General features: G+C 47.0%; 2 protein-coding genes and 3 non-coding genes across 6 annotated transcripts; 2 read left to right on the top strand and 3 right to left on the bottom strand.

The window, feature by feature from the left end:
• Positions 1-62,841: 62,841 nt before the first annotated feature.
• On the top strand, positions 62,842-235,569 carry ZNF618 (zinc finger protein 618). The gene is made up of 18 exons (XM_038745692.1): positions 62,842-62,889; positions 81,048-81,080; positions 111,192-111,264; positions 162,112-162,176; positions 162,504-162,684; positions 165,402-165,818; positions 178,488-178,565; positions 179,068-179,106; positions 193,350-193,439; positions 195,573-195,608; positions 195,690-195,773; positions 196,298-196,387; positions 204,765-204,953; positions 208,056-208,139; positions 210,478-210,522; positions 213,004-213,081; positions 231,611-231,712; positions 233,873-235,569. The coding sequence occupies exons 1-18, from the start codon at positions 62,842-62,844 to the stop codon at positions 235,384-235,386; spliced, it is 3,246 nt and encodes a 1,081-aa protein (XP_038601620.1). The 3' UTR covers positions 235,387-235,569.
• LOC119927952 lies at positions 190,482-190,619 on the bottom strand. Its single transcript, XR_005450916.1, has one exon. It is a non-coding gene; the product is annotated as a small nucleolar RNA SNORA7 (small nucleolar RNA).
• Positions 208,154-208,291, top strand: LOC119928078. Its single transcript, XR_005451034.1, has one exon. It is a non-coding gene; the product is annotated as a small nucleolar RNA SNORA7 (small nucleolar RNA).
• Positions 235,570-246,986: 11,417 nt separating the features above from the next.
• Positions 246,987-247,124, bottom strand: LOC119927973. The gene has a single exon (XR_005450936.1). It is a non-coding gene; the product is annotated as a small nucleolar RNA SNORA7 (small nucleolar RNA).
• Positions 247,125-253,878: 6,754 nt separating this feature from the next.
• On the bottom strand, positions 253,879-270,308 carry LOC119926673 (alpha-1-microglobulin/bikunin precursor). 2 transcript variants are annotated; one of them, XM_038744936.1, is made up of 10 exons: positions 270,107-270,308; positions 267,412-267,554; positions 263,379-263,455; positions 261,770-261,883; positions 260,338-260,439; positions 259,415-259,452; positions 258,748-258,829; positions 257,375-257,542; positions 254,787-254,960; positions 253,879-254,050 (listed from the first exon to the last, which is right to left on the bottom strand). In XM_038744936.1, the coding sequence occupies exons 1-10, from the start codon at positions 270,215-270,217 to the stop codon at positions 254,019-254,021; spliced, it is 1,041 nt and encodes a 346-aa protein (XP_038600864.1). In that variant the 5' UTR covers positions 270,218-270,308; the 3' UTR covers positions 253,879-254,018. The 2 variants fall into 2 exon arrangements, with proteins under 2 accessions (XP_038600864.1, XP_038600865.1); XM_038744937.1 differs by having other exon boundaries at positions 258,748-258,826; positions 270,107-270,307.
• Between the last annotated feature and the right edge of the window lie 18,050 nt (positions 270,309-288,358).

The following is a 288,358-nucleotide window of genomic DNA, read 5'->3' as shown; positions in this document are numbered from 1 at the left end:
TCATCATCAGTATTTAGTGAGTGCTGTAATAAACATGCTTGGTTTTCTTCTGCCCTTGTCTGGAAATTGTAGTTTGGGGCTATCCATGCTGCTGTTTTGGGGAAGCGTTCCTTGAGGAGATGCCGTGAGTCTGCATGTGTGATGGGCATAACTGTTTTATAGATTACGGGCTGGGGACGTATGTGATGCCATAGAAAGCTCCATGAACCAGGTCAGAGAATGATGGCTTCTGGGAAGACCCTGCTGACTGATGATTCCTCCCAAACTGGGTTTGAGGACGAGAGCAACCGTGAGGCCCAAGAAGCAATTGTCTCAAAGGTTCAAGGACCGGATGTCTTTCCAGGAAAGCTGTGGAATGGCTGTAGGGATGGAGGCTAATCAAATCCTGGTGGACCGGGGGTCTGAGATCCCGACTCTTACTCGAGGGCACTCAGGTGAGGACGATCAGGTGGATGAAAAGGGAGTGAAGATGTGATGGTGAAAAGAAGGTTTTGGGTTTGCAGTGGTCACTGGGTTTGAGGGAGAAGAAAGTAAAAACCAAACTGGGAATTTATTGATATTGCATCTCAGGATCCTTACTATCAATCAATCAGTCAATCGTATTTATTGAGCACTTACTGTGTGCAGAGCACTGTTCTAAGCGGTTCGGAAGTACAAGTCGGCAACACATAGAGACAGTCCCTACCCAACAGCGGGCTCACAGTCTAAAAGGGGGAGACAGAGAACAAAACGAAACATACTAACAAAATAAATAGAATAGATATGTACAAGTAAGATAAATAAATAAATAGAGTAATAAATATGTACAAACATATATACATATATACATATACATATATACATATATACAGGTGCTGTGGGGAAGGGAAGGAGGTAAGATGGGGGGATGGAGAGGGGGATTAGGGGGTGAGGAAGGAAGGGGCTCAGTCTGGGAAGGCCTCCTGTGAGCTCTCAGTAGGGCCTTGAAGGGAGGAAGAGAGCTAGCTTGGTGGATGGGCAGAGGGAGGGCATTCCAGGCCCAGGGGATGACGTGGGCTGGGGGTCGATGGCGGGACAGGCGAGGACGAGGCACGGTGAGGAGATTAGCGGCAGAGGAGTGGAGGGTGCGGGGTAGGCTGTAGAAGGAGAGAAGGGAGGTGAGGTAGGAGGGGGCGAGGTGATGGACTTCCAGGGTTCTGCCCAGAGAAAGGAGATGGGAAAGTGGCCCTGCTTGTGCTGGTGGGATTCCAAAGTGAACTGGTTAGTGAAAGCTTCCATTTTAGCCAAGGTTTCTTTGTGGGTGGTCTGACCCCCATGGCCAAGCTTACGCTCACAGTGTTCAGCTTGGAAGATGAGAAATTGAGATGCAGCATGGCCTAGTAGAAAGAGCCCAGCCGTGGGAGTCAGAGGACCTGGTTTCTAATACCGGCTCTGCTACTTATTTGTTGTGTGACCTTGAACAAGTTGAACAACGTCTCTGAGCCTCAGTTTCTCCCCATCAGTACTTGTTCCCCATCTTACTAGGCCGGTTCTGTGTCTGACCCAGTTGTCTTGTATCTACCGCAGCACTTGGTCCTGTGTTTGGAACGTAGTCTGCACTTAGCAATTATCAGTCACTCGATCGTATTTATTGAGTGCTTACTGAGTGCAGAGCACTGTACTAAGCCCTCGGAAGAGTACAATATAATAGACACGTTCCTACAATGAGCTTACACTCATTATTGTTATTATTATTATTATTGTTATTAGTTTAGGGCCAGCCCATCCCATAACGTCCTGACTGCCAAAGAAGATTGAGCCTGCCCGTTTCTGGACTTCTGCCTCACAGTCAACTGGGCAGGCCGCCGTCCGTCTCCAGGCAATCAATGGAATTCAGGCTGGCAGCAGGGCCCACACAGGGAGGAGGCAGAGCTTCCAGCGTCTCTGGCTGCCCACTGCTGCTCTCATGCCACCAGCTCTGCCAGGATGTGTTGCCTAGGAAGCGGGCACTGTGGACCAGCTTGGGGCTCCCTTTCCATGAGCTCTGGCGTGGTCAGGGCAAACTGATAGCTTTCAGTGGCATCAAGCTGGGTTTTCATGGTTGGGAAGCAGCAGGTGGGGTATCCTCACACGTTTCTTTCAACATTTTCACCCATCATAGACTGGTAGCTTGTTGTGTGCAGGGAACGTGTCTACTAACTCTATACTCTCCCAAGCATTTAGTACAGTGCTTTGCACATTGTAAGTGCTCAATAAATGTCATTGACCGATTGACTGATTCTGGACCCAGGCCGTGTGAACTTTGACTCTCTGGACCATAGGAGGGTTTCCTCTCCAGAAGCAGGAGAGGAGCCCAGTTTGGGCCCATTGGTTGATGATGGTGAGAGGGTGATGTGGTGTTGCCAAGCTGGGGGGCGGTGGGGGGCACCCAGGATGGGGATGGGTGTGACTGTGAAGAGTTGGAAAGCTTAGGCTAAGAGCTAACGTAGGCTGGCTGCTTGGTCTTTTTGCAGTGAGGGGAGTGAAGAGGGTGTAAGAAAATTGAAAGCTAGGTCGTCTTGGTGAAAACACATTTTTAAGTTGTGTGGCTTGGGCCTGATTCTTTAACCCCTCCCTCCTCCTCCCAGCCATGCTCCTTTGTCAAAGTGCCGTTGAGCTGTTGAGTGGTAATGGGGAGCTTGGGTGAGGCAGGCCTGCTAAACTTTCAAGGAGTTAATGCTGGTGTCTTAGTATACTCATTCATTTATTCATTCATTCAATCATATTTATTGAGCGCTTACTGTGTGCAGAGCACTGTACCAAGCACTTGGGAAGTACAAGTTGGCAACATATAGAGACGGTCCCTACCCAACAGTGGGCTCACAGTTTAGAAGGGGGAGACAGACAACAAAACAAAACATAAACAAAATAAAATAAATAGAATAAATATGTACAAATAAAATAAATAGAGTAATAAATACATACAAACATATGTATGTTGTGCTGTGCTGTGGGGAGGGGAAGGAGGTAAGGCGGGGGGGGATGGGGAGGGGGAGAGGAAGGAGGTATATTGGGCACCAGTAGCATAGTTTGAGCTCTGTGGGTGAGACGCAGAGCGTAATGGCAACAAGCTGTATTTTTTTCTTTCAGCTTCCTAGAAAGTAATGAGAACTTGCAGGACTCTGTGTGAGGTGGGTGTGTTTCCCTCTCCCTAGTTTAAAGAGTGGGTGAGCCAAAGGAAGCAACTGCGGTGGTATAGCGAAGGCTAAACAATTAGCCGGAGACTGAACCTGAAATAGCATCCTGCCACTCTGGCTGTATCCTTGTCCCTAACAAAGGGGTAACAATGCCTCACCAACCATGGGACCTGTTTTGATGGCAGTGCTAAGAGCCAGTGCTGGGTTGGCTCCCTTTTCTCAATTGAAGCAGTGTGCCGTAGGGAAAGAAAGCACAGGACTGGGAGTCAGGAGACCTGGATTCTAATCCTGCTTCCTCCACTTCCCTGCTATGTGACCTTGGGCAAGTCTTTTAACTTCTCTGGACCTCGGTTTCCTCTGCAAAATGGAGAGTAAACACCTGTTCTCATTATTCTTATTGTTTTTATTATTATTATAAATGTTACTTCATGTCAAGCACTACTATAAACCCTGAGGCAGATACAAGTTAATCAGGTTGGACACAGATTCTGTCTCACATGGGGCTCACAGTCTAAGCAGGAGGGAAAACAGGCATTGAATCCCTATTTTACAGATGCCCTTAGATGGTTTGAGGCAGATATTGTGCCATATCTGCCTATATTCTATCTGCCCTAGTGCTTAGCACAGTACCTGAACAGTGCCCATTTTATCAGGATATGGGATTTGAAGCTGTGACTGATAAAATTGAGATAAAGGGACTGGTCAAGAAGAGCTTGAGTCTGCAGAGAAGCTATGCAAGCTTTTTACCTGATGGAGTAGAAGCTTTCTAGGTAAACTAAGGAGAATCAGTGTCGCCAAGTAATTCTTGCATCTTACCACAGTTCTGCATTGTGGATGCAGAAAGCCCACAAATCTCCTTTCAGAGACTGGTTGGAGCGATTTTAAAACCTAGAACATTGATGGAAATATCCATGCTCGGTTAAGAGCAGACAGGTGGCTCTCACCTAGCTTTTATGGAAATGTTAATTACATTATTTGTTAAGCCCTTACTATGGGCCAAGTGCTGTACTAAGCGTTGGGGTAGATATGAGTTAATCAGATCGACCACAGCACCTGTCCCACATAGAGCTCGCAGACTAGAGGAGAGGGAGAACAGGTATTGGATTCCTGCTTTACAGATGAGAAAACTAAGGCCCAGATACCTGACTTACCCAGGGTCACACAGCAGACAAGTGGCAATTGCCGGGGTTTAGAACCGAGGTCCTCTGACTCCCAGGCCTGTGCTTTGGCCACACTGCTTCTATGTCCTACAGCTTTCTTAGATAGAAGCTGTTTGTGAACAAATCCCAGAGTATGAGTCAGTTGGATTTCTGTCATGGCAGCTAGGGTCGATGAGCTGTTGTTGTTGTGCCATGGGAAGGAGTTGTGTCTACCTGTTGAACAATTTGGCCAATAGTTTTGGTAGGAATAGGGCAGTAGGGTGTAATGGACAGAAAGCAGGAGTGAAACAGAAACATTTTCCCCTGTGTGTAATGTAAATGTAATGAAAATACACATGGGGGAAATGTTTCTGTCACTCCTGTTTTTGTTTTGTTCTTAGTTTTATCTAAAGCAAAATACTTTCTGTTGGTCAGTTATGAAGACTGGAAATCATTCAATCAAAAAGGGTAAGCTCCCCTCTCTAGGGCCTTAAAGAGAAAAGATAAGGAAGTTTTGGAAGTGGAGTTCATTTTATTTTTGAAAGTTAGCTACATTTTATGAAAACGTAAGTGCGTGTTTTTCACGTCATATCCCTTTGTACAGTAACTGTGTCTTTGCCTTGGGCAGGAGGACCTGAAAATGAAATTTATTTAAAGCAAAAGTGAAACTGATCCCAATGTGAGAATGTGATTGAGTTATAATGAAGATGATATAAATAGAATTAATTTAAGTCAAATATGATGTTGATGACATAAAATAAATTTTTCTCAGCTTTTCAGGTTCTTGTCCCAGAACTTTAACCATTTTGCTAATTTGAAAGAAACTAAAGCCATTAGAAAAGTCTAAGTTTGTTAAGGGAAGGGAACGTCTGCTAATTCTGCTCTATTGTACTCTGCAGCGCTTAGTTCAGTGCTCTGCACATAGTAAATGCTCAATAAATACGATTGATTGATTGAATTCTGGAAGATTAATCCTTTAGCAGTTTTCAAATTGGGGATGGGTGTGTGTGTGGGGTGTGTGTGTGTGTGTGTGTGCGCGCACGTGCGCTCCTGCGCGCACGTGCGCTCCTGCGCGAGAGCCCATTGTTGGGTAGGAATTGTCTCTGTTGCCGAATTGTACTTTCCAAGCGCTTAGTACAGTGCTCTGCACACAGTAAGCACTTAATAAATACGATCGAATGAATGAATGAATGTTTGTGATGGTCACTTTTTATTTATGGCCTATTCTAGAACATGGTGTGACTGGCAGGTTTAAGATGGAAACCTAAATTTTCATGATTTCAAGGCTGCCAACTGGAACTTGATAGATTTTAATCTTCAGGAGAGAAAAATCCATTTTCCATTCTTTATATAAGAAAATCAGCTTAGGCAATTAGTGATATTTATTGAGTGCTTATTGTTTGCAGAGCAGGTATTAAGCGGTTGGGAGAATATAGTACAGAGTTGGTAGACTCGTTACTTGCCCACATCAAGCTTTTAAGGGAAGTGTTGTAAAAATAGGTTGTCTCAGCAGTGATGTTCACTTTAACTTTTTTAGTTTTTATAATCTGGTGATCATTGTTAATAAAAAGTTGAAAATAGTCATCCTGCTGGACTCAGTGATAGCAACATTTGTGGGGTTTTGTACTTGAGCATAACCCTCTCCTGCCTTCATGAAAAGATCTGTCCTTGTTAAAAAGAGAGATCCAGGCAGGGACCCGTTGGAGAAGTGGGAGTATCCATGTGCCCCAGGAAGAAGAGGGATGGTTCTGGAATACCATTGATGTTTTTACTGTTTTCTTTTTCTTGCTACTGGCTCTTGAGTCAGTTTGCCTCTACTTAATGAAGTGAGGCTTCAACCTTAGCCAAGGAGCAAAGAAGGAGACTGTATCTGCTTCCTTGCCTCCCTGCTCCCGCCCTTACTCCTTCTCCCCAGCTCTCTGCCTCCCTGCCCCTTCATCACTCTGCCACTCCACCTCCCTGTCTCCTCACCCCCATCTTGTCACCCCATCTTCCAAACCTTACCTCCGCACCCCCTTGCCTCATCTCCCTGTCTCCTCGCTTTCCATTTCTCAGTTTCCCTGTCTCCCTGCCTTTCCGTCACCATGCCAGTTCACAACTCTGGTGATAGCGCTGACATGGGTGAGATTGGAGTTGCAGAATTTCTTCCTCTGAGGAAGCAGTTATAGGGTCTGTAATTGTTGGAACATTCAAGGGTGGCATGAAGGCCAGTGTTGAATGAGAAGTAGGCCACCCATCACACAGAGCTGCAAATATTGATGCCTTCTATTTCCCATCTGAGGGTGCTTCTAAGGTACACCTCTAACCCCTGGGCATAATCACATCCTTGCTTTGCTCTGTTTGGGTTTTGTCCTAAACAGTTTAAACATTCCAGTCTCTGCCCATTAGGAGCTTACAGTCTAAGATAACTAGTTTGTAAAAGGGTATGGAAACTGATGACTGAATGAACGTCAAAAAAAAAATATCAATAAAGAACTTTATATAGAAAGGCCATAGTTTAGTGAGTTAACTGAGTGACCAGCAGAGGCACTGAGTTAATCTGGCAATACATCTGGAATACTGTAACACTAAAGATTGAGTGGGTGGGCACCAGTGGGTAGTTAGGGGGGCCCTGCGAGAAAACAAGACTCATAAGGGCTGGAGTTATTTTTATATTTCATTCTCAATCCTGTCCAGGGAGCACGAGGTCAGTCTTTAGACAGGTGCAATCCTTATTGGTTTGCAGATTGAAGCATGGACCTGGGGGCCTTTAGATGGAACAGAAAATCAATTAATGAATGCTATTTATTTATTTTTATGGTATTTGGTTAAGTGCTGACTATATGCCAACACTGTACTAAGCCCCGGAGTAGATGCAAGCTAATCAGCATGGGCACAGTCCATGTTCCACATGGGACTCACAGTCTCAATCCCCATTTTACAGGTGACGTAACTGAGGCACAGGGAAGTTTCATAACTTTCCTAAGCTCACACAGCAGAAATGTGGCTGGTTGGGGATTAAAACCCAGAATCCAGGATCATCCCCTTTCTATTGGACCACACTGCTTCTCAGTCCAAGGCAGTTGTCCTTGGACTGGGATTGGTTTAACCACAGAATTCATTTGCTGATGAGATATTAGTTTCTTGAGGGCAAGTATCAAGCCTCTTACTTCTTCAATTCTTCAAAAGCAAATATAGTGTTTTCTAGATTTATTGTCTACACTCAGGCATACAGTGCAGTGGTCTGCATACAGAAGACTCCCTATCAGTCAATCAGTGATATTTATTGAACACTTACCGAATGTAGAACACTGTGCTAAGATCTTGTGAGAGTACAATACAACGGAGTTGGTGGACATATTCCCTGCCTACAAGAAACTTACAGACTACAGGGGGAGAAAGACATTCGCTATCCAACCTTGGCTTCACAGACTCCGTCCTCTCCTGATTCTCCTCTTATCTCTCCAGTCGTTCATTCTCAGTCTCTTTTGCAGGCTCCTCCTTCCCATCCCATCCCCTTACTGTAGGGGTTCCTCAAGGTTCAGTTCTTGGTCCCCTTCTGTTCTCCATCTACACTCACTCCCTTGGTGACCTCATTCGCTCCCACGACTTCAACTATCATCTCTATGCTGATGACACCCAAATCTACATCTCTGCCCCTGCTGTCTCCCTCTCCCTCCAGGCTTGCATTTCTTTCTGCCTTCAGGACATCTCCGTCTGGATGTCTGCCCGCCACCTAAAACTCAACATGTCCAAGACTGAACTCCTTGTGTTCCCTCCCAAACCCTGCCCTCTCCCTGACTTTCCCATCACTGTTGATGGCACTACCATCCTTCCCATCTCACAAGCCTGCAACCTTGGTGTCATCCTCGACTCCGCTCTCTTGTTCACCGGTCACATCCAAGCCGTCACCAAAACCTGCCGGTCTCAGCTCCGCAACATTGCCAAGATCTGCCCTTTCCTCTCCATCCAAACCGCTACCCTGCTCGTTCAAGCTCTCATCCTGTCCCGTCTGGACTACTGTATCAGCCTCCTCTCCGATCTCCCATCCTCTTGTCTCTCCCTACTTCAGTCCATACTTCACGCTGCTGCCCAGATTGTCTTTGTCCAGAAACGCTCTGGGCATGTTACTCCCCTCCTCAAAAATCTCCAGTGGCTACCAAATCAATCTGTGCATCAGGCAGAAACTCCTCACCCTGGGCTTCAAGGCTGTCCATCACCTCGCCCCCTCCTACCTCACCTCCCTTCTCTCCTTCTACAGCCCACCCCGTACCCTCTGCTCCTCTGCCGCTAATCTCCTCACCGTGCCTTGTTCTCGCCTGTCCCGCCATTGACCCCCGGCCCACGTCATCCCCCTGGCCTGGAATGCCCTCCCTCTGCCCATCCGCCAAGCTAGCTCTCTTCCTCCCTTCAAGGCCCTGCTGAGAGCTCACCTCCTCCAGGAGGCCTTCCCAGACTGAGCCCCCTTCTTCCTCTCCCCCTCCCCCATCCATCCCTCCCGCCTTACCTCCTTCCCTTCCCCAGAGCACCTGTATATATGTATATATGTTCGTACGTATTTATTACTCTATTGATTTGTTTATTTTACTTGTACATATCTATTCTATTTATTTTATTTTGTTAATATGTTTGGTTTTGTTCTCTGTCTCCCCCTTCTAGACTGTGAGCCCACTGTTGGGTAGGGACCATCTCTATATGTTGCCAATTTGTACTTCCCAAGCGCTTAGTACAGTGCTCTGCACACAGTAAGTGCTCAATAAGTGTGACTGATTGATTGATTGATTATATAAACAGGTAAATTATGGGGGGCCGAGGTTGGAGTGAATATCAAGTGATTAAAGGTTAGAGATCTAAATTCATAGGTGACACAGAAGGGAGAGGGAGTAGGGGAAAATAGGGCATAGTCAGGGAAGGCCTCTTGGAGGAGATGTGATTCTAGTAAGGCTTTGAAGATTGGGAGAGTGGTGCCTGTAGTGTATTGAGGGGGAGAGAGTTGCAGGACATGGGAAAGGGATTGGCAGTGAGATAGATGAGATGGAGGTACAGCGAGTAAGTTGGCATTAGACAAGTGAAGTGTGCCGACTGGGTTGTAGTAGGAAATCAGAGAGGTAAGATAGGAGGGGGCAAGCCGACTGCTTGCTTTAAAGTCAGTAGTAAGGAGTTTCTGTTGTATGTGGAGGTGGGTGGGCAACCACTGGAGATTCTTGAGTGGGTGATGAGGACTGAACTTTTTTTTAGAAAAATGATCTGTGCAGCAGAGTAAAGTATGGACTGGATTGGGGAGAGACAGGAGGCAGGGAGGTCAGGAAGGAGGATTTTGCAGTAATCAATGTGAGATAAGAGAAGTGCTTGGATCTCCATAGTAGCAGCTCAGATGGAAAGGAAAGGGTGGATTTTAGTCCTTTTGTGAAGGTAGAACTGACGGGATCTGGTGAAAGATTATGTATGTGGGTTGAATGAGAGATGAATCGAGGATAATGCCAAGGTTATGGGCTTGTGAGATTATTGTTGTTTTGTACTTTCCCAAGTGCTTAGTACAGTGCTCTGTATACAGTAAGCATTTAATAAATATGACAGAATGAATGAATAAATGTTATCTACAGTGGTAAAGTAAGGGGGTGGACAGGGCTTGGGATGGAAGATGAGGAGTTCTGTTTTGGACATCCAGGTAGAAATGTACTGAGGGCAGGAGGAAATCTGAGACTAAGAAGGAAGGAGGTCAGGGTTGGTATATTTGAGAATCATCTGCGTAAAAGTGGTAGTTGAAACCGTGGAAGTGAATGAGTTTTCCAAGGGAGTGGGTGCAGATGGAGAGTAGAAGGGAACTCAGAACTTGAGGGACTCCCACAGGTAGAGGGTGGGAGGCAGAGGAGGAACCTGTAAAAGAGACTGAGAAGGAGCAGTCAGAGGGCTAGGAGGAGAACTGGAATACAACTCTATCAGTAAAGCCAAGGTTGGATAATGTTTCAGGGAAAAAAGGGTTGTCCAGAGTGTCCCCCAAGGGACTCATTTAGTTCTGGTCATACTGCCTCTATTACAGAGGGAGATTACTTAGAATCCCCAGGATATGTAGAAACCACCTACAAGTCTTCGAGAGAGAGACTCATTTCAGTCTCTCTGTATATCATAGGCCTGCAAGAGCTGTGCATTCCATCATCCCCTCCTCCTTTTCTTCTTCCTTCTCCTCATCATCCTCATCAATCAGTGGTATTTAATGAGTCCTTTCTGTGTGCGTTACTATTTATCCTTCTTCCTCCAGGGGGGAGTTGACATGGTTTTGGGTGGAACTGGAGTATTTCAGAGTGGGAACCTCCTTTATAATATATGTCCTCAGGCTTCAGTTTCCCCCTAGCCTAATGACTGAGTATCCATGACTTGCGTAGATTTTGATTGGGGTGTGATGTTAGTCTTGTTTCGTGGTTTTCCCATATTTGGCCAGCAGTGTTGTTGTCACTGTGGGGGCCATCTCTGTCATCCTGTAGGGAGACCAGAGTTGAAGCAGGAGTGAAGGGCAGATAGGCCTTGTGGATAACCTGCGGCCCTCTTTTAGCAGTTTCTTTGTGACTGGGACCCACAGAGGTATTCTGGGAAGGGGTAGAGCTGCCCTAGGGTCTTTCCACCTTTGTTCCCTCCTACCAACCCCTTGCTTCTGGTTAGGTTGGGTGTTCTTGAGGTGGAGTGAAAGTTGTTTTCTGCCTAAATGGCAGAAAAATCCATGTCCTGCTGCCCATGTAACAGGCATTTCTTCTACAGGCTGCTGAGACTTTTATCCTACTGGGCAACTGTGCTGGAGTCATGGTGGGTCCTTGAAATGGCTGGAGAATTGCGGGAAGTGCAGTTCTGGTCTCTGTCCTTAGGCCCAGTCCAGCTCAGGCTGATCCGAGCCAAGCAGGGTTCCCTGGTGGATTGGAACCCAGCGCTTAGTACAGTGCCTGGCAAGCGTTCTTCCAGCCACAGCTGAGGACTAGCAGTCTCCAGCCTTGCTTGGCCACATTGACTGGCGGACAAGTCCGTTGGGTGTTCCATGTGTGTAATGCCTTGAACACTGGGTGGGGTAACAGTTTTTTTAATGGTATTTGTTAATCACTTACTGTGTGCCAGGCACTGTACTAAGTGCTAGGGTAGACATAAGCCAATCAGGTTGGACGCAGTCCCTGTCCCTCATGGGACTCATTTTAATATCTTAATCTTCATTTTACAGATAAGGTAACTGAGGCACAGAGAATTTAAGTGACTTATCCAAGGTCATACAGCAGACAAGTGGCAGAGGCAGGATTAGAACCCAGGTCCTTCTGACTCCTAGGCACGTGCTCTCTTCACTAGGCCATACAGTACAATTGCAGAAGATTGCAGTTATTCATTTCATACTTGTCTATATATTGGGGAGCTAGGCCGTAGAAATTCAATATGTAGATTTATGCAAAATGGAAGGCTAGACAGGATGTGAGGCGAAGAAGCCTGGCACTTTTTCCAAATAGGATAGAGCTATTGTTTATCCAACAGTTTAGGTAGATGGTGAGTTTCAAACAGCCAGAGCGAGAAAATGAGCATCTCTATTCATCAATCAGTGGCATTTACTGAATGCTTACTTTGTACCCAGCATCCTTGTCCTTGGATTTGTACCCTTATTCACTCCTCCCTCAGCCCCTTAGCACTTGTGTACATATCCATAATTTATTTATATTAATGTCTGTCTCCCCCTCTAGACTATGAGCTTGTTATGGGCAGGGAACAGGTTTACCAACTCTGTTATATTGTACTCTCCTAAGCGCCTAGTACAGTGCTCTGCACATTGTAAGCGCCCAGTAAATACAATTGATTGATTGATTACAGGTCACTTATACTAAGAGCTTGAGAGAATGCAGTGGAGCAGAATTGGGTTCCCTGCCCACAAGGAGTACCCATCTTCTGAACTTGTATATTTAGGAATGTTCAGCTTGACATTAGTTATTTATCCCTATTCTAGTATTTATCACTCTATCCTGGCACTTTGCTGTTAGGGAATGTACTCTCTGGAGGAAAAGAATTCTGTTTCTGTGCCTAGTACAGTGCTCTGCACATAGTCAGCACTCAATAAATCCAATTGATTGTTGTTCCTACCCATGTGTTTGTCCAGCACATTGCACTCTGTAGGGACTCATTAAATACCATTACCAACTGCTACGGCTTTTATCAAAGTTTCATTCATCTGGCACGGAAAATCAGGCTAACTGCACAGATTCCAATGGCAGCTTCCCATTCCCTGAGGAAACTGGCTCCTGGCTTCCTGATGAACGAGTAGGCAGAAAGGCATTCCTGGAGGACTCTAGACTGTAAACTCATTATGGGCAGGGAACATGTCTGCTAATTCTGTTGTTTTTTGCTCTCCCAAGGACTTAGTCCAGTGCTGTGCACATAGGAAGCGCGCAGTAAATACAGTAAATAAAATTGATTGACTCTGGGCTGGGAGCTTCCAGGCCCTTGGGAGGCGTCTGAGCCACACGTCTGAGATAGTTGAGCTCTTCGGAAGCTGCACAGCGGCGGTGCTGAGGACTGGTGTGCTCTTGGGTGCCCCCTGCAATGTGTGTGGAGGTGTGTAGCTGTGTTTGCAGCTGGGTGTGGAAGGTCTTGTTATTTTCCTGAACCTTGAAAAGGAAGAGTGGAGGCAGGCATGTGGGTGATGCAAACTGTCGTATAATCAATCGATCAATCAGTCGTATTTATTGAGCGCTTACTGTGTGCACAGCACTGTACTAAGCGCTTGGGAAGTACAAGTTGGCAACACATAGAGACAGTCCCTACCCAACAGTGGGCTCACAGTCTAGAAGGGGGAGACAGAGAACAAAACCAAACATATTAACAAAATAAAATAAATAGAATAGATATGAACAAGTAAAATAAACAGAGTAATAAATATGTACAAGCATATATACATATATACAGGTGCTCTGGGAAAGGGAAGGAGGTAAGACAGGGGAATGGAGAGGGGGACGAGGGGGAGAGGAAGGAGGGGGCTCAGTCTGGGAAGGGCTCCTGGAGGAGGTGAGCTCTCAGTAGGGCCTTGAAAGGAGGAAGAGAGCTAGCTTGGCGGATGTTGGGAGGGAGGGCATTCCAGGCCAGGGGGATGACGTGGGCTGGGGGTCGACGGCGGGACTGGCGAGAACGAGGCACGGTGAGGAGATTAGTGGCAGAGGAGCGGAGGGTGCGGGTTCGGCTGTAGAAGGAGAGAAGGGAGGTGAGGTAGGAGGGGGCGAGGTGATGGAGAGCCTTGAAGCCGAGGGTGAGGAGTTTCTGCCTGGTGCACAGATTGATTTGTAGCCACTGGAGATTTTTGAGGAGGGGAGTAACATGCCCAGAGTGTTTCTGGACAAAGACAATCCGGGCAGCAGCAAGAAGTATGGATTGAAGTGGGGAGAGACACAAGGATGGGAGATCAGAGAGGAGGCTGATGCAGTAGTCCAGACGGGATAGGATGAGAGCTTGAACGAGCAGGGTAGCGGTTTGGATGGAGAGGAAAGGGTGGATCTTGGCAATATTGCGGAGCTGAGACTGGCAGGTTTTGGTGACGGCTTGATTGTGAGGGGTGAATGAGAGAGTGGAGTCGAGGATGACACCAAGGTTGTGGGCTTGTGAGATGGGAAGGATGGTAGTGCCGTCAACAATGATGTGGGAAAGTCAGGGAGAGGGCAGGATTTGGGAGGGAAGACAAGGACATGTCTTGGACATGTTGAGTTTTAGGTGGAGAGCAGACATCCAGATGGAGATGTCCTGAAGGCAGGAGGAGCTGTGAGCCTGGAGGGAGGGGGAGAGAGAGCAGGGGCAGAGATGTAGATTTGGGTGTCATCAGCGTAGAGATGATAGTTGAAGCCGTGGGAGCGAATGAGGGCACCAAGGGAGTGAGTGTAGATGGAGAACAGAAGGGGACCAAGACCTGAACCTTGGGGAACCCCCACAGTAAGGGGATGGAAGGGGGAGGAGGAGCCTGCAAAAGAGACTGAGAATGAATGACCGGAGAGATGAGGAGAACCAGGAGAGGACGGAGTCTGTGAAGCCAAGGTTGGATAACGTGTTGAGGATAAGGGGGTGGTCCACAGTGTCGAAGGCAGCTGAGAGGTCGAGGAGAATTAGGATAGAGTTTGAGCCGTTGGATTTGGCAAGCAGGAAGTCATTGGTGACCTTTGAGAGGGCAGTTTCCGTGGAATGTAGGGGACGGAAGCCAGACTGGAGGGGATCGAGGAGAGAGTTGGTGTTGAGGAATTCGAGGCAGCGCGTGTAAGACAACTCATTCAAGGAGTTTGGAAAGGAATGGTAGGAGGGAGATGGGGCGATAAATAGAAGGTGAGGTGGGTCAAGAGGGGTTTTTTTTAGGATGGGAGAGACATGGGCATGTTTGAAGGCAGAGGGGAAGGAACCAGTGGAGAGTGAGCGGTTGAAGATGGAAGTTGAGAGGAGAAGGGACGGAGCGAGAGATTTCATGAGATGAGAGGGAATGGGGTCAGAAGCACAGGTGGCCGGAGAGGAGGGAGGAGAGGAGGAGACCTGAGAGGAGGGAGGAGAGCTCCTCTGAGGATACTGCTGGGAAGGATGGGAGAGTAGCAGAGAGTGTTGAGAGCCAGGGGATTGGAGAAGGTGGGGGAGTGACTTTGGGGAGGTCGGACCTGATGGATTTAATTTTATTAATGAAGTAGGAGGCCAGATTATTGGGTTTGAGGGAAGGAGGAGGGGGAGGAACCGGGGGCCTGAGAAGGGAGTTGAATGTACGGAAGAGCTGACGGGGATGATGAGCATGGGTGTCAATAAGGGAGGAGAAATAATTTTGTCTGGCAGAGGAGAGGGCTGAGTGAAGGCAGGAAAGGATAAACTTAAAGTGAATGCGGTTGGCATGGTGTTTAGACTTTCGCCAGCAGCATTCGGCAGCTCGAGCCTAAGAGCGAAGGAGGCGGACAGTGGCAGTGATCCAGGGCTGTGGGTTAGTGGTGTAAGTGATAAGCAGAAGCTTTGAGATAGTATAAACAGTCTGGTGGGGCAGAGGCTCGAGAGATCCCTTAAAATGAAGCAGAAGGCTCCAAAGACGGTAATTGGGAACAAAAAGGAGTAATGAGACTGTAAATGCGGAGATTACTAAATGCAAGACTTGCCTGGAAACATTAGCCAGGGACCAGAGAGAAACAGGTACCCAGTGGGGAGGGGGGAATTCGGAATAAGAATAATAATTGCAGTATTTAGGTACCTACTGTGTGCCAAGCACTGTACTAACTGCTGGGGTAGATAGAGGTTAATCAGGTTTCACGTGGGGCTCACATGCTAAGTAGGAGGGAGAACAGGTGTTGAATCCCCATTTTGCAGATTTGGAAACAGACATGGAAAAGTTAAATGACTTGACCAAGGTCCCACAGCAGACAAGTGGCGGAACTGGGGGATAAGAACCCAGGTTCTCTGACTCCAAGGCCTTTGCTCCTTCCATTAGGCCACTCTGCTTCTCTAGGTGGAAGTGCAGCCAGTCCTGTACTAAGCGTATGCTAGAGTATTATGAAGATAAGAGACTCAGGATCTCACTTAAAGGAGTTAATAGGATGAACTGGATAAAGGAGGAGGAATGGGCACTTCTGGCATTAGCCAGTCCTGGGCCTGGGAAAGGAAGAGCTTCCCATAGGGTGAGGTGAAGGGGCACTTAAGGTAGGGGGGACTTGGTTGGATTATTATTACTGTTTTTATATTTCTTTAGTGCTTACTATGTGCCAAATACTCTTCTAAGCACTGAGGTAGCTACAAGTTAATCAGTTTGTTCCCAGCCCCTGTCCCATATGGGTCTCATAGTCTGATGTCCGTAATTATTGCCCTAAAAGTCTGCAAAAGATTTCTTTTCTGTGGCCTTTGGAGGAGAAAATTGTGACTGGCAGGGGGTTGCCCATGAGTGGGAAGCTCTCTTCTTTGCATAGTATTTGCATAGCCCAGGACAGGCTGCACAGGCTGCTCTCGAGCAATGATCACGTTAACAGCGTGCTGCTCTTACCCTGAAGTTTGACTTAAAAGTTTGTCACAGCTTGTTCCCTGACTTGTTCCCACAACCCACTGCACTTCCTTTGCTGCGGAAGTGTGGGCACTGGGGAGGGTGGGTTGTCCCCCCGCAGCGAGCCCAAGGAGGCCAAATTCATTCTGCTCTCCTCCTCGTCCCAGTGATACCGTTCCTAGACTCGATTGTCAGTGGGAGCTGTGCATAATGAGTTGGTTTGAACAGGGGAAAGAGGCATTAAGAGTTCCACAGATTTGGGATGCCTCTCCCCACCCCTTTTCTTGCTGTTCCCTCTCGGGCGCGTGCCAGTCAGTTGGACTAGGCTTACAGCACACCAAGTCCCCAGCTCTGAGCCAACAAAAAGCCCTGAGGGTGAGGCCCAGCAGGTTACTTAGACACAGTTCTACTGCTCGAAACACCATCAGGGAGGCGAAGGCTTGTCTTGCCAGCTTGGCGTGTTCCCTAAAGGGCTGCTGGTGAGGGTTGGACAATAGTGCCCCAGAAGAACTCTGGAACTGGAGACTGCTGAGCTGGGAAATGCACTGAGATTCGGAAATGGGATTTGATAAGCTTCACACCAAAGATGATTAGTTAGATAAGGGGTTACCGTGTTGTGGTTATAACAGCTCCTTTTAGGCAGAAGGAGCTTAAAATAAGATTTGGTAAGAGCAAACTGGTCATGTGTTTGTGTTGTGGGTGTGTGTGTGCTTGTATACATATGAACCTTTTAAAAATGCAGTGAGCATGGCATGGGTTCTTGGCTCAGAGCTACTGGGTGATCTTTTTTTATCTGAATTTTTTTTTTCTCAGGCTAGGAAAGGAAATGCTTGGTAAGGGGTTCCTTGAAACTTAGTAACAATTGGAACAGTAGTGACTGAGTGCCTCTGTGTGGTGTGCTGTATTGGGCACCTTGGGCACCTAGCTCTTGCAGAGCTTAGTACTGAATACCATATGCAGTGAGCCCTACAAGGTGCTGGGGGGGCATGTGATCAGTAAACTCTAAAGTTCCTACCCTCAAGGAGTTTACAGTCTAGGGGGTTCAGTCATGCTGATACAGTCATAGTGATCTAGCCAATAGTCATTGATTATTGGCTTGGAATCCAAACCATGAGGCCACCAAAGCAGTCGTGGAAGAAGCATGAACCCACACTTTCTCTTCTTGGAGTCAGGAGAGCCCTGGGGTAAGGCTCTGGTGGTCCAAAGCCCTGCTGGGAGTTCTAACTTCTGACATGAGGGACCACTCTTTGGCTTTCTGGAGGGGAGATCTTCAGGGATTTGCAAGTTCCCTTCTGAAGCGTTCGGGAAGCCTCTCCTCACATGGGGCTCAGGCTGCTTTTTTTTGTGTGTGTGTGTGTGGTGTTTGTTAAGGCTTATTATGTGCCAAGTAGTACTGTGTTCTACGTGCTGGGGTACATAAGCACTAATCAGGTTGGACACAGTTGATGTCCCGCATGGGGCTTACAGTCATCATTGAGAAGCAGCATGGCTTAGTGGAAAGAGCCCGGGCTTGGGAGTTAGAGGTTGTGGGATCTAATCCCGGCTCTGCCACTTGTCTTCTGTGTGACCTTGGGCAAGTCACTTAACTTCTCTGTGAAATGGTGTTGAAGACTGTGAGCCCCATATGGGACAACCTGATGACCTTATATCTATCCCATGCTTAGAACAGTGCTTGGTACATAATAAGTGCTTAACAAATACCAAAATTATTATTGTTATTATTCACATTTTACAAATGAGGTAACCGAGGTCCAGAGAAGTGAAATAACTTACCCAAGGACACACAGTAGACACATGGCAGAGCTGGCATTAGAACTCAGGTCCTTCTGACACCTAGCCTAGCCAAAATCCACTAGATTTTGCTGCTTCAAGGCTGTTGACCTCAGGAAAGGGTGGGATACCTTTACTGGGCTTAAGACACTGGATATGTACCCTCCTTGAGGACAGGGATATTATCTCCTTGCTCTAATGCATTCTCTTAAGTACTCAGCTAACAGTAAGAACTCAATACCATCGATTGCTCTGATAGTGAGACCCCTAAGGCTAGGCCAACCCTCTGATATTACCAACAGATTTTGGCCGCCACTGAAGATGAAGCATTTTCATTAAATGCAAGGGATGCCAAGTGGCTCAGTCGGTGAGGCCCAGATCTTAGAAAATCATTCTCCCAGCCTGCAGTCTGGGGCCTCTGGAGGGAGAATTAATTGTACTGGCTGGACCTTTTGGCCAAAGCTTCAGCCTCTTGTTCCATTGCACCATTCTGTAGTGTTCTACTGTAGCCTTGCCCCATTTACAGCCATTACTCCTGGGCCTTCAGTGAGCCAGGGCTCTGTCTTGGAACAGGGCTTTCTCTAGGAGAGATTGTCCACTGAGGTAAGCCCTCCACTAGCAGATTGGGATCTGCGGACAGGTAAACAGTTACAGAAATGCAATCCTGCAGCTGTCTTCTACTGGAAGAATCGTTTTTAATTTATATTTTCAAGTGCTTTGAAAGGTACGGAATGTCTCTTCCTTTTGTAGAGTAAAAGTCCACGGAGGAACAGGGACCATGTTTAATTCTCCCCTATGTGTCTTTTTACAGAGCTTAGTACAGTAGGTGCTTAATAAATACTCTTACTACTATGTATATGTGTGTGTATCTGTGGTAATAATGATAATGATAATTATAGTATTTAAGTGCTTATTTGGCGCCAAGCATTACATTAAGCCCTGGGGTAGATGCAAGATAAAGAGGTTGGGGCTCACAGTCTCAGTAGAAGGGCGCACAGTCAATCAGTAAATCAATTGAATTTATTGAGTACTTACTAAGTGCAGAGGACTGTATTAAGATTTCGGGAGAGTACAATACCAGAGAATTAGCAGACACGTTCCTTGCCCATAACCAGTTTACAGTCTAGAAGGGTAGACACGCATTAATATAAATAAATAATTTATAGCAAATAATTTAAATATATATGTAAGTGTGGTGGGGTTGTGGGTAGAGTGAAGATTAGATGTCCAAAGGTCAAAGATCCAAGTGCATAGATGACATAGAAGGGAGAGCAAGGTATTAAATCCCCATTTTTCAGATTAGGGAACTGAGGCACTGAGAAATTAAGTGACTTGCTCAAAGTCACTCATCAGGCAAGTGTTGGAGCCAAGATCAGAACTCAGATTCCCTGACTCCCCAGGCCCATGCTCTTTCCAAACAATCAATCAGTTGTGTTTATTGAGCGCTTTCTACTAGGGCATTTTACCTTTTTGATTTGAAGATGATGATACTGATGGTGGAACTTGTATTTTTAAAATGGGTGTGAACATACATGGGTGACACGACCGATGTATGGCTGGCAGTCCCTTTTATGTTGTGGGCTGGTATGGTTTACACTTTACTGCCCTGGTGTGTTTGTTGTCTTTGGAAGCCCAGCACTGGGACACCATTTTTAATTCTCCTTCTTGGGGCACGATCGATCATACCGAAGCTTCTGTTCCAAGCAGGAACCTAATTTCTGCTTGCCATAAGGCATGCCAACCTGTCTCCTTCTGCCATCTCCCAGGGTCGACAACTTTGTTGTATGAGGTTCTGCGTTAATGAGTCTTCATGGCATGTCTTTGGTCCATCCCATTTATGGCCTTTCCCGGTCCAGCAGACTAAAGAGCAGCTATCTGGGCAACCTGCTGCTGCATAGTCTCCTCCCTGGCAAAGGCATGATGTGATGGATGTTGCGTCAATTTTGTATTGTCTGCATTCCTGGATTTCACTGTTATGAGCCTGTCTTGCCCCTCAGTGTTTAAGAAGTGTAAAAAGGTGGTCTCGGTGAGATTGCCGCAGAGGTTGAAGGTGACGTCGTAGGTATGTTCCAGACCCCACAGTCTTAAATTGACAGTTGAAAATTCCATTTGCTCTGTGCACCTTGGTGCGGTTGGGATTTTGCTGCCATGTTGCTTCTATTTTCTGTTTCGGACTCTCCCCAAGGACCTATATTGATGGTCTATCTCCTTATCTACTCCAGCATCACTGGACATTGCATTCTGTACAACCTTCAACTCTGTGTCCAGCAGAGATCACCAGCTGTCCTTTAATCAGTGTGTCAGCAATGTGCCCTACCTAATTTTTTTTCTTGTTTCTGCCCATTAATTATTTTAAATGGAATTTGAGAAATAGCTTGGGAATCCCTTCATAAACTGGACCATTAGACATGCTTCCAGAAATATGGGCTCTACATGGGTAGATATTCATTCCTACGCAGTTTAATGTGAGAATAGCCACTAGTTATTAATAGAACTGTACAAATGGGATTGTGATGTTAGCTGTCTAATGTCATTCGTGGTATTTGAGAAAGAATACTGGTTAGGGTCCTGATGATTGCTTCTATTTGCATGCATTTCCTGAGCTTTTGACAGTCAACCATTAAGATTTGGATTTAGTCTCTTTCCCAGAGGTTTTGGATTAATCTTAGGCAAGCACCAGAATTTGAGGAAAATTGATTAGTGGGATGACACAAAAACTCACCCCATGTGCAGAGCGAAGTTTGGCTTCCCCTCAACTCTGGATTTGAACTTGACAATATAGGATGGAGGGATTGACTGGTCACCCTGCTCAGTGACCATAATAATAACAATAATAATAATAATAATAGCATTTATTAAGTGCTTACTATGTGCAGAGCACTGTTCTAAGCGCTGGGGAATTTACAAGGTGATCAGGTTGTCCCATGTGGGGCTCACAGTCTTAATCCCCATTTTACAGATGAGGTAACTGAGGCCCAGAGAAGTGAAGTGACTAGCCCAAAGTCACACAGCTGATGAGTGGTGGAGCCGGGATTTGAACCAACGACCTCTGACTCCAAAGCCCGGGCTCTTTCCACTGAGCCACGCTGCTTCTTGACCATGGCTGCCTAGGAAAGCCAAGGCCTCAGAACAAAGGAAGAACAGTGTTGCCTAGTGGATAGAGTATAGTCCTAGGAGTCAGAAGGACTTTGGTCCTAGTCCTGGCATCACCATTTATCTGCTCTGTGACCTTGGACAAGTCATTTAACTTCTCTGTGCCGTAGTTACAAATGAGGATTTAGACTGTGAGCTCCGTAAGGGACATGGACTTTGTCCAACCTGATTACCTTGTATCAATCCCAGTGCATAGAACAGTGGCTGGCACATAGTAAGTGCTTAACATACATCTTTAAAAAAAGGAAAGAAATGAGGGGCAGCCAGCAGTCTCAATGCCAGAAAAACCTGTCTATGACTCCTTGGCACCCCAGTCCTCCACGTTGGGGTGGAGCTGGATGGAGATCGGGTCCAGGCCTGGTACATACACAGGTTGGAGCATCGCTGGAAGTTGTGTGCCAGGCCTGGCCTAGTCCTGAGGCCCGGGCTTTAAGGAGCTGGAGGCATGGGCCTCTGACCCAGCAAGACCAATGGGTTTCCTAGGCCACAGCCCCTAAGTGATGGCATTATGCGAGCCAAGGATAGTTATGCTCCCGAGAGGCCGCGTGTCAACATGGTCTTTGGGCCTGACTGTACTCCTGGCTCAGAGGAGAGTGAATGCTGGTTTTCCCGGAACCAGAATGTTTCCAGAGTCCCAGCTTTGACCCTTAGGGGATGTCTATTCAAGGGACTTTGACCTCACTGGCTTGTAACTTTGCTGCCTTTGGAGTGGGGGGCACGTACCACTAGGGTATGCTAGCCTGTAAGCTCTCTGTGGGTAGGGAGCATGCCTACCAACTCTGTTTTATTGTAGCCTCCCAATCACTAAGTACAGTCCTCTACACATAGTAAGCACTCAGTAAATACCATTGATTGATTATAGACCGATTTGGGGTGAGAGAGCAAGTGAGCTAACCATCCACAGTTTAGGATTGAAATTAAGGGAGTAAGAGGAGGTCGCCTTGCCCAGTATGGATTCCATGTTTATTCAACTGTTTGTTAAGTTATTTATCCCAATGGCTGTAAAGGAAGATACTTTTGTGCTGACCTCCCATGTTAGAGTGTAAGCTCCTTGTGGACAGGAATTTGACCCTTTGTTAGAACAATGCATTGCACCCACTGGGTGCTTAGAATCTCCTCCTCTTCTAGCCCTCAAAGTGACCCCCACTCTGGTCCCCAGCGGCTTAGACTCTAAACCAGAAAGGGAGGCAATTCTGGGAATGTGTGTGGAAAGTCATCAAGTCCATTCCTCTGTCCCCAGGCAGTACAGCCCCCTAATCTCCCCTAAGCAGTTTGACAACCACCTCTTGGGGAGTCTTTGTTTAGGCGGAGTTTGAGGGATTCATCTTTTCAGGGTTTGAACTGCTGTAGGCATCAGTGGGGAGCCCTCAGGGAATGGTTGGGGACACAGTTCCCAGCCCACATATACAGCGAGGCGTATTAGGGGACCCATATTAAGGCATACAACATCCTGAGGCCACATGTCTGGTGGGGATGTGGGGGGCAACATTTTCCAGTTTCCAAACCAAGTGCAGAAGGATGAATGATTCCCATCCTTAGCAGGAGAATCCAGCAGAATGAGGACATGCTCCAGCTGCTGAAACATAAAAGCCAGAAGGCAGCCCAGGGGCCTGAACTTTCCAACAGTTTCTCTTGTCCAACAGAAATCAACTGGTGTTCTCTAACACTTGTTTTCCGAGTTACCCAAGCGTCTCTGAGTCTAGGCCCTGAAGGGTGTGCTGGGGCCCTGGGTGCTTGGAAGGGCACCCTTCCCAGCAATCCTGGCTTGTCTCAGAGCCACTTCCTGTGCAGTTTAAGGGAATAAACTCTCCTTGACCACCCTGATTGCCAGAGGTGGGCAGTGTTTGGGCAGCAAGAATGTACCTTGTTTCCCATTAGCCTCCAGCCATCATGGTGCCCACAGTCTCTCTGAAACCTGCCCGAAATTTGTAACGAGGTATGCTGGGTGTTAAATTTGAAATGAGAGTATCTTAGAAACTGGTTCCCCTAACATAGGTCTTTGATTGGGTTTTCATTGAGGCACCCTGTGGGGTTCCCCAGTGGGAAATGTAGGATGCTCTAGGATACCCCAGGGAAAAGGTTTTAAACAGGATAATGGGCATTTCTGAGTTGTGCCCAGTTTGCCTAGGGAGCTGTAGGATGGCAGTGGTTCAGACCAGACCAGAATGAGGCTGCAAAAGGGAAGCCTGCCTCTTGTTTCCTCTCCAACCTTCCTTTAATCGATCAATCAATCAATCGTATTTATTGAGCGCTTACTGTGTGCAGAGCACTGTACTAAGCGCTTGGGAAGTATAAGTTGGCAACATATAGAGACAGTCCCTACCCAACAGTGGGCTCAAAGTCTAAAAGGGGGAGACAGAGAACAAAACCAAACATACTAACAAAACAAAATAAATAGAATAGGTATGTACAAGTAAAATAAATAAATAAATAGAGTAAGAAATATGTACAAACATATATACATATATACAGGTGCTGTGGGGAAGGGAAGGAGGTAAGATGGGGGGGATGGAGAGGAGGACAAGGGGGAGAGGAAGGAAGGGGCTCAGTCTGGGAAGGCCTCCTGGAGGAGGTGAGCTCTCAGTAGGGCCTTGAAGGGAGGAAGAGAGCTAACTTGGCAGATGGGCAGAAGGAGGGCATTCCAGGCCAGGGGGATGACGTGGGCTGGGGGTCGATGGCGGGACAGGCAAGAGCGAGGTACGTTGAGGAGATTAGCGGCAGAGGAGCGGAGGGTGCGGGGTGGGCTGTAGAAGGAGAGAAGGGAGGTGAGGTAGGAGGGGGCGAGGTGATGGAGAGCCTTGAAGCCCAGGGTGAGGAGTTTCTGCCTGATGCGCAGATTGATTGGTAGCCACTGGAGATTTTTGAGGAGGGGAGTAACATGCCCAGAGCGTTTCTGGACAAAGACAATCCGGGCAGCAGCATGAAGTATGGATTGAAGTGGGGAGAGACACGAGGATGGGAGATCAGAGAGAACGCTGATGCAGTAGTCCAGACGGGATAGGATGAGAGCTTGAACGAGCAGGGTAGCGGTATGGATGGAGAGGAAAGGGCGGATCTTGGCAATGTTACGGAGCTGAGACCGGCAGGTTTTGGTGACAGCTTGGATGTGAGGGGTGAATGAGAGAGCGGAGTTGAGGATGACACCAAGGTTGTGGGCTTGTGAGACGGGAAGGATGGTAGTGCCATCAACAGAGATGGGAAAGTCAGGGAGAGGGCAGGGTTTGGGAGGGAAGACAAGGAGTTCAGTCTTGGACATGTTGAGTTTTAGGTGGTGGGCAGACATCCAGATGGAGATGTCCTGAAGGCAGGAGGAGATGCGAGCCTGGAGAGAGGGGGAGAGAGCAGGGGCAGAGATGTAGATCTGTGTGTCATCAGCGTAGAGATGATAGTTGAAGCCGTGGGAGCGAATGAGGTCACCAAGGGAGTGCATGTAGATCGAGAACAGAAGGGGACCAAGCACTGAACCTTGGGGAACCCCCACAGTAAGGGGATGGGAGGGGGAGAAGGAGCCTGCAAAAGAGACTGAGAATGAACGACCGGAGAGATAAGAGGAGAACCAGGAGAGGATGGAGTCTGTGAAGCCAAGGTCAGATAGCGTGTTGAGAAGAAGGGGGTGGTCCACAGTGTCGAGGCAGCTGAGAGGTTGAGGAGGATTAGGATGGAGTATGAGCCGTTGGATTTCGCAAGCAGGAGCTCATTGGTGACCTTTGAGAGGACAGTTTCTGTGGAATGTAGGGGACGGAAGCCAGACTGGAGGGGGTCGCGGAGAGAGTTGGTGCTGAGGAATTCGAGGCAGCGCTTGCAGACAACTCGTTCAAGACAACTCGCTTAACATAATAATAGTAATCATCAGCATCATCATTCTGGTATTTAAGTGCATACTGTGTGCCAAGCCTTGGGCTAAATGCTGGGTTAAATGCAGCATAATCAGATTGGATTCAGTCCCTGTCCCTCATGGGGCTCACAGTCTTACGTAGGAGGGAGAACAGGTATTGAATTCCCATTTTACAGATGAGAAACTGAGGCATAGAGAAGAATACTATTAATTGTGATATTGGTGAAGTACTTACTATATGCCAAGCACTGGACTAAACACTGGGGTAGATGCAAGATGATCAGAATGGAGATAATCCATGTCGCACATGGGGCTTGCAGGTGAGGGAACTGAGGGACAGAGAAGTGAAGTGATTGGCCCAAGGCCATACAGCAAACAAGCGGTGGAGCCAGGATTAGAACTTAGGTCCTCTAACTCCTAGGCTTGTACCTTTTCTTCCAGGCCATACTGCATAACTGAAGCATCAGAGTTTCAGTGACCTTTCTCATGGAACCAGGGGTACCCAATGATGCCTTTTCCATCAACTGCTACAGAAATGACTGCCACTGGCCCAGCCCACAGAAACAGCCAGAGGGTACATTTGAAAAATCAGCAGTGTCCTTCTCTGTGCTCATTAACATGGGCTGATAGCAGGGTGGGCTCCTATCCTCACCCCTGCCAGGCTCTGGGGCTTCGCGCAGGGAAAGCGGCAGCTTCCAGAATTGGAATGGGTATCTGCGCGAGATTCCGACTCCCTTCAGGACTCTGGGCCCAGGCAGCATGTTTCCCTTCCCCACCCAGACAGGATCAGCGGGCAGCTCCTGGGCACACCCACGCAGTCGAGCCTGCATCTCCAAAAGCATCTGGCTCTCCATCTGGTCCCAACTTTTTTCTTAATTACCCACTGAATTGGCTCTAACTAAATGCTGACAACTTGAATGAGACATTAGTTGATGCTTATGCTGCGCCTGCCAAGCAGGACCTGGCCTGCTCTGCTCTGTCGAGATGCTGCGGACCAAAGAAGTCTGTGAAAGTTGAGCCTGTGAGCAGAATGCCCATCTCTCTGTTGCACGGCCCTGGGTTCTGGCCGGAGCTGGATCAGTCTGGGACTACCAGAGCGGCCTGAGGTGGGTTCCAGCTGAGCAGGGCTCATATTGGCCTACAGAAGAGCAGATAGAACAGCCCACAAGTTCAAGATGGAGTGCTGTTTTGGAGGGGTTTTGGGGGACACTGCATGGAGGAGGGGATGTTGTGAGTGCAAATTCTAACATGTTTGCTTTTTGGTCCATGTGGAAGTAGCTAGATGGAGAGGAGTCCTGTGTGCCGTGAGGGTCTTGGGTTTCTGGTGCGCCATGAGCTCTGCATTGCCTTCCCCAAGCCTTCTGGTTGGCGAGAGTCCCAGAACGAATCCTAGCTGATGATTGATTGATGGACTGATGGTCACCTTAGCAGCTGGCATGATGGCTGCTGTGATTCCTTCAGCTACCAAATGCCAGGCAGCAAGGTTTTTCAGCCTTTTCTAAAAGCTGTGCCCCGAGGCCTCAAAAATTTCACCTTTCCACCTCAAACATGCTGTCCAATCAGAGTCCCCTTCATTCATTCAATCATATTTATTGAGTGCTTACTGTGTGTAGAGCACTGTACTAAGCGCTTGGGAGAGTATATTACAACAATAAAGTCACATTCCCTGCCCACAATGAGCTTACAGTCCTACAGTCCCTTCCCAAGCTCTCCTTTACTTCTCCTCCCCATCTGGCCCACACCCCTTCACTCTCTCACAGGTGTGCGCATACACCTACACAAACATGCCACCAGTAGTGGCAGGGAGAGCAGATGACAAAAACGAATAGAGTTTCCATCTTTATCCATGACAGATCTGGACCTTACAGAGCATCAAAGTCTTCCCAAAGCTTCCTGGGCCCTTGGCACCCACTGGCATTCTAGTAGTAAGGGCAGTGATAGCTTTGGGAGCCGGTCATCCGGTTTGTGGTCCTTTCTTCCCTTCCTCCATTCAGTTACATGCCTTATCACCTTTTCAATGGTTGTTTTGTCCCTCCAAGAGAGAGTGGGTGGAAGAAATGAAAGGAGGTGAAATTCAATCCACATAATTTGGTTACCTGTTTATAACACTTATTAAGGACTAGGCTTGGAGGAAGCACAGTAAAGGGTTCTGCCCACAGTAAGTTGTCAGTACTATTGATTGGTCGAGGGACTTCTGCGATCAATGATTGGCCTAGTTTCCACTGTCTTAGAATACCCAGGGTTGGCTGTAAAAGCACCAAAGAGGAGTCCAAGGAGATCCAAGGGGTAGTGGATGGAGATTGGGCAGGGGAATCAGAAGGTCATGGGTTCTAATCAGAGGCCCCCCACTTGTTTCCTATGTGACCGCAGGCAAGTCACTTAGCTTCTCTGTACCTCAGTTACCTCATCTGTAAAATGTGGATCGAGACTGTGTGCCCCATGTGGGACAAGGAACTGTGTCCAACCCAATTTGCTTATATCCACCCCAGCGCTTAGTACAGTGCCTGGTATAAAGTAAGTACTTCACACATACCATAATTATTATTATTCTCCCCACCATCACTCTCAAAGAGATGGGAGATGAAATTCAATTTGAGAGCACTGTGGCCCCTTCAGAATTGTCTCGGTGCCATATGTGCCAGAATGAGGGCCTATGAAAAAATCAGGGGCTAAGGAGGGCGGCTAGGATGAGGTCTTTATCCCCTGAGCATCTCAACAGGATATGCTTGGAAGAACCCATTTGTAGGGAAGAGAGAAATGGCTGGTAGCATTTATCTGGTAGCATTTATCTGCCGCCAATCTCCTCACCGTGCCTCGTTCTCGTCTGTCCCGCCATCGACCCCTGGCCCATGTCCTCCCCCGGGCCTGGAATGCCCTCCCTCGGCCCATCCGCCAAGCTAGCTCTCTTCCTCCCTTCAAGACCCTACTGAGAGCTCATCTCCTCCAGGAGGCCTTCCCAGACTGAGCCCCTTCCTTCCTCTCCCCCTCGTCCCCCTCTCCACCCCCCCATTTTACCTCCTTCCCTTCCCCACAGCACCTGTATATATGTATATATGTTTGTACATATTTATTACTCTATTTATTTATTTATTTATTTATTTATTTTACTTGTACCTATCTATTCTATTTATTTCATTTTGTTAGTATGTTTGGTTTTGTTCTCTGTCTCCCCCTTCTAGACGATTGATTGGTAGGTGATATAGTGGTTGAAATATTGTAAACAAAGTGGGTTGACTTTTCTCACCTTTTGAGGTGAAATTGGTGAGGGATTTGGCTTTGGCAGAAATCTGATGGCTGTTACAGGGTTGGAACCAATCAGTCAATCAATCAATCATATTTATTGAGCGCTTACTGTGTGCAGAGCACTGTACTAAGCGCTTGGGAAGTACAAGATGGCAACATATAGAGACAGTCCCTACCCAACAGTGGGCTCACAGAGGGAAGATAATAATATCTACCAGAGGTAAGAGGGAAGATAATAAAGATGATGGTATTTGTTAAGTGCTTACTATGTGCTAAGCACTGTTCTAAGCCCTGGGGTAGATACACGGTTATGAGGTTGTTCCACGTGGGGCTCACAGTCTTAATCCCCATTTTACGGATGAGGTAACTGAGGCACAGAGAAGTTAAGTGATGTAAAGTGACATAGGTTATAAATTGCCTTATTTAGTAGCGCCTCTTGTAGGGGTAATGCATCTTGTCCGGATCCTCTGCTGGACAAGATTTTATCCTGAAATCTCTTTCCTCTGGTGAGCGCCCACCAGGTCTAGAAGCCTTTCCCAGACCCAGAGTAGACTCCCATGGCTCCCTTGGTGTGAGCCAGCCTTCCACGGTCCCTCGCTTCCATGGAGAAAGCAGGCCTGGAGGAGTCTTTGCAGGAGTCTCTGCATATCTCTCAAAGACTCAGATAGAAATGGGAACCTCTGACTGTCAGCTTTAATTCACGCTCTTCTCCCACTGCCCCTCAGCTCGCACACTTCATTTCACTCAAGCCCATCTACTCACTGTGCCCTTTTGTGGTCTCTCATCACCTACCTCTTCGTTACACTCTTCTTCCTGCCTGGTACTCTGGCGTAGTGGATAGAGCAAGGGCCGGGAAGTCAGAAAATCATGGGTTCTAATCCCGGCTCCTCTACTTGTGTGCTATGTGAACTTGGGCAAGTCACGTAACTTCTCTGTGCTTCAGTTACCTCATCTATGAAGTGGGGTTAAGACTGTGAGCCCCACGTGGGACAACCTGAGTATCTTGTATCTACCCCAGTGCTTAGAACAGTGCTTGGCACATAGTAAGCACTTAATAAATGCCATTATTATTATATTTATTAACTCCCTTCCCCTCTACATCTGGCAGACTACTGCTCTCTCCCTCTTCAAAGCCCTACTGAAATTACCATCCTCCTGGAGGCCTTCCCTAATTCAGCTCACATCTCCTCACTTTACTTCCAGTCCCTCTAATTGCCTCCTTTGTGCTTGTGCCTCACCCAAGCACCTGAGTATTCTTTCCTCTTCTTGTTTTATTTATGTGCATATCTGTATATAAAAATAATAATAATTGTGGTATTAAGCACTTACAATTATAATAATTATGGCATTTATTGAGCATGTATTATATACTAAGCACTAGGGTTGATACAAGGTTATGAGATTGGACACAGTCCTTGTCCTGCATGGTGGGGCTCACAGTCTGTTTAATCCCCATTTTACAGATGTGGCAACCAAAGCCTAGAGAGGCTAAGTGACTTGCTCAAACTCACATCAGAAAGACCTGGGGCAAGTCATGTAACTTCTCGGTGCCTCAGTTACCTCATCTGTAAAATGGGGATTAAGACTACGAGCTCCTTGTGAGATGGAGACGATATACAACCTGCTGAGATTTTATCTACCCCAGCGCTTAGAACAATGCTTGACACATGATAAGTACTTAAAAATACCATCATCATCATCATCATCATCATCATCATCATCATCATACCCACACAGGAGGCCAGTGACAGCTGGAACTCAAGTCCTGTTTTTCTGACTCCCAGCCCCATGTTTTGTCCACTAGACCATGCTGGGCCATGCTGCTTCTACTGAGACAGTCTCCCGTTTGGAGCACCTGAAGCAGTGCTCCTTGAGAGTCTTTCATAGTGGAGAAGCAGTGTGGCCCAGGGGAAAGAGCACAATCCAGGACTTGGGTTCTAATCCTGGCTCTGCTACTTACCTGTTGTGTGATCATGGCAAGTCACTTAACATCTGTATGCTTCTGTTTTCTCATCTGTGATTGTCTTATGCTGTTATGTTGTATCTGACCCATAGTGAGACCATGGACACATCTTTCCCAGAACACCCCACTCCATCTGCAATCATTCTGATAGTGTATCCATAAGAGTTTTCTTGGTAAAAATCCAGATATAGTTTACCATTGCCTCCTTCTGCAGAGTAAACCTGAGTCTCCGCCCTCAACTCTCTCTCATGCCTCTGCTACCCAGCATAGGTGAGTTTTGACTTGTAGCAGATTGCCTGCCACTCGCTAACCACTGCCAAGCTCGGAATGGAATGGGTCTGCCTCTGCTTGACTCTCCCTCCTGAAGTCGAGACTGGTAGAGTACTGGAAACTCTCCAGGTACAGCCCTGAGAGGAGGCTCATGTGTGATATGGGGACTCAATACCTGTTCTCCGTCTTCCATAGAGTGTGAGCCCCACATAGGACAGGGACAGTGTCCAACCTGATTAACTTGTATGTACTTAGAATACTGCTTGACATGTAGTCAGTGCTTAACAAATGTCACAGTTATTATTACTCCCACTTTGTGCCATATCTCTCAAGGTCTCCCAAGCCTCTACAGTAGTTCAACTAGTAGTCCTATACTAAGCTTTAGGTGACTATGGTGAGCCTTGAGTCAGCCAGGCTTGGAAAGATTAGGAAATGAGTTGTGACCAAACTGTTTGGAGAGTGTTAGCTCTGCTTCACTTTACTCTTTCAGTTACCAATCCAATTAATAATGTGAGTTAATCAGGTTGGAAGTCTAAATAAACCACTAAGCTCCTACTTGCATGATAGAGTCTCTTCATCTCCATCTTTTCTACTCTCCCCAGTTGATTGTAACAGCCTCTAGGACTCCTAGAGCCTGGAGAGACCTTGAGGGGTCATCTGGTTCAACCCCTGCCTCCAGGAGAACAAGTGACTAAATCATCTAGGCAGATCCTTTAATATCTCAAGGGTGGAGATTGCACAGCCTTCTGAGAGTCCATTCCTTTGTCTGGTCCCCTCGCCATCATGTAGTTCTCCCTGCCCGCCCCATCCCACAACCCAGTCCTCCCCTCTTTCAGGGAAGCCCATTTCCTGATGCTCAGACCTCAAGGAAGAGAGAGCCTAGCTGGTCAAAGATCTCCCCACAGAACCCATACCCCCATGTTCAGCTTTCTCTTGTCAAGCTTACGCAGCCCTGCTTCCTGTCAGGACCATTTTTCCTATCCGTGATCTTGCCGGTTTTTCTCTTCTGGACCTTCTGCGGTCTCTTTCCATCCATCTGGAATGGCACTGGCCAAAATGCCAATAGATGGCTGAGCAGGGAGGGCACAGTGGAAGGATTGTTTCCTCACACTCTGGAATGTCTCTTTCCTGTTGATTCGTCTCTGGACTGGGCTGGTCTTTTGACAGACCGCAGGAGGTTCCTGACTGCTCTGTAGCTTTTGCTCAGTTAATACCCGACACTGTATTTCTTCAGTGGAGCCTGCTTTCCTTCTCTAAAGGCCGGGCCTCGTACTGACCCCTATTACATTACAGCCACCTCCAGTTCCACTTCTATTGGCGAGATTCATAGGATCTCTGCCCAATTAAGTAGCATCTGCTAGCTTGATGAGAGAACTCAGTTCCTCCATCCAGTCAAGGTTATTCAATCAATCAATCAATCAATCGTATTTATTGAGCGCTTACTGTGTGCAGAGCACTGTACTAAGCGCTTGGGAAGTACAAGTTGGCAACATGTAGAGACAGTCCCTACCCAACAGTGGGCTCACAGTCTAGAAGTGGGCTCAAAGTCTAGTCTAGTCTAGTCTAGTCAGTAGACTTGACTACAGGGAGACGCCATCTGAACCATCCCCCCTGCCGGGCCCGGCTGATTGAAGCTCCTTGAGGGCAAGAGTGTATATCTACTAACTTTGTCATACTCTCCCAAGTGCTTAGTACAGTGCGCTCATCTGGGTAATTACTCAATAAATGCTAACGATGGACTGATGACCAATTTTAGGCAAGACCCTTGAGCTAGCTGGGCAACCACTAACAGTAGCATAGTCAAGAGGACATTTTCCCAGCTTGCTTCTGAGGATGAGCCTGCCATATGGGCTGGAATCAGACTGCGGATTGAAGAGTAGCAGATCTCAGTAGAGTGGCCCATGGCCCAGGTTTATAATAATGATGGTACTTGTTCAGCGCTTACTATGTGCCAAGCACTCTTCTAAGCACTGATGCCAGGTAGTCCAGTCTTCAGCAGTTCTCAGTCTGATTGGTTCTCCTCTGACACCAGGAGGTTTTATGTTGAGAATCTACATTTTTGGTGTCCAGCTTCCCTCTGCCTTGGCTCTTGCCACTGAGTTCTGCAACTCAGACATGGCACCTGTGTTCAAATGGTCCTGGCAGGGGATGACTCTGGAGCAGATTGGGCAGGTGTGGGGTTCAGGGATTCCCTCTGGAGAAGTACTCCAGTTACTTCACTTCACTGTTCCTCAGTTACCTCACCTGTAAAATGGGGATTAAAATTGGGAGCCCCATTTGGGACATGGACTATGTCTATCTACCCAAGTGCTTAATTCAGTGACTGCCACATAGTAAGGGCTTAACAAATACCATAAAAAAAAACAAAAAGTGCTTTAGGTGGCCTCCAGCATACTTCTGCAAAATGCATGTATGGCATTATCGTGTTCCTCTGCAGAGATGGTGAAACAGATGCGAAGTTACATGTGTCTCCATGCGTATCATTTTTAAGAGATATCAGGACTCTTCAAGACCCCATTTGTTGCTTCTCTCTCACTTCTCCAGGGTCATTCTGTCTCAAAAGGTTATTCTTAAGACCTGACCAAGTTCACCCTTTAGGAAAATAGGAACACCTGCAGCCGTGGGGTGTTTGCTTTTCTAGGTGGTTGCAAATTTATTGCTTAACTTTTAGGCCCATCCTGAGAGGCCCTTGCTGTCCTGGCATCTTCCAGGGAGGCTGCATGGTTTACTGGAAGAAGCCTGCATGTGGGAGTCAGAAGACCTGGGTTGGAATCCCAGCACCCTCAGTGGCTGCTGTGTGAACTTGGGCAAGTCACCTCATTTCTCTGTGCCTCAGTTTCCTCATCTATAAAATGGAGATTAAACCCTACTCCCTTCTACTTAGTCTGTGAGTCCTATGTTGGACAGGGACTGTGTCCAGGGTTCTTATTTTGTATCAACAGTGCTTGACACGGAATAAGTGCTTAACAAGTATTGTTGGAATTATTATTATCATTATGATGTTGATGATCTTCCGTGGGTTGATGTCAAGCTTGCGGTTGATCACTCCTGGAACTTCCTTTCCTTCCTTTGAAAGTCTTGCACAACATCTGCTCTCTTGCTCCCACAGGTTCACTCCAGTGAGAGCTGGTGCTTCTTCAGAGCCATCTGCCTGTTCGATAAATATATGGGGTTATGCCTCTTCAGGACTTCCTCCTCCTCATCTTCTTCCTCTTCCTTCTCGTCCTCATTATATTACTGGAAATAATAATAAGTGTGATATTTGTCAAGCACTGGGACTAAGCACTGGGGTAGACGTAAGATAATCAGATTGGACACAGTCCCTGTCCCAAGTGGGATTCATAGTGTAAATAAGACCTGCTGATGGAAATCTTGCTGGTTGGATAAGTCCCTTATCTCAGTCATCTCTTATCCACTTTCCCTTTGTGTTTCCCCCGGAGTTGATAATGTCTTTAGCCTTCTTTGGCCTAAGATCACTGGAAGAGTTTCTTTTTGTTTCCCTTTGTGTTGTGGGCTATTTGTTTCCCTTTGTGTCGTGGGCTACGTTTATCATCTTTCCAGCCTTCATTTTTCTAATCTTGTACCTACATAGTTACGCTATTTCTCTGAACTCTTTCCTATCTGCCCAGCGCAGTTTCGGCTCCAAGTTACAGATGGGGGCACAGGAAGAATCCTGAGGCCCAGTAGGTTTAGTGGTCAGGACTGAGCTTTCTCACCCCACCGTTTCACCAGTTCTTGGAGGGAATTATATTTGCTGAGGCTAAACTCCTTTTCTAGAAGCGTCCAGGCTAATGATAGCAGCATGTTTTCAAGGAAAAGGGAAGTAGAATGTTAAGAACAAGCCAACTTCCCTTTCAGAATCCAGGAACCCCATTTCCTGGCCAGTTGGAAACTCTTCTGGATGGAGCCATTGGAATATTTGAAACCCGGACTGCGATTAGGAAAGGACCTTCACCAGCTAACAAGGGCATTCTTTAGTTGAAGCTAATTAGGGGCTTGTTACCCTCTCACAGCACAGCAACTGGTTTGACATCAAACCCCTATTTAGCTCCAGGCATGACTAAGCCCCTCCCCGTACCTACTTGGATATCTCTCCCCCCCTCCCACCCCCTGCAAATTCTCCTGGGTACCCAGTGGAGGGTTTAGGGATGTTTTCCAGGAGAAGGGGTGTGCGGGGAGATATCCAGTGAAGTGGGGGTGGCAGTGATAATTGCGGTAGTTAAGTATTTACCATGTGCTAACCACTGTACTAAGTGCTGGGGTAGATTCAAGATAATCAGGTCCCTGTCCCACTTAGGGCTCACAGTCTGAGGGGGAGGGAGAACAGGTATTTAATCCCCATTTTACAGATGAGGGAATGGAGGCACAGAGAAGTGAAGCAACCTGTTCAAGGTCACATGGCAGGAAAGTGGCAGAGCTGCAATTAGAACCCAGGTCCTCTTGCTTTTTTTGTTGTTGTTTCCATTGTATGCAAATGATCTGTGCCTCTCTGTCTTCCCCATTAGACTGTAAACTTTACAAAGGCAGGGACCCCTTCTTCTACTACTATTGTATGTTCATAAGCCTTTGAGCTCTGCAAACCTATAGTGCCTAGCACAGAGTTGGTTCCTAGTTTACTGTTCAGTATAGTGGACACCTATGTACGTATCTTTAAATCATATATTTAAATGATATATTATTAATTATTTATTAATTCATATTAATGTCCGTGTCCCCCTGTGGACTGTAAACTCATTATGGGCAAGGACGCATGTCTGCTAATTCTGTTGTATTGTACTCTCCCAAGCCCTTAGTGTAGTGCCCTGCACCATAGTAAGCACTCAGTAAATATAACTGATTGATTGATTAATAGTGCTGTGCACACAGAATAAACCCAATATAGTACTCCGAGCACCGTAGGTGTCCAGTACAGTGCTCTGTGCACAGGAGGTGCCCATTCTGCTGCTCTCAGCACAGTAGTTGCCCAGTCCTGTGATCTGTCTGCAGGTGTCCAATACAGTGCTCTGTGTACAGTAGGTGTCAGCATAATGCGCTGTGTATAATAAGTGTCCAGGACTCTGAGCACAGTAGACACCCAGTCCAGTGCCCTGTGCCTAGCAGGCAGCACCTTCAAAGCACTGTATTGGATGCCTACTGCTTTTGATGCTTATTTATAACATTGAGAATGTGTTGGCACTTTGGACCAGGATAGACCCTGCCTACCACTTCTGTAACTATCTTTAAATTTGTTTGCTTCCTATTACCTATAACTTATTTTAGTGCCTATCTCTGCTAAACTCTAGGCTCCTGAAGGCCAGGGATCATGTTTACAAACTTTATTGTACTCTCTCAGGTGCTTAGTACAGTGCTCTTCAAAGAGTGAATGCTCAGTAATAAGAATAATAATAATGGTATTTGTTAAGCGCTTTCTATGTGCCATGCACTTTTCTAAGCGAAATACCATTGTTTGATTGGAGCTGTGGGGAACTTGAGAGACAAGAAGTATTTCCTCCAAGCAGTCCTAAACTTTTACTGTTACTATTATTCTTGCCCTCTGGGTCTCATCTCCTTCCTCCTAAGGAGTTAAATAGACATGGCCTCAGTGACCAGCTGCCTTTCCCCTCCCACCTCCCACCCCCTTTCTCACTCCCATAGTGGGATGTAATAATTATAATTGTGGAATTTGCTAAGTGCTTACCATGTGTCAAACACTGAAATAAGTGCTGTAGTAGATATGTCATCAGGTCCCAGTCTAAGCAGGAAGGAGAACATGTATTGGATCCTCATTTTGCAGATGAGTGAACTGAGGCACAGAGGAGTTAAGTGACTTGCTTAAGAACCTTCTCCATGAAGCACAGCATTCTTCCAGGTCCCAGGCTAGTATACGGTCTTCCAAACGCCACACTGAGGAATGGGGCTGCTGGGAGCCAGAGAACAGACTTCATGTAGATTGGCTAGAGAAGCAGTGTGGCCTAGTGGATGATGCCTGGGCCTCAGATGGACCTGAGTTGTAATTCCAGCTCCACCACTAGTCTTCTGTGTGACCCTGGGCAAGTCACTTTACTTCTCTGTGCCTCACTTTCCTCATCTGTAAAATAAGGTTTAAGAGTGTGAGCCCCATGAGGGATGGGGACTGTGTCCAACCCAATTACCTTGTATTTCTTCCAGCACTCAGTACAGTGCCTGGCACATAGTAAGCGCTTAACAAATACCACAGTTATTACCATTAGAATCATTATTGGCTGTAAGCCAGCATGGAACAATTGCAGAATCCACGTACTCACTAACAAGGGTCAAGCATTTAGTAAAGTGCTTTGCACACAGCAAGTGCTCAGTAAATACCATTGATTCATTGATTTTGTGAGTAGGAACTCAGCTGCTGGATGCTCTCCGGACAGACCATCTGCAGCCAGCTGGCCAGAGCCAATGAAAAAGTTTTTTTCCATCTGGGGTACAGGGTACCGAAGTGTCATTGTGGACTACAATCAACTGATCCCACTTTGCTTTGTCTGCCGCTGTGTGTGTTTCCTTTCTTGGGCAGCAAGGCTGCTGGGTACTGTTTATTTGGGACAAGTTACCGAGTGCTAGCTTCATCCATCCTATCAAGAGTGTGTTGATGAAGTCACTGCTGAACAGGTTGTTTGGAAGTTCACTAGCTTGTTTTTTTCTAGAATTTGCTATGTGCTTGCTACGTGCCAGGCACTGTTCCAAGCACTGAGGTAGATACAAGGTTATCAGGTTGGACACGGTTCATATCCCACATGGGACTCACAGTATTTATCCCCATTTTACAGATGAGGCAACTGAGGCACAGAGAAGTGAAGTGACTTGCCCAAAATCACACAGCAGACAAGTGGAGGAGCTGGGAATAGAACCCAGGTCCTTCTGATTCTCAGGCCCTTGCTCTAGCAACTAGTCAACACTGCTAGCAGAAGGTTACGGAGAGAAAGAGGAAGGATATAGCCCTTGCTTGGGTCCCAAAGCCCAGCTGCTCTGGGGCTAATTCTTGAAACAGATGGCTCATCCTGAAGGCTGATTTTGGGCTGACTGCTGATTACCTTGGTTTTTTTTTTTTCCTGCCTTGATTCCTATCAGAAGGCCTAGGACCATCAGGTAGTTATGAGATGGTAAATTCTTTCCAAGCTCCAGGTTTCCCATGAGTTCCCGAAATTAATCAATCCGTGGTCTTTATTGAGTGCTTACTGTGTGCAATTACTTGCAGGCATGAGAATGAATGTTTTGTTGCTGGGCGGCCCTTGGGGGTGGGGGTTGGGGGCGGGGGGGAGTGTGTGTGTGTGTGTGTGTGTGTGTGTGTGTGTGTGTGTGTGTGTGTGTGTGTGTTTACTGAGGATACAAGTGCACATGCATGTCTGTATGTGCACTCCCAAACCTTGCCCTCTCCCTGACTTTCCCATCTCTGTTGACGGCACTACCATCCTTCCCGTCTCACAAGCCCGCAACCTTGGTCTCATCCTCGACTCCGCTCTCTCATTCACCCCTCACATCCAAGCCGTGACCAAAACCTGCCGGTCTCAGCTCCACAACATTGCCAAGATCCGCCCTTTCCTCTCCATCCATACCGCTACCCTGTTCATTCAAGCTCTCATCCTATCCCGTCTGGACTACTGCATCAGCCTTCTCTCTGATCTCCCATCCTCGTGTCTCTCTCCACTTCAATCCGTACTTCATGCTGCTGCCCGGATTATCTTTGTCCAGAAACGCTCTGGGTATATTACTCCCCTCCTCAAAAATCTCCAGTGGCTACCAATCAATCTGCACATCAGGCAGAAACTCCTTACCCTGGGCTTCAAGGCTCTCCATCACCTCGCCCCCTCCTACCTCACCTCCCTTCTCTCCTTCTACAGCCCAGCCCGCACCCTCCGCTCCTCCACCGCTGATCTCCCCACCGTACCTCGCTCTCGCCTGTCCTGCCATCGACCCCTGGCCCACGTCATCCCCCGGGCCTGGAATGCCCTCCCTCTGCCCATCCGCCAAGCTAGCTCTCTTCCTCCCTTCAAGGCCCTACTGAGAGCTCACCTTCTCCAGGAGGCCTTCCCAGACTGAGCCCCTTCCTTCCTCTCCCCCTCGACCCCCTCTCCATCCCCCCATCTTACCTCCCTCCCTTCCCCACAGCACCTGTATATATGTATATATGTTTGTACATATTTTTTTTTACTCTATTTATTTATTTAATTTATTTGTACATATCTATTCTATTTTATTTTGTTAGTATGTTTGGTTTTGTTCTCTTTCTCCCCCTTTTAGACTGTGAGCCCACTGTTGGGTAGGGACTGTCTCTATGTGTTGCCGATTTGTACTTCCCAAGCGCTTAGTACAGTGCTCTGCACATAGTAAGCGCTCAATAAATACGATTGATGATGATGATGATGATGATGTAATGTATGATCAATTCTTTTGTAATGCAAAGGAGGAGGCCGTCTTGTTGAACTCTGAGAAGCAGCATGCCTCAGTGGAAAGAGCACGGGCTTTGGAGTCAGAGGTCATGGGTTCAAATCTTGGCTCCGCCAATTGCCAGCTGTGTGACTTTGGGCAAGTCATGTAACTTTTTTGTGACTCAGTTACCTCATCTGTAAAATGGGGATTAAGACTATGAGCCCTCCGTGGGACAACGTGATCACCTTGTAACCTCCCCAGCACTTAGAACAGTGCTTTGCACATAGTAAACAATAAATGCCATATAAAAACACACTGTGTTAAGGAACACACATGTTGTAGTGATGGCTCCGTCTGACGCAGAGAACATGCCCACAAACCTTTGCTTTCTGCACTGCTTCCAGACAAGTGAGAAGCAGCATGGGCTAGTGACAAGACCACAGGCTTGGGAGTTAGAGGAAGTGGATTTTAATCCCATCTCTGCCACTTGTCTGCTGTATGACCTTGGTCAAGTCACTTCACTTCTCTGTGTCTCAGTTACCTAATCTGTAAAATAAGGATTAAGACCCTGAGCTCTAGGTGTGACAGGGACTGTGTCCAATCTGATTACCTTGTACTCCAGTGCTTAGAACAATGCCTGGCAAATAGTAAATGCTTAACAAATACCACAATTAGTATTATTATTATTTATTAGTATTAGGTGCTGAGAGGTGAGCATGCCCCAATTTTGCTGTTAGACTCTATCCAAACTGCACAATGAAAACACGTGATGTGTCAGAACTGACTGTGTAAGTGAGGTAAAAATCTATTGGCACTAATGTAGGGGAAACTAACTGCAGCCAAAATAGAGTGCTAGTGAAACTACCGTATGTACTCTGAATTGCCTCCACTGCATAATTCCTGGATTTTCAAGCAGGAAATAAAAAAAATTTTTGGAAGCAAGGACAGTGGTGTGTACTGTAGGAAGAAGAGGTAGGTCAGAATGTTTCAAGCTGCACTTGGATTTCTTTGGAGTTTCTTCCCTGAGATGCGAAAACTCCGGATTTGGAAGAAAATGGAGGAGGAGCTAATTCTATGAGGGCCTATTGTATACAGCACCTGGGAGAGTGCAATAGAAGAACAGTCTCAAATACCCTCTTACTGTAATTTTCCTTCCCTCCTTTTTTTATCTTTTCTTTTTTCTCCTCATCCCCTTATTGCTAAACTTAATTCTTCTTGACCTGCTTGCTAGCCCTTCTCCCGTCTGGGAGATGCAGAAATTAAGTAAAAAATGGGGACAATTTTGCAAATAAATATGGTAATTTATACTTTCACTGGGATTCTTATTGTGTGGAGGTCAAGAAATTGGAGTTTGAAGTTTTGTTGTTTTTTTTTTGGCTTGATTCCTTAATTACCTAGAGAAGCAGCCTGGTGTACCGTAAAGAGCACGGGCCTGGGAGGCAGAACCTGGGTTCTAACACTGACTCCACCTCTTGCCTGCAGCCCCCTCCTACCTCACCTCGCTTCTCTCCTTCTACAACCCAGCCCACCCACTTTGCTTCTCTGATGCCAACCTTCTCACTGCACCCTCGATCTCATCTATCTAGCCGCTGACCCTTCGCCCATGTCCTGCCTCTGTCCTGGAATACCCTCCCTCCTCAGATCCTACAATTACTCTCCCCTCCTTCAAAAACTTACTGAAGGCACATATCCTCCAAGAGGCCTTCCCTGACTAACCCCTCCTTTCCTCTTTTCCCACTTCCTGCTGTCTCCCTGACTTGATCCCTTTGTTCTTCCCACCATCCAGCCCCACAGCACTCATGTACCTATCTGTAATGTATTTATTTTTATTTATGTCTGTCTCCCCACTCTTCTAGACTGTAAGTTCGTTGTGGGCAGGGAATGTGTCAGTTTATTATTGTACTGTACTCACCCAAGTGCTTAGGAAAGTGCTCTGAACACAGTAAGCTGTCAATAAATATGATTGAATGAATTAATTTTGAGCAATCTAGCAGCGGTATTTACTGAGTACTTCTTGTGTGCAAAGTACTATACTAAGTGCTTGGGAGGGTACAATACAACAGAGTTGGTAGACACATTCCCAACACAACAATGCAACAGATTTGGTAGACATATTCCTGCCCATGAAGGCAAGTTGTTTCACTTCTCTGTTCCTCACTTTCTTCATCTATAAAGTCGAATTCAGTCAGTTAATTTTATTTATTGAGTGCTTACTGTGTACAGAGCACTGTATTTAAGCTCTAGGGCGAATGCAATACAACAACGAAAAGACACGTTCCCTGCTCATAATAACCTTACAGTCAATAACTCCCCTTTCCTATTTAGACTGTGAGTTCATGCAGGACACAGGGATTGGGTCCGACCTGATTATCTTGTATCTATCCCAGCGCTTAGTACAGTGCTTTGGCATGTAGTAAACTTTTAACAAATATGACAAATTGTTATTATTAGTTCTTTTGGGAATCTAATCTTACTGGGAGTGGAACATGTTGACCTTCTTGTTGGTGTAGGAGGCTGTTGGAAGAGATGGAGTCAGGAATTCACTTTCCTCAACCTTGAGCCCAAACTTAAGGAGTTCAGGTGCAAACTCGTTTAGTGCCCGGCTTAATGAAAAGAAAGGGAGGACTTTGGGTTGAGGTAGTCGTGGATCTGCTGTGTACCTCAGGAAAAAAAAGCCATTGAATTTCTTAATCCACCCTGGAATTGTCTCACATCTGTAGGTTCCATGCTTCTGGAGGACCCAGCAGACTGTGAGCTCATGTCAGAACCATTCCCTCATCTTCAAGGGGAAACTCTAAAGAGAGAAGCCAATCAATTAGAGGTGCTGTAAGCCCTGATGAGGTCAGGCAAATGTTGAACTTTACTGAAAATCAATGAAACAGGCTGCAAGCTAGGGCCAAGTCACTCAGTCACCAAACCTTGTTTTTGGGGATCTTCTGGAACTTAGATTTTAGGCTCTCAGGAAGGTCAAAAGAATATTGCAGTATTTCTTTCCTCTTTGGTTCTTCACGTTACCGGAAATCCATTTACCTCTTATTTGCAGGCTAGTGAGTGACCAGTTGACTTTTGACAGATTTGTCTCCCAAAACTATGGGAATGTCTCTTTACGATTTCATTCATTTTGGCCAGCACATCCTCACAGCTCAAAGCTGACTGAAACTAGTTCATAGCCTTTCCTTCAACATTTAGAGGTTTGGTGCTGATTCATCTGTAGCCAGTGCATGGGTTCCTAGGGCAGGCAGTGTGGGTCATTCATTTTTAAAGTTTTATGCTTGCACACATCTTGCTCTCTTTTAGACCCAACCTGCTGTCTGTGACTCAGTCACAGGCCTGATGTGCTGCCTTGACCATTGCTTCCCCACTGTGTAAATGTTGTTTATTAAGAGTTGTCACGGGCATGGGGCCGAGCTAGGCACAAAGCAGAATTGCAGTGAAAGAACTGATCTCCATCCTCCAGTACAGGCAGTGATAATTGGCTTTGTAAGCAAGTTGTGCTTTGAGAAGGGTTTGTTTCCACAGAAAAAGCTGTGCCATTGGTACACACAGATGTGTGCGCCCACACACATTTTTTTTTTTGCCAATTATATCCACTTGGAGGCGTGTTTAGTTTTGTCGAGGCTGATGATTACCTCACTCTCTTGCTGTGAGAAATGGGTCTGCCTTACCCTGCTGTGACCTGTCCCTTTTTTAACCACTGGGATAGGACCCTAAGCTTTTAGTTAAGGCAGCCACTTTTGTCATCCTCTTGAAGCCCAGTAAACAAGGCAGCTGGAATGCTGGGCCACAGGGTCACAAAAAGCCAAGCCAAAGAAAAAACTACACCTCCATGCTTCAAAGTGTCAGAAATGAATGGATCCATTTTCCTTCAGGCTAGAAGGGATTCTCCTCTTCATGTACAACTGGACAAATGCACAGCCAGGCAGTGAGAAGCAGTGTGAGTTAGTAGAAAGAGCCTGGGCCAGACCTTGGGTGATTCATGTAACTTCTCAGGGCCTCAGTTTCCTTATCTATAAAATGGGGTTCAATCCCTGTTCTCCTTCTTACTTGGACTGTGAAACCTATGTGGGATAGGGACTGTGCCTGACTTGATTATCTTGTAACCACCCCAGTGCTTAGTAGAGTGCATGGCACATAGTAAGCACTTCACAAATACCACAGTTATTATTAACTCACTTCTACTTGCTTTGCCACTTAAGGGACCTTGCTGATGTGACTACTATTCCAGTAAGACCACCATGTGGGCCTGCCCTGGATTTGCAAGAGAAACAGCCACTTAGCATCCCAACAGGAATGGTGTTTTGGATTTTCTTGTTGTTGTTGACTGAGAGGAGACTTGCCCAGTGGTCATCATCATCCTCAATAGCATTTATTGAGCGTTTACTGTGTGCAGAGCACTGTACTAAGCATACTAAGTGCTGGGTTGGCTACAAGATAATCAGGTCAGACAAAGTCTCTGTGGAAATGCGGGGCCGTCCTTCTAAGCAGACCACAGAAGCGGGGGTACTAGCCCAATTTTTACCTGGAAAACCTTATATTCCAAGTGAGACCAATGGAAATCCAGCAAGAAACCTGGATCCCCACCGACTGCAAGATGGGAGTAGGAAATCCCTGATCCAGTCTGCGCCATGGAGATGGCTAAGTCTGCCTCTCCCTGTTTTTATTGTCCTCTCTATTGCCTGACACACTTAATTTCACCCTTTCATTCATTCATTTAATAATAATAATAATAATAATGGCATTTATTAAGCACTTACTATGTGCAAAGCACTGTTCTAAGCGCTGGGGAGGTTACAAGGTGATCAGGTTGTCCCACATGGGGCTCACAGTCTTAACCCCCATTTTACAGATGAGGTAATTGAGGCACAGAGAAGTTAAGTGACGTGCCCAAAGTCACAGCTGACAATTGGCAGAGCTGGGATTTGAACCCATGACCTCTGACTCCAAAGCCCGTGCTTTTTATCATATTTATTGAGCACTGTACCAAGAGCTTGGGAAGTACAAATCAGCAACATATAGAGATGGTCCTTCCCCAACAACTGGCTCACAGTCTAGAAGCGGGAGACAGACATCAACGCAAAACAAGTAGACAGGTGTTCAGACCCGTGTCCCCTACCTTGAAGATTGGGGTCACCTGTCCTTGCACAAGGAATAGGTTATAGTGTTCATGGTTTGGGCAGCCTCTTTAGCATTCCCTTGCTCTTTCCAGTCCCCTTTTCTCAGTCAGCCAGCTAATCGTATTTATTGAGTACTTACTGTACTCAACTTGGGAGAGGACAATATAACAGACGCATTCCTTGTCCACAACAAGTTTACAGTCTAGAGGGGGAGACATACATTAATATAAATAAATAAATTACAGATATGTATATAAGTGCTGTGGGGCAGGGAGAGGGGATGAATATGGGGGGCAAGTCAGGGTGACGCAGAAGGGTGTGGGAGAAGAGGAAAGGAGGGCTTAGCCAGGGCGGGGCACAGCAGGCAGCAAGTCACTACAGTCTCTATTTTGGCCAGGGGAAGGAGGCTGGAGCTGCTCCAGAATTTAGGGTGGAAATATGACAATGTCTTTTTTGTGGCACCCAGGACTGGAAACAGCAGAGAGAAATCCAGATGGGCAGGGAGTTAGGCTGGAGGGTATCAGAGCCCAGTTGCAGGGGAGAAGGATGATTTTATTTTTAACATTTCAATAAGGGTGGAGGTACAAGAAACTCTTTAAGATTTAAGGACAAAGTAACACAGGGTGTCATCCTTCTAGCAGAAGGAACCAGAGGAAATGAAGAAAACTGGGTGCTGCCTCCAGAAAGAGCCCCAGGGTTCCCCTGAATACTTCATGGGTTTATCTCTATGAAATATTCAAACCTAGTTATGTTGCCATCAGAAAAGCCTGTTGCATCTTAATTTCTGCCTCTAGTTAGGAAAGAGTGAGTTTAACTAGAGCCATCTTAATAATAATAACAACAACTATAATAATAATTGTGGTATTTGTTAAGCACTTGCTGTGTGCCAGGTATTCTGCTAACTAAGCTTTGAGGTACATGCACTCTAAGCAGATCAGACACAGGGGAAGCATCGTGGCCTAGTGGATAAAGGAAAGGCCTAGGAATCATTCATTCATTCATTCATTCAATCGTATTTATTGAGTGCTTACTGTGTGCAGAGCACTGTCCTAAGCGCTTGGCATATAGAGACGGTCCCTACCCAACAACGGGCTCACTGTGTAGAAGGGGGAGACAGACAACAAAACAAAACATGTGGACAGGTGTCAAGTCATCAGAATAAATAGAAGTAAAGCTAAATGCACGTCATTAACAAAATAAATAGAATAGTAAATATGTACTAGTAAAATAGAGTAATAAAACTGTACAAACATATATACAGGTGCTCTGGGGAGGGGAAGGAGGTAGGGCGGGGGGATGGGGAGGGGGAGAGGAAGGAGGGGGCTCAGTCTGGGAAGGCCTCCTGGAGGAGGTGAGCTCTCAGTAGGGCTTTGAAGGGAGGAAGAGAGCTAGCTAGGCGGATGTGTAGAGGGAGGGCATTCCAGGCCAGGGGGAGGACATGGGCTGGGGGTCGACGGCGGGACAGGCGGGAACGAAGCACAGTGAGGAGGTTAGTGGCAGAGGAGCGGAGGGTGTGGGCTGGGCTGTAGAAGGAAAGAAGGGAGGTGAGGTAGGAGGGGGGCAAGGTGATGAAGAGCCTTGAAGCCGAGAGTGAGGAGTTTTTGCCTGATGCATAGGTTGACTGGTAGCCACTGAAGATTTTTGAGGAGGGGAGTAAAATGCCCAGAGCGTTTCTGCACAAAGATGATCCGGGTAGCAGCGTGAAGTGTAGACTGAAGTGGGGAGAGACAGGAGGATGGGAGATCAGAGAGGAGGCTGATGCAGTAATTCATTCAGGTTAGGATGAGAGATTGAACCAGCAGGGTAGCGGGTTGGATGGAGAGGAAAGGGTGGATCTTGGTGATGTGGAGGTGAGACCGGCAGGTTTTGGTGATGGATTGGATGTGAGGGGTGAACGAGAGAGCAGAGTCGAGGATGACATCAAGGTTGCGGGCTTGTGAGATGGGAAGGATGGTAGTGCCATCTACAGTAATGGGAAAGTCAAGGGAGAGGGCCGGGTTTGGGAGGGAAGATAAGGAGTTCAGTCTTGGACATATTGAATCAGAGGATGTAATCCCAGCTCTGCCACTTTTCTTCTGTGGCAAATCGCTTAACATGTCTGTGCCTCAGTTTCCTCATTCATAAAATGGGAATTAAGACTGGGAGCCCCATGTGGGACATGGACTGTGTCCAACCTTTTCAACTTGTACCTTGTGACTAGTACACTACCTGACACATAGTAAGTCCCTAACAATTACCATTAAAAACAGAACAAAACAGCAGAACTTCCCCCTGCCCCCTCCTGAAAAGAAAAAAACAAACAAAAAACAGTCTGTGTCTCACCTGGGGATTCCAGTCTAAAAAGAAAGCAGGCCAGCACTGGAGGTCCTAATGACTAGAGTCCCATGGTAAGGTTTCTTTAATAGTCCAGTTTCTGAAAGTGACTGTCAGTGATGAGGAGGGGGTGAGTTGGGGTTGGAGCTCTGCTAACTGGAATGGGTGGGGGTTGGGAAAGTAGCACTGCAAACACATGATGGGCAGGGGGTGACAATGGGGGGTGACAGGTAGTTTCAGCAGGTTGAAAAGCCTTCCTGAGAGTAGAGGGTGATGATGATGATGATGTTGGTATTTGTTAAAGCACTTACTATGTGCCAAGCACTTTTCTAAGCACTGAGATAGATACAAGGTAATCAGGTTGTCCTAAGTGGGGCTCACAGTCTTAATCCATATTTTACAGATGAGGTAACTGAGGCACAGAGAAGTTAAGTGACGTACCGGGTTAGTGCATGGTGCCCCAGAAGTGCCAACAAGCCACACTCTCACCAGTTAGAGTTCTGAGGGCTTTGAAATGCAGTTGCTTCCATGCAGGTCAGAGTACTGGGAAGAGGACTGGAAGATGTCCCGGGGTTGTGGAAGCTACCATGCTCATTGCTCCTCCTCTGTAATTTTGACCCTTCAGCTCTGTTGGCCTGTGTGAGGAATCTCATGGATGTTGACCAGGGTTAATGGCTCCATTTCTGCACAGAGGTTGAATTGCCTTTCCACAGCTCCCTTCATTCCATAACACGATTTCGCTGTTTCTTTTAAAAGGCACAGCCCCTTAGCCATATCCATATCCTGGATCTTTGACTTCTAGGGATTGGACATTTGCCCCACCCCCAATCCCACAACATGTTTGTGCTTATCTATATCTATCTGTCTATATGAATCTACATATTATAAATTATTTATTAATATTAATATCTGTCTCGCCCTCTAAACTGTAAGCTCATTGTGGATAGGGAATGTGTCTACCAATTCTGTTGTATTATGCTCCCCCAAGTCCTTAGTACAGTGCTCTGCACATGGTAAGCACTCAATAAATATCATGGATTGATACCCTGACATAGAGGGCTTCCTATTGTAGAGGATGCCTGTCTCAGCAAGTGACCTGTCCTGCTCTTGGCCTGCTGGGGGGTGTTCATCGAACTATACAAGTACTCATGGGATCCAGAAAGCAAACATGTACTATATGCTAAGCCCTGGTATAGATACAGACCAACACATCTCACTATCCAAGTGGGGATAGACGGTTGCATATAGAATAGTGACTTAGAATGCTAAATCACACATGAAAAATCCAGGATAACAGTGGGTGAAATAATCAAGTCATTAATAATAATAATAATAATAATAATAATAATAATAATAATAATAATAATAGCAGTATTTGTAAAGCGCTTACTATGTGCCAGGCACTGTACTAAGACCTGGGGTAGATACATGCAAATCAGGTTGGACACAGTCCCTGTCCCATGTGGGGCTCATAGTCGCAATCTCCATTTTACAGATGGGGTACCTGAGGTCCAGAGAAATGAAGTGATTTGCCCAGTCACACAGCAGACAAGTGGCATAGTCAGGATTAGAACCCATGATCTTCTGACTTCCAGGCCCATGCTGCATCCACTATGCTGAGGGAGACTCCTCAGGTGTTTCACTGGCACTCAATCCTACCTGTCCATCAGTCAATCAGTAGAGAGGGAAACAGATATTAATTAAATAAATTACAGATATAATAATAACCATGGTATTTTTGAAGCGCTTACTGTGTGCAAAGCACTGTTCTAAGTGCTGGGGAGGTTACAAGCTGATGAGGTTTTCCCATGGGAGGCTCACAGTTTTAATCCCCATTTTGCAGATGAGGTAACTGAGGCACAGAGAAGTTAAGTGAGTTGCCCAAAGTCACGCAGCTGACAGTTGGCAGAGCCTGGATTTGAACCCATGAGCTCTGACTCCAAAGCCCATTCTCTTTCCACTGAGCCACGCTGCTTATCATGTACCTAAGTACATAAGTGATTTGGGGCTGGGTTGGGGGATGAATAAAAGGAGCAAGTCAGGGCACTGCAGAAGGGGATAGAAGAAGAGGAATAGAGGACTTAGCCAGGGCCTGTCTGAGATGGGGAAGGTGGGGAGAGTCATTGTCTGTTGGATATGAGGAGGGAGGGCATTCCAGGCCAGAGGCAGGTTGTGGGCCAGAGGTCGGCAGCCAGATAGATGAGATAAAGGTGTAGTGAGAAGGTTGATATTAGAGGAGTGAAGTATGTGTGCTGGGTTGTAGTAGGAAAGTAGTGAAGTGAGGTAGGAGGGGGCAAAGTAATTGAGTGCTTTAAAGATATCTTCTGAGGGCCTGATTGCTACTTACCCAAAGGGTCACTGTTCAGGCTATGGGGCACATGCCAAGTAGAATGACAGAGATAAACGATGTCCAAGTACCATGATGCCACCTCCTGCAATAGGGCCTGATGGGGACTGTTGGGAGGCCTCTTGGCATATGTATAAGTCTGGTAGGCCAAAACTCTGCTCTCCGAGCAAATGAAGCTCAGGTTACTCAGAGTCAGTCTCACAAACTGAATCAGAGAGGTCCCAGATAGACTTTCCCATTCCAATGATTTATCCTTCCATTCCTTGACAGTGGGTTGGCATACCAGCCACACCTGAGCGCCTGGAGAGGATCTCTTGGACAGCAGCATCATCTCTGCAGATGAAGGGGTATTTGCTCACTCTCTGCATGTGGGTACCATGGAGTCAGTCAGTTTGAAAAATTGTCCATGGGATTTTTGGCTCTTTTAAGTTGGGATGAGTGCATTCTTAAGGAGCCTCCATAGAGGTTACTTCCACTGGTTCTCTGTCCACCTCCAAATGAAACAGAATCTCTTCACCACCAGCTTTAAGGTACACAATCAGCTCTCTATCCATGACTTATCCTTGCTTCTTTCTGTCTTCACCCCAACCCACATGCTTCGCTCCTCTAATACCAACCTACTTGCTGTGTCTCACTCTCATCTCTCGATGTCAGAATCCTTGCTTTCTCCTTTCCTCCTGCCTGGAACTCCCTCCCAGTTCACATCTCACAGACCTCTACTCTCTTCATCGTCAAAGCCCTACTAAAATCATATCTTCTCGAGGAATTCTGCCCTGACTACCCTCTCATATCACCATTCAGTTCTGCCTCCTCCCCTCCCTGCCTTATCCACACTTGGGTAATCATCCCACCCTCCACCTCCACAGCACTTAGGTATATCAGCTGATCAATTGTATTTATTGAGTGCTTACTGTGTGCAGAACTCTGTACTAAGAGCTTGGGTGAGTACATTATAACTGAGTTGGTAGACACATTACCTGTCCACAGTGAGCTTACAGTCTAAAGGGGGAGAGAAATTAATATAAATCAATAAATTACCGATGTGTACGTAACGTGCTGTCAGCTAAGGGAGAGGTGAATAAGAGTGAATCGGCAAGGTAGAATAGAGTGAGAGAAACAAGGAGACATCTTGGTGGAGATGTTCCTTCAATAAGACTTTGAAGGGGTGGGAAGTAATTGTCAGATATGGAGAGGGAGGACATTTCAGGCCAGAGGTAAGATGTGGGCAAGAGTTTGGCGGAGAGATGGATGTGATCGAGGTACAGTAAGTAGGTTGGCATTAGCTCTCAGTAGAGGAGTGAAGTGTGTGGTCTGGGTTGTAGTAGGAGAGCAATACTTCCCAAGCGCTTAGTACAGTGCTCCGCACACAGTAAGCACTCAATAAATACGATTGAATGAATGAATAAGGTGAGGTAGGAGGGGACAAGGTGTTCGAATGTTTTAAAGCTGACTTTAGGGAGTTTCTGTTTGATGTGGAGATGGATTGGCAACCACTGGAAGTTTTTAAGGAGCGGGAAACATGGAATGACTGTTGCTGTAGAAAAATAATCGAGGTACAAGAGTGAAATGTGGATTGGAGTGGGGAGAGACAGGAGGCAGGGAGGTCAGCCTCCCTGATAGAGTAAATGCTTGGATTAATGTTGTGCATATCTTTCTTCTCAGTTACTTCCCTATACCTGGAATTTATTTGAATGTCTGTCTCCCTTGCTAGATCGTAAGCTCCTCTAGGTCAGGGATCATGTCTATTTACAGGGCTTGGCACACAGTAAGCGCTTAACAAATACCGTCATTATTATTTACTCTGTCATACACTTTACAGTGCTCTTCACAGAGTAAGTGCTCAATAAAGTGCTCACTGATTGATTGATGGAGGACATGTGAAAGTTTCAAGGTGAAAAATGACCCACAGGGCTAATGGCCAACATAGACCCAGAGGCATAAAGGCTGGGTCCGAATTACTCTTGTACCACCTCAGTTCAAAGATCCTGTGCTCCTCCTGAGGGCGTAGCCAATCTTAGGAAGACGATGTGCTGGGAGAGAGAGATCTCCAGACTCTGACTTTGAAATTCTTCTTGCCCGTTGTCTTCAGCTGCAAAAGTCTGGTGCCAGAAGCACTTTGGGTTATTGAATGAGTGTACTGTGTCCTCAGTGAAGTAGCAAATCTCTCCATTGGTGGCAGTTTCGTCCCCTCAAAACCAAACTTCTTCTGGCTTCTGCGGAATACCTTATGGGCAGGTGGGAAAGCCAGACGAGTCCCATTATGTTAATATCATTCATTTCCAATTTCCTTCTGGCAACCTCATCTCCATTTTACCCAATTCTCTTTGCCTCAGGACTTTTCCAGTTGCTCTAAGGGTAAGGTCCTTGTGAGCTTGAAATGCACCACTTCTTATTTTTTCTCCTTCCCAAGTGTCTTGTACACCACGTTACACCCATTGGATGCTCAATAGATGCTAATACTACTACTAGTACGGTAAAGATTTCCCCTGGACCAAGACATAGGTTGGTTCCTGAAAACAGCTTCCTAAGTTGGGAAGTTATAAACCGGAATCAATATTCTCAGAAGGACAATATTTTAAATGGGGGATTGGTTTCTTGAACCAAGGTCAGGTCCCAAGTTTTTACCCAAGTGACCCAGAGTTGTTTACTCAGTCAATTATAAATGAATACTGTATATACATTAATGTGTTCATATTGAATCAGAGAAGTTTTGTATTAGGGAGCCAACATTTACTTTATCAGAAGCAAAGTTGATGTGTTGACTCTCCCTGGAAAACCTGCCTGGTGATCAGGCTCTTTTCCCACTCCTAGCCGGCCCCTGACTTTACCAGATCCATCCCACCATCCTTTTTTTAAAAAAAAAATTCCTAAGGCATTTGTTAAGTGCATACTGTGTACCGGGCACTCTATTAAGCGCTGGAGTAGATTCAAGATATTCAGGTTAAACACAGTCCCTGCCCTACGTAGAGCCCACAGTCTTAATCCCCATTTTACAGATGAGGTAACTGAGGTACAGAGAAGCTGAGTGACTTCCCAAAGGTCACACAGCAGACAAGTGGCAGAGCTGGTATTAGAACCCATGTCCTTTGACTCCCAGACCTACGCTCTTTCCAGTGGTTTTCCCCAGTTCATCACCCATCACCTCCACCTGCATTCTGAGAGCTAATGCCATAAAGGAGATGAGTGTTGTGAAACTAAGACTCCTGAGCTGTAAGGCTGGAAAAGCATATAAAAAATTTAGAAATATTGCAAGAACTGCCCATCCCAACTTGTAATGTCGTAAGAGCTTTCTAAATGATGAATCTGAAACTTTAGTCCATGGTCATGTGGTATAGAGGAGCTCCTCTCCCCCTCAGTTGGGGAGGGAACATTGATTGAGAATCACTGTGGCCTAGTGGATAGAGCCTGGGCCTGGGAGTCAGAAAGACCTGGGTTCTAATCCAGCTCCACCATTTACCTGCTGTGGGACCTTGGTTAAGTCACTTAACTTGCCTTTGCCTCAGTTACCTCATATGCAAAATGGGGATTAAAGCTGTGAGCCCCATGAAGGGTATGGATTGTCCCCAGCTTAATTAGCTTGTATCTACCCCAGTGCTTGGCACAGTACAAGTACAAGTACAGTGCTTGGCACATAGTAAGTGCTTAAAAAATGCTATTGGAAAAATAAAAAGCATGTTCTCATTTGAAAATGATCACTCAGGTAGGGCCTTTACCCTGGGCTTTTGGGGCAACCAGAAATGTCACTACTGGGTCAGAGTAATGGTCTGTTCAGCTCGAAATTTGGTCTTCATTAACAGCCACAGATGGTCGGAGATACTGTGTGGTGACTGTCTTCCTGGGCACCCATCTTTATGGTTAGACATGATATTAATTCATCAATGGTATTTATGAAGCACTTACTACTGAGTGCAGAACACTTTATTTAGTACTTGGGAGAGTATAGTATAACAAAGTTGTTAGAATCAATACTTGCCCACATGGAGTTTATAGACTAGAGGAAGAGCTTACCTGAACCATATAGCCATTATACTATTTCTTTTAATGGCATTTGTTAAGCGTTTACTATGTGCCAGGCACTGTTCTAAGCACTGGGGGAGATGCAGGGTAACCAGGTTGGACACAGTCCATGTCCCACTTGGGGCTCACGGTCTTCATCCCCATTTTACAGGTGAGGAAACTGGGGCACAGAGAAGTGAAGTGACATCCCCAAGTTCACACAGCAGACAAGTGGCAGAGCAGACCATCAAGTGCTTAATGGTACAGATTCAAGTTCAAGGGAGAGGGAGTAGGGAAATTGATAGCTTAGCTGGGGAAGTCCTCCTCAGGGAGAGAGATGATTTTTTGTACGGCTCCGTAGGTGGGGAGAGTAGTGGTCTGTTTTATATGAAGTGGGAGGGAGTTACAGATTTCAGACGGAGGTAAGGACGATGATTTGGTGAAGCAGGAGAAGCAGCATGGCTCAGTGGAAAGAGCCCGGGCTTTGGAGTCAGAGGTCATGGGTTCAAATCCCGGCTCCACCACTTGTCAGCTGTGTGACTTTGGGCAAGTCACTTCACTTCTTTGGGCCTCAGTTACCTTATCTGTAAAATGGGGATTAAGACTGTGAACCCCTCATGGGAAAACCTGATCACCTTGTAACCTCCCCAGTGCTTAGAACAGTGCTTTGCACATAGTAAGCGCTTAATAAATGCCATCATTATTATTATTTTATTTTATCACTCTTCCATGAATTGACTCAATCCCTCTTTAGCCTGTTCGTGTCTTCATTCATTCACTTGCATTTAATGAGCGCTTACTGTGCACAGAGTACTAAGCTCTTGGGAAAGTAGTGAACTAATAAAGAGAGACAATCCCTGCCCACAATGAGCTCATAGTGTAGGTGGGCATAGCATAGACATCAGTACGAGTAAACAGACATCAGCTACCCAACTTTCCTTGGTAATGATGTCCGTTGGCTCACCACCCACCGTGTGGCTCAGTCTATCAGTCAGTGGTATTTATTGAACACTTACTGTGTGCAGAACACTGGTCTAAGTGCTTGGGAGAGTAAAGTACAACAGAGTTGCTGGAAAAGTTGCCTGTTCACAAGGAGCTTACTTTGTAGAGGGGAAGATGGGTATTAAAATAAATTGCAGATATGTATATATGTTCTGTGGGACTGAGCGTAGGGTGCTTATCAAGTGCTTAATGGTACAGATTCAAGTTCAAGGGAGAGGGAGTAGGGAAATTGATAGCTTAGTTGGGGAAGTCCTCCTCAGGGAGAGAGATGACTTTTTGTATGGCTCCGTAGGTGGGGAGAGTAGTGGTCTGTTTTGTATGAAGTGGGAGGGAGTTACAGATTTCAGAGGGAGGTAAGGACGATGATTTGGTGAGAGAGAAGAGACTGAGGAACAGTGAATAGGTTCACTTATTCATTCATTCATTGTTGTATTTATTGAGTGCTTACTATGTGCAGAGCACTGTATTAAGTGCTTGGGAGAGTACCATATAACAACAAACAAACACATTTCCTCCCAAAACAAGCTCACAGTCTAAAGGTGTAGAAAGACATTAATGTAAATCAGCAAATTACAGATATGTACATAAGTGCCTGGCGGGGGGGGGGGCGGTGATGAATAAAGGAAGCAGATTAGGACCACACAGAAGGGAGTAGGAGAAGAAGAAAGGACTTAGGGAAGGCCTCTTGGAGGAGATGTGCCTTCAATAAGGCTATGAAGGAGGGGAGAGTAATTGTCAGAATTGAGGAGGGAGAGTGTGTTCCGGGCCAGAGGAAAGATGTGGGCAAGGGGTCAGTGACGAGATAGACAAGATCGAGGTGCAGTAAGAAGGTTGGCATTAGAAGAGCTAAGTGCATGGGCTGAGTTGTAGTAGGAGAGTAGTGAGGTGAGGTAGGAGGGGGAAAGGTGATTGAGTGCTTTGAAGTCCATGATGAGGAGTTTTTGTTTGATGCAGAGGTGGATGGACAACCACTGGTGTTTCTTTAGGAGTAGGGAAACATGTCCTGAAGTTTTTTGTAGAAAAATGATCCGGCTAGCAGAGTGAAGTATGGGCTGGAGTGGGGAGAAGCAGGAGGCTGGGAGGTCAGCAAGGAGGCTGATATAGTAATCAAGGCGGGATAGCATAAGCAATTGTATTAAAATGGTAGCTGTTTGGATAGAGAGGAAAGGGTGGATTTTAGTGATTTTAGATTGGCATTACGGGAGCACACTCTGCTGACGGGATTGTAATAGAAGAAATGTTTCTTTTTATGTCTTGTCTTAAATAATAATAACAATTGTGGCATTTGTTAAACGCTTACTTTGTGCTAGGCACTCTACTAAGTGCTGGGGTGGATACAAGCAGATTGGGTTGGACATAGTCCCTGTACCACATAGGGCTCACAGTCTCAATCCCCACTTTACAGATAAGGTACCTGAGGCCCAGAGAAATGAAGTGACTTGCCCAAGGTCACACAGCAGACAAATGGCAGAGCCAGAATTCGAACCCATGACCTTATGACTCCCAGGTCTATGCTGTATCCACTACTCCATGCTGCATCTAACTCTCCTCTTCTTGTTTTAATGGGTGGCCTCCTAACCTGTTATTCTAGGGTTTGATAATAGCAATTTCCTGTTCATCCTATCCAAGCCCTTCATGTTTTTTTCTAGATTTCAGTCTTGTCCCCTCCTGATATCTGGCTTTCCGTTCGGTCAGTCAATCAATAATGTTTATTGAGTGCCTATCATGTGAGGAGGACTGGGGGAATGCAATAGAGGTAGTAGGCTCAATCTCTGCTCTCAGAAAGTTTATAGTTTAGCAGGGAAGACAGACACAAAAATAAATTACAGATAGAAAGAAGAGAATGAAGGAATGGTTGTGTGGATGAGCACGTGCTTAAATAATGCTTAACGGTAGACTGTAAGCTCCTGAGGGTAGGGAACATGTCTACAAAATCTGTTGTATTCCCTCAATTGCTTAGGACAGTGCTCTAAACAGAGTATGCACTCAAGAAATACCACTCATTGATAGAATCCATAGATTTAAATATAGAGAAGTGCTACAGGTAATTGTGTACCCTTTAATGGCGATTCTGGTGCAAAATTATTGAGGTAGTAGTTGGGAGGTTGTGACCAGGACATACTCACTGGGGAATACCTTCTGGAGAAGTATGGTGTTTTAGAAGAGCTCAGAAGATGAGGAGAGGAGTAGTCTGACAGATTTCTCGGATGGAGGGAGCTCCAGACAGGAGGAAGGATCTGAACAATGCGTTGGAGGTTTGAGAATTGAGAACGAGGCACAGTGAGTAGGTTAACTTGAGAGGAGCAAAATTATTGAGAGCTTCCTGTGTGCAGACCACTGTACTATGTGCTTCGGAGGGTACTGTACAACAGAGTTGGTAGACACATTCCATGCTTACAACAAGCTTACATTCTAGAGTACCGTAGTAGCACTGCACTATGTGCTTCAGAGAGTACAATACAACAGAGTTGCTAGGCACATTCCCTGCACACAGTGAGCTTATAGTCTAGTGAAGTGACTTGCCCAAGATCACCCAGCAGACAAGTGGTGCAACCGGGATTTGAACCCATGACCTCCTGACTCCCAGGCCCCACCTCTATCCACTATGCCATGCCACTTCTCTAATGTATTATAATGTACTATCATTTTATACTGTGGCATAACTGATTTTTGCTTAGTTTTCTATCTCTTATCTGAGGATGGCCAGGGTAGAATTGGCATTTTTGTCTGCCTGGTTTGAAGGAATAGACAACGAAGGCTCTAAGAGCCTTTTCCGTATCCTGCAGCTGTAACCTGAATGTTTTTTCCCTAGTTGTTGTAATAGCCCTTGCTTACAGTCAAGTTTGCCTGCAATTTTTGGCTCTTTTACTCAACTTTTTGAAGTTTTCCTGTTGTCTTTATCCACCATCCGCATACTTGGAGATTACACTGTACACTAACTCTTTTAGTTCATTTAGGAAAAAGCAAAACAAACTGGCCCTAGCACAGATCATTGAGGGAATGCCACTATTTACACTTCTTCATCCTCCAAAGTGTCCATTTCCTCTATTTTGTGTTTCCCATCTCTTTTGCCAGATTTCTGTCATTGATAGAACATTTACAACCCCATAATTGCTCACACTTTAAAAACATCTTTTGTGTGAAATCTTGTAAAATGTCTTTTGAAAATACAAATGTATTAAGTCCATTGGATCTCCCCTGTGCTCATACTTACTGATGCCTTCCAAAAGCTCCAGCATGTTAGTGAGGCTTAGCTTTCCCATATAGAATCGGCATTGCCTTTTCTTCAAGATACTCTGAGTACTCATCAAGAAGCAGCGTGGCCTAATAATAATAATAATAATGTTGGTATTTGTTAAGTGATTAGTACCCAGCAAGTACTGTTCTAAGCGCTGGGGTAGATATAATAATAATAATAATAATGATAATAATAATAATGGTATTTGTTAAGCACTTACTATATGCAAAGCACTGTTCTAAGTGCTGGGGAAGTTCCAAGGTGATCACGTTGTCCCAAGGAGGGCTCACAGTTTTAATTCCCAATTTACAGATGAGGTAACTGAGGCCCAGAGAAGTTAAGTGAGTTGCCCAAAGTCACACAGCTGACAGTCGGTGGAGCGGTATTTGAACCCATGACCTCTGACTCCGAAGCCCGGGCTCTTTCCACTGAGCCACGCTGCTTCTCTAAGTGTACGTGCTGTTGTAAATGCTGGGGTAGATACAAGGTTGTCCCACATGGGGCCCACTGTCTTAATACTTATTTTACAAATGAGGTCATTGGAGTTCATCAGACCAATACATTGCAAATGGAAATAAAATGTGCACTTCCTTTGGACTGACTGAATTAATCATGTGGTTTTGCCAGTTGTCTTTCTGCTTGCCTGCCTCTCTCCATCCATCCATCCCCCCCTTCCCCCGCCCTTCCTTTTCCTTTATCAATCACTGGTATTAAGTATTTACTGTGTGCAACTACGCACTTTTGGCTTCAAGGCTCTCTATCACTTCATATTTCATGCTGCCGCTTGGATTGTCTTTGTCCAGAAACGCTCTGGGCATGTTACTCCCCTCCTCAAAAATCTCCAGTGGCTACCAATCAATCTGCACATCAGGCAGAAACTCCTCACCCTGAGCTTCAAGGCTCTCCATCACCTCGCCCCCTCCTACCTCACCTCCCTTCTCTCCTTCTACAGCCCAGCCCGCACCCTCCGCTCCTCTGCCGCTAATCTCCTCACCGTGCCTCTTTCTCGCCTGTCCCGCCTTCAACCCCCAGCCCACGTCATCCCCCTGGCCTGGAATGCCCTCCCTCTGCCCCCTTTCCATCCCCCCGTCTTACCTCCTTCCCTTCCCCACAGTTCCTGTATATATGTACATATGTTTGTACATATTTATTACTCTATTTATTTTACTTGTACATATCTATTCTATTTATTTTATTTTGTTAATATTTTTGGTTTTGTTCTCTGTCTCCCCCTTCTAGACTGTGAGCCCACTGTTGGGTAGGGACTGTCTCTATATGTTGCCAACTTGTACTTCCCAAGCGCTTAGTACAGTGCTCTGCACACAGTAAGCGCTCAATAAATACGATTGATTGATTGATTGATTGATCACCTCATCGCCTCCTATCTCCCCTCCCTTCTCTCCTTCTACAGCCCAGCCTGTATGTACACTCTGCACCTCTGCCGCTAACCTCCTCACTGTGCTTCGTTCTTGCCTGTCCCATCATTGATCCCTGGCCCACATCCTTCCTGTGGCCTGGAATGCCCTCCCTCCACACATCCACCAAACTAGCTCTCTTCCTCCCTTCAAAGCACTACTGAGAGCTCACCTCCTCCAAGAGGCCTTCCCTGACTGAGCCCCCCCTTTTTTCTTCTCCTCCTCCCCCACCATTGCCCACTTCCTTCCCTCTCCACTACCCTCTTCCTCTCCTCACAGCACTTGTATATATTTATACATATTTATTACTCTATTTTATTTGTACATATTTACTATATTTATTTTATTAATGATGTGTATATAGCTGTAATTGTATTTATTCTGATGATATTGACACCTATATACTTGGTTTTTTTTTTTCTCTGTCTCCCCCCTTCTAGACTGTGAGCCCATTGTTGGGTAAGGACTGTCTCTATATGTTGCCGATTTGTACTTCCCAAGCGCTTAGTACAGTGCTCTGCATACAGTAAGCGCTCAATAAATACGATTGAATGAATGAATGAATGAAGGTAACTGAGGCACAGAGAAGTTAAGTGACTAGCCCAAGGTCACACAGCAGACAAGTGGTGGAGCCGGGATTAGAACCCACGTCCTCTGAAACCTGAACCCGGACTTTTTCCACTAAGCCATGTTACTTCTCAAAGTAATCAGGACATCCTATGTGGGGCTAAAAGTCTTAATCCCCATTTTACAGGTGAGGTAACTGAGTCACAAAGAAGTTAAGTGACTTACCCAAGGTCACACAGCTGACACGTGGCAGAGCCAGGATTAGAACCCACGACCTTTGACTCTTTCCACTAAGCCATGCTGCTTTCTCTTTCTAGTGGAAAGAGCACAGGCCTGGGAATCAGAGGACCTGGGTTCTAACCCCAGCCCTGCCACCTGCCTGCTCTGTGGCCTTGGGAGGTCATTTAATTTCCCGGTGTCACAGTTCCCTCATCTGCAAAATGGAGATTCAATACCAATTCCCCTCCCCACAGCACCTGTATATATGTATATATGTTTGTACGTATTTATTACTCTATTTATTTTATTTGTACATATTTATTCTATTTATTTTATTTAGTTAATATGTTCTGTTTTGTTGTCTGTCTCCCCCTTCTAGACTGTGAGCCCGCTGTTGGGTAGGGACCGTCTCTATATGTTGCCAACTTGTACTTCCCAAGCGCTTAGTACAGTGCTCTGCACACAGTAAGCGCTCAATAAATACGATTGAATGAATTATGAGCCCCTTGTGGCTCTGATGATCTTCTATTAACCGTCATGCTTAGAACAGTACTTGGCACGTAGAAAGCACTTAGCAAAAAGCACAATTATTGTCATTCTTCTTATTATTACCCTAACCTAATTAGAGATTTTTAGTACCCTTCCAAATGTGGAAGTGAGGCTTAGTGCTCTATAACGCCGAAGATCACCTCTGAAACTTTTTACAATGTGGAAGTCACAGTGATGGTCTTAACTGTCCTCTAGTTTTTGATTGTTGGTAATGGTAATTTACGTGCAGTCTCCAAAGTTGCCTCCTGGAATTCTACATCCTCAGGCAGGTGCTACTTGACCTGGTAATTTGTTTACTTCTACTGGATCAATCAGTCATTTATTGAGGACATGTTGTGTCCAGAGCACTGTATTGAGCACTTGGGAGAGTACAGTATAGCATAATTGGTAGGCATATTCCCTGCAATTTATTCTACACATTCTCTAGGGTCACAGCAACCTGATCGAATCACTGGATTTGATCTATACCATTTACGTACTTGATATTCTCCCCACACTCGCCACCACAGCATGAATGTACCTAGCTGTAAGTTATTTATTTTATGCCTTTCTTCCTCTCTGGATTATAAGATCCTTGTGGTCAAGGAACCAACGCTCTTGTATTGTACTCTTCCAAGCACTTTGTACAATGCTCTGTGCACTGTTATTATTATCATCATTATTATTATCAAGTGCTATCAAGTCATTTCTGATTGATAGCGACTCTGTGAATATAGTTTTTCCAGAATGTCCTGTCTTCTTCCATAATCCGTAATCTTTCTAACAGTTATTCCGTTATCATTGTTATGGTCTCTATCCATCTAGCTGCTAGTCTGCCTCCTCCACATTTTCCTTGGATATAGTACGTGCTAAATAAAGGCCATCAATTTATTGATTGTTTTGATATGTGCAAAGAAGTGTTTTCAGCTCTGTGGGTGAAAGGGTCTGGGTAAAAATCATTCGATTGAAGAGACCAACGGTGGGCATAGAATTAATCCATATGTCCCCTTGCAGGACCATCTTTATACCATTCCATTGAAGTGAAGTTTCCATTAATGACATTCATTCCTTGTAGATTACCTGTACTAATTTCTTGGAAGAGTACGATAAACTGAATAGATCGTGCTTGCACCATTCCACACAAAGAAGAATCAATCAATGCTATGTATTGAGCTCACAGTCTGTGCAAAGCACTGTTCTGGACTCTTTGGACAGTTCCATAGACTGAGCATGTATGATCCTTGCCCTCAGGTATCTTACAGCCTAGGGAGGATTGTGAATTCCACTTTGATGGTTTCCCAAGGAGGTTCTATAGCATTTCCCTGCAGTGTATTGCCTTTCTATTTGAGAAATATTTGAGAGAGAATGAGTGTGTGTGTGCGTGTATGCATTTGGAGTTAACTGCTTTGGGTTTAAAGAAAACCAAAAGATTGGAGCATTTCAGTTCTGGAAATGTTTGAGACACTTTTTGAGCACCTTGTAGATTTTTCACCTGAATGCACTCCAGTGGGTCTATAACTTTTTTAACTTTTTGTTTATGGTATTTGTCAAGTGTCTACTTCGTCTACCCCATTTTTACAGTCAAGTAAACAGAGGCACAGGGAAGTTAAGTGATTTGTCCAAGGTTACACAGCAAGCAAGGGGCAGAGCTGGGGTTAGAACCCAGGTGCTCTGACTCCTAGGTCTTTTCTTTTCCTACTAGGCCATACTGCCTCCCTGTCTCTTCAGAGGGGGCTCAGCCCCCCGCAGAGCAGGGGTGAGGCTCTTGAGTGTTGTGAAGGCCAACTTTAAAATACCATCTCCTCATTTAGAGTTGTTAGCCGTGTTGCCTTGCATCAACTGGGAGGCAAATGACAATTTGAGGACTTTGTTACAGTCAACCAGTGTTTATGTTTAGGTCTGGGAAATTTCACCAAAAGCCCTGAGATCTGTACAGCAGATTCATCTCCTTCCCCTGACAGAAGCCCAGATTTACTGGGATGAAAAGTTCTAGTGCTGGGCAGAAAGAGATCAGGGCATCCCATGTGCCATTGTTCACCAAAGAGATTTCCATTTAAGAACTAGAGGTTTTCATTTTGGGCTTACACACCAGAGGTGACCCAGTAGTGTGATGAGATTGCCATGGAGAGGGATGAAGAGCACGAATCATGGGAAGACAAAATCCAGAGGCTCAGGAGATGGACACCAAAAGAAATGCCAACCAAACGATCAGAAAAGACAGAGTAGACAGTAGAGGCTGAGGGCACATTCTCATCAGGCCCCCCAAAAAGCAAGGGAGAAAGTAGCTGAAAAATGAGGAGAGGCATACAATTGATGGTGAATCTAACTGGCTGTGCAATTGGATGTACTTCAAAACTTACCTTTCTTGAGAACAATTAAGAGAAGGATCAATCAACCAACTAATGGTAATTATTGAGCCCTTAATCAATCTTATTTATTGAGTGCTTACTGAGTACTCTGGAGAGTACAGTATTACAAAGATGGTAGACATGTTCCTTGCCCACAATGAACTTACAGTCTAGAGGGCGATACAGGCATTAATATAAATAAATCACAGATATGTACATAAGTGCTGAAGGTTTAAGGGAGAGTTGAATACAGGGTGCAAATCTAAGTGAAAAGTTGACAGAAGGGAGTTGGAGAAGAGGAAATTAGGACGTAGACAGGGAAGGCCTCTTGAAGGAGATGTGCTTTCAGTAAGGCTTTGAAGGCGGTGAGAGTGATCATCTCTCAGATATGAAGAAGGAGGGCATTCCAGGCCACAGGCAGGACATGGGTGAGAGGTGAGCAGCAAGATAGATGAGATCAAGGTACAGTAAGTAGGTTGGCATTAGAGAAGGGAAATGTGTAGGGTGGTTAGTAGTTGGAAATCAGGGAGATAAGGTAGGAGGGGCAAGGTGACTCAGTGATTTAAAGATGTTGGTAAGGAGTTTCTGTTTGTGGAGGTGGATGGGCAACCACTGGAAGTTCTTGAGGAGAGGGGAAACATGGACTGAATGGTTTTGTAGAAAAATGATCTGGGCAGTTGAGGGAAGTATGTACTGGAATGGGGAGAGACAGGAGGCAAGGAAGTCAACGAGGAGGCTGATGCAGTAATCAAGGTGGGATAGGATAAGAGCCTGGATTAATGTGATCGCAGTTTGGATGGAGAGGAAAGGGTGGATTTGAAGGTTGAACCGACAGTGCTCTGCTTACTGTGTGGAAAGTGTTGTACTCAGTGCGTGGGAGAGTACAGTGCAGCAGAGTTCGTAAGCATGGTCCTTGCCCAAAATGAGCTGTCTAGGGGAAAATACATGGAGAAGGTAACGGAGATCTTGCTAACATCACTGTGGACAATAGTCATATAAATTGAGCACTTACTGTGTAAAGAACACTGTACAAAATGCTTGGGAGAGTACAATGTAACAATACAATATAATATAACCCTACAATATAATGGAGTTGGTAGACATGTTCCCTGCAAAAGAAGGTAAATAAATTTTTAGAAAATGTAAACATGAGCCAGTTGTAAGCAAAGCTGACATACATCCGGAGCTCAGAATTGAGGGATTTTACCTGGTGTGCCATTGAATGTCCGATGTTTTTTTAAATATTTTGGGGGTACTGAGATAGCAGCTTGCCAAAAGGAACAGCTTTCAAACACAAGAACTTGGAAATGACTGCTTAAAGAGTGGTCTCAGTCATTTTCCTAAAAAAAGATTTAGAAAGATTCCTTTTCAGAGCAACCCTTCACAAAGGAATATTGAAAAATTGTAGGCTTCAGGAATGAGGATCCCACAAAGGCATCCTTAATTCTCCTGTCTACCCAAAGCTCAAGTTGGATTTTGTGCATTGTTAGGCAGTGAAGCCTCAGTTTACTCTTTCTTCTTTGGAGTTGGCCTTTGCCCCCAAATTTAGATTTCAGATACTTTGTCCACAGTCTTCCTTCTGCTCCCAGTTACTGCTTCCTAGCAACTGTCCAAGGGCCTCTGAATTGATCAATTAATCAGTCATTTTTATTGAGTGCTTACCGTATAGAGAGCACTGTACCAGGCATTTGGGAGAATGCAATATAACAGATTTGATAGAAACATTCCCTGCCCACAAGGAGCTCAGAGTTTAGAGCCCAAAGCCTCCTCAGCGCACATCAGATCCAAGGCGCTTGTTCATGGTTTTCACTAATAATAATAATAATAATAATAATAATAATAATAATAATAGTAATGGTATTTGTTAAGTGCCAACTATGTGCCAAACCCTGTTCTAAGCGCTGCTGGAGATACAAGGTATGCGGGTTGTCCCACGTGGGGCTCACAGTCTTAATTCCCATTTTGTAGATGAGGTAACTGAGGCACAGAGAAGTTAAGTGACTTGCCCAAAGTCACACAGCTGACAAGTGGCAGAGTCGGGATTAGAACCCACAACACCTGTCTCCCAAGCCCGCACTCTTTCCACTAAGCCACGCTGCTTCTACCCAAACAATTACTGCAGCCCCATGATTCAGATAAGAATTGAGAACTTTTACACATCATTTAAGAAGTAACCATTGAGGCTTTGTGGTTGGACTTCGGTTGTGCATGTCTTGCCCTGTCTCATACAATTTAACTTGTAGAATTAGTTCATACTTGGCCAGAAAAAAACCCTCAGGAACATGGATTGAAAACTGCCAAGGAGGTGATAAACAAAGGAAAGTGATAAATGGCACTGGGTCCAGTGATATAGAAGAGGTCTGGTAGGCTGTGCAGAGTTCAGTGTTCACTCTGGCTTTATTTAATTTCTTAATTTATCATCTAGGATGGGGAGCAGGCAGCACGGCAGTACAATTTAGTAAACGAGCCAAAGTTTGGATGTGCTGGGAAGCCCAGGGAGGATCAAGAAATGACACAGATGGGGGTAGAAAGGGAGAACAAAGGAGAGGAAACTGACCCTGTTAAACTTGCAGGATTTCCACAGATATGTGGATGGTAGCAGAAACTCTGAAAGCCATCATACCCCCAGGACATATGACTTTATGGTTATATGGGACATAAAACCAAGGCAGTTTTTAGTTTTTCTCGTGGGGGGGTTGGGGGAGATATGCCCCTGAGTCACATTTGCTTCTTGAGATGAAGTTAATAGCTCCTTCATTGTCTGAAGAGTTTCCTCAGAATGGGAAATGATAGGTGGCCCATTTGGTGGAGAACAGCTCAGATGAATAAAGAAATAGTTTGAAGGAACCACAATTTGGAGGTGTTTAACTGAGGCAGTGGGACAAAGTGAAAGAAAAACAGTAGGATGTGTGCTTTGGGAATATTTCCAGGTAGAGTTTGTAGAGAATAAGAAGTGGCTACTGAAAAGACTTATCCATGGTTTTATTATGGTATTTATTAAGTGCTTACCATGTTCAAACACTGTTCCAAGCGCTGGGATAGAATCAGTTTAAGTTGGACACAGCCCCTGTCCCACATGGGGCTCACAATTGAAGTAGGAGGGGGAACTATTTATTTATTTGTTTATATTAATGTCTGTCTCCCCCTCTAGACTGTAAGTACGTTGTGGGCAGGAGATATGTCTGTTTATTGTTATATTGCACTTGTCCAAGCACTTAATACAGTGCTTTGCACACAGTAAGCACTCAATAAATATGATTGAATGAGTAAATGAAAGGAACAGGAGAACTGAAGTACCGAGAAGCCAAGTGATTCACCCAAGGTCACACAACAAGCAACTGGCAGGACTGAGACCAGAACCCAGGTCCTCTGACTCTCAGGTCCGTGCTCTCCACTAGTCCTTGTTGCTTCTCATGCGAGCAACATGTGGGGCCCAATGATACTGTACCCACTTCAGTGCCTAGCACAGAGCCCAGCACATAGGAAGCACCCAACAAACGGAGTGGAAAGGATACTGATGACATACTTCCCTCCGCTGCTGCCTCTAGGTTTTGGACCAACTCTACCTGTGGGGTGAGGGGAGAAGGGAATGAGCAGCCCAACTAGAGAGGGAGCCCACACCACAGAGACAGATAGTTGGATCGTTGGGAGGGAGGCGTTGGTCCAGGAGAGAGCCACTCTCTTGGTTGGCTGTTGGTAAATTGGTTCTAGCAAATAACTTATTAATTAATTCATTCATTCATTCACTCAGTTATATTTATTGAGCACTTACTGTGTGCAAAGCACTGTACTAAGCACTTAGGAGAGTATAATATAACAATAAACAGTTACATTTACTGCCCACAATGAACTTACAGTCTGGAGGGGGAGACAGACATTAATATAAATAAATTACGGATAGGTATATATGTAAGTTTGAAAACTAGTGTGGCCTAGTGGAAGAAGCGTGGGCCTGAGAGGCAGAGAACCCGGGTTCTAATTCCAACTCTGCCACTTGTTTGCTCTGTGACTTTGGGTATGTTACTTAAATCTTTTGTGCCTCAGTTTCTTCATCTATACAATGGGGATTAGAAACCCGTTCTCTGTCCTACTTAGACTTTCAGCTCCATGAGAGGCAGGGACTGTGCCAACCTGATTATTTTGTTTTTACCCCATTGCTTAGTACAGTGCTTGACACAGTAAGCATTTAACAAATGCCATTATCATCCATTCATTGTTTCCTGCACTCTCTTAAGAGAGCAGGGCCCTTTCTAGGATGTTTCGCCTACTGCTGCATAATGGCAACACCATTTTGGAAACAGGACTACAATCATCCATAGCTTCCCAGAGTAGCATGGAAGGGAGAGGGATAGGGTAGGGGTGGGTGGATGGGTGCTGTGTGCCCTGTTTGAATGAGATTGTGAGAGTCATTCCCTGTGAGACGAAATGGCAAAATCAGAATCAGTCATTGAATCTGTCATGAACTGCCGAGAGAACCAATGTCAGATTTCCAGGCCAGGACATTGCCTGTCCAACTGTAGTGCACCCTTGAACTGGTCCATTAAACAAACCTTTGTTGTAGTGACTCTTCACGCCTTTAGGACACAAGTCATGTGATCAGTTGGCTACCCACGTCACCTAATTTTTGTGGTCAGATGGGATTTTAATTACTGTCTTCAGAAAAATCTCAACCTGCTTTAGAAACACTCATTCTCCCAAAATACTCCCAAGGTGAATTAGAAGTTCCAAGCCCTTTAAATAAAGATAAATGGAGGTTCAGGATAGAGCCAGGGTTTAGATTCCTTGGAGAGGCTCAGGTAAAACCTGCAGCTATTGGTTAAGGTTTGGTTTTGGGCATTTGTGCTTAATAGGAAACTTCAGAATTATCTATGCTAGATCTAGATCGGCAGTCTAGGTCAGGACCTATAAATAGGCCAATCAATGGTATTTATTGAGCCCTTGCTGTGTACATAGCACAGCACTGTATTACCTGCTTGGGAGAGTACAATGCATTAAAGTTGGTAGATGTGATCCCTGACCACAAGGAGTTTACAATCTAGTGGGGGAGGCAGACATTAAAATAAAGTGCAAGTAGGAGAAAGGTGCCTGGGTCTTTCGTAGCATTCAGGAAGTTCAGCTCATGAGGAATTGTCTCTTTGTCAATATTTATGCATCATCATCATCAAACAATCTATTAAGCACTTAGGTTTGGGTAGCCCAGTGCTGTGGAAGAAGAAGAGGTTTGTTCCTGGAAGCATATGCTAGGGGGCGAACCAATGCTGCCCTCTCAATACTCCAGTTAATGTTTTCTTTTACCTTTCTCCACAAAGCAAGGTGTTAGCCTTCTCCAGCAATGAACTGGGTGTTCAGTATCCTTGGAGGGGGTTGGTCTGTGGAACCATTGTCAGAGTCTGATTGCTCATGGATCAGTCCCAGCCCCCTCCTTCTCTCCCACCAAGTCTGTGTCACCACTGAAGTTGGTTTTCACATCGTTGCATTAGCCAAGGCCAAAGCTTCATTGGATTTCAGCACTAGCTCTACTTTGTGGTCCCTGGGTGCCGAAGAACCAAGCTGGGTTTTAAGTGAAAGATTCCAACCTCCAGGATTATCTGATCGACGCCTGTTATCTGGACAAAATTCACCAAACAATGTGAGTGCTCGCACAAAGGCCCCCACTCTCAAGCCTTCAGAAGGGTTGACACTAACCTTCCAACCTGGCCGGGCTTCCTTTCCTGAGAAGGTCACCATGGCTACTCACTGCGCAGCATTTAATGACCTCTCTAACTAATGCAGCAGAAACAGATTTGGCTTTTCCTCCTGGATTTATGCAGAGCAAACTGCTGCGTATTCATTAAGAGAAGCAACTCGCAAAGGTTAAGTGTCTCATTTCAGCAAGCTTAAATTGGAGCTGCCAGTGGAGGGGCCTGGATATAAAACCAGAAAATCGAGCAGAGGAGGAGGTTGTGGTGGTAAATGCTAACAATTCTCTTCCGGCTGGTTTCTCTTGTAAAGGTTCCCTTTGATTGCAGTAGTATTTCTCAGGAGAGTGAATGGCTTGTCTGTCTGTCTTTCTGCCTGCCTGTCTCTGTGTCACTGAGCATGCTAAAGCCTATGTTCTTCCTGTGAAATTCTTTGCTCCATCTTTGTCATCTGTGGACAGCCTCCCACTGGGCTACTCAGGGAGTGGGAGCAGGACAGCGTTCACTTCAAATGTCTAGAATGGGACTCCCGGTGATATTGATGATAGTAATAATAATGATAATGACTATAATGATATTTGTAAAGTGCTTACTCTATGCCAAGCACTATACTAAGTGCAGGGGTAAATACAAAATAATCTGGTTGGACACACTGTGGAAAAGAGAATGGATTTACAGGTTTTACAGATGAAGGAACTGAGCACAGAGAAGTTAAATGATTTGCCCATGGTCACATGGCATGCAAGAGATGGAGCCAGGATTAGAAGCCAGGTCCTCTGACCCCCAGGAGCGTGCTCTTTCCACTAGGCCACACCTCTCCAGTTCTGCTGAGAAGCAGTGTTACCTGAAGAACACCTCTTCTGATCAATTCTCAAAAAAATAAAATCCTTTCCCATTTCTACCAAGCAAACAAGAATATTTACTAACTGAAAGTCCAAAAGGGCAAATGGATCCAAGTGGTGGCTTCCAGCCTTTGTTGCCTCCCTGGGGGACCTTCACCCATATTTTATTCATCCCTGGTCCCCAACCTTTTTTTGCCTATAGTGAGGGCTCAGTACATTCTCCTGTTGACTAAGTCGCTGGGCTTTTTGCTATGGCTAGAATTGGAATCCCAGTGATGATGGTAATATTGATAATAATCATGATGGTGTTTATGTCTGATGGTGTTTATGTATGTATGTATGGTGTTTTGTTGTCTGTCTCCCCCTTCTAATAATAATAATAATGATGGCATTTGTTATGCAGTTACTGTGTGCAAAGCACTGTTCTAAGCACTGGGGGGGATACAAGGCGATCAGGTTGTCCCACAGGGGGCTCACAGTCTTAATCTCCATTTTACAGATGAGGGAACTGAGGCACAGAGAAGTTAAGTGAGTTGCCCAAAGTCACACAGCTGACAAGTGGCAGAGCCAGGATTTGAACCCATGACCTCTGACTCCAAAGCCCAGGCTCTTTCCACTGAGCCACGCTCCTTCTAGACTGTGAGCCCGTTGCTGGGTAGGGACCGTCTCTATATGTTGCCAACTGGTACTTCCCAAGCACTTACTACAGTGCTCTGCACACAGTAAGTACTCAATAAATACAATTGAATGAATTGAAAGAAATGAATGTGATTCAGGATGATTGGGATGATGGGACCTGTACACAAACAATCAATTAATCATATTTATTGAGCACTTACTGTGTGCAGAGCACTGTTTTAAACTTGTATAGTATAACAATGTACCAGGTGGATTCCCTTTACACAATGAGCTTACAGTCTAGAGGGGGAGACAGACATTATTATAAATATATTATGGATATGTACATAAGTGCTGTGGGGCTGGGAGGCGGGGGAAGAATAAGGGGAGGAAGACAGGGTGATGCAGAAAGGAGTGGAAGAAAATGAAAAGAGGGCTTAGTCAGGAGAGGCCTCTTGGAGGAGATGCACCTTCAATAAGGCGCTGAAGGGAGGGAGAGTAATTGTCTTTCAGGTATGAAGAGGGGGGTATTCCAGGCCAGAGGCAGGATGTGGGCGAAAGGTTGGCAGCAAAATGGACGAGATCGAGGAACAGTGAGAAGGTTGGCATTGGAAGAACAAAATGTGTGGGCTGGGTTGCAGTAGGAGTTTAGCGAGGAGAGGTGGGAGGGGGCAAGGTGATTGAGTGCTTTAAAGCTGATGGTAAGGAGTTTCTTTTTGATGTGGATGTGGATGGGCAACCTTGGAATTTCTTGAGGAAGGAAGAAAACATGGACTAAATGTCTTTGTAGAAAAATGATCTGGGCAGTAGAGATCAATGGACTGGAGTGGAGAGAGGAGGCAGGGAGGTGAGCAACGAGGCTGATACAGTAATCAATGGGGGTAAGACAAATGCTTGACAGCTTGGTAGCAGTTTGGATGGAGAGGAAAGTGTGGATTTTAGGAATGTTATGAAGGTTGAACTGACAGGATTTAGTGATACATTGAATATGTGGGATGAATGAGAGAGGAGTTTCAAGGATAATGCCAAAGCTATGTGCTTGTGAAACAGGAAGGATGGTGGTGCTGTCTGTAGTGATGAGAATGTCATGAGGAGGACAGAGTTTGGGTGGAAAGTGAAGGAGTTCTGTTTGAGGCATGTTGAGGTGATGGGAGGACATCCAGGTAGAGGTGTCTCGAAGGCAGGAGGAAATGCGAGACTGCAGATAGGGGGAGAGATCAGGCCTGGAGATGTAGATTTGGGTATCATCCATGTAGAGGTGGTAGTTGAAGCCATGTGAGCGATTAAGTTCACCAAGTGAGGGTGTAAATGGAGGATAGAAAGATACCCAGAGCTGAACTTTGAGAAACACCTACAGTTGGGGTGGGAGGCAGATTAAGAGCCAGTGGGATGGGAGGAGAACCGGGAGCGGACAGAGTCATTATCCAAGCCAAGGTTGGATAATGTTTCCAGGACAAGGGGGTGGTTGACAGTGTGGAAGGCAGCTGAGAGGGTGAGGAGGATTAAGATGGAGTATCTGGAGGCAGATGGTGGGAGAGAGCTAAACTTAGCGGAGGCCTAGATAGTTTGACATGTGAATTTGGAATTTTACACCAGGAGTGATGCATTTTTTTATGGTATTTGTTAAGCGCTTACAATACATCCAACACTGTGCTGGGGTAGGTATAGGTTAATCAGGTTGGACCCAGTCCCTGTCCCAAATTGGCCTCACAGTCTAAGTAGGAGAGAGGACAGATATTTAATTTAAACCCCAAGTGACAGTTGAGAAAACTGAGGCACAGAGGAGTTAAGTGGTTTACACAGGGTCATATAGCACACAGCTAGTAGAGTGAGGAATAGAACTCAGGTCCTCTGTCTCCCAGACCTGTACTTTTTTCCACTAGGCCACGCTGCTTGCATTGCTTCCAAAGAATTGCTTTGAGGTTATGTGGAAAGACCTAATATGAAGTTCTGACTCCTTAGGTCTTTGGTCTTCCCTTTCTTCACTAAACCTGGCTGTACATACTTGGACATTCAGTGTATAGTTCTCTTCTCACAGTACATGGCCAGGTTAGCATTCAGTATCTGACAGGCATTCAGTATAGCACTCTGCACACAGTGAGATATGCCAAAACACATCTTTTCCCTATGGACTTTGACTAAAATGTTTGTAGGGAGTTACAGAATGTTTGTCCAACAATGTGAGCTTGTTTGAATACAACGTGAAGCGGCGTCAGAACAAATGATGGGTGTGTTTGCATGTGTGGCCTTGCAGGTAGCATTGGACACAGCAAATGCCTCAAGAAGTTTTTGTAACACAGTGTTTGGCAGAAATGCCACCTCCGTGTTACAGGAGAACTGAGTATACAATGTTTTGGCCACAGTTGGTGCTAAGTCACTGTTGTTGATGGCGAGTCCCTCAGTTTCACTACCTTGTGGCTTCAGAGATTCATTCATTCATTCATTCATTCAGTCGTATTTATTGAGTGCTGTGTGCAGAGCACTGTACTGTACTCAACATATAGTGACAGTCCCTACCCACCAACAGGCTCACAGTCTAGAAGGGGGAGATAGCAAAACAAAACAAGTAGACAGGTGTCAATACCATCAAAATAAATAGAATTATAAATATATACACATCATTAATAAAATAGAGTAATAAATATGTACAAATATACAGAAGTACTGTGGGGAGATGAAGGGGGTAGGCAGAGGGAGGGAGTGGGGGCGATGGGGAGGGGAAGAGGAGCAGAATATAAGGTGGGGGCTCAGTCTGGAAAGCCCTCCTATAATAATAATAATAATGATAATAATGGTATTTGTTAAGTGCTGGCGGCAAGCCAAGCCCTGTTCTAACCTCCTGGGTAGATACAAGGGAATCAGGTTTTCCCACAATGGGCTCACAGTTTTCTCCCCAATTTTCCAAATGAGGTAACTGAGGGCAGAGAGAAGTTAAGCAGCTTGCCTAAGGTCGCACAGCAGACAAGATGTCAAGGGTGGGAGACTATTTTTTAGGCCTAAGGAAGAAACTGAAATTTTAATCCATTTCATATCGATAGTGTCTTAGGCCTCTCTACAAGAACAGTGGATGAGTCCCAGCCCCCAAGAGCAAATTGCCACTGGTCAGATTAGATTAGTGGTCTACACTCAGTAAGCGCTTAATAAATGCCATTGTTGATGATTGGTTGGAGCACTGAATTTCCCTTCATTCTTACTGAGCTCTTCTTGGGAAAAGGAGTCCAACAGAGGACTCCATAAGAGGTGGTGTTTCCTTATTGGAAATGATTTCTTTAAACATAAATTATTTAGATATCTTGAAATACAAAAGGAATTTGTGTTGGGATTTGTGTGTGGGTTTTTTTTCTTCATCCTTTCCCAAAAAGGCACAATAAAAGTATTAGACTTGAAGCTTTAAAAAATAAATTGGAGAGTAAATTGAGGAACTGTGCTTTCTGGGTACCGATAGAAGAGATGTGGAGTGATTGTTTTCATACTTTTTATTTTACTGTAATGTTGTTGATCCTTGCTTTCGGCCATGTTGGCTGAGAAGGATTCAGTGTGAGTGGTTGGTTATGGAGCATATGGGACAATTGCCCAGGGAACGTCACTCATTCATTCATTCAGTCATTTATTGAGCACTTACCATGTGCCGCTGACTGTACTAAGCACTTGGGAGAATTCAGTAAAACAATAAACAGAACACATTCCCTGCCCAAACGAGATTACACATTTAGACTTCTCAGACCAGTGGATGGAAGAATGTGCACCTCTAGAGGTTGCTAGAACAGTTAGCTTGCTGTATGGAGAGAAATATAGAAATAGCATTGTGACTTTTCTGGAAGTTCTGATAGCCCAAAATTCTTTGCTTACCATTTGGGCTGGCCGTGAAATGTCAGCTCATAGGTTTACATGCAGGAATTCCTTCTATGGCATATGCTTAGGACAGTGACATGTTGCTAGCCAGTGAAATAAGCAAGAGCTAAGCAGACTTTTGAACAAAGATTTTAAAATTTTGCTGCATGTGTCAACTACCTCACATAATAGCAGGGTTTTCATGTAGCAGGGTTTTCAAAACCACCTGATACAGGGGATAAAGAGAGTTTAGGAAAACCAGTGCACTAAGCATCTTGGCCTTGAGGAAAGAGCACAGGGCTGGAAATCAGGTGACTTGGGTCCTAATCCTGACTCAACTACTTGCCTGCTGTGTGGCCTTGGGCAAGTCACTTAATTTCTCTGTGATTCAGTTTTACTGGCTGAAAAGTGGGAATTCAGTACCTGTACTCTGTCCGCCTTAGACCGTGAGCTCCGTAGGAACAGAGACTGTCTATTATATTGCTCTTTCCCAAACACTTAGTACAGTGTTCTGCACACAGTTAACACTCAATAAATACCATCATCTTCTGCCCTAGACTGCATTTGTTTTGGTCAGGGAATATGTCTGCTGACTCTGTTGCATTCGCACAAGGGCCAAAGATGGTGTTCTCCACATAGTAAATGCTCAGTAAATACCATTGATTGATTGGTTGATACCACTGCTTGTGATGTATTGTATCTACCCCAGTGCTTAGCATAGTTTTAAATACAGCAGTTATTGTTGAGCACTTGCGATACAATGGAAGTTAAAGACACTATCCCAGTCCTCAAGGAGTTTGCAGAGAATTGGAGACAAGGAGTCGCAAATTGTGTACAGAGAAAGGAACAGGATGAAAAACACAGATCTAACTGATAAAATTGGAGAACAGAAAAGTGAAGAGATGGATAAAAAATCTGTGGGTACCAAGCTTCCTTTAGTCTCTGAGGATCTGAACCTGAAGATGCTGGTGGGGCTGTGGACCTGAGGGCAGTGCCATCATCCAGTAGAAAAGCATCTGTCCATGGCTGGGGACAGAGGAAGGAACCCAGGCATTCCTACAGTTTTGCCAGTGGGAGGGTAATATCACAGTACCAATATTCTAAATTCAACAACTTACCTGGCTTCCAGGCAACAGCAAGAGAAAAAGACCTCTTCATTCCTTTAATTGTATTTATTGAGTGCTTACTGTGTGCAAAGCATTGTACTAAATTCTTGGAAGAGTACAAGAATAATAACAATAATAATAATTGTATTAAGTATTAATTATGTGCCAGGCACTATTCTAAGCATTGGGGTGGATACAAGATAATCGGATTGGACACTGTCCCTGTCCCACATAGCACCATCTTAATCCCCATTTTACAGATGAGGTAACTGAAGCACAGAGAAGTTAACTTGCCCAAGGTCACACAGCAGACAAGTGGTGGAACAGGGATTAGAACCCATGAGTTCTGACTCCCAGGCTCCTCCTCTGTCCACTAGGCCATGTTGCCTCTCTTGTATAACAATGTAGCATGTGCTGGGGAAGAAACCAGCTCAGCTGGTCTCTACCCCATGGGCTTCCCCCAATCCCACCAGCCCAGAGAGCACAGAACTACGGATCTTCAGAAACTTTTGTAACCCTTGGAGCATTGGCTGGCTGCAGTATCTTGGATCAAAGACTGACCTGGAGAAGGGTGAACCCTCAGGATTACCATCCCCACCAGGGCTGCTTGTCATATTGTCTTCACCCTGACATTTTAGTACTTATGGCCTAATGGTTAAGTTGTCATTCTGGATCAGAAGTTGGAAAGTTTGAATCCTTTCATAGTTGGAGTTTTATGAAGTACCATGGCCTAGTGGATAGACCATGGGCCTGGGAGTCAGAAGGACCTGGGTTATGATTCCAGCTCCGCCACTTGTCTGCTGTGTGATCTTGGGGAAGTCACTTAACTTCTCTGGGCCCCAGTTACCTCATCTGTAAAATGGGAATCAAGATTGTGAGCCCCATGTGGGACAGGAACTATGGCCAACTGATTAGCTTATATCTACTTCAGCACTTAGAACAGTGCTTGACACCTAGTTAGCGCATAACAAATACCATTATTATTATTACTATGATTATTATTTAAAAGTCTTTAATTTATTCCTCTTTCTGTATGTATATCCTCCCCACCCCTTTGAAACCCTTTCGGAGCAGGGAAGTTGCCTAATTTGCTTATCTTGCATCTTCTTCAGCATTTAGCTCTCTGCTTCATGTAGTAAATGTTTAATATACACCATAGCTGACAAAGTAGCAAGGTTGACCTGGATTCCTCTCACCAGGAGCCTCCCTTATTCTATAAAATAAAGGACAGGAATGAGGGCTTTCTGAATACCTGGAGTGGTCACATGAAGCATTGCTATTGGTTCAAGTTGCCCCTGTTGCTGGTCTTTGCACTGGGACTGGCTGAAAGCAAGCTGCCTCTTTCCCTTCTTTGGGATCCCGGAGAAAATGCTAAGCTGAAGAGTATTCAGGTGAAGCACATTCAGGTGAAGCATTGTGACCTTAGAGTAAGAGGCCTTGGCTTCTAATCTTGGCTCCACCAATTGCCTGCTGTGTGACCTTGAGCAAGGCACTCAACTTATCAGTGCCTCAATTGTTTCATCTGTAAAATGGGGATTTAATACTTGGTTTCCCACTCACTTTGACAGTAAAACCCCTGTGGGACATGGACTAAGTGCTACCTGATTGACCTGTACCTACCCCCATGCTTAGAACAAGGCTTGACACATAGGAAGTGCTTAAATACCATTTAAAAAAAGGCTAATTTGGTTTTCTTCCCTAATCTAAGTCCCAGTAAAATGATAATACTCATGAAGACTTCCATGTTGTGGTATCCTGTGATCCACGTGAAGATTCTAGAGTATAACCAATATCTTCAGCACTCTGCAGGTCATTCATTCATTCATTCAATTGTATTTATTGAGCGCTTACTGTGTGCAGAGCACTGTACTAAGCGCTTGGAAAGTACAAGTTGTCAACATATAGAGACGGTCCCTACCCAACAGTGGGCTCACAGTCTAGAAGGGGGAGACAGGGAACAAAACCAAACATATTAACAAAATAAAATAAATAGAATAAATATGTACAAATAAAATAGAGTAATAAATGCGTACAAACATATATACATATATACAGGTGCTGTGGGGAGGGGAAGGAGGTAAGGTGGGGGGATGGGGAGGAGGGAGAGAGGAAGGAGGAGGCTCAGTCTGGGAAGGCCTCCTGGAGGAGGTGAGCTGTCAGTAGAGCTGTGAAGGGAGGAAGAGAGCTAGCTTGGCGGATGTGTGGAGGGAGGGCATTCCAGGCCAGGGGGATGACGTCTTGAAAGAGATTTTCTCCAGTGCCTGTGTATGTTTTCAGTTTTCTATGCCATTTCATTGTTTAAATGGTCCTTCAAGAAGTTGAGAAATGAAGGTCTGCTATTCTCACTGTTGTTGTACCTGTCATGTGAGGAATAGGAGTTGAAGGAGATGAATTAACTATTGCGGGCAATGTTGTGTAGAATCTGGGATTCCGGCGGTCCAATTTCTAGTCTTTGCCACAAGCCTTCTGAGTGACCTCAGACGTCACCCAACATCTGTGTATCTCAGTTTCTTTATCTGTAAAATGGAATAAGAAAACGCAGGGATAGTATGAGGAAATATGTGAGATCATGGCTGGGCCTCACTTGGATAAAGTGAAAGAACCGTATAACTTTAAGGTTTAATTATTACTGGGTCCTGTTTTTGCTGGGTGGAAAGGTGCGTTTGGGGAGTGAAGCATTGCAGTGTTGGGCTTCTCAGTGTACCATTTGTGCTCAGAGGAGAAAGAGAGCATCACATTGTGAAGAAGCAGTGTAGCACAGAGGAAATAGTCCCAGGATGGTAGCGAGAGCCGTAGTCATCCAACTCCTACAAAAGGTTAGGGCAGATTTCCTTGGAGTAGGATGTGCTTGTTTCCCAGGTCCCATCTGACCTCCGTCACCCTCCTCAAACTGGCCCCCCAGGAGCCGGGCTTGTTGATTTGTGGGTGAGGGCACCCCAGGGATACAGACTTTCCGCTCCAGTTGTGCTGCTTCTTCAGGTTACTTCATGGATTTCTAGCACATTCCTTGTGGGTTGGAAGTGGTGTTTTCTCACCTACTTGGGAGGGGCGCCCCCTATGGCATTTGTTCTTCTATAAAATATTTTATTTGTGTCTCTGAATTCAGAGACAGTTCTCTTAGGAAAACAGGAAGAACTGGTTTGGGACAGTTGTGAAACTTGAAGTGTACAGAACACTAGTTATTGCTCTGGATACTTCAAAAAGGGAAATCACGAATTTCTAGTTGGATTAACCAAAAGAGCCTTCGTGTGTTCAGAGACACCCCATATCACAGTCACCTTCTTCTAGTAGAGATCTTTTTTTTTTCTCTGAATGAATGAAAACATTGCAAATGAGTTTGGATAGATATGGTAATTTGGGGTGCCTCTAAAAGATTCATTCATTCATTCAATCGTATTTACTGAGTGCTTACTGTGTGTGCAGAGCACTGTACTAAGCGCTTGGGAAGTACAAGTTGGCAACATATAAAGACGGTCCCTACCCAGCAGCGGGCTCACAGTCTAGAAGGGGGAGACAGACAATAAAACAAAACATATTAACAAAATAAAATAAATAGAATAAATATGTACAAATAAAATAAATAGAGTAGTAAATACATACAAACATATATACATATATACAGGTGCTGTGGGGAGGGGAAGGAGGTAAGGCGGGGAGGATGGGGAGGAGGAGGAGGGGGAGAGGAAGCAGTGGGCTCAGTCTGGGAAGGCCTTCTGGAGGAAGTGAGCTCTCAGTAAGGCTTTGAAGGGAGGAAGAGAGCTAGCTGTTTAGTGAAGATTCAGAACTTGACAAGAATGCCGCCCTCAGGAAGCAGTGTCGCCTAATGGAAAAAGCATGGGACTGGGAGTCAGGAGACCTGGGTTTAATCCCTGCTCTGCCACTTACCAGCTGGATGTCTTTAAGAGAGCCCTATAGCCTCTCTGTACCTCAGTTTGTTTATCTGTAAAATGGAGTTAGCTTTCCTGTCTTCATCTGCAAAATGGGAGTAAAATACCTGTTCTGCCTTCCCTTTAGACTGTTAGCTCCATGTAGGACAGAGACTGAGTCCAATCCGATTATCTTCTATCCATCCTAGCACTTAGCACAGTGCTTGGCACATAGCACTCAGCAAAATCCACAGTTACTATTGGTAGTAGTACATCAGTCAGTCATATTTATTGAGCATTTGCTCTGTGCATAGTGCTCTACTAAGCACTTGGGACAGTACAATATGCTCCCTTCGCTCTACCCCCCTCCACCCCACCGCACTTGTGTATATATGTACATATTTATAATTATAATTCGATTTATTTTTATTAATGATGTGTATATATCTACAATTCAATTGATTTGTAATGATTCTACTGATGCCTGTTTACTTGTTTTGATGTCTGTCTCCCCCCTTCTAGACTGTGAGCCCGTTGTGGGCAGGAATTGTCTCTGTTGCTAAATTGTACTTCCCAAGTGCTTAGTACAGTGCCCTGCACACAGTAAGTGCTCAATAAATATGATTGAGTGAATGAATTAATTAACAATGTGTTGGTAGGCACATTCCTTGGCCATAATGAGCTTACAGTCTAGATGGGGATACAGACGTTAATATAGAAAAATTACAGATTTGTGCATAAGTGTTTTGGGGCTGAGGGAGGGTGAATACAGAGAGCAAATCAGGGTGATGCAGAAAGGAGTAGGAAAAGTGGAAATGAGGGAGGGCTTAGTTAGGGAAGGCCTTTTGGAGATGTTCCTTTATTAAGGTGTTTCTGGTGGGGAGAGTAATTGTAGGATTACAAGTGGCGGAGTTGGGATTAGAACTCAAGTCCTTCTGCCTCCCAGGACCATGCTGTACCCACTAGGGCACACTGGTCTTCTGGCACTTTTGTGTCAGAAATATTCTGCAGGCTAGATAGTGAAAGTACTGTCATCGCCTCAAACAAGAGCATTTGTGTGCAGAGCACTGCAATCACTGGTATTTACTGAACACTTACTCTGTGCAGAGCATTGGACCAAACATTTGGGAAAGTAAAATACAGCAGGGTTGGTAGAGAATACGATTGAATGAATGAATTCCCTGCCAACAAAGGGCTTACAGTCTAGAGGGGGAGACAGACGTTAATATAAAGACCATCACCTCCAATGATACAACTGAGTTGGCAGACACATTCCCTGCCCACATGTACGAATGTGCTGTGGGGCTGAGGGAGGGGTGAATACCAAGTGCCCAAGGGGTACAGATCCAAGTTCAAAGTACAGTGTAGATCCACTGCTGTTCTAAGCATTGGGATAGTAGTTTCTATATGCAGAGCACTATGCTAAGCACTTGTCAGAGTACAATACAACAGTTGGCAGACACATTCCTTGCCCTCAAGGAGCTTACCTCCTAGAAGGGTAGACAGACACTATGCAATTTGCAGCTAAGAGGAAGAAGCTAGATGGGATAGTTCCATGTCCTCTAGATTGTAAGCTGATTGCAAGGAGGGAATGTGTCTGCCAACTGTTGTATTGTACTCCGACAAGCTCTTAGTGCAGTGCTCTGCACATAGTAAGGGCTCAATAAATGCCATCGATGATTGTAAGCTCTTTGAGGGATGTCGACTTACCCTACTATACTTGCTCGAGTGCTTCATATAGTGCTCTGTAAAGAGTAAGTGCTCAATAAATACCACTGGTTGATGTGTATATGTGTTAACAGAGTATATGATAATAATCGCCAGGATGTTGAGTACATAGTGCTTAAATGCTTAAATTGGATTTAGGAACTGAAGTTGTTCACGTCAGCCAACTCTTATGGGGAAACTTGTGTACATATCTGTAATTTATTCATTGATTAATAATATCTGTCTCCCCCTTTAGACTATAAGCTCATTGTGGGCAGATAATGTGTCTGTTTATTGTTGCAGTGTACCCTCCCAAGTGCTTAGTACAGTGCTTTGCACACAGTAAGCCCTCAATAAATATGGTAGAATGAATGAATGAAAGAAAGGGGCCATGGGTCAGAAATTTTGGGAGAAAGTGAAACAAATTGCGGTTTCAGGGGAAAAGCCCATGGCATGTCTAAGACTCCAACAGCCAACTCTGCTTCCTCCCCAAGAATGTGGTTCTACATTGATGAAGGCCAAGGCATGGGGCCTTAATTTCAGGCCACTTCTAATCTGAGGGAATTCCTTGGAGGCTGCTTAGCGATTAGGGAATTTCTAATAATTACAGTATTTGGTAAGTGCTCACTATGTGCCTGGCACTGCGAGAGATACAGGATAGGTCAGACATGGTCCTTTTCCCACATGGGGCAAAGTTCTATTCTAAGGCAGGAAACTGCCCACTTTCCATTTACCCAGTGTCTTTGGTTCCTTCTGGTGCAACAGGGAGATCTGGGTTCAAATTCTGACTCCTCCACTTGCCTTCTGTATGGCCTTGGGCAAATCACTTCACTGTACTTCAGTTTCCTCACCTGTAAAATGGGGTTTGAATACCTGTCCTCCCTATGAGCTGCATGTGGGACAGGGACTATATCCTACCTTGCATCTTCCCCAATGCTTAGAACAATGCTTAATGTATAGGAAATGCTGAACAAATAACATAAAAAAAAGTCTTCATGCAGCACCTGTAAGAGAGTAGCTGTTAGAGGAGAAACTGGAGTTGTAGTTCCCCAAATAATCTGAAGGTCTGGATGTTGATGCTTAGGAGAAATTGGATCATTCATTGTGAAGTAGAATTTGCTGATCAGCGCTGAGGGTAAACCTCACCTCACTCCAATGGGTCCCCAAAGTGCTCTGCACCCACACAGTGCTCCATAAATACCATTGATTGACTGGGGAGAGGAAGCTGGAGGTTGCTGCAAAGAATTATATATCTTTCTCATTACATCTGAGTGGGGAGATATGTCACCAGACACCATTTAAGGAAGTGAGTTCTGCTGGTGAGAAGCCACATTTAAGGTTTTTTAAACAATGTATTTATAGTCACGGTTTCTGATACAGTATTGTTTGAAGTAATACTCCTATCAGAAGATAGTTCATTTTCATGTAACTAACTCATGGCCACTGATGTATGTGTCTGCGTAGGTATCCTTCATGTTTGAGATAACACAACTGATGGTGAGATTGTTTCAGTGTGGGCGTGTTTCAGGAAGGCAGATGTGCAGTCATCACTTTCTGCCTCCGAGTGTCCCTTGAACGAGTCGTCTACACGCGCTGCCTCGAATTCCTCAATGCCAACTCTCTCCTCGACCCCCTCCAATCTGGCTTCCGTCCCCTACATTCCACGGAAACTGCTCTCTCAAAGGTCACCAATGACCTCCTGCTTGCCAAATCCAACGGCTCATACTCTATCCTAATCCTCCTCGACCTCTCAGCTGCCTTCGACACTGTGGAGACCACCCCCTTCTCCTCAACACGCTATTCAGCCTTGGCTTCGCAGACTCTGTCCTCTCCTGGTTCTCCTCCTATCTCTCCGGCCATTCATTCTCAGTCTCTTTTGCAGGCTCCTCCTCCCCCTCCCATCCCCTTACTGTAGGGGTTCCTCAAGGTTCAGTTCTCAGTCCCCTTCTGTTCTCTATCTACACTCACTCCCTTGGTGAACTAATTTGCTCCCACGGCTTCAACTATCATCTCTATGCTGATGACACCCAAATCTACATCTCTGCCCCTGCTCGCTCTCCCTCCCTCCAGGCTCGCATCTCCTCATGCCTTCAGGACATCTCCATCTGGATGTCTGCCCGCCATCTAAAACTCAGCATGTCCAAGACTGAACTCCTTGTCTTCCCTCCCAAACCCTGCCCTCTCCCTGACTTTCCCATCACTGTTGACGGCACTACCATCCTTCCCGTCTTACAAGCCCGCAACCTTGGTGTCATCCTCGACTCCGCTCTCTCATTCACCCCTTACATCCAAGCCGTCACCAAAACCTGCCGGTCTCACTTCTGCAACATCATCAAGATCTGCCCTTTCCTTTCCATCCAGACTGCTGCCCTGCTCGTTCAATCTCTCATCCTATCCTGACTGGATTACTGCATCAGCCTCCTCTCCGATCTCCCATCCTCCTGGCTCTCCCCACTTCAATCCATACTTTATGCCAATGCCCGGATCGTCTTTGTGCAGAAACGCTCTGGGCATATTACTCCCCTCCTCAAAAATCTCCAGTGGCTACCAATCAACCTATGCATGAGGCAAAAATTCCTCACCCTCGGCTTCAAGGCTCTCCATCACCTCGCCCCCTCCTACCTCACCTCCCTTCTCTCCTTCTGCAACCCAGTCCGCACCCTCCGCTCCTCTGCCGCTGTTCTCCTCACTGTGCCTCGTTCTCGCCTGTCCCGCTATCGACCCCCGGCCCAAGTTCTCCCCCTGGCCTGGAATGCCCTCCCTCCGCACATCTGCCAAGCTAGCTCTCTTCCTCCCTTCAAAGCCCTACTGAGAGCTCACTTCCTCCAGGAGGCCTTCCCAGACTGAGCCCCCTCCTTCCTCTCCCCCTCCTCCACCTCCTCATCCTCCCCGCCTTACATCCTTCCCCTCCCCACAGCACCTGTATATATGTATATATGTTTGTACGTATTTATTACTCTATTTATTTTATTTGTACATATTTATTCTATTTATTTTATTTTGTTAATATGTTTTGTTTTGTTCTCTGTCTCCCCCTTCTAGACTGTGAGCCCACTGTTGGGTAGGGACCGTCTTTATATGTTTTCAACTTGTACTTCCCAAGCACTTAGTACAGTGCTGTGCACACAGTAAGCGCTCAATAAATGTGATTGAATGAATGAACCTCTGACTCCCAAGCCTGTGCTCTTTCCACTAAGCCATGTTGCCATTTGTCTCATCACCATTAGGTCTCATCACCCTACGTTGTATCACCGTACGTCTCAACACCATACATCTCATCACTGTGTTTTACCGCCATATGTCTTGTCGCCATATATCTCTTCACCGTGACTCATCGCCATGTCTTATAACCTACATCTCATCACCATGCATCTTATCACCATATATCTTTGGCGCACATCTCATCACCATAAGTCTCCATCGCCATACTTTATATCATAGTACATCTCATCATGTCTCATTGGCATATGTCTCAACACCACGCATTTCATCGTCGTAAGTTTCTTTGTCATAGATCTTATCACCATATCTCGTCACCACAGATCTCATCTCCACACACCTTATCGTCATGCAACACCAGTCGTTATTTTCTTCCTTAACACACTCATGCATCCCAGCCTTTGCGGGTGGTCCTGAAACCCTGTTTCCCAGGACAGGGAAGCTAAAATTTGGTAAATGGAAAAGGGCATTTAGCACCCAATGGAGGGATGGCCAGCAGCAGTGGCTAAAAGGGTGTGGTAGTTCGATGGGGGGTTGAAACCTTTAGGTACGCTTTTGGTCTAGTTCACTTAAGTGAGGTTGAATTCAGCTGTAGTTTTGCCTCTCAAATTCAAGCATGGTCACTTCTCTCCACTTTTCTTTTCTCATGACACCCAGGCCCTTGCCTTTGACATAATTACCCATGTTGAGGTTTGTTGCTTGCCTTTCCATTTAGGAACAGAATACCCTGCTGCATAGTGATGGAAGTAAGAATATCTCTAACCCATAGGCCTTGATGAATATCAATCAATCAATCAATCAATGGTATTTATTGAGTGCTTACTGTGTGCAGAGCTCTGTACTAAGTGCTTGGGAAGTACAAGTTGGCAACAAATATAGACGGTCCCTACCCAACAGTGGGCTCACAGTCTAGAAGGGGGAGACAGAGAACAAAACCAAGCATATTAACAAAATAAAATAAATAGAATAGATATGTACAAGTAAAATAAACAAATAAATAGAGTAATAATTATGTACAAACATATATACATATATACAGGTGCTGTGGGGAAGGGAAGGAGGTAAGTCGGGGGGATGGAGAGAGGGACGAGGGGGAGAGGAAGGAAGGGGCTCAGTCTGGGAAGGCCTCTTGGAGGAGGTGAGCTCTCAGTAGGGCCTTGAAGGGAGGAAGAGAGCTAGCTTGGCGGATAGGCAGAGGGAGGGCATTCCAGGCCAGGGGGATGACGTGGGCCGGGGGTCAACGGCGGGACAAGCGAGAACGAGGCACGGTGAGGAGATTAGTGGCAGAGGAGTGGAGGGTGCAGGCTGGGCTGTAGAAGGAGAGAAGGGAGGTGAGGTAGGAGGGGGCGAGGTGATGGAGAGCCTTGAAGCCGAGGGTGACGAGTTTCTGCCTGATGCGTAGGTTGATTGGTAGCCACTGGAGATTTTTGAGGAGGGGAGTAACATGCCCAGAGCATTTCTGGACAAAGACAATCCGGGCAGCGGTGTGAAGTATGGATTGAAGTGGGGAGAGACAAGAGGATGGGAGATCGGAGAGGAGGCTGATACAATAATCCAGACGTAGTAGGATGATAGCTTGAAAGAGCAGGGTAGTGTTTTGGATGGAGAGGAAAGGGTGGATCTTGGCAATGTTGTGGAGCTGAGACCGGCAGGTTTTGGTGACGGCTTGGATGTGAGGGTTGAACGAGAGAGCGGAGTTGAGGTTGACACCAAGGTTGCGGGCTTGTGAGACGGGAAGGATGGTAGTGCCGTCAATAGTGATGGGAAAGTCAGGGAGAGGGCAGGGTTTGGGAGGGAAGACAAGGAGTTCAGTCTTGGACATGTTGAGTTTTAGGTTGCGGGCAGACATCCAGATGGAGATGTCCTGAAGGCAGGAGGAGATGTGAGCCTGGAGGGATGGGGAGAAAGCAGGGGTAGAGATGTAGATTTGGGTGTCATCAGCGTAGAGATGATAGTTGAAGCCGTGGGAGCAAATGAGGTCACCAAGGGAGTGAGCGTAGATGGAGAACAGAAGGGGACCAAGAACTGAACCATGAGGAACCCCTACAGTAAGGGGATGGGAGGGGGAGGAGGAGCCTGCAAAAGAGACTGAGAATGAATGACCGGAGAGATGAGAGGAGAACCAGGAGAGGACCGGGTCTGTGAAGCCAAGGTTGGATAGCGTGTTGAGGATAAGGGGATGGTCCACAATGTCAAAGGCAGCTGAGAGGTCGAGGAGGGTTAGGATAGAGTATGAGCCGTTGGATTTGGCAAGCAGGAGGTCATCGGTGACCTTTGAGAGGGCAGTTTCCATGGAATGTAGGGGACGGAAGCCAGACTGGAGGGGGTGGAGGAGAGAGTTGGTGTTGAGGAATTCGAGGCAGCGCATGTAGACGACTCGTTCAAGGAGTTTGGAAAGGAATGGTAGGAGGGAGATGAGGCGATAACTAGAAGGTGAGGTGGGGTCACCTTCGCCTTCGCCTTGCTTTGACCTTGTTCTCATCAATCAGTAGTATATATTGAGCGCTTACTGTGTGCAGAACACTGTAAGTAGCACTTGGGAAAATACAGTTCATCAAAGTTGGTAGTTACATTCCCTGTCCACAAGGAGCTTACAGTCTAGAGGAGGAGACAGGCATTGAAAGAAAGTATGGATATGTATGTCAGTGCTGTGGTGCTGAAGTTGGGGTGAATATCAAGTGCTTAAATGGGTACAGATCCAAGTGCGTAAGTATTACAGAAGGGAGAGGAAGTAGGGGAAATGAGGGATTAGATAGGAAAGGCCTCATTCATCACTGTCAAAGAAATAATAGCTGTAGTACTGGTTAACCACTTACCATGTGCCAACCACTGTGCTAAATGTTGGGGTAGGTTCAGTACAATCAGATCAGACACAGACCCTGTCCTATGTGGGGCTGAAAGTCTAAGGGGGAGGGAAAACATATTTTAAAGTGCATTTTAAATAAAATATAGATCTTCCATCTCAGTGAGGGTTGGGGGCTTCCTGGATTAATGTGGGGAGTAATGCCATCATTAAAACAGCATGGCCTAGCAAGGGCCAGGTAGTCAGAGGACCTCGGTTCTAATTTCAGCTCTATTTGCCTGCTGTGTGACGTTAACTCACACAACCCACTTAACTCATCGGTGCCTCAGTTTCCTCATCTGTAAAATATGGATTCAATACCTGCTCTCCCTGTCACTGTGAGCCCCATGTGGAACAGGGACTGTGTCCAACCTGATTTTCTTGTATCCACTCCAGTGCCTAGTGGTGCTTGGCACAATCAGTCAATGGTATTTATTCAGCACTTACTGTGTGCAGAGCACTGTACTAAGCCTTTGGGTGAGTACAGTATAACAGGGTTGGTTCATGCATTCCTCAAAATACCATTATTATGATTATTCATTCATTCAGTCATATTTATTGAGTGCTTACTGTATTAAGCACTTGGGAGAGTACAATACAGTAATCAGACACATTCCCTGCCCACAATGATCTTACAATCTACAGAGCAGGAGACAGGCATTAATATAAATAAATAAATTACAGATATGTGCATAAGTGCTCTGGGACTGGAGAGTGGGAAGAACAGAGGGAGCAAGTCAGGGAGATACAGAAGAGAGTGGGAGAGGAGGAAAGGGGGGCTTAGTCAGGGAAGGCCTCCTGGAAGAGATGTGTTTTCAATAAGGCTATGAAAGAGGGGAGAGTAAATGTCTCTCAGATTTGAGGAGGGAGGACATTCCAGACCAGAGGTAGGACGTGGGTGAGGGAATGATGGCGAGATAGGCACAGTGAGAAGGCTAGCCCTAGAGGAGCAAAATGTGTGGGCTCAGTTGTAGAATGAAGCAGTGTGGCTCAGTGGAAAGAGCCCGGGCTTTGGAGTCAGAAGTCATGGGTTCAAATCCCGGCTCTGCCAACTGTCAGCTGCGTGACTTTGGACAAGTCACTTCACTTCTCTGTGCCTTAGTTCCCTCATCTGTCAAATGGGGATGAAGACTGTGAGCCCCCCTTTGGGACAACCTGATCACCTTGTAACCTCCCCGGCACTTAGAACAGTGCTTTGCACATAGTAAGTGCTTAATAAATGCCATAAAAAAGGAGAGTAGTGAGGTGAGGTAGGAGGTGGCAAGGTGATGGAGTGCTTCAAAGTCACTGGTGAGGACATTTTGTTTGATGTGGAGGTGGATGGGCAACCACTCGAGTTTTTTGAGGCGGAGGGTGACATGTTCTGAATGTTTTTGAAGAAAAATGATCCAGGCAGCAGAGTGAAGTGTGGACTGGAGTGGGGAGAGGCAGGAGGCCAGAAAGTCAGTAAGGAGACTGATGCAGGATGCAAGGATGCAAGGATGAGTGATTGTATTAACGTGGTAGCAGTTTGGATGGGAGGAAAGGGCAGATTTTAGCGACGTCGTGTAGGTGGGACTGACAGGATTTAGTGATGGATTTAATAAAGAGGAGTCAAAGGTAAGGCCAAAGTTACAGGCTTGTGAGGCAGGAAGGATAGTGGTGCCATCTACAGTTGATGGGAAAATCATGGGAGGCCAGGGTTTGGGTGGGAAGATAAGGAGTTCTCTTTTGGACATATTAAGCTTGAGCTGATGGGAGAACATCCAAGTAGAGATATCTTGAAGGCAAGAGGAAGTGTGAGACTGCAGAGATGGAGAGAGATGAGGGCTGAAGGTGTAGATTTGGGTATCATGCACATAGAGGTAGTAGTTGAAGCAATGGGAGTGAACACATTCTCCAAGGGAGTAGATGGAAAATAGAAGGGGACCCAGAACTGAATCTTGAGGGACCCTCAGGGTTGTGGATGGAAGGAAGAGGAGGAGCCCACGAAGGAGACTGAGAATGAATGACCAGAGAGATGAGAGGAGAACCAGGAGAGGACAGAGTCAGTGAAGCCAAGGTTGGATAATGTTTTCAGGAGAAGGAGGTGGTCCACAGTGTCGAAGGCAGCCGAGAGGTTGAGGAGGATAAGGATGGAGTAGAGGCCATTAGATTTGGTGAGAAGGAGATCATCAGTGTCCTTTGAAAGGGCGGTTTCTGTGGCACAAAGTGGATGGAAACCATACTGGAGGGGGTCAAGGAGAGAATTGCAGGAGAGGAATTTGAGGCAGCAGGTATAGACAACTCGCTGAAGAGTTTGGAGAAGATTGGTAGGAGGGCAATAGGATGGTAACTGGTGGGAGCCGTGGAGTCAGGGAAGAGTTGTTGTTTTTTAGGATTAGAAGACAAGGGTGTGTGTCGAAAACTGTGAGGAAAAAGCCATTGGAGAGTGAACAGTTGAAGATGGCTGTTATGGAGGAGGGAAGGGAGGGGGCAAGAGTTTTGATATGGTGAGAAGGAATGGGGTCAGATACGCAGGTGGAGGGTGTGGCTTTTGAGAGGAGGCAGGAAATGTTTTCTAGAAATACTGCTAGGAAGGATTGGAGAGTTGAAGGGGGCCAGAAGGGGGAGGGACTTATGAAAGGTACATCAGCAGGGTGAGGCAGCGTCCTGAGTTTACCAGTTTTGTACTCAAGAGTCTCAATCCTAGGAATGCATCTCCAAGCCTGGGCCCATAGTCCTAGCCAAGAGCCCCTGTCAATAAAGGGATTGTCCAACTACAGGTCTTGCAGTCTTCTTTGCTTGTTTCAACCTTGCCCACGTAATATATTGTTGGTAGTGCCTAATGAAAATATAGGGCTGAGAGCTTCTCTTCCTAATAGAATTTTATTGAATAGCATTACATGTAGTTTAAAAATGTCTCAAAGTTAATTAATTTGGGATTTGGGGCTGAAAGACATGATATAAATGTCAGTTATTATTGCAATTTCAGTCTAGCAGTTAGAGACTCAGTTTGGTCCTCTGCCTGAAATTCCTTTTCATTCTGCCTGTTTGGCTGCTGTGGCGGAGGCTGGGGAAACCGTAAGCTGCCTGGCATATGTTTGGGCTGGGCAAGGTCCAGGTGAAGCTGCGTCTCTGCTCCTTCCACCCTGGCACCACATGGCCCAGCGTGCCCCTGGGTGATCTGGTTCCTTTGCCAGGGTCCAAACCCAACTGGAGAAGATGTGATCCTGATCAAAACTATACAGTGATCAGTGAGGTAGCCATGGATGCTGTTCCAATAACCGTTGAAAACATACTTGTTCATTGGGTGAATTTATCGTGAACCAATGGGGAAGCCACATTGGTGTGCCCTAAACATCCCCACTAAAAAGCTTGTGAAAACCTGATCAGAGCACATAGAGACATTGGCGGAGTTCATGAGCATCAGCGGTATCTATTGAGTGTTTACTATGTGCATAGCCCTGACTAAGCGCTTCGGAAGAGTACAGTACAACAGAGTTGGCAGACACATTCCCTTCCCACAAGGAGCTTACAGTCTAGAGGATTTGATAGCATTTCTCTTACCAGTTTTTTCACGAAGTGGTACACCTTCATTCCACGAAGCCAGATGCTATCGCCTTTTTCGGCCTTCTCTCCCACTAACCCCCATGGCTGGAGGGTCCCCTTCCGTTTGCTATTTCCAATTGAGGGCATTTTGTACAGTAAATACTAAATGAATACTTTCAGTACTACTTGGATAACCATTTTGGTTTCCTGGATGCCAGTGTGTTGGCTATTCCCAGGGGGTGTCTTCTATTCTCTCCCAAAATGCTGGCATAGTCCTGGCTTACAGGTGACTGGCATTGCTCTCCTCCTGGAGCTTGAAATCAGGGGGTATCCTTCCAAACCAGTGCTACCTTTAACTTCTGACCCCTTCATTCAGAGAGTCTAGCAGGCATTTCTCACTGGCTAATCCTATTCCTGCTGACCTGGGAACCATTTTCAGAATGGAAAAAATCCATACTTCTCAGTGAAGAAACCCCACACTGCTGTTTCCTCCCCGAAGGTCCTTGAGTGAAAGTATATTAGGCATTCAGGACCTAGAAGAGGAACAAGAATATTTGTGTGAGGCAAAGGCCCTATACCTTTTTAGCAACAAAATGCATACTTGGAAGGGAATGGAAAGGCTTGGTCCTCTCTTGAGCCCAGAAGCTGGGCAAGCTGTTTTCTTCCCCCTGCTGACTCTGTGGGCACTTCCCTTGGTGCCTCTTGGCCCTGGTTTTCCGTCCGTTAATAGTGCTAATCAAACACCTACTAAACAGGAAGACCGGTTAAATTTTAGCTAAACTTTTTAGAAAGTGAAACCAGTTAACATTGTTTTATGTGTGAAAGGTGTTTGGAGGAAACCTATATCATCTGTTCTATTATGGGCCATGCTGACATTGTAAAAATAACTTAAAAAAACCCCAAACTTTAAGCAATTTAAATTTAGGGAGAGGAAGGATGTGGTGAGTGAGTTCGTGGATGATTGCCGTGGCAATGACAGACAAACAAGAATATTTGCCACCATTTTGTTTTTCTTGATGAAAAGTGTCAAAATGGCGGTTTGTTTTCTCTCCCCACCCTCCCCCGTTGAATACAGACCTGAGCAAATTGCAGAAAGGAAGATGTGATTGGCCTTTATGGGAGCAAACCAGCATTTTCCCTTGCGTCTTTATTGGATTTCTATGAGTCTTTCTGCTCTGGGTCATACATGCAGTGCAACCTCATAAATGTAGCAGTGGAATTTTTTCCCCTCTGAATTGTGCGCCTCAAGCACACTCTAGCTCCATTGTAAATTCTGAATGGGAAAATTGCAGAAAACCTGCAGAACTGATTTCTCTGAGTTAAACTGGAGCTTTAGAATATAGCATTTAGTTCTGGTTATAGCCGTATTCCAGCAAAGGAACTGGGGAGAGATACTATAAGGGGAGCAAAGAAGTTTATTTCAGGTCTCAAAGGGACCTGAGGTGCAGAAAGGCTTTGAGTGCCCAGTGTAGTGCTTGGTAATAAGAATCTTGAAAGGTTTCTTTTGAAGTACGTCAGTGTTTAAAATAGTGTTGATAATATCTACGGGTATTGCAGTTCTTTACTTCGCAGGATCAGAAGAGAGGACATAGCCGAGGAAATCTGAAACATTCAGAAGAGAAGGCCGACGGCATCTTGGTGAAATGCTAAATGGCCAGTTCTCCGAGCAGAAGTGCCCTGGACAGATGAAAGCGGCTGTCAGTGCCCAGAGTGGTGGGGAGGTGTTCAATGGGTGGCAGAGAATGGACCCACAGTCACCTCAAAGCAGCCCGCCTTGTTGGGAGCTGCAATGTTTGATGAGTAGAGAGAGCTCAGGGCCTTTGGAAGCCCATTGAGGGCAGAGGTCATGTCTACTAACTCTTTTGCACTCTTCCACTTAGGGATTTACTGAGACCTTCTTCAGCTCTCAGGTCTAGGCGCGTGCTTCGTTGTTTATTTTGATAACAGTATTTGTAAAATGTCATAATGTTTGTCTCCCTTTAGACTGTAAGTTCCTTGGGGACAGAGAACATATTGACCAACTCTGTTATATTGTACTTTCCCAAGCGTTTAGTACAGTGCTCTGCACACAGTAAGCATTCAATAAATGCTGTTGATTGATCTCCCCCTTGTAGATTTGCCCATGGTAAGCACTCAATAAAACCCATTGATTGATATCCATATGGATCAGTGATTCAGTGACTTTTATTAAGTGCTTCCCATGGGCAGAGTGCTGTACTAAGTACTTGGGAGTGCACAGTAGAATTAGTAGACAGAGTCCCTGTCCTAAAGGAACTTACAGTACAATGGGGGAGACACTCATAAATTACAGAAATAGAGTGTGAACTCCTTGTGGGCAGGATACAAATCACTCAGTTATTCTGTACCTTTCAAGCGCTTAATACAGTGTACTGCACAAGTGGGTGTTTAACAAATATTTTTATCCCTACCACTCCCAAGTAATAATAATAATAATAATTGTGGTATTTGCTAAGCCCTTACTATGTGCCAGGCACCAGTACTAAGCACTGGGGTGGATACAAGCAGATTGGATTGAATACAGTCCCTGTCACACATGGGGTTCACAGTCTCAATCCCGATTTTACAGATGAGGGAACTGAGGCACAGAGAAGTGAAGTGACTTGCCCATGGTCACACATCAAACAAGTGGCAGAGTTGGGATTAGAATCCATGACCTTCTAACTCCCAGGTCTGTGCTCTATCCACTATGCAAGGATCTGCCACAGTAGCTTCTCAAAACATACAACTGATCGATTGTTGGTGTGGAAGAGAAAAATCGATGCAGGTTTTTCTGGACATGGGTATGGTGTTGGAGCCAGGAAACAGAACTCAAGTGGCAATTGGCCCTCTTGAGACCTAGGAATCTAGGCAAGGATCTAGACTGTAAGCTCGTTAAGGACAGGGGTTGTGTCTACCAATTGTATTGTACTTCACTCTCCCAAGCACTAATTTCAGTGCTCCACACCTAGTAACTGCTCAACGAATATACAGATTGATTGGTCTGCGATCCTCTCCACTTGATCTCCAGGCATGACAACCTGAAGTTCTTCAGCCTGAGACCGAGGGATTCTTCTGCAGCAGCTAACGTGCTGCCTGGGTGCTAGGAGAGGTGTAAGTGGGTCATGCCAATAATAGCATTCAGGGTCCAAATCGGAAGGCTTTTTTTGTGTTTCGATTAATTAGGTCAGCTTCTCCGAAACTAATTTCTGTCCACGGAGAGTGGGGCTGAGGTCTATATTCCTGCCTCGGGCTCTTCGAGGGCCAAAATTCCCTGTCCTTCACAGTGTGTCTCAAACTCCACCTTCTACCTGAAGAGATTTCCATTTAAAAATGTCTCCCCCTTTTATCCTGATGTTCTTTCCCCTTTCAAATCTCACATTAAACCCCTGTAGATTCTGCTTCAAACAGGCAATTAAACTAACAACGTAATTATATCCTTCAGTGCTAATTGTAACTGGTTTAGGGGAAAAACAAAGAAAAAGGAGATTTCAGATCTATGGAAACAGAGAGCCGCTGCTGTAATTTGGAGGAATGTTTGATCTTCATGTGTTAATTTGCAAGGCTCTGAACAGTAGCCGGCTGTAGTGTCAAACAAGTCTCTGGGTTTGTGGTCTTGGAAGGCAGCCTTAGCTCATTTGTTTTCTCAAAGTGCTTGCCTGCCTTTGAACAAGTGTTGGATATCCCCAGAGATGCTCGGAGTTTGACCATTTACCACTTTGCGGTGGTGGTTTAATTGCTCTGGTCCAGTTGAGGCCAGCTTTGCTTCTCTCTTTCATTCTCTCTCCATCCTTCATCCTCTATCCCTTCCTTCTTTTCTCCCCATCTCCTCTCCACTTTCTTGCTATTTCTCTCTTCCTCCTTTTCTCCCGACCTTTTCTCTTCCTTCTCTCACCACTTCAAGTACTTAGCACAGTAGCCAAGTCTTGAATTTTCAGATTGAAACTTCACTTTCCCAGAGACTCAGGAAAGAATGACAATGGTAGTTCTGAGAAACCAGCTTTTATTGAGTATCATAGGACTTCATATTGATTTGTGGGTTTAGTTCATTTCTTTGCCCAAAGAAGCACACAAAGTTAGTCTTAGTAAATGGTTAGTCAGTCAGTATTTATTGAGTACCCACAAAGGGCATAGCATGCTCTAGATTTACTAACGAATAGATATGGGCCCAGCTCTCAAAGAGCCCACGGTCTTAACAGGGGCACAAGAAAGACATAAATGTCATCACAAATTTGTAGCCTTGTATTCGAAGATGGTATTCTTGGTGGTGGGACACCATTCTATTGATGGTCTAAAAAGACCCCCTTTTAAGCGCTTACTATGTGCCAGGCACTGTACTAAGCACTGGGGTGAGTATAAATTAAATCAGTTTGGACACAGTCCCTATTCCAGATAGGACTCACAGTCTTAATCTCTACTTTACAGATGAGATAACTGAGGCACAGAGAAATGAAATGACTTGTCCAAGATCACACAGCAGACATGTGGCATAGCTGGGATTAGACCCCACATCCTTTTGACTCTCATTGCCTCAATGCCAGTGAACTGGCACCCTTTTGGGGTGACTTGTTGGAGATCCCATGTTGTCATTTAAGGTTGAGAGTAGCTTATAAACAGAAATTACAAGTATGAGTTGAAAGGGGAGAAGTGAGTTCTGCATTTTTCTGAAGGGTTAAAGAATGGATGAAATCAGTCGGGGAAGATTTCTTGGAGGAGGTAGGCCTTGGGTTGAGATTGAAAGGAGAGGAAGGGGGAAATCTGGAGGGAGCCAAGGGATAGCGAGAGCCCAGGTCAAGTTCAAGATCACAGGGCAATAGAACCTGATCTTTGTCATCTTATTCACCAATTGAAATGTCAGTCTGTTTCTAGGGATGGGCATAAGTAGTGCCATTTTAACAGGTTTTACCCCAGGCCGTTTAGTGGCAGGTAAATATGACAGCATGTATCTTCCAGTATTAGCCACTTCCTGGCCCTCCCTCTACTCCCTGACTTCTAGTAGTCGGCTTCTAGCAAGCCCATTGCATGAGCAACCGGGGGTTGGGGTTTGCAGTTTTTAACTCTCCCTATTGCAGATTGAAATGATCTTGTCCAAGTGACCCATGGTTAAAATAGCCCATCCTCATGAGGGGAGGAGTTTTTCAGGACTTCTTAGTCAAGCCAGCCCCTTCCCAATCTACCACAGGCATGACTGACCTCGTGATAAGCATATGAAAGAGGCCCAGGGGATAGTTGGTTGTTCCCTGTCCCGGTTGTCCCTCTGGATGAGTACCTGGGCCCACTTGTTCTCCTCCCGTGATCTGCTATCCAAGCCCAGGCAGTGCCCTGCTCTTGAGTCCAGCCAATCAAAAAGTGTCAGGGCAACATGGAAAAATCTAGTTTTTCTGGCTAGATTCCATCCCTACAGCTGCACCCCACTTCTGGCTCCCTGATTCAGTTTCTGTGATGTAAAAAAAATCCACTCATGCCCCTTTAGCAAGTAGGTGACCCTTGCCCCCTCGACACTGGTTCAAGAGATGGCTGGGGCCACTTTTTAGGGCCAGTTTGGTTTCCTTGGGGAGAAGTGGCTGAAGAGATTGATGGGTGACCCAGTGCATTATTTCTATTAAGTCCCAGACCATACTCCAGCCCAAGCCATCCAGCCATAAAGTCATACTCTACTTCTTTGCTTCTCTGGTTAAGGGATTGATGAAGCAGGGAGTTTTAAGTCTTTAGATCAAATTATGTTTTTCATTAGCTGAAGATTTCAGAGTAAGCACTCAAGCGTAGTAAGCATAGTAAGCACTCAATAAATATGATTAATTGATTGTTGAAAGAATGACGGAAGATCAGTACTGATTCTCTTATGTGATCTTCCAAGTAGGAGGACTGGCCTTTTATAACATAGAACCGTGCTTGACACATAGTAAGCACTTAACAAATATCATGATTATTACTGTTGATAGTATTTATTAAGCTCTTATTATGTGCAGAGTACTAAAATAATCACAGGGAGAAAATATAAAGGTGGGAATTAGACATGATCCCTGTCCCTCAGACATGGCTCAGACCCCTGGTTTCCACCCACAGTGTGGATGGAGTGTCATTCATTCACTCAATCGTATTTATTGAGTGCTTACTTTTTGAAAAGCACCGTACTAAGCACTTAGGAGAATATAAGATAGCAGTATACAGACACATTTCCTGCCCACAATGAGCTTACAGCCTAGGGGGAGAGACAGACATGTGTATAAGTGCTGTGGTGCTGGGAGAGGGGATGATAAAGGGAGCAAGTCAGCATGACTTAGAAGGGATTGAGAGAGGAGGAAAGGAGGACTTAGTCAGGGAACCCCTCTTGGAGGAGATGTGCTTTCAGTTAGTCTTTGAAAGCAGGGGGAGAGTAATTGTCTGTAAGTCACACATCTGACCTTTCAGGGATAACCATATTCACCCCATTGGAAAACAAAGCCAGATGTCTACAATCAGCAACCAAGCTTTATTCCAAGGCTGGGTAGAGTCAGCATCCAGAGGGTCAGAGCTATTTTACATGAGAGATGTTTATGCCTGGAAGATGCCTTAAACATAAAAGCTGTAGGCTTTGTGTGTTCCAACACATTTGGGAACAGTCTGCAATAGTAATTGTGGTATTTGTCAAGCACTCACTCTATGCCAAGCACTGTACTAAATTAGATACAAGATAAGCAGTTCAGATGCAGTCCTTGTCACACATGGGGCTTGACGGTAGATGAACAGTATTTAATCCCCATTTTAAAAATGAGGAAGCTGAGGCACAGAGAAGTTTGTGGCTTAGTGGACAGAGCATAGGCCTGGGAGTCAGAAGGGCCTGGGTTCTAATCCACCCTTGCTGTGTGTCTGCTGTGTGATCTTGGGCAAGTCACATAGCTTCCTTATACCTCAGTTACCTCCTCCACAAAATGAGGATTAAGAGTATGAGTCCCATGTGCAACAGGGGCTGTGTCTAATCTGATTAATTTGTATCTACCCCAGTGCTTAGAACAGTGCTTGGCACATAGTAAGGGTTTGACAAGTACCATAATAATAATAAATATTATTATTCTTATTATTGAGTACCACAAAGTCAAATAGCAGACAAGTGGCCCAGCTGGGATTAAGACCTAGGTCTCCTAATTTCCAGTCTTCTACTTTTTCCCCTTCTTGTGGAAAGCTTCATGTGCTTCTGTGAGTTTTCTACCCAATTTTTGACCTGTAATTTTTGTATTATGGTTTATGTCACGTTCACTGTCTGTCCTAGTAGTTATTTCAAACCATCAGCTCCCCATCATTTCTATTGATGTAGCATTTTTATTAAAATTTCTATTAACTTGTTTCCAACAATCATTTAGAGTCATTACCTTTTGACTACATTTGCAAAGACATCAGCAGCAGGAAATTCAGATGGTTTTATCCTATCCCCAACATTTCACAAACTGATGAGCGTGCCCCTCCGCCCTCCTCTGTCAGAGAAAGTTTGACCTAGAAAAATGCTGCCTGAAGAGTTCTGGATTAGGGAGGATATGGGGTGTTCCAGCTAATCCCAGTGCTTAGAACAGTGCTTTGCACATAGCGCTTAATAAATGCCATTATTATTATTATTATTATTATTACCATTGTCATCCCCCTTTGGCGTCATCTATCTCTCTCCTGCGTCATTTATCTCCCATCTGCATCATCTGTGAACTTGGTTCTGTGACCTTTGGGCATTTGGTAATTGCCTCCACCCTCAGTCCCACAATGCCCATGTGAATGTCTATAAATTATATATTATAAATTATTCATCTATAGTAATGTCTGTCTCTCCCTCTAGACTGCAAGCTCATTTTGGAAAGGAGTCGTGTCTATCAAGTCTGTTGTATTGTACTCTCCCAAGCACTTAGTACAGTGCTCTCTGCACAGTAAGTGCTAAATAAGTACCATTGCTTGCTTGACTGATTGTTTGATTGCTTTCCCACAGCATTTTAAATTCCTGCAATGGGGAGTGGGTGCTCACCAACTCAGCTGAGTAAGCGAACATGGAAATTGAAACCACGTTGATTTTCTTCCCCCATGCTCCCAGGCCTTCCTGAGGGCAACTGCTGTGATCCAGGGACTCGTGGAGCGTCAAGGAATGTGGGGGAAGGAGTTGGGATTCTTGGGAGCCATCTTGTGTGCTGCCACCTAATCGAGATACAGGAAGGTTTCTGATCAGGTCAGTCAGACGCCTTTATTAATATGCAGGACTTAGGTGATTGTCTACCAACTCCGTTGTACTGTACTCTCCCAAGTGCTTAGTGTACAGTGCTTAATACAGCGCTCAATAAATTCCCTTGATTGACTTTACTTCTTTTAGGGAACTTCATTCAAGTTTTCAAAGGAGGATGTTATTTGGCGGGGGGGGGGGGGGGGGGGGGGGGGGGGCGGGGAGAGAGAGAGAGAGAAAGAGAGAGAGAGAGTCTCTTCTTCATGCTTAAAGATGTGACTGGTGAAATTCCTCAGGGTATGTGTGTGACTGAAAAACCCGGAACCCCCTAATCCCAAGCACATTGTACCCACAGAGACAATCTGTTGTTGTGCTGTCATGTTTGTTGTTTGCACTTTTGACTCCTTGTCTCACAATCCTTAAAAAGCTTTACTTGATAAAAGAACCACTCCTTTCTTGATTGCAGTGTGCCAAGCTGATCTGCAGCAATTTGTTCCCAGCAGCTGGGATACAACATGGTCTTAACCTTGTTTTTTTACTGTAGCCTTAATATGTTTCCTTTGCCTTCTTGGCTTTTAGTTTTCCAACTTTAGCTCAGTTTAAAATCAAATCAGCCAATAGTATTTAGCACTTATTGTGTGCGGGGCACTGTTCTAAGTTCTTGGGAGGGTACAGTTGAATGGAATTGATGTACACTATCTAATCAATCAATCATATTGATTGAGCTCTGTGTGCAGAGCACTGTACTAAGTGCTTTGGAGAGTACAATGTAATAGTAATAGTAGAAGGGAGAGAGAGAGAGAGAGAGAGAGATTAAAATAAATTACAGATAGGGGAAATAGCAGAAGGTCAGGATATGTACCTAAGTGCTGTGGGTCTGAGGATGGGGTGAAAATCAAGTGCTTAGTGGGTATGGATACTGGTGCTGTTTCTTGTAATTTTGTGCTGCCATTTGATGTTCGGTAAAATTGTAACAGTGGTGCTTAAACCACCCAAGAGTTGAGACAGGGCATCTGTAGGTAATATAGGTCCCTTAGGCCTAGAGAAGGTGCTCAGCACTACAGGTCTGTAGGCCTGTATTTGGCCTGGACTGTAATGCCATTTGCAGTTAATATTTGGGGATTGTGCAGTAATATTTCTGAGATCAACCCACAAAATCCTTCTTGAGGAGCATAATGTTTAGCCCACTTGGTGGTTTAGAGGTCACTTTCAGATGCAGTGGCTGCATAGTCTATGTGAGCTTGGAGTAAATGATATTAATAGTAATAATGGCATTTATTAAGCGCTTACTATGTGCAAAGCACTGTTCTAAGCGCTGGGGAGGTTACAAGGTGATCAGGTTGTCCCATGGGGGGCTCACAGTCTTAATCCCCATTTGACAGATGAGGGAACTGAGGCCCAGAGAAGTGAAGTGACTTGCCCAAAGTCACCCAGCTGACAAGTGGCAGAGCCGGGATTTGAACCCTTGACCTCTGACTCCAAAGCCCGGGCTCTTTCCACTGAGCCACGCTGCTTCTCTATAAAATGATAAAATGCTTCTATAAAATGCTTCTCTATTAAATGATAATAATCATTATGGTATTTGTTAAGTTCTTACTATGTGAAAGGCACTGTACAAAGCACTGGCACTGTACTAAGTGCTGGGGTGAATACAAACAAATCGGGTTGGACACAGTCCCTGTCCCACATGGGGCTCCCAGTCGCAATCCCCATTTTACAGATGAGGGAACTGAGGCCTAGAGAAGTGAAGTGACTCACCCAAGGTCACACAGCAGACAAATGGTGGAGCCGGGATTAGAACTCATGACCTTCTGATTCCCTGTGCTCTATCCACTACACCGTGCTGTTTCTCAGATCATCTGTGGTCCATCCAACACTCTATCCTTTCATGGCTGCTGAGATATGAGCACTTTTGAGGGTCCCCTGCCCCACTGTGATACAGTCAAAGAGATGCCACTCTAGACCACAGTTGCATCCAGAGTGGTGGGTTTTTTTGGTTGTTCTTTGGCAGGGGGACAGTGATGTTGGTGATATCCAGATCATTGCTTTTGAGTTGTCCAGTCCTACATGGCCTGTTGATGTTCTCCTATTGTGATACCACTTCCAACCTTGCTCATGTTAAGATTGTCCATTATAATTTATCTAAAGATAGCCTGCCATGAATTGTCTAATTCTTGGTGAAAACATTCATTCTCCACTGCAGTTTGTCATTATAGGGGTGTTTGCGCTGCTGATGATAGCAAAGAGCCTAGGTTTTGGGGAAGTGTCATGTCATTAGATGGTCAGTTAAATGGTCACTTAGACCTCTGAGCACATCTACGATCCAATAGACTGTAAGCTTCTTATGGTCAGGGATTATATCTACCAACTCTCTTGTACTTGTCCCAGCACTTACTACAGTGCTTTGTACACAGTAATTGCTTAATAAATGCCACTAATTGACTGATCGATTGATCTGGGACATCCACTGTTAGTGACTTCCTTATGGGAAATCCATCCCCTGGAAGCCTCATTCTGGAGTGGGAATTACTCTCCTAAAGAAGGGGTACCCAGCAACCGTCATTAGTATTATTATTACATGTGTTAATTGCTTACTACGTGTTATATACTGTTCTAAGCACTAGATAGAAGTTAATCAGGTTGGACACAGCCCCTGTCTTTTATGGGGCTCATAGTCTAAATAGGAGGGAGAACAGGTATTGAATCCTCATTTTACAGTTGAGAAAACAGAGGAAAAAATAAGTTACCTACCAAAGTCACACAGCCAAAAGCTTCTTTGACTTCCAGGCCCATGCTCTTTCCTATAAATCACACTCCTTCTCATGAACGACCTCTGTGAACTTCCCTTGCAATAATAGCATAGTCTCTCCATGCCGGGGTACTGACTTTGTTAAAGCTAGTCTTCTCCTAGGCAGATGACTCTTTTCTTGTCATGTGACACCCTTTTAGTCTGTGATGTGGTGTTGGGTCTTCGCATGGTGGATCCATCCCTTGAACATCTCAGTGGGATGCATTTGGAGGAATCCATTCATACGGAATAGAGAAATGGCCATTAATGAGGCCAGTACCATTTCTCTGGCGTAGAGATTTAGTGACAAGGCTCGAAATGTAGAAGGCAAGCTGGATTGACTTTCCTCACCTGTTGAGATGAGATTGGGAAGGGATTTGGCTTTGGTAGAAATCTGGTGGGTTTTTCAGGGCTGGAACCAGAAGGATGACGTGAGGTGACGGTGATTATAATATGCTTCGTTCAGTAGGCTTTCTTGCAGTGGTAATGCATCTTGTCCTGGTCCTCTGCCTTGTCAAATTTTTATCCTGAAATCTCCTTCTGCTGGTCTACCCACCAAGTCGAGAAGACGGGTTGACCTCTTTTGGCCTTTCCCAGGCCCAAAGTAGACCCCTGCGTCTCCCTCCACACGAGTCAGTTTAACCCCGGTCCCTCAGGCTTCCTTGAAGAAAGCAGACATGGAGAAGTCCCTGCTTACCTCTCAAGGGCTCAGATTGAAATGGAAACCCAGTGAACTCTTTCCCCGCTACTTGTCCTCGCTCTCTCCCGCTGCACCCCAGTTCCTCTCAGACCTATTCACTGTGCTCTGTTCTCTTCTCTCCTTTTGCTGAACTCTTGCTCACTCCCTTCCTGCTGTCTGGAATTTCCTCCCGCTTCACATATGGGAGACCACCATTCTCTCCATCGTCAAACCTCTTCTCAAATCATGTCCCCTGATTAATCATTCATCTCCCCACCCTATATCCACCACCAACTGTCATTTCAGCACCTTAGCCTCACCCAAGGACTTGCTTACTCACCTCCTCCACCCCTTAGCACTCATGTACATATCTTTTTACTTGACTGCTTCCTCCTAGCCTTAATTTATTTTGGTGTCTATCTCCCCCTCCAGATTGTAACCTTCTTGAGGGCAAGGATCTTGTCTACTAATTCAGAGATCATCTATCGAACACTTAGTTCAAAGCTCTGCACATATCACGTGCTTAGTAAATACTGTGGATTAATTGTTTATTTTCTTAGGATGAGTTTTGTTCTGCTAGCTGTTTCGGGTCCCCCAGTGTATTGCTCTCCAGACGCTGTCCACTGGTGAGCTCAGTTGAGTTAGTGTGAGACAGACAATTTTTAAGGACCTTTTCTCGACCCCTCTCCCCCATATGTGGTGAGAAATGCTTTTCCAAATCTGGCTGTTCAGACATCCAGGATGTCTGGATTCAGTGGCCAGTGATGAGTATCCCAAACCATGTACTTATGTAGGGCATTTTTGAAAGTAAGGTATTAGGTATCACTCTGCCAGTAGGATATTGGGTTGAACTGTTTTCTGCAATAGTGCAGGCTTGTGCTGATGGGCTGCTCCTTTACAACTTGCATTGAGGTATCTGCTGCTCCCATCCCAGGAGGCCATGGTGGGATGTCACAGATGGAAATTCTGAGTCCTGGTGAGGAATGAGAAGCCCAGGGCTTCTCTGGGAGCAAATTGCCAGCTTTCTTCCCAGTGTTTTTATGATGAAGGAACAGAAAACAGCTGCAAGATTGTTTCTAAATACTCTGGTTTTCAGATTTTTCCAGGAGGCGCCAGTGGGTCTAATTGAACTTTGAATCGTTTTATTTTGTTCTCCTTTCAAGTGACATTTACTCTGCAGGAAGTGGGCAAACCCTTCCTCTGTACTCTGATAGAGGCTATTTTAAATTTTGTTCAAAATCTGGGAGGTTTGGGGTTTTTTTAAATACACTCGAGAAGTTGATCTTGGGATATTTATAGGGACTGAGGCTGGCTGACCAGAAGTTATTTTGCAATAAGAATTTCTGAGATTTCTACTTTAAGCCTTTTTTCCGGCCTCTTTTTTTTTTAAATAACTCCTTCTTACAACATCCACTTTTCCCCTCTATAATTATTTCTCCTTTTTTAAACCCAAAGAAGTTCTACCTGATTCCTGGTTTTCTCTGTTTGTTTCTCTCACCCGCTTTGGTCTTGCTTGGTGATTCTTTCCCAATCAATTTAAAACCTCACAGTTCACATTCTATGAAAAACCAACAAAATCCACCAAATGACAGAAAGAAGGAAAGATGAGCTAGCAAGCTTACTTATTTTAGGTGGGAGTAGCTACTTCTTGTATAGCATGACAGTGTGACACTTGTTACAACACTGCTCTCACTTGAAAGAAAACAGTTCTTTCTTTCTCCCCCTCTAAACTGTAAGCTCATTGTTCATTCATTCGTTGTCGTATTTATTGAGCACTTACTGTGTGCAGAGCACTGTACTAAGCTCTTGGGAAGTACAAATCTGCAACATATGGAGATGGTCCCTACCTAACAATTGGCTCACAGTCTATAAGGGGAAGACAGACAACAAAATAAGTGGAGACCGGTTAGCTCAGTTGGTTAGACGTGGTGCTAATAACGCCAAGGTCGTGGGTTCGATCCCCATACAGGCCATTGGAATTTCGATCCATTTTACAGAGAAGCAGCGTGGCTCAGTGGAAAGAGCCTGGGTTTTGGAGTCAGAGGTCATGAGTTCAAATTCCGGCTCCACCACTCGTCAGCTGTGTGACTTTGGGCAAGTCACTTAACTTCTCTGGGCCTCAGTTACCTCATCTGTAAAATAGGGATTAACACTGTGAGCCCCACGGGGGACAACCTGATAACCTTGTAAATTCACCAGCGCTTAGAACAGTGCTCTGTACATAGTAAGCCCTTAAGAAATGCAATTAAAAAAAAACCAAATCAAGTAAACAGGTGTCAATACTATTAGAATAAATAGAATTATGGCTATATACTCATCATTAATAAAATAAATAGAGTAATAAATAAGTACAAATATACACAAGAGCTGTGCGAAGGGGAAGGGGGTAGGGTGGGAGGCGATGGGGAGGGGAGGAGGAGGAGGAGAGGACAAAGGGAGTGCTCAGTCTGGGAAGGCCTCCCGGACGAGGTGAGCTCTCAGTAGGGCTTTGAAGGGAGGAAGAGAGCTAGTTTGGTGGATGTGTAGAGAGAGAGCATTCCAGGCCAGAGGTAGGATGTGGGCCAGGGGTTGACAGCGGGGCAGGCAAGAACGAAACACAGTGAGGAGGTTAGCGGCAGAGAAGCGGAGTGTGCAGGGTGAGCTGTAGAAGGAGAGAAAGGAAGTGAGATAGTAGGGGGTGAGGTGATGGAGAGCTTTGAAGCCAAGAGTGAGGAGTTTTTGCTTGATTTGAAGGTTGATAGGCAACCATGGAGATTTTTGAGGAGGGGAATGACATGCCCAGAACGTTTCTGTAGAAAGATAATCCGGGAAGCAGAGTGAAGCGTAGGCTGAAGTGGGGAGAAACAGGAGGATGGAAGATCAGAAAGGTGGCTGATGCAGTAATCCAGTCGGGATAGGATGAGATATTGAACCAGCAAGGTAGCAGTTTGGATGGAGAGGAAAAGGTGGATCTTGGTGATGTTGCGGAAGTGAGACTGGCAGGTTTTGGTGATGGATTGGATGTGTGGGGTGAATGAGAGAGTGGAGTCAAGAATGAAACCAAGGATGTGGGCTTGTGAAACGGGAAAGATGGTAGTGCCCTCTACGGTGATGGGAAAGTCCGGGAGAGGACAGGGTTTGGGAGGGAAGATAAGGAGTTCAGTCTTGGACATGCTGAGTTTCAGCTGGCGGGCAGACATCCATATGGAGATGTCCTGAAGGCAGGAGGAGATACGAGCCTGGAGGGAGGGAGAGAGAACAAGGGTGGAGATGTAAATTTGGGTGTCATCAGGGTAGAGATGATAGTTGAAGCTGTGGGAGTGAATGAGTTCACCAAGGAGACAAGCTCTGTTATATTGTACTCTCCCAGGTGCTTAGTACAGTGCCCTGCACATAGAAAGTGCTCAACAAATACCAATGATTGAGTGTTTGATTGGATTCTTGGATGCTTTCGTAACCAGCTGCTTTTACTGTGCTTTACTTGACTTACCCCTGAAATTAAGGACAGTAAACATGTCTTTCTTTTCTACCTTTTTATCGTTTTTAGATTCCTTCCCTTTTCTTCCTCTCCTTCATTGTTTCAAAATCAAAATCTCCAGTGAATTGAGATTTCACCAGCTAGATATAGAAATCAGTTTGTTTTCCTGCATTTTACCTTTATGCCTGACAGCCCAGACATTGTGCTCCATTAGTGTCTTCTCTATTTGCAGAAATATACACTTTCTTTTTGGTCATTTTTTTTCCTTTAAGTTATTTGTTGAGCACTTACTATGTGCCAGGCACTCCACCAAACAGTGGGGTTGATGCAGGATAATCAGGTTGGACACAGTCCCTGTCCCACATGGGGCTCAAATTCTTAATCCGTATTTTACAGATGTGGTACTTAAGTGACTTGTCCTAGGTCACAGAGCAGACAAGTGGTGGAGCTGGGATTAGAAGCCAGGTCCTTCTGACTCCCGGATCCATGCTCTGTCCAGTAAGCCATGCTGGTCTTTGAATTCCAGTGTGGTCTTTCTCTGTACTGTCTCTACTGGAAAGGAGTTTTTTGCAGGGTTAACTGTGGTTAATTTTCCCAGTCCAGTTTCTGCCACTGCATCAGCAGCCTTCAGTTCTGGTCCAGAATTCACTGTTGTGGAATTTTTTTTTCCTTTTTAAATCAGAGCTTTCTCTTTGCTTCCTGCTGTTTTAAACAGAATATTTATTACATATTTAATGAGTAATCTGAGTCCAGTGCTCTGAGAAAGCGTCTCTGGGAGGGAGTTTATGGTTGGTCTGTTTTAACCTGCTCCAGGCAGTTTTCCCAGGGGTTTTTTGAAAATCACAAACCTGGACCAGTGGGGTTTTTTGTGAAACCAAATCACATGGTATTGCTCTTTCCAAGTTTGGAGACTAACTCTATTTTACACCTTCTCTTTCCCTTCCCCTGCTCTCCTCTCCCCCTTCTCTCTCCCCCTGCCTTCCTTTTTCCTCCAAGAGGCCTCAACTGCTAGATTGTGGTGACTCCATTTGGATGTTTATTCTTTTTGCTTCCTTGACTTCTCAGTGTGGTTCTTTTTTTTTTTTTGACTCTGTGTGATCTTGGAAAACTCACTTTACCTTCCTGAGCAGGAATTTTTTTCTACCATCAAAGTGAGGACAAGGGAAGACATGAATGTTGTAATCAATCAGATGTTCCTCAAGACATTTTTAATATTTGGGTTAAAATAAAGTTAAAATGAACAATGAGTTATCCAGGGATGAGGGTCAGGGTTTAGATAATCATTAAACTTCATTAGAGCAGCCACCCCCTTCTCTCCAAATGTCACTCTAGTGCTCCCAGGCTAGTTACCAAACTATGTATGTTTTTCCTTCTCTCTCTTCTGGCTCTCCCTCTGGCAGAGGGACTAGAGAGAAGAGAAGTGACCAAAAAAAAAAAAAATTGAGATGGGTGAACTGCACCTACAGACTGAATTCCGTATATGGGTGTCATCAAGTGGTTTAAAGAATACATATAAATAGATAATTTTTCTCCACTTTGTTCACTGGAGGCTTATCCCATTTTAAGTTTGACAGAACATAAACTTGAGGCAGTCGGAGATAGAATATGATTTTGATTCGCTTTTCCTAGTGAGACAAACTGAAATAAAATTTATCAACCCTTAAAAAAACCTGAGTCCTAGCCGGAAGCAGCCTGGGGAGTTTGTTGAGAACATATCCCTGTAGAATAACATGATTATTTGGGGAGCCTGGGTTTAATGTTGCTAGATGAAGAAAATGTGGTAGACACAATATATATTTGGATTTTAGTAAGACAGTCGATGGACTGGTCTTGAAATGTCATTGAAATAAAGAAAAGCCCCCACAGTGATTATGGGAAGGAGATATAAAGAAGATGATATGTGGAGGCTGACTTTCAGGGTGTTCCTAACTGTTGAAGTGTTTTGAAATGTAAAATTGTCAAAAAAAATGTAGAGGTGCTATCTCTGCACTTATTATTAGGGTGTTTAAGTGCTCATAGTGTGTCAAGCACTGTTCTCAGGTCTGAGGTAAATAAAAGTTAATCACGTGAACCCAGTCCCTGTCGCACATGGGGGTTCACAGTTTAGGGACAGGCAGAGCATGGATTGAAGCCCTATTTTACAGATAAGAAAACCAAGGCACAGAGAAGTTGCAGCTTGGCTAAGGGTCACACAGCAGACAACTGACAGAACTGGGAGTAGAACACAGGTCCTCTGACTCTCAAGCCCCTGCTCTGGGCAGGGAATGTGTCTGTTTATTGTTATATTGTACTCTCCCAAGCACTTAGTACAGTGCTCTGCACACAGTAAGCGCTTAATACATATACTTGAATGAATAAATGAATTTTCCACTAGGCCAGTCTGCTCCTTCCTGAGTCCCTTGGCCAACAGACACTCTTGAAATCCAGGGCCTCAACCTGCCACCCTAAAAACCCATCAATCTGGTATTTATTGAGCACTTTGTGCAGAGCACTGTACTAACCACTAGTACAGTAATGGCCAAGGACTGTGCTGCAGTGGCAACAGCCAGGTGGAAGGGGAAAACAGGCAGCCAGGGCATCCCCCTACCCCCCCGCCGCCCTTCCCTTGCCCTTTTCCTGCTCTGGACTGGATCAGTGGCTACTGTCATCTGGGTCTCTGTGTCGATTGCCCTGCTCTCAGACTTTGAAGCCCATATGGGGCAGGGCTTGTGTCCAACCTGATTATCTTGTATCTAGCTCAGTGCTTAACACAGAATTTGGCATAATGTAAGAACTTAACAAATACCATTATTATCATCATTATTACCCACTTCCCCTGTGCTCCTCCCTGCACCAGAAACCTCTGGGGAAACTCATGTCTGGTCAGGGCTACTGTCCCCTGCCCATTCCTCCCCCTTTTCTTTCTCTGTCTCTCTCTCTGTCACTCATCCCACTTACCTGTGGCTGGTGGCTGGTTGTTTGGAAAAGAAGAGGTCTGAATCAAGGCTGTAAGAGTTGGTTGAGTTCTAGTTGCCCGTCTCTCCCCACTCACAGGCATAGGAGGTCTTGATTAGGAGTGAGGGGAGGGAGGGCCAGAGAGTATGCGTGTGTACGCATACTTGTGCAAGTGTTCGTGTATAGGAGGATGGGTGTTTGAGCCACTAGCTCTGCTCATGTGAAAGCCCCCTCCCCTTATCCCAGTCCCACTTTGAGCTGCAGAAACTATGGTTACTAGAGTTTCATGTCTTGCAGATGCTGTAGTTTGAGTCAATCTTCTGACCAAAAGTTTTTTTTTAAAAAAACAATAATAATAATGGCATTTGTTAAGTGCTTACTATGTGCAATGCACTGTTCTAAGTGCTGGGGAGGATACAAGGTGATCAGGTTGTACCACGTGAGGCTCACAGTCTTCATCCCCATTTTACAGATGAGGTAATTGAGGCACAGAGAAGTTAAATGACTTGCCCAAAGTCACACAGCTGACAAGTGGTGGAGCCAGTTGCCCAAAGTCACACAGCTGACAAATGGTGGAGCTGGGATTAGAACCCATGACCTCTGACTCCCAAGCCCATGCTTTTTCCATTGAGCCATGCTACTTCTCTAAATCTGTTGATATTCCAGTAAGTCCTTTATGTCCATGAGTGATGGGTCAGTGGTTCTCTTACTTTTCTGATGCCAAACTAGGGTGAAAAAATCAGCCATTTTTCTTTGTTCAAAAATACTATTTTTTCTAGTTGAGCATGGCTTAAAAACAAACAACCCTAAAATCTATTTAAGGTAACCGTGTTTTAAGGTCTGCACAAGTTCCCGAATGTTCTGGAAAAAGGACAAAGTTATAGATTTGGTGCCTGCCGCATCACCTAGCCTTTGAGCAGGTTATGCTGGCACACTTCCTGTTTTTTTCTCTCCTTGCCCTCCTTCCCTGGACCTGGTAAGGGCATCTCTCTCTCACTCAGCCCCTAGGCTTGGCTTGCTCCTTGCTGCTGGCCTTGCTTTTCTTTCCATCCCTCTGCGGTCCTGGGAGGGCCCACAAGGAACTCAGCCCAGGATGGTCAGCTCAGTGGGCTGTTCCAGCAGGCTCTGGAGGGCAGGGTCACCATGGTGAGGCATCCTGACTCTGCCATCTCTGGGTCACCATCTCTATGTGGTAGGGTAAAGGAGCCCACAAGACCCTAGGTAATGGTGACTAGGCACTCAGTCGTATTTGTTAAGCTCTTACCATGTACAGAGCACTGTACTAAGTCAACCAGTTAGTCAGTTATGTTTATTGAGCATTTCTGTTTGCAGAGCACTGTACTAGGCATTTGGGAGAATCCAATATAATGGTTAACAGACACATTCCCTGCCCACAACAAGCTTACAATCTAGAGGGGACCAAGATAGGGAAGGTGCTTACTAGTGGAAAGGGTCAGAGGGGACCAGAGAGAGAAGAGGGACCAAGAGGGGAAGAGGAGGGGAAGGGATAGGGGGAGGCAGGAAGAGAGGTTCATATTGCTTTTCCACTATCCTCCCAGCAACCTGCATTCTGAGCTATACCTGGCCCCAGCAGACTTGAACAGGCTCTCTACAGAGCAGTGGGGCATGGGGTGAGCTGGGCTGAGTATTTTCAGAAGAGAGGGGATGTTCAAGCCCTAAGCCTTGGCATGACAAGATCCTGTCCTGCCTTCTCATTTCCTTAGCAGGATACTCCCTAAAGGCTCCCATGGTGTGGGGTCCCCAGGGACCCAGGGGAGCAGGTTGCACACCCAATCAATCAATAGAATTTGTGAATCAGTCAATCAATCAATCAATCAATCGTATTTATTGAGTGCTTACTGTGTGCAGAGCACTGTACTAAGCGCTTGGGAATTACAAGTTGGCAATATATAGAGACAGTCCCTACCCAACAGTGGGCTCACAGTCTAGAAGGGGGAGACAGAGAACAAAACCAAACATATTAACAAAATAAAATAATTAGAATAGATATGTACAAGTAAAATAAATAGAGTAATAAATATGTACAAACACATATACATATATACAGGTGCTGTGGGAAAGGGAAGGAGGTAAGACGGGGGCTATGGATGAGGGGGAGAGGAAGGAGGGGGCTCAGTCTGGGAAGGCCTCCTGGAGGAGGTGAGCTCTCAGTAGGGCCTTGAAGGGAGGAAGAGAGCTAGCTCGGCGGATGTGCGGAGGGAGGGCATTCCAGGCCAGGGGGATGACGTGGGCCGGGGACCGACGGCGGGACAGGCGAGAAGGAGGCACGGAGAGGAGTTTAGCAGCAGAGGAGCGGAGGGTACGGGCTGGGCTGTAGAAGGAGAGAAGGGAGGTGAGGTAGAAGGGGGCAAGGTGAAGGAGAGCCTTGAAGCCGAGGGTGAGGAGTTTCTGCCTGATGCACAGATTGATTGGTAGCCACTGGAGATTTTTGAGGCGGGGAGTAACATGCCCAGAGTGTTTCTGGACAAAGACAATCCGGGCAGCAGCATGAAGTATGGATTGAAGTGGGGAGAGACACGAGTATGGGAGATCAGAGAGAAGGCTGATGCAGTAGTCCAGATGGGATAGGATGAGAGCTTGAACGAGCAGGGTAGCGGTTTGGATGGAGAGGAAAGGGCGGATCTTGGCAATGTTGCGGAGCTGAGACCGGCAGGTTTTGGTGACGGCTTGGATGTGAGGAGTGAATGAGAGAGCGGAGTCGAGGATGACACCAAGGTTGCGGGCTTGTGAGACGGGAAGAATGGTAGTGCCGTCAACAGTGATGGGAAAGTCAGGGAGAGGGCAGGGTTTGGGAGGGAAGACAAGGAGTTCAGTCTTGGACATGTTGAGTTTTAGTTGGCGGGCAGACATCCAGATGGAGATGTCCTGAAGGCAGGAGGAGATGCGAGCCTGGAGGGAGGGGGAGAGAGCAGGGGCAGAGATGTAGATTTGGGTGTCATCAGCATAGAGATGATAGCTGAAGCCGTGGGAGCGAATGAGGTTACCAAGGGAGTGAGTGTAGATCGAGAACAGAAGCGGACTAAGAACTGAACCATGGGGAACACCCCACAGTAAGGGGATGGGAGGGGGAGGAGGAGCCTGCAAGAGAGACTGAGAACGAACGACCGGAGAGATAATAGGAGAACCAGGAGAGGACGGAGTCCGTGAAGCCAAGGTTGGATAGTGTGTTGAAGAGAAGGGGGTGGTCCACAGTGTCGAAGGCAGCTGGGAGGTCGAGGAGGATTGGGATAGAGTATGAGCCGTTGGATTTGGCAAGCAGGAGGTCATTGGTGACCTTTGAGAGGGCAGTTTCTGTGGAATGTAGGGGACGGATGCTTACCATGTGCCGAGCACTGTACTACTACTTCTGCTGCTGCTGCTGCTACTACTACTACTACTACTACTACTAGTATTTGTTAAGAGCTTACTATGTGCCAAGCACTGTTCTAAGCAAGGAAAGGTTGTCCCACATGGGGCTCACAGTCTTAATCCCCGTTTTACAGATGAGGGAACTGAGGCACAGAAAAGTGAAGTGACTTGCCCAAGGTTGCACAGCAGACAAGTGGTGGAGCTGGGATTAGAACCCATGACCTCTGACTCCTAAGCCTGGGCTCTTGCCAGTAAGCCCTTGGGAGAGTGCAATAGAGTTGGTAGACATGATCCCTGGCCTCAAGGAGCTTAAAATGTAGCAGATGGGATAAGCATTAAAATAAACACCAGGTAAGGGAGGTAAATGAGTATAAAATTTGTACAAAAGTGCTGTGGGGTTGGGGGTTGGGTGAGGACCCCAGGTGCTTAGACACATGTCCTGCCCCAGCAACTTGATGGCCAGACACCCTGATGGCGATCTCAAGGGGCTGAGGGTCTCCTCCCGCCTAGAGACTTGCTGAAGTAGTGTGTTAGGCAACCTGTGGATACTGGAAATGACAAGAGAAAGTCATCTACCAAATGGGGCTCAGTGTTGGGTGCCGGAGAGCCCATTAAGGACCTCTGGGTTGCTTGGTTTCAGGTCACCAAGTTTGAATTTGTGTCTCCAGAGATGAAACTTTTTTCCCTCAGCAAGTGTGTGTTCCCAGAATGGGGTGGGTCATCATCATTATTCTTATGCTTATCAATCATTAATCCATAATTAATAATTACATTTACATTTATTAAATGCTAATTGGTGCTGAGCATTGTGCTAGGCATTGAGAGATACAAGATAATCAGATCAGACACAGACCATGTCATATGCAGGAGTCATGAGCTAAATGTTGGGGAGAGCAGGTATCTCTTCACTGTTTTACGAAAGAGGAAACTGAGACCTAGAGAGGCAAAGTGACTTAACCAAAGTCACCTAGCAAGCTATTGGCAAGGCTGGGATTCAAACTCAGGTCTCATTCATTCATTCATTCATTCATTCATTCATTCATTCATTCATTCATTCATTCATTCAATCGTATTTATTGAGTGCTTACTGTGTGCAGAGCACTGTACTAAGCGCTTGGGAAGTACAGGTTGGCAACATATAGAGACGGTACCTACCCAACAGTGGGCTCACAGTCTAGAAGGGGAAGACTGAGAACAAAACATATTAACAAAATAAAATAAATAGAATATGTACAAGTAAAATAAATAGAGTAATAAATACGTATATACATATGTACAGGTGCTGTGGGGAAGGGAAGGAGGTAAGGCGGGGGGGATGAAGAGGGGAAGGAGGGTGAGAAGAAGGAGGGTGCTCAGTGTGGGTAGGCCTCCTGGAGGAGGTGAGCTCTCAGTAGGGCCTTGAAGGGAGGAAGAGAGCTAGCTTGGCGGATGTGCGGAGGGAGGGCATTCCAGGCCAGGGGGATGATCCATCCGGGGACAGTCCCGGTGGCCCGAGGCTCCGGGGCCGGGACGGACCGGCACGGGGCCAAATCTGGCTGGGGTCGCCTGGCTCTCCGGTGAGGCCATTAAATAATAAGAATAACTGTGGTATTAGTTTAGTGCTTACTGTGAGCCAGGCACTGTGCTGAGCGCTGTATAAGCAAATCCGGTTGGACCCAATCACCGTCCCACATGGGGCTTACGGTCTTAATCCCCATTTTACAGATGAGGGAACTGAGGCTCGACGAAGCCAAGTGACCTGCCCATGGTCACACAGCAGACGAGGCGGAGCTGGGATTAGAACCCAGGTCCTTCTGATGCCCAGGCTCTAGCCACTAGCTCACGCTCCTTCTCTAATCCATGCTGATTCCGTAGCCCATGCGGCTTGCTTTCCACATGGGAAGCAACATAGTATAGTGGAGAGAGAACAACCTGGCAGTCAGAAGGTCGTGGGTTCTAATCCCAGTTTTGCCACTTGTCTGCTGGGTTACCTTGGGCAAATCACTCCACTTCTCTGGGCCTCAGTTCCCTCATCTTCTCTGGGCCTCAGTTACCTCATCTGTAAAATGGGGAGTAAGCCTGTGAGCCCCCGGGGGGGACAACCTGATCACCTTGTAACCTCCCCAGAGCTTAGAACAGTGCTTTGCACATAGTAAGCGCTTAATAAATGCCATCATCATCATCATCATCTGTAAAATGGGGACTGAGAATGTGAGCCCCACGTGGGACAGGGTCTGTCCCCAACCTGATTTGCTTGCGCCTACCCCGGCACTTAGTATGGTGCCTGGCACATAGTAAGCGCTCAACAAATACCATAAAAAAAAAAAGTGAGAGATCTCAGACTCAGCCTGGGGGGCGGCAGCTTGGTGGTCCTGCCTGGCCCTGGAGCTAGCCATCTCTCCGTTGCCTTCTGCCTAGTCCCGGACCACAGAGGGAAAGACAGAGAGAGACCACTGGGCAGGTAGTGTCTGGTCTGGTCTCCTGACTCCCAGTCCTGAATCTTTCTAGTCCTTTCTATTGGGCAGCTTTATATTATCAAAATTAATCTAAAAAAAAACCCAAGAAACTAAACTGCTGCTTTAAAATGTCACTAGAATCTCAAAATTATGAAAATGAAACCTATATCTGTCTCTGAGTTGTGAGTAATATGTATTAGGATTATGTGAATCAAAAGAATGCATTTTTTGCCAAAACAGTGATTGAATTCTGACTTCAGTGATTTGAATAGTCTTGATTTAGTCCATCCTGGAACAGATCAGTTGAGTAAAGTTCCCTTCAATGGGCAGCTCACCTCCCTCACTCACAATGCCACTATCCCCCACAATGGTCACCCCAAAGTCCCCTCCTTCCTCCAACTGCTGCCACCTCAGGCTGCCACCGAGATCCACGTGGAGGTTTGTGTCTAGTCTCGATCCAGCTAGGGTTGAGGGATTCCACCAAGTCCATTGCCTAGGTCCAGAAGAGCTGGAAATAGGCACCTGGGAGCAGCTGGCCTCAGCCCTTGATATATTGATGGGATTCTGATTGTCGAGCTGATTCTCCAGACTTTAGCTGCTGGCTGGTGGTGGGTTTCACAATTGTGGATGTTGCATGAGCCGTTTTAGGACATCATAGACTATAGGGGCCAGCACCCGGGGCTTGGAAGGCCACCCAGCTGGTAATGGTATCTTGCTTACAGCCAGGGTGAAGTTTTTGCTTAGTAGTCAGGGCGAGGGGTGGTAGCAGTAGCAGCAGCATAGCAGCAGCAGCAGTAATGAGGAGGTAGTAATTCATTCAGTCATATTTATTAAGCACTTACTGTGTGCAGAGCACTGTACTAAGCACTTGGGAAGTACAAGTTGGCAACATATAGTGACGGTCCCTACCCAGCAACGGGCTCACAGTCTAAAAGGGGGAGACAGGCAACAAAGCAAAACATGTGGACAGGTGTCAAATAATCAGAATAAATAGAAGTAAAGCTAGTTGCACATTATTAACAAAATTAATAGAATAGTAAATATGTACAAGTAAAATAGAGTAATAAATCTGTACAAACATATATACAGGTGCTGTGAGGAGGGGAAGGAGGTAGGGCGGCGGGGGGATGGGGAAGGGGAGAGGAAAAAGGGGGCTCAGTTTGGCCTAAGCCAGACTTATGCCTAAGCAACACAGAGTACAGAGACCTGACCTAAAATGTTACAGGGCATCATTTATTATTATTATTAATAGTAATTAATAATAATAATGGTCTTTGTTAGGCACTCACTGTGTGCTAGGCACCGTACTAAGTCCTACGGTGGATACAAGCAAATCAGGTTGGACCCTCCCTGGTCCTCGTGGGGCTCACAGTCCTGATCCTCATTTTACAGATGAGGTAACAGGCAGAGAGAAGTTAAGTGACTTGCCAAGGTAATAATAGTGAAGAATAAATAACCATGGTATTTCTTAAGTGCTTACTATATGCCAAGCACTGTTCTAAGTGCTGGGGTAGATACAAGGTAATCAGGTTATCCCACGTGGGGCTCACAACCTTAATCCCCATTTTACAGATGAGGTAACTGAGGCACAGAGAACTTAAGTGTCTTACCCAAGGTCACACAGCAGACAAGCGGCGGAGCTGGGATTAGAATCAATGCCCGGGCTCTTTCCATTAAGCCATGCTATTTCTCAGTATTTATTAAGCACGTATTGTGTGCAGATCATTGTTTTAAGTGCTGGAAAAGAATACACAGGTGAGCATTAGATATAGTCCCTGGCCCTCCGTGGCTCACAATCTAAGGATACAAGATGGGGAGAAGGGACCAACATGGCACATAAGGAGAGTTGAAATAAAACAATAAGCAACATAAAGATGCAGATTGACACATAAATGAAAACCAAAATCTTTAGGGCACTGAGCCTAGTGGAGTAGAATTTCAGGCTCCACACAGGTCAGAGTCTACAGTCACAACTGCAGTCACAGCAACTGCTACTGTAGCAGCTGCTGCAGCGTAATTGAGATTTTGAAAAGACAAGAACGCTCCCATTCCTGGTTGCCTAGACTCTCCTTATGAACAAAGAGTGAAACTATGGTTGTTGGAAAGCCCTCATATGTGCATTGAACCCAGTGGGTGCTCAGTAAATACTGCTGCTACTACTAGGGGGAGCCAAGAATTTTGGGTCAGTCAGTCATTCGTATTTATTGAGTTCTTACTGTGTTCAGAGCACTGTACTAAACACTTGGGAAAGTACAATGTAACAATAAACAGACAGATTCTCTGCTCACAATCTTGCAGTCTAGAGGGATCCCCTGGCTCTCCTAGTGGCAAACTCTAAGGTTTCTTGATTGCCAGCTGAAACCCTCCCCAGACCTCCACTAGTAGAGGTGACACCCAGAAGTCCCTTTTGTCAGGAAGTGGCTGTTGCTTATGTTAGGAATTTATTTGAGTTTGGCAAACCTTGGGGCCAGCCAGGGATGGCCAGGCTCTGTACGCATTTGACAGGATGAACGTGAACTCCAATGTTTGCCAGAAGGCATGTGCCAGAAATCCAATTGCCGCATTTTACATTCTCTCTCCCCCTCCTCTCATTCCCACTCTCTTACAGCCCCCAAGAGCTGTGTCTGTATCCTCAAGAGGCAGCATAAGATGAAGTTTTCTTCAGAATGAATCACTTTCTCCTTGGATTATCAATCACTGATATTTTTTTTGAGAGCCTATTGGGGGCAGCGCACTGTACTAAGCATTTGGGAGAAGACTAATGAGTTAATTGACAAGATCCTTGCCCTCAAAGAGTTTACAATCAAACTGGGGAAATAATAAAATGAATTACAGATAGGGGGAAGGAGGAAAAGAAGATAGATAATATGCTTTGATGTTTAAGTGGTGGGGTACTTGAGATTTGTACAGAAGTGCTATGGGAGGTTGTAAGTACACAAGTGCTTAAGATGTGACCCTGGAACTGAAAGACCATCTCCTTGCTCCCCTTGGTGATCATGGCTTTGTATTTTTATTTCTTCCCCTCCTCTGTTCCTTCATTCTGACCTCTCATCTTTGCCACCTTTATGACTCTGGGTTTTGTGCTTGGGGTTTGGGGTTTCCCCCTGGCCCCCCATTGTTGGTAGCCTGCTTGAAGCACACAGCTGCTATTTGGGCAGGGAGGGGGTTCCCAGTGAAGGATGAGGAGGGAAGGGGAGGCTGGACAGAGCTAGAAATGCCATTCATTTATTTCTGCCATGCACAGTGTGGTGGAACACCCAGCCCAGAGGTTGCAGTCAGTGGGACAGTTTTCCCAGTAGTAATAATAGTAAGTGCTTACTGTTGTGTAGAGCACTGTGCCAAGCACTAGGAAAGACACAGACCCCTCTCTTCGAGGGGCTCAATGTCAGCAGGCCATGCAGGACTGTAGGCCCTATTTATTCTTAGACTGGTTGCATGAGCATGTGATCATGCTCATCCTTGATATTTAGTAAGCATCTGTTCTGAGCAGGGCAGTGAACTGGGCACTTATGTAAAGCACTGTACTGTACTGAGAGCTTCCTGTATGCAGAACAGTACCCCGGATTAATCAATCAATTGTATTCAACACTTACTAAGCACTTGGGAGAGTACAATATACAGAGTTGGTAGACATGTTCCCTGCCCCCGGTGAGCTTACAGTCTTAGAGGGGATTCCTACTGTCTGCTAAATACTGTGCTGGGCATTTGCTGTATGCAGAGCACCTCACTGGGTGCTTCTGCTTGTAGAGTTTGATATTGGGTGCCCTCTGTATGCACCTATTTGGTTGGAGTGCTATACTGAGCACCTACTTTTCATTCATTCAGTAGTATTAGTACTTTGTGCAGAGCACTGTACTAAGCCCTTGGGAGAGTAGAGTACAACAATAAGCAGACACATTCCCTGCCCACAACCAGCTTACAGTCTAGAGGGGGGGAGACAGACATGAATACAAATAAATAAAAGTACATATATGTACATAAGTGCTGTGGGGCTGCGTGGGGGAAAGAGCTAAAGGAACAAGTCAGGGTGACAGAAGGGGCTGGGAGATGAGAAAAGGTGGGGCTTATGCATTCAATTCAGTCAGTCGTATTTATTGAGTGCTTACTGTGTGCAGAGCACTGTAGTAAGTGCTTCAGAAGTACAAATCGTCAACATATACAGATGGTCCCTACTCAACAAAAGGCTTAGTCTGGGAAGGCTTCTTGGAGAAAAAATGCCTTCAATAAGACTTTGAAGGTGGGGAGAGTAATTGTCTGTCAGATTTGAGGAGGGAGGTTGTTCTAGGCCCGAGGCAGTGTGGAAGGCTGTACTGAGGGCCTGCTGGAGTCCCTGCCATTAAGGAGCTTCCAATCTAATGGGGGAGCTTCCATTTGAGTGGTCCCATCTAGAATAAATGATCCCTGAAGTGGATATGCCCTGTGCTTTTCCTTGTTTCTTGGGAGAGCAGAGCAGAATGGTTTCTTCCGGCTTTCAGTTCAAGTATCAACATTGCCCCTCAATTGCAATGCTGCTGTTTGGTATAGCTCATGTTTTACAACTCAGATAAATGTGATTTAGCTTCTCTTGGGGCACTTGTCATAAGTCATTCCTCTTGAGACACAAAAGACCGTCCTCCGTCTGGGGAGCCACTTGGTCGATTCCTGGGGCAACCCCTGCCCTCATTGTCTGCAGATTTCCAAACTTGTTTAGGAGCTGACTGAAATTTGCTACCAAGCAGTTACTCTTATGAAATGCTGTTGCATGTGTGCATTGGAGTTACATGCACAGGTTAGCGGCACAGCACTTATGTACATATCTGAATTTATTTATATGAATGTCTGTCTTCCCCTGTAGACTGTATGCTCATTGTGGACACAGAATGTGTCTGTTTATTGTTATATTGTACTTTCCCAGGCATTTAGTATAGTGCTCTGTGCACAGTAAGTGCTCAATAAATATGATTGACTGACTCACACAAACATGCTTAACAAAAAAAACCCTCTGGCTGATGTGGAAAGTTTAGGTTCTAAGCAGCAACAGCCAGACCATTTGGCATATTTTTGGAGTGCTGCTCTTTAGGTATCCCCCATCTTTGCAGCAGGTAGTCTTTGAACAGTTCTAATCAATCCATCAATCAGTGATATTTATTGAACATTTATTGTGTGCAGAGTACTTTCTAAGCATTTGGGAGAGTACAATACAATAATAATACTAATAATTTTGATATTTTTTAAGTGCTTACTATGTGCAAAGCACTGTTCTAAGCATTGGGTAGGATACAAGTTTATCACATTGTCCCATATGGGGCTCACAATTTTAATCCCCATTTTACAGATGAAGTAACTGAGGCACAGATACGTTAAGTGACTTGCCCAAAGTCACACGGCTGACAAGTGGCGGAAATGGGTTTTGAACCCATGATCTCTGACTCCTAAGCCTGTATTCTTTCCACTGAGCCACGCTGCTTCTCTGCAACACAACTGGTAAACACTTTCCCTGCCCACAGTGAAATTACAGTCCAGAGGAGGAGAGAGACATTAATATAAATAAGGGATTTATAATATATAATTTCTAGATATGTACATAAAATCTGTGGAGCTGAGGATGGGGTGAATACCAAATGCCCAGAGGTCACAGAATCTAGGGCACAAGTAATGAAGACAGGAGAAAGAGATGGGGAAAAGAAGGCTTAATCAGGGAAAGGCTTATGGAGGGGATATGACCTTAATAAGCATTTGAAGGTGGGGAGAGTTGGGTGGGGTTACTACGTTGCATTGTAAGTGCTTAGTACAGTGCTCAGCACATTGCGCTCAATAAATACCATTGATTGAACAAATTCCTTTGACTTAGGGTTGGGAACCTTTGGGATTTGATGATCAAAGAATGATTATCAAAATACCGTGAGGGATCAGGTCCTTTTTTATGGTGTTTTTTCAGCGCTCACTATGTGCTAGGTAACAAAGGATGCTGAGGCTAAAGCAGACTGAACAGTACCACCGACACCATGGCCGTCATTTTCAGTGGTATTAATTGAGTCCATAATGTGTAACACTACTAACAGTTAGGGAGAGTACCACAAAAGCAAGACACGGGATCACTTCCTTCTGGGATTTTCCAATCTAACACAGTCTTGGATCATCACATGTGGGTTCTCCACTTGGTACCTCAGTTTCTCCACCTGCAGATTGCACACAGTTCTTGCTACCTCTCCATTTCATTGGGATCCCATATGCCAGGGCTGTGCCTTTGCTAGGGTGAAATGAGTCACTGCCCTGCATCCATGGACGTTGGAACCAATGGCTCATCCCGGAGGAAAGGAAATGGGATTTAAGAAAGTGCTTAATACAATTCTCTGCACAAATTAAGTGCCCAATAAATTCCACTGGTTGTTTGAGCACACTAAGCACTCAGTAAATTCCATTGATTGATTAACCCCGGGAGAACCTCACTTGGTGCATATTAATAATATTAATTTTAATAGGCAAATTCAGACTTCTAAAGGCATTCCTTAATAAATGGTATTTATTTAGCAGTTACTATCAGTAGTATTCACTGTGTGCACCTACTCAACGTTCACTAACCTTAAAAAGATTGTGTTTTGCAATTGTACGACTTCTATTGGCAGTGCAAAGCACCTTCATTTCTGCTCTGGCACAGTAGTTCTGTTAGTGGGCTAGGAGGTAGACTGAAGAAGCCACCTTGACTGAAGTTTTGGCGTGCAAACTCCTTTAGTAGTATGTCCATCACTAGCAAAATGCTTTACACCCTTGCAACTCATATTTTACTGTCTGAAGTGTTACAAAATCCAAAAGAAGCATAAGGCATTGAATCAAACAGGACAGTAAGGCCGATAAAGAGGCTAGGAAACATAGCAACCTCACACCCTAGGGGACACCAAGTGTCCACATTAACTGTGTTCTACACCTGATTGATTTGCACCAATTTGTGGAATTGTGTGGTAACTAAAACAAAGTCGTGTTGTATGAACAAAGTTTCCTTATACTTCCATCGGGCTAGATTTAAATGATGTAATGAAAGTACATTTTATAACAGGAATCAATCGACCTGGTATTTGAGGAGTGCATAACTGTACTCTTACAGGGGAGTGTTTTGACCTGAACACATTTTGAACATTACAAATCACTCTAACCCCAGAAGAGCGGAGAGAAATATTTTGAACCTGGATTTTCAGAGACCTGTTTCTGGGGGCAGAGCTTGAGGCCAAGTTGCGGGCTAACTATGAGAGATGGTAAAATCATGATTCTCCAGGCAACAGCTTACAGATTCTATAAATAGGATCCTTACATCACCTGTCTTGTGTTCCATTTTCACTTCTCCAAACATTCAGACAATGCATAAGATATTTAGGTCAATTGAAGATTTCACCCTCTGGCTGGCCTTTCTGGAACTTGATTTACTTCTAGTGTGTCTCCTTGGGGTTTGCTGACATTTCTGTTACTTTCATTGGCTTTTCAGCCCTAATTTCTTGCTGTGACTCCTGCTTGTTTAGGGCTGTTAGGAAATCAGTGCTAGGCTGAATTGTTGTTCTCCATTGTTACTCTAGGTTTTTTTCAATCAACTGATTAGTGGTATTTATTGAGTACTTGTTGAATATGCAACACTGTACTGAGACTTTGGGAAAGGACAATCAGCTAATCAGTGGCATTTATTGTGCACTTACTATGGTGTTGAACATTGTACTAAGTGCTTGGGAAACTGCAGTACCAAAGAGTAACTAGATGCAGTCCCTGCCCACAAGGATCTCACAGACTACAAGGGGAGATTGACATTAAAATAAATTCCATATGGGATATTTACATAAATGCTGTGGGAGAGGGGCCAAAATTGAAATGCTTAAGGAGTACAGACCGAAATGAATAGGTGACACAGAAGGGAGGGTATGTATATAGGGTAAGTGAGAACTTAGTGGAGGAAGGGCTCTTGGAGGAGGTGTGATTTTAGGAAGGCTTTGTAGGAGAGAGTGGTGGCTTTTCTGATATGAAGGGGGTGGGAGTTCCAGGCCAGATGAAGGACTTAGACGAAGTGTTGGTGGTGAGACCCATAAGGTTGAGGTACAATGAGTGGGTTAGCAACAACTCGTCTTCTGCCAGAACAAGGCCCACGTGACAGTGCCACATCAGGTGTGTGGATCTTGTTGTGGGCAGGGAACATGTCTACCAATGCAGTTATCATGTACTCTCCCATGAGCTTAGTACATTGCTCTGCATGCAGGGAGCACTCAATAAATACGGTTCATCAAGATCCACCCTTTCCTCTCCATCCAAACCGCTACCCTGCTCGTTCAAGCTCTCATCCTATCCTGTCTGGACTACTGTATCAGCCTTCTCTCCGATCTCCCATCCTCTTGTCTCTCCCCACTTCAATCCATACTTCACGCCGCTGCCCGGATTGTCTTTGTCCAGAAATGATCTGGGCATGTTACTCCCCTCCTCAAAAATCTCCAGTGGCTACCAATCAACCTACGCATCAGGCAGAAACTCCTCACCCTCGGCTTCAAGGCCCCCTCCTACCTCATCTCCCTTCTCTCCTTCTACAGCCCAGCCCGCACCCTCCGCTCCTCGGCCACTAATCTCCTCACCAGGCCTCGTTCTTGCCTGTCCCGCTGTCGACCCCCGGCCCACGTCATCCCCCTGGCCCGGAATGCCCTCCCTCCGCACATCCGCCAAGCTAGCTCTCTTCCTCCCTTCAAGGCCCTACTGAGAGCTCACCTTCTCCAGGAACCCACGTCATCCCCCTGGCCCGGAATGCCCTCCCTCCGCACATCTGCCAAGCTAGCTCTCTTCCTCCCTTCAAGGCCCTACTGAGAGCTCACCTCCTCCAGGAAGCCTTCCCAGACTGAGACTCCTCCTTCCTCTCCCCTCCTCCCTCCCCCTCCTCCCCCTCTCCATCCCCCCGCCTTACCTTCTTCCCTTCCCCACAGCACCTGTATATATGTTTGTACGTATTTATTACTCTATTTATTTATTTTACTTGTACATATCTATTCTATTTATTTGATTTTGTTAATATGTTTTGTTTTGTTCTCTGTCTCCCCCTTCTAGACTGTGAGCCCACTGTTGGGTAGGGACCGTCTCTATGTGTTGCCAACTTGTACTTCCCAAGCGCTTAGTACAGTGCTCTGCACCCAGTTAGTCCTCAATAAATACGATTGATTGATTGATTCATTCATTGATTGAACTGCAACTGGGTTGTCTAGTCCTCGGCAGGGAGAAAAGGAATTCGTTAGTGAGCTCAGGTTTTCATGTGGCTGACAACGTACTCCTCTGCTCTGAGGCTTCCCTCTCATTGGCTCTGCCTGCTGGAATCTCATCCTATCTGAGTTTACATCTAGCCACTCTTGTCTCATTGCAAGAGTGTCCATTCCTGTCTTCTCTTAATGGCAGAGGGATCAGAAGCAAGCCTCATATTTACACTCAAAGGAGCCACCATGTGATGCAGGCTGCCTTGGGTATTAAATGAGGAAATTGAAACAAGCATTCTCAATTGACAAACGTGGAATTTCTCTTGCTGAATTTCAGATTTGTGATGATGATGATATTAGTTAAGCGCTTACTATGTGCAAAACACTGTTCTAAGTGCTGGGGAGCTTACAAGGTGATCAGGTTGTCCCGGGGGGGCTCACAGTTTTGATCCCCATTTTGCAGGTGAAGTAACTGAGACACAGAGAAGTTAAGTGACTTGCCCAAAATCACACAGCTGACAGTTGGCAGAACCAGAATTTGAACCCATGACCTCTGACTCCAAAGCCCGTGCTCTTTCCACTGAGTCACGCTAACTCTACCTTTCTCTATGTCCTTTTCTTAATGTGGAATGCCAAGTAAGAAGGCTTGGTGAGCTTTGGAGTCGATAAACCTGAGAATATTGGGGAAACTAGTCGTGTTACTTGTCCTTAGCATGCTGATATTCCAACTTTGAGGGGAAAGTAGTTCATCCAGTTCTTGGGTAGGTTAGGGTAGTATGGTAACTGGTTTTAGTTTGGAAGAAATGGCTGAGTGGATGTAGCCTTGCATTGGTGTTAGTACATCCTGACTGTGAACCTACCCCATGTCACAACTACCTAAAAAGGAACCTTCCCGGTAATCAATGTGGCCTAGTGAAAAGAGGCCTGGAAGGGGAGTCAGGGAACCTGGGTTCTAATTTCGGCTTTTCCCAGTGCCTGCTGTATGAACTTGGGTAAGTAAGATCTCTGGGCCTTAATTTCCCAGGAATATGGGGATAAAACACCCGTTTCTCCTCATTTAGTCTGTGAACTCAATGTGGGACAAGGGCTGTGTCCGATCGGATCATATTGTGTTTAGATTAGTGCTCAGCACAGACTTGACCCATAGTATCACAGGGCTATCACCTGGATGGGATTTAGGGCTAAAAAAAAAAATTCCTAAATCACATCCAGCTCCTTTTAGCTCCTGGGGATCCTTTCTTCCCCATACCTTACCTCCCTGGCTTACCCTCGTCTTTGGTGTTAGAGGGTTGCAGAATTCCAGGCATGTTGTCAGGGTCCCATCCTGCACCCCCCTGCCTCCTCTGGTCTCTTTGCCCCATGAAATGTCACCAGCTGACATGATATTTTTCCATCTATCCTCCGGGCAATCACCAACCTGATTATTCCCTGGGATTATGTAGCCTCAGAAAGACCCGTCTTCTTGACCTGGTGGCCAACCCCGGAGAGAAGCAATGTGACCTAGTCGCTAGGGCCTGGGGTGTCAGAGGGACCTGGGTTCTTATCCCAGCTCTGCCACTTGTCTCGTGAATGACCATGGGAAAGTCACTTAATTTCTCTGTGCTTCAGTTTCCTTATCCGTAAAATGGAGATTAAGATTATGAGCCCATGTGGGACCTGGTTACCTTCTATCAACCCCAGCATTTAGAATAGTGCCTGGCAAATAGTAAGCACTTAACAGATACCATGAAAAAAAAACAATTCCCTCATGATGTCAATTCTAGGAATGAAAACTGAATGGGAAATGATTAATTTCTTTTGCCTTTTACATTTTAGTGCTTTTTTAGATTTCTTGTTTTCAGGGTCAGATGCCAAAAAATAAATCAGGAACCCTTATAAAAGAGTCAGCAGAGTCCTTGACTTTTCTTGTCAGTTCCTAAATGGAGTGTGAGTTTTCCACAGCTGTGGGAAGCTTGCCTCAATGGACTGGGCCAGTTCAGACATAACCTTAGAGATGAGGCACCCTAGAGAGGGCCCCATTGAACACTGGGATTGTGGTTTTAGTTAGATCATTTTCCTCCCTGATATTCCGTCCCTCACCCCAAAAGGGGTTAGCCGGTGATTAAACCTCAGGAAGGGGCTCTGATTTAGTAGCCAATGAATGGTTCTGGGACTAGTCTGGAGTCATGCTGATCTACCCAGCAAAGTCTGGGTGCATTCTTCAGACCTCTTTCCCAGCCTGCTGTTGTTCATTTCTTTCTGAAGCCAGTAATCTGGAGCTCCTCTCTGGGACAACAGCTGCAGGAGGCCACAGTACCATGGAGACAACTGAAGCAGGTGCCATAGATGGGCATCCAGACCCTGGCTAGGTGTGCTACCCTCTCCCCATCCCCCACTTCCAGTCCCTCGGGTTAAATGAGTACTGTTGGTCTGAGCGGTCTGTTGCCTCCTTCCCTAAAGATATCATCGCCTTCTCTTTCTGAAACCCTAGCCCGTCTGCTTCCTGTGCTCTCACTCTCCCATCACCCCACCCTGCTCTCTTCCCTAACCCATAGCCTCTGGCCCAATCACATGCCAGGATTGTCCTTGGCAACAGGCCAGAGCTGAAGGGAGGGCATGGAGTTCTGCCTCCAGAGAGGGAGTGATTGGGGGGAAGCATGATCCAACTGGGCAAAGGAGGCTCTTAGTGGAGGTTGAAGCAGCAGTGGAGGCTTGTGCTGCTGGGACAGCATTGAGGGTGCTTGGTTTGGGAAGAGAAGTCCCTTACCACCAGGTCCCTGAGCTTCAACCCCAGGAGCCCCTGTATCAACACAACCCTGCCAGTCACCTCATAGTGATTCTCTTTGTAGAAGGACTCAACATTGTCCGGAGTGTAGTGGTATGTAACATACACAAGATACCAGCTAGGAATCTTAGGAACTCCGCCTGCTGGCTCAGCCTACTGAAGGCTGGGCCTGGGTGGCCACCGATGACCTTCGCAGCTACCTGGACGCATGAGATGGTGCTTGTTGCTATGCTGGGTATACTGTGTTATGTAGTTCAGGACAGTTTCTCCACTCCTCAAGAAACTCCAGTGCTTGCCCATCTACCCCTGCATCAAACAAAAAATTCCTCACCATTGGCTTCAAAGTAGTCAATCACCTTGCCCCCTCCTACCTCACCTCACGACTCTCATACTAAGACCTAGTCTGCACACTTTGCCCCACTAATGCTAACTTTCTCACTCTGTCTCACTGCCAGCCCCTTACCTATATCCTTCTTCTGGCCTGGAACCTCCTCCCTCCTCAAATCCGACATTATTGAAGTTCCATTTCATCCAAGAGACCTTCCCTGACTAAGCCTTCCTTACCTCTACTCCCACTCCCTTCTACATCATCCTGACTTGCTCCCTTTTTTCATCCCCTCCCCCCAGTCCCACAGCACTCATGTACATATCTGTACTTTATTTATATTAATAGAGTCTCCCACTGTAGACTTTAAGCTTGTGAGCAGGGAATGTGTCTGTTTATATTGTTATATTGTACTCTCCTAGGTGCTTAGTACAGTGCTCAGTGAATAAGATTGAATGAATCAGTGTATGTAATGACTTCATATGCACTTAGTTAAGAAATTTGATTGATTATCTGAGGGTTTTTTGATTCAGCTTTAATTACCCGAATGATCCAGCTTGTCCAGTAGCCTGTGGTGGGTCAAACCACAAACAGGCTTTACCAGCCAGTTCACCCTCCTTGGAACTAAGGTGGCTAGCAGTGTTCTGGAATCTGAGGGGAATGGGAAGTTCTCTGCAAGGGTGCTCTGTAGGGCCTGGGCAGGATTTGGGCATGAATTGCATTCAGAAGCCACCTTGGAAGAGGGAAAGTCAGAAGAGTAGCCACTTGGATGGCATGAACTTTTGCCAGAAGCTCTGCTGAGAAGCTTAGGTATCCTGTAGCATGTCCTTGGGGCTCTCACCCTACTACATGTTTTCCTCAGCCTTGTTTTGTACTGACAGTGCCCAGTGTCTAACTCTGTGGAGCACTGGGTAACCTGTGGTAGTGTGCGTGCACATACACCCACTCTCTCTCTCTCTCTCTCTCTCTCTCTCTCTCTCTCTCACACACACACACACACACACACACACACACACACACACACACACTCTCACTCTCTTTCTCTTTCTCCCCCTCCCCCCCCCCCGCCAAGGAAGACCTAAAGATATGGTCACCAGTGTGGCTTGCGATTGGTTTTGTGGAGACCATGAACACCTACCTGCACCTTTCACAGTGCACCCAAACAGACCCACAAGAGAAAGCTGATTATTTACATCTGTTTTCTGGAGCCTCCTCGGGACTGGACTGAGGCTTATTTGGATAATTAAAGCTGAACCAAAAATCCCTCAAATAATCAATCAGTCAGCCAATCAATGGCATTCATCTTGTATTTACTCTGTGCTGAGAATTCTACAAAGTGCTTGTGCGAATACAATATTATAGAATTAGTAGAGATGAGCCCTGCCCACAAGAAGCTTACATTCTAGAGGGGAAGGCAGACATTGACATAAATTACGAGTATGTAGTAATAATTGTGGAGATGAGGGTTGGGTGAATATCAAGTGTTTGAAGGCTACAGATCCAAGTGTATCAGTGATGCAGAAGAGGGAGTAGAACAAATGAGGGCTTCATTGGGTAAGGCCTCTTGGAGGAGATGTGATTTTAGGATGGCTTTGAAGGTGGGGAGACTAGATGCCTGTTGGCTATGAAGAGGAAGGGAGTTCCAGGCCAGAGGGAGTATGTAGGCAAGGGCTTGGTGTCAAGATAGATGAGATCAAGGTACAGTGAGTGGGTTGGCATTAGAGGAACAAGGTGTGCAGGTTGGGTTGTAGTAGATCAGTGAGGCAAGTTGGAAGGTGGAGAGCTGAATGAATGTCTTAAAGTGGATGGTAAGCGATTACTGTCTGATGCAGAGAAGGCTGGGCAACCATTGGAAGTTTTTGAGGAGTGGGGAGACATGGACTGAATGTTTCTGTAGGAAAATGACGAGGGCAGCAGAGTGAAGTATGTACTGGAGTGGAGACAGACTGGAGGCAGGGAGGTCAGTGAGGAGCCCATTGTTGGGTAGGGACCTTCTCCATGTTGCCAATTCGTACTTTCCAAGTGCTTAGTACAGTGCTCTGCTTTTCAAGCACTTAGTACAGTGCTTTGCTTTCCAAGCGCTTAGTACAGTGCTCTGCACACAGTAAGCGTTCAATAAATATGATTGAATGAATGAATAACTGACTTGATTGAAGCGATTGCCCTATTTTATTTGGCTACTTAAAATTTCCCTGAAATATCTTGGCTGATGGACTTTCTTCTATAAATTTGCACATCGGTATACAGACCAGGGGCAGAGGAAAGAGGCAAATGCACTGTGTTGGAACTGATAGTCTGCCCAGGCCGTTTTTATTTCAGTGGGGCATTCACCCCGAAGATGAAATCAGTTCTCAGGGTCACTAGGGACCTTTCAGAGTGTCACAGCATGGAGAAATGCTCCAGGTGCAACTGGCACAGTGATGTCCATCCAGTTCGCCTCAATACTATGTTCTTCCTCTCCTGAGGTCCAAGCGCCAAGCTGACAGCGACCTCAAAGAAAATGCTTTAGTCCGCATTCTGCTCCTTCCCCCTGCGTCACTGCGAAATTTTGACGTGGTTGCAGAGTCCCTGGTCTAGCTGAGTGTTTGGGTTCCTTTTCTACACAGACCTGATTTTTCTTGTGACTGAAGACCAGGACAACCTACCGGTTGCTGGCTCCATAAAGTGGGGTTTTTTTCTTCATTGTATAAGCACGGCAAATCATTAATTTTTGATTGATTGCTTGGAACTGTGAGCATCCTGACATCGTTTCTACTGCATAACAGCTGTATAACAAATGAACATATCAGTGCTCACAAAGATTGGAAATCTAACAGAAGCAATTACCTTGGTAGCTCCTCCCTTCTGCCTTTTCCCAAGAAACAGAGGGAGGAAATTTTTACCAGAAATTCCTCTAGTGGCTAAAAAAAGATATGCCTTTTTGTAATTGAATTAAATCTTTATCTCTTCATCTCTTGCAGCAGGCTTCCCAACACCCCCAGTCCCATGTGTACCTCAGTTGCAGCTATCTAAGAGAAATCTTCAATAACAAAATTTCATCTCATGAATAAAAAAAATAAAATAAAATTGTGATTTTTTTTTTGTTAGGTTGCTATTCCTTTAAGATTTTGGAATTGCACGAGTGCACTAAATGTGACCTCCATAACTTTTAAATTAAGAATTTATGCTGGCTTGAAATTTATGAAATATTTCAGCATGAAAGAAAGCCTTTTTCCCTGAGGAAAATTGAGCAATAAATCACTGCACCGCGGATTTACTGCCCTACAGCCAGCGGGAGATAGGGTTTTTTTTTCTACATTCTGAAAAAAAAAATGTAATCATATAAGACAGCTTAGCTGCTATCCTCCCACTCCCTAGAATTTTTAATTTCAGCTGTTTCTGCTTGGATTTATTTCCAATATTCCTGCTCGGCTTTTCAATTTCCTCAGTTATTAAATTTTAATTCAGTGCATTAGCATTTAAATTAAAAAAGGGTTTATTTTATCGAAATCGTTGGCTGGCCCCCATCCTGCAGCACATGAATTGCCTGTTTCTGCCATTTGCACAAAATGTGAAATGCAGCTAATGTCTTTCAACTTACATTTGCACAAATTCAGAAATAAAATTTCTGGGTTTGGAATAATATTGTCTTTCCAAGAAAACCCGTAACAGGAATGTAGCAGAGCCCTAAGGACGGACCAGTCTCCAAGAGGAGGGTATTGGAGAAGTGCCCCCTGTTTGTCAGAAGGAAAGCCGCAGCCTCTGTTGGCAGTGCTCATTAAGGAATGGCTTGGGAGGAGCGGGCCTTCCCCACCAACTCCATGAGCTAGAGGCATCGGTGGGTCTGGGGGGAGGGGGTGGTAATTTCTCCATAGTGCTAGTGATCCATGGGCGGGGTGGGCAGAGAGCATGTCTTTCTACTCTATTGGATTTTCCCAAGCATTTAGTACAGTGCTCAGTAAATGCTATTGAGTGATTGAGAGAGAGCCCTCCCCCTACCCAAGTAGGTATTTATTGAATTTCAGTCTGTGGTGTTCATTGAGCCCTTACAGTGTGCAGGGCAATGTATTAAGCACTTGTGTGAGTACAGTATAGCAGAGTTGGTAGAGATGGTCCCTGTCCACAAGGAGCTTACAGTCTATAAGGGGAAGCAGACATTAAAATCCATAAATTATGGATATGTAAAAATATGTGCTGTGGTGCTGGAGGTGGAGTGAATACAGGGAATAAATCCAAGTGCAGGCAGATGCAGGCCAACTTTGTTCACTTCAAGTTTATCTTTGCTTGCTTTAACTCTGCTCCTCTCCTCTGCCTGGCAAAACTATTTCTCTTCCCTTATAGACACCCATGCCCATTGATACTTGCCAGTTATTCCAGATATTTAACTCCCTCTCCCCTGCCACCCCATCCCTTGTCCCCAGTGACCTGGCCAACTACTTTATTAAGAAAACTCACACCATCAGGTGTGAGCTCCTTAAAATTTCCCCAGCCCCTCCTGAGTCCCTCCCCCTTCTGGCCCCCTCTTCAACTTTCCCATCCTTCCCTGCAGTATCTCCAGAAGAGATCTTCTGCCTCCTCTCAAATGCCACCCCCTCCGCATGTGCACCGGACCCCATTCCTTTCCACCATATAAAAACTCTAACCCTCTCCCTCTTTCCCTCCTTGACAGCCGTCTTCAACCATTCATTCTCCAGTGGTTTCTTCCCCACTGCCTTCAAACATGCCCATGTTGCTCCCATCCTAAAAAAAACCCTTCCTTGACCCCACAGCTCCCTCCAGTTATCACCCCATCTCCCTCCTACCATTCCTCTCCAAAATCCTTGAGCGAATTGTCTACACCCGCTGTCTCAAATTCCTCTCCTCCAGTTCTCTCCTGGACCCCCTCTAATCTGGCTTCTATCCCCTTTACTCCATAGAAACCTCTCTTTCAAAGGTCACCATTGATCTCCTTCTTGCCAAATCCAACGGCTTCTACTCCATCCTAATCCTCCTCGACCTCTCAGCTGCCTTTTGACATTGTGGACCACCCCCTTCTCCTGGAAATATTACTCAACCTCGGCTTCACTGACTTTGTCCTCTCCTGGTTTTACTCTTATCTTTCTGGCCATTCATTCCCAGTCTCCTTAGTAGGCTCCTCTTCTCCCTCCCACCCCCTAACTGTGGGGTTCCCTCAAGGTTGGGTTCTCGGGCCCCTTCTATTCTCCATCTACACTCATTCCCTTGGAGAACTCATTCGCTCCCATGACTTCAATTTCCATCTCTATGCAGATGATACCCAAATCTACATCTCCTCCCCTGATCTCTCTCCCTCTCTCCAGGCTCACATCTCCTCCTGCCTTCAAGACATCTCTACTTGGATGTCCCATCATCTTAAACTTAACATGTCCAAAACAGAGCTCCTAATCTTCCCACCCAAACCCTGTCCACCCACTGACTTTCCCGCCAGTGTAGATGGCACCCACATCATTCCTGTTTCATTCATTCATTCATTCATTCACGGACTGAACTCTTTGTCTTCCCTCCCAAACCCTGCCCTCTCCCTGACTTTCCCATCACTGTTGACGGCACTACCATCCTTCCTGTCTCACAAAGCCCGCAACCTTGGTGTCATCCTCGACTCCGCTCTCTCGTTCAGCCCTCACATCCAAGCCGTCACCAAAACCTGCCGGTCTCAGCTCCGCAACATTGCCAAGATCCGCCCTTTCCTTTCCATACAAACCACTACCCTGCTCGTTCAAGCTCTCATCCTATCCCGTCTGGACTACTGTGTCAGCCTCCTCTCCGATCTCCCATCCTCTTGTCTCTCCCCACTTCAATCTGTACTTCACACTGCTGCCCGGATTGTCTTTGTCCAGAAACGCTCTGGGCATGTTACTCCCCTCCTCAAAAATCTCCAGTGGCTACCAATCAACCTACGCATCAGGCAGAAACTCCTCACCCTGGGCTTCAAGGCTGTCCATCACCTCGCCCCCTCCTACCTCACCTCCCTTCTCTCCTTCTACAGCCCAGCCCACACCCTCCGCTCCTCTGCCGCTAATCTCCTCACCGTGCCTCATTCTCGCCTGTCCTGCCGTCGACCCCTGGCCCACGTCATCCCCCTGGCCTGGAATGCCCTCCCTCCCAACATCCGCCAAGCTAGCTCTCTTCCTCCCTTCAAGGCCCTACTGAGAGCTCACCTCCTCCAGGAAGCCTTCCCAGACTGAGCCCCCTCCTTCCTCTCCCCCTCCTCCCACTCTCTATCCCCCCCGCCTTACCTCCTTCCCTTCCCCACAGCACCTGTATATATGTTTGTACATATTTATTACTCTATTTATTTTACTTGTACATATCTGTTTTATTTATTTTATTTTGTTAATATGTTTTGTTTTGTTCTCTGTCTCCCCCTTCTAGACTGTGAGCCCACTGTTGGGTAGGAACCGTCTCTATATGTTGCGAACTTGTACTTCCCAAGCACTTAGTACAGTGTTCTGCACACAGTAAGCGCTCAATAAATATGACTGACTGATTGATTGATTGATTGTTTCACAAGCTTATAACCTTGGTGTTATACTTTGACTCCTCTCTGCCATTCAACCCATGTATTCAATCTGTCACCAGATCCCTTTGGTCCCACCTTCTCAACATCGCTAAAACCTATCCTTTCCTCTCCATGCAAACAGCTACCACATTAATATAATCACTCATACTGGCCTGCCTATATTACTGCATCATCCTTCTTGCTGACCTCCCAACCTCCTGTCGCTCTCCCCGCCAGTCTATACTTCATGTTGCTGCCTGGATCATCTTTCCACAAAAACGTTCAGGACATGTCACCCTTCTCCTTAAAAATCTCCAGTGGTTGCTTTTCCACCTCCATATCAAACAAAAACTCCTCACCGTTGGCTTTAAAGCCCTCCATCACCTTCTCCCCTACTACCTCACCTCACTTATCTCCTTCTACAAACCAGTCCCACATACTTCACTTCTCTGGTGCTAACGTTTTCACTGTGCCCCGATCTCGCCTGTCTCACTGCCAACCCCTGGCCCACGTCCTGCCTCAGACTTGGAGCACCCTCCCTCTTCAAATCCGCCAGACAATTACTCTCCCACCATTAAAGTCATATTGAAGGCACATCTCCTCCAAGAGGCCTCCCCAGACTATGTCCCACTTTTCCTCATCTCCCACTCCCTTCTGCGTCACCCTAACTTGCTCCCCTTGCTCTTTCCCTGACCCCAGACCCACAGGACTTATGTATGTATCTGTAATTTTATTTATTGGTATTGATGTCTCCCCCATTCTAGACTGTGAGCTCGTTGTGGGCAGGGATTGTCCCTGCTTTTTGTTGTATTGTTCTCTTCCAAGCGCTTAGTACAGTGCTCTGCACACAGTAACCACTCAATAAATATGATTGATTGAATGAATGAATAAATGAGGGCTTATTTGAGGGAGACGTCTTGGAGAAGATGTGATTTTAATAAGGCTTTGTGCCCCCATTTGTCAGGCACAAGAGTGCAGGCAGTTCCCCTCAAGACTGTAATTCACTTGTGGGAGTGAATGTGTTTATTGTTATATTGTACTCTCCCAAGCACTTAGTATAGTGCTCTGCACACAGTAAATGCTCAATAAATGAGATTGACTAATTGACTGGTTCCACAGCAATGGGTATCATGATTCTGGAGGCAATGCAGGAATGGTTTCGGGAAATTGGGACCGTCTCTGGCTTTGGTTTCTTGTTGGCTTGATGGGGGAAGGAGGGCAGGTAGTGTTGTTTCTCTGTGCTGGACTCTGGTCTGAAACCTGCCTCAGGGAACCATTGTAGTTTTAACACCCATCTTCAACCCCCGGAGATTATGGGAGCCAGTGGTTCCCCAATCAGGGAAGCCATGTGTGCTTCTCCACACTTTTGGGGTTGGTTTTGTCAGACCACACATATTTTATGACCTGTGGTTTACCTCATCCTGCCGCTTTGAGGCCTCTGAGTCATATCTTTCTGCAGCTCTGTGGATAGCACTGGAAAATTACTCCTGAAACCCCGGCATTAGCACTAGTGACGAACACCATTTATTTATTTATTTTACTTGTACATATCTATTCTATTTTATTTTGTTAGTATGTTTGGTTTTGTTCTCTGTCTCCCCCTTCTAGACTGTGAGCCCACTGTTGGGTAGGGACTGTCTCTATATGTTGCCAACTTGTACTTCCCAAGCACTTAGTACAGTGCTCTGCACACAGTAAGCGCTCAATGAATACAATTGATTGATCGAACACCAAATACTGATCGTAAAAATGACAAGACAGTAATAGCTGTGGTCTTTGTTCAGTGCTTACTGTATGTCGTGAACTGTACTAAGTGCTCAGGTAGATATAAGATAATCAGGCCAGACATAGTCTTAGTCCCACATGGGGCTCACAGTATAAGGGGGTGGAAGAACAAATTGTTAATCCCCATTTTACAGATGAAGAAACAAAAGTACAGGAAGTTTTGACTTGCCCAAGGTTACACAGTAGGTAAGTGGCGGAGTCAGGATTAGAACCAAGGTCTGCTGACTTCCAGGCCTGTGGTCTTTCCACTAGGCCGTGGTGCTTCTCCTTGATAATGTAAGATTTTTCAAAGACAGTGCTCTGCATGCATTAAACACTCAACAGTTAACATTGATTGATTGATTGACAATGTAGAATGCAACCTCTTGTCTGAGGAGCTCAACTTGCCTCATCCTAGGAAGAGACATGAGAGCAAATTGCTCATTAGGTTGTAAACTGAGGGGTTTAGATCATAAACTCTCTAAGGTCATTCATTCACTCAGTCATACTTATTGAGCGCTTACCGTGTGCAAAGCTCTGTAGTAAGCGCTTGGGAGAGTACAGTACAACAACAAACAGACACTGCCACTTCTTCTCCCACCCGTTAACAATGCTGGGCACCCAGGAAGTGTGAGATGAAGGCTTATCTTACTCATAGTTTTTATTATTATTACTATTAATAATAATAATATCATTACATTTATCATTTTGGTTAAGTGCTTTGTATATACCCAGTAGTCTACTAAGAAAAGCAGCGTGACTTAGTGGAAAGAGCATGGATCTGGGAGTCAGAGTATCTAGGGTCTAATCCCAGTTCCCGCACTTACCTGCTGTGTGACCTGTGGCAAGTCACTTATCTTTTCTGTGCCTCAATTCCCTCATCTGCAGAATGGGGATTTAGTGTCTCTTCTCCCTCCTACTTAGGCTGTGAGCCCCATGTGGGACCTGGTGATCTTGTATCTATTTCAGCACTTAGTACAGTGCTTGGCACACAGTAAACACTTAACAAATACTATCATCATCATTCTTATTATGTGCTTGCCTGGATATAAGCAGGCCAGAAACAGGCCCTCTTCCATGTGAAGCTCACAGTCTTAGTAGGAGGGAGAACAGTCATTGAATTCCATTGTACAAATGAAGAAGCTGAAGCCTAGAAAAGTAAACTGACTTGCCCAAAGTTCCTCAGTAGGCAAGGGGTGGAGCCAGGATTAGAACCCAGGTTGTCTGACTCGCAGGCCCGGGCCCTTTCTTTTAGGCCACAGTACCACTGCTTGACCTACTCTAATGAGGAACTGGATTTCCAAGAGACCATGAGGCAGTGAAAACCTATGAAATTCCCCAATCAACAGCTATGGGGCCAGGTGTTACAATGGGGCCTTTATTTCTGCTCACAAATGCAGTCAGTGAGGTCTGCGTCTCTCCTGGCATGGGAAAGATATGTTCCCTGTATGATGTGCCTTTGCAAGGGTGCTGTTGCACATCATGCCTCTGAAAGCCATGAAGGCAGGGAACCCCTGTGGGCCAGAGGGCAAACTGAAACCTATATCGGTGGTGATATCTGGGAACGAGCCAGAAGACACTCAGACTCTGAGACCATTCATTCAGTCATTTATTGAATGCTTACTGTGTGCAGAGCACTGTACTGAGTGCTTGGAAAGTACAGTTCGGCAACAGATACAGACAGTCCCTACCCAACAATGGGCTCATAATCTAGAAGGGGGAGACAAACAACAGAACAAAACAAGTAGACAGGTGTCAATACCATCAAAATAGATAGAGTAATAAATATGTAGAAATGTACACAAGTGCTGTGGGGAGGGGAAGAGAGTAGGGCAGAGGGAGGGAGTGGGGGCAATGGGGAGGGAAGGAGGAGCAGAGGAAAAGGGGGGGCTAAATCTGGGAAGGCCTCCTGGTGGAGGTGAGCTCTCAGTAGGGCTTTGAAGGGAGGAAGAGATCTAGTTTGGTGGATGTGTGGAGGGAGGGCATTCCAGGTCAGAGGTAGGATGTGGGCCAGGGGTCGACGTCAGGATAGGTGAGAATGATGCACAGTAAGGAGGTTAGCGACAGAGGAGCGGAGTGACATGCCCAGAGTGTTTCTGCGGAAAGATAATCCAGGCAGCAGAGTGAAGTATAGATTGAAGGGGGGAGAGACTAGAGGATGGGAGACCAGGAAGGAGGCTGATGCAGTAATTCTGTTGGGATAGGATGAGAGATTGAACCAACTAGCATGCCACCTTCCCAGGCTGCTATAGGGGAGGGCATTGGGAACAAATGGCTTGGCGGGTTGGTCATTCTTGACATCACAGACACCATTTCACTTTGCCCAAAGTCTTTGGAAACCCAGTTTGGGACCCCTTTCCTGGTGAGGAGGCAGAGGGATTGGTCGTTGGGGATGTTGTGATGACTGTGGCAGCCCGGAGGCCGGTACTGTTAGTTTAGATGGGCTCCCAAGGTAGCAGGGTGGGGAAGATGCTGGCACATGCTTTGCTATGACTGGGCAGTAGGGATGAGAACAGGCCAGTCTCCCAAGGAATCCATATTCCTGAAAAGCTCAGACTGCAGTATTTCTCGGCTATTTTCCAAGTACTTTTCACCCATCACCTTATTCACCCTCACAGTCTCCAGAGAGGATGGGTCCGGGGAGGATAAGTCAGTCAGTCAGTCATATTTATTGAGCACTTACTGTGTGCAGAGCTCTGTATTAAATGCTTGGGAGAGTAAAATACAACTGCTCACAGCTTTCTGAGTCCTCTTGGCCAGGCAGAGAATAGGCCTGCTGGTCAGCGTTGGTATCAACCCAACTCTCCCTGCATGTTTGCCAAAGTTAGCAATGTGAAACAGAAAAAGCCACCCCCCACCTGCCTGTAAGTGACTGAATACCTAAGTTGGGAGGATGGAATATTTTAATATAATATGATTTTTCTCTGGTTGGCAAGAATAAATCTGCTGTTGCTGTTTTATTGGAAATCCCAACTGAAAATAAAAATGATGCAATTCGGTCTCTGATTTGGCTGGTTACTTACTTTAAACCAAGTCCCTTGGGCTCTGCAGTTGCCTGCATTTGGGGTTTGCAAAGAGATGAGTGCCTGGAAGGGACTTAAAATCAGGACTGTGGGGAGAGCAAGTCAAGTGCCCACAGTCGCTGCAGCACAGTGTGAGGGTCGGAGAGGAGGGCGGAGCCTCGGTGCAGCCTGCAAGGAGAGATGGAAGGTCTTCCTTCTCGATGAATTTTACCACAGCTCTACAGTGAGCTAGCATCTTGCACTGAGGCTCCTGGTGGAATGGCAACCCTGCTCCTCTGGAAGTCAGCGCTTGGTTCTGTTGGGTCTGTGAGTGATGGGTGTGTTCTTTTTTGCCTTTCAGGCCGAAGGAGCCACTGCTTCTGGGAAGAGAAGCTCCTTGGGCAGGTATGTTTCTCCAGATGCTGGGTGCTTTCTGATCCCCTGCCTGGCCTACCATCACCTCTAAGCGCTGAAGAAGGAGAAAATGCTGCTCTGGGGGAAATTGGGGCCACTTCTTGATCCACCTCCTGAGAGCAGGAGGTGGGCATATGTTGAGGATGAGTTCCACCTTTCTGAACCAGTTGGCTGGGTAGTGAGACTCGAAGGACAGTGCCAGCCCAGGGATGGAGTTGGAGTGGCAGTCTCTGTGTCAGACAAGCTTAAGACAGTGCCTCGGTCATTTCTGATAGGGCCAAACCCTTATTAAATGCTGACGTTGGCGATTCGGGCAGGGGAGGGGGAGTGGAGTGGAAAGAGTCTGCCACAGCAGGAGAGTGGAAGCATTTAGGGAGGGAAGAAGTGGGAAGAAATGTTGTGTGAAGACCGTGGCAGAACTAGAGGAATGGAAGAGGGCAAGCTTGGCCCTTGGGTCTAGATAGGAATCTGTCTGTGAATGAAATGGCTGAGGCCCCAGGTCACAGATTGATGAGATGCTTTCAGTAAATCCTTCAGCCATCAAGCCATCTTCCTCTGGGTTTGGTGTGCTGTTTCACCCTGCCCCAAGGACCCAGAACCAAAGCTAAGTACCCAGGCTGCTGGACGCAGCGGGTAGGGTGTTTGATGTTTCTGTGAAGAGGCAACATTTTCATGTGGCTTGGTTTCTCATTCGTGGAGCAGTTTGAGCACTTAGGGTAAAATAAGAAATGGGGAAAGGCTGATTCTGTGGAAACCTGTGAGAGATGTTGTGTTTAGGGTCTTGCAGATTGGATGTAGCTAGAGGATATAGGGCCTAAAGGTTTCCTATTGCTAGCAATAAAAAGTGATATGCAGCGCTTAACAAATACCATAATAATAATAATAATAATAATAATAATAATAATAATAATAATTACTAACAATAATGGGCTCATAATCCTGGACCACACCAGACACTGACCCTATTCCCTCCCCTTGATTCTCCTCCATCCTTCTCAACCAGATACTGGCCCTATTTCCTCTCCCCCTACAGCAGACATTGGTTCTATTTCACCTCCAGGTAGGATCTTAGGAACATATTCTTCACAGGTCCAAGTGCAGAAATGTCGCAGAATGGAGGGCAAGCTGGGGAAAAGAGGGCTCAATTGGGGAAGGTCTCTTGGTGGAGACTGACTTTGGAAGGTGGGGAGAGTAGCTGTCTGGTGTAGATGGAGCGGGGAGGAATTCCAGGCCAGAGGGAGGATATGGGAAGGGGGTCGGCTGTGATCTAAACGAGATTGAGGCAGTGAGCGAGGTAGCACTAGAGGAGCGAAGTGTGCAGACTGGTTTGTAGTAGGAAATCAGTGAGGTGTGAGGTAGGATAGGGCGAGTTGAGGGAGAGCGTTAAAACCGACAATAAGGAGTTTCTGTTTGATCCCCATTTTACAGATGAGGTGACTGAGGCATAGCGAATGTGACTTGCCCAATATCACACAGCAGACAAGTGGCAGAGAAAGGGTCAGAACTCAGGTCCTCTGACTCCTGGGCTTGGGTTCTTAGCACTATACCCCACGGCTTCTTATTCTTAGGTCTGTCTTCCTGTGAGAATGGGTTCCACATGTTTACCATGGAGGAGAGTAGTAATATTACAATAATAATTGTACTTGTTAAGCCCTTACTATGTACCAAACACTGTTCTACGTTCTGGGGTAGATACAGTTCCCAGACTGAGCCCCCTCCTCCCCCTCCCCATCCCCCCCGCCTTACCTCCTTCCCCTCCCCACAGCACCTGTATATATGTATATATGTTTGTACATATTATTTATTTATTTTACTTGTGCATATTTATTCTATTTTATTTTGTTAATATGTTTTGTTTTGTTGTCTGTCTCCCCCTGTAGACTGTGAGCCCGCTGTTGGGTAGGGACCATCTCTATATGTTGCCAACTTGTGCTTCCCAAGCGCTTAGTACAGTGCTCTGCACACAGTAAGCACTCAATAAATATGATTGAATGAATGAATGAATGTATGCATACACATGTGTAGGCTGGAAGCTATAAACACACAGTCTCTCTATGTAGACCCCATTACATTTGTGTAGAGAAAATACGCAATTAAAATCACATCATGCAAATTGATAAGTGGCGTTACCTCAAAGAAATGAGGCAGTGGATTCTCCCCTTCTTTTCTATTAATACTTTCTTGGATTTTCAGAAGAATTTTTTACAGTGGAACAGCTGATGCTTGTCCTCATGTTAAAACTGTGGGTAGAAATGGTTTGGGTCAGGGAGATGGAGAGAAGGGGCTTGTTAATGGGCATGAGACTCACAATAATTTTCAGGACTAGAGAGACTCTTTTTGCACTTGAAGAATATTTGAATTTCTCCCCAAGGCTGCCTGTTGGTGTATGCAGTAGAAACTATCAAAAAAGCCAGCACATTGTCACCTACAAATTCACCTGCAAAGCAGCATCTATTCACCTATACATTTCTATGAATTTTAATAAGATGAGGGGTAATGAGCCTTTCAAATCTGACCTCTACCCTCCCCCTACATTTTTTTTTACTCCCTAGCCCTAGAACTATCAGCATCCCAGGCCTATGAATTGTAGTATTTGCAGAGTGCTTACTGTGTGCAGAGCACTTACAATAGAGTCAGTAGACTGTTGGTAAGTTTCTCTATGGAGCTTTCAATCTAGAAAGGGAAGGCAGGCACTAAAACAAACTATGGATAAAAGAAAGCTACCAAGTTAAATTAATTAATTAGTTGTACTTATTGACTGCTTATCCCTCTCAGGATCACACCTGGAGAGTTTCCAATACTCTACCAGTCTCAGCTATGGGAGGGAGAGTCAAACAGAGCTATACCTTTTCCATTCCTAGCTTGGGCAATGGCTAAGAAGTGGAAGGCAATCTGCTACAAGTCAAAACTCACCTGTGCTGGGCAGCAGTGGCTTGGGAGTTGAGGGCGGAGATTCACGTTCACTGTGTGGAAGAAGACAGTAGTAAACCACTTCTGTATCTTTACCAAGAAAACTCTATTGTAGTGGAAAGAACACGGGCGTGGAAGTCAGAAGGTCATGGGTTCTAATTCTGGCTCTGACACTTGTTTGCTGAGTGACCTTGGGCAAGTCACTTCACTTCTCTGGGCCTCATGACCCTCATCGGTAAAATGGGGATTGAGACTGTGAGCCCCACATAGGACAGGGACTGTGTCCAACCTGAGTTCCTTGTATCCATCCTAGCATAAGTACAGTGCCTGGCACATAGTAAGCGCTTAACAAATACCATCATCATTATTATTATCATTCAGTACCAGAACAATTGCAGATGGAGGTGGGGTGTTCTGGGAGAGATGTGTCCGTGGAGACACTATGGATTAGAAATGACTTGACAGCATAAGGCAAGACAAGATTGATTGACCACTTACTGTGTGCAGAGCACTGTACTAAGTGCTTGGGAGTGTTCAGTGCCATTGAGTTGATAGAGATGTTCCCTGCCCATGAGGAGCTTACCATTCAGAAGGGGAAAGTCAGACATTAATATAAATAAATTAAGGATGTGTACCTAAGTGCTGCAGAGCTTAGGGTGGGGTGAATATCAAGAGCTTAGGGATTACAGATCTAAATGCAGATGGTAGAGGTGGTAGAGAACGAAGAGGGCATCTGGGAAAGAGGACTAAATTGGGGAGGGCCTCTCACCCAAGTGGCCCTCCCTTTACCCCTCTGCGGGGCTCGACTCTACCCAAAGCAACTTCAGTTAATGGGAAAGACTGTTTTACTCTCCGGCTGATCTCCCTTCTGCCAAACAGATTGAAAAAAGCGAGGTGGAGTTGAACATGGAATTCCAACTCACCAAGTTGTGGAGTTTGTCATCTGAGACTGTCTGTGGGTATCGCCTTTCATTATTTTATCCAACTTATAAAATTAACTAGAAAATTAACTCATAATAGCTAAATACTAGCTTGTCCTTTTTGTATCATAATGTTGCTTGGCGCTGTGGCTGACTGACATGGAACATTGAAGAAAATTAAGTGCAAAAGAATTATTTTAAACTAATGGTGTATTTATGCACTGTAGGTTATTTTGAATTTCTTAACTATTAGAGCTGTGTAATAGGTTAACAGTTTTAATCTATTAATATAATTTTCTCTACTTGAATATTTATTAAAGTAAATTAGTGCTACATGACAGAAATAGGAATGCAGATCATTTAGAGGATTGTTAAAGAGAGGTATCTACAGGAAGGGAAGGAAACAAGGGTGGAAATTGTTAAAATGATCTCAGAGAAAGTTGTAGGTCCTTAATAATGATATTTGTTAAGTGCCTATGATATGCCAAGCACTGTACTAAGCGCTGGAGTAGATTTGAAATAAGTGGATAAGAATCAGTCCCTGCCCCTCATATGGCTGTATTGTATTCTACCAAGCAGTTACTGTAGTACTCTGCATACAGAAGTGCTCAATAAATGCCAACTGATTGATCGATGGATTGCTGGAGCTCACAGACTAAGAGTTCCTTATAGCTGATGGTGTTTTTATTTGCTGGTTCTTTAATATTAGTAATACATATTTTCCAAAACACCCTCCATTACATTTTACTCGGGGAATTGCGGAGAATGGTGTGGTTTATTGGAAAGAGCACAGGCCTGCCACTTGCCTGCTTTGTGACTTTGGGCAGATAATTTTACTTCTCTGTGCCTCAGTTTCCTCATCTGTGAAATAGGTATTGAATGCCTGTTCTCTCTCTTGTACATAGACTGTGAGCCCTATGAGGTACAGGAATTCTGTCTGACCTGAATAACTTGTATCTACTCCAGTTCTTAGAACAGTGTTTGACACCTAGTAATTGGGTAACTAATACCATAATGAATTAATGAATGATTAATTGAATGAATATGTGTATTGCATGGAAGTCCAAGTTGTGGGGAAACAGAAGGATCTTTTTCCTCTGCAGGGGCAGAGGTGACAAGAAGCAGCGTGGCCCAGTGGTAGAATATGGGCCTGGGAGTCAGAAGATCCTGGGTTCTAATTCCGGCTCCATCACTTGTCTGCTGTGTGACCTTGGGCAAGGCATTTCACTTCTCTGTGCCTCAGTTACCTCATCTGTAAAAGGGGGATTAAGACTGTGAGCCCCATGAGGGACTCACAGTCCAAGACTGAACTCCTTATCTTCCCTCCCAAACCCTGCCCTCTCCCTGACTGTTGATGGCACTACCATCCTTCCCGTCTCACGAGCCCGCAACCTTGGTGTCATCCTTGACTCTGCTCTCTTGTTCACCCCTTACATCCAATCCGTCACCAAAAACTGCCGCTCTCACCTTCGCAACATCACCAAGATCCGCCCTTTCCTCTCCATCCAAACCATTACCCTGCTGGTTTACTCTCTCATCCTATCCCGACTGGATTACTGCATCAGCCTCCTCTCTGATCTCCCATCCTCCTGTCTCTCCCCACTTCAATCTATACTTCACGCTGCTGCAGAAATGCTCTGGGCATGTTACTCCCCGCCTCAAAAATCTCCAGTGGCTACCAGTCAACCTACGCATCAGGCAAAAACTCCTCATTCTCAGCTTCAAGGCTCTTCATCACCTCACCCCCTCCTACCTCACCTCCCTTCTTTCCTTCTACAGCTCAACCCGCACCCTCTGCTCCTCTGCCGCTAACCTCCTCACTGTGCCTCATTCTCGCCTGCCCCGCCATAAACCCCCGGCCCACGTCCTCCCCCTGGCCTGGAATGCCCTCCCTCTGCACATCTGCCAAGCTAGCTCTCTTCCTCCCTTCAAAGCCCTACTGAGAGCTCACCTCCTCCAGGAGGCCTTCCCAGACTGAGCCCCCTCCTTCCTCTTCCCCTCCTCCCCCTCCCCATCTCCCAACCTTACCTCCTTCCCCTCCCCACAGCACCTGTATATGTGTTTGTACAGATTTATTACTCTATTTTACTTGTACATATTTACTATTCTTTTTATTTTATTTTGTTAATATGTTTTGTTGTCTGTCTCCCCCTTCTGGACTGTGAACCTGCTGTTGGGTAGGGACAGTCTCTATATGTAGCCAAATTGTACTTCCCAAGCGCTTAGTACAGTGCTCTGCACATGGTCAGTGCTCAATAAATGCGATTGAATGAATGAATGACAGGGACTGTGTTCCACCTGATTTCCTTGTATTCACCCTAGTACTTAATACAGTGCTTTGCACATAGTAAGCACTTAACAAATACCATTATTATTATTATTATTATTATTATTAGGGGTAGGGGTTCCAGTGGAGGAAGTGAGGTTAGTGTGTACCTCCCTGCTTGGCTGGTGATTGGGGGCTTTCTGTGTTGGGCATCCCCCCACTAAGAATGATAAAAATAATATTAATATTTGTTAAGTGTTTACTATCAATCAGTGGTATTTAATAAGTGTTTATTGTGTACAGAGCACTGTACTAAGCACTTGGGAGAGTTCAGTACAACAGTCACATGGACATATGCCCTGCCCATATTATGCCAACCACTATATTAAGCTCTGGGACAAAAACAAAATAATCAGGTCAGACACAGTCCCTGTCCCATGTGCAGCTCACAGTCCAAGTAGGAGAGAGAACAGGAGTTGAATCCTCATTTTGCAGATGAGAAAACTGAGGCCCAGAGAAGTGAAGTGATTTGCCCAAGGTCACACATCAGAAATGCAGCAGAGCTGGGATTAGAACCCAGGTCCTTTCAGACCCAGGCTCTTTCCCCTGGACCACAGACAATATAGAAAACTGGATGAGGAGTCAGGAATTGTCTAGCCAGATTTGGAAATGAAGCACAGAACCCAGTCACTTCACTTCTCTGGGCCTCAGTTTTCTCCTCTGTAAAGTGACGATTCAGTCCCCGTTCTCCCTCCTTCTTAGGCTCTGAGCTACACATGGGACAAGAGCTGTGTCTCACTCTTGGAGCTGTAAAACTGGTGATGCAGAGTAGCTCTTCTCCTGGGGGAACGATGAGAATAAAGAGGGAGAGAAATGCCAGAAGTGAAGACTGGGGGTCTCCCTAGCCACAGGAGTCCAAATGGCAAGTGCCATTTGCCTTTTCAACAGGAAGCAAAGTATTTTTCACATTTGTGCGCTATTTATTTTGATGGGTCTGAAAAACAGAGAAACTGATGGGAAAACATATGCACCATTCATTGAAATACAGTTTTTCCTGTAGTCTCAATGTTTGTCTTGATCTGGGAATATCTCTCACATTGTTTTGTAATCAATGAATCAATCAGTGTATTTACTGAGCACTTACTGTGCTTATTGTGTACTAAATGCTGGAAGAGTACAGTACAATAGATCCTGGCCCTCAAGAAGCTTACCATTTTGGCCTACAAGTTCTGATTTTATAATTTATTCTAATATATGAGGTTCCCGGAATAAACTGAAGCCATAAGGTGCTTAGAACAAGGACCACTGCTTAGAGCATTGCTTTTTTGTCCTAAGGAAAGGGGCATCTGAGAAAAGTATTGTGTTTGGTGGAATTGTTGGAAGTATGGCAGTCAGTGAATTGTATTTATTGAGCACTTACTGTTTACAAAACACTGTATTAAGCACTTGAGGCACATTCCCTGGCCACAACAATCTTACAGTCTAGAAGGGGAGACAGACATTAATATAAATAAATTACAGATATCTACTTAAGTGCTGTGGGACTGGGAGGGGAAATGAATAAAAGGAGCAAGTCAGGGTGACTAGGAGCTGAAGAAAAAGAAGGGAGGGCTTTGGTTAGGGATGGCCTCTTAGAGGCCTTCAATAAAGCTTTGAAACAGGGGAGAATAATTTTCTACCCTTTTATTGATTGATGATAATGATGGTATTTCTTCAGCACTTAATATATGCCAAGCACTGTTCTAAGTGCTGGGGTAGATACAAGGTAATCAGGTTGTCTCACATGGAGCTCACAGTCTTAATCCCCATTAAGGGAGGTAGCTGAGGTACAGAGAAGTTAAGTGACTTGACCAAAGTCACACAGCTTACAAGTGGCAGAGCCAGGATTAGAACCCACGACCTCTGACTCCCAAGTGTGGTCTTTTGTGACAGAGATGGTGCCACAGAGCAGGGAGCTCGGATTCTGGATGCTTGTGTGACTGAAAGGGCTAATACGGGGTCAACAGACCCAAACATGGGCTCAGCGTGCAAACTCAGAACAGTATCAGAACTAATCAGAACTCCAGTCCTCTAACCCCTAAGTGCATCCTCTTTTCACTAGGCATGTGCTGCTCCTCTCAGATGTCTGTGGGGAGTGATGGTTCAGGCCCTGAGACCCTTTATCACCCTTTTGGGACTGAATAGGAGAGAGTACGCAGCCCAGAAAGTGCTGTGTCGACCTCAGAGGAAGCATGCAATGGCCAGATGTGTCAGTGATACTCAGAGAGCAAGACACAACATGGCCTAGTGAAAAGAGCACTGTGTTCTAACTGTGGCTCTGCCACTTGTCTGCTGTGTAATTTTGGGCAAGTCATTTAACTTCTCTTTGCCTTAGTTCACTCATATGCAAAATGAAGATTAAATCTTCCTCCCCCTTGGACTGAGAGCCCTAGGTGAGACAGGAACTTTATCGAGCCAGATGACCTTGTATCAACCCCAGCACTTAGAATGAGTGCTTGACACATAGTAAGTGCTTAATAAATGCCAAAAAAGAATAAAATAAAAAAGATATCTCCCTCCAGCCCCACCCTGGCTTAGAGGAAGCCTGCAAAATCCCCACATACATTTTTCCCATCTGCCCACCTTCTAGCCTGCCTTTCACCCCTCCCCAGAATCTTGGATTTTTTTATGGTTGGCTGGAAGGAGTGAGGCTCTCTCAGCTGCATGAGGAAAGTCCATCCAAGGTAGCCTCCAGATAATAATAGCAATGACAGTTATGGCACTTATTTAAGCATTTATGTACAAAATATTGTGTTAAGTGGTGGGACAAGATAATCAAATGGGTTGCATTCCTTGTCACACACACAGTGCGCAGACGAAGAAAGAGCAGATATTTTATCCTCATTTTACAGATGAGCTAACTGAGCCTCAGAGAATAATAATAATAATTAATAATAATTGTGGTATTTGTTAAACACCTGCTATGTGCCAGGCACTGTTTTAAGTGCTGGGGTGCATACAAGTAAAATTGGGTTGGACATAGCCCCTGTCCCACAGGTGTCTCACATTCTTAATCCCCATTTTACAGAAGAGGTAACTCAGGCACTGAGAAGTTAAGTGACTTGCCCGAGGTCACACAGGAGTCATATGTTGGAGCTGGGATTAGAACTTGCAGTCAGCCTGCCCCATCCTAACCTAGCTCCAGGGAGGCTAGTCTGGTGAAGAGCTCTAAGGAAGCAAAATGCCAGTTTCCCTGAAGAGTGATTACCATGCTCTGGTTGGGCCGTTCACCTCATATTTTCTTCCACCCAAGTGTCTTGGCATACTGTCGAGGGAGCAGAACCCAAAAGATGCCACCGGGGAACAGAAACTCTCGAACTCCAACACTGGCCATTGTTAAACTCCTCCTCACACCCCTTCTTGTGATGCCTAGGGCCTCTATAGCCCGGGCCAGTAATTGCTGCTATTTCCTCACTTCCGCATTCTCAATGTATAACCCAAATATTGCTTTCCTCCTAATTCTTGCATTTAATTAGGCATCCAGATAATAATGGAAGTACAAAGCAGTTATGTCACTTTGAATTAGAAGTGCAGATACTTCTAACTCTTTTATATTTTTAATACATCATTATTTTAATTATATCCATTTAAATGTATGGTTCTTGGATCTTCTCAGCACGAATCATTAGGTAGATTAGTGAAAAAGAAATCAGAATCTCTCTGCACACTGACATTCTACACTCTGTTCATTTTGCTTTCCGGTAAAGCAGATTTCTTAAGAGAGAATTATAAAAGTGTGGCGTAAGACTGGCTAAAAGCTCCCCCTTGAACCGGAATCTCCCCAGAGGTTAGTCAGTCAGTCAGTCATATTTATTGAGCATTTACTGTGTGCAGAGCACTGTAGTAAGCACTCGGGAGAGTACAATTTAACAATAGACAGACACATTCCCTGACCACAGTGCACTTAGAGTCAAGTGAAAGGATGCTGGGTGTCTGGCACTGAGTCCCAACCACTCCTGCAGGGCCCTGAATGGGAGCTGCCCTGCAGGGCAATGGGAGCATCGGGGAGAATCTGGGATTGGGCCAAACCCTATAAGTCCAGCTTCCTCTCTCTTTTCATACAAGCAAGTTCTTGTCCAGTTTCAGCCAATCCATCAGTTGTATTTCTTGAGCGCCTATGGTGTGCAGAGCTCGGGGACCCATTTTCCTGATTTCCCATCCTGTGGTCTTTCCTCTAGGCCATCTGAAGAGTCTTTGAAGATGGGGAGGGCTGGTCTGGAAGATTCGAGGTGGGAAGGAGTTTCAACCACGCACCCTCATTTCCAACTCATTTTCGTCCTTTAAAGAAAACTTCATTTTTAAAAGCTCATTTCACAACTGCTAGCCTTCTCTCTCATCAGAGGACTGTGTCTGACCTGATTATCTTGTATCTACCCTCTTGCTTAGCACAGTACTTGGCACACAGTAAGTGCTCAAGCGCTTAGTATAGTGCTCTGCACACAGTAAGCGCTCAATAAATATGATTGAATGAATGAATGCTTAAGAAATACCACAGTTGGTATTGGTCTTGCAGGGATCTGTGAACTTTCAGCTCTCATTTTCAGTTCATTGAATCATCCTCATGAGGGTGTCTGTGTTTTTATTCTTCAAGTTCAGAATACTAAGGAAGGTAATGAGCTGGTGATGATTGAATCCAAAAAGAAAGATTAAACTATAAAGAATCAACCCTCGGACCCGAACCAAGGATTCCCCTCTGAGACACGACATGCCTGGACCACACAAGCATGCATGTTTAAGTTTGTCCCCGTTTAGGTTTGGGTACGTGTTCTCCTAGTCCAAGGTTTGTGTAGTGCAAATTCCAAGGTAATTTGTAGGTATTTGTTCTGGGCAAACCATCCACCTGGGCCTGGCCACCATAAGCAGTTGCCACCTTAATCCTTGAGGGGCAAGTCCCCTTCAAAAAAATACGTGTGTCCGTACAGATCATGCTTCTCGGAGAGGTTGGTTTTAAAACACCATTTGAAAATGGTGCAAATTCGAAAGTGTGCAAAATGATCAAAAGGTGCTTAATTCATTGTTGCCGGAGGCATATGTGCATGTGTGTGTGTGTATGTGTGCACGTGCATGCTGGTGTGGGAAACATCCCAAACTGAACACTGGCAGAATTTTTGAGTCCATCCCCAGTGGGTGAGAAGCATGTGGAAGTCATTACTACAAGATACTGAGAAGTCTGAAACAAACTAGCACTCTGTGAGGGGTGTGGATAAAGATTTGATGAGAGGTTTGGAATGGGTTACTAGAGGAAAGGTTAGAGAAGCTAAAAGGCTCAAGCAGGGTATCGATTCAGTTAATAGTGCGTACTGAGTACTTGCCCCTCTCAGGGTCGCACCTGGAGCGTTTCCAGTACTCTGCCAGATTCAGCTACGGGAGAGAGGGTCAAGCAGAGGCATATCCATTCCGTTCGTAGCTTGGCCAGGGGCTAACGAGTGGAAAGCAATCTGCTACAAGTCAAAACTCACCCATGCTGGGCAGCAGTGGCATGGAAGAGAGTTGAGGGCGGAGACTCGAGTTTACTGTATGGAAGGCGGCCGTAGTAAACCACTAATGTGTTTATACCAAGAAAACTCTATGGATACACTACCAGAACAATTGCAGACAAAGAGTGGAGCATTCTGGGAATGATATGTCCGTAGTGTATCTATGGGTCGAAACGACTCGATGGCATAGAACAAGATTGAGGATTTACACTGTGCAGAGCACTGCATCAAATGCTTGGGAGTGTACAGTAGAGTTAATGGCCATGATCTTCACCCTCAAGGAGCTTACATTCTAGCAGGCAGTAGACCATGACAAACTAGTCAAGGGGTATGACAGCTCTGTTGAGGATGGACCCCGCACTCATGAGATGGACATCCTCCCTGTTCCTTCCAGTGTGTGGTTACCACTGTTGTAGACAAACCTGGTATTGCATATGTTCTCGTCAGTCAATGATATTTGTTGAGCGCTTGTTGTGTACAGAGCACTTGTACTAAGCAATTGGGAAAGCATAATACAATATAATGAGAGTACACTCAATAAATACGACTGAATGAATGAATGAATGAGTGAATGAATGCAATACAATGGAAATAGCAGACATGTTCCGTGCCCGTAAAGAACTCACAGTCTGGAGGGCTACTAGGGGCCTCATCGCTGAGGAAGAAGACAGTCAGGAAGCAGCTTTTTCTCATGTCCCTTTCCCAGGCACAGTTCATTGCCAGAGAACATTGTTGCTTGGCCCGGAATCTCTTTCTGCCTTCACCTCTCTCTGGACAATCAATCAGTCAAACAATCGTATTTATTGAGTGCTTACTGTGTGCAGAGCACTGTACTAAGCGCTTGGAAAGTACAAGTTGGCAACATATTGAGACAGTCCCTACCCAACAGTGGGCTCACAGTCTAGAAGGTCCATTCACGACAGTCCTTCTCTTGGCTCTGTTTCATGGCTTTCCTCCTTGTGTTGCCTTTGCCACATTTTCTAACAGTTGCAGTGGCATCCACTTTGGATGTGAAATCAGATTTTTCTTGATGAGCTCATAATCAGACTTGGCTTTGCTTCTGGCAGGGAATCTCATAACTCCTGTAATGGGACCCTATAGACCACTTACTAACAGGGCTTTGGTAAAGTGGAAATGCGGAGTGATGTCACCAAGAGACCATAGAGCCCAGAAACAGTGACAATCAATCAATCAGTCAGTGGTATTTATTGAGCATTTACTGTGTGCAGAATACTGTACTAGGTGCTTGGGTGCTACCCTGGGTCCATTTCATACTCCCTGGGGCTGGTTTAGAGGGACGGAGCCTCAAGGTCCTGGTGAGCCATTTTCCGCTTGAGCCAGGTGGCCTCTGGAGCTGACCATGTGGTAATCAATCGTATTTATTGAGAGCTTATGGCGTGCAGAGCCATACTAAGACCTTGAGAGAGTACAATATAACCGAATTAGTAGAAATGTTCCCTGCCCACAATGAGCTCAAAGTCTAGAGAATTGTAGCTGGTAGCAGATTGTTAGTAGCAGTATAGCCTAGTAGAAAAAACATGGGCCTGTGAGTCAGGGGACCTGGGTTCTTATCCTGGTTCTCCCATTTACCTGCTGTTTGACCTTGAAAAAGTCACTTAGCTTCTCTGTGCCTTGGTTTCCTATCTGGAAAATGGGGATAAAATACCTGATCTCCCTACCCCTTATTCTGTGAGCCCTGTCGAGACTGATTATCTTGTAACTACCCCAGCGATTAGTGCAGTGCTTGGCACATAGGAAGCCTTAACACATACCACAATCTTTATTATTATTATTATTGTTAATTATTATCAATAGTAGTATTTATTTGATTAGGACGCTCCTTTTGAGGCTGAGAATGGGACTTAATTGATTTTCATGAAAATTACCCCACTATTTATGTACACTGTGTTGCCCATTGAAAGCATCTATTTAGTATTATTTAGTATTATTTCTGGGAAAGAAAGAGGATAGTGTTTTTTCCTATGCTTTTTAGACATTCTCTTCTCCACCATCAGCCCCAGCCCCAGCAGCAGCAAGATTTCTTAAGTATCTAACTGCACGCGAGTCTATTAAAGGGGTGGTTGAAGGGTTTTGGACAGGCTCCTGGAATCCAAGCCAGACAGCCTGGACTTGGACAGGCTTAGAAAGGACCTAGGTTTGACTGGACAGACATTGAACAGATGCCATCAGGAAATCCAGTCTCTGCACTGTGAACAAGCTAAGGAGCTGATGCATGTATGAGATGGTGATAGAAGCGGGTTGCTGGGGATCATCATCATCATCATCAATCGTACTTATTGAGCGCTTACTGTGTGCAGAGCACTGTACTAAGCGCTTGGGAAGTACAAGTTGGCAACATATAGAGCCAGTCCCTACCCAGTAGTGGGCTTACAGTCTAAAAGGGGGAGACAGAGAACAAAACCAAACATACTAACAAAATAAAATAAATAGAATAGATATGTACAAGTAAAATAAATAAATAGATAAATAGAGTAATAAATATGTACAAACATATATACATATATACAGGTGCTGTGGGGAAGGGAAGGAGGTAAGATGGGGGGGATGGAGAGGGGGACAAGGGGGAGAGAAAGGAAGGGGCTCAGTCTGGGAAGGCCTCCTGGAGGAGGTGAGCTCTCAGCAGGGCCTTGAAGGGAGGAAGAGAGCTAGCCTGGCGGATGGGCAGAGGGAGGACATTCCAGGCCCGGGGGATGACGTGGGCCGGGGGTCGATGGCGGGACAGGCGAGAACGAGGTACGGTGAGGAGATTAGCAGCAGAGGAGCGGAGGGTGCGGGGTGGGCAGCAGAAGGAGAGAAGGGAGGTGAGGTAGGAGGGGGCGAGGTGATGGAGAGCCTTGAAGCCCAGGGAGAGGAGTTTCTGTCTGATGCGCAGATTGATTGGTAGCCACTGGAGATTTTTGAGGAGGGGAGTAACATGCCCAGAGCGTTTCTGGACAAAGACAATCCGGGCAGCAGCATGAAGTATGGATTGAAGTGGGGAGAGACACGAGGATCGGAGATCAGAGAGAAGGCTGATGCAGTAGTCCAGACGGGATAGGATGAGAGCTTGAACGAGCAGGGTAGCGGTATGGATGGGGAGGAAAGGGCGGATCTTGGCAATGTTGTGGAGCTGAGACCGGCAGGTTTTGGTAACGGCTTGGATGTGAGGGGTGAATGAGAGAGCGGAGTCGAGGATGACACCAAGGTTGCGGGCTTGTGAGATGGGAAGGATGGTAGTGCTGTCAACAGAGATGGGAAAGTCAGGGAGAGGGCAGGGTTTGGGAGGGAAGACAAGGAGTTCAGTTGGGGATGGTGATTGGACACAACGGGGTGACCAGAAGTCTGCCACTTCATTTTCAATTTGACCAGGAAGGATTCCTGAGGGAGGTGGGATTTCAGGAGTTGTCAGGATGATGAAGAGGGCGGGACTAAGAGGAGATGGAGAGTGGGCCAGGAGGGATCTGGGCACCCAGTGTGATTGTGAAAAGGAAACAGTGATGGGGAGTTTGCTGCATTTCATTCCTTGCAGTTTCATTCCTTGTCAATGGGTGAAGTCAGAAGCAGCATGGCCTAGTAGAAAGGGCACAGGACTGGGAATCAGGAGTCCCAAGTCCTTATCCAAGCTCTGCCACTTGCCCATGCTGTGACCTTGGACAAGTCACTTAACTTTTTTGGGCCTCAGTTTCCTCATCTAAAAAATGGGCTTAAGATACTTGCCCTTCCCATCTCTTGGACTGAATTCTGTCTTGTTCCAGGACTGTGTCTACCCAAGCTCTCAGTACAGTGCTTGGCATAAAGTTAGTGGTTAACAGATACAAAAGATATCATCAATCATCATTATTACTGCTAGTGGAGACCACTGATGGGTCCATTTTCTGGCCATGCCATACCAACCCATCTAATACAGAGAATTTTGGATGGAGGACTGCCATCCCATCATTTAATGTTCCTCCCTGCCACTAAATGTCTTACATATAATCTAAATCTTGCATGCTACTGCATCTTCTTCAGTTCTAGTCTCAGAGCAGATGGAGACCACTTTGTGATGATCCCTGCTACAGTAACCTTAGAAAGTCTTGCAGCTAGACCTTTGCAGATTTTTCAGCAGGCTGTCAGCCTGAATTTCTATAACCTCCCAACCTGGCTGCATGGCTCCTCTCTGAGAGCCCTTTCAGAGCTTTCCTGTCCCTTATTGTTGGTGCCCAGAGTATGATCTCCACCTCTAGTAAGGCATTGAACAGTGCTGATGCTGTGGAGATGATCGATCAATTAATCAAACAATGGAATTGAGTGCTTACTATTTGCAGAGCCATCTTCTGATATCTCAACTAGGGATCATTTTCCTGTTCCTTCATGTCTGATGCCATCTGCATGTACCAGATCTTTTGGCTGCTTCTTTCGTGAGCCTGTATTGCACCCTCCCCACTTCATTTCCTTAGCTTGGCCCACCCACTACCCCAAGACAATATTCCAAGGGGGTCTTTGCAGTCTAGCATCCTGTAAAGGGCCCAGAAGTCAGGGCTTCTCCCAAGAAATTGGCAGTTCAGGAATGAGAAACACTGTGGTTGACCTAGGAGCCTGGGGACCGGAGTCCTTACTGGCATTTACTGAGCACTGTTTGGTTGCAGGACACTTTACTAAGCACAGTTTGTAGACATGATCCTTGTCCTCAAGGAGTTTACAATATATAGTAACCCAAAGTGGAGATTAGAGGTGATCCATCTAGAGTAGATACATGCAAATCCCAAGGAATTAAGATAGGCAGAGCCTATCTTTCGTACATTTCTTATAGGCTCTCTGATTTCCTTTGGACCTGATAGCCTGAGTTATCTAGCAGGGTTTCTTTATTCCATGTCCCTTCTGCCTTTGGGCCAGGAGTGGTTCCAGTGGCTTCTCTGTAATGGCTGGGACATCTTGAGGGCTGATTGCTTGGAGGCTTATGCTCCATACTTCCTCCCACTTCATATCTGATAGACCATTACCGTCCATATTTTCAGAGCTCTACGAAACTCATATCCCCTTCACGAAGCCTTTCTTAACTCACGTCTCATCCCCACACCCCATTTTCTCTCCCTTCTCATTCATTCAATCATATTTATTAAGTGCTTACTGTGTGCAGAGCACTATACTAAGCGCTTGGGAAAGTATAATACAACAGTAAACATTGACATTCCCTGCCCAAAATGAGCTCACAGTCTAGGGAGGGGAGACAGATGTGAATACAAATAATTATAATTACAGATATGTACATAAGCTCTATGGGGCTGCAAGGTGGGGAAGAACAAAGAGTGCAAATCAAGGTGACACAGAAGGGAGTGGGAGATGAGGAAAAGTTGGCCTTAGTCTGGGAAGGCCTCTTGGAGGAGTTGTGCCTTCAGTAAGACTTTTAAGAGGAGAGAGTAATTGTCTGTCGTATTTGAGGAAGTAGGGCATTCCAGGCCAGAGGCAGGATGTGGGCCAGGGGTTGGTGGCAAGACAGGCAAGATCAAGGCACAGTAAGAAGGTTAGCACTAGAGGAGTGAAGTATGCGGGCTGGGTTGTAGAAGGAGAGAAGCAAGGTGAGGTAGGAGGGTGCAATGTGATGGAGTGCTTTAAAGCCAATGGTGAGGAGTTTTTGTTCGATGTGGACGTGGATGGGCAACCACTGGAGATTTTTGAGGAGGGGGGTGACGTGCCCTGAATGTTTTTGTAGAAAGATGATCTGGGCAGCAGAGTGAACACATTAGGGTCGATATACCCTGACCTCTTTGATACTCACCCCTGTCCAATTGCCCTTATGAACATATTCTTACATTCTGCCTTTTACCCTGTCTGTAACAGATTTTAATGTTTGTCTTCCCGTCTAAACTATCAGCTCCTTGCAGGCAAAGATTCTGTCTTTCAACCCTGTTGTATTGTATTCCAGTAGGTGCTTAGGAATATTCAGAAACCAGTGTTGCCTAGTGGAAAGAGCCCAGGCCTGGGAGTTGGAGAACCTAGGTTCTAATAACTGCTCTCCCCTTTGTCTGTTGTGTGACCTTAGGCAAGTCACTTAACTTATTTGGGCCTCAGTTACCTTATCTGTAAAATGAGGATTAAGATTGTGAGCCATATGTGGGACATGGATTCTGTCCACCCCCATTATTTTGTCTACCCCAGTGCTTACTACAGTGGCTGTCACATAGTAAGCGCTTAACAAATACCATTAAAGAAAAGAAAGCCTAAAATAAAGCAGATTTTGCCCACCAGGAGATGCAAACCCAGAAAAATAACAAGCTTTAGACATAATAATAATAATGGCATTTATTAAGCGCTTACTATGTGCAAATCATTGTTCAGATCAAAATGATCTTCCCCTTCCTCATCTGTGGTAGAAGCATCAGAACACTGAGCTTCGCTCAGGGCCACACTCTGCCCTCTCATGAATATGGGGAGAGCTTGGGCCCCGAGAAAGTGAGGTGCTGTTTCTGGAAAGGGGGGCCCTCTGAACTTCAAAGTCTTAAAAATGGAGGACTCGAGTGGCACTGTCTACTCTCCCTGCCCTCTGGAGTCATCCAGGAGTTGGTCTCAGAGAGCGGTGTGCTAGTTATCCTCCTGGACATCTGTTGGCTCACCTCTAACTTTTCCCCTATTCTACTGGCTTCTCCAGATTCTATTTCCATCGTTGGCTGCATGACTTTCTGTGGGAGCAGATTCCAAAAGAAGCAGTGTGGCTTAATGGAAAGTGTGCAGGCCTGCAAGGCAGAAGACCTGGGCCTGCCACTTGCTTGCTGTGTGACCATGGGCAAGCCATTTCATTTCTCTAGGCCTCAGTTCCTCACCTGTAAAAATTTTCTCTCAGCGGTAAGCTCACCTCTAGACTAAGCTGGTTGTGGATAGGGAACATGTCTATCAACTCCATTCTCCCAAGTGCTTAGTACAGTGCTCTGCACATAATAAGCACTCAGTATATACCATTGATTGGTAAAATGAGGATTCAATCAATACCTGTTCTCCCTCCACCTTAGACTTTGAGTGTCATGTAGGACCAGGGTTGTGTCCAACCTGATTATCTTGTATCTACCTCAGCGCTTAGAACAATGCTTGACGCATAATCAAGGCTTAACAACAACTACTATTATTACTATAATAATAATAATAATGTTGGTATTTGTTAAGCACTTATTATGTGCCAAGCACTGTTCTAAGCGCTGGGGGGAACAAGGTAATCAAGGTTGTCCCACATGGGCTCACAGTCTTAATCCCCATTTTCCAGATGAGGGAACTGAGGCACAGAGAAGTTAAGTGACTTGCCCAAAGTCACACAGCTGATAGATGGTGGAGTCGGAACTAGAACCCATGACCTCCGACTCCCAAGCCCATGCTTATTCTGCTGAGCCACACTGCTATGTGCTTACCTGCTTGCTGGAGGAAGAAGTTTTTCCTTTGGTTTAATTTGAACTCACCACCCTCAAGTACAACTGGTTGCCTGTGACCCTAGCCCTGTAGGACTTTGATGAAGAACAATTCCATGCTTTCCTTGTCCACTCCCTATTTTACCTTAATATTCCCTCCCCAGCCAGCATCTTTCCAGCATCACTCTGTCCTGAAGAGGAGCAGCATGGCCTAGTAGATAGACCATGGGCCTGGAAGTCAGCAGGACCTGGGTTCTAATCCTGGCTCCTCCACTTGTCTGTTGTGTGATTTTGGGCAAGTCACTTCACTTCTCTGTGCCTCAGTTACCTCATATGTAAAATGAGAATTAGGACTGGAAACCCTATGTGGGACGGGGACTGTGTCCAACCCAGTTACCTAGTATCTATCCTAGCGCTTAATGCAGTGCCTGGCACAGGTAAATGCATAACAAATACCACAATTATTATTACTACCTTGGTTGGCCTGTCTCTCACTTCTCAGGCCCATTTATAAGGCCATTGGCAAAGGAGCCGTGATTTTTGCTTCTAATTTTCCGACCATGCCCCGACTCCCCTGCATAATTGTTGCTTAAGCAGCACACTATAAATGTCCCAAAGCACCATGTTCCCAGGGAGAAGTTGGAACATAAATACAGGCTAAGGAGACCCCTCCCCGAGGTCCTCTCTCCACAGGGAAGCCGATTCTGAGGCTGTCTTTGTACTGAGGCATGGCAGCCCTCCAGGAGGCTCCTGGGCTGCCAGCTGTCCCCAAGTTTGGGTGGGTGGCATTTAGCCGAGTAATGGTGCATTTCCACTGTTCCTCTGAGCTGGGCGGAAAATCGCACTCTAACTCTGGGGTGTAATTTGTGTGGTTTATAGCTTTGATTACTGCTAAAATGCTTTCCATTACTGTTGCTTTAATCTTATTGGGCCTCTGTAATTTTTGTTTAAGAGTGGATTTTAGGAGAACAAGGCCCAGTTACTGCTGTTTGCTAGCAAGCCCCCCTTCCGTGGCCAGAATGTGTCTGCGGAGCTTGGGCACAGTTAAATATGGCTGATGGCTCTTCCTTCCCTGGGTTGTGTGGCCCTGAATGCGTTCACCCCCTTGCTGGAGGAAGAAGTTTTTCCTTTGGTTTGATTTGAACCATCTTCTTCTAGCCCTTAGAATCATCCTGGATGGCCATTGGTGAAAACAAAGTCCTGGAGAAACCTGGGCAGGCTGTCAATTTGGGCCTGGCCTGAGCCAAGCCATGGAAGAGGTAGCTAAGGCAAGTTAGGGCCCAGAGTTAGGAGCCTGGAGCGTGTTTCCCGGGGCAGGGAGGGGAGAGGCTGCTGTGCATGTGAGAGTGTCCACAGAGCTGATGGACACCCCCATTCCCACAGTCAAGGGGACAGACACATGTGACTTGTGTCCAGGGTGGTAGGAGCCCCAAAGTGTGACCAGTCCTTTTCCAGTAGACAAGGCTTATGCTCCCCAAGAGGAAGCAGTGTGGTCTAGTGGATAGGGCACAGCCTGGGAGTCAGAAGGACCTAGGTTCTAATCCTGGCTCCATCACATGTCGGCTTTATGACCTTGAGCAAGTCACTGTACTTCTTTGGGCCTCATTTCCCTCATCTGTAAAATGGAGATTAAGACTGTGAGCCTTACGTGGGATAGGAACTATGAACAACTCAGTTACCTTGTATCTACCCCAGTTTCTAGCACAGCACTTGGTACATAGTAAGTGCTTAGGAAATACTATTATTATTGTTATTATTATCATCATCCAGCACCACTCAACACCATCTTTTGCCTGACACTGGGGGTTGGAGCCAGGACCCTTCCTTGCCCTGCTAGGGCTTAGCTTTGAACTGGTTTGGCCTTGGGGCCCAGGTGGCTCTCTAATGCTTCTTAGTGACCACAGTTCTTCTGTCCAACGGCCTAGGCAGTCTAAAGGGTCAGTCAATCAATGGTATTTATTGAGCACTTACTATGTGCAGAGCACAGTACTAGGTGCATAGAGGAGGCAGGCTGGCTTGGATGGGCAGCCCTCATCCCCACAGGTCACAGTAAAACCCTGACACATCAGTAGAGCCTGAACTGTCCATGCAGAGAGCTGTAAGGGCAGACCCCTGCTTTATCCATTCCCTCCACCCCCTGCCCCATCCCTCTTTCTTGTTGTTTGATCTTGGGCTAGTCACTTAACTACAATTCTTTTTATTTATATTGATGCCTGTTTACTTGTTTTGATGTCTGTCACCCCACTTCTAGGCTGTAAGTCTGCTTTGGGCAGGGGTTGTCTCTCTTTATTACTGAATTATACTTTCCAAGCACTTAGTACAGTACTCTACACACAGTAAGCACTCAATAAATATGATTGAATGAATGAATTTACTCTGGGCCTCAGTTTCCTCATCTGTAAAATAGGGATTCAATTCATAATAGTAATAATAATAGTGGCATTTGTTAAGTATAAGCATATGTGCCAGGCACATTCTAAGTTCTGGGGTGCATACAAACAAATTGGGTTGGACACAGTCCCTGTCCCATATTGAGCTCACAGCCTTAATCCCCATTTTTTTTTTACAAACGACGTAATTGAGGTCCAGAGAAGTGAAGTGACTTGCCCCAGGTCACACAACAGACAAGTGTCAGAACTGGGATTGTACATTTATATCCTATTTATTTTATTTTGTTGGTATGTTTGGTTCTGTTCTCTGTCTCCCCCTTTTAGACTATGAGCCCACTGTTGGGTAGGGACTGTCTCTATGTGTTGCCAATTTGTACTTCCCAAGCGCTTAGTACAGTGCTCTGCACATAGTATGCGCTCAATAAATACGATTGATTGATTGATTGTTTGGGATTAGAACCAGGTCCCTCTGACTCCCAGGCCCCTGCTCTATCCATTAGGCAACCCTGCTCCCACTTACAGGGACATTCCATGTCCCTGTTAATCCAACCTGATTAACTTGTATGTACGCCAGCACTTAGAACTCTGCTTGACACAGAGTAAGCACTTAAATGCCACAATAATAATAATGATAATCCTCCATCTCCTCTCCATCAAGGTGTCCTGGACACTCTCACAGGAAGTATTCTGGAACATGTTGGCTGTAGTGTAGAGTTACCCACAGCTGCTGGGAACTGTGCAGTCTGCTACTTCCATAATATCTACCAGTTCCTGTACCTGGGTTGGTTCTCCATAGATTGGTACTGCTGTTTGCCAAATACAATATTCTGACTCAGTTGGACACAGCCGAGTGACGACAGAAGCCGGCTCCAACACTGGGTTTTGGTCTCAAGGAGCAGTGACCAAACTCCTCTCCATTGATAGGTCAAGGATTAGCCAGTGAGCATCTATCAGACCTGGATAATAATAATAATAATAATAGTGATGGTATTTATTTAGTTCCTACTGTGTGCTAACCACTGAGATATACACAAGATAATAAGATCACCCAATCCCTGTCCCACATGGGACTTGCAGTCTAAAGAGGGAAGAGGAGAACTGGTATTTATCCCCGTTTTATAGGTGAGGAAACAGTCCCAGAGAAGTTACACTGTGAGCCCATTGTTGGGTAGAGACCGTCTATATGTTGTCAATTTGTACTTCCCAAGCACTTACTACAGTGCTCTGTGCACAGTAAGCGCTCAATAAATACGACTGAATGAATGAAAATTAAGTAATTTGTACAGGGTCCTATAGCAGGCCGGTGGGATTAGAAACTTTGTCTCGACTCACAGTTATGTTTTCCATCCAGTAGGTCATGTTGCTTCCCATACATACTGGGCAGCCTGAGTTACTGAAGCAGATGTCAGCGGCGGAACAACAAAAATAGTAATTCATGATATTTTTCAAGTGCTTAGTATGGAACCAGCATTATGATAGATATAAGATAATCAGTTTGGAATCACTCCATACTCCAACATGGGGATTCCAGTCTTATTCCCCATTTTACAAATGAGGTAACTGAGACCCAGAGCAGTTAAGTGCCTTGCCCAAGGTCCCACAACTAGTAGAGCAGGGATTAGAATGCAGGTCTCCTGAGTCCCAGGCCCTTGCTCTGTCCACTAGGCCCCGCTCCTTCTATACCTACCTTGGCTCTGATCTTCTTTATTAAATCCAGGGGCTCCATGGGGGAGCCCCCAGATTGCAGGTCAGGAAGGGATCACGAGTGGGTTGACGTCTCACGGGACAACTGTTGTCTGCTGTTCCAGGCGGTGCTTGGCTTCAGTGCCTGGGGACTCTCCCCCTCTAGACTGTAAGCTCATGTGGGAAGGGACCTTGCCTGCTATGTTGTTTTAATGTACTCTTTCATGTGCTTAGTACAGTACTTTGCACACAGTTAGTGCCAATAAACATGATTGACTGACTGACTGCATACCACATGTGTGAGAGGACATGTGCTATTGGTTTCACTTGGCTCTCATGAAACAATGTGCAGGGACTGTTCCCAGGGGGGAACATTTCAGGGCAAAGTGGCTTAAAATGAAAATTGTGCCACACAAATGGACAAACAAAGCAAAGCCTGGCCCAGCCCACATGAAACAGTGCTTAGAGTATGACTTTATTGAGCACTCCCAGAGAAGGCAGGGTTGCCACCTTACAGATGGTATATTTTGCAACACAGCTGTGAGTAACAAATTTCCAATCAGGAGAGAGAGAGAAAGAGAGAGAGAGAGAGAGAGAGAGAGAGAGAGAGAGAGAGAGAGAGAGAGAGAGAGAGAGAGAGAGAAAGAAAGAGAGAGAGAGTGTGCGCGCTCGCACATGTGCGCTTATAGGCAAGGAGAGCAGCTTGAGCTCCCCACCACCAGGGCTGGGCCATTTGAGGTCTTGCGGCTGCAGGCCGCCATCTCTTGTGGTGTTACAACCTGCCCTGCTACTCATTCAGTACTCTCTCTCTCTCCCTCCTACCTATCTTCGTTCCTTTCCCACCAGAACCCAGCCTGCATGCTTTGCTCGTCTCAAGGCAACATACTCAGAGGCCTCTATCTCACTCTCTTGCTCACGCCCACCCTCCTGCCTGGAACTCCCTCCCCAACACATCCCACAGACCACTGTTCTTTCCATCTTCAAAGCCCTACTTAAATCACATCTACTTCAGGAAGCCTTCCCTAACTAATCTCTCATCCCTCCATCCTTATTTCCCTCCCTTCTGCATCACCTAGGCACTTAAGTCCCTACCCACTAACCACTTAAGTACTCACCCCACCCCCACCCTCCATAGCACTTATCCTTACACTCTGTTGGGGACCAGAGGATTGGTGAAGCACAAAGTTTGGCTTTTATAAATATTGGGTACTTTTCTGGTTCAGTCAATCTCAGGGGTACGTGCAGTGCACTGTACTAAGTGTTTGGAGAGTACAATACAGCAAGTCGTTGGACATGTCCCCTGCCCAAAAGGAACTGAAAGTCTAGAGGGGGAGACAGACAATAAGGTAAATTAACAATTGGTACATAAACACTTTAATCAAGTGCTTAAAGGGTACAGATCTAAGTGCATAAATAACACTGATGGGCGAGGGAGTAGGGGGAAAGAGGGTTTAATCAGGGAAGCCCTCTTGTAGAAGATGTGATTTTAATAAGGCTCTGAATATGGGGACAGTGGTGGGCTGTTGTATATCGAGGCAATGGGAGTTCCAAGTCAGAAGGAAGATATGGGCAAGGGCTCAGTAGTAAGATAGATGAGATCAAGACACACTGAGCAAGTTGATGCTAGAGGAGCGAAGTGTGTGGACAGGGCTCTAGTAGGAAATCAGTGAAGTAGGTAAGCCAGTGCCAGAGGATCCACTACTAGAACAATTGCAAATGGAGGTGGGGTGTTCTGGAAGAGATGTGTTCATGGAGTCACTATGGGTCAGAAACAACTCGATGGCATAAGATAAGACAAGAAGGAGTCTCTGATGCTGGGGATTGGAACAGGAAAGTTGAGGTTAGTTTTGATGTTAAAAACTAGTTATTTTTCTTTGTTTAAGGGGGAAAGCAGATTGTAGACTCCTTGTGGGTAGGGGCTGTCTTTAATGTATATGGATTTTATAATTATTCCCAAACACCTAGTGATCTGCTCCCATAAGGCATTCATGCACTGTAGTAATAATAATAAATATAATGACAATAATGAATGCCATATGTCTCCCGTTGATCAAGGAGAAACAGCAGTGAATCAGATCTGATCAGATCTGGGTATCAGAACTCCTTGTTTCTGGTTGCAGTTCTTCTGGCTGGGATGAGGCCATCGGTGGTGAAGGGTTTTGACCAAATATCCACCAAGAGCACAGTGAGTGGTGGACAGGCCCAATGGGAATCTTGAAATCTAATGTGGATGGCAGAGACCACAACTGATCCCATGGCAATTGCCAGCTGGATCATGGTGTCATTCTAGAGCATCGGCTCTAAGCTGAGCTTACTTCAGCCATAAGTGGGTCCTAGGTGTGCACCGCACAGTCAGTCCATCAGTTAGTTGTATTTATTGAGTGCTTACTGTGTGCAGATCACTGTACTAAGACCTTGGGAGAGTACAGTACAATAAACAGACACATTCCCTGCCCACACTGAGCTTACAGTCTATTGCACTGGGCCCCAGCCCACATATTCCCTCTTACAGTCGGAGTCCCAGCAGGACCAAGAAAGTGTAAGTGGCACAGCAAAAACCACCAGTGCTATGATCAGTTCCTTTACAGGGTACAATCAAGGCTTGTCCATTGTTCCTGCCAGGAGTCTCCTGCCAGGAGACTTGATCGTCGTCATCCAGATTATCATCAACACCACCTTCCAGCTCTTAGGCAGTATTATATTGATGTGGGCATATAATTAATATTGTTTGGATTTATGTTCGACTTAACTGGAAAGCTGTTCTCTTTTGTGGTCACCCAGGCCGTGGGTTGAGAGGGAGTAGTACCTAAAAGTGGAAAGGACCAGAGTAATGGATGTGTAAGGGATGTAATTCTATTCAAGTCTTTCTGTAGCCATATTTTGGGTTAGGAGATGAGGCTACTGGTGGCAAGAGATTTTCAGTGTGTGACCCACACTGAGTGGGCAGGCAGTACATACTGCTTCTTATACTAATTACTTTTATTGGTCTGAAACTTTTTTTTCTAATGGTATTTGCCAGGCACCATCCTTAGTGTTGGAGAGGAACCAGACAAGCAGGTTGAACACAGGCCATGTTCCACCTGGGGCTCACAGTCTTTATCTCCATTTTACAGGGGAAGTAACTGAAGCACAGAGAAGTGCTCTTCACGAGTAAGAGTTCAATAAATTCTGATTGATTGATGGATTGATTGATCAGTCTTCAGAAAATCAGGGCCTTTTGCCCCTCAGCAGGCTTCTAACAGCCACAGGCATGGCAATAGATCGATGGAAGTTTTTCAGGGTCTAGTTAAAGCTTTTCAGATGGTGATGTGCATTGGCCTCTGGGCAGCGTGGCCTGGCTGCAGGCTGGCACAGACTGAGCAAGGCGGGCAGGGGTGATTGGAGCATGGGCAGTTGAACCAGGCAGTCCGGGTGTCTCAAGTACCAGCTCTTCTGCTGAATTTGGGTGAATTCCTATAATAGTAATTGTGGTATTTGTAAAAAGTTTACTATGTCTCAAACACCATACTAAACTCTCGGGTAAATATAAGACAGTCAGGTCCCATGTGGAGCCACAGTCCCAAATGGAGCTTGTAGTTTAAGGGGGAGGGAGAGCTCAGATTAGAACCCAGGTCCTCTAACTCCCATGCCTGTGCTCTTTCTTCTAGGCCATGCTGCTCCACAACATGGAGACTGTTCCCCGCAGTGAACACCAGGGCCCCTTGTGTGTTGTCTCTGTATTCTAGGGGTCAGATCACTCTGGACAGACTGCATTGCTTTGCTGGGGTTAATGTCTTGCATTTGGGAGATGTGGAAGTTCAGTCTCCCCTGTAAACTGTGAGCCCCATGTGAGGCAGGGACTGTGCCCAAGCTGATTGTCTTGTATCTCCTCCTGCACTTAGCACAGTGCTGGGCGCACAGCAAGTGCTTAACAAATACCACAATTATTATTGTCCACCATTATCATCATCATCCTATCATTATTAAAATAGAGAGGACGATGATGGCCATGGGGTCAATTTAGTAGACTGTCACCTGTGGGTTATCCAGTCCAGGATTCAGTGTCTATGGGTTGAGACCTGCCCCGTCCACCCTACCCACCCATTCCAGGGCTGGGCTAGGCTACTTCCTCCAGAATTGACAGTGTGAATGACCCACAGTAGGCAAAGGACATTGGCATCTGTCTTTCGACATCTTCCCTTAGACTAGGAGCCCCATGTGGGACAGGAACTCGGCCTGACCTGATTATCTTGTATCTCCCCATATGATGAGTACACTGCTTGGCACCAAGTAAGCACTTATCAAGTTCTGCTGTGATTAGGATTATCACTGCACTCTAGACTGTATCGTGAGGATTTTCCCATGCCCCAGAAATTCCCCCCGCAACAGCATGGTTTCACCCACAACATGGGATCACCCCATGGATGTAGTAAAGGTGGTTTTGCCATTCCTCTAACAGTGATTCCACCCGGCCCTTGGGATCTGCACCAGGGGATTCTAATATGGAGTGATCCTAAGAGTGGGCAGGTCTCCTGGCCCTTCTGTCCCCTCCCCGTAGTCCTGAGAACCCTGGAGATGCCGATCCCTTCTGAGGCTTTGTACCTTAAGGTGCTTTTCCCTGGCCAGAGAGGTCACTACAGTAACATCACATCTAGAATGATGACTGGAGCCTCAGTGTCTCCAGGGCGCTCAGAGCCATGCTGGGGTCCCCAGGCCCAGGCTTAGCTCACGGTCATGTGGTCAAGCACTCTAGCCCTGGCAGGGGAGACCAGCCAGCGTAGTTCCAACCAGATCTCAGGGATTTGGGCCTCTCGGACACTTCTATCCCTGGAAAGGTAGGAGGTGCTGCCCTTTCAGCCCATGGGAGGCATGTGTAGCCAGACAGGAGAGTAGAGTACGATGGAAATTCAGTAGGACCGCCCGATTTACAGGGGCCAAATGGGAGTTACTCAAGTCCTCTGGCTGCCTGTGGCCTCTGAGGCCAGTTCCTCCATGCCTGGGTTCCCTTCTGCTCGGGACAGGCCAGGCTGTGAATGTGCTCTCCAGCTGGCAAGCCTCCTGGGCATTCTTTGCAACTAGGGGCTTATGCTTTGGGAGTTTCTCAGCCCCGAGAAGAATCCGTCTGTTTTTTATTAGGCAAACACAGTTCACTGTGAATGATGTGACTGTGTCTGATCATCCCTTGATATTTTTCTCCAAGGGGCAGTGAGGCTTAAGGGTGACTTGGAAAGTCAGATTGGAACTCTGGGCATTGGGTTCTGTCCCCAGGTCCCCTTCGACTCAGTTACCGGACCTTTCTTTGCTCATTGAACTGCTTTAAGCGTTGGTGTTCCTATCTGAGAAATGGACATAATGTTATGTATTCTGGGTTTGAAGGGTGAGTGAGTTTATGTCTGAGGACCCCCACCCCACCCCCCCCTCCGCCTCCCAGTTTCCTTTTGGGAAAGGAGGACAGGACAGGACGTGCTATCAGAGTGGGAAGAGTCTCTGTCTGTCTCTCTGGGGCAGCATGGGACCTGGAGGGAGCCTGGGTCTGAGCATTGGCTGGCATTGAGAAGGCTTGTGTTGTTGTTTTCCACCTCACGCAGGGAGCGCTTAAAGAGGAGCCCTAAGAGAGCCAAGGCCGAGGGCCCCGACCCCGCTGCTGCAGGGGACCCCTCACCTTGCGAAGAGCGGGGGACGATGACCGAGGTGAAGGTGAAGACGGAAATCCCTGATGACTACATCCAGGAAGTGATCTGGCAGGACGAGCCCAAAGAAGCCAAAAAGAGCATCAAGGATGGGAGCGGGGACGTGCCGGCGGAGATCTGCGTGGTGATTGGCGGAGTCCGGAACCAGCAGACCCTGGGTAAGGGGCTGGGTGCCCACCTGCCTGGTCACCCTGTGGCCCTAACCTAGCTGGGGTCAAGGCGTGGGCGACAGTGCCTTAGTCAACGGGTCCTGTGCATTTGCCGCTTACCCAGGGATGTGGGAAGCAGCCCCTGCTGCCCCACAGCATGGACACCTCCTTCTTCCCTCCTCCCTTTGGAGGAGGTGATGTCTGTGTTGGAACTTGGTAAAGTTTCTTGGAGATCCGACCACCCCACTGACACAATCTGAACTGAACTAAGCAAGAGTGCTTTTTTGAGTGACTTTTTGGCAGGCGTTGAATTTGCTTTTGGTGTTAGTTCTGACTAGCGATGTCATGCACCTCTGCTCTCCGTGAACACAGGAGTCTGTTTCCTCCCATGTCCACCCTTCCCATCATTCCTCCTTCCAGCTTTTATGGGTTTCTGTCTCACTGGGAACCACCTCTGTTGGCAACTTCCTTCGGCTAGGATTGTCTCTCTGCTGAACTTGCGACGTCACTGTCAAGTGGGAGTCGGACTGCCCCTGGGAGAGGCTGATCAGTGCCCCGTTCTGGGGAGCCCCTCCCAGCAATGGGTAGAGATGGCCCAGATCTGACTGGTGCTGGAACCAAAGCCTCTGGGGGCTTATCCCAAGGGTTGGCAGTGAGGGGAGTTATTTAAGGGTGAACTGCCTCTACAATGGCAAGTAGTTCCATTTTGCCACTCTCCCCATATTAGTACATTAGTACATTGCTCTGCACACAGTAAGCGCTCAATAAATAGGATTGCATGAATATTCCTCATCCTTCTCTCTAGGCCCCATGGCCCCACACCAGGTGACTTGACCCAAGCCCTGCAACCCTGCCTCAGGAAACTCCAAATAATAATAATAATATAATATTAATGATAATAAAGGTATGTAGTAAGCACTTACTATATGCCAAGCACTGTTCTAAGCACTGGAGTAGATAAAAGCTCATCAGGTTGGACACAGTCTCTGTTCCACATGGGGCTCACAGTCTTAATCCCCATTTTACAGATGAGGCAGGGGAGGCCCAAAGAGGTGAAGTGAATTGCCCAAGGTCACACAGCAGACATGTGACAGAGCTGATATTAGAACCCAGGTCTTTCTGACTTCCAAGCCCATGCTTCATCCACTAAGCCATGCTGCTTCCAACCACCCACATTGGCACAGTGGATAGAGCTGGAACCATGTTCCCTAGCCTCCTGGACACTTGGACTTGCTCCTTTTCTCTCCCTACCTTGCCAGGAGTGCCAGGGGCCCAGCTACAGCATCTGTTTCACCGACCCTTGGCACAGGGCTGCTTAATCACTCCACCCAGTCATTGTCCTCAGTAAAGGGTGGAGAGCGAGGGGGTAATGGAAGAGAAAGATGTTGAATCTGTCCAGAGCCATTTATTACAGCTTGGAAGTGCTTCCTGGCTTTGAACATCCAGTGGTGTTTTCCCTAGTTCCTGTGTCAGTGGGACTCACCAAATCGGGGCTTGGGTGCCCTCTGCTGGCTGGCCACAAGGTTTCCCTTAGCCCCAGATCCAGAACCCTCCTTCCTCCTATGCTCCATGAGGAGACAACTGGGGATTGGGTCACTCTGGTGTCTCACACTGATCAAGGAAATCTGCCCACCGCCGAGTGGGGAAGGAGGAGGTGTGTGGGGGTTGGGGCAGTGAAGGTGAGGGGAGTGATAGTTTATTTTCAAATCCACGGGCTAACTGAGTGGGCACAAAGCCCCAGAGGGTAAGGGATTGGGGGATGCTGGCTTGACCTTCCAAATGCTGTCCCAGGGGCTGATTTGGGCATCGGAAGCTGCAGGGGGGGCAGGTTGGAGCCAGCGTGACATGAGGAGCTTGGCAGCTCCCAAATGACTCTTTGGCGAAGAGCCTCATTGCGGCCTCTGGGAAGACTGCCACACACACTCCTCTATTACTGAGTCACTGTTGCTTGTGGGCCCAGCATGGACCCCTGGGTTCCATGCCTATTCCTGCAGCCTCCGTCTCTGTTTCAAGCTCCCCTCCCCCCTTGGCTCCGATTTTGACATACAACCTGGTGCTTGGACACCCTGTCCATGGAAGCACAAGCTTCCTGGATCCATTGGTCTGGCTTGGGGCCCAGAGGTACGTCCAGAGTTCTAGGAGAGCTAAGGACCCTTTGCCCCTTTCACTGCTGTTCCTCCTGGGAGGGGCTTCTCAGTGCTGCCTCCTCCCTGCCCCACCGGCTAGTTTCATTTATTTCTCTCCCATAGCTTTGTGTGCCAGGAGCTTAGTGGGCATGGGTGTGAATTATTTCCTGGGGACTGAAGGAAAAGACTCTGAGACTTCAGGTTCATCATGCAGGGTGGCGATTGGGCCGCCAGCTAGGGATTTCTGGGCTATAGGGCATGAATAGAGAATGAGGGGAGACAGAGCACACTGTCTCTGGGGAGGATCTGGCTCCTGCTCCAGCATCCCAACAGACTGAGCATCCAGTGGAAAGAACCACAGTCTAAGGTGAGAGGAAGTACAGGTATTGAAGCCTCATTTTTCTGTTGAGGAAACTGAATCACAGAGAAGATAAGTGACGTGTCCAGGATGACACCATAGGCAAGTGGCAGAGCTAGGGCGATATAGACAAGATTGAGGCACGGTGAGCAAGCTGGCACTAGAGGAGCAAAGTTTGCAGGCTGAGATGTTGTAGGAATACTCAATGAATACTATTGATTTTACCCAAACACTCAGTACAGTGTTCTGCACACGGTAAGCATTGATGATGATGATTGATTTTGGGAGAAACCAGCGCCTTCCAGTTCTAGCCTCTACCTGGGCATCACAGGAAGTCATTTCATTCATTCATTCATTCAATCATATTTATTGAGCACTTACTGTGTGTGCAGAGCACTGTACTAAGTGCTTGGGAAGTACAGGTTGGCAACATATAGAGACGGTCCCTACCCAACAGCGGGCTCACAGTCTAGAAGGGGGAGACAGACAACAAAACAAAACATATTAACAAAATAAAATAAATAGAATAAATATGTACAAGTAGAATAAATAAATAGAATAATAAATATGTACAAACATATATACATATATACAGGTGCTGTGGGGAGGGGAAGGAGGTAAGGTAGGGGGGACGGGGAGGGGGAGAGGAAGGAGGGGGCTCAGTCTGGGAAGGCCTCCTGGAGGAGGTGAGCTCTCAGTATGGCTTTGAAGGGAGGAAGAGAGCTAGCTTGGCGGATGTGCGGAGGGAGGGCATTCCAGGCCAGGGAGAGGACGTGGACCGGGGTTCGACGGCAGGACAGGCAAGAACGAGGCACAGTGAGGAGGTTAGCGGCCGAGGAGCGGAGGATGCGGGCTGGGCTGTAGAAGGAAAGAAGGGAGGTGAGGTAGGAGGGGGCGAGGTGATGGAGAGCCTTGAAGCCGAGAGTGAGGAGTTTTTGCCTGATGCGTATGTTGATTGGTAGCCACTGGAGATTTTTGAGGAGGGGAGTAACATGCCCAGAGCATTTCTGCACAGTGATGATCCGGGCAGCAGCGTGAAGTATAGATTGAAGTGGGGAGAGACAGGAGGATGGGAGATCAGAGAGGAGGCTGATGCAGTAATCCAGTCGGGATAGGATGAGAGATTGAACCAGCAGGGTAGCAGTTTGGATGGAGAGGAAAGGGCAGATCTTGGTGATGTTGCGGAGGTGAGAGCGGCAGTTTTTGGTGACGGATTGGATGTGAGGGGTGAACGAGAGAGCAGAGTTGAGGATGACACCAAGGTTGCAGGCTCGTGAGACGGGAAGGATGGTAATGCCGTCAACAGTGATGAGAATGTCAGGGAGAGGGCAGGGTTTGGGAGGGAAGACAAGGAGTTCAGTCTTGGACATGTTGAGTTTTAGATGGTGGGCAGACATCCAGATGGAGATGTCCTGAAGGCAGGAGGAGATGTGAGCCTGGAGGGAGGGAGGGAGGGAGAGAGAGCAGGGGCAGAGATGTAGATTTGGGTGTCATCAGCGTAGAGATGATAGTTGAAGCAGTGGGAGCGAATGAGTTCACCAAGGGAGTGAATGTAGATTGAGAACAGAAGGGGACCAAGAACTGACCCTTGAGGAACCCCTACAGTAAGGGGATGGGAGGTGGAGGAGGTGCCTGCAAAAGAGACTGAAAATGAATGGCTGGAGAGATAAGAAGAGAACCAGGAGAGGACAGAGTCTGTGAAGCCAAGGTTGGATAGCATGTTGAGGAGAAGAGTGTGGTCCACAGTGTCGAAGGCAGCTGAGAGGTCGAAGAGGATTAGGATAGAGTGTGAGCCGTTGGATTTGGCAAGCAGGAGGTCATTGGTGACCTTTGAGAGAGCAGTTTCCGTGGAATGTAGGGGACGGAAGCCAGATTGGAGGGGGTCGAGGAGAGAGTTGGCGTCCCACCCACAAATGAAGGCTTACCCCTTTTTCATTATCAGCAGCAGCAGCAGCAGGCCCCTCATAATGAAAACCATTTGATGAGCCCCCTGAGGTGGGTGGGAAGGAGGGCAAAGTCTTCTACTATTCTGGTTGCCAGCTGTTTGCCAAGTAAGGAGAGCAGGCTGACCAAGGTTAGCCTTGCCCCTCCCACATCTGTGCAGGAATAGAGAGCTGTATGCTGTATCTAAACATGGAGGTAAACAAGACAGTGGGATTGTCCATTGCTCAGTTCAGGGAAAGCGTTGTGCAGGAAGTGACACTCTTTTCACCCTGCCAGTGAGCACAGATGTAAATTCTCCTGAGCAACACGGCCTAGTGGCAAGTGCACAGACCTAGACGTTGAGAGACCCAGATTCTAATCCCTGCTCCACCAATAGCCCATTGAGCGACCATGGTCCTGTTACATCTGTGCCTCGTTTTTCTCATCTGAGAAATGGGGATTAAACATGTGTTCTTCCCCTTCCTTAGACTGTGAGCATTGTGTGGAACAGGAATTGTGTGCGATTTAATTGTATTGTATGTATCCCAGTGTGTCACACAATGCTTGCCACACAGCATTTAGAAAATACTATTATTATTATTGAACCAGTTAACCCCCACTTCCTTCCTGGAAATCCTTAAACACCGCCCATCCTGTGTATTTCTAGCATTGTGTGGTGTTGGGATGTGTCTCCTTGAAGTTCCCTAGTTCCCTTACTCCTTGTCCAGTCAGATTCCTGGGCCTTCGGTTTCCAGCCTCCCAGAGATATGAGAAAGCTGGGTCAGGTGAGAATTCTGACCCCGTGCTCTCCGTCTCTCGGGTCCTGGGCAAGGCTGGTGTATGGAGCTGAGGCTCAGAGCTCCTGAATCGCAAGTGTCTATGCTCGGTTTGGTTTTGTGAGCTTATGGCTTCCAGGAAAAAGGCCACAAAGAGAGGCCATTAATTTACTTGTAGAGGGTCAAAGGGGAAGTACTGTAGGGCTGGGATGTGGAGATGGGGGAACCTGTGGCTAGTGAACCAGTCCACGGGCCTGGGCAGCATGTGGGTTCTTTTTTTTTTTTTAAAGTGGTATTTGTTAAGCGCTTACTATGTGCCAGGTACTGTACTAAGTGCTGGGGTAGGTACAAGTTACACAGTTTGGATGTAGTCCATGTCCTTCGTGGGGCTCACAGTCTTAATCCTCATTTCACAGATGAGGTAACTAAGGCACAGATAAATTAAGTAACTTGCCCAGTTCTCACAGATGACGGGCAGCAGAGCTGGGGTTAGAACCCAGGTCCTTCTGACTTCCAGGCCCAGACTCTGTGCACTAGGCAACACTGCTTTTTTGTCCGAGCTTCTGTGTTTGGGCCAGGATTAGGTTCATTCAATCATATTTATTGAGCACTTACTGTGTGCAGAGCACTGTACTAAGCACTTAAACAGGGACTCCTGAAGGGTCATTCATTCATTCATTCAATCGTATTTATTGAGCGCTTACGGTGTGCAGAGCACTGTACCAAGTGCTTGGGAAGTACAAGTCAGCAACATATAGAGACGGTCCATACCCAACAATGGGCTCGCAGACTAGAAGGGGGAGACAGACAACCTTGGTCTGATCAGATCTGGTCCAGGCAGACCTCAGTAATCTGGAGGGATGGTTCAGCTCCAAATGCTTCCATAAGATTCTGGACCTTGGGATTGGCAGCCCTGCTCAGGCACCTGGAACCAGTTGGCACAGAATCCTGGAAAGGGTCCGCTCATCCCAAATGGAAAGACTTTGGGTGGAACGGGATTTGCTTTGGGACCGCAGGGGAGGAAAGAGTGTACCAACTCTGAAGCCCTCTGTTTCTGGCTTCACGTGGCAGGTCAAGCACCTGGGCACCTCCTGCCAGCTGTCTTTTCCCATGTTCTTATCCATGGGAAATGAGACCTTTGCCCACCTCTGTTGTGTGGCAAGTCCAGTGGCCAGCCCCAGAGCAGTGTGAGCAGACATACATTTTTGGAATTACTGGCCTCTATTTCTACTCCCTGTAGGGAATCTTGGGGTCTGTCAGTCCACTTTTCAGGCTATTCCTAGACTAACTCTAAACTGAGGACTAACCCTAAACCTAGCCCTAGGCCTAACTCAAACCCTAGCTAAGGCATAACACTACCCCTAACCCTAATTCCCCTGTCTGCAGGACCCTGTCTGGGAACCCATGTGGGTAGGCTCTTCTAGCCCCTAGAATTTTGTTCACCCTGCAACTCTCCCAGTAGCTATCCTGTGGACAAAGAGGATTGATTAGAGAGTTGCTTAGAGTCCATTAGTGGCGAGTTCCTTAAGGTCACTGACTATGTCTTTTGCTTCTATTGCACTTGTCCAAGTGCTTATTTTAGGAGTCAGGAGACCTGAGTTTGAATCCTGACCCCGCCACTTGCCATGTGACCTTGACCAAGTCTCATTTCCTCATCTGAAAAATGGGGATTAAATATATTTTGTCTCCCCACCATAGGCAGTTGAGCCTCATGTGGAACAGAGACTGTGTCTGATTTGATTGCATTTTATCTATCTCGGGGCTTAGCAGAGTGCTTGGCACATAGTAAGTGCTTAACAAATGCAACAACTACCATTATTCTGTTTTCCACATTCTTTCATTCAGTTGTATTCATTAAGTGCTTACTGTGTGCAAAGCACTGTACTAAACGCTTAGGAGAGTACAGTTTAACAATAGACACATTCCCTGCCCACCATGAGCTCACAGTCTAGAGGGGGAGACAGCAATTAATATAAACAAATAAATTGCAGATATATACATATATGCACATATGTACTGTGGGGATGGGAGGGAGGATGAATGAAGGGAGCAAGTCAGGGTGATGCAGAAGGGAGTGGGAGAAGAGGAGAGGACTTAGTAGTTGGTAGACACCATCTCTGTCTTCGGGGAGTTTATAGTCTAGTGGGATAAATTGGATCAGTCTTCGATGTTGAAGGCAGCCCACAGTCTTCGAACCAAAGGCCAACTTGTGACCTGTAGGAGCCCTTTGAGAGGAGCTACGTGATCTTGGTCTATCATATTTATTGAATGCTTACTGTGTGCAGAGCACTGTACTAAGTGCTTGGGAAGTACAAGTTGGCAACATATAGAGATGGTCCCTACCCAACAGCGGGTTCACAGTCTAGAAGGGGGAGACAGACAACAAAACAAAACATATTAACAAAATAAAATAGAATAAATATGTACAAGTAAAATAAATAAATAGAGTAATAAATATGTACAAACATATATACATATATACAGGTGCTGTGGGGAGGGGAAGGAGGTAAGGTGGGGGGACGGGGAAGGGAAGGAGGGGGCTCAGTCTGGGAAGGCCTCCTGGAGGAGGTGAGCTCTCAGTAGGGCTTTGAAGGGAGGAAGAGAGCTAGCTTGGTGGATGTGTGGAGGGAGGGCATTCCAGGCCAGGGGGAGGACGTGGACCGGGGGTCGACGGGGGGACAGGTGAGAACGAGGCATAGTGAGGAGGTTAGCGGCAGAGGAGCGGAGGGTGCAGGCTGGGCTGTAGAAGGAAAGAAGGGCGGTGAGGTAGGAGGGGGCGAGGTGATGGAGAGCCTTGTTGCGATTCCTGCCCCTACAGTCTACAGGGGAAGACAGATATTAAGTAGATTAGGGTTAGGGGAAATAGTAGAGTATGAGGGTATTTACATAAGAGAAGCAGCTGGCTTAGTGGAAAGAGCACGTGCTTTGGAGTCAGAGGTCATGGGTTCGAATCCCAGCTCTGTCACTTGTCAGCTGTGTGACTTTGGGCAAGTCATTTCACTTCTCTGTGCCTCAGTTACCTCATCTATAAAATGGGGACTAAGACTGTGAGCCCCACGTGGGACAACCTGATAACATTGTATCTACCCCAGTACTTAGAACAGTGCTTTGCACATACTAAGTGCTTAACAAATACCATCATCATTGTTATTATTATAATTGCTATGGGGCTGGAGTGAGTCTCCAAGTGCTGGGAAGTAACATGGCTCAGTGGAAAGAGCACGGGCTTGGAAGTGAGAGGTCATGGGTTCAAATCCTGGCTCCGCCAATTGTCAGCTGTGTGACTTTGGGCAGGTCACTTCTCTGTGCCTCAGTTACCTCATCTGTAAAATGGGGGTTAAGACTGTGAGCCCCATGTAGGACAACCTGATCTCCTTGTATCCTCCCCAGCGCTTAGATCAGTGCTTTGCACATAGTAAGTACTTAACAAATGCTATAATTATTATTATTATCATTATTAAAGTGTACCCCGCCAAATGCAGAGCCCCTTGGAAGGTAATGCTCATCCTCTCTGGATCTCGGGCACTAGTTCCAGAACCCAAATCAGCACCTGTTACTCAGGTGGCATTTCCTGGTTTGATCTGTGGTCTCCAGCACTTATCCCCGCCACTGAAAGGGCCCCTAACCTTCAAGAAGTGTCAGTACATGGGACAGATGCTGAAAAGCCTGGCAGCAGGCACCATGGGCATCCAGCAATGGCCTGCTGATTCACTGTTTACTCACAGTCAGAGGGCAGTTTGGCCCTATGCCCTTTAAGCTGTGGTTGCCCCAAACTCCTTCCTTCATGGCATCTACCAGCCACCTGGCTAGCCTCTTAACCTGGGTGGAAATGGGAGTTCTTCAGTGGCCTCACATCTGGCTGGTTGACTAACTGGGATTCCAGGTGCCACCAGGCGAGCCCAAGAACTAACACCAATGTAGAGAAGGGATCCTCGATTCCTCCTTTGTGTACATGGAGGGTTGCGGTGGTCTGCTCATGGCCCCCCCCTGCTCTTTGTTGGTTTTCTACTGTCTGATCCTAGTGGGTGGTCAGGGTTAGGGTGATGCTCCCTCTCTCTTCAAGGGCAACTGAGGCAGGTTTAGATTTAAGGTGAAAAGGGGCTTGAGAGAAATGGTCACTCCGCCCAACCCTCAGACCCAAGAGTCTCAGGTCAAAGCTGGTAAGGGGAGGCTGGGCTGTGATAGAGAGGGCTACAGCCTTCTGGCAGGCCTGAGCTGCCTTACCTTTGCTGGGGTCAGTGTAAAGTGCTTTACCTTGCCCTTTCCTGCCCTGCTCCCCCAAACCCCGTGCTTCTCTCTATCACCTGACCTGCTCCCGGACACCGATTCTCATGCATTCTCCAGACTGTCTATATAATAATAATAATTTTGGTATTTGTTAAGCGCTTACTATGTGCAAAGCACTGCGCTTCCCCATTGGCCCTGAAGGAAGGTACTTTTCTCCACAAGGGCAGGGGTGGCTTCCCAGCAGAGGTGGGCAGTGGATCTTGGAGGTGAGCTCTTCTTAGTGAACAGTCAGCCTCCAGGAGAATCTGTACATTGGCTTCCCTACCCAGTTCTCTCCCCAGTTGCCTGATAGCAGGGGGAGCAGAGGACTTGCTGTTTAAGAGGGGCACGGGGTGATTTTGCTGCTTTTTTGTGGTATTTGTTACATGATTACTCTGTGCCTGGCACTGTACTAACAAGCAGTGGGGTAGATACAAGATGTTGTACACAGTCCTTATTGGTTGTAGGGCTCAGAGTCTTAATCCCTATTTTACAGATAAGGTAACTGAGGCACAGAAAAGTTAAGTGGCTTGGCTTGGTCACACAGCAGACAGATGGTGGGCCTGGGATTAGAAGCCAGGTCCTCAGACTCCCAGGCCCGTTCTCTATCCACTAATCATGTTGCTTCTCTGTCCGGGAGCCCCCAGTAAGAATGGCAAGATTGGGCTCTTCCCCCTACCCTTTCTCCTCATCATGATTTGCCCTGTTTATTTCTTGGGCTGACACATCTGAGGCAGTCAGATGCACTGCCCAGTTTAGAGGGTCTTCTACTGGATGGCAATTGGAGCTGGGATTAGGCTGCCATGGGTTGGGGGGAAAGCCATGGGCCACCCTAAGGCTCTCCAGTGGCAAAGGACAGAGTAGTAGTAAAGACACTGTGTGAAGGCAGCAGCCTGACGCCTGTCGGCATGGAGACAACCAAACTCAGTTGCATGTCTCAGTTCAGGCTAGGAGCCTGGGTGTCTCCTCTGCCCACCCCTGATCATGTGTGCCCAGGGAATCTTTGGCACTACCTGCCCCCTGGGCACAATGCCAAGCAGATGGCCTAGCCTCAAGGTGCACAAGTCACTGTCTGGTGAGCAAATGTGACGTGTTACTAGAGTTTGCTGTCATTTCCCGTGGAAATTCAACCACCTTAAGGACTCTTTTCTGATATTTTGCATAATTTACATGGAAAAGCAGTGTAGTGCAGTACACACAGTGAATATGTGCGAGGCCAATATGCAGGCTTCTAGATTTTTGTCCATGTATTGAAATGTGGTGTCCAGTGACCTGGGTGAAGGTCTTCTCAGGGACACCCAGAGATTGGGGGGGCACACCAGGCCCAACCACCACCCCAGGCCAGCATTTGGACCTGGAGCTGGATCGCTTTCCTCTCCATCCAAATCGCTATGCTGCTTGTTCAGTCTCTCATCCTGTCCCGACTGGATTACTGCATCAGCCTTCTCTATGATCTCCCATCCTCCTGTCTCTCCCCACTTCAATCCATACTTCACGCCACTGCCCGGATCATCTTTGTGCAGAAATGCTCTGGGCATGTTACTCCCCTCCTCAAAAATCTCCAGTGGCTACCAATCAACCTATGCATCAGGCAAAAACTCCTCACCTTTGGCTTCAAGGCTCTCCATCACCTCACCCCCTCCTACCTCACCTCCCTCCTTTCCTTCTACAGCCCAGCCCGCACCCTCAGCTCCTCTGCCACTAATCGCCTCACTGTGCCTTGTTCTCACCTGTCCAGCTGTTGACCCCCGGCCCACGTCCTCCCCCTGGCCTGTAATGCCCTCCCTCCGCACATCCGCCAAGCTAGCTCTCTTCCTTCCTTCAAAGCCCTACTGAGAGCTCACCTCCTCCAGGAGGCCTTCCCAGACTAAGCCCTCTCCTTCCTCTCCCCCCCTCCCCCTCCCCCTCCCCCCTGCCTTACCTCCTTCCCCTCCCCGCAGCACCTGTATATAGGTATATATGTTTGTACATATTTATTACTCTATTTTACTTGTACGTATTTATTGTATTTATTTTATTTTGTTAATATGTTTTGTTTTGTTGTCTGTCTCCCCCTTCTAGACTGTGAGCCCGCTGTTGGGTAGGGACCGTCTCTATATGTTGCCAACTTGTACTTCCCAAGGGCTTAGTACAGTGCTCTGCACACAGTAAGCGCTAAATAAATATGATTGAATGAATGAATGAATGCATTTGGGAAAGCTCTTAGCTTGTCTCCCTAACCTGCTCACATTGCCACCTGTAGCGTGAGGGGAAGTTTGGCCCTGTTTTTTGAAAGGCGGCATTACAAAGAGAGTCTCTCTCTCCCTCTCTCCTGTTCTTCCCTGGCCTAAATGTCCCATCCAGAGTGAATCTGCCAGCTCAGTCCACTCCTCTTCCTCAAGGGGAGAGAGCAGCAGGGCCTGGCTGGATGGGAGCTGGTGTGGATGCCCCAGCCTCAGCCCCAGCCCCAGCCCCAGTCCTGGGCTGTTCAGCTCCAGGATGGGCTGGAGCAAAGCTGGACCCCTTCTGCTGAAGAGAAAGTTTCCTGTGCTGTGGATCTGGTGTCCCTCCACCCCATTGACTTTGGTTTGGTGCGGACAAACTCCAGGTTTTGTCAACATTTAGGGCTAAGAATTTTTGTATGACAGTTACATGCTGACCTGTAATTGCCCTTTGTCTGATCTGAGATTAACTACTAGCCCTGGGAGGCCACCCAGGCCTGGGCATTCATGGATTCCTAATTGGCTTGAAGCATTTTGATGCCCGTTGGGGGTTCTGATGGGAGGTTTTCTGCTATCCCAGGCACAACAGAGATGACATGCATGTAAGAACCCTGAGTCCCTGGATTTGGGGGCTGGAAATGCCCTCTCTCTTTCTCTTTCTCTTTCTCTCTCTCTGATAGCTGGGTTAGGGTTTGCTGCCTGCTTGGCTGTGTGCTGGGAACTGAGCCGTCCTCGGGGGTGGCTTTTGTCTGGGGTTTATCCCTGGAGGATATTGGTTGCTGGAGCAGTGGGCTCCAGCCGTTGCAGAGGTGAGTTCGCTCTTCCAAGAAAACCCATTTATCTAGAAAGAGTATCACTCCCCACCCCAGCCTAGGTCGCTGGCTGGTGGGGCTTGGTGAACCACACCTCTCTGCTTGGGACCATGAGAACCCCCAAGCAGGTCAGCGTGGGCTCTCCTGGACCTACCGGCTCTGCCACATGCTTACGGCTGGCTGGGGTGAAGTGTCCTTTCCTTGTTTACGTTTCAGGGTCGTATGAGTGTGGAATATGTGGGAAGAAATACAAGTACTACAACTGTTTCCAGACCCACGTGCGAGCCCATCGAGGTATGTCTCCTGTTGCCTCCAGCTTGGGTGAGCTAGGTACAGTCTGGTCCAGAGAGGGGCTAGCAGCAGCCTTGTCTGGGGAGAAGCAGGTGGCTACTTGCTGCGCATGACTGGCACCTCAGGGTCCCAGAAGCGACATTATGAAGGGCAAGCCCCGCATGAGGTGCTCATTTGTCCTGGGCTAAGGCATGGCGGCTATTCCCGACAGAGCTGATCCTGCTATGCCAAGAGACCCGGGGTTCCAGCAAGGTGGGAGGACTCTCTGAGTGGCCCCTTCCCCTCTGTGTGTCCGTCCACAGTAGGCGATTCAAGGGATGGGGAGGGAGTGGGATCAAAACTACGGAGAGAGAATCTGGCCGGCCGGCAGTATTTCTGGGCAAGCACACACCCCAGTCTGTTGTGTCAGAAGGGCAGGGCTCTCTTCCCCCCTCCCACCCAAGTGCAGCCAGTCCGATCTATCTGGCCAAAAGCCACCTCTGATCACCTTCCACTGTCTTTGCAGACACTGAAGCGACCTCAGGCGAAGGAGCATCTCAAGGCAGTGAGTACTGTCTTCATCCTGCAGGGGGGAGGACTGGGTGCAGGAGGGCTGGGAGAGGTGAGTGAATGCATGGTGAGTGCATCACCAAAGTGGGCTGGCCCACTTCCGCCTCTTCTTTCAATGCTGGGGTGCGGGGGGTGGGAGGGGAGGGAGCTCGTGAAAGGGGTCAGAGAATGGGTGCTAGCCCGTCAGTCGTCCTCCCCTGGCACACTTGATGTGAAGTGAGCAGCACCCAAACCAGGGAAGAGCCTGAGTCTTCCCTGAGAAGATACTGAGAAGCAGCATGTACTGGTAGGTAGAGCATGGGCTTGGGAGTCAGAAGGACCTGGGTTCTAATCCCAGCTCTGCCACTTGCTGTATCTACCACAGTGCTTAGTACGGTGTGTGGCACATAATAAGAGTTTAACAAATGCCAGAATAAAAGAGCCCCATGGGATTTAGCTCTCTTGTCTTTGCTAATGACTCTGCTCAGAGCACCCTGCCTTTGGAAAACACAAGGGCACCTGACAGAACCCCAGTGTGTGGATAGGCTTTAAATGGGCAAATGGCAGGCGACCTTCCAGACAGCGGACACTTCCTTATGTGTTGCCTGTGTTCAGCGATGTGGGAGTTTTGCCGAGGATGACATGGGGCACATTTGGTAGAGGTGTGGGGGCGTTCACTCCTCACCAGGCTTTCTACTTTCATTGAGGGAGAGCTTGGCATGAGAACAACCCCCAGCAGTCTTCAGGATGCCTGTGGTGTTCGCCCCTGCATTCCTGCTGCTTGAGGAATGCTTCCCTTGCAGGTGGAAGTGTCGGTCGGCTTGATGGGTCCAGACTGGTTTTTGCCCAATGAAGCAAACCCCTACTTGATTCTAACAGGGAAAGGAGCTATAAGTCTGTTCATCCCCAACCCCAGCAGATTTCCAGACAAGTGATGTCATTGTGTAAGATGGAGTGTCCCCAGAGCCCTGACCCTTGACCCCAGACCAGTGCTAGGAGTGCAGAGAACCTTGTCAGAACCCAGGTTCTGATCATGTGCATATTCTAATGAGGTTTTTTTTTTTTAATGGTATTTGTAAAGTGCTTACTATGCCCCAGGCAGGCACTGTACTAAGCGCTGGGGTAGAGACAAGCTAATCAGGTTGGACACAGTCCATGTCCCACATGGGGCTGATAGTCTTAATCTCCATTTTACAGATGAGGTAACTGAGGCCCAGAGAAGTGAAGTGACTTGCCCAAGGACACACAGCAGACAAGTGGCGGAGCCGGGATTAGAACCCAGGTTCTCTGATTCCCAGGCCCAAGCTCTTTCCACTAGGGCATGCTGCTTGTTGGGTTGCGTTCCTGGGTTGGGGATGGGTCGGGGGTCAAGAGCCAGTTTGGTGGTTCCCTGCTGAAAGCAGCATCTCTCTATAGAATCTCTCTGTAGAATCCCTTTGTTTTTAATGTCTGGATTTCCGTGCCTGGTCTCTCTCTTTTTTAAAAAAATTTGGTATTTCTTAAGCACTTCCCATGTGCTAGCACTGTTCTAAGCACTGAGGTAGATACAAGGTAATCAGGTTGGACACAGTCCATTTCCCACATGGGGCTCATAGTCTTAATCCCCATTTTACAGATGAGGAAAGTGAGGCACGGAAAAGTTCAGTGACTTGCCCAAGACCGCACAGCCTACAAGTCCCAGAGCCAGGATTAGAACCGAGTTCCTTCTGACTACGAGGCCCTAGCTCTATTCACTAGGCCACGCCACTTCTCAATATGACTACATATTGAGTGCCCACACTGTAAACCCTGGTCCTCCTCCTTTGGGAAAATATATTGGTTTCATTGATCTGGTCTTTTCCTGGTTCTTTTCCTGTCTCTCTATTCATCTTCAGCTTCTTTGCAAGCTCTTCATTCTCCCTCTCACCCTTCAACTCTGGTTGTTCTACACAGCTCTGTTCTGAGTCCCCTTTTCATCTAGTTTGATTCTCGTGGAGCTAATATGCTCATTTGATTTCAGTTCACACCTCTCTGCAGATGTTTCCAGAAAGCCAAGGTTGACTGGCATTCCCAAAAGAATGGAAAGATCAACAGGGTTAAAAGTGGACAAAAACTCAAGGAGGATTACTAAAGAGTAAGCCCATTAGATCAGGAAGAAGGAGGTTGTCGGTGATCTTTGAGCGTGTGGATTCAGAGGAGCAAAAAGGACAGATTACAGGGCATCAAGAAAGAAGTTGGAGGAAAGGGGGCAGAGGCAGTCAGTGTATGTAACCCGTTAGCAGAGTTTGGACAGAAATCAATCAATCAGTGGTTTTTCTTGAGTGGTTAATGTGCACCCAGGCCCATCATCCCCGCCAGCTCTTCCGTACATTCAACTCCCTTCTCAGGCCCCCGGTTCCTCCCCCTCCTCCTTCCCTCACCCCCAACGATCTGGCCTCCTACTTCATCAACAAAATTAAATCCATCAGGTCCGACCTCCCCAAAGTCTCTTCCCCCCTTTCTCCAACCCCCCGGCTCTCAACACTCTCTGCTACTCTCCCATCCTTCCCAGCGGTATCCTCAGAGGAACTCTCCTCCCTCCTCTCAAGTACTACTCCGGCCACCTGTGCTTCTGACCCCATTCCCTCTCATCTTATGAAATCTCTCGCTCCATCCCTTCTCCCCTCCTTAACTTCCATCTTCAACCGCTCACTCTCCACTGGTTCCTTCCCCTCTGCCTTCAAACATGCCCATGTCTCTCCCATCCTAAAAAAACCCTCTCTTGACCCCACCTCACCTTCTAGTTATCGTCCCATATCCCTCCTACCATTCCTTTCCAAACTCCTTGAACGAGTTGTCTACACGCGCTGCCTAGAATTCCTCAACAACAACTCTCTCCTCGATCCCCTCCAGTCTGGCTTCCGTCCCCTTCATTCCACGGAAACTGCGCTCTCAAAGGTCACCAATGACCTCCTGCTTGCCAAATCCAACGGCTCATACTCTGTCCTAATCCTCCTCGACCTCTCAGCTGCCTTTGACACTGTGGACCACCCCCTTCTCCTCAACACGTTATCTGACCTTGGCTTCACTGACTCCGTCCTCTCCTGGTTCTCCTCTTATCTCTCCGGTCGTTCTTTCTCAGTCTCTTTTGCAGGCTCCTCCTCCCCCTCCCATCCTCTTACTGTGGGGGTTCCCCAAGGTTCAGTGTTTGGTCCCCTTCTGTTCTCAATCTACACTCACTCCCTTGGTGACCTCATTCGCTCCCACGGCTTCAACTATCATCTCTACGCTGATGACACCCAGATCTACATCTCTGCCCCTGCTCTCTCCCCCTCCCTCCAGGCTCGCATCTCCTCCTGCCTTCAGGACATCTCCATCTGGATGTCCGCCCGCCACCTAAAGCTCAACATGTCGAAGACTGAACTCCTTGTCTTCCCTCCCAAACCTTGTCCTCTCCCTGACTTTCCCATCTCTGTTGACGGCACTACCATCCTTCCCGTCTCACAAGCCCGCAACCTTGGTGTCATCCTCGACTCCGCTCTCTCATTCACCCCTCACATCCAAGCCGTCACCAAAACCTGCCGGTCTCAGCTCCGCAACATTGCCAAGATCCGCCCTTTCCTCTCCATCCAAACCGCTACCCTGCTAATTCAAGCTCTCATCCTATCCCGTCTGGACTACTGCACTAGCCTTCTCTCTGATCTCCCATCCTCGTGTCTCTCTCCACTTCAATCCATACTTCATGCTGCGGCCCGGATTATCTTTGTCCAGAAACGCTCTGGACATATTACTCCCCTCCTCAAAAACCTCCAATGGCTACCGATCAATCTGCGCATCAAGCAGAAACTCCTCACCCTGGGCTTCAAGGCTGTCCATCACCTCGCCCCCTCCTACCTCACCTCCCTTCTCTCCTTCTACTGCCCAGCCCGCACCCTCCGCTCCTCCACCACTAATCTCCTCACTGTACCTCGCTCTCGCCTGTCCCGCCATCGACCCCCGGCCCACGTCATCCCCCGGGCCTGGAATGCCCTCCCTCTGCCCATCCGCCAAGCTAGCTCTCTTCCTCCCTTCAAGGCCCTGCTGAGAGCTCACCTCCTCCAGGAGGCCTTCCCAGACTGAGCCCCTTCTTTCCTCTCCCCTCGTCCCCCTCTCCATCCCCCCGTCTTACCTCCTTCCCTTCCCCACAGCACCTGTATATATGTATATATGGTTGTACATATTTATTACTCTATTTATTTATTTATTTATTTATTTTACTTGTACATTTCTATCCTACTTATTTTATTTTGTTGGTATGTTTGGTTCTGTTCTCTGTCTCCCCCTTTTAGACTGTGAGCCCACTGTTGGGTAGGGACTGTCTCTATGTGATGCCAATTTGTACTTCCCAAGCGCTTAGTACAGTGCTCTGCACATAGTAAGCGCTCAATAAATACGATTGATTGATTGATTGATGGAGCACCGTACCAAGCATCTGAGAGAATACTTGGTGGACACATTTGCTGGCCAGGAATGGGAGTAGTTAGATGGGATGGGATGGTAGCAGGAGGGTTACGGTGTTCCCATTTCCAAGGCAATTTCAGGAACCAATTTTTTCACTGATTCAGTGGCTGCTTTTCAGCTAACAAACTTGGTGTCATCTTTGATTGACTGAATCCCATGCTACCTCTAAACAATAATGTTTCTTCCCAGCTAACATTTCTTGGATTTGCTACTTTCTTTCCAACTCTGCAAACACCTCTCTGATTCAAGCCCTAACCACTTCCTTGCTGGTTTCTGCATCAACCTTGTCACTGGTTTCTGGCCTCTCTTCAGTCTACTCGACCTCTGCCTAAATGGAATTTCTTTTTTTTGTTGTTAATTGTATATGTTAAGCACTTACTATGTGCCAGACACTGTACTAAGCTCAGGGGTAGGTACAAGCTAACCAGGTTGGACACAGTCAGTGTCCCACATGGGGTTCACAGTCTTCATCCCCATTTTACAGATGAGGTAACTAAGGCACGGAGAAGTTGTTACACAGCAGATAAGTGGCAGAGTTAGTATTAGACCACAGGTCCTCCGATTCCCAGGCCCATGCTCTTTCCACTAGGCAATACTGTTTCTCATTTCTTCCTGAAATACCATTCAGAAAACATTGTTGTTCTCCCCGAAAGCTTCCAATAGCTATCCTCTTCTCTCTGCATTAGCGGAAACTTTTAACCCTCAAACTCCTTAATATTAGATCGGTTTATGTATTACCTATTCATTAGAAGTTTTTTTTTGTTTTGTTTTCATGCTCTTACTCTTTTGCCTCTATTTTTGGCAGTTTATGTCTGCCTGTGTCCCCCATTAGTTGTAAACTCTTGGAGGGCAGGGGCCAAGTCTTTTACAAGCTCCCTTGTCCTGGGCTCAACCCATGGTAAATATTTAGTACAGCACTCTGTTGTACAGTAGGTGCTTGTTTCAGTGCTCTGCAAACAGTAGGTATTCAATAAACTCTGTTGCAGCTGCTGAACTCAGGTAAATGTTGGGCTAGAATCAGTCTTGAGTTCAGGGGCCAAGCGTCTCTAGGTCTTGGTGGGGTAAGCCCCCTTTTCTCCAGAAGAGGGAACTATTTGTGTTCAGGACATTTTGCTGGATATTTGGTGGTTGAAGACTCATTGTATATGGCTTGCCTGGTATTACTTAGTGCTCTTAATCAGAGCTGCAAGGGGTCAAAATTCTGGGGCTAAGTTTTGGCCTGATGTTGGGCTCAGATTACAGCATCTGAGGACCCGGCTGGTTCAGAAGGTAAGCCAGGACCAAACAGGAAATACATTTAGGCTTGCTTCTGCAGGGTGTTCATTCATTCATTCATTCATTCATTCATTCATTCAATCATATTTATTGAGCGCTTACTGTGTGCAGAGCACTATACTAAGCGCTTGGAAAGTACAGTTCAGCAACAGAGACAATCCCTACCCAACAACAGGCTCACAGTCTAGAAGGGGAAGACAGACAACAAAACAAAACAGGTAAACAGACGTCAATACCATCAAAATAGATAAACAGAATTATAGATATATACACATCATTAATAAAATAGAGTAATAAATGTGTACAAATATACACAAGTGCTGTGGGGAGGGGAAGGGGGTAGAGCAGAGGAAGTAGAGGCGATGGGGAGGGGAGGAGATGAGGAAAAAGGATCAGTCTGGGAAGGCCTCCTGGAGAAGGTGAGCTCTAAGTAGGATTTGAAGAGGGGAAGAGAGCTAGTTTGGCGAATGTGAAGAGAGAGGGCATTCCAGGCCAGAGGTAGATCGTGAGCCAGGGTTCGACAGCAGGACAGGTGAGAACGAGGCACAGTGAGGAAGTTAGTGGCAGAGGAGTGGAGTGTGCGGTCTGGGCTGTAGAAGGAGAGAAGGGAGATGAGATAGGAGGGGGCAAAGTGATATAGAGCTTTGAAGCCAATAGTGAGGAGTTTCTGCTTCATACGAAGGTTGATAGGAAACCACTGGAGATTTTTGAGGAGGGGAGTGACATGCCCAGAGTGCTTCTGTAGAAAGATAATCCAGGCAGCAGAGTGAAATATAAACTGAAGCGGGGAGAGACAGGAGGATGGGAGATCAGAAAGGAGGCTGATTCAGTAATCCAGTCGGGATAGGATGAGAGATTGTACCAACAAGGTAGCAGTTTGGATGGAGAGGAAAGGACAGATCTTGGTGATGTTGTGAAGGTGAGACTGGCAGGTTTTGGTGACATGTGGGGTGAATGAGAGAGCAGAGTCGAGGATGACACCAGGGTTGCGGGCTCGTGGGTGGTGTTTAAGCATACAGAGGTCTTCTGAGGGCAGGGGTGGGTGTGATTGGAGCATAGAGGCCACATAGGAATTTCAAGAAGCTATTGAGGGCTGTACCCATGCAGTATTTGGTATTCCCAGGAAATAGTGTTAAGAGCAGCGATAATCACAGTCATAAGAAGTTTTTATTTATCATTTGTGTTCTTGCTGATACTCTTTTACCTATTTTTTTTTTTTATAAGGCTTTCATGTTGTAGTTTGCCAACTGAGCAACATTATGGCCTAGTGAAAAGAGCACGGGCATGGATGTCAGAGGAGGTGTGTCTAATCCCAGCTCTGCCACTTACTGGCTGTGCAACCTTAAGGAAGTTACTCAACTTCTCTGGGCCTGTTTCCTCATCTGTAAAATGGGGATTCAAAACCTGTTCTCCCTCCTACTTAGACTGTGAACCCCATGTGGGACAAAAATTGTCTCCAACCTGATTATTGTGTATCTACTTCAGCGCTTAGAACAGTGCTTGGCTCAGAGTAAGCACTAATCAAATATCACAGTCTAATGATGACAATGATGATAATGATGATGATGATGTCATATGTTCAGCAATCCCCCAGCCAGAGATGCTACATCAATGGGGCATCAAATTCTGGGTGTGGGCAAGGAACATGTCTACCAACTGTTATACTTTTAAATGCTCAGTACAGTGCTCTGCACACAGTCAACACTCAGTAAATATTGACTCAGTCAGTCGTATGTATTGAGCACTGACTATGTGCAGAGCACTGTACTAAGTGCTTGGAAAGTACAGTACAGCAATCTGATTGATTGCTATACCACTTGGAAAAACTTGAAAGCATTTATGGCATCCAACCTCTTATATGTGGCTGTAAGACCTTTAAAATGTAAGCTTGTGTGCAGGTGACATGCCTGCTCACTCTGTTGTATTGTACTCTCCCAGACGCTTATGGTGCACTGCATATAGTAAACACTCAATAAATCCCGTCAAAGATGTTGTTGATCCGGACCTAACTCCGTTTTGGAGCTGTTTAACCAGCGCCACCTAGCGGTCTTATCCACCATCGACAAGCAGGACAAGGTTCTCAGCAACAAATTCCTGGAATACCTCAGCTCACCCGTATTGAGGCAGTGTTCACAGCCTCACAACTCTCTTGAGCCAGGCATGGGAGGAGAGTGGATGACTGCAAGATACCCAAGGAGGTGCTCTGGGGAAAACTGAAAGCCTGGAGAGGAAGAATAAACTGTTTAAAGACATCTTCAAACCAAGTCAGTCAGACAGTCGTATTTATTGAGTACTTACTGTATGCAGAGCACTGTACTAACCGTTTGGGACAGTACGATATAACAATATAAGAGACACATTCCCTGCCCTCAATGATCGTACAGTCTAGAGAGGGAGACAGACATTAATATAAATAAATAAACAATGAGTCATAGAAGACAACTGTTGACAGACACCCTCCCCCTGACTCCCTTACAGCAAGAAAACCAGCCCTTCAGGCATTGTCTGGAGATGATTTGCTCTCCTTGAGTGGGGGCATTTCAAGGATCATGATAACATGAGTTGGGTTCTAGAACAGAGGCAACTCCCTCCTGCTTGGGCTGTGAGCCCCAGGTAGAACAGGGACTGTGCCCCATCTGGTCAGCTTGTATCTACTTAAAACACTTATCTACTCCAGCACTTAGAACAGTGTTTGTCATACAATAAGCACTGAACAAATACCATTAAAAAAAGATCCTGTCTAGAATAGACCATTAGCGCAGCAAGAAATTATCCTGGGCACACAACATGGAAGGGAGTGTCAGTCACACTTTGCTTTCCAGCCTTCTCACACATATGGGTAGGGTTTCAGTATCAGCAGCCACCCTTTGAGCACAAAGGACCACTAGGTTCACTTAGAAAAAAAATGGTACCTGTAAAGTTATATGTCAGGCACTGTAATAGGTGGTGGGGTAGATACAAGATCAGTGGGTTGGACACAATCCCTGTGCCACATGGGACTCAGAGTCTAATAATAATGATAATAATAATTGTGGGATTTGTTCAGCACTTACTATGTGTCAGGCACTAATGCAGGAGTAGATACAAATTTATTAGGTTGGACACAATCCCTATCCCACATGGGGCTCACAGTCTCAATCCCCATTTTACAGATGAGGTAACTGAGGCACAGAGAAGTGAAGTAACTTGCTGAAGTCACACAGCAGGCAAGTGGTGGATCCGGGATTAGAACCACCTGACTCTCAGGCCTATGCTCTATCCACTACGCCATTCTGCTCCTAAGTCAGAGGGAGGAGGATTTAATCCCCATTTTACAGATAATGTAACTGAGACTCAGAGAAGTGAAATGACTTGCCCATGGTCACCCAACAGACAGGTGGCCAAGCCGGGACTAGAACCCAGGTCCCCTGAGTCCTGACTCCCAGGCTTGTGCTTTTTCCACTAGGCCATGCTGTTTCTCTGCTCCAGGTTTATTTTAGAATTGGGTGTTAGACAGTATACTGGCCTCAGACCACCTGTCTGCCCCCACTCTAGTATTTCCCTTGCATGCAGGGGAGCTGCAGAATCTGAGGTGTGTGAGCCACATCTGAGCTGGCAAAGTTCAGTTTTATGGATAGCTAGACCTGTAGTCATTGTCCATCTGGCCTGATCCCAACATCTCTGGACCAGCCTGGCCAGTCCCAGCATCAGCCCTGGCATAGAGGCAAGGGCACTGTTAAAAGGGGATAGTGCTCACTTTGAGGAGCTGCTTTGGGCACCCACTGGCCCTAGGGAACCAGAAATCTGTGGAACCGTAGATGCAGTGGTCCTGTCCTGTCCCATCCTGCCTGCTTCCCCCACCCCATTCCAGGGGAGAGTTTCAAATATTCCCAATTTGGACCAGTTCTCTTCAGGTTCAGCCATGGTACCATAGGGTCAAATACTTGCAGGTTGGGGCCTGAGGGCCTTGTCCAGCCCGTGTAGGGCTGGCTCCAATCCATCAGTCAATGGTATTTATTGAGCTCTGTAGCAAATGTTTGGGAGAGTAGAACACAACAGAGTTGGTAGACCTGTTCCCTGCCCACAAGGAGCTTGCAGTCTACTTAACATCTACTCTAAATAGCATAGCAGATGCTCAGGGCAACTCTTCCCTCTTCTCAGGTTGGTCGAGTTTCCCTTTCCACCTGGTAACTTCCCACAGCCACCTTCATGTTGGGCAAAAACATGTTTCTGTAGCCCCCTGACTTTTCTCATCTATCCCTCAGTGTTGCTTGTCCTTCTTAGTTGGTCTGTTTGCCTCAAACATATCTAAAAGACTTCCATTTTAGTCTTGCCTTCCTTCTTTCTGTTCTGGTGCTCCTGGCTTAGCTGTCTCTTTCTTCCTTGGTTTGGAAAGACTTCCCACTTTTGGTGATCTCCAGAGCTACTCAAGTCGGTACTTCATTGATTACTCTTCCTTCTCTCATTGCATCCCTCAGGCTTCTTCCTCTCTTTCGATTTCTTTCCCCCTCACTCCCCCACTAACTCCCTTGCATAGGGCCAGGCAACTGCTTCTCTCTCTGCCCTCTCTGATTAAGGCCCTCTTCTTTCCCAAGTGCCCTTGAGACTGGGCCTGGAGCCTTGATGCCACAGCAGCCTGGAATTCAGACTGGGGAATCCCATTTCTGAGGCTTCCAGGCTGGCTGGGAGAGTTCTGGGAATTGTGCTTTAGCTTCTCCATTGTTAACCATTAGGGGGTGACCCTAAATTTATGCCATAAGCCCCTTGGGGGTAGAGATTGGTAGAAGCAATCACTTCTACCAACTCTGTTGTACTCTCCCAAATGTTTAGTATAGTGCTCTGCACCCAGTAAGTACTCAATAAATAATAATGATAATAATAATAATAGTATTTGTTAAGCGCTTACTATGTGCCAGGCACTATACTCAGCACTGGATCATTGATTTATTGATTGACCCTCTGCTCAGAGGTTGGTCTGCCCACCCACAATGGCTAGAGCCATGATGGTGTGGCAGAGAGTGAGGACTCCTGTCCAACTAAATCTAGTGTGCTAAAGGATTGATTGATTCCTGTCAGAGATTTTTTACAGATTTCAGAGCAAGAGTTAGTAGAAGCACTGAATCATATCACTGAAAGAAGATTAGTGAATTAGCTGTAGCATAGTCCAGTTCAGTGAATGGAACCCATATTAGCTTATACAAGATCGCAAACTAGAGTGTAGCTTCTCGAGGGCAGGACTCGTGACTGCCAACTCTGTGGAACTCTCCCAAGCACTTAGTGGAGTGCTGTGACAAATGAGCACTCCTCAGCCAATCATTGGTGTTTATTGAGCACTTACAGTGTGTACAGCACTGTACTAAGAACTTGGGAAAGTACAGTGGATTTGAGTTGGCAGATACAATTCTAGCACACAAAGTTTATAGTCAATAGTGGGAGGCAGACATTAAAATAAAGTCTTGTCTTATGCCGTCAAGTCATTTCCGACCCATAGCGACACCATAGACACATCTCTTCCAGAACGCCCCGCTTTCCATCAGCAATCATTCTGGTAGTGTATCCATAGAGTTTTCTTGGTAAAAATACAGAATTGGTTTACCATTGCCACCTTCTGCACAGTAAACTTGAGTCTCCACCCTTGACTCACTCCCATGCCACTGCTGCCCAGCAGGGTGAGTTATGACTTTTAGCAGATTGCCTACCACTCGCTAGCCATTTCCCAAGCTAGGAATGGAATGGCTAGGCCTCTGCTTGACTCTCCCTCCTGTAGCCAAGACTGGTAGAGTATTGGAAACTCCCCAGGTGCAATCCTGAGAGGCATAAAATAAATTACAGATAGAGAAAACAGTGAAGTCTAAGGCTATTTTTATAAGTGCTGTGGGGCTGGGGTGAGTATCAAAGTGCTTAAAGAGTACATAGCCAAGTGTGTAGTTGACACAGAGGGGAGTGTGGATAGGGAAAATGAGGTCTTAGTCAGGGAAGGCCTTTATGGAAAGATGTGATTTTAGGATGGCTTTGAATGTGGGGCTATTGGTAAACTATAAGATAAATGGGAAAAGAAGTTCCAAGCCTAAGGGAGGACATTGGGTAAGGGGTCAGCGGCGGGGTACACAAGACTGAGATACAGAGAGTAGGTTGGCGTTACAGGCTTGATTGTGCAGGCTGGGCTGTAGTAGAAGATCCTTGAGGTAAGGTAGGAGAGAGAGCACTGATTAAGTGTCATAAAGCCAATGGTAAGAAGTTTCTGTATGATGTGGAGGTGGATGGGCAACCACTGGAGGTTTTTGAGGACTGAACAGATTTTAGAAAAATGATCCGGGCAGCAGAGTGAAGTACGGACTAGAAAGGGAGAGGCAGGAGGCGGGGAGGTCAGCTAAGAGGCAGGTGCATCCAGTCCCTAATCTGGTATTTCCTTGGCTTCTCTGGGAATAGCACAAGGGAAAACTAGGGGTGAGGAAGGATACACACATAAACTCGAGCCGAAAAAGTGTTGGCACAAAGCAGCACTCCAAACTAAAACTTTGGTCTTTTGCCTTCAGCCCCATCAGCCACCATTTTCTTTCTCTTTCTGATGATGGCACTGACTTTATTCCACTGGCGTCCCAGTTTTGCCTTGCCATTGTTTTCCTTGAAGCTCCACATATTCTGACCCTTGGACACCCTAGTTCCATAAAGCAAGGCAGCCTTGAGCAAAAATCACCTTTTTCTTTTATTGTCTACTCTCCTTCTGGTAGTTGACATCCCAGCTCCCCAGGGACCCTCTTTGATGTCTCTACTCCATTTTGCTGTGATCCAGAACTCTTTATCTTGCCACCCAAACCCTGTTCTCCCCCGTCTTTCCCACCACTGTAGACTGTAGACAAAACCACTATCATCCCTATCTCAGAACCTCAATTCTCTAGACTGTAAGCTTCTTGAGGGTAGGGAATGTGTCTGCTAGTTCTGTTATATTGTGCTCTCCCAAACACTTACTACAGTGCTGTGCATATAGTAAGTGTTCAATAAATGATTGATTGAATTGATCTCTTTAAATCATTAAGAGGATAATCTGGCTGGTCATGTTGGAATCATTGGGGCCGGGTCATGTCTGTTTCCTTCCACTGATGGAGTGAAGCAGTACCAGGTCCGGTTCTGCTTAAATTATGAGAAGCACCGAGGCTTAGTGGAAAGAACACAGGCTTGGGAGTCAGAGAATGAGGGTTCTAACCCCGGCTCCCCCACTTGTCTGCTGTGTGACCTTGGGCAAGCCACTTCACTTCTCTGTGCCTCAGTTACCTCATCTGTAAAATGGGAATTAAGACTGAGCCCCACGTGGGACAACCTGATTACCTTGTATCTACCCCAGTGCTTAGAACAGTGCTTTCAAATAGTACCACTTAACAGAAACCATAATCAGTATTATTATTATTGCTTAATATGTGCTACCCAGCCATGAGAGCAGGTGTCAAAATACAATTCCAGTTTTCCAGGGAACTTCTTCCACTCAACAGTCTGAGAAGAACTTTTGAGGTGTTTGATGTGGTGCTAGCAGAGAGGAAGAGGTGGACTCAGAAGAAGCATCAGAAGAAAGGCGCATCCATTTATACACATTTCTGTTCTGTAAAATTGAATCTGAGGCGGGTCCCTCTCTGGGATCCAGATAGGTCTGAGAGAACACAATATCACCCCACCCTCTCCTGTGTTTTATCATGATTCAGAGACCTGCACAGATGATACCTTATACCATTCTTCCTCATGTCCCCTTCTTCTGATGATTTGTTCAGAGCCATCTCTGCATTCAGGTTTCTCTCCATTCCCCACCTTTCCCCAGCAGGATCACTAGAGAGGGGTGGTCTTTCCCTGCATCCAAGGGGAACTGAGGCTCAGAGAGGGGTGGGAGTAATTTGTTCTCAGGTAAAAGAGAGCTTGGTAGAGAGGGCCCCACTCCATGCACACTGCTGAGCCTCCAACCATGAGCAAATCCCATCCATCCAGCTTGACTTTCATCTGCTTGGAATCTTCCACTGGCTTCATTGTCATATCTGGAAGCTGAAATGAAATGATGCAGACACTGGGTCCCGTCTCTTCTCCACTGGTAGCCCTCAGGAGCAGGAGGGAGGGCTGCCACCAACCCAGGCATTAGAGTGGTGCCCTTCCTGGCTCAAGGTCAACTGGGGATCAAGCCAACGTTTGGGTGGGCCAGTGCTGGCTACTCAGCCAGAGGTCTGCTGTTGTCCCCAGCTCACCTGGCAGAGGTGAGCCCAGGGACAGGGGTGGGCAGCTACAGGGAGTCAGGGCTTGGGGGAAAAATAGAGCCCATGCAGGCTTTGGCCTCCTTCCATTCTCCATTTTGCACTTGGAGCTCTGGTTGATTGATTATTAATTAATTGATTGTTTGGTCATCCTTGGGGGTGTCACTCAGAGGACAAAGGGTCTCCACCTTCTCCCTTGAGCAGTGAGCCCAACCCTAGCCACTGTTCCAGCTCCAGCAGTGGTCTTGGGAGGGTTAGGAGGTCTGCGCACCTTTTCTTTCTGTAACTAAGAGTGTTGTTCCATATGTTTATCCCACAGACAATTTCAGGTACACGTGTGACATCTGTGGGAAGAAGTATAAATATTACAGCTGCTTCCAGGAGCACCGAGACCTACATGCTGTGGATGGTGAGTCCTGGGGCCATCATGCCTGGACCGGGAAGGCTGAGGGGGACTTGGGACTTGGGGTAAGCCTGTAGATGGGCCAGACTGGGATCTGACTCCAGGGTGGCTGGGGCTGGCCCACTCTTGCTGGCAGGGGGACTGCACTGCTTGAACATCCCACCTGATACCCCCGCATTAGTCAGTCAATCAGTGATACTCTCCTACTACAATCCAGCCCTCACACTTAGCTCCTCAAATGCTAAACTTCTCGCTGTGCCTTGATCTTGACTATCTCGCTGCTGACCTCTCGCCCACATTGTTCCTCTGGCCTGGAAGGCCCTCCCTCCTCAAATCTGACAGACAATTACACTCCCACCTTCAAAGTCTTATTGAGGGAACATCTCTAACAGGCCTTCCCTAACTAAACAGCTCCTTTTCCTCTTCTCCCACTCCCTTCTGTAGCTCCCTGACTTGCTCTCTTTGTTCATCCTCTCATCATCCCCACTGCACTTAAGAACATATCCATAATTATTCTTTTTTCATAATGTCTGTCTCCTCCTGTCTAGACTGTAAGCTTGTTGTGGGCAGGGAAGGTGTATGTTTATTGTTTTATTATACTCTCCTGAGAGCTCAGTACAGTGCTATGCACACATTAAGCGCTAAATAAGTGCAATTGAAAGAATGCATTTATTGAGCACTTATAGTGTACAGAGCACTGTACTAAATGCTCCTCCCTGATGCATGGGGTCTTGGGGGTACCAGGCAGTAGCAGCTGCAGGTGTGCGTATGCACGTTCTCTGTCCTGTTATCCAGGGCCTTGTTTACTGATAGCCCTAGGAGGGCTTTTTTTGTGGGCTTTATCTCCAAGCAAAGGGAGGACCCCATGGCTGGGGTCATGCAGGATTGGGCAGGGGCTCCTGTGGTGGGAACCGGGTAGCCCTTCATTGGGCCATTCAGGGAAGGGGGATGAGGGGTTCCCTGTAGCCTCGCCCTTGCTCTTCAGAGGGGCCTGATCTGTTAACTCTGGAGAGATTCCATCTTCTCTAGCCCTTACTCCTGGCCCAGCTGAGCCTGCTGGCTCCCAGAAGGCCATTGCCTTTAACAGAGAAAGTTCAAGTCCTCTCCCCAGGTCAGTTGGGGGAGTACAATAAAACAATAAACAGACATCTTCCCTGCCCACAATAAGCTTACAGTCTAGAGAGGAAGAGACAGACATTAATAAAAAAGAATAAATTATGAATATGTTCAGTGCTTTGCACACAGTAAGTGCCCAATAAATGCTATCATTATATGTTCATAAGTGCTGTGGGGCTAATGGGAGGATGAACAAAGAGAGCAAGTGGTAATTACTAAGTGCTTCCTGTGCATAGAGCACTATACTAAGCCCTCATTCATTCATTCATTCAATCATATTTATTGAGCACTTACTGTGTGCAGAGCACTGTACTAAGCACTTGGGAAGTACAAGTTGGCAACATATAGAGACGGTCCCTACCCAACAGTGGGCTCACAGTCTAGAAGGGGGAGACAGACAACAAAACAAAACATATTAACAAAATAAAATAAATAGAATAGTAAATATGTACAAGTAAAATAAATAGAGTAATAAATATGTACAAACATATATACAGGTGCTGTGGGGAGGGGAAGGAGGTAAGGCAGGGGGGATGGGGAGGGGGAGAGGAAGGAGGGGGCTCAGTCTGGGAAGGCCTCTTGGAGGAGGTGAGCTCTCAGTAGGGCTTTGAAGGGAAGAGTAGAGTATGATGCAATAGAGCTGGTAGAGAGATAGTCTGGAGATGGAAGACATACGTTAAAATAAATGACAAGTAGGGGAAATGGCAGAGGATAAGGATATGTTATTAAGGGCTGTGGGGCAGAGGGAGGGGTGAACATTCAAGTCCATAAGGGGTACAAACCCAAGTACATAGGTGACACAGAAGGAAGGGTGAATAGTGTGGGGAGAGGAGAGGTAGTCAGGGAAGGCTTTTTGGAGGAGATGTGATTTTAGTCTGGCTTTGAAAATGGGGCTAATGGTGGTCTGTCAGATGTGAAGGGGGAGGGAGTTCCAGACTCCAGGCAGGTGGTGAATCAGGGCTGGATGACTGAATTTCATCTTGTTTCTCTCCCCGGTGACTGCTGCATCCTGCGTGGGCTCAGTGTTTAGTGTTGAAGGGGCTCCGGAGAACCGGACAGGTGAGCAGTGGGCCCTAGCATCCCCCGGCCTGGGAGGGGTCCTCTGGGGCTAGCAGCTGAATGCCTCCTGTTCTCCCACAGACCCTTTTGAGCAGCCCGTCTCAGCCACCGCCACTGAAGAGGTGAAGGAGGAACCGCCAGAACCGTTCCAGAAAATCGGGCCAAGTATGCTCCCTGGGCAATGCGGCGGGGCTGGAGATGTCACTCTGAGGCATGGCCACAGGGAACGCTGCACTCTGGTCTAGTGATCAGAGCAGGGGCAGGAACCAGAGAACAGTACTGCCTTCCCCCAAGGGGCAGAGCTCAGGTCTGGGACTCAGAGCACTTCTAAACACTAATTCCCTCCCCACTCTAACTTGCCCTTTGACTCTGGGGCTCAGTCCCCTTAGCAACTGGATGAGGGGACAGGATGGTCAGGCCTGTCACACTCAGTTAATCAATCCACTGTATTTATTGGTCTTTTATTTTGTGCAGAGCTCTGTACTAAGTTCTGGGGAGAGCCTGAAGAAGAGGGAACCCTCTGAGTCTTGGGGACGGGAGGGAGACAGGGGTGGATCATGTCTTGGGTGTGATTCCCCTGACTCGGACCTCCGAAGCTCCCCAACCTGGTCAGATTCGGCTCCCCGAAACTTGTGGGTGTTGCTGGATCCGGGCAGGGTACCTAATCTAGCTCTACCTCTCCCTTCCAGAGACAGGCAACTACACCTGTGAGTTCTGCGGCAAGCAGTACAAGTATTACACTCCCTACCAGGAGCATGTGGCCCTGCACGCACCAATCAGTAAGTTGTTCAGGGGATCGGGGGAACTGAGGATCTGGGAAGCATGGCTAATGGTTGCCCTGGGTAAGGAGTAACCATGGCTGGCTGTGGGGCCGACCTCAGCCAACATCACGACCAGGCAGTTGGGGTAAAATGGAGCCGGCCCTTCCTTAGCGGCCTGACCCCTTCGCTGAGAGCCTTCCTACAGCGTTCTTTGACTGCCCCAGGGCTTCCCAGGCCAGGTTCATCAGGTGCTCTGTTGGAGGGGTGGAACCCTCTGACACCAGCTGTGTGGTTACTGCCCCATGCATCGAGCACAGGTTGCTGTTTCCAGCCAATCCCCCAAGACCTCCAACGAGACTCCTCTAGCTAGACTCCTGAAAAAGGCTCTGCCAACTACCCCCCGTGTACAAGGCCTGTGTGAACTGTCCCCTCTGTCTTCTGCTCCCCCTCAAAAGGCTTCTCTAGTTCTCTCACATGAGCCCCCTGTATTCCTCTCAAATCAGGCCCCTCTATCTAGTCTCCTCGATTGAGGCCCCTTTAATTAGTTCCCGCAGATGGATTCCCTCTTTTTTTATGATATTTGTTAACCACTTACTGTGTGCCAGGCACTGTACTAAGCAATGGGGTAGAAGCAACTTAATCAGATGGCACACAGTCCATGTCCCACATGGGGCTCCCAATCTTAATCCCCATTTTACAGATGAGGTAACTGAGGCACAGAGACATTAAGTGACTTGCCCAAGGTCACACAGCAAACAAGTGGTGGAGCCAGGATTGGTACTCAGGTCCTCTGACTCCCAGGCCTGTGAGAGTCTTTCCACTAGGCCACACTGCTTCTGTCTGACCTGTGTCCTTCAATCAGTGTCTCCCCTCAGTGCCCTTCACATGGTCACTCCCCTTTGATGAGGCCCCTTAGACAAGGTCTCCGTAGAACACTTGGCTGCCTTGATTGTGACTAGAATCTGCACCTCAGCTGTGGACATTTTAATGAGGGGCTAGGACCCTGTTCGATTCCAATCCTTAAACAAGAGACTCAGAAAGTGCTTCTGTTTTGCCTTTTTATGGCAGCCTGGGAGTGAGGCCCCTCTTGGGTGGGATGCTGGCCCATGTTGGGGAGAAGAGTCGGGTCACTAGACCATCAAATCCCCAAGGTGTCCCCATCTCTGACAGGCCAGCCTCGGGTGAGGAACCGAACACTGCATTCCTCCCTTGCATCTGTCTGACCATTCTACTCTAGGAGTTTCTCAGCCTCAAGGGGCCTTTGTACTTCCATGTTTGGAAAATCTGTCCATTTCTCTTCTGAAAAGATTCCTGATGATTTTTGTCGTTCTCTGACTGCCATGCTTCTGGGTTGGTGTGAGTCACAGGACTGCTAGAGGGGAAGACATGGGCAATTTCTCTTTAAGGCCAAGTTGGGGTCAATTTCTTTTGGGCCTAGTGGCCCAGCTGACCATATCGTGGCAAGAGAAAGGAGAAAATGTGGCTGCTCTACCCCGGGATTTTTTGAAAGATGGTCAGATTTAGGGGTTCTTTTGCTGGGACCTTTTCTCTGTGATTCAGGGAAGCCGTAGTGACTGGGTGCATACATGGTCCCAGGATCTGGGCAGGGAGATCAGGGACCTTTCCCTCTGTGCCCTACCACCCTGAACTCCCAGAGTGTCTGCCCCCTACATTCCCAATCTCCCCAGAACTGCTTTCCCTCCGAATTGCAGGAACCCTGACTGGAGTGGGCCTCCTTGTGGCTGTCTTCTCCCCGAGAGGTGGCTCCCCAGGAATCTAGAGCTTGATCTCTGAGGTGGCAGCCTAGTGTACACCTCCCCATCTTGGCCCCTAGATGTACACTGCCCTGGGAGGGGCAGGGGTGCAACCTGCCAGGCAGTCCCCTATAGCCATTCTTGGCATTTGCTCAGCTCTGGGAGCCTTGAAGAGACATCCCTTTATATCCTGGGTCCTCACTACTTCCGCTTCACTTCCCCTCCAAGTTTGACTGTGCCTAGGGGACCCCTGCCCCTGTCACTAAGATCTTGGACTTGGTGTTGGCCTGTAGTCTGGTACCTTGTTCTAAGACAGCCCAGGGATGAGGCACAGGAATGGAAGGGGTAGTAAAGTCTGAGGGACTGTAGTCCCTCTCTCTGTGGGGTTTGGGGGCAGGGTGACTTGCTGTAAGGGCTTATTAGATGTCACTGTGGTTGGATGGTGGCTCTGGATCCTGCTGGAGGGGCATGGGAGAAGGTGCCCAGCTTTCAGGCTCAGGGGTTGGGGGAAGGTAGCATCGAGGGCAGCTATGTCTTGCCTGGGCCATTGAAACATGGAGTAGGGTGAGGAGGGGCGAGGGACTACTGTTCACTGTCTCAGGTCAGTGGAGCCAATTTTGGTGCCCTCTGTGGCAGTGAGTTTTCTGGCTGCCCAGGCAGGGTCCTGCCAATTGTGGGGCCCAGGATCCAGGAATTCCTAATGCTGGAGACTGCCCAGTTGGACTTCCTCACTGGGATGCAGGCCAGCAGAACCCTTTCCCGCCCTTGCTGACCAGACTGGAGAGGCTGCTTGCATTGGGCTGCCCTAAGGGAGCTTCTTTGATGGCCAGGCAAAGCCTGTGGAGGAGGTGGCCTGGGAATCAGATTTGGGTTTTCTTGCCCTCCTTGGAGCAGGGATTCCCATTCCTCCACTTCTCCTCCCACAGCCCCTCGCACCCTCTCCTGACTAGATCTGGCCCCCAGTGCCTACTCCCTTCCTGTGACCCTTGGTCTGCTGCTCCCAAGTGTCCTGTCATGTTACTTGTCCCTCCCACCAACTGAAAAAGGGGTAAGCCCACCACCGTCTCCTTGATCCGGCTGTTGTGGGCTAGGGGCAGCTCAGAAGGCAACCATCTTCCACCCAATGACCTTTAAACCCCAGGTGTCAGAGCCAGGGAGAGATGGCTGGCAGAGGAAGGTGGCCTGTGATAGAGGGCCCTCAGCCCACATTGGCCCTAAGAAACTGGTGACCGCCTGTGGCAGGGACGGTTAACACTGACTCAGCTTTCTTTGCCTGCCAGAAGTGGAGTGCTAGACTCCTCCAGAGAATGGGAGGGGAACTGGCTCTAGGCCCCTGAGCCTGGGCTGGGCCATCTGGAGCCAGGGGGTTGGTGTACAGGTGGGGAGGAGAGGGGACTTTGTGCGTCTCTTTGGGAGGCTTTCTATCCCTTGAGCCTCCCAGCCTGGGGTCTGTGGTCTCAGACCTGTGCAGTCAGGGGCCTGCACGCCAAACCAGAGCCATAGGCAGAGTTGAGGGCCCATTGCCTGGTGAGTGACCATTTTGCTGTTGCCGTTGTTGGGCTTATCTCAAGACCCAGGTCTTGTCCCAGGTCAGATGATGCCGTATGCTCAGTTTGTGCCTTGTGTTGAATTTCTGCCCATTTGCACACTTGTGGGGCTAGTTTGCTTCCCTTTGACTGGGCTAAAACTGCCTCCCTTGGCTCCCTCTCCCTGTGGAGCCCCAGGACACCCCACCCCTCATTCTGTTAGAGGCCTGTCCAGAGAGAGTGGAGTAGTGGCCCACTGCCTCTCAACTATATCTTCAATGTTCAATTTTCAAGTTTATCTTCAACTGCAATGTTTGCAACTTCCAGAGGAAGCTACACTTTCAGCTCACTTCTTTCTGTCCTCTCACTTGCTCCCTCACCTGCCTTCCAGCCCTGCCACAGCCCAGCACTTTTGGATGACAGCCATGGGCAGAGATGCAGGGAAAGCAGGACATTGGTGAGGTGACAGGCCCTGGGAGCAGAACTAGAAGCCAACCAGTGTTTTCCACGTCAGTTTGAGGTTAGCGAGCACTTGTTGAAGCGGTGACCAATTTCTGAAACCCATTTCTCGTCAGCACCTCCCAGGTGTCAGTTCATCCCCGACCCCTGCCAGCATTATCTAGTGCCTGCCAGACCCTGCTGCTCTTCATTCATTCAGTAATATTTATTGAGTGCTTACTGTATGCCGAGCATTGTACTAAGTGCTTGGGAGAATACAGTATAACATTTGCAGAGCACATCTCTCCCTCCTCCCATTCTCCCTTTATTGTAATAAGGAGACCTTGGCTTTGGAGAAGCACTTTTATTGCCAAAGGGCTCACGTGTTACCATCTCAGTTTTGCCCTCATAACAACCCTGTGAGGTAGGTAGAAAAGCAGGTGTTTGTATGCCCATTTTGCAGATGAGACAACTGAGTTGCAGGGAGGTTAAGTGACTTGCTCATGGTCACAAAGCTCGAACTCAAACCCGAATACTCCAGCTTCCAAACAGGGAATTTTCCACTCCACCCCACTGCCTCCCCTCTCCTCCAACCATCTGTGCTCGGATTCTGATTTGAAGGGTGAGGTGGGGTGGTGTGGGGGCGGCGGGACCGAGGTGGATGGACACAGAGAGCTTTGACAGCCATAGACAACCTTTCCCTGGAAGCTTGACTCTGGGAAAGGCCAAGTCCTTTCTTCCCTATCTGGTGTGTGCAGTGCCCAAGAACCCTCAGCTCCTCCTCAGAGACAGCAGACCCTGGGTGTTCAGGAGGAAACTCTTGGGGGTCTAATTGTCAGAGCCCTGGGTAGGATGATGCCTCCCAGGGTGACCTCTGATGCTGAAGTTACAGCAGAGGCAGTTTTTATTATTTTATGGTATTTGTTAAGCACTTACTATGTGCCAGAGTGGGGTAGATACAAGGTAATCAGGTTGGACACAGAGCAAGTCCATCATGGGGCTCACAGTCTTAATCCCCAGGTTACAGATGAGGTAACTGAGGCACAGAGAATTTAAATGACTTACCCAAGACTATGAGCCCCATGTGGGACAGATTGTGTCCAACCCAATCTGCTTGTATCCACTCCAATGTTTAGTACATTGCCTGGCATATAGTAAGCGCTTAATAAATACCATTATTATTATCATTATTATGTAGCAGACAAGTGGTGGAGCCAGGATTAGAACCCAGGTGTATGTCAGACCCAAAGAACAAGTCCCTGCAGGGATTGGTTAACGTTGGTGTACTGGGTCACTAGGCTGTTGAAAACAGGTAAAATTTGGTGTGGTGGGTTTCTGTCAGAGCATGTGACTGACAAGAGGTCTTGGTCAGGGGCAGAAGCAGGTAGTGGAATCCTTGGGGAGAGAGCAAGAGAACAGATATTTGTTGTCTGGAAACCATCTGACTCTGAAGCCCACTTTTTTCAGGATTTTCTCCAAGTGACTGAGTCAGAGAGAACAGCCTGGAATCTCTTAGGCCTGGGGGCTGCCTGAGACCAAGAAACAAGAGTGCCACCATCCTTTCTCCCAGCTGGGAACGAGGTTGCTCGTCTCTGGCCAGACTGACAGTTCTAGTACTGTTGCCCTTGGATTCTCCCCTTCTAATCCAGACTGTCCAAACCAAATGCCTAAGCCTCAAATGAATTCTTTCTCCAAATTTGGGCGATAAAGTTGGCACTGCCAGACCAGCTCCTTTTGAAGTAGGCTTGGCTTGGCCCCAAAAGCAAAGGGAAGCCCTGCAGCCGACCTGGCAGTGAAGGGCTGGGGATTGGAGATATGGATTCTAACCCTGCCTTGGCAGACCCCCCACAGTGGCAGCAGTGGTGCTCCCTGACAGCATGGAGTGCTCTCCGGGCCTGCGTTGGAGTCATGTGCTGCTAGGATGTGCTGCACACACACAGGTCTCCCTGACTCAGAGAGCTGTTTCCCTTTCCCCTGAGCAAGGAGCCGAGAGGGAAGCCTCAGCCCAGCTGCAGCAGGACATCACCAGAGGCCAGGAAGGTCAGTTTCTGCTCTTTGATGGGTCAGGGCTGCATGACAAGTGTTGGCTTGGTCCGTGTGGATGGGTGGGACCTGTGCAAATTAGATGAGAGACCAGTTAAGTATGCTAAGGGATGACAGTCTGGGCTCTGACCATGCGGTGGGAGCTACACCCATCCCCCGCTTGTCAGGAGCTCAGATTCATGAGCATTTCAACTGTGAGTGTGCTTGCTTGAAATCAGTCCACCACAGCGTGGTATTTCTCAGGTGACATTTACTGATGGCAATTCCGTTTTCAACTTTCTCCCCCGAAGTCTGTGTGGCCTAATAACAGTAATGATAATAACAATAATAATAATGATAAATTAGGCATTTGTTAGGCTCTTATTATGTGCCAAGGACTGTATTAAGCACCAGGTAGATACAAGATAATCAGGTCAGACCCAATCTCTGTCCCATATGGGGCTCACCATCCAAGTAGAGGGAAGAACAGGCCTTTTGGAGGAAGCATGGGCCTGGGGTTCAGATGATTTAGGTTCTAATTCTGATTCGTCACTCTCCTGCTGGATGACCTTGAGCAAGTCACTTTATTTCTCCAGGCATCAGTTTCCTCGTCTATCAAATGGGATTTCAATACCTGTTTTCCTCCTACTAAGAGTGTGAGCCCCACAAAGGACAGGGACCGTGTCCGACCAGGTTATCTTGTGTCTTCACACAGAACAGTACTTTGCACATAGAAAGCACTTAACAAATACCACAGTCAATTAGGAGAGTGAAGTGGGTGGCAGCACTGGATAGATCCGTTGGTAATGACATTTGTCTCCATCATTTCCATTGTCCTCAGTTTTAGGATTCCACCAGACTTCTCCCCTCAGTGAGAGGGTGGCTGTCAGCTCTGGCTGAGATAGGGGAAACCCAGGGAGTCAGAAGCCTAAGGCATCCAGCTAAGCTTTGATAAAGGAGGGAGGGGAGAGTGGAAGGAGCCACAGGGCCCTTTAAGGGTGGAGGTCTGGGGCTCTTTAACACAATTGGCCAAGTTCTGCTTTGGGCTTTGGGTGTTTCAGCCCTCTGTCTCCTGAAGCTGAGGTCTAAGCAGGTGTCAGTCACTTACTAAGCAAATCCAATCAGGCTGGAAGCCCTCCAGAGATGGTAAGAAAATCCTCCAATCCTATTTCCCTAATTCATCTCTGCAGCAGGGATTTCCCTCTGTCATTACATCATCTCTGTGAGTCAGGAGCAGGCGGATATTATCATGCCCATTTTGCTGATGTGGAAACTGAGTCCCAGAGAGGTTATGTCACCTGCCCGAGGACCCACAGCCGGCCAGTGCCGGAGCTGTGCCTACCACGTAGCCCTGTCCACTAGATCACAGTGCCAAAGACAATAGAGATGTAACCAGAATGTTTCATGGTGTCTAGAACACAGGAGCTTCCAGGAGAGAGTGAGGAAAGGCAGGGAGGCTGTAAGCTCCCAGGTGGGCAGGGATTGTGTCCACCTACTCTGTTGTATTATGCTTTCCCAAGTACTTAGCACAGTGCTCTGCGCACAGTAGGGGTTCAGTAAATTTGGTTGATTGATTGGTTGATAGGTGGGTGCACTGGAGCTGCTGGCAAGCTATTGAGGGGGGAAATCAAGCCCCTGAGTCTGGGAGGGTAGGCCAGCCCTGGTCCCCTCTCCCTGATCAGCTCAAAAATTACATTCTGTTGTCTGTCTCCGTGCAATTTCAGCAAGGTGAGGAATGCCCTTTCTTCCCCTCTCTGAAATAAAATCTTTGTGGGCAGAGAACATGTCTACCAATTCTGTGGTAAGCACACAAAGAAATGCCTTTGATTGATTGAAATAGTAGGGGAGGGTGGTGGGACAAGGGATCAGTCAAGATTGCCCCCTGAGCATGGACTGCATTTCAGAGAGGTCCTGGATGGGAGAATGTGAGTGAGAGGAAGCTTTGCGAAGAGATGATGATTGTTGGATCCCTTGGCATTATTTGTTCCTGGAAGAACTGGTGGGCAGAATGCCAACCTCACATTAGGAATTCCTGGAATCCTGCCCAACTCCCTGCCATGCTATGGGGCAGCTAGGAAATGAACTGAGAGCAAGCTGCCTCTTGGCTCCACTGGCCTAAGATCACCTGTGCCCAGGTTTTCTCTCCCAGAGCCTGAGGCCCTGCAGCCCCTCTGCCAAGGCCCTCTGGAGCTCTAGGCTAGGACTGGTGATTGAGAGGAGAGAGGTCCAGGCTTTGGGACTCTCTGGTTAAGAACATAACAACCCATTCTCTTCCTCTCTCTCCGCCATGCCCCAGAGTGGGATTCCAAGCAACCTGTTGTGTTTCAGGTTTAGCTAAGAAGTCAGAAAGAGTGGAAGGAGACAGGCACTCTCTTCCTCCCTGAAGAACCTAGGATAGGTCCAGGGGATTTTAAACTGCCCTGGATAGGGGTGGGTGGTGCGATAGCACTGACAGGAGTTTTGGTCAGGTTCCCTCCCACCCACCCCCCAGCCCGCCCTGTACTCTGGGTGGGGGTTGGGAAAAGCACGGTTTTATACAAAATGGCGGCCACACCTTTATGAGAACAGTTATTGAAGGGACAATCCCCCCAGGTCACGCCGCTGGGTGGGAGTTATCTGATGAGCCCGACACTAGTTCTGAGTGTTCACATCCAGAGCTGTCTCGATCTCCACTCTTCGTGGCCGTGAAGACACAGGCGAACCAATCCAGCAAAAAATCTCCAGCCTCCATAATACGATGTTCCACCCTCCTGCACAGCACCCCCTCTGGTGCCCCTCCGGCATCCCAAACCCAGATGTTCCGCGCTCCAAATTCCGGATCCCCTGGAAGCAAGGCAACCACAGGTACTGATTGCCATTACCCCCCAGGCTTTCTTAACTGTTTGGTGACAAGCACTTCCCTTCCCTCCCTAGTACCCCGAAACCATGAGACGCAGGCTTCTATCAAGGGGATTCAAGGTCAGCCTTCAGCTGCCCCAGGGGCGACCAAATGCCGCAGTAACTCTTCAGAAACAAAAACGGTTGAATCTCGCAGCAGGCAAGAAAACAGGCTCAAGTCCTGGAGTGTCCCTGGAAGTAGGGGGTGGGGCCTATGGCAACTCGGATGATGATTTAGGTTGGACATGGCTTTTGTGCCAGCAGGCACCCCGGTGAGGTAGGATGTGTTTACTTGAATGACTATGGTACAAAGATGGCAATGTTGTTTACAGAGGCAGTGAGGTTTGTGCCCTGGACCAGGGCTCAGAGGGACTTACATATGCTTGTAGGAGAAGGAGGAGGAGGAGAAGCTGGTCCAGGCACATGTCCAGTGGGCAAAGAAGCCTGGCCTGAGGGTCGGCTGGGGTGGCGGTGAGCAGTCAGCTGTCCTGAAATTGTCATTTGGACTAACACTGGGGCCTAAGCCACCCGTTATGTTTCCTCCTACACCACTTTTCCTCAGTCCTTCTTGGGTCTTCCAGGGAATTCCCATCTGCAGCCCCAGGACAATGGCAGCCCAGGCTACCTCAGTCAGGTGACCCTGATCCCTGACCCCGGCTGCTGCTGCCAGTGCAGCCAAACCCTATTGGCAGCTGTCATGGCAGTTGGGATTCTAGGTAGGGTCAAGAGCCAGGTTACACTGGCTTCTGGATCACCACTGTCCCAGAGATTCATCTGAAGATCCTGGAATGGCCATGGCCATGGCCTCTGGGGATAAAGGGGGTGGCGGGGCCTATTTCTCTCACTGTCCAGTGGCAGAGCTTGATATTTGGAGCAGGGGTCCCAAGAGGGGACCATGAGACAGAAGGCCCAATTCTTCTCCCTTTTCTCCACTGGGCCTGTTCCAGTACCCCCTTGCCTGCACCTGGGAGAAGGGACCAATTTTGGGTCCAGTTTGCCCATCAAGATGGAGGAACTGATCTGTTGAGGGACAGTAATCAGAAATATGGTCTGGGCTGTGAAGTTCATGTTTGGTTCCTTTAACAATGGGGAGAGCAAAACATGAGGGAGGGATAGAGGAAGAGAAGGAGGGAGGGAGGAAGGTGGGGTGGGGAGGGGGAGATTTCTTTAAACATAAAGTCATTTAAGCCATTTCTGTTACACCCGATTCCTGCAGTCAATGTAAAATAGCAATTGTCAATATTCTCTTCCTACAGAGAACTTTACTTGCAGCCAGCTGAAAGTATTCCCTCTTCTTTAACCGATTGGATGCTTTCCTTCTGGACCAATTGGAGAGTCACTTCATTAGTTGAGGGATGTGAGAATTACCTTTATTTTCTATCTAAGCTTTCCCCAACTTCAGGCAATGACTTGGGAGAAGGGCATCCAGTGGAGAGGGCCCAAGGAGAGGAGACGTCTCTGGGGGAAAACAGATGCTGAAGTTCCAGGAGTCGTTTCTTCTAGGGACCCCATCCTTCTCCTGCTAATCTCACCCCACCCTGGCTTCCTCCCACTGGAGACCTAGCCTGGGAGTCTGGCCATCTGGGGGCAGGTATGCCCTTGGTCCAGCAAGCCGGGAGTGGCTGGATGTGGCCACAAGGCAGTCTGAGACCAGAGCAATTTTCAGCTTCAACATCAGCAGTGATGAGAACTGTCCCAGCCCACCCAGCAGAGAGCGGGAGCAAGAGCATCCTCTGTTGGTTACTTCTTTCATTTTGCATAACCATTGGGATCCTTTATTATAGAGGGATTGTTGTGAGGGTTGTCCATGAAAGCATCCTGTTCTCTTTCCCCACCCTGTCCCCCAGCCCCTTAGGGTCCCAAACTGGGATGGTCCTCACCAGGAGACACCAATGAAGGGCTGCAGGTGCATTTCTGGGGCGTGGTTGCTGAACCCAGACTTTTTTTTCCCCAACCCTATTGGAGCAGCCCGCGCTTGCTTGAGGAATGAAACACTGCCAAGTGCTGGGCAGGATCTCCATTTCCTTTGGGGAAAACCACCAATTCCGACATTCCTATTCCCCATTCCCTCTCATGTGAACTCCTGGCTGCAGTGCGGGCCCAGTTTCCTCCCCAGCCCCTTCAAGCTAGCTCTCCCCTCCCTGGCCACAGACCAATACCCTGTGGTTGCAGCCAGGATCTGAACATGAGCCTCCAGCTCTGGAAAGGGAAGGCTATGGAAAGTCACTTGGCCTCCTCTCTGGGTCCCTCCTGGACAGCTGGAGCCATCTTGCAGGGCCTTCCCTCCTCTCTGCTTAGCTCTGTAGCCCAATCCCAGCCATTGGCCAAATGTACCTAGCTAGTCAGGAGAGCCCAGACAGGGCCCACTTACCCTGGGACCTTGGGCCAAGTGGCCACAAGGGCAGAGGGTGGGCCTTGGGAGGAGGTGTTTTTTGCTTCAGTGAGGAGAGACCTCTGTGCTGAGCTGGGGTGGGAGTGGCCCGTGGGCTCCTAGGAGTCTCTTGCTCCACAGGGCTGAGGGCAGGGAGAGTGAAACTTGGGCACTTTGAGTTTGGCAGCAAGGATCAGCACAATTTATGGCTACTCCAGGGTCCTGGGAGGTGTGGTGGGGTATCACCCACTTAGGAGAAAGGGCCCGTGGGCTGATATCTGTTGCTCTGCAGAGGCAGGCTTGGTCCTGATGGGTGAAGACACAAAAGTGTCCAGACTCCCCCTTTCCAGGGCCCAGACCAGGAAACATGGAGCATTCAGGAGAACTGTTTACTGGCCTTCTTCCTCCCCTCCCTCATTGGATTCCAAGCCAGGTGCACCACCCATGTCTTCTGCTGTTTCTGGGGCCGCCTCTGGGCTCTGTGACACCATGAAACGGGGCAGCACATGACTTCTCCCCATGCTCATGGAGCCATTCTGACCCTTCTCTCTCTCTCTCTCTCTCTCTCTCTCTCTCTCTCTCTCTCTCTCTCTCTCTCTCTCTCTCTCTCTCTCTCTCTCTCTCTCTCTCTCTCTCTCTTCATCTTTCTCAATCTCTCTCTCTCTCTGTCTCTCTCTCTTTCTCTTTTCTCCACCCAGCAGAAAGTGCTTTCAGCAAGAGGGTGGAAGGCAAAGTGCAAAACAACTTTGAAGAAACCAACAGTAGTTCCCAAAACTCCAGTGGTAAGTAGAGCCTGCCCCTCTCAGGATCACACCTGGAGAGTTTCCAATATTCTACCAGTCTCAGCTAAGGGATGGGGGTTCAAGCAGGGGCATACCCATTCCATTCCTAGCTTGGCCAGTGGCTAGCGAGTGGAAGGCAATCTGCTACAAGTCAAAACTCACCTGGGCTGGGCACCAGCGGCATGGGAGAGAGTCAAGGGCAGAGACTCAAGTTTACTAAGCAGAAGACAACAATGGTAAGCCGCTTCTGTATTTTTACCAAGAAAACTCTATGGAAACACCAGAACAATTTTAGATGGAGAGTGGGGCATTCTGGGAGAGATATGTCCATGGAGTCACTGTGGGTCAGAGGCAAGTGTACAGCATAAGACAAGACAAGTAGAGCCTGAGATAGCCAGGAGAGCTCCAGAGCCAGTCTCCTAGTGGGCTTCCAGTGCCCAAGAGCACCTGAGACCCGCCTTCTGGGCAATGAAAGGGGAGGGGTCAGAGGTCAGGTCCCAACTTCAGCTACAGGAGGGGCTGAAGTTCCTGGAACCCTGCTCATGAAGCTGCCGGAGATCTCAATGAGGATCCAGAGGGCTCTGCCACCTAGGTGGGGTCCCTGGTTTTTCAGCTGCTGCCCTGACCTTGGGTCTAGGTTGTCTGTGTTGCACCCCCTTGCTGGTGAGGTTTGCTTAGATTAGAGGAATTCCCTGTGGAGAGCTGGGTCCTTTGTCCCATTTCCCACCCTCCAGTAACCAGCTCTTTGAGGAAAAAGAGAGAGGAGCGATGGGCAGCTAAGCATCTTTGTGGTCGGGTGGATGGAGCTCTGCAAAGTGACAGGAACTTAGAGGTTTCAGCCCTCACTTTCCTTCGACTCGGCACATGACCTCCATTAGCTTCTAAAAACTCCATGCTGGAACTCTGTCGTTCTGGTCCTTTGAGATTCTCAGTGAAAGGGAGTCTTGGAAATGCGAGTTTTTAGGTCAGTAAGTCTGTCGATTGTATTTATTGAACATTTACTGTGTGCAGAACACTGTACTGAACTCTTGGGAGAGTACAGTACAATAGCACATTCCCTCCCCACAATGAGCTTGCAGTCTAGAGAGAGAGCCCGGCATTAATATAAATCAATAAAATTACGGATATGTACATAAGTACTGTGGAGTTGGGAGGGAGAATGAAGAGCTGGACTGATATGGGCTTGTCTGTCAATCATTGGAAAGAATTGAGCAGGCTTGGTTGCAGGCAAAGCACTTGGGAAAGGACAAGAAAAGCAAAACATGTTTTCTGCCCACAGGGAGCTTTGCAATGTAATGCAGAGCCAAGAGATGATTAGCCAGCAGAATCAAGAGTACTACACCTGGCTCTCAATTACCTACTCTAACAGAGTGGAAAAACTGTGCAGACAATACCAAGCATGGAAAACACAAATGGGGAAGAGATTTGGGCCCCATCTGGGTAATGAGGGAAGGGCCAGGGAAGCACCAGAAAATTAGCAATTTCTCTGTGAGGGTGACCCAGTGCTTGGGAGAGTACAGTATAATAATATAAAAGATACATTCCCTGCCCACAATAAGTTTACAGTCCGGGGACAAGCTTGTTGGGGAAAATTACCATATGCCAGGTGGTCAGATGTGGGAGGGGCAGGAGGTACCCACACCAGGCAGCCATGGAACCTAGCCCACGGCAGCTGGGAGAGACAGGAGGAGACTCAGGGTTTCCATTTCTTGGTTCTCCTGCCCCCAGCTCTGGATGCAAGCCCACAAAACTTCTGATGGCCAACCTTGCTGGCTAATGCAGTTGAGTGTCTATAGGGAAGTAATGTCATAACCGTCCCGGAAACCGGGATATAGATTAGCCTCTTCCCCAACACACCATTTCAAGGTTAGAGAAGGACTAGAAGAGGACTTTGGTGTTTCTGATTGGCTTGGGCCTCTCCGGCTGGCTCCTTTGGAGAATCCATCTCCACCCAAGGTTTGGGCTCAAATCTCCCCACAGCCTCTTTGTGAAAGCAGCAAGTTGGCAGGGTTCTGTCCCAATGAAAACTTGCCCCCTTGGCCATGTGGGCCAGCTCTGTGCTGGAGTGGGCCAAGGTCATTGAGCTGGGGCCAGGTAAGAAAACAAAACACAAGAGGAGCTTGTTGCGGGAAATTATCTGGTGCGAGCACCTCTGCTTGAAGGGCTTTGCCAAGGAGCCGCCCAGGCTCCAGGGGCTGGTACCGAGCACTGGGGAGTGGATTGGTGGTCAGCCTGTGGACCCTCTGTGTGCCCAGGAATGCCCTGAATGCCTCAGGAACTCTTATTTGGGCAGTGAGCTCCACCCGTCTTGGTTCCTTAAACGTTTTCTCTTTTGCAGAAGCCGCGAGTCCCTTGATCTCAAACCCTTTCCCGCTTTTACAGAGTAAGTGTGTGATGGGTGTTTCGAAAGCTATGCATATCCTCGTGCAGGGTGGTGGCAGTGTGTGTGTGAAATCAGTGCTAGCCAGCCATGCAGTTCACAGTGCTGGGTAGACCTACCTCCAGGTGCTGGTCAGGGGGTTGTGGGGCAGTATTCCCTGTAGCCATGTCTTTGGTTTGTTTTTTAAAGGGCTAGGGGGTGTGGATCTGGCTGGGGCCTGGGAGCGCTCTGTGGATGTGCTATCCCATCTGGCTTACTGCTAGGCACATTGCCCAGGACAGAACCCACTGGGGTGGGTACCACAAGCTCTGTGATATCCCCCTCCCCTTAGAGCTAGTCCCATGAGGCAGGGGTGATGATAAGGATTTTTATTTTTTATAGCCGTTGTTAAGTACCTTCTGTATGCCAGGCACTATACTAAGCTCTGGGGTAGATAGAAGTTAATCAGATTGGACACAGGTATCTAACAGTAATAATAATTATGACACTTATTGAGCATCTGTTATGTACCAACTACTGGTCCAAGTGTTGGCGTGCATTCAGTATAGGTATACATGGATCTTACAGTCTAAAAATAATAATAATAATAGTGATAATAATAAGTCAGTCAGTGGTACTTATTAATAATAATAATAATGGCATTTGTTAAGTGCTTACTATGTGCAAGGCACTGTTCTAAGCACTGGGGAGGTTACAAGGTGATCAGGTTGTCCCATGGGGGCCTTACAGTCTTAATCCCGATTTTACAGATGCGGTAACTGAGGCACAGAGAAGTGAAGTGACTTGCCCAAAGTCACATAGCTGACAATTGGCGGAGCCGGGATTTGAACCCATGACCTCTGACTCCAAAGCCCGTGCTCTTTCCACTGAGCCACAAGCACTTACTGTATGCAGTGCACTGTACTAAGTCCTTGGGAGAATACAATATAACAGAGTTGGTAGACATGTTCCTTGCCCACAATAAGCTTACAGTCTAGAGGGGGGTGTGGTATTTGTTGAATGCTTACTCTGAGCCAAGCACTGTTCTAAGCACTAAGGTAAATAAAAGATAATCAGGTCAGACAGCAACTCTGTCCCACCTGGGACACATAGTCTAAGAGAAATGGAGAACAAGTCTTTAATCCCCATTTTACAGTTGAGGAAACTGAGGGGGAGACAAATTAATTGATTTGCCCACGATCACGCAGGAAGGAAATGGCAGACCTCGGGATTAGAGCTCGGGTCTCCTGACTCGCATTCCCTTGCTCATGCCATTAGGCCTAGGTTTAAAAGAAGGGCCAGAAAAGGATTTGAGCCCCTGTGAAGAGGCTGCCAGGAGGCTGGTGTCCCGATCTGTCCAGTATGTCCCAAACCCTCAGCCCATTCCCTCGGAACAGACTGTTTGAATGGCATTAAAGCGGGAGGCAGTCGGCTCCTGAGCTGGGTGAGATGGCATGGCCTGGAGCCAATATGTGCCTGAGGGCAGAAACATCCACCTGCCTGCCCTCCTTGAACAGGGAAACCCCACATGGATGGGGCTGATGGAAGAGTGCAGAGCCCTGTTAAACAGGCTTAGCAAGAGAAATGATCTCCCTGGCCAGCTGGGCGTGGAGACCTACAGCCAGTTCTTTCTATCACCTCCCCCTGCCCCCCGAACTCTGTCCTTTCCTCTTCTTTCTTTCTCTCTCCCTTTCCCACCTCTCTCTGGTCTCTGTCTCCCTCACAGACCACTAGTCCTTATCACTTCCTCAGCTTGTGTGGGTGGGCAGGAGTGGCATGGAGACTTTTCTGCAGGGATCCACGGGTGGTTTTGTCCTGCAAACTGAAGGGAGCCCTGCTCTGGGCTGTTTTAGCATGGAGCAACAGGATGGATGTCAGAGGAGGTTAATGGAGAAATGACTGGAGGAATCATTGGGCCTATGTTCTCCGAAAGCACAATGCCTCGATGGGCCTCTGGAAAAATCAACGCTTGTTTAGTTCAGGACTTGGGCTGGCTGCTGCTGCCTCCTCCGTTCCGCCTCTGTGATTAGAATCAGCAACGATTTCCATATTTCACCTTGCGCAGAAGCATCCAAGAAGGACTTTGGGTTTGGCTCCTTGTGGTTTTGCCTTCAGTTTTTCTTGAAGACTGGCACCACTGAGCTATGCCTGGCCAATTTTGTGGGCCACAGAGAAGTCATCTGCCCAAATATGCCACCTTTGGTCCCGAGGAAGAATGGAGCTGCAGAGCGAAAGTTTCACCCAATTCTTTGACTAAGAGAGAACCCCAGGCAACCCAGCTGACTGAGCTAATACGGGACCCAAAAGGCCAGAGCCAGAGCTAGCCAGGACATGAATGGTACTGTATGTGCAAGTGGCAATTTTATGAGCTGAGGACAGGGGAGCTTCCTCGTGCTCCCAAGTGGTGGCCCCCCAGGGCCCTGTCCCTGTCCGACATCAGCATGTGTATGTCCTGTTCAACCTAACCCCAAATGTAACCAGGTTGAAATGGTTTTTCCCACACAGAACCGTATACCTGCGGCGCCTGTGGGATCCAGTTCCAGTTTTATAACAATCTTCTGGAGCACATGCAGTCTCATGCAGGTAAGCCCAGTGGGTGGATGTTTTAAAGCAAAAACACTTCTGCTTACAAGCAGAGCAGAGCAGGCAGTGGGGCCGGCATCCAGGGTGCAGTTTGTCTTAGGCTCTGAGCCGTTAGCCCAGCAACTGATATTGCTGCATTATCAGCTTCCTTTAGGTTTTAGATCCCCAGGGCTCTCAGACGAGAGGAATCTGAGGACCCCAAACTCTGGGTGTTTCATTAGGTGCATTGGAACAGTGTGAAACAAAGAGTTGGACAGTACCAACTGTGTTGTATTGTACTTTTCCAAGTGTTTCATTCAGTGCTCTAAGCAGAGTAAGTGCTCAATAAATACCATTGACTAATTGGTTGGAAGTGTTTGACATCGCCCTTCTCCTAGCTGATTCTCCCCACCCCGCCCCAGCAGAAGAGCTGAAGAGCATGAATTCCACTAGCACCAGTTGACTCCTAAAAAATTATCTTTTTTCCTTTCGGTTCCTTGGGCAAACAGAGTTGCTCCAGTTCTCGGCTGAAAATCCAGCTCCAAGAACAGGTGCAAGATCATTGCCCCAAATCTAGTCAGTTGAGCTCAGTTGAGGAAATCAGGAACTTACCCAAGAACGTAAGACCTTGAGAAGTGCTAGCTTCTGTATCCAAAAGTGGCCCCCGGGTGCTGGAAAAATCCGTGTACTGGCTGCCCTTCTGGATACCTTCCTCATAACTGCCGGTGAACCTATGAAGCGTCCTGACCCTTTCCTTTCCTTTCCATCTCTGACTTTCCCTCCAGTGATTCAGTCAGGACTCCTAGTTTAGATCTTTACCATCCCCCCGGACTCTACGGACGTTTCTGACCACACTGCGTTCTGGGGGAGTGGATTGTATGTGTTGAGACCCCATTGAGGGGGAGATTTGTTTCTTCTTGCTTCTTTGGAAAGTGTTGCCGATGCTGATAGTGTAAAGCTGGGCTTGGAAAAGGGCCAAAGCTTATACCTGGCCAGAGGTTCACCAACCCTGCAGGGAGATGGGAGTTTTTTGGCTATTGCTTATTGCTCCTTGCTTGTGTCCCAGTACCTGTACTGTGGACTGAGCCTTTCAGTCTCCTACCTCCATGTGCCGAACTTCTACCAACTTTTGATGCACTTCTTGACATGGGAGAGGGACCAGGTTGGATTTGATCCTTGGCCAGGGGAGCAGAGGGTCCCTGGGGCCCCCAGGTTTGACCAAGCAAATCCCCCGCGCACCCAGCCTCCTTTCCTTTCCATTCATTCATTCATTCAATCGTATTTATTTAGCCCTTACTGTGCACACAGCACTGAAGTAAGTGCTTGGAAAGTACAAATTGGCAACAAATAGAGACGGTCCCTACCCAACAATGGGATCAAAGTCTAGAAGTCTCCCCCTCATCCCCCCTCCATCCCCACCGTCTTACCTCCTTCCCCTCCCCACAGCACCTGTATATATGTATATATGTTTGTACATATTTATTACTGTATTTATTTTACTTGTACATATCTATTCTATTTATTTTATTTTGTTAATATGTTTGGTTTTGTTCTCTGTCTCCCCCTTCTAGACTGTGAGCCCACTGTTGGGTAGGGACTGTCTCTATATGTTGCCAACTTGTACTTCCCAAGTGCTTAGTACAGTGCGCTGCACACAGTAAGTGCTCAATAAATACGATTGATTGATTAATAGAAGGGGGAGACAGACAACAAAACAAAATAAGTAGACAGGTGTCAGTACTATCAGAATAGATAAATAGAATTATAGCTACATACACTATTTGGGGGAATGCAGCTGATGGATGAGAAGCAGCATGGTTTAGTGGATAGAGCACGGGCCTGGGAGTCAGGAGGTCATGGGTGCCAATCCTGAGTCCACCACTTTTCTGCTGTATGACCCTGAGCAAGTCACTTCACTTCTCTGGGGCTCACTTACCTCACCTACAAAATGGGGATTGATACCGTGAGCCCCATGTGGGACAGGGACTGTGTTCAAACCGATTAACTGGTATCCACTCAATGCCTAGAACAGTGCTTAACACATAGTAAGCGCTTAACAAGTACCATAATTATTCCAGGACATTCTCTTTTCCTTCAGCATTTAGCAACATGGACAGCCCACCCTTCTGCCCCTGGTTCACCACTGACTGTGCTGTGACCACCTCTCGAGGTGGGAATGCGTGTTGGGATCATTCAGGTTTAGGGGTTCTGGAGCCTGCAGGGGTAGGGATCCCTAAAAAATGGGCCAGAGAAGCTATGCCAGGATGAAAGGACTTCCTCTTTTTCTCTCTCCCTCTCGTCCAGCCTCTCCCCTTGCCTTTGATGGGTTATCCTCTCCACTCTTTTCATTCCGGCTCTTTTTTTCTTTATTCCCTTTGCTTTCTGTTCTCACTCTGTATTCTCCACCTTTCATTCTCTCCATTTTTCATTCCCCAATTCCTCCTTTTTTCCTAACACTGTATTTTTCCCTTCCTAAAAAGTTGTCTCCCAGTTTCTCCAGTCTACCCCATTATATCCCCCAGCAGTAGCACTGACTCAGCAGGGCCAGACAGGCAGGCAGAAAAGGGCACTGAACTTGGCAAGAGGCAAGGTGAGCAGGAGAGTGGGAGGTTGGGAGTTGGCTGGGGAATAATCTTTTGGCCAGAAGCCAGCCTGGAGCATCTGGGACTGTCGACTCTGAACTCTGGAGCATCTGAGTTCCACTCATGGTTCTGCCAAGGTGGTCTCAGCCTGCTCTCTGTTGGAACACGAGACTGGCTTCCTAAGTTTGGTACGGCTTCATCTGTGGATAGTTGGAGAGAAATCTCTGTGCAGGGAGAGGGGTGTCTGAAAGTGGGATTCAAAGAGCTTTGTGTGGAAATCAGAGTGGTGTTGGTTGTGAATCAGCCAGGTGTTCTTGGCAAACAGAAGGTTAGTTTCAAACTGACCCCCAAACTGGCATCAGACAGTGAGAACCGTGGCCAGAATGGGGCTTAGAAGGAGGACTTTAAATAGAAAAGATGGTCCACCCCAGGGATGGCCATGGCTGGGGCTGTTTTGGTGAACAGAGGTGTCTTCAGTAACTCCTCATTTCACTTAGCAATAGGATTGTAAATGCACAGATGTAAAGTGCTCTGGGAGCAGGAATGTGTGCCTGGGGCTATAAGTGGCAAAGACTGAGGCTGCTGTGGGCAGGAAGGTGATGGAATGGAAATGCTGGTGGGAATGGGGGACTTTACACCTTTGTCCCTTCTCAGTCTCTATGCCTAACTGAGATGGTTTAGCTGTGCCTCCCTGGTTGGGCTTTTAGGATAAGCTACATTGGTGGAGCTGAGTTGTAGTTGCAATGGGCCTTCAGTGGGGACTTGGAGTGCCAAGTTTCCAGCTTGCCATTCCAGATGTATGGTGGCCCTAGCAATGTAAGTGGGAGTAATCATTTCAAGTTGGTTTGTGTGTGGAGGTGTGGGGGGGGTGTTGGGGGGGGGGGGGGCAGTCAGTGTGTGGGCATGGCACTAATGTGTAATGGAGTCCTAATACCCAGTGATGGCTGCTTAACTTTTTCCTCTCCAGGTGTTACCCCCACAGTCTGGGGTGTTGGATGACCTTTTTTTTTATGGTTGTTTATGTGAGCTCTCACTCCAAATGCTGTCTCAAATTCCTATCCTCCAATTCTCTTTTTGACCCCTTCCAGTCTGGCTTTCGTCCCCTTTATTCAACAGAAACCACCCTCTTAGAGGTCGCCAATCATCTCCTTCTTGTTAAATCCAGCTGCCTCTACTCCCTCCTAATCCTTCTTGACCTCTCAGCAGCCTTCTCCATTGTGGACCATCCCCTTCTCCGGGAAACATTATCCACCCTAACTTCACTGACAGTCCTCACCTTGTTCTCTTCTTATCTCTCTGGCCATTCATTCTCAATCTCCTTTGGGGGCTCCTACTCTGCCTCCCTCCCCCAACTGGTCCCTCAAGGTGCAACTCTGTGTCCCCTTCTATTCTCCGTCTACACTCACTCCCTTGGAGAATTTGTTCACTCCCTTGGCTTCAACTACTACCTCTATGTGGATGATTCTCGAATCTACATCTCCAGCCCTGATCTCTCTCCCTCTCTTCAGTCTTCCATTTCCTTTTACCTTCAAAGACATCTCCTCTTGGATGTCCTCCCATCACCTCAAACTTAACATGTCCAAGACAGAACCTCTTTTCTTAGCACCCAAACCCTGTCCTCCCCCGATTTTCCCATCACTGTAGATGGCACTTCCATCCTTTCAGTCTCATAAGCCTGTAACCTTGACCTTATCCTTGACCTCCCTTTCTCAGTCAACCCACATATTCAGTCCATCACCAAACCCTGTCAGTCGTACCTTCATGACGTCACTAAAATCCCCCCTTTCCTCTCCATCCAAATTGCTACGACATTAATATGATCACTCATTCTATCCCACCTGGATTACTGCATCAGCCTCCTTCCTGACTGCCCAGCCTTCTGCCTATCCCCACTCCAGTCCATACCTCACTCTGTTGCCCGGATCGTTTTTCTATAAAAACATTCAGGACATGTCACCCCACTCCTCACAAAACTCCAGTGGTTGCCCATCCACCTTTGCAGTAAACAAAAACTCCTCTCTATTGGCTTTAAAGAACTCCATCACCTTGCACTCTCCTACCTCACCTCACTACTCCCCTGCTACAACCCAGCCTGCACACTTCGCTCCTGTAATGCTAACCTTCTCACTGTGCCTCCATCTCACTGCTGACCCCTCGTTCGCATCCTGCCTCTGCCCTGGAGTGCCCTCCCTCCTCAAATCCAACAGACAATTACTCTCCCCACATTCCAAGCCTTATCAAAAGCACATCTCCTCCAAGTGGCCTTCCCTGACTTCCCTTCTGTGTCACCCTGACTTGCTCCCTTTGTTCTTTCCCCCTCCCAGCCCCATGGCACTTATTTAATTTACTTATTTATATTAATGTCTGTCCCTTCCACCCAGACTGTAAGCTCACTATGAGCTGGGAATGTGTCTATTTATTGTTGTAAGTGTACTCTCCGAAGTGCTTAGAACAGTGCTGTGCACACAGCCCTGAATAAGTGATTGAATGAATGAATGAAATGGTAGTGGCAGTTTCAGGGTTTTGCAAAGGTCCAGTTTGCAGTCATTACTGTTTAAAAGGTTTAAGCCTTCAATCCATATTTCACTCTGCTGCCTGGATCATTTTTCTACAAAAACATTCAGGACATGTCACCCCACTCCTCAAAAAACTCCAGTGGTTGCCGTCCACCACTGCATTAAACAGAAACTCCTCCAATGGCTTTAAAGCACTCCATCACCTTGCCCCCTCCTACCTCATCTCGGTACTCCCCTATTACAACCTAGCCCACATTCTTCACTCCTCTAATGCCAACCTTTTCACTGGACCTCAATCTTGTCTATTTCACCACCAACCTCTCGCCCACATCCTGCCTCTGGCCTGGAATACCCTCCCTCTTTATACCGGACAATTACTCTCCCCAAATTCAAAGCCTTATTAAGGGGACATCTCCTCCAAGAGGCCTTCCCTGACTAAGCCCTCCTTTACCCTTCTCCCACTCCCTTCTGCATCACCCTGACTTGCTGCCTTTATTCATTACTCCTCCCAGCCCCAAAGCACTTATGTACACATCTGTAACTGTATTTATTTACATTAATGTCTGTCTCCACTTCTAGATTGTAAGCTCATGGTGGGCAGAAAGTGTGTCTGTTATAGTGATGTGTTGTACTCTCCCAGGCGCTTAGTACAGTGGTCTGCACACAGTAAGTGCTCAATAAATATGATTTATTGATTGATTAAGTGAGAGGACTCCAATCCTTTATTTAGCTACAAGGTGTTCAACCAGCAATGGGGCAAGAAATACTCCTAAACCATGTAGAATAAGAATTATAGTATTTCTTATGCAATTACTAGGAGCCAAATACTGTCATAGGCACTGGGGTAGATAAGCGATAATTGATCCATCATAATGCCTGTCCCATGCGAGGTTTTTACACATGAGGTAGGCAGATGTTTTTTATAGATTTTTATATATGAGGAAACTGAGGTTTACAGAGGCTAGGTGACTTGCCCAACGTGACACTGCAGGTTGTGTAAACGTGTAAATACATCGTTATGTGTGTGCCTGTGTATCTATATAAGGATATGCGTGTATTTGAGTGTATCTACTTAGTTATTTTTCATGCTGGAAGAAGACATCACTGGTGGAGGAATTCACCATTGGCTTATGTAACTGAAATCTGGAACCTGCAGCCCCAACCACACTGTGCACAAATACTCTCCTTTGTTCATTTCATTCATTCGTTCAATTGTATTTATTGAGCGCTTACTGTGTGCAGAGCACTGTACTAAGTGCTTGGGAAGTACAAGTTGGCAACATATAGAGACAGTCCCTACCCAACAGCGGGCTCACAGTCTAGAAGGGGGAGACAGACAACAAAACAAAACATATTAACAAAATAAAATAAATAGAATAAATATGTATAAATAAAATAAATAGAGTAATAAATACGTACAAACATATATACAAATATACAGGTGGTGTGGGGAGGGGAAGGAGATAAGGCGGGGGGTGGGGACGGGGAGGAGGGGGAAAGGAAGGAGGGGGCTCAGTCTGGGAAGGCCTCCTGGAGGAGGTGAGCTCTCAGTAGGGCTTTGAAGGGAGGAAGCAGAGCTATCTTGGCGGATGTGCGGAGGGAGGGCATTCCAGGCCAGGGGAATGACGTGGGCCGGGGGTCGACGGCGGGACAGGCGAGAACGAGGCACAGTGAGGAGATTAGCGGCAGAGGAGCGGAGGGTGCGGGCTGGGCTGTAGAAGGAGAGAAGGGAGGTTAGGTAGGAGGGGGCGAGGTGATGTAAAGCCTTGCACCTGGTCCTGTTTTTGCCTTTAGCTCCTTGTCTCATGATCCATACAAAGTGTCTGCTCTAAAACGGCTGCTTGGATTATAGTGTGCTGTGCTAGACTATCCCTGGCATTGGAACTCCAGTTTACAGCTGAGATGCAAGCTTTACTTGATCAAATTCTTAATACATTTGCTCCATCTTCCTTGCTTTAAATCTCCCAGTTTCAGCTCATTTGGTATTCTGCTGTTATCCATTCTCTTCATATGTTCCACACAGCACAGCTGTGTTGAGGTAACCATAGCTTCAGTGCTAGGACACTGACCTTGTCCTAGGCCTTCATTGCTTGTGATTCTATCTTGCCGTTTGACGTGAGAGTAGCCCATATTGGTTCTGATGAAAGTGCTTGATGCATCAGATCCTCATAGTAGTGGTAGAGAAGCAGCATTGCCTAGTGGGTAGAGCACGGGCTGGGAGTCATCAGGGCCAGGGTTCAAATTCCGTCTCCGCCCCTTGTCTGCAATGTGACAGTGGGGCCAAGTGGGTCTCCTGGACGGCTATTTTGGACAGCCACAGCCTGAACATCCCAGCCACAGTCTGTGAAGCAGGGAAGCAGCATGGCCTAGTGGATAGATCAGGGACTGGGAGTCAGAAGGACCTGTGTTCTAATCTCAGCTCAGCCACTTGCCTGCCGTGTGGCCTTATAAAGCAGTCGTGTTGAATAGATGAAGGTGAAGAACTGACAAGAGGAGGGAGAAGTCAGAGAGAGATAATGAAATCCAAGAGGATCGTCATCCTAGAGTCAACTAATAAGGTAACACAAGTGGTTGTGTTTCAAACAGTCTGGCCCAATGAAGTCCTTTGTAGTTGACTTGTTGTGGGCCTGCTGCAAAATTCTTCCCAATTTTTCTCCTAGGTGGCTGCACAAGGGGGGACTTGAGTTCCACTCATACCACTGGGGCCCCGGTAGTGCCACCTACTAGCCATTTCAGAACTAGCTATGGATCGCTTGGTCCACAAAATCGAGGCATTGTTCCTGAGTTACTTACTTGGGTTCAAGGTCGATTAAAGCACTGATCTAGTACCTTGGCCATGGCCTAGTGGACAGAGCATGGGCCTGGGAGTCAGAAGGCCCTGGGTTATAGAACCAGCTTCGCCACTTCATTCATTCATTCATTCAATCGTATTTATTGAGCACTTACTGTGCACAGAACACTGTACTAAGCGCTTGGGAAATACAAGTTTGCAACATATAGAGACGGTCCCTACCCAACAGCGGGCTCACAGTCTAGAAGGGGGAGACAGACAACAAAACAAAACATGTTAACAAAATAAAATAAATAGAATAGATATGTACAAGTAAAATAGAGTAATAAATATGTACAAACATATATACATATATACAGGTGCTGTGGGGAGGGGAAGAAGGTAAGGTGGAGGGGATAGGAAGGGAGAGGAGGGGAAGAGGGAGGGAGCTCAGTCTGGGAAGGCCTCCTGGAGGAGGTGAGCTCTCAGTAGGGCTTTGAAGGGAGGAAGAGAGCTAGCTTGGCGGATGTGCGGAGGGAGGGCATTCCAGGCCAGGGGGAGGATGTGGGCCGGGGGTCGACGGCGGGACAGGTGAGAACGAGGCACAGTGAGGAAATTAGTGGCAGAGGATCGGAGGGTGCGGGCTGGGCTGTTGAAGGAGAGAAGGGAGGTGAGGTAGGAGGGGGTGAGGTGATGGAGAGCCTTGAAGACAAGGGTGAGGAGTTTTTGCCTGATGTGTAGGTTGATTGGTAGCCACTGGAGATTTTTGAGGAGGCGAGTAACATGCCCAGAGCGTTTCCGCACAAAGACGATCCGGGCAGTGGTGTGAAGTATGGATTGAAGTGGGGAGAGACAGGAGGATGGAGATTGGAGAGGAGGCTGGATAGGATGAGAGATTGAACGAGTAGGGTAGCGGTTTGGATGGAAAGGAAAGGGCAGATCTTGGCGATGTTGTGGAGGTGAGACCGGCAGGATTTGGTGACAGATTGGAGTGAGGGGTGAATGAAAGAGCGGAGTCGAAGATGACACCAAGGTTGCGGGCTTGTGAGACGGGAAGGATGGTAGTGCCGTCCACTGTGATGGGAAAGTCAGGGAGAGGGCAGGGTATGGGAGGGAAGATAAGGAGTTCAGTCTTGGACATGTTGAGTTTTAGATGGCAGACAGACATCCAGATAGAGATGTCCTGAAGGCAGGAGGAGATGCAAGCCTGGAGGGAGGGAGAGAGAGCAGGGGCAGAGATGTAGATTTGGGTGTCGTCAGTGTAGAGATGATAGTTGAAGCCATGGGAGTGAATGAGTTCACTAAGGGAGTGAGTGTAGATAGAGAACAGAAGGGGACCTAGAACTGACCCCTACAGTAAGGGGATGGGAGGGGGAGGAGGAGCGTGCAAAAGATACTGAGAATGAACGGCCAGAGAGATAAGAGGAGAACCAGGAGAGGACAGAGTCTGTGAAGCCAAGGTTGGATAGCGTGTTGAGGAGAAGGGAGTGGTCCACAGTGTCTTGTCCGCTGCATGACCTTGGGCAAGTCATTTCACTTCTCTCTGTCTCAGTTACCTCAGCTGTAAAATGGGGATTAAGACTGCGCCGCATGTGGGGCAGGGACTGTGTCCAACCTGATTTGCTTGAACCTATCCCAGCACTTAGTAGTGCGTGGCACACTGTAAGCTCTTAACAAATACCACAATTTATTATTATTATTTTTTATAACCAAGAGGAATCTGGATATGGCATTCATTAATCCTAGTGGATGAAACAATACCTGTTCCCCCCCACCCAAAAAGAGTTGTGCCTCCCAAAAGGCCCCATTTTCTCTGCACTCCCATTCTGAAATCCCTGTTGTTCCTTAGCCTCAACTACCTATCACATCTCAGCAGTCTGGGTCTAAAACGTTCATCCTGCCAAGCCCACCTATCAGTCATTTTGGCATTCCAGGTGCTGGGAGAGCTCATCGTATGGCCTCCTTTCATTCATTCATTCATTCAATCGCATTTATTGAGCGCTTACTGTGTGCAGAGCACTGTACTAAGCACTTGGGAAGTACAAGTTGGCAACATATAAAGACGGTCCCTACCCAAAAGCGGGCTCATAGTCTAGAAGGGGGAGACAGACAACAAAACAAAGCATATAAACCAAATAAAATAAATAGAATAAATATGTACAAGTAAAATAAATAAATAGAGTAATAAATATGTACCAACGTATATACATATATACAGGTGCTGTGGGGAGGGGAAGGAGGTAAGGCGGGTGGGAAGGGGAGGGGGAGTAGGGGGAGAGGAAGGAGGGGTCTCAGCTCCTTGTACTTTGTGTCTAGATTCCCAAAGATTCACCCCTAACTCACCACATTCAGGACTCAAATGTTGCCCTGGCATAACTAAGGAGTCCTTCAAACCCAAAATTCATTCTTCCATTGCCGTCTTGTTGAGTGGATCATGGTGGTGGTCGAACCTTGTCTATAGAGGATTGGAGGTGCGTTTGCTCCTGGCACCATGTTCTGGGGTGAGCTGAGAGTAGGGCTGCAGTAAGCATCTGGAGAGTTGCCACATGTACCTCTAGAAGCCTAACAAGCTGAGATTTAGGTCCTCTTTTCAAATCCATTTGCATATTAATTCTGGGAGACCTCAAGGTCTACATTATCCTTATCAATCATCAGTAAAGCTGAACTGGCATCCTAATCAATCAGTAGTATTTATTAAGCACCCACCATGTGTTGAGCAGTGTACTGGCCAGCCCTTGACCCCATCAGAACATAGATGGACTGTGCTATGTACCCTTGAGGGCAGCGGCAGATTTGGCTATTCCATTTCCTTTATGTCATCAATTCCAACTGCATAGTAAAGGTGATATCCAGGGCGATATATTCCTGGTGATTATTAATGAAGTCAGAAGATTTTCTGATTCTTCCTGACCAGGGCACAGGACTATCCACTATTCACCAGTGATCTCTCTGTCTGACTTTTGTAGTGGTTCAGTATTGAGATCTGCAGAATATCTTCATGGTCCTATACTATATCTTCATTCAACACCTCACCCTCTGTCCAACACGAAGATCCGGATGCCAAACATGGGCAGTTTGTAATCCAGAATAATAATAATAATAATGGCATTTATTAAGCGCTTACTATGTGCAGAGCACTGTTCTAAGCGCTGGGGAATTTACAAGATGATCAGGTTGTCCCCCGTGGGGCTCACAGTGTTAATCCCCATTTTACAGACAAGGTAATTGAGGCCCAGAGAAATTAAGTGACTTGCCCAAAGTCACACAGCTGACGAGTGGTGGAGTCGGGATTTGAACCCATGACCTCTGACTCCAAAGCCCAGGCTCTTTCCACTGAGCCACGCTGCTTCCCGGGGGTTACCTCCATCCTCTGGATTGTTGACCTACTCGAGACAATCTGATTAGGCCTTTTAGCTGTATGTAGATAAAGTGAGCTGCATTCCCATTCCCTTGCTTATCTGAAGTAGAGCTGTGGATAGGCTTCCTTGCTTTGCTGTTCCAGGGGACATTCCTTCCCCTTTGCACTAAGTAGCTGCAGGGGATACCACTGGGTAGTGCTGCTCTCCCTGTGTCTGCTTCCTGCTGTGTGACCTTGGGCAAGTCACGGTCACCTCACTTCTCTGGGCCTCAGTTTCCAAATCTGTAGAAGGGGGATTAATAGCTGTTCTCCCTCCCCTTTGTGTGGGACAGAAACTGTGCCTCACCTGATGATCTTGGAACTACCCCGGCGCTTAGCACGTATTAAGTGCTTAACAAATACCTCAGTTATTGAGAAGCAGAGAGTTAGGCGGGCCATTTCTCCTTTTTTAATTAAAACTCTGAAGATGGAAAAGAAGTTGGAGGGGAGAGTGAGAAGGGATCAGCAAGGGTTCTAATCCCAGACCTGCCACTTGCCTGCTGTGTGATGGGGCAAGTCAATTCGCTTATCTGCACCTCAGCTACTTTATCTGTAAAATGGGGATTAAGACTGTGAGCTCTTTCTGGTATAGGGACTGCATCCAACCTAATTAGTTTGTATCTACATCAGCATTTAGTACAGTCCATGGCAGATAGTAAGTACTTAACAAATATGACTTGGAAAAACAACAACAACAAGAGATCAGTGCAGGTGTATCCAGTGTTCCTTCCCAGCTCTGGGAATCAAGATATCTGGGTTCTAATTCTGATTCTGCCTATAGCTGAATGTGGGGGAAGAAGGCACATGTCCTAAACCTATGCCTCTGCCCACCTATTTGTTCGTTGCTCCCCATGCCCCAGTGGGGCCACAGGTAGTAGCCACATAAGAGTGAAAGTGTCTCTGTGCAAAGCATTAGCACTGGAGTCAATTCCTCTGTGCAGGCTCTCAGGCCTGAGGTCTCACCAACGTTCATCCAAGATTCTATACCAGGAGACTCCATCTGGCAGGACTCCTGGGTTCAGTTGATGATGGAATCTCCTGTTGAAAATGACGGGGTCATCCATCCTGAGACTTAAGGACCAGGAGCCTTGGCAGAGGAATTGATTATTGTGCTAGTGGTGTGCCCTTGCACTGCTTAGGCTCCCTCCTCCCATCAAGATGTGTTCCCCACCTGAGTGGTGAGAGTTACAATTACAATAATAGTGGTATTTGTTAAACACCTACTATGTGCCAAGCCTTGTGCTAAGTGCCGGGGTGGATATGAGATCATCAGGTTGGTTACAAACCCTGTCCTCTTCCTTACTTTCCCATCACTGTGGGCAGCATCCTTTGCATTCACAAGTGCTCAACCTTGGTGTCACCCTTGACTCTGCTCTCATTCACCCCAAATACCCAATTTGTCTCCAAATCCTGCCGGTCTCACCTCCACAACATCTCCAAGATCTGCCTTTTTCTCTCCAAACAAACTGCTACTATGTTAATACAATCACTCATCCTATCCCAACTGGATTACTGTATCAGCCTCTTTTCTGACCTCCCAACCACCTGCCTCTCTCTACTTCAGTCCATACTTCACTCCGCTGCTCGGATTATCTTCTAGACTTTCTAGATTTTCTAGACCGTGAGCCCGTTGTTTGGTAGGGACTGTCGCCATATGTTGCCAACTTGTATGTCCCAAGCACTCAGTACAGTGCTCTGCACACAGTAAGCGCTCAATAAATATGATTGAATGAATGAATGAATGCTTCCAGCTCCACAGCACACACTTAGGTGATGGTTTGGGGCTGGTGTTCCCAGGACGTGTGCTCTGTGAGTTCTCCCGCTCTCTCGATTGGCTGTTCACCCCTGGGGTGTAGTGGGGATTACATGGCACAGTCTTTCCTGGTGAGTCCACAGGGAGAACATTGGGAGGAGTAGGGGCTTTGTAATAGCCCCAGCAGATCATTAGAGTTCCCATGGCAGGGATAATGTTTCTGACCTGCTCAGAAAAGTTGGTCCCTTCAATTTTGATGGTTTTCCCGATCACCCTGCCCCTAAATTGGTTTATCTGCACAATGATGCAGACTTTGTCCAAGGCAACTCCTGGTTTCGCTGTTCCTGCCTCTTGGTTCCTTTTTCATCTTAAATGATGAATCCTAGACATTAGAAGTTTGACTTATGCCCCACTTGGTCCACACCCACTCTAGATGTCATATGAACCACATGCCACATCATAGACACCTCCTCTCCCAAAAGTGACATAGCTCTGTTGAACTCTGTGGTGTTTCAGTGTTCTTGATAGTTTGTACAGGGTCCTGGATCTGCTTTTCTATTCGTGTTTGCTAACCTGGTTCGTAGTTCTCCTTCATAAGCAAGTTATCTGTCCCTGTGTTTTGAACTTGACCACCTATGTCCTTATTGCTGATGCCCATAGAAAAAAATCATGCAGATGTTGGTCTTACTTTAGAGCTCCCAGTTGGTTATTGGGGTTTATTCTTGGTGGTAGCAGTGGTTAATCTCATTGGTTGGGTAATAAGCACGTGGCCACTAAAATTTGGGCTGCTGATGTAATTTGGGCTGACTAGATTCGACATTCTGGAATGAAGTAGTGAGGGGAGGCTGTGTGAGCAGAGGATTCCTGGGGGTTGTCTAGAATCTCATGAATCGGAATATCCAGGAAGTGGAATTTGTCACCAACCTCCACTTCCACGAATAAAATTATAATCTGGCTCTAAAAATTTAAGAACGTCTCTGAAACGTGGCCAGTAGGCAAAGAAATCAACCAGAAATCACAAGTAATAGGTAGTAACCTTTACACTGGGCAACAGGAAGGCTTTCTGGATTGTTTAGGCATGCAGCCTGGAGGCAGAGGGCTAGACTAAATGACCTCATTCCAAGCCCTGCTCACCTTCAGATTCTGTGAACTGTAGGTGAAGTTTGAGCTCCTGCTAATTAGCACTGCTGATTTAGGAGAGAGTTGCTGACGTTCTAGATCTTAGGTTGTGTGCTTTAGACACTTAGAAAAGATTATAGCCAATCCCCAACCCTGACCCAGCTACACAATGGAGAGAAGCAATTAAAATGCAAATTGGTGGCTAAGAAGCAGAACCAGAATAGTCATACAAGGCTTAGGCATTTGTTCTGTAAATACCCAGTACAGCATAAGGCTTGGACTCTCTTCTGGCTATTTGGTTCAAGCCGAGTGCTGATGTATAATGCCTTTTCGACAGTCTAGTGGTAAATAAGAACGGATGGTTAGACTGAACCCGGATTAAAGGATTGGTGCCGTGGAGAGAATTAGGGCATCATGATCCGTGCCTTTCACAATCTAAACTGTAAGGAAGACCAAACAGTAGCAAACAGATCTCATTAGTGAGGTATCGAATAGCAGGAGTAATTCCTTCTCATTACTTTTCCTCTCAATGGAGTCAGGCACTGCTTAACCTGCGGAGCCCAAAAAAAGTAGATTAGTGTGTAGTTGATGTGACAAGAGATATAACGAAGTTCCCATCAGATGCAGAGGAATTGCTTCAAGATACCCCTTCTTGCTTCTTCTTGTTTGATGAGCATGGGCTCACTCACATAAAAACACATCCATTCATTCAAGCCCTGAAATATCCTTTAGCTTGATATGTGGCCAGTTAGCTCATGACAGAAAAAGGATAGATTCACCTGAAATTTCTGAACCAGATAGGCCATGTGTATCCTTAGGGCTTGATCAGTTTGGCTAGTCTGGATCATCGTATTCATCGGCCTATACAACCACATGATTCAACCCTCAAAACTGCTTGTTCCTGGTTGTTGAGAAGCCATTCAGGCGATCAGTTAGTTTTCTCTACTGAGCACCTAGTGTGTACAGAGCACTGTACTAAGCACTTGGGGGAGTACAGTAGTGTTAGTAAGCATGATCCCTGTCCTCAAGACAGAAACAAGTAGGGGAACATGGACACTAAAATGTATTCCTTATAAAAGGGAGCAGGAGTATAAATATAAGCAAATAGACTGTGAGCTCATTGTGGGTAGGGAATGTGTCTCTACCAACTCTCATATGGTATTCTTCCAAGTGCTTAGTACAGTGTTCTGCACACATTAAGAGCTCAATAAATACTATTGATTGATGGCTACAGCACAAGACTGTATCAAATGCTTCTTCGATGGGATGGGTTTGCTACAGTGGCAGCCAAGGAGTATGTAGGGGTGCAGAAATGAGCACCCCTCATGAAATCAGAGAAAGTCTCCTGGTGGAGATGGGATTTCAGAAGGGCTCTGACAGTGTGGAAAGCAGTGGCCAGTCGGATGTGAAAGAGGAGAGAGCTCCAGGTAGGAGACAATGTTTGAGCAGAAGTCTATGCTGAGAGAGAAGAGAATGAGGCTCAGAGAGTAGATTGACTTGAGATAAAAGAAGTGTGTGAGCTGAGGTGAAGTGGGTAAAAAAGAGAAGAAAAAGTAGGAGGGAAAGTGCTGATTGAGAGCCTTAAAACTGATGGTGTGGAGTTTTTCCTTGATGTGGAGATAGTTGGGCAACCAGAAGAGGATTTCAAGAAATGAGGAGACATGCACAAAATGACATTTTAGAAGAATTATCCAGGCAGCATGGTGACATGTGGACTAGACAGGGGAAAGAAGGGAGCAAGGAGGCTGATGAAGTTGCTAAGCCAGGATATGCCAAATGTCTGGACCAGCAAGGGGGCTATTTGGCTTTAGAGGAAATGTTGAGGAGCAAGAACTAACAGACTGAATAAGGGGGTTGAAATGATGATGATGATGATGATGATGATGATGATGATAACATTGGTAATGTTTCCTAGATCTATGTTAAACACCAAGGCATAGTTCCTGTTGCACATGGAACACACAAGGATAAATCCAAGATTAGGGGATTGAGAGATGGGGAGGATGGTGGTGTTTTCAACTGTAATGGGAAAGTTGGGTGGGAGAGAACTGGGGTGGAGAAATGAGTTCATTGTGGGACAAGGTGAGCTTGAGGTGCCAGTGGGACATCTGCTTAGAGCTATCCTGGAGGGAGGAGGAAATGTGAGTTTGCAGTGGAGGAGAGAGGCCAGGAATAGCAAGGTAGATTTGAGAGTCATGTGCATGAAATTAGCGATTGAATACATGGAAGTTGTTGATCTCCCCAAGAGAGTGAGTATAAAATGAGAAAAGAAGTACACCCAGGACCGAGCCAGAAGGTCCAACTACATTCAGGAGTTTGGGAGGTAGAGGAAGAGCTGGCAAACAACATGGAGGAGGGGCAGCCAGGGAAGTGAGCAGACCCTGGACAGGACTATGTTTGTAAAACCAAGGTTATATAAAGGGCTCCTGGGAGAAGGAGGTCATGTACAGTATCAAAAATAGTTGAATCTGGTAGATTTGGCAAGAAGGAAGTCACTGGGGACCTTGGAAGGAACAGTCTCAGTGGAGTGAAGGGAGCATAACCTGGAGTGAAAAGAGGGTTAAGTAGAGATGGAAAAAGGATGCTTAGCAATGACCATTCAGGAAGTGGATATCCAGCCATTTCTAAGATTTTTGGTTTTACTGTCATTTGCTGGCAGCCTTTCCTATTGTGGTGTCCCTGTTACTGAACTGTGTTTGGCTGAATTCCTAACTAGACTGGAAATTCCGTAAGAGCAGGGATTGTGTCCACTTACTCTGCTTTACTCTCCCAAATGCTTAACATGGTGCATTGCAACAAGTAAACACTAAAGAAATACCATTGGTTGATTTGAGGGGCAGGGGAGAAGAATCATCTTTGGCATTTTCTTCATCATCGTCATCATCAGTAAGAATTGGTTGGGTCACAACTGTGTCTAAGCTGCTGATAAGTCAGTGATTCAGTGGTATTTATTGAATGTTTACTGTGTGAGGAGCACTGTACTAAGCACTTGGGAGAGTACAATACAACACTGTTGGTAGATTAGGCTCCATACAGCATCTGAATAGAGAAGCAGCGTGGCTCAGTGGAAAAGAGCACAGGCTTTGGAGTCAGAGTCGTGGGTTCAAATCCCGGCTCCACCACTTGTCAGCTGTGTGACTTTGGGCAAGTCAATTCACTTCTCTGTGCCTCAGTTCCCCCATCTGTAAAATGGGGATGAAGACTGTGAGCCCCACGTGGGACAACCTGATTACCTTGTATCTACCCCAGCGCTTAGAACAGTGCTTTGCACATAGTAAGCACTTAACAAATACCAACATTATTATCATTATTATTATTATTATCTGAATGGAGTGTGATTAGACTATGCAAGGGTAGGGAGGTGAACTTAACAAGCCCACACAGTTTATCTAAAAGATTCCTGGCTTTGCTGTTTGGTAGTGTAGGTCTTTGTTTTGCATCAGCCCAGTTCTGGGGTAAATGACGGGGAGAGGAAGACAGAGGCTGGCCATGAGGAACTGGAAAGAGATGAGAGCCCAGGCTTGGGCCAGAAGCTATAGTAGACTGACAGTGCTCTGGGATGATCCGGCTGCAGATCTGATCCTCAAAAGACGAAAACTTGATTTTTTTTTTTTTTTGCGTCTTTCTTCCTGCCAGCCAGGGTAAAGCAGCCCTGTAACCCATGTGGCCTAGACTGGCCCAGAAATTAAAAAAAAACAACTTCTCGTGCAGTTGAAAAGCATCCAAGCTTCTCTGCATACCCCTGTTATGGGGTGGGGGAAGTTGGGGGTGCTCTCAGTTTTAGGGGGTGGGTTGGTGTCCCATTATTCAGTACGTCTCTGCTAATAGAATCACCCAGAGCCAACTCTTTTCCTCGTGTATTACTTGGTGCCCTCAAAAAGCTTGAGAGACTCCAAACTTTGGAAAACTACAGCAAAACTAGGTAACAAGAGTGAATTCTTCTCCCAGTTAAGTCTCGGTGCAGGTGGTTGGCAGTAAGTAGCTTCCATTGCAGCCACCTGTCCTAAAGGGCAGACAAGTGCAGGAGGGAGAGTCAACAGAGCTAGCCTTCTTGGTTTCACCTCGTTTTTAAGTGCAGGAAGCTTTCTGAGGACAAGAGATGGTTTGGCCAGGGATGCCTGAGAGGGGTTGTTCTGGTGGAAAAGGAGCAAGTGCCTCCAGCATTGAGTGGGCCGGCCTTTTGATGGAGAAAGATCGCCTCCTGGAGAAAACTCAGAATGACCTTCTCTTTGCGGAGGTCAGGAAACTTCCCTCTGCCCCTGTAGAGAAGTGACACTCGTGTTTTGGCAGGCTTTTAAGATGCAAGGTATCCAGAAAATGGCTGGTTTTCTGGAGAGGACTTTCCTTTAGTGTCTGGGAAAGGACAGACTCCTGGGGATCCAGGATTAACAGATGTTCATTTTCCCTCAACAGCCGACAATGAGAACAACATTGCCTCCAACCAACCCAGGTCACCTCCAGCCGTGGTGGAAGAGAAGTGGAAGCCGCAGCCCCAAAGAAACAGCGCCAACAATAGTATGTACCACCTCCCATTCTTCCCCACACTGGCCCTCCCCTGCCAGTACTGTCCATCCATTCTTTGCTGCATTCTGCAGGCTCCTTTAACCAAGTCTCAGGATTGCCCCAGTCCCAAAGATCTTGAGGTGGCACTGTTGAGTGGGGACAGTGGTGAGTGAGACCTAGAAAATGCCAGGTTGGCACTGCTTGCCTCAGGCAGCAGTACTGGGGAAGCAGTGTGGCTCAGTGGAAGGAGCACAGGCTTGGGAGTCAGAGGTCATGGGTTCTAATCCCAGCTCCTCCACTTGTCAGCTGTGTGACTTTGGGGAAGTCATTTCTGTGGGTCCCAGTTACCTCATCTGGAAAATGGGGAATAAGACTGTGAGCCCCACGTGGGACAACCTGATCATCTTGTATACCCTCAGCTCTTAGAACAGTGCTGTGCACATAGTAAGCACTTAACAAACACCATTATCATTATTATTATTATTATTATTATTATTATTACTCGGACTGGTAGCAGGTGAAGCACTGGGCCTGGGAGATAGAAGGACCTGGGTTGTAGTCCCAGCTCTGCCACTTGTCTGCTGTGTAACCTTGGGTAAGTTACTTAACTCCTCTGTGCTTCAGTCACCTCATCTTTAAAGTGGGGATTAAGACTGAGCCCTGTGTGGGACAGGGACTGTGTACAACCCTATTACCATAATAATAGTAATAATAATGGTATTTGTTAAGTGGTTACTATGTGCCAAGCACTGTTCTAAGTGCTGAGGTAGATACTTGTATCTACTCTAGTGCTTAATACAGTGCCTGACACATAGTAAACTCTTAGCAAATAGTATTATCATTATTATTATTGTATGTTCAAAGTGGATTGATCCCTGATATCATGGAGGATGGCAGAAAGGTACCAACTTTGCCTGTGCCACTCCAAAGTCCACCGCATAATTGGGGGAGGTAAAGTCTCTTTGATTAGATTCCCAGCCACTTTGAACACCCCCTTGGCCTTCTCCGGACAAGGCAGCCAGACCAGGGGGCAGGTTCCTGGAGCCACCTTTGACAGCCAATGCCTGGGAATGCTGACAGCACCACCTTGCCTAGATTCTGGGGATCATCCTGCGTGGCTCAGTGAAAAGAGCACGGGCTTTGGAGTCAGTGGTCATGGGTTCAAATACTGGCTCCACCAATTGTCAGCTGTGTGACTTTGGGCAAGTCACTTAACTTCTCTGTGCCTCAGTTACCTCATCTGTAAAATGGGGATTGACTTTGAGCCCCCCATGGGACAACCTGATCACCTTGTAACCTCCCCAGTGCTTAGAACAGTGCTTTGCACATAGTAAGGGCTTAATAAATGCCATTATTATTATTATCACAATCCTGGTCTGGGCTGTGTGACGGTGGAGCAGAGAGGGAAGGAACGACACCGTGGCAACAGTCCCACAGTGCTGCCTGCTTCCTGCCATGGAGGATGGCAGGTTCCTGGGTCCGCTCAGATGGGCCTTCTGCCTCCCGTGTGCCTCCTGCCTCCTTGGATACCTGGAGCGCCTGGATGCCCATCTGCTGGGTTAGTACCCTGGGTTTGAGATTTGCCCTTCTCTCATGGGGAACTGGGCCAGGGGCCGATATGTTTCCCAGGGTAGATGTCAATAGTGATTGTGGTATTCGTAAGGCACACACTATGTGCTAAGCAATGTGCTAAACTCTGGGAGTCCCTGTCACACCTAGGACTCATGATCTCAGCAGGAGGGAGAATGATATTCTTCCCTGTTGTACAGATGAGGAAACTGAGGCCCAAAAAGTTAAGCAACTTGCACAGAGTCACCCATTAGGCAAGTGGTGGGCCGGGATAAGACCCCAGCTGTCTCGACTCCCAGATCCACATTCTTCCCACTAAACCCCACTAATTCCCATTGGGATGTTGGGTTTCTATTGAGGGCCGCTTCCCCAAGCTGATCAATCAATCGTATTTGTTGAAGCCCTTACTGTGTGCAGAGCACTGTACTAAGCTGATCTCTCTCCTGGGGGCGGAATGTGGGAGAGTAGATGGGGTCTTGGGAGCCAGGGGTGGCCCTGGCCCAGCCCCAAGATACCCCGTGCCCCACCACCCAGGGCCCGAGGTGGGGGTCCCCCTGCATGGAATAACAGCTCCTTTCTGTCCCACTCATCCTGACCCTGCAGCGGCGGCCAGTGCCTCTGGGCCCAACAGCACAATCCCTGAGAAGGAACGGCAGAACATCGCCGAGAGGCTGCTGCGGGTGATGTGTGCTGACCTGGGGACCCTGGGCGTGGTGAGTGGGAAGGAGTTCATCAAGCTCGCCCAGACCCTGGTAGACAGCGGCGCCCGCTATGGGGCCTTCTCTGTGCCCGAAATCCTGGGCAACTTTAACTCCCTGGCGCTGAAGCACCTGCCCCGGATGTACAACCAGGTGAAAGTGAAAGTCACCTGTGCCCTGGGCAGCAACGCCTGCCTTGGCATCGGTGTGACCTGCCACTCGCAGAGCATTGGGCCCGATTCATGCTACATCCTCACGGCCTACCAGGCCGAGGGCCACCACATCAAGAGTTATGTGCTGGGCATCAAGGGGGTGGACTTAAGGGATACCGGGGACTTCGTCCACCACTGGGTGCAGAATGTGCTGTCAGAGTTTGTCATGTCTGAGATCAGGACAGTGTACGTGACTGACTGCCGGGTCAGCTCTTCCGCCTTCTCCAAGGCCGGCATGTGCCTGCGCTGCTCGGCCTGCGCCTTGAACTCAGTGGTGCAGAGCGTCCTGAACAAGCGGACGCTGCAGGCCCGCAACATGCACGAGGTCATCGAGCTCCTGAATGTCTGCGAGGACCTGGCGGGCTCCACGGGCCTGTCCAAGGAGACGTTCGGCTCTCTGGAAGAGACGTCCCCGCCTCCCTGTTGGAACTCGGTGACTGACTCCCTCCTGCTGGTCCACGAGCGCTACGAGCAGATTTGCGAGTTCTACAGCCGGGCCAAGAAGCTGAATCTCATCCAGAACCTAAACAAGCACCTGCTGAGCAACCTAGCTGCCATCCTGGCCCCCGTGAAGCAAGCCGTGATCGAGCTGAGCAGCGAGAGCCGGCCCACCCTGCAGCTGGTGCTGCCCACGTACGTCAAACTGGAGAAGCTCTTCACGGCCAAGGCCAATGACGCGGGCGCCGTCAGCAAACTGTGCCACCTCTTCCTCGAGGCGCTGAAGGAGAACTTCAAGGTGCATTCTGCCCACAAAGTGGCCATGATCCTGGACCCGCAACAGAAGCTGCGCCCTGTCCCGCCGTACCAGCATGAGGAGATCATCGGCAAGGTCTGCGAACTCATCACAGAGGTGAGCGAGTCCTGGGGTGAGGAAACGGAGTTCGAGCCTGCCGCCAAGAAGGCACGGGCGGCGGGTGAGGGTGCCCCAGCCCTGGAGGATGACCTGGTGGGCAAGGGTGAGGTGTATGATTACCTGCAGGAGCCCCTCTTTCAGGCCACCCCAGACCTCTTTCAGTACTGGTCCTGTGTCACCCAGAAGCACACCAAACTGGCGAAGCTGGCCTTCTGGCTTCTCGCGGTGCCTGCCGTGGGGGCCCGCAGCGATTGTGTGAACATGTGCGAGCAGGTGCTCCTGATCAAAAGGAGACGGCTGCTCAGTCCAGAAGACATGAACAAACTCATGTTTTTGAAGTCCAACATGCTTTAAGACTGGGTCTGGGTTTGAAATGAAACAAAACCAACCAACCAACAACAAACAAAAAAAACAGAACTCTCTGAAACACTGTTCCAAACCAAGAAAAGGAATTTAAGTTCTAAACACTGTGGACCTCATTAAGAATGCCCCTGGAAACCAAGTGCTTTTTTATGTGTACATATGGTTGTGTGTGTGGGTGCCTCACGGGTGGATGTGGGAGGGAGGGCGGTGGGATGCCCGCATGCTCACATGCCCACAGAGTCACATCCTGCGCCTCTTTGGCAGACAGAGCTGCGTATTGGTCATGGTGGTGAGACATGCCTGCACCTTCCCCCCTCAAACCACACACACACACACACGCACACACATGTACATGTGTGCAGATATGTGTGCCTGTGTTGGGGCAGGGGATGTTACACTAGGTGTGTGAGGAAAGCCAAGCATACGAGAGAGAGGTAGTGACTTAGCCCAGAGTCTCACTCCTGTCTTTGGTGAGTGGGCTTTGACAGACTTTCTAGGGTTTTCAGGTGCGCAGACCAATAAGAGGCTGATATTTTATGTCTTCAGGCAGCTGAGATCTAAAGTGACTTGAAGTTTCTTTTTGTTTCCTAACCCCATCCTCTCTATTTCCTCCCCCTGCCCTTGAGCTGTCTTGCCATGGATAATTGAACCCGCATCAAATGGACTATTTCTGCACTGGACTTTGCTCCCGTGAATAAATGTACACCTTACAGGGCATTCACCTGCAGCCTAAATGTACCCTGTGTGCGATTTAGGATGTCTGCACTTGAAAACACAAGAATATCCAGCAATCAGGAAAGGAGACTTTAAGGAAATAAAACTTCTTGCTTTTTTGTATAAGATTTTTCAAAAAAAGAATATATATGTATATATACATATATAGAGAGAGAGAGAGGTATGCTAGTCAACAGTCTCCACTCCCTACTTTTATGCTTGAACATTTTAGCAATTTTTTTTACCTTTTTTAAGTTTGATTTAGAATCTGCTAGGAGGCACTGAATATCAACAACTTCTGTTTAGAAAAATTTTTCAATATCCTCTTTTCCCAAAGTCATACTGTAAACTAGCTCATCTCAGTCGTGGAACCCAGTCCCCATCATTTTCTAGCAAGCCTTCCCTGTTCAGTAAGGAGTCATTTTCTAGCAAGCCTTCCCTGTTCAGTAAGGAGTCTTCACATATTCTGAAACCTCTCTCCTCACACCCCTCTACCCCCAGGCCCTGGGTATCTGCTTCTTGAGAAGAACCCAGGTCTCCAGTCTCACAAATGTAGCGATGGGTGGAAGCCAGAAGCCCTGGGGAGGGCTTTCTAATTCTTTTGAATGTAAGTGCTCCCCCCTGGGTACAAAGACTACCTTCCTCTTCTGTCTTGAATCATGCTCTCTGGTAGCATGAATGTCTGTTTTAAATACCTTTAGTGCATTACACTACTCAGCACATCACTGAATCATTCTAGCTAGTAAGGATTTGGGAGTAATGGAAAGATGTGTTCATGTCTCTCCCTCCTCCCCAGACCCGCCATCTCCTCCTAGGACCCGCCGCGTCCCCCTTTCCCTCCTTCCCTCCATCCTTGCTGCTTAGGATTCTAATGTTCCAACCCCACCCTCCCCCCATCCTCAACCTCAGAGGGTGGCCAGTTGTACTGCTGTCGCTGCTGCTGCTGCGTGAACCCTAACTGACACTGTGCCCGAGCGGTTGTGAATAGCTTAATGTGGTCCTTCTCGAGGACACAGTGGACGCCTGCCTCTCCTGGCTCTTCCCATGCAGTGTCCTGGCAGGGTGTAACCAGGTCAGCCTTAGAGATTCCACTTCCTTGGGAGACCAGGACCCAGTGCCCTGGTAGCCCCTGACACAGAAAGTGGAGAGGGCAGCCAGCAGGAGAGGTAAGCCAGGGCTCCAACTCTCCCTCCCAGTTTATCATGGTATACCAAGTGGCAATGGAGTGCCTGGGTTTAAGGTGGCTTGTGGAGTGGGAAGTATGAACAACCATGCAGGGCCACAGGAAGATGAGGCTTGTGTTCCTTGCTCAGTTCCCTCGGGGAAGAGTGTTCCGATCTGAAGACTTGGGCTCTGGCTTCCTTCTCCTCCAGCCCCTCTTCCAAGGGCATAAGACTATTTGGAATTCCTGGTCAACCAAAGGCTCAGACAGGCCTTCCACCACCAGTGCCATGGCCAGGCTCGGGTCGGTGGGGCCACCTGCGTTTCTTTACCTTGTTGCAGCTAGTCCCGGGTGCAGACTTACCCCACAGGGCCCTTCCCTCTTCCTGGACAGGCGAGGGCAGATCGGGAGGGGTAGGAGGCCACTGTGAAGCATCTGGTGAGGGCAGCTCCAGGCTCTCCCTCACCCCAGCTCCAAATGCCTTCAGATTGCCATTGCAAGGGTCCATGATTTTATGGAAGAATCCTCCATGAGTACTTTCTCTGAGGTGATCGTGACAGCTTCTAAGAAGACATTTCTCTGAATAGTCTGGCGTCTTGCACAGCACTGTACCCCCTCCTGGGGCTCCATGGGTACCATCACTTCTCATGGTTACCTCATTTAGTTCAGCTCCGGTGGTTCTCTGGTTGGGTCTCCTGGGGACTTGTTCAAGCTAAAAAACTCTAGTGCTCACATCTGGAGATTCAAAGCCAAGAGACCGGCACGTGGAATCACCAGCTACTGAAGATGCAGGGAAGGAAAGAAGCCCAGAAAACCTGGTGATGGAGTCAGAGGAATCCACTAGGCCTGTTGCAGTGGCACACACCTTGGGCCCACTTTGCGCTCCTTGACCACAGACCGTCAGAGAGCACAAAACCACGGACGGTGGGGAAGATATTCCACCTGGCTTTATTCTTCTGCAGCAGGCCGTTTCCCCCACTCTTGAGTCAATTGGACGCTTCCCATAGAATCCTGGAATGAATTCCGGAAGGAAACAGAGGCAAACATCCTTGGCTGCACTTGGAGTACGTGGACTTGGGAGTGGACAGAGAGGGCAGTTTTGGAGTCAGGCGGAATGAGCTGGATGGATGGGAGGCAGGCCTCCCTGGGGGTGCTAGGAGCTGGGGGCAGTGTTGCCCCTCCTGTTGGATCCCCACAAGGACTGTAAGCCAGGGAAGTGGCTTTAACCTTTGGGAGCAAGTGGGCAACATAACAAACTCTCGCACCTGAGCCTGAAGCTGGAAAACTGGACAGTAACCCAGGAGTAAAACTGCTTTTATTTAAACTCAAATTGACCGTTCTTACCTCTTTGTGCGTTCCCCCCAGTATTCAGGGCTTGGGTCAGGTTTTGTGTGGATGGGGTAAAGGCCTCTCAGTGCTGAGATTGGGTGAAGCTTATTTAGGGCTTTTCTTCTACTTCCTTGTGAAGTTTACTAGTCTACAAAGAACCATGAAGGCAGCAGTTTGATTTGTCTTATTGATGGGGCCCTCCTCGCCCTTACCCCGGGACATGTGTGCTAGACTGACTACAAGTGTAGGAATCTTGTGAGTTGGAATTCTTGTGGAGAATTTAGCAGCTGAAACATCTTCCCCTTACCCCACCCTGCTGCTCCCCCAAAACAGTAAACTCATCCGGCACAAGGAATTGCAGTGGCTTCTCTGTCCTCTGCTTGAGGCAGGAAATGCTGCTGGCTGATGAAGCCGGTAGTAGCCAATACTTCCCAGCCCCATTCATCAGGCTGATTCCTGTGTTATTATCACCAGGTCTGTACTCTTTGCAAGCCAACAGGTCTCTGAGCCAGCCAGACCAAGTCTGGCCAGAATGAGCCTTATCAAGTGAATTACCTGCTGAGACAGTCCCTCAAAATCCAGGAGTGGAGGCCTCCATCCCAGTGGAATTCCCCTCACACGCCCATGCCAGATGGGAAAACAGGAGAAGAGCTCATGAAATCCCTTTGCCTCTGCATGCTTCTTCCCTCCTCTTTTTGCTGGAGCTCTGGAAAGACCCCATTGTTTCCTAGCTGAGCGTCTGAGTTAACCTAGACCAGGTTAGTGGTAGGGAAAGGATGTTGGGTTCCTTGGGGTGGGAAAGGGCATCGCAGCCAGGTGAAAGTGGCCAAAAGAAGGACCTCCACTCACATGATGGAGGATACCCTGGGTACCCTTGTTTCCACCAACCAGGCGTTACTTCCTTTAGATGCTTTCACTTTTTGGAAATGTTATGAGGCTTTCCTAAACCCCAAGTCCACGGTGATGCCTTTGCCGCAAGCCAATACCCCTCCATATCCACAGTGACCCTGGCCCCTGGGGGCATTAGCTTCATAGGTTCTGGCCACTTACAGGCACGGGTGTAAAGGCAGGGTGAGGGCTGAAGATGCTGGAGGCCCAGTGTGGCTGGCAGAGGAGGTTAATTTTTGTCTCCGGTTAATGGGGTGGACAGGATCTTTCAGGGGCAGGTTCATTCATGATGGAGGGAGAAGGCTGGTTCTCCAGTGGGTAAGAGAACTCTGTCAGCAGAGAGGGGAACAGGCACAGGTGACTTAATTCTGGGTCCCACAGGGAAGTTCTGATGGAGGGAACTGAAGGAGAGCATCTCATGTTCCAGGGGTGGCAGCAGATGTGGTTAGAGCTGGAGGAGGAGGCCTTTTGTGGTTTGGGAATGCTAAGGAAGGGGATCGTGCTCGTGGCTGTAGAACCATCTCCACCCAGACTTTCTCTCATTCCTCCCCCAATCTCTGCTGCCAGGGGAGCAGTGGCTGAGTTAGTTTTAGCATGGCTGTGGGTAGGGGGAGCTGGGCTGGAAGAGTTGTTTGAAAATGGGAGTCATCAGCTGAGCCACAGCAGAGTTTGTCTCCTGGAAAGTGAAGTTCTACTTCAGACGAACTGCCAGTAGTTTTGGAGCAGCGGATTGCTTAACCTTCCCCCCGTGCCATCCCCTTCCTCCTCCCCACCCAATCATGATGATGCAGGTGGGTACCAGGCTCCTTGACCAGGCTCAGTGAGGGATGATGCAGGAACTTGGTCCTGAACAAGCAAGAGAGAAGAAGTTAACCTGGCCAATGATGAATGGGCCATTTCTGAGGAGGGTTGGGGAAGAAATCAAGCAGGGGGAGCGGCAGGAATTGGGAGATGGGAAGATGGCCTGCTTGAGGAAATGGGAACAGGTTGGTCCATGATTGAATTTTGAGGATGTGAATGGAGCTCCGAAATATTCAGCTTTCAAGCACCTTGGCCTCTGGAACAGTGGATTGACCAATGACCAAAGAGGTCTTTTCCCATCTTTGCTTTCTTCGGTTCTCTGAGCAGAGGTTGCTGTTGGGATAGGACTTCCTTTCTCCTGCTAAAGCCTCTGTTCCTGCCCATCTACTGGGGCAAGCTCAGGACCAGCCTGAGCCAGTCCGGTCCAGTGGCCCACTCAGGAAAAATGGTCAGGGGTGCCTTCCAGGGCCCTGCTGGCTGTGCCGGGCCTGCTTTTTATCCTCAATCAAGATGGCAGCAGTGCCGCCTAGGCAGGAACCTCCTCCCTGCTGGGCCCTATTATAGCCGCTCTAGGATCAATTTGCTTTTGCTAGGCCAGATTTGGTGAACCAATGAGAGATTCTTGCTCTGGAATTTCATTTGAAGGATTTCATGTTTTTGTGGTTCATTTCAGTTTTTTGCTCATTTGTTTGTTTCTGCCTGTTCCTCAAGGATCCCGTGTGTCCCACATAGGAGCTCTGCTCTTCCAGGAGACCCCTCACACTATCCCGAGGGTTAAAGGCCCCTAGGCGGCTTTACTTCCGTCAACTGAGCCTTATGGCCATCTCTAAACAGGGGCGTTGGACTGGTTCATGGTTGCCTGGGTTGCGAATGAGAGAGACTTCAAGGTTCAGGCTGGTGGTCTGTCAGCCCTCAGGGCTGCAGAGGAGGGTCAAACCCAGTAGCAAAAAAAGGTCATGGCTCAGGCTGGACATTGACCTGGGCAGAGGGAGAGACTTTGAGGAAGAGGTGGTCAGCACCCGACAACCCTGGGCAGGAAGGGGACAGAGGGAACATGAGTTAACCAAACCTACCTCCCCAAGACTCCCAAGGAGGGGAGAATTGGCCCAGGTTGGCTGATGGGCCTGATCTAGCCTGACCCCAAAACTGTAGCCCACGTGGATCTGTAGCTGGGGTGCCTTTCAAAAGGGAGCGGGCTGTGGGGCTAGAAGGCTTGCCACAACCTACTTTCTAGAACCAAAATTCCATGGCGAGGTGCAGCCAGCCCCCAGCCAGCTCTGTGGGCAACCTTGGAGCCTGTGATTCCGTGGAGGCTCTCAGAAGTCAGAGCAGTTATTCCCATGGTGTCTGATAAGGAGACTGACCTGGTAGGATGGTGAGGAGAGAGACTAGGACACAGGAAAGAGCAACAGGTCATCTATGGTGGCCGGGACTCTCTGCCTCCTGTCAGCCTGTCGTTAACCAGATGATGGATTTCTGGAGGGACAGGACGGACAGCGAGTCATAGGTGACCTGGAAGCTCCGCGCGCAGGGGGAAGGGGGGACCAGGCCCAACTCTCCGTTCCATACCTCTCTGCCGCCCTCAAGACCCCTTCCCATCCCTGTCCCCCATCCCCAAGCCAGAAAGATGCGTTCCGGACTGCACCATTGGGAAATAACTTTACATAACCAACCAGAACCGCAGAAAAGTGTATTTTTTGTTGTCATCATTGTTGTTTGTTGTACATATTAATTTCTAGAAACCTCAAGTTGGAGTTAAATTACACTTCATCAACATCAGGTAAAGAATGCCCAGAGAGTCCTCTGATCCCTCCCCTATGCCCCCAGCCTGTTTCTTCGTAGCTGTGTGTCCGCATGGACCGTTCTTTTCTGTAGATAACAGATGTTCTAGGCAATACCAGGGGCTCACCTGTGGGGGTCTCTATCTTCAAGTGCAAAGAAACTCAAGTCATCATAAAAAATACAAAAAAAAAATACAAAAAACAAAATAATATCTTTTTTAGGCCAGAGTTTTTCTACAGGTATTAATGAATATTTTTCTTAATCCTTATAAGTTTTATGTGTTTAATATTTCTTAATACCGGTAGCATTAATTTATACTTTTGTAGCAACACAATATTTTTATAAACGGCCAATGCCGGCTTTGCCTTCACGATGGGGAATTGTGCAGGGCAGCCGGTGGGCTCTGGATACTGTGTACTGTATTTAAAGAGGTTACCTAATGTCACACTTGCTGTGTTAATAAACAAGATAAATGATTTGCAACCTCCTATAGTGTTGGTGTTGGCCGAATGGCTCTCTCCTTCCAGGGAGAGAGAGAGTGAGAATGCGCACTCAGCCGAGTTGCGGATTTTCTTAGTGATAAGTAACCAGCCCGCGGGTTTGGTTTCCTTTTGTTTTCCTTCCACAGCACAATCCATCCAGTGCAGTTCGAGACGGGTGCTGATGTCACTCGGGAAAGGTGAAAAAAGAACAAGTTAACGTTGCGGGTTCACCAGTCTGTTGCTGCTGAGGGGAGAGTGCTCCCGTGGGGCAGGAACAGTTCCTCAAGCAGGTTTTTCTACAGAGTCCAGAGCTCCAGTCCAGAATCCACTTCCTCTCAGTGGGGGGCCGGGGGCGGGGGGTGTCTGGCTTCCCTCATCATGGCCCTGCAACATATGCGTTTCTAGAGGTTGATGCCAAGGCAGAAAGACCTGTTGTAACTGTTAGAAAAGATCAGTTGCTTAATGATTTTCCATCAGTGTTGTATTTATGGTTTTACAATAAAACAACCTTTAGGAAACAGAAGCGTCTGTGGGGCTTGCTTTCTTGAGAGGGAACCATTTCCCATCTTTTAGCTTGGTCCTCACAGGACTTGCCCTCAGGCCCGTACCAGTACTGTCTGGATAGACTCCGGGTGAGGCCTGAGTCGCTCAGGTGGCTGCAGCCAGAGCCTGCGGAGAGTGGCCAGGCAGACGCTGCCCTGGCCGTGTCAATTACTAGGGTCCGGTGCCAGCCACGACCAAAGCTGTTGAAGCCGGTGGGATTGGAACGAAACTTCTTGACTCTTCTGGAAATGACAGTCTCCAGACTCAGAGGCCAGCTGTTACCAAGCCCTGTGGGGCCCGGGTGGAAATCCTATTTCAACTTCCGTAAGGCAAGAACTCGAGGTGGTGGCAGGGGTGGGGTCGGGAAGAAGGCAGGGTTATGGTTGCATTGGGGTGGAGAAGCAGAGCCCTTATACAGTCTGTTCAGGAAAAGATTACATTTCTTCTCTGGGCTGGGGCAGAAACTGGGGTGCTGGGGGAATGGGGTGCCTGCGTGGCTGTGGCTCAAGACCCAAGCTCAGCCTGCCTGGATGGCATGGTCAGCCTCTCCAGTGCAATGCCACTGCTTAATAGTAATAATAATAATAATGCTATTTGTTGAGTGCTTACTATGTGTCAAGCACTGTTCTAAGCACTGGGGTAGATACAAGTTAATCAGGTTGGATTCCCACATGGGACTAACAGTCTTTATCCCCATTTTTCAGATGAGGTAACTGAGGCCCAAAGAAGCTGAACGACTTGCCCAAGGTCAAACAGCAGACAAGTGGCAAAGCCTTGATTAAAACCCAAGTCCTCCAGACACCCAGGCCTGTGCTCTGTCCACTAGGCCATGCTGCTTCCCAGCTTCACAGATTGTGGGTGGGCTGTTAAGGCTGCAGCCATCCGAAATCATGAAAGGAGAGGAGCTGTCCAAGAGACCAACTTGGCCCCATTGTCACGAAAGAACTTCAGTTCATCAATGGTATTTACTTTTTTGTTTTTTTAATGGTATTTGTTAAGTGCTTATGATATGTCAGGCACTGTTCTAAGTGCTGGGGTAGATACAAGGTAATTAGGTTGAACATAATCCATGTCCCCCCATGGGACTCATAGTTTTAATCCACATTTAATTAATCCACATTAATCCACTACTGCATCATCCTTCTCTCTGATCTCCCATCCTCGTGTCTCTCCCCACTTCAATCCATACTTCATGCTGCTGCCCGGATTGTCTTTGTCCAGAAACGCTTTGGGCATGTTATTCCCCTCCTCAAAAATCTCCAGTGGCTACCAATCAATCTGCGCATCAGGCAGAAACTCCTCACCCTCGGCTTCAAGGCTCTCCATCACCTCGCCCCCTCCTACCTCACCTCCCTTCTCTCCTTCTACAGCCCACCCCGCACCCTCCGCTCCTCTGCTGCTAATCTCCTCACCGTGCCTCGTTCTCGCCTGTCCCGCCATCGACCCCCGGCAAACGTCATCCCCCGGGCCTGGAATGCCCTCCCTCTGCCCATCCACCAAGCTAGCTCTCTTCCTCCCTTCAAGGCCCTACTGAGAGCTCACCTCCTCCAGGAGGCCTTCCCAGACTGAGCCCCTTCTTTCCTCTCCCCCTCGTCCCCCTCTTCATCCCCCCAGCTTACCTCCTTCCCTTCCCCACAGCTCCTGTATATATGTATATATGTTTGTACCTATTTATTACTCTATTTATTTTACTTGTACATATCTATTCTATTTATTTTATTTTGTTAGTATGTTTGGTTTTGTTCTCTGTCTCCCCCTTTTAGACTGTGAACCCACTGTTTGGTAGGGACTGTCTCTATATGTTGCCAACTTGTACTTCCCAAGCGCTTAGTACAGTGCTCTGCACACAGTAAGTGCTCAATAAATACGATTGAATCATTGATTTTAAATATTAGGTAACTGAGGCAATGAGTAGTGAAGTGACTTGCTCAAGGTCACACAGCAGACAGTGGTGGAGTTTGGATTAGAACCCAGTTCCTCATGACTCCCAGGCCCTTGCCGTACTTTACTGAGTACTTGCTGTGTGCAGAACACAATACTAAGCACTTGGGAGAATGCAATACAGTGGAGTTGGTAGACATGATTCCTGCCCTCAAGGAACTGAGAGTCACACATACTTGACTCTAGAATCAGCTTACTCACTGTGACTCCATCTCTTCTTTCTCACCACAGATCCCTTTCCCATGTCCTCCCCTAGTCTAGCACTCCCTACCCCTCCATATATGCCAGACCACCATTCATTCATTCATTCATTCATTCATTCATTCATTCACTCAGTTGTATTTATTGAGTGCTTACTGTGTGCAGAGCACTGTAGTAAGTGCTTGAGAAAGTACAACACAACAATAAATGGTGACATTCCCTGCCTACAACGAGTTTACAGTCTAGAGCGGGAGACAGACATCAATACAAATAAATAAAATTACATATATGTACATAAGTGCTGTGGGGCTGGCAGTGGAGAAGAGCAAAGGGAGCAAGTCAGGATGACAGGGTGACGCAGAAGGGAGTGGGAGATGAGGGAAAGTGGGGCTTAGTCTGGAAAGGCCTCTTGGAGGAGATGTGCCGTCAATATGGCTTTGAAGGTGGGGAAAGTAATTGTCAGATTTGAGGAGGGAGGGCGATCCAGGCCAGAGGCAGGATGTGAGCCAAGGGTCGGCAGCGAGACAGGTGAGATCGAGGCACAGTGTAGAGGTTAGCATTATAGGAGCAAAGAGTATGGGCTGGGTTGTAGGAGAGTAGTGAACTGAGGTAGGAGGAGGCAAGGTGCTTTAAAGCCAATGGTAAGGAGATTTTGTTTGGTACTAAAGTGGATGGGCAACCTCTGGAGTTTTTTGAGGAGGATGGGGTGACATGTCCTGAACACTTTTGTAGAAAAAACATCTGGGCAACAGAGTGAAGTATGGGCTGGAGTGGGGAAGAGACAGGAGGCTGGGAGGTCAGCAAGGAGGCTGATGCAGTAATCCAGACAGGATAGAATGAGTGATTGTATTAACATAGTAGCAGTATGGAGAGGAAAGGGCGGATTTTAGCAATGTTGTGAAGGTGGGACCGACAGAATTTGGTGGTGGATTGAATATGTGGGTTAAATGTGGGTTATCAAACAGAAAGTCCTCATTGTTGGCTTTAAAGCGCTCCATTGCCTTGCCCCTTCTAACCTCACCTTCCTTCTCTCCTACATCCCAGCTCGCCCACTCCGCTCTTCTGGTGCTAACCTTCTCGCTGTGCCTTGATCTCACCTGTCTCGCCGCCGACCCCTGGCCCACGTCCTACTTGTGGCCTGGAACGACCTCCCTCCTCAAATCCACCAAACTATCACTTTTCCCCGCTTCAGAGCCCTACTGAAGGCGCATCTCCTTCAAGAGGACCTCCTAGACTAAGCCCCCTATTCCTCGGCTCTCCCTTCCGTTCCACCTCAACTCACTCCCTTTGCTCTTCCCCCTTGCCCCCCACCCCACAGCACTTATATATATATGTAGATATCTATAATTCTATTTAGTTATATTGATGCCTGTTTACTTGTTTTGACATGGATATATCTATAATTCTGTTTATCTATATTGAGACCTGTTGTTTTGATGTTTTTCTCCCCCACTTTAAACTGTAAGCCCAGTGTGGGCAGGGATTGTCTCTATTGCTGAATTGTACCTTCCAAACACTTAGTACAGTACTCTGCACACAGTAAGCGCTCATTAAATACAAAAAATGAATAAATGAATGAATGAAAAGGGGGTTTAATCTGGGAAGAGATGTGACCTGGTGGTGTATCCATTGAATTTTCTTGACAAAAATACATAATGGTTTACCATTGCCTTCTTCCGAACAGTAAACATGAATCTCCACCCTTGACTCTTTCCTGTGCTGCCGCTGCCCAGCACAGGTAAGTTTTGACTTGTAGCAGATTGCCTTCCACTCACTAGCCACTGGCCAAGATAGGAATGGAGTGGGTGTGCCTCTGCTTGACTCTCCCTCCTGTTGCCAAGACTGGTAAAGTACTGGAAACTCTCCAGGTGCCATCCTGAGAGAGGAGGGAATGTGTCTACCTACTGTTATTTTGTACTCTCCCAAGTGTTTAGTACAGTGCTCTGCACAGAGTAAGCACTCAGTAAATATAATTGATTGATTGATTGAGATTAAAGCTCACCTGAAAGCTCACCTCCTCCAGGAGGCCTTCCCAGATTGAGTCCTCTTCTTCCTCTGCTCCTTCTCCCCTACCCATCGCCTCTACTCCCTCCTTCTGCTCTACCTCCGTCTTCGCACCACAGCACTTGTGTATATATGTACATATTATTCTATTTTATTAATGTGTATATATATATATATATATATATATATATAATTCTATTTATTTTGATACTATTGATACCAGTTTACTTGTTTGGTTTGGTTTTCTGTCCCATTCTAGAATGTGAGTCTGTTGTTGGGTAGGGGTTGTCTCTTTCTGTTTCCAAATTGTACTTTCCAAGCCTTTAGTACAGTGCTCTGCACATAGTAAGTGCTCAATAAATATGATTGAATGAATGAATGAATGACTGCGGATAGGTGTGCAGGGAGGGCAGTAGAGCTGAAAGAGACTTTAAGGGGTCAACTGACGCAGCACCCTGCCTTCTGGCCGCAGTTTAAACCACCCTTCCCAACTGGTAGTTTCATTCATTCATTCATTCAATCGTATTTATTGAGTGCTTACTGTGTGCAGAGCACTGTACTAAGCGCTTGGGAAGTACAAGTTGGCAACATATAGAGACAGTCCCTACCCAACAGTGGGCTCACAGTCTAGAAGGGGGAGACAGAGAACAAAACATATTAACAAAATAAAATAAATAGAATAAATATATACAAATAAAATAAATACATAAATAGAGTAATAAATACGTACAACCATATATACATATATACAGGTGCTGTGGGGGGGGAAGGAGGTAAGGTGGGGGGATGGGGAGGGGGAGGAGGGGAGAGGAAGGAGGGGGCTTAGTCTGGGAAAGCCTCCTGGAGGAGGTGAGCTCTCAGTAGGGCCTTGAAGGGAGGAAGAGAGCTAGCTTGGCGGATGTGCGGAGGGAGGGCATTCCAGGCCAGGGGGATGACGTGGGCCGGGGGTCAACGGCGGGACAGACGAGAACAAGGCACGGTGAGGAGATTAGCGGCAGAGGAGCGGAGGGTGCGGGCTGGGCTGTAGAAGGAGAGAAGGGAGGTGAGGTAGGAGGGGGCGAGGTGATGGAGAGCCTTGAAGCCAAGGGTGAGGAGTTTCTGCCTGATGCGTAGGTTGATTGGTAGCCACTGGAGCCATCATTTATACTCTTTGGGAGTGAGACTTTATTCACCCTACCACCCCAGAAGTTCTTTGTCCAAATGCATACTCCCCTACTGCAGTTTAAACTCACGTCTCATTGAGTCTGGCGTTCATAATTAACCCCTGAAGCTGCCTGGCCTCCAGCTTCTGCCCTGCAAAGCTTTGGAGACCGGAACACACCTCTATTGATTGTACTTTCCCAAGTGCTTAGTACAGTGCTCTGCTTACAGTAAGTGCTCAACAAATACTATTCATTGCCCTTGAAGAAGGAATGTGTCTACCAACTCTGTTGTATTGTACTCTCCCAAGTGCTTAATGTAGTTGGCTGTGCACAGTAAGTGCTTAGTTAATACCATTGGTTGACTTAATGATTAATGGATGAAGTTGCCCCTCAGCCTTCTCTTATCTGGGCAGTGCACCCCTTCTTCCTTCACCCTATCCCCCAGGACACTTTTACCCCAAGTCAACCCTCGTTTCTGCTCTGCTCTTCTCCCACCCCTTCCCAATGTCTCCTCATGTTTGCAAACCCATGGTGGCCAGTTTGGTAATGCATTTTTATAATAATAAAAGCCCTTCAAATCCCTACTGAGAGCTCACCTCCTCCAGGAGGCCTTACCAGACTGAGCCCCCTCCTTCCTCTCCCCCTCCTCCCCCTCCCCATCCCCCCCGCCTTACCTCCTTCCCCTCCCCACAGCACCTGTATATATGTATATGTGTTTGTACGTATTTATTACTCTATTTTATTTGCCATATTTATTCTATTTATTTTATTTTGTTAATATGTTTTGTTTTGTTGTCTGTCTCCCCCTTCTAGACTGTGAGCCCGCTGTTTTGTAGGGACCGTCTCTATATGTTGCCAACTTGTACTACCCAAGCGCTTAGTACAGTGCTCTGCACACAGTAAGTGCTCAATAAATACGATTGAATGAATGAATGAATGAATCAGGGTGGGAAGGGACCATTGGGGCAGACAGGTAGGCAGGGCTGTTGGAGCATACGAGGGCCACTGCGAAGCAGCATGGCGTAGTGGATAGAGCACAGGCCTGGCAGTCAGTAGGTCATGGGTTCCAATCCTGGTTCCCCACTTGTCTGATGTGAGGCCTTGGGCAAGTCACTGAACTTCCCTGTGCCTCAGTTACCTCACAGTCCCACATTGGGCTCACAGTCTTAATTCCCATTTTACAGATGAGGGAACTGAGGCACCCAGGTCCTTCTGACTCCCAGGCCTGTGCTCTATCCACTAGGCCATGCTAGTGCAATAGAATTGGTAGGCACGATCCCTACCCTCAAGAAGTTTACAATCTGGCAGGAGTTTACATACCTTAAAATCGTTCCGACTTTTCCTCCACTCCAACTGCCACTACCACTGTAACCCTGAAGCATTGTCCCTGTGTCTGCACCCCTGCCACAGCACAGACCACCAGATTGGCAGAGAAAATAGGTGTGGTTGGAGATATGTGTTTCTCTCAGCTAGCCTGGGTCCCTGCCTGTCTTTTGGTCTCTCTGCCCATCTCTGTCTTTGTCTACTAGTCTCTACCTTTCTTTCTTTCCACCTTTTGACTCCAACTTTCAAGGCACCCCTTCATTTTGACTTCCAGGCCCTTGAATACAGCCCACTTGGTCTCTCTCCAGCACCAGCAATGGGTGCAGGGGTTCAACTGGTCACCAATTCTAGGAGAGGTAAAGAGGCCCAGGAGCAGGAGTGTAAGGGCCTGAGCTCTATGGAGACCCAGGACAATGTTCTCACTACCACTGACCCTTTGCTCATGCCCTCCCTCCTTCCTATATTCTACAGACCACCACTTTCCCCATCTTCGATGCCCTACTTTTTGCATCACGTCCAGGAACCCTTCCCTGACAAACCCTTCATCTCCCCACTCTATCCTGCCTTCCCCTGCGAAACCAATGAATTTCATTCTGTACCCCTTAAACACTTTGGTACTCACCCAACCCCTCTCCCACAGTCATGTGCATATCCACTAAGCAGAGTGGCTTAGTGGGTGGAGTTAGAAGGACCTGTGTAATAAAACTGGCTCCTCCACTTGTCTGCTGTATTACCTTGGACAAGTCACTTCACTTCTCTGGGCCCCAGTTATCTCATCTGTAAAATGAGGTAAAAAGTTCAAGTGTGGGACAGGGACTGTGTCCAACCTAATTAACTTGCATCTACCCCAGCGCTTCAAACAGTGCTTGGCACATAGTAAGTGCTTTACAAGTTCCATAATTATTATTATTAAATCCTTATACTCAGTTGCTTCCCCTTCCTGTAATTAATTTTTATGTTTATCTCCCGTTCTAGACTAAAAGCTCTGTGAAGAGCTGTGGATTTTGTCTACTAACCCAATTGGACACTCCCAAGCACTCAATCCAGTGCCCAGCACAGAGTAAGTACTCAATAAAGGCCATTGATGGATTGGCTGATCGGACTTGGTCCTGGCTCAGTTCTTGTCCCTGTTGGCTTCAGCTCCCTTGTCAATGGTCTTAGGAATCTGCATCTTGCTTCCTGCTGCAACATCAACCATAGATTTTGGGCACAGACGGGCCCAGATCAGTGAGTTGAGCAGCCGTCTGCTTCAAGGCCTCTGTAGGCAAGTGCTCTGTCAAGCCTGCCCTGCCCTGCTGGGTGATTCTGTCCAGATCATTGGCCCTCTCTGGTCCCTAGACATCTCCTATGCTCCTGAGATCCAATCCCCTAACCCTGAGTGATATCAGGGCTCCGGCGTTCAGGGTTTCTGACTGAATTCGGTTTTCCTGAGTGCCCTCTAGTCTTCTTGGCACTAGAGCTGCCTTCCTGCTGGCCTGCATCCTGCCAGGATGATTGTGACATGCTCCCCCTTCAAATCCTTAATGAAGGCACATCTCCTCCAAGAATCCTTCCCTAACTAAGCCCTCTTTAACTTTTCTTTAACTCCCTTCTGTGTCGCCCTAACTTGCTCCCTTTATTCATCTCCCCTCCTAGACCCATATCACTTATTTACATATCTGTCATTTATTTATTTATAGTAATGTCTGTCTCCCCCTCTAGATTGTAAGCTCATTGTGGACAGGGAATGTGTCTGTTATATTTTATGCAGAGTGTTTAATACAGTACTCTGCATACAGTAAGAACTCAATAAATGTGATTGGCTGGCTGGCTGAGTGACTGACTGATCAGTCAGTCAAACCCTAGAGGGTTTGGGCATATTGCAATAGAGATCACCCTCTACCTCCCTACTCATACCTGCTGAACAATTACCCCCAGGACACTGGGGAACCAGACAGTTTACCCATCACTGCATGAATGAGGCTGCTTCAGGAAGCTTTTCGTTCCCAACCCCATCCCAACTCCATCCATCACCCGCTCACCCCAACCTCCTGCACCCAATCCGACTCCAAGCCTGTTCCATTTTCTCCTCCTATCCTTCTGAACCTTGTCACCACTGTAGACCGCCCATGCCCCCCTTAACCACAACAGCAAAGCTAGGGGTGACAAAGGAGAAGGAAGTCATGGAGGAATAAGTACTCAATCAATATCATTGATTGAGGAAATTCCTCTTCTACTGAGCCCCCTCCTTTGGGAAGTGTCAAGGAAGCCTCCAAGAATAGGGTTGGCTGGACTAGGAAGGACAGAGAGAGGCCTTCTAACTCTGGTACCTGGAGAGTACTCTGCCAAGTACTCTGCACACAATAAGTGCTCAATAAGTGCCATTGATGAGGATGATGATGATGATTTGATATATCCATTTGCTTGTTATCACTCTGCTGTCTCTTCTGCTCGGCAAGTTCTCCTCTCTCATCGATGCCCATGCCCCTTTCCCCAGTACAACTCGCTTCCTGCCTCTGATGACCTTGCAAACTATTCTGATGACAAAATCGTCATCATCAAAAAAAATTCCCCCAATTCCTCCCCACCCTGCAACCTTCCCAGTTCTCTCCCACCCCTACCTTTTACCCAGTGGTCTCAAATCACAGATAACTCACCTGCTTTTAAAAGCTACCCCCTCCATCTTGAACCCCATTCCTTATCACATCTTGCACCCACTTTTCTACCATCCCTGACCACCATCTTCAGCCACCCTTTCTCTGAGGACTCCTTCCCCTTTGCTTTCAAACATGCTCCCATCTCTACTATTCTAAACAAAAGCTCTTCTCTTGACCTCACTGTACTACTCAGAGCTTGACCTATTTCCCTAATCTCTGTCCTGTCCATTTTACCAATCATAACAGACTCTGTACTCCATCAAAATTGTCTTCAACCTCTTAACTGCCTTTAACACTATGACCATCTTCCCCTCTCCTAAAAACACTGTCTACCTTTGGTTTTCCTGTCATAGTCCTCGCTTGGTTCTCCTCTTACCTCTCTGACCAATTCTCAGTGAACTTTCTCTGGCTCTTCCTCTGTCTCCCCACACCACCTATCTGTGTGGGATGCTCCTCAATACTCTGTTTCAGGTGCCCTTCTCTTGTCACTTTACCCTCATTCCTTTCCTTTCCTTTCAACCCCCTCTTTATCTTTTCTCTGCCCCACCATGTTGATGACTCCTACATACACCTCGTTAGTGTCAACCCCACTCTTTTTATACTATCTTGCATCCCTTCGTATCTCCTGGATATTTCTACATGAATGTCCTGCGAGCACTCCACGTTTAATGTGTCTGAAACTGAATTCTTCAAATTCCCTCCCAAATCCTATCCTCCTTCTAACTTTCCCATCCACTTGACTGTCCCACCATCCCCCTTGTTGGCATTATTTTTGACTCCTCCCTCTCTTTCCCCCATATTCAATCTGTAACCACTCGGGTTGTTTTTTCTTTCCGTATTTCCTGAATCTGCCACTTTCTCTCCATCTAAACTGCCACCATGTTCATCCAGACACCTTTCGTAATCTTGACTACTGCATCAGCCTCTTCACTGGTCTCCCTGTCTCCCACCTCTCCCTTCCAGAGTTGCCAGCCATCCATAAATTCATGGCCATTCCATAAAAAGAGCTAAAATTGGTTGTGTATGTCAAGCCATGGAGATATTTGGAAGTTTATGAACATGAGCTGCTGTTGCACTGGAAAAGCTGTTTGAGGAATCCATGGGGTGTCATGGTCACAGCCACGGCTGCTTTGTTGTCACCTCCTCACTTAAAGTTGTGGGTGCAGGGAGCAAGCTGTTCCTCCACTATCCAGCTCTTCCCTGGCCCACTAGGTGCCTCTGGGTCAACACCTGCTCCCTTTCTGGACTTTGGTTTTCTCTGAGGAGTGAGGATTCCCCAGTGGCCGAAGAGCTGCTGGCTCTGTTCCTGCCTCAGAGGATTCTGTCCCATGCTGCACCCCTCCCTAGGCCCCCTTCCCTGGCTCCCTGAGCCAGGAACAAGCCACCAGGTCTGATCTGTCTGACCTGGCCCCAAGCCAAATTCCCAGAGGAGAGCCTAATGCCGAGTTCACTGTGTGGGGGCCTCGCCAACAGAAGTCAGACCAGGGAGAGAGGGTTTTGGGTGTATGGCGCAAAATCAGCCCTTCAGTCCGAGGTTTCCCAGAGTGGTGTTTTATCCTGTGCCAGGGCCATCCCCGGAGAGATGCCAGCCCCCCAGAGATACCAGGCCCACTTGGAATGGGCGGTTTTCAAGGCTCACTCAGGCGAGGACTCCTGGATGTTCCCAGAGCTAAGGTCAGTTTGACAAACGCAGTAACTCCTCGTCCCCTGGAGGGAGGGAGGGCGGAAGGGAGGGAGGGAGGAAGAAAGGAAGAGAAAGAAAGAAAATGAGTCATGGGTGAGACCTGAAAACAGTGTGCCAGGTGGGAGCAGGCAGTCCTGCTTTGTGGAAGACTCATGGTACCTGGAAGTGGATAGGTTGGTCTGGTGGCCAGTTCCTGGCTAGGAGCCTCTCTGGTCCTTGGCTAGCAGGATCCCTATGGGTCCCTGGTGCTTCACTTCAGCTTGCTTCTCAGCTTCCTTCTGCATTCTGGGTATGTCCAGTTCCCATAATCCTGTCCTTCCATGAGCCCCAGATCCCCACTGTGCAGTTCATCCACAGCCCCTCCACAGGACCTGAGTCTTGTAGCCTATATCCTAGGCCTGGGCTGAGTCCTGATCTGGTCCTTGAAGTGGGAGCTTAATGGGGGACCAGCCTCATCTGAGACTCTCAGGGTTTACAGTGGAGTTTTTTTGACCTAGAACCTGCAGGGAGAGAGGGCCCAGACAGCCACTGCTCTGGACCTGGACGGACCGCAGCCTGGGAGTGTGCTGCCCGCCATGGCCAGTAGTGAGGGAAATGGGCTACTGTGGAGCTGGCCAGTGGTCATCCAGGGCTGCCTGGGCCCATAGGAGTGCTCAGCTAGTCTATACATTGCCTAGAGGCCCTTCTGGTGGGTGAAAGGTAATGAGGAGCCATTAGAGCTGGAAGTCAGGCTGAGTGGGAGCAGGTAAGGAGCCTTACCCTCGCCCGGAACCCCACAGTATTCCTTGCACTCCTTCTCTGTGTAGAACTTGTTGCCGTTGCCTTGGCATCCGCCAAAGATGAACGAGATGCACTTCCCCTGGGCAGCGTCGAAGGCCCAGAGTGGGAAGCTTCCACGGCATGGTCCAGGCTCGATGGGCAGTCGGCAGGCAGCTAGGCAGAGGAGGGTGGAGAGTGCGGAGGAGAGAATAGTGAAATTGGAGCCAAGGAGGTTCATGCCCTCACTCCAAAGTGCTGCAAGCCTGCCTCATCCCCTGGCCGGTCTGTCCTTCCTGAGGGCATCGCCTCGGGTAGCTGCATACCTCCCCAACACTAGGCCCATCATGTTGGGTCACAACATCGGGTAAACTAGTTGATTAGACTGGAGAAGGGGAAGGCATCCTGGGATGCAAGTGAGGCAGAAAAGGATCTAGGGGTCTAGTGTATGAGTCCACTCTGAAGCCTTTTGCTGTACAGAAATTAAGTCCAGGCCCAGGATGGGAAGGGGAACGGGACAGCCAATCCCACTTCCCGCAAATCTCTGAAGAGGAGCTGCTGCCACTCGGTATAACCAGAGCCTGAAGGGATTTGTATTAGACACTGGCAAGGACTTCTTAGCTGTACAGGATCTGAGGTGGTGAGAGGAACACCCAAGGGTTCTTGATGGCCCTGTGAGAGTACGCAAGGAATCTGTCTACTAATTCTTTTATACTGTGCTCTCCCATAGTGCTATGTTAGTGCTCTGCACCCAGTAAGTGCTCACTGAATACTATTGATTGATGGTTTAATTTTTAGTTCAAGATCAGCAGCTATCATTTGGAATGGGTTAGAAGGTAGGAGGATGGACCAGTTGCTCTTTTGTGGTTCTTTCCAGCTCTCAGCTTCCAACTCATGTCTGGGATGGAGGGTGGAGCAGTAAGAGCCCCGCAACACTTATTCCATATTCTTTTCCTCTATCTGAAATGTATTTTAATAATAATTATTATTATTATGGTATTTTTAAGCAATTACTATGTGCCAAGTACTATTCTAAGTGCTGGGGTAGATAAAGCTAATCAGGGTTTCCCACGTGGGGTTCACAGTCTCAATCCCCATTTTACAGATGAGGTAACTGAGGCACAGAAAATTTAAGTGACTTGCCCAAGGTCACACAGTAGGCAAGTGACTGAGCTGGGACTAGAACCCACTACCTCTGACTCCCAAGACCATGCTTTTGCCACTAGGCCATGCTGCTTCTCATTTTAATGCCTGTCTCCTCCGTAGACTGAACGCTCCTTGGGATTGGGGATCCCATCTACCAACATTACTTTATTGTACTTTTCCAAGTACTTAGTACAGTGCTCTGCACACAGTAAGCTCTCAGTAAATATTGTTGATAGATTGAGAATACAGGACTGGGGGAGGGCCTGCTTCAGTGGGTGGGAGGGAGGCAGGGAGGAGGAGAGGTGGAGAGGACTTTAAGTGGCTGGAGTTGCCTAGTCTGCCACTGAACTATCTTCTGTCCCCACTCCTGAACAGGTGAGAAAGGGTTGAGACTCAGAAAACTCATAGGCATATGTCACCTGTCTCTCTGACTGCCTGTCTATCTCCTCTCCTTGACTGTCAGCTCCTAGAAGTCAGGGATACTGTTGACTAATTCTAGTCTTGTCTTCCAAGCACTTTCAAGCACAGTGCTCTATGCAAAACAGGTGCTTGATAAATGATTTTTGATTGATTGTCTCTGCCTTCCTGTCTGCCTTTCTGTACTAATGAATTAATTTATACTCTCGTTACTACTCAAGTACATACATCTGTTCAAATAATTTACTTTGACAGGGTTAGTGTTGAAAATATTTTTATGTTTGTTTCCATTGTAGAGTGTAAGCTTCTTGTGCACAGGGAGTGTGTCACTGTTATTCTGAACTGAAGTAAACGTTGCCTGCCTCAGATTTTAAATGATTGATAGATGTCAGCCAGGGGATACGGTTCACTGTGGGTCATAAATCAGTACCTTCAACTAGGTGGAGATAGATCAGGAAGGGGCACCCAGACATATCTGTAATCCATTCAAATGCCCCAGGTGCAAATCACACTCCTGCTGCATATGCTTCTGTACTACCCAGGTGCCTAGTACAGTGTACTGCCCCAAGTGAGCCTTCAATCAAGGCTATTATTACTATTAAGAAGCAGCATTGACTAGTGGATAGAGCATGGGCTTGGGAGTCATAAGGACCTGGGTTCTAATCCTGGCTTGGCCACTTGTCTGCTGTGTGACTTTGGGCTAGTCATTTCACTTCTCTAAGCCACAGTTACCTCATCTGTAAAATGGGGTTTAAGACTGTGAGCCCCATGTGGAATAGGAACTGTGTCCAACCTGATTAGGTTGTATCTACCCCAGCACCTAGAACAGTGCTTGTTGCAGAGTCAATGCCAAACAAATATTATTATTATCATTATTCCTTCATGCTTGCCTTTCTCAATCTGTCTACTATACTCAGCCTGCCTGACTGCCTTCCTGCCTGTCTATCTTGCTGGTCCCTCCCTCCACCCCACCAAGCCTTACCGCTGTCCACCCCTCCCTTCCTCCAGCTGTTCACCCCTCACTGTACCCTCTGTCCGGCAGGTCTGAAGACAGGCCTTTTCAGATTTGAAGTTGTTCCCATTGCCCAGGCAACCTCCATAGTTAAAGGTCTCGCAGGCCATGGAGGAGCTGTTATAGAAGAACCTTGTCTTCAGACCCAGGCAGGGTCCCTCGTCTTGCTTCAGGTGGCAGAAATCTGAGGAGAAAGAAACATGGTGTGAGAGGCTGAAGTCAGATCCATGTCTTCAGAGCTCCCCCTGTGCCTGCTTCTTCTGACACCTCTACCACGTGGCCTAGTAGAAAAATCACAGGTATGGGCATAAGGGGATCTGGGTTTTAAGCCCAACTGTGCCTCTTGTCTGCTGTGTGACCTTAGGCAAGTCACTAAATTTCTCTGTATTTCAGTTTCCTAATCTGTTAAATGGGGGTGAAAGTTTTGTGCTTCCTCCCCCTTTGACTGTGAGCCCCATGTGGGACAGGGACTGTGTTTGACCTGATTATCATAGTCCAGTGCCTGTCACATAGTAAAAGCTTAACAAATACTATTACAAAAATACCACATTTATGATTTTTACTAGTAGTAGCAGCAGCTCCTTAGTAGTAATTGTACTTTTTAACCACTTACTATTTGTCCTGTACTGTACTAAGCACTGGGATAGATTCAAGATTACCAGGTCAGGCACAGTAGGAGGGAGAATAGGCATTTGACTACCCGTTTTATGTTCCTCTCAGGGTCACACCTGAAGAGTTTCTAGTACTCTACCAGTCTTGACTATGGGAGGGAGAGTCAAGCAGAGGCCTACCCATTCCTAGCTTGGCCAGTGGCAGGTGAGTGGAAGGCATTCTGCTACAAGTCAAAACTCACCTGTGCTGGGCAGCAGCAGCATGGGAGAGAGTCAAGGGTGGAGACGGAAATTTACAGCACAGAAGTAGGCAATGGTAAACCATTTCCATATTTTTACCAAGAAAACTCTCTGGATCCATTACCAGAATGATTGCAGATGGAGGTGGGGCATTCAAGAAGAGATGTGTCCATGGTGTCGTTATGGGTCAGAGACGACTTGATGGCATAAGACAAGACCCATTTTACAGATGAGAAAATTGAGGCCCAGAAAAGTGAAATGACTCACCCAAGGTCTGGTGGGTGACCTGGGAAAGTTGTTCCACCTTTCTGGGCTCCAGTTCTCTCAGCTGGGAACCGGGAATTCTAATCCTAATGCTCTTAGGTTCTCTGGCACCCTGGAAGCCTGGCAAGGGGCATAGCCAGGAGATTAGAATGAGATATTCCTAGAGGCTATCATGGGTCAATTCCAGGAGGTTAGCACAGGACAATCCCAGGAAGCTAGCACAGGACAGTCCCGGGAGGCTACCATGGGACATTCCTGGGTAGAATCACCTTACCTTCTTTTTTACTGGTAATTGCTGACAACGGGCCACCTCCAGAAGCCTCCTCCGGGGCTAGGGCTGCCCGGCGGGTTCTCTGCTGACACCAAAGAGGAAAGAACCCCCTTCTTCAAAGAGCCCCCTTCCCCCTTCCCCTTTCCCAGGCCCTCCCTTTCCACCACCCACCTTATGCTGCCCAGCCCCCCAATTCTCACCTCTCTTCCCCCTCCAACCAGATAGGGAGCCTGATAGCACAAAACCCCCTGGACTTTGGGACTGTAATCTCCTGGAGCACAGGGCCTAGATCTGCTCTACCCTCTTTACTTCAGGTCTGGCCTGCCTGGGAGCAGAATAAGGAGAGCTGGCAGCTTGAGTAGCCCCTGTATTCTCCCCAGGCTACCTCTAGCCTGAGGGAGGGAGCTAGTGATGGGTCCTGCATAGTCTCCATGCCAATGGCTAGAGAGCTGTGCCTGCCCAGGTGGGTACTGTGGCATTATCAGGTTTTCGGGGGACAGGAGTCCTGTAATAGGCCAGATCTGAAATCCAGGGGGATGCAGGGGCTGAGGAGCTTTGGCTTAGCTCTCTGAGGGGTGAGTCAAGGTCTGTGACATGTGCTGTACCAAGCGCCTGCCCTGGAGATGGGGGAGAGGGGGCAGATCTGGGGGCCCCTTACTCAGTCACTCACCTGAGACTCAGGCTCTGTTTCCCCAGGAACACAGTCACCTGGGCAAGGGGCAAGAAAGGGATGGGGTGAGAGGCTGGCCATGTAAGAGATGTCCAGGAGGCTTGGGCCATGAAGTGTTTCCAAGCCACAGGGGGCCATGACAAAGCCCTCAGGCAGCCTGTTATTGGCTCAGCTTACGTTTTAGGGTTCTGCCGATCCTGCTGTCCGTTGGGGCCAGAAGAACATGGCGGAGGTGTCAAAGAGCCGGAAATAGTGGCATGGAGGACAGGAAGAGGCACATCTTATGCTACTCACTCTGTTCCCTCCTCCTTTTCTTTCTTCTTCTCCTTCCCCTACTTATCCTCTTCTTCCTTATCCTTTTTCCCTTTCCTTCCTCTTCTGTCTTCTTCTCCTCCTCCTTTTCTTCCTCCTTCTTTATCTCTTTCTCCTCCTCTTCCCCTATTATCTTCTCCCTCCTCTCCCACGATGCCTCCTTTTGCCCAGTGACCAAAACTGTATGAACACAAATGCTTACACTTTGCGCTCCAACCTGCCCTGCCAGAGTGTGGCTACACAGAGTGATCAGCAGCGGGGAGGAAATATCCACAAACTGACCCACCCCTGTAGATTTGCAGCCCTGCCCTGGCTCGGCTCCACGACCTCCCAGCCGTTTCCTATTATAAACCCCTCCTCCCTTTCATCGACCACCCCCGAGCCAACTTCTGGCCTCCGCTGAGCAATAGCTTGTCTTTTTCCATCTCCTTCTAGTCTGGTATACTGCTCTGTAGATTTTTGTTTGCAACTATCTCACTGGCTGGTTCTGCTGTGCGTTCAGGCTGCTTTCTCCCACCTCAGCCCCAGTCCTGGGACCCTGAAGTTCAGGCCTGCCTCATTAGATAGAAGGAAGGGGTGAAGCAACCTGGGATGGCAGATGGCCCTGGTACCTTTGCTGATGGAGGTAAAGATTGAGTCCTCAGGGATGCCCAGCTCCAGGGCGAACTGCCGGAACTCCTCCAGGAGGCTCTCACGCAGCTCTGGCTGCCGACCTAGGAGTAGAAAACCAAGAAGTAGAGTCAGCATGGACCTCCTCTGGCTCTCTTGGCTATTTCTTTCCTCCTGGCCCTCAGAACTATTTGAGCCCAGGCCTCTTGACTCCAGTCCTGTTCTCTTTCCCCTAGCTTCTCTGCTTCTCTAGGTCAGTAAAGGGGAATGGCAGTAAAGGTACTTATTGAATACCCACCAGGTGCAATAGTAGAGACCCCCTCCAGGCATGGCATATAGCTCCTTGCCTGCCCTGCACCCTCAGACCAAGCTCCCAGATCCTCCTGCCCCAGCCCACTATATAGTCTCCTTACCTGGCTCAATCTTCATGGACTGAGCAGCAATGTTGCAGGTCGAAACAGGGAATTAATCAGTCATATTTATTGAGCACTTAACTGTGTGCAGAGGACTATACTAAGTACTTAGGAGAATATAGTATAGCAAATTCGGTAGACATGTTCCTTGACTACAACAAGCTTACAGTCTAGATGTGGAGACAGACATTAATATAAATAAATTAAATATGGTTATGCATGTAAGTGCTGTGGGTCTGAGGGAGGGGTAAAAGAAGGGTGCAAATCTAAATGCAAGGGTGACTCAGAAGGGAGTAGGAGAAAAGGAAATGGGGTCTTAGGGAAGGCCTTTTGAAGGAGAAGTGCTTTTAATAAGATTTGAAGGTTGGGAGAGTGGTTGTCACATATGAAGAGGGAGCATGTTCCATGCCAGAGGCGGGACATGGGCGAGAGGTAGGCAGTAAGATAGAAGAGATTGAGATACAGTGAGTAGGTTTGGCTTTAGAGGAGTAAAGTGTGTGGGCTGGGTTTTAGTAGGAAATCAGGGAGGTAAGATAAGAGGGGGCAAAGTGATTGAATGATTTAAAGCCTATGCTAAGGAATTTCTGTTGGATGTGGAGGTGGATGGGCAACCACTGGAGGTTCTCAAGGATTGGGGAAATATGGAGTGGCAAAGGAGATAGTTTGGGTGGGTTTGAGGTAAGAACGAGTGGGTGATCTGCTGGGCATAATGTTGAACGCTTGTAGGGGTGTGAACTATTCTGACCCAAGGTATCATAGTTGCTCAGTTTCTTATATCCTAATGCCAGTCTGAGGTGCCCTCAGCTGGGGCTCACCTCCAGACCGTTCCTGCCCAAGGGAGTCAGTCAGCCTGCCGCCTCCTATCCTGAGGCCCAAATGCTTGTTTTCCAGGTGGCCTCTCAAGGAATTCCTCTTGGTCCCCAGCCCCAAAGCTTGGGATCATTTCCCAAATCAGCAGGTCTGACTCAGACTCTAAGGGGATGGGGGGAAAGTAAGGGGAAGGGAAGCAGTGGCTTCTTACCATACAGCTTTACTGTGGTGGATGGTCCGAAGCGGCCAGTTTTCTTGTTCAGGAAGATGGCGTATTCATTGTAATTGGTGCGCACCACATAGGACTGGATGGTCTTGTTCCACCCTGCACCGGAGACACACTTCTGGAGCCCAAGGTAGCCGCCTTCGAATCTGCCTTTGCTTTACCTGAGCCTCCAATCAGGCATAGCCCTTTATCTCTGGGTCAGATCCTCTCAACTCCGAGCCTAGTCCCAGCCCAGTGCTCTCCCTGGTTCCACAGGGTGATCAGAGGTCAGACTGCAAGGTCAATTGACGATCTCTGGCCCAGAGGAATCCTTAAAGATAATTTAATTTGGGTTTATGCTTTCATGACCTGTCCTTCCTCCCCATGTTGGGGTAGGAAGGCAAACACCAAGGATACCAGAGCCAAGACAGCATACCTGGATGTAGAGAGGAGACAGCTCAGAGCCAGGATGGGTGATGCCAGTGGAACCAGCAATGCCAGTAGTAGGATGGGTATCTAGAAATAGCATCTTTGATTTCCCAGGGTGACCCACACAAGGACTTACTGAGCCCCATAGACAGCTCCCCCAGAGAATTCTAGAGCCGAAGTGGGGTTTGCAAACATATCATCTTTTTATTCTTAGAGATTTGCTGCAGGAAGCCTGATCCAATTTGCCTTGGCTCTTAAGGGCTTGAAAAAGGAAGGAGGAGTCCTACAGGAACTTGGATAGTAATAATGACAATAATGTTAATGATAGAGTATGTGTCAAGTGTTTACTCAGTTCCAAACACTGTACTAAGCACTGGGGTAGATATAAGATAACCAGATTGGGCCCAAAGATACAAGAGAATCATGTTGGAAAGAATCCCTGTCTGACAGAGGTTTCTAGTCTAAGTAGAAGGGAGAGTAGGTGTTAAATCCCCATTTTACAGGTGGGCAAACTGAGACACAGAATTTAAGTGACTTCCCCAAGGTCACACAGAGGATAAGTGGCAAAGCCAGAATTTGAACCCTGGGCTTCTGACCTGTAGGCCATTGCTCTCTCCATTAGGTCATGCCGAGGCCAGAAAGACAGAAGCAACCACACCACCTGCCACATTCCATTCATGTAAAGCTGTGTCGCTGGGTTCGTTCCCCTCTCCCGATTGCTGCCCATCAGGCTGGTAGGTCTGAAGCAGTGGTCTCTCACCGGGCCCCCTGCTCTGTCATGTTATTTGAGACTGGGTTTTACTGTGCTTTTTTGTTGTTTATTCTAACTCTCATGATTATGTGTGCTCCCTTCACTTTACAGCTGCTGCCTGGGTGCTGGTAGTAGCAGTAGTAGTTGAGTACTAGTGGTGGTGGTGGTAGTAGTAGTAGTAGTAGTAGTAGTAGTAAAGGCAGTAATAGTAGTGGTAGTATTAATGTTAGTAATAATATTTATTGACCACTTACTGTGTGCAAAGCATTGTACTAAACCCTATTCTAAGGTGAGAACTATACAGGGTCCCTGGCCCTTAGGACTCACAATCAAAAGTGGGAAAGAGTGGAAAAGACACATAAAGGGATAATAAAACAACCAAATGTAAAATGAACAGAAAAGACAAAGATGGGCTGTCCTGTTGCTATCACTTACTGGGGTTCTGGTAGAGGAACTTTCCATTTATGTCGGTTTTTTCATATACTCCAGAGACCTGCTCGCAGATACCTTTCCTAGAGACCAAAAAAGAAGAGAGATGGTCAAATTGTGGCTGCTCGATACTAAAAAAATCTAAATGCCTGTGACTCCCCTTGGAGAGAGAGCTGAGTGTGTTCCTGGGGGTGGGGCCTCCAGGGCAAGGGCAGGGATTGCATAGGAGGAAGGGGGAGCAGTTTTCAAAATTTTTGAAGAAGAGTTGTTCATTCATTCAGTCAGTCATATTTACTGAGCACTTACTGTGTGCAGAGCACTGTACTAAGCCCTTGGGAAGTACAAGTTGGCAACATATAGAGATGGTCCCTACCCAACAACGGGCTCACAGTCTAGAAGGGGGAGACAGACAACAAAACAAAACATGTAGGCAGGTGTCAAGTCATCAGAACAAATAGAATTAAAGCTAAATGCACATCATTAACAAAATAAATAGAATAGTAAATATGTACAAGTAAAATAAATAGAGTGATAAATCTGTACAAATGTATCTACAGGTGCTGTGGGGAGGGGAAGGAGGTAGGACGGGGGATGGGGAGGAGGAGAGAAAAAGGGGGCTCAGTTTGGGAAGGCCTTTTGGAGGAGGTGAGCTCTCAGTAGGGCTTTGAAGGGAGGAAGAGAGCTAGCTTGGCAGATGTGTGGAGGGAGGGCATTCCAGGCCATGGGGAGAACGTGGGCCGGGGGTCAACGGCGGGACAGGCGAGAACGAGGTACAGTGAGGAGGTTAGCAGCAGTTGTTCCCAGTGGGAGCCCCCTTCCCCGGGGGCTGTATTCTGAGAAAGGGCAGAAGCCAAGCCAAGGGAAGCCAGTTTTTGAGAGCAAAAAGAGAGTGACTTTTCCATCCCACAGTAAACAGTTTACATGTTTATGGAAACAAATTCCCAAATGGCATGATGGGTTAGGGGTTGGGACCCCATGGCTGTGATTCTCCCACTGTGAGAGCTCTGTGAAGAACACCCTAAAGGGACAAGCAGCTGGGAAATCTGTCCCTCCCCATCCTTGCTCACCATCAGTGCAGCTTGGTTATAATAATGATAGTAATGATAATGACTGTGGTATTTGTTAAGAGCTTCCTATGTGCCAGGCACTGTACTAAGCACTGGGGGCCATACATGCAAATCAGTTCGGACCACAGTCCCTGTCCAACGTGAGGCTCACGGTCTCAATCCCCATTTTACAGATGAGGTAACTGAGGCCCAGAGAAGTGAAGTGACTTGGCCGAGATCCCACAGCAGACAAGTGGTGGAGCTGGGATTAGAACTCCTGACCTTCTGACACCTAGACCCGTGCTCTCTCCACTACACCATGCAGCTTCAGGGTGGGTGATGGGAAGGAGGGGCCTATCCAGCCATTAGACCACTGGACAAGTTATTGCAGGTAGCCAAGGATTGCAGTTATGCAGTGCAACTCTTATCCTTGTGTTTATTGAATTGCTGTTGTTGAATTGTATTCTCTTCCTATTAGTTGGTCCTCTCCCACAACTCTCCTGCAACTAGGGAATAAGAAATTGTTTTTGAATGTCTTTATGCCATTTCCCTTATGGTAATAATAATAATAATGGTATTTGTTAAGCGCTTACTATGTGCAAAGCACTGTTCTAAGCGCTGGGGAGGTTACAAGGTGATGAGGTTGTCCCATGGGGGGCTCACAGTTTTAATCCCCATTTTACAGATGAGGTAACTGAGGCACAGAGAAGTTAAGTGACTTGCCCGAAGTCACACAACTGACAGTTGGCGGAGCCAGGATTTGAACCCATGACCTCTGACTCCAAAACCTGTGCTCTTTCCATTGAGCCACGCAGCTTCTTGGACAATGTACCCTGCACATTGTCAGCACTTTGATAAATGCCATTAATCATTCAATCAGTCAAACATATTTCATGAGCGCTTACTGTGTAGACCACTCTACAAAACGCGTGGGAGAGTGCAATGCAGCTTAGTTGGTAGACACGTTGCCTGCTCATAAGGAGCGTACACTCTATCAGGAGGATGGACATTAAAATAAATTATGGGTATGTGCCTAACTGCGGAGGGGAGAGGGCAGGGTGAAAATCAAGTGGTTAAAGTGCTGTCCAGATTATTTTTCTACAGAAACATTCTGGGCATGTCACCCCCACTTCTCAAAATTCTCCTATGGTTGCCTATCAACCTCTGTATCAAGCAAAAACTCCTCACTACTGGCTTCAAAGCTCTTCATCACCTTGCCCCCTCCTACCTCACCTCCCTTCTCTCTTTCTCCAGCCCAGCCCACGCACTCTGCTCCTCTGACACTAACCTTCTCACTGTACCTCAAACTTGCCTGTCCCATTGTCAACCCCTGGCCCACGTCCTACTTCTGGCCTAGAACGCCCTCTCTCCTCAAATCCGCCAAAGATGAGTTACAGATGAGGTAACTGGGGCACAGAGAAGTAAAGTGACTTGCCCAAGGTCACACAGAAGACAAGTGGCAGAGCTGGGATTAGAATGCCACATTGCTTCTAGTGGCTAGAGCATGGGCCTGGGAGTCAGAAGGACCTGGGTTAATCCTGACTCTGCCACTTGTTTGCTGTGTGACCTTGGGCAAGCCAATTAATTTCCTGAGCCTCATTTACCTCTATCTATAAAATGGGGATTAAGACTATACATCCTATGTGGGATGGGGACTGAGTCCAACTTGATTACCTTGTATCTACCCCTTAGTACAGTGCCTGGACTATAGTAAGTGCTTAACAAATGCCATAAAAAAGTAAGGATTTGAAGATGGGGAGAATGGTCATCTGTTGAGTATGGGGGGGGGTGGATTTCCAGGCCAGAGGGAGGACATGGACGTGGGGGTCGGTGGTGAGACAGAAGAGATCAAGGCACTGTGAAAAGATTAGCGAAGTAAAATGGGCAGGCTGGGGTATAGTAGGAAATTGGGGAGGTAAGATGGGAGGGATCAAGCTAATTGAATGGTTTAAAGCTGATGGTACTTGAGGAAAGGGTAAATATATGGTCTGGAAGTTTCTGTAGAAAAATGATCTGGGTAGCGGAGTGAGGTATGGACAGGAAAGGGGAGAGAGAGGAGGCAGGGAGGCCAGTGAAGAGACTGATGCAGCAGTATTTAAGGCAGTAGAAGACAAGTGGCAGAGCCAGATTAGAATTTAGGTCCTCTGACTCCCAGGACTGTGCTCTATACACTAGACTTCGCGTTGTTTCTCCAGTCTCTCCCTTCCAGTAGGTGGTATGGCCCTGGAAAGCAGGGATCGTGCCAATTCTTTTGTGGGGACACACCCAGAGCTTAGCTCAGGGCTCTGCACTTGGGAATGCTTTAGCAAAGACTTGTAAATAATAATAATTGTTGTATTTGTTAAGCGCTTACCATGTGTCAGGTACCGTCTAAGTGCTGTGGTGGATACAAGAAAATCAGGTTGGACAGAGTCCCTGCCCAGTCTTAATCCCCATTTTACAGATAAGGTAAATGAGGCTGAGGCACAGAGAAGTTAAATGACTTGCCCAAGGTCACACAGCAGACAGGTGGCAAAGCCAGAATTAGAACCCATGTCCTTCTGACTCCCAGGCCCATGCTCTATCCAATAGACAATGCTGCTTCTCGACCTACTTGTAGCCCAGTAGGTGATGCTTTTACCAATCAACCTTATTGTATTGTACTCTCCTAAGTGCTTAGCACAGTGCTCTGCACACAGTAAGTGCTCAATAAATAGATTGGTTGATCGAATGATTCCCTGCCTTACCCTTTGGTCTGGAAATTGCACCCATGAGGAGAAGAATCTCTGTTCCATCCTCCAGCCCCTGGTAGTTTTTCTGGACTGGGCCAAGGGCTCAGTGATTCCAGCTGGGGGTTGGTTTGGGTTGAATGAGGGCAGACATCCAGGGGCAGGGGGCAGAGAAAATAGGGTAGTTGATAAGGGCTTGGTTGGTGTTGATGGGGCAAGGACAGAGCGAGTGGAGCTGTGGACTAGAGACTTAGGGGTGGGTGGCCAGAGGAACGGTGTCCTTACCTGAATCTGGTGCTGATGGAGCTGATCTGGTGGCCAGTCTCCCCTTCACCAAGCACTAAAGTGCCCATGCGGAGTCTGTCCTTGAACTTCTTCAACCACTTGCAGGTGGAGCCTATTGCCACTTCATACCATTTGCCATAGATCTGGGGCACAAAATCACGGTTTACTTCTGCAGGTTGGCAGGGGTTTCGTAACCAGGGCCATAGCAGAGTGGTGAGCCATAGGGTCGTTGGTTCATGTTCTTCCATCCTGGACATACAGAACCTTCTCTGGGGCTACCCCTTTGCTCCATCTTGCCCCATTCCCCTCCTTTGCCCTTCTGCCAGCCCAGGGTACCAGCTTTTGCTGTGGCTGACTGGATCCTGCTCCTTCTAATAATAATAATAATAATAATAATGGCATTTATTAAGCACTTACTATGTGCAAAGCACTGTTCTAAGCGCTGGGGAGGTTACAAGGTGATCAGGTTGTCCCACGTGGGGTTCACAGTCTTAATCCCCATTTTACAGATGAGGGAACTGAGGCACAGAGAAGTGAAGTGACTTGCCCAAAGTCACACAGCTGACAATTGGTGGAGCTGGGATTTGAACCCATGACCTCTGACTCCAAAGCCCGGGCTCTTTCCACTGAGCCACGCTGCTTTTCTTCTTCTGGCATCACTGGTCTGGGAACACTTGTCTAGGAGCATCTCTGCCCTCAAGGCACCCTAATGTGGTGACATTGGCACCCCAAGCACAAATCATGCTCTTCCAGCACTCGCTCTGCCCTTGACCCACCCCCCATCTATCAGCTTCCAGGCTAGTGAGGAAGGATCGAAGCAGGATCCCTGGGATGCCCTCAGCAAACTGGGAGACCAAAGACTCCAGGAACCGTATTTACTGGGAAGCACCCTATTCCTCTGGCTAGGGCACCCTCAGAGTTGGAGCCAGTGGGCTCTGGCCCTGCAGAGCCCACCCATGGAGAGGCAGTGGTTAGCTTGATCTGAAACCAGCTCTGACCCCTTTCTCTGCTTCCACCTTGAAGGATCCTCCCCAAACCCTCTCTGCTTCCCTTTTCTCTGGCCATTTGGCTCTCACACTTCCCATAGGTTCCAGCCCACCATTCTGAGCAGTCTGTCAGTCAGTCAGTTGTATTAATTGGGCACTTACTGTGTTCAGAGTACTGTACTAAGCACTTGGAAGAGTACAGTATAACAATATAACAAACACATTCCCTGCCCACAATAAACTTACAGCACAGAGGGGAGACAGTAATTTAAATAAATGAATTATGGATATGTACATAAGTACAGAGGGGCTGGGAGAGGGATGAATAAAGGGAGCAAGTCAGGTCGATACAGAAGGGAGTGGGAGAAGAGGAAAGGAGAGCTTAGTCAGGGAAGGCCTCTTGGAGGAGAGGTACCTTCAGTAAGACTTTGAGATTGGAGACAGTAATTGTCTTCTGGATAAGAAGAGGGAGAGGGTGGATATGAAGAGGGAGGATGTGCCAGGCCAGAAGCAGGACATGGGCGAGAAGTTGGTGGTGAGATAGATAAGATCAAGGTTCAGTGAGAAGATTAGTATTAGAGGAGTGAAGTGTGCGGGCTGGATTGTAGTAGGAGAGGCTGGGTGTAGTAGGAGCAATCCAATGCCAGCTGTTTTGCCAACTCCAATTCTTGGATTTTGTGCAAAACTACCAACCACCTCAGAGCCCCAGTATGGCCAACTTGAGCCAAGATGCCCTCCAACCACCCCCCAATTCTGCCAGTGCCTGTGCGACCTTGTCTTCCCAGCCTGATCTTCCCGGCCTGTCACCCCAGGTCACCACCAAGGGAGCACAGGTCTGCTACGAGCTCTCCTCAACCTATGTGGGCATACAGACTCCATCCATCTCCCTTCAACTTGCCCTGGCAGCTCAGAATTACCACCCTGGGTCCATCAGACTGCAGATCAGCAGCTTCCTCACTGTAGAGCCATAGTCAATCAGTCAACTGTATTTATTGAGCACTTACTGTGTAGAGAGCACTGTACAAAACTCTAAGGAGAGTACAATAGAGCAGTGAACTGGCACATTGCTTGCCCACAACAAGCTTATAGTCTAAAAGGCATAGGCAACTTCCTCCTCTGCTCCAGGCCTCAGTTTTCCCTTCTGGGGATCGGGGATGGTAACCCTTCTCCCTCCCTGCCTTATTTCCCAGCAGTGGGGCCTATGGGAAAGAGCATGGACTGTGAGTCAGAGGACCTGGGCCCTAATCCTGGCTCTGCCAGTTGCCTGCTATGTGACCCTGGGCAAATCATTTAACTTCTCTGTGCCTCAGTTTCCTCAACTTTAAAATGGGGATTCAAAACCTGTTCTCCCTCCCACTTAGACTCCGAGCCCCATGTGGGACAGTGACTGTGTCCAATCTGATTAATTTTTTTTTACCCCAGCATTTAGAAAAGTGCTTCACATATAGGAAGCTCTTAAGAAGTAGCATAATTATTAAAATACACGTGGAAAATCTCATTGCATTTCTACAAGGATTTATGTAAAATGCTGATGCCATGCCATTATTTTTATGGCATGTGGTCATTCTTGCTTTAAGGGTTGCGGCAGTGAACACACTTCACAGCTCATTTCAATGCCCCTAATTAACACTGTAGACCCAGGTTGTGCCTGGGCTGGGTCTATGCCCCCTCCCCACTACCCCACCCTGAGAATTCCCCAGAACAATTACCCCAGCGGTATTGAAATTCTCCTGCACTTGGATAGCATCCTGGTCTTCAGTGGAAATGCCTCTGGCTGCTGTCAGCAGGAGTAGAGAGAGGAGAAAGTTTTTAGGGAGCATCCTGGCTCTCCAGACAGATCTGGCCGCTCAGTGTCTGGGGCCTGGCTCAATCCAGCAGGATCTCCGTTTTTCTCCCTGGCAGGAAGTGAAGCCCAGACTGGTGGAGGGCCCTGCTGATATAATCCACTGGCTGACGACAAGGAGGGGCTGGGTTAATTTGAGTCCAAAGTGGAAATCAGTCAGAGTCAGAGGTCAGTATTGATCAATTCCATCCCCCAAAGCTGCTTCTGGGAAAAGGACCTTCATGAGAGTTGGCTCTTGGCTGCGGGGAGGGTAAAATACAAACAATCTACTTCTGTAGGGAACAGACTTAGGGGCTTCTCCCAAAAGGAAAAAGGATATTCAGAGACCATGTAATAAAAAGGAAAGGAAGCAGCATGGCCTAGTGGAAAGAGCCCAGGCCTAGGAGTCAGGGTACTTGGGTTCTAATCTCAGCTCCGCCACTTGCCCGCTGTGTGATGTTGAGCACATCACTAAACTTCTCTGGGCCTCAGTTTCCTCATCTTACAATGAGGATACATACCATCTTCCTCCTACATAGACTGTGAGCCTCAAATGGAACAGGGACTGTGTCTGACCTGCTTATCCAATATCTACCCCAGGACTTAGAATAGACCATGGCAAATATTAAGCACTTAAATATTATCATCATAATCATTATTTTTATTATTATTATCATCATTATTATTATTGTCAGCCTAATAGGACTAATGAATTGACACCTTATCATGGTAGGAGAGTTTGCATATGCTCATGAAGCTTAGATCTATGCCATATAGAGCTACCCATAATGGTAGGGTGTAAGTTGAGCATCAGATAAAGTCGATTCACTTGTGCTGGGCAGCAGCGGCATGGGAAAGAGTCAAAGGAGGATGATCAAGTGATCAAAGTGTTGATCAAAGACAACGGCAGAGATTCAAGTTTTTACTGCGTGAAGAAAGGCAATGGTAAACCATTTCCGTATCTTTACCTAGAAAACTCTATGGATATACGTACCAGAATGACTTTATGTCAGAAGATGAGACGTTCTGAAGATGGTGTGTCCAAGGAGTCACTATGGGTCGGAAACAACTCGACAGCATTTGAAGAAGAAGAATGGCACTAGCCAAGAGGACCGCGCCAGAAGGACCCAGGGACAGAGCCTGGGGAAGCATCCCCTGACTTGATGTGCTGCACCCAATGTAATGTGAGCTAAATCAGTCAATCAATCAATAGTATTTATTGAGAGCTTCCTGGGTGCAGAGCATTGTCCTAAGCACTTGGGAGTGTCCAATATAACATACACCTGCCATACAATGAGCTTACAGTCTAGAGGGAAACACTGTTGGGTGTGATCCTAGTGCCAGGCCCATACAGGACCACCACTGTCAAGGAAAACAGGCCCGGTTCCCAAGGCTCACGAGGGTGCCCAGTTCCTGCTTCATCAAGCCACTCAGACAATGGCTCCAGAAAGCTATTGGGTTTGTGCTATTTTACTGGGTTGTGACCCCAATGATAGGATGGGCACCTGAGCCCTCCCACCAAGACCCAACACACCACCACTGTTGCATGGGTGCAAGTGGCTGTGTCCATTCAGGATGCACAAACCCAGGAGTGTCCCAGGGATCTGGGCAGAGCTCGAGCCAAGTGTAAGGAACCCACCTTTCTTGCCGAAAAGGTTGATGGTTACCCATGCCCTCTGAAAGTGTGAGGGATTGTGCTTGTTTTGGTGGTGAAGCATAGAGACATTAGTTTCTGATGTTCTTCCCCAGTGAATCCAGGTTTCATTGGATCCCGTTGGCAGGGCAGAGATTCTCTTTGTCTGAAAGCCTTGCTGGCATGGTCTAGCCACAGCCTGCTGACTGGTCCCTCGCCCCTGCCCACCAGTCAGCCCCTCACCCCTGCTGAGCAGGTGGTCCCTCGGTGGTGGCTTCTGTCAGTTTAGGACAGGAGCAGCCGAGCTCAGTCAAGGTCACCTATGGACTATACTGGGCCAGCTCTCCTGGATATTGTTTGTTCTTTTGTAATAATTAATGGGGACAAACAAGGAAAGGGAGCAACTGCAGACTGAAAACAAACGGTCTTTCAGCTTTTAGCCTCTCTGGAAATTGAATTTCCTGCCAAAAAACCTTTAAAAGAAATTCCTGGCAACCCGGGACTTGAAGACTGCCCCGTCCTCTCTCAACCCCCTCAGCCTTGTAGGAGTGGGGGTGGGAGGGCTGGGGAGAATGCTCAGTGGCTGGCACCATTCCCCACCCAGAGGGTACAGGGGCTGTTGACAGATGGCAGTAACGTATTGATTTATATTAAAAATAATAATAATGATGGCATTTGTTAGGCACTTACTATGTGCAAAGCACTGTTCTAAGCACTGGGGAGGATACAAGGTGATCAGATTGTCCCATGTGGAGCTCACAGTCTTAATCCCCATTTTACATATGAGATAACTGGGGCACAGAGAAGTTAAGTGACTTGCCCAAAGTCACACAGCTGACAAGCGGTGGAGCCAAGATTTGAACCCATGACCTATGACTCCCAAGTCTGGGCTCTTTCCACTGAGCCATGCAGCTCCTCTAACGTCTGTTGCCCCCCTCTAGGCTGTAAGCTTGTTGTGGGCAGAGAATGTGTCTGTTATATTGTTGAATTGTACTCTCCCAAGTGCTTAGTACAGTGCTCTGCACACAGTAAGCACTCAGTAAATATAATTAATTGACTGACCTAATGGAAGGGCAGGAATTTGGGTGGATCTGCTCAGTTGAGAAGCTGTAAGTCCCTTCCCTATTCTCCTCACCAGCTCCCCAACTCCTCTGTGCGAGATTGCTGCCTCTCTCCCCTGTACAAGATCATTGCAAATGCGTCTTCTCAGTCTCCCTGGAAATGTAAGAAATGCTTGATTGTAAGCTCCTTGACTAGATTGGAAGTTCCGTGAGGGCAGGGAGATTGTCTGCCACTAGAGAGAAGCTGTGTGGCCTAATGGAAAGAACACAGGCATGGGAATCGAGGATCTGGATTTTAATCCTGGTTCTGCCAAGTATCTGCTAGGTGACCTTGGGTAAGTCATTTCCCTTCTCTGTGCCTCAGTTCTCTCATTTGCAAAATGGGGATTCAATACCTGTTCTCCCTCCTACTTAGACTGCGAGCCCCATGTGTAACCTGGAAAACACGACTGAATGAATCTTGTATCTACCCCAGTGCTTGGCACATGAAAAGCACTTTACAAATACCACAACTTTTTTTGTAGTGCTCTCCCAAGCACATACTCTGCACACAGTAAACAGTACTAAGTGCCATCAATTGATAGTTCAATCTCTGCTCAGGCCCCACCATAGATGTTGTGGATGCATCCTGTGTTGGAGTTGCTTCAGTTCGAACTGGGAGTCTCCCACTCTGGAACAGCTTCTCCTTCCTGCCCAGCCCTGCTGGGTGGGCAGTTCACTTCTTTCAACAAACGTTCCCTGATTGATTTCCTGCCACCCTAAGCCATATCATCCCTTCAATCAATCAATCAATTGTATTTTTGAGCACTTACTGTGTGCAGAACACTGTAACAAGCTCTTGGGAAAGTACAATATAGCATAGTTGATAGACTTGTTCCTGGCCCAAAAAGGACTTGCAGTCTAAATGGGGAGACAAACATTAAAACAAATTAGGGATAGGTATTTAAGTGCTGTGAAGCTGACAGTGGGGTGATTGGAGATGAAAATCCAAGTCCAGTCCCTTAAGATAACTCGAGTATTTTTGAGCTAATTTACTATTTATTCTTTAGCATTCATGTATATAGATGTATTCGAGAATTCATTTTGACCACTTGAATTGCCCTTAATTTTATGTATGTCTCTCCCATTAGAGTGTGAGATGCTTGTGGCAGGGAATGCATCATTTCCTTGTTCTGTACTTCCTAACCACCTAGTATAATGCTTTGCACCAAGTGGGTGCTCAACTACTACTGGAGGAGCAGAGGGTGGGAAGAATCTGGAACCTACATCTGGAACTCCTCCACTGTGGCTGCGCAAAACATTGGTGGTAACATCAGTGGTAACTAAAGAAGCAGTGTGGCTTAGTGGATAGAGCAGGGGCCTGGGTCAGAAGGACCTGGGTTCTAATTCTGGCTCCACCACTTGTCTGCTGTGTGACCTTATGCCTCAGTTACCTCATCTGTAAAATAGGGACTGTGAGCCCCATTTGGGACATGGACTGTGTCCAGTCTGATTAGCTTCTCTCTACCCAAGGGCTTAGTACAGTCCCTGGCACGTAGTAAGCATATATCAAATACCATGGAAAAAAAACCCTGCCACCTTCCCATCCACAACTGAAGGCCTCTGCTCCCATTGTCCTCTAGGTTGCAATCCCATGTGGGCAGGGAATGTGTTTGTTATAGTCAGTCAAATTTATTTATTGAGTGCTTATTGTGTGTAGAGCATTGTACTAAGAACTTTGGAGAATACAGTATAACAATATTAATGTTTGTCTTCCCCTCTACACGGTAAGCTCGTTGTGGGCAGGGGTCTCCCACACCAGACAGTCAGCCATGTTGCCTCTCTGGGAACCAGCACCAGCTCTCTCTTCTCTGCCATCGAGGACACTCTCTCCCATTCTGCCTTCATCCACCCTGGTGGAAGTGGGAAAAATACCCATAGCACAAGAACTCCACAAAAACCCAGGAAAAGTAGTGGTTGCTGGGGCAGTAGCTGAAGCTGTGGTGATGCTTTGAACTCTGCCTTGTGGCCACACGAAGTCTGAAATTCTTCTCCTCTAGCAACAGCAACCTACTGATTTTATTTTATTGATTTTGTGTGTATCGTTTCATCATTTCTGGTATGTCTTTCTCCAATCCCTTCTCACCATTTACACTCTTAGATTATGAGCCCCCTCCCTAAGTGCAAGAGATCATGTCTAATTCCCACCAGAATATTGTCTCCCAGTGCTCAGTACAGTGCTCTGTGCCCAGTGAGTGCTTAATAAACACTATTTATTCTCCTCCTTGCATGGATGGAATCTCCAGAAACCTGGCTTTTCCAGAGTGTAGAAGGGATCACTCAGTAGCTGGTGCAGCCTCCTCCATCCTGCCCAGTGTCTGGGGCTGAGATGCTCGTTGGCTAGAGAATTGATTGGAGAAAGAGAGTTAGACCCATTCAAAGGAAACCCTGGCATTGGACTGTGTCCAACCCGATTTGCTTGTACCAACGCCAGTTATTAGTACAGCACATACTAAGCACTTAATAAATACCACAATTATTGTTATTATTATCCAGGGTGTTTGACTTCGGAGCACATGCAGCTGCCTCACGTGAATAAGTAATGGAATGCAAGGTAGGTTCTGGCTTCACACCCTAACAATAATGCAGGTAGGTCTCCGATCTTACGTTAAGGAGGTGATCCCGTGTATCTTTTGCTTTACCGTTTGCTCAATCAGATATTTTATTTTTGCTTCTTTTTGTTTATTTCTCTGTTGAAGAGCTACTCTATGCTGCTGTATGCTGCAGTGGTTTATGTGTCTTCAATTACTCTGTTTACCTGCAAAAAGAACTAAAGTTGAAGTAACCGTGACAAGGCAGGGACCCCTGGACATCACTTTGATAAGGCACTGGTCAAGGCTGAAAAACATGGTTTCAAGCGCATGAGGGTCACTGGCCGGCAGACCAATGGTTCTTGGGAAGCCTGATGACATAACCAGTGGTTGAGTGGGACCAGAGTCCTGTTGCCAGATATACAACCCTACTGCCTACAGCACTCCCATCCTAGCTCTGAAAGACCCCCAGCATTCGTTCATTCATTCAATCCCATCAATTCATACAACACAACAATAAACAGACTCAAAGCTGGGAAGCAGCATGGTCTAGTGGGAAGCAGCATGGCCAAGTAGATAGAACAGGGGCCTTGGACTCAGAGAATCTGGGTTCTAATTCTGGCTCGTTTCTGCTGTGTGACCTTGGGCAAGTCACTTAACTTCTCTGTGCCTCGGTTACCTTGTCTGTAAAATTGGGATTAAGACTAAGAACCCCATGTGGGACAGGGACTGTGTCCAACTTGATTAGCTTTTATTTACCCCCGCGTTTAATATAGTGTCTGTCGCATAGTAGGTCCTTAAGCAAGCACCATAAAAAAGTGCTGTGTTTGTGTGAGGTTGGAAGGAGCTATTGAGGGCAGTTCTGCAGATTCCCTCCCAGGTAGTAATAATAATAATTAATAATTATGGTATTTGCTAAGCGCTTACTATGTGCAAAGCACTGTTCTAAGTGCTGGGGGATACAAGGTGATCAGGTTGCCCCACGTGGGGCACACAGTCTTAATCTCCATTTTACAGATGAGGTTACTGAGGCACAGAGAAGTGAAGTGGCTTGCCCAAGATCACACACAGCAGACAAGTGGCAGAGTTGGGATGAGAACGCCCATCTTCTGACTCCCAAGCCTGTGCCCTTTCCACTAAGCCAGGCCGTACTGAGGTCAGGAGAAGGTATTGGATCTGGCAGAACTGGACAGTCCTGCCATAAAGGATATGAGAAGCAGCATGGCTTAGTGGCTAGAGCATGGGCCTGGAGGTCAGAAGGACTTGGGTTCTAATCCTGGCTCTGCACTTGTCTTTTGTATGACCTTGGGTAAGTCCTTCTGTTCTCTGAGCCTCAGTTACCTCATCTAGAAAATGGGGATTAAGAGTGTGAGCCCTAAGTGGGATAAGGGTTTTGTCCAACCCACTTATCTTGTATCTACCCCAGGGTTTACAACAGTGCCTGGGGCATAGTAAGTGCTTAAAATACCACAATTATTATTACTATTCTAATCCCATCATTACCATTTGCCTTCTGTGAGATATGGGGCAAGTCCCTTAACTTCTCTGAGCCACAGTTTTCTCAACTGTAAAATGGAGACCAAATATATGTTCTCCCTTCTACTTGAGACACATGTGGGAAAGGGCTTGTGTCTGACTTGATTATCTTGTCTGTATCCCAGCGCTTAGTACAGTGCTTGTCATGTACTAAGTGATTAATAAATAGCTCCATTGTTATTATATGACAGCAGAAAGAATTGGGTGAGGAATGGACCTGGGTTCCTTTCTTCATCATCCCTAATGCTGCTGCCATGCCCTGTTCCATTTTTGATCCTTGATTTTACGCAACTCATATACATCATCATCATCATCATCATCATCAATTGTATTTATTGAGCGCTTACTATGTGCAGAGCACTGTACTAAGCGCTTGGGAAGTACAAATTGGCAACATATAAAGACAGTCCCTACCCAACAGTGGGCTCACAGTCTAAAAGGGGAGGCAGAGAACAAAACCAAACATACTAACAAAATAAAATAGAATAGATATGTACAAGTAAAATAAATAAATAAATAAATAGAGTAATAAATATGTACAAACATATATACATATATACAGGTGCTGTGGGGAAGGGAAGGAGGTAAGATGGGATGGAGAGGGGGACGAGAGGGAGAGGAAGGAAGGGGCTCAGTCTGGGAAGGCCTCCTGGAGGAGGTGAGCTCTCAGTAGGGCCTTATACATATATAGTCCTTCATTATCCCTTAATAGTCTTAGTGCTACTTTGTACTTTAGCCAGATAATAGTGAGTATTATCCTTCACTCTCCTCTCACTTTCTTCTCCCATCTCTGGCAACCATATCCCTCTCAATTAATTATATTTATTGAGCACTTACTGTGTGCAGAACACTGTATTAAGCACTTGGGAGAGTGGCAGAGTACAATATAACAATCCCTCTCCATGTAGCTCAGACCTGTACATGACAAAAACCACCAAGCTAGCAGCAATCAGCCCACCCAAGGCTAGAGCCTTCTGAAGGCTTGGCAGCAGCAAATGCCAAGAGGCCAAACCTCAAACTGAAATTCCTCACCATTGACTTTAAAGCACTCAGTCCCTTTGCCCCCTCCTACCTCACCTCACTACTCTCCTACTACAGCCCAACCCACACACTTCACTCCTCTAATGCTAACCTTCTCACTGTGCCTCAGTCTCATCTACCTGACTGCTGGCCTCTCGCCCATGTCCGGCCTCTGGCCTGAAATGCCCTCCCTCCCTCATATCCTACAGACAATTACTCTCCTGACCTTCAAAACCTTATTGAAGGCACATCTCCTCCAAAAGGCCTGCTCTGACTAAAACCTCCTATACTCTTCTTCAGCTCCGTTCTGAATCCCCATGACTTGCTCTCTTTATTCGTCCCCCCCCCTCACAGCCCCATTGCGCTTATGGAAATATCTGTAATTTATTATTTATATTAATATCTGTCTCTCCCTCTAGACTGTAAGCTCACTGTGGGCAGGGAACGTGTCTGTTATATTGTTATATTGTACTCTTCCAAGTGTTTAGCATGGTATCTGCACACAGTAAGTGCTCAATAAATATGGCTGACTAACTGTCTGACTGGGAATTCAAAACACATGGTTCCAGCATTAAGCCTCACTGAGGCCGGAGCCTGTGCTTTCCAGTCCACTCTAGAATGGATCCAGCCCCTGGAGAAAATCTCCCAAAAAAACCCACAAAAACTTTGACCTCCCCATTTGTTCGCCAGCAGCTGGAGGTGACCATGCCAGGCCTCTGGGCCCTGGGCATATCAGAAATGAGCCACCTTTCTGGGCAGGTTCTCTGGAAAGCTTTTTCGGGGGGAAATGATAAAGGTGTATGTCGATAGTTTATGTCATTTCCAGCGAAGGATCTTGAGACAGGCCAGTTACCTAGCAGAGCTTCTGCTCAACGTGCAGACTGTAAACTCGTAGGGAATGTGTCTGTTTATTATTATATTGTACTCTCCCAAGCACTTGGGAGTAATAACATAATAATGGTGGTATTTGTTAAGCAATTACTATGTGCCAAGCACTGTTCTAAGCACTGGGGTAGATAGAAGATAATCAGGTTGTCCCACGTGGGGCTCACAGTCCTAATCCCCATTTTAAAGATGAGGTAACTGAGGCACAGAGAAGTTAAGTGACTTGCTCAAAATCACACAGCTAAGTGGCAGAGTTGTTAGAACCCATTACCTCTGACTCCCAAGACCATGCCCTTGCCAGTAAGCCACACTGCTTCTCTGCACTCTACTACAGTGCTCTCCACAAAGTAAGTGCTCAGTAAATACAACTGAATGAACTGTCAAGCTTGGAGGAGCAGTCAGCCCAGAGTCCAAGGGGAGAGAGGGACTGGAACCATGAAAAACAGAATAGAGATCGAGGAAGAGCTGGGCTCATCAGGAAACTACTTGTCCATCAGTCTCCTAAAGATACTTCTGAACAGCTTAATATGCTCCTCCTCTTCCTCTTCTGTTTTCCCTTCCTCTGTCTTTCACCCTGCTCCTCCCACAAGGGCCCAGCCCTAGAGTAATCGACAACATAGGAGAGGGAAAGCCATTAATTTTACTGGAGCCCCTTGAGGTACAGGTACAGGACTATCTGAACTGAGTGACCGTGGCCTAGTGGATTGAGAACGGGCCTGGGAATTAGAAGGACCTGGGTTCTAGTCCCGGTTCTACCACCTGTCTGCTGTGTGACCCTGGGCAAATTGCTTAACTTCTCTGTGACACAGTTATCTCATTTGTGAAATGGGGATTATGACTGTAAGTGCCCCTTGGGACATGGACTGATAACCTTGTATCTACCCCAGCCTGGCACGTAGAAAGTATTGAATAAATATCATAAAAAAGCAAGAAGAGCTGAATGCCAGGGGCCAATGTGAGGTACAGAGTCGCTTCAGCCAGCAGGAAGCCTGGTCCTGACACAAGGACTCTGGTGGGGCCACCCTGAACAGGACCCGCAACATTGCCAAGATCCGCCCTTTCCTCTCTATCCAAACCACTACCCTGCTCGTTCAAGATCTCATCCTATCCCATCTGGACTACTGCATCAGCCTTCTCTCTGATCTCCCATCCTCGTGTCTCTCCCCACTTTAATCCATACTTCATGCTGTTGCCCGGATTGTCTTTGTCCAGAAATGCTCTGGGCATGTTACTCCCCTCCTCAAAAATCTCCAGTGGCTACCAATAAATCTGTGCATCAGGCAGAAACTCCTCACCCTCGGCTTCAAGGCTCTCCCTCACCTCGCCCCCTCCAACCTCACCTCCCTTCTCTCCTTCTACAGCCCAGCCCGCACCCCCCGCTTCTCTGCCGCCAATCTCCTCACCATGACTTGTTCTCGCCTGTCCCGCCGTCGACCCCCGGCCCACGTCATCCCCCTGGCCTGGAATGCCCTCCCTCTGCCCATCCGCCAAGCTAGCTCTCTTCCTCCCTTCAAGGCCCTACTGAGAGCTCACCTCCTCCAGGAGGCCTTCCCAGACTGAGCCCCCTCCTTCCTCTCCCCCTTGTTCCCCTCTCCATCCCTCTCATCTTACCTCCTTCCCTTCCCCACAGCACCTGTATATATGTATATATGGTTGTACATATTTATTACTCTATTTATTTATTTTACTTGTACATATCTATTCTATTTATTTTATTTTGTTAATATGTTTGGTTTTGTTCTCTGTCTCCCCCTTTTGAGCCCACTGTTGGGTAGGGACTGTCTCTATATGTTGCCAACTTGTACTTCCCAAGCGCTTAGTACAGTGCTCTGACACACTAAGTGCTCAATAAATACGATTGATTGATTGATTGATTGTATTCATTGAGCTCTTCATGTTTGCAGAACACCAAACTAAGCACTTGGGAGATTTCGATATGTTGTGGGCAGGGAATGTGTCTGTTTATTGTTACATTGTACTGTCCCAAGTGCTTAGTACAGTGCTTTGCACACAGTAAGCGCTCAATAAATACAACTAAATGAATGAATGAACAGAGTAGGATGACACACGCTCTCCCACAAACAGCTGGATTAGAACCTAGATCCTCTGTTGTCATTCTGCTAAGCCCCACTGCCTCCTGCTAACTGCCCTTGAGGGTGGCCTCCCTCTCCAGAGCAGTGTCAAGCCAAGATTTATTCAAATGAAGCTAGGAAAAAAACTCCCATCATAATTACTTTTCCAAATTGACAGGCCTATTGTCTCATATAAAACTTATTTCAGTCATTCATTCATTCATTCAATCATATTTATTGAGCAATTTATTGAATGCTTACTGTGTGCAGAGCTCCATACTAAGCGCTTTGGGAAGTACAAGTCGTCACCATATGGAGATGGGCCCTTCCCAACAGCGGGCTCACAGTCTAGAAGGGGAAGACAGAGAACAAAACAAAACATGTAGACAGGTGTCAAAATCATCAGAACAAATAGAATTAAAGCTATATGCACATCCTTAACAAAATAAATAGAATAGTAAATATATACAAGTAAAATAGAGTAATAAATCTATACAAATATATATACAAGTGTTGTGAGGAGGGGAAGGAGGTAGGGCAGGGGGGATGGGGAGGAGGAGAGGAAAAAGGGGGCTCAGTCTGGGAAGGCCTCCTGGAGGAGGTGAGCTCTCAGTAGGGCTTTGAAGGGAGAAAGAGAGCTAGCTTGGTTTATGTGTAGAGGGAGGGCATTCCAGGCCAGAAGAAGTACGTGGGCCAGGGTTCGACGGCGGGACAGGCGAGAACAAGCTACAGTGAGGAGGTTAGCAGCAGAGGAGCAGAGGGTGCGGGTTGGGCTGTAGAAGGAGAGAAGGGAGTTGAGGTAGGAGGGAGCGAGGTGACGGAGAGCCTTGAAACTGAGAGTGAGGAGTTTTTGCTTGATTCATAGGTTGACAGGCAGCCACTGGAGATTTTTGAGGAGGGAAGTAATCCTGAAATCAATCTTTGGCCAATATTATTTTTTTATGGTACTTGTCAAGCACATCCTATGTGCCAGGCACTGTACTAAACCCTGAGATAGGTACACACTTGTCACGTTGGATTCAGTCCATGCCTTAAATGGGGCTCATAGTCAAAATCCCCATTTTGTAGATGAGATAACTGGAGCACAAAGAAGTGAAGTGACTTACCCAAGATCACATGGCAGACAGGTGGCCCAGAGAAGTGGCAGAGCTGGGATTATAATCCAGGTCCTTCTGACTCCCAGGCCTGTACTCTACCCATTAGGCCACGCTGCTTCTCATTTATTTATTGAAATTAAGTTAGGGAAAAAAAACCAATCTGAATTCACTTTCCAAATTAACTGGCTTACATAAAATGTTTTCCAGTCATTAATATATGATCCTGAAAGGCCTTTATCCTAAAGTTAGCTGCCCAAATAATTGGTGAGTTAAACCTTTCCCCACGATGGTAGGTATTCAACCCATGTCTTTGAGATTGATAGGTTCATCGAAAGAAAAATGATTTAACGCATCCAATCCAGTGACTCCTTCAAAGGAAGGAAATATGCCTTTGAGGGATCAGGCATGAGAGAGATTTACCATCCCAGATTTGTTAACGCTCTATGTACTTCCTAAGCCAATAAATGGAATTTCTCCTGTTGTTTCCCTTAAATGGATCAAGCCTATGTGAACAAAGTAGGTAGTGTGGTCTAGTGGGTAGAGCCCGGGCCTCGGAATCAGAAGGACCTGGGTTCTAATCCTGGTTCTTCCATTCTATTTCTGCTGGGTGACCTGGGGCAAGTACTTCACTTCTCTGTGCCTCATTTACCTCATCCATAAAATGGGGATGAAGACTGTGAGCTCCATGTGGGGCAGGGACTATATCCAACCTAATTAGCTTATACTTAACCTAGTGCGTAGTACAGTGCCTGGCAGATAGTACATGCTTAACAAATAACAGAAAAATAAACAAAACAAAAAGATAAAGTCTGTGGTCTTGCTCCAGCAGTGCCCCAGGCCCAGCCCTACCCCTCATACTTGTTGGTTAATCAATGAATGGGGTATATAGCTTGTATTTACCCCAGTGCTTAGTTCAGTGCTTGGTACCTAGTAAGTGTTTTTTTAATAATGTTCTTTTTTCTCAGGTGAAGCGGGGAAACAGTGCAGCCTTATGTATAGAGCATGGACCTAGGAGTCAGAAGGACCTGGGTTTTAATTCTGCCTCCTCCAGTTGTGTGCTGTGTGACCTTGGGCAAGTTACTTCTCTTCTCTGAGTTACTTCATCTGTAAAATAGGGATGACGACTGCGAGTCCCACAAGGGACAGGGACTGTGTCCACCCTGTGAACTTGTATCACCCCTAACACTTTGTACAGTGGCTTGTGCATAGTTAAGTGCTTCACAAATACTATTTTTTTAAAAAAGTGAGTGTGAACCCCACTGTAAAATAGCAAATTCTAGTCCCCAACCCTGGGACCCTCACAGCAAAATTTAACCACCCATCCATCCCACTGGCAGGAATCTTTCCTTTTATATTTCAGGGAAAGTGTCTGCTAATTTTGTTGTATTGTAATAATAATGATGGCATTTATTAAGCGCTTACTATGTGCAAAGCACTGTTCTAAGTGCTAGGGAGGTTACAAGGTGATCAGGTCGTCCCACGGGGGGCTCGCAATCTTAATCCCCATTTTACAGATGAGATAACTGAGGCCCAGAGAAGTGAAGTGACTTGCTCAAAGTCACATAGCTAACAATTGGCGGAGCTGGGATTTGAACCCATGATCTCTGACTCCAAAGCCCGTGTTCTTTCCACTGAGCCACCCTGGAGTTTACCCTCCCAACCACTTAGTCCAGTGTTCTGCACACAGTATTCACCCAACAAATACCATCAATTGATTGATATTCAATCTAAATCTCTGCCCGTGGGGGAAGCCCTTTTTGAGGTCACCTGGGTTCTTCAACAAGCACTCAAACATCTATGTCCTCAATTCATCTATTCAGGATTATTATTATTATCAAGTGCCATCATGTCATTTCCAATTCATAGCAACTCTATGGATATATTTTCTCCAGAATACCCGGTCTTCTGCTATATTTTTTGACCTTGCTAATGGTTCTTCTGATATTCATGATCTCCAGAGAATATTTGTGAGTGACCAATTTTATCTATGCTGTATTTTTATCTTGCCCGCACCGGGATGTTTGCGCTTTTTGTCTGCTTGACAGACTCCCCTATTAGACTGTGAGCTCCTGAGAGACTGTCTGTTCCTTTCATCGTGTGCCCCCTAAGTGACCACACATTGCTCACTCCAAGGCTGTCAGCTTGTTGTGGGCAGGAAATGTGTTTGCTTATTGTTCTTTGTACTCTCCCAAGCTCTTAGTACAGTGCTCTGCATCCAGTAAGCGCTCAATAAATACTATTGAATGAACACACACCTGCTCTCCAGCTCCCCCTGCTGGCAGAGGCACAAGGCATCAGATGGATGTTGAACTCACATAGATGATCCAGATGGGACTTATCTTCAGTACGAGATGATGAACTTCTCCCGGATTTGCCAGGGAAGAGGGGGCAGTGATGGGGAATCTTGCCTTCTCACAGTTCAGTCAATCAGTTATATTTGTTGAGCGCTTACTGTGTGCAGAGCACTGTACGAAGCACTTGAGAGAATCCACTAGAACAAAATCAGTTAACACATTCCCTGCCCACAGTGAGCTTACAGTCTAGAGGGGGAGGCAGACATTAATATAGATCAATAAATTATGAATGTGTACGTAAGTGTTGTGGGGCTAATGGGCGATATATAATGGGAGGAAACCAGGGTGACACAGAAGGAAGTAGGAGAACATATTATGTGCCAGGCACTTTACTAGGCACTGGCATAGATACAAGCTAATCAGGTTGGACATAGTTACCTGACCCACACAGGGTTTACAGTCTTAATCCCCATTTTACAGATGTCGTAACTGAGGCACAGAGAGGTTAAGTGACTTGCCCAAGGTCACACATCAGGAAAGTGACGGAGCTAGGATTGGAACCCAGGTCCTTCTGACTCCCAGGCCTGTGCTCTTTCCACTAGGCCACGCAGCTCTCCAGCCCTCTTTGAGGAATCCAGATTATCTCTCTGGGATTGAACAAACTCATCTCAAATGATCCTAATGTCACTGCAGGGGCAGTAGGGGAGCACCAGGAGTTTCAAATTTAGGGTAGACGTTAAACTGCTCTCTAGACTGTAAACTCATCTCTGGATTTTATGCTTGTGTCTACCAACTCTGTTGTATTGTTCTCTCCTAGAGTTTAGTACAGACCTCTGCACAGTCAGTACTCAATTAGGGGAAGCAGTGTGGCTCAGTGGAAAGAGCATGGGCTTTGGAGTCAGAGGTCATGGGTTCCAATCCCAGCTCTGCCACTTGTCAGCTGTGTGACTTTGGACAAGTCACTTAACTTCTCTGTGCCTCAGTTACCTCTTCTGTAAAATGGATATTAAGACTGTGAGCCCCACGTGGGACAACCTGATGACCTTGTAACCTCCCAAGCGCTTATAACAGTGCTTGGCACATAGTAACCGCTTAATACATGCCATTCTTATTCTTATTATTATAAATACCATTGATTGATTGTTTTTGGGCAACTACTGCTCTGAAAAAAGGAAAGTCCCCATGCTTAGATACCTAGCATATGCATATCCAGAAAACTGGGCTACCAAATTTTTGGTTGTGATAAACATTTAGAGGAGTGTGCTATTTATATTCAAGACACTATGTATATATGTTTGTACATATTTATTTCTCTATTTTACTTGTACATATTTATTCTATTTATTTTATTTTGTTAATATGTTTTGTTTTGTTGTCTGTCTCCCCCTTCTGGACTGTGAGCCTGCGGCTGGGTAGGGACCGTCTCTATATGTTGCCAACTTGTACTTCCCAAGCATTTAGTACAGTGCTCTGCACACAGTAAATGCTCAATAAATACAATTGAATGAATGAATGAGAAAAGGAAATGAGTGCTTAGTCAGGGAAGGCCTCTTGGAGGAGGCCTCCTGAGTTATCTCCTGAGGGGATACCCATCTCCTGCAGAACAATGTGTCATATTTGTTAAGTGCTTACTATATTCCAGGCACTGGAGTAGGTACAAGTTAATCAGGTTGGACGCAGTCCATGTCCCACATGGGGTTCACAATCTTCATCCCCATTTTACACAGTAAGCGCTTAATAAATACGATTGACTGATTTTACAGTTGAGGGAACTGGGGCCCAGGGAAGTAAAGTGACTTGCCCAAAGATACAAAGCAGACAAGTGGCAGAGCTCAGACTAGAACCCAGGTGTGTGCTCTGTCCACTTAGCCACATTGCTTCTCTTGAAACCACCTACTTGAGAAGAATGAAACATGCAAACTGGGATGTAGGGGGAATAGAATGAGGACAAGCTGGAGGGAGAAAGAGGATAGAGCCCGGGCATAGGAGTCAGAAGGACCTGGGTTCTAATCCTGGCACCACTGCTTGTCTGCTGTGTGACCTTGGGTAAGTCACTTGACTTCTCTGGGCTTCAGTTACCTCATCTGTAGAACAGGAATTAAGACTGTGAGCCCCATGTGGGACAGGGACTGTGTCTAACCTGATGAGCTTGTATCTCCCCCAGCATGTAAAACAGTGTCTGGCACATAGTAAATGCTTAACAAATACCACAAAAAAAAGTGTAAGTGCCAGGCCCAGAACTGGGGTCAGGCCCCAGCAGCCTCAGGCTGCCAAACCCACCTTAAGGTGGATGCCCAGGACCTGAGCCCTGTTGCACTAAACAGCTTCACTACACTTTGGTCAAGAAGGATGTAGGCAGACACATCAGTGTATTGGCTGCCTCCAGCACCTCACAGAAGATCTTGATGTCTGTGAACTCACCCACCAAGATGGCCAGCACCTGGAGCAGGATAAGGCAGGGGTTTATCTTTTTTCCTTTTTCATTGGTATTTGTTAAGCACCTACTATGTGTCACGCACTGTACTAAGTGCTGGGAACAGATTAATTTGGTCAGACAATCCCTGTCCCATATGGGGCTCACAGTTTTGGTATGAGGGAAAACAGTTTTCATTTTCCAGTGAAGTGACTTGCCCAAGGTCACACAGTAAACAAGTGGCAGAGTTGGGATTAGAACCCAGGTCCTTCTGATTCCCAGACCCGGGCTCTGTCCAGTAGGCTAGGCTGCTTCTCTTTATCAGAGACAAGGTTACGTTTTACCCCTGGCACTGACTCCCACGAGCCGGAATTAGAACCCAGGTCCTTCTGATTTCCGGGCCGGGCTCTGTCCCCTTATCTATGCTGCTTCTCGTTATCAGAGACAAGGTTACATTTCCCCTCTCCCACCGACTCCCACTCCCCAGAGAGAGGGGGATGATGGGGGAATCAAGCAATTAGTACAGTGCTCTGTACACAGTAAGCATTCAAAAAATACAATTGAATGATGGGAAAAGGGCTGTTTCACCCAGATTTCAGAGAATCTCAGTCTTGTTTCATCATCCTTAGTAGTCATGTGGAGGGGGAGAAGGACTTGAACTAGCAAATCATTCCACTATCTGAGGCCAAAAAAATTCAATTACCTGGACTTTAAAGGTAAGGAGTTTTTTCTGCCTTTCAGTGTGTAGCATTTGCTAGTGTAGGCTTGATCTAAAATCCTCATAGTTTTAGAGACCACCCCATACTCCCCATTTATCTTGTACCTCACTATGGGCCTTAAGATCTGCAATTTGTGGTTAAGTTGCTATCTCTATAAGTGACTTAACTCATTCCACAGAAAGTAGCTTTTGTTCAGCTGGGAAAGTTTGAAAACATCAAGGAGCCAGCTGAAAGACCTAAGTGCTCTTGGCATTAAACTGAAACCAATCCAGAAATTTCCAAACTGATAATTGATCACTGGGTTGTCAGTCCCAGCTCAAGCCCATGAATATGCCTGGCCTGTCACTAATCAATCTATCAGTGAATGGTATTTATGGAACATTTACTGTGTGCAGATGGCACTTGGGAGAATACAATAGAATCGAGTTCTAGCATAGAATTTACCCAACACAGTACTAAGTGCTTGGGAGTTCATTATGGGCAGGGAATATGTCTCCTAATTCTGTTGTATTGTTCTATCCTAAGTGCTTAGTGTGATGCTGTGCACATAGGAAGCGCTCAATAAATACCATTGATTGATTGAGAGAGAACAATAAAATTAGCAGACACAATCCCTGCCCTTGTGGAGCTCACAATCTAGTTGGAGAAATAGACACTAAAACACCTTAAAAGCAGAAGAAAGAAATGGAATTTAAAGACTGTGAGCCTGATGTGGGCAGGGATTGTCTCTTTTGCTGAATTGTACTTTCCAAGTGCTTTGTACAGTGCTGTGCACACAGTAAGAGCTCAATAAATACAATAGAATGAATGAATGAATGAAGTGCTTCATGGAAGGGGGT

Source organism: Tachyglossus aculeatus, chromosome 4, assembly GCF_015852505.1.
Source record: "Tachyglossus aculeatus isolate mTacAcu1 chromosome 4, mTacAcu1.pri, whole genome shotgun sequence".
NCBI lineage: Eukaryota > Metazoa > Chordata > Mammalia > Monotremata > Tachyglossidae > Tachyglossus > Tachyglossus aculeatus.
The sequence above is the reverse complement of the archived record's forward strand: the minus strand, read 5'-3'. Positions and strand labels throughout refer to the sequence as shown.

What these genes read in the sequence shown, in the direction of transcription:
- ZNF618 (XM_038745692.1), top strand. Translation starts at nt 62,842, where the DNA reads ATGGTCCTTGCCCAAAATGAGCTGTCTAGGGGAAAATACATGGAGAAG. An exon ending in GGGGAAAATACATGGAGAAG is followed by an intron (nt 62,890 to 81,047) that starts GTAACGGAGATC and finishes GTGTCTGCGTAG; the next exon opens with GTATCCTTCATGTTTGAGAT. An exon ending in GTTCCAGAAAATCGGGCCAA is followed by an intron (nt 195,774 to 196,297) that starts GTATGCTCCCTG and finishes TCTCCCTTCCAG; the next exon opens with AGACAGGCAACTACACCTGT.
- LOC119926673 (XM_038744936.1), bottom strand. Translation starts at nt 270,217, where the DNA reads ATGCTCCCTAAAAACTTTCTCCTCTCTCTACTCCTGCTGACAGCAGCC. An exon ending in TCCATCAGCACCAGATTCAG is followed by an intron (nt 263,456 to 267,411) that starts GTAAGGACACCG and finishes TTTGGTCTCTAG; the next exon opens with GAAAGGTATCTGCGAGCAGG. An exon ending in CTTTACCTCCATCAGCAAAG is followed by an intron (nt 259,453 to 260,337) that starts GTACCAGGGCCA and finishes CCCCTTGCCCAG; the next exon opens with GTGACTGTGTTCCTGGGGAA.